Source organism: Amblyomma maculatum, chromosome 3 (genome assembly GCF_055883805.1).
Source record: "Amblyomma maculatum isolate TAMU_Amacu chromosome 3, ASM5588380v1, whole genome shotgun sequence".
In the NCBI taxonomy this organism is placed as follows: domain Eukaryota; kingdom Metazoa; phylum Arthropoda; class Arachnida; order Ixodida; family Ixodidae; genus Amblyomma; species Amblyomma maculatum.
In genome coordinates, this window is record NC_139346.1 from 203,229,766 (window position 1) to 203,518,123 (window position 288,358).

At 46.2% G+C, this 288,358-nt stretch overlaps 5 protein-coding genes across 9 annotated transcripts; 2 read left to right on the forward strand and 3 right to left on the reverse strand.

Annotated features, from left to right (window-relative positions):
- Positions 1–18,644: 18,644 nt before the first annotated feature.
- On the reverse strand, positions 18,645–30,116 carry LOC146197462 (protein deadpan-like). Its single transcript, XM_084596482.1, has 5 exons — positions 30,045–30,116; positions 23,250–23,345; positions 21,322–21,409; positions 19,984–20,280; positions 18,645–19,197 (listed from the first exon to the last, which is right to left on the reverse strand). Exons 1-5 carry the CDS (start codon positions 30,114–30,116, stop codon positions 18,740–18,742), a joined length of 1,011 nt encoding a protein of 336 aa, XP_084452608.1. The 3' UTR covers positions 18,645–18,739.
- A 2,320-nt stretch (positions 30,117–32,436) lies between these two features.
- Positions 32,437–45,189, forward strand: SrpRbeta (signal recognition particle receptor beta). Of its 3 annotated transcripts, none has more exons than XM_084599292.1 (9): positions 32,437–32,577; positions 32,863–32,951; positions 33,153–33,227; positions 33,385–33,464; positions 38,091–38,150; positions 38,406–38,482; positions 38,557–38,611; positions 38,852–39,056; positions 45,052–45,189. In XM_084599292.1, exons 1-8 carry the CDS (start codon positions 32,460–32,462, stop codon positions 39,054–39,056), a joined length of 759 nt encoding a protein of 252 aa, XP_084455418.1. In that variant the 5' UTR covers positions 32,437–32,459; the 3' UTR covers positions 45,052–45,189. The 3 variants fall into 3 exon arrangements, with proteins under 3 accessions (XP_084455418.1, XP_084455419.1, XP_084455417.1); XM_084599293.1 differs by lacking the exon at positions 45,052–45,189 and adding an exon at positions 39,361–39,504; XM_084599291.1 differs by lacking the exon at positions 45,052–45,189 and having other exon boundaries at positions 38,852–39,320.
- Positions 39,478–206,733, reverse strand: LOC146197464 (uncharacterized). The gene is made up of 11 exons (XM_084599290.1): positions 206,165–206,733; positions 183,970–184,050; positions 142,435–142,509; positions 128,705–128,851; positions 75,598–75,918; positions 53,613–53,966; positions 51,425–51,654; positions 46,852–46,923; positions 45,039–45,210; positions 43,603–43,849; positions 39,478–39,612 (listed from the first exon to the last, which is right to left on the reverse strand). Exons 1-10 carry the CDS (start codon positions 206,426–206,428, stop codon positions 43,643–43,645), a joined length of 1,923 nt encoding a protein of 640 aa, XP_084455416.1. The 5' UTR covers positions 206,429–206,733; the 3' UTR covers positions 39,478–39,612; positions 43,603–43,642.
- A 634-nt stretch (positions 206,734–207,367) lies between these two features.
- LOC146197465 (phosphatidylinositol 4,5-bisphosphate 3-kinase catalytic subunit alpha isoform-like) lies at positions 207,368–246,335 on the forward strand. Of its 3 annotated transcripts, XM_084599295.1 has the most exons (20): positions 207,368–207,578; positions 208,564–208,608; positions 212,168–212,359; positions 213,274–213,486; positions 218,011–218,220; positions 223,166–223,641; positions 225,545–225,733; positions 226,754–227,026; positions 228,131–228,322; positions 229,253–229,414; positions 233,472–233,575; positions 234,817–234,985; positions 235,699–235,805; positions 237,462–237,583; positions 238,619–238,697; positions 239,129–239,299; positions 239,833–239,950; positions 240,479–240,630; positions 243,555–243,699; positions 246,061–246,335. In XM_084599295.1, the coding sequence occupies exons 3-20, from the start codon at positions 212,227–212,229 to the stop codon at positions 246,175–246,177; spliced, it is 3,132 nt and encodes a 1,043-aa protein (XP_084455421.1). In that variant the 5' UTR covers positions 207,368–207,578; positions 208,564–208,608; positions 212,168–212,226; the 3' UTR covers positions 246,178–246,335. The 3 variants fall into 3 exon arrangements, with proteins under 3 accessions (XP_084455421.1, XP_084455422.1, XP_084455423.1); XM_084599296.1 differs by lacking the exon at positions 208,564–208,608; XM_084599297.1 differs by lacking the exons at positions 207,368–207,578; positions 208,564–208,608; positions 212,168–212,359 and adding an exon at positions 213,609–213,673 and having other exon boundaries at positions 213,470–213,486.
- A 3,728-nt stretch (positions 246,336–250,063) lies between these two features.
- LOC146197466 (uncharacterized) lies at positions 250,064–255,606 on the reverse strand. The gene has a single exon (XM_084599294.1). The coding sequence runs from the start codon at positions 255,488–255,490 to the stop codon at positions 251,504–251,506; it is 3,987 nt and encodes a 1,328-aa protein (XP_084455420.1). The 5' UTR covers positions 255,491–255,606; the 3' UTR covers positions 250,064–251,503.
- Between the last annotated feature and the right edge of the window lie 32,752 nt (positions 255,607–288,358).

Genomic DNA, 288,358 nt, shown 5'->3' on the forward strand with positions numbered 1-288,358 from the left:
CCCTACAATCTCGAGTTCCCTGAACCGCACCGGCTGGAAATCTATGTGCTTGTTATCGAAAGATTCGTAAATGAGGAGTGACTATCATCGAATGGATGATCAAAGGGAGTGGTCCCAACGATAAATTATGATTTCATGATGTTGATATCATTAAGATCACAGAATATCATCAGTTCATCACCACCCTACCCATCTGATTTACGAACATGCACCCTGCCCTGCCATCATACAATCAAGAATATTCGCACGCGAAGAAATACAAAATTGAATTGAATAAAATTGAAGTAAATTGGTCTATTGAGGTGAACGATAGTATTAACGATCGCCGTTTTGATCTTATCGCTGTGTATGATCCTCTGCCGCAATCAATTTTTGTTTCCCTCTCTTTGAAACAATTCAAGCTGCCCCTAAAATAGCTCGTCGGGATATTCCTTCCACACATTTCATACACTTGTGCACTCAAAAGTGGAAGGGAGGCCAACAGCCGTTGCTCAAGAAGCGAAGGTTTCCTAACAGTGGCGTGCATGTCTTCTACGAGGATATATCTACAAAACTGAAAACGCAAATAAATATTTTCCCCTAGCAGTTGAAGCCCCATATGATCTTCGCGTGCATTATGCCATTCCTTGGATGCAGAGGCTGCCCCAGTATCTGGTTTTTCCCCTGATAAGTCTCTTCTATAGCACTGATTCTCCTCGGCGTGAGCGTTGATAACTCACTCACGCACGGCAGCTCCGCTAGGAAAAAGATAACAAGGAGAAAGATCAGCAAGGAGTCGAGGCGGCGCGGCTCACGTCTTCGGGTGCTTTTATTTTAATTTTATTTTTGTTTTCTGAGACCTTGACTTCGAGCACGACTTGTGTGAATGCCTCTTCGGCAAAGAGGCGACGCGCTATTGGCGATGCCCGCGTTGGTCACGTGGTCGATCATGTTGCCCAAGAGGCCTCAGCGTTCGTGGCCTAGAGGAGGAAACAAAACACGAAATCCGAGACGGCTCCGCGATCCCCGTAAGTAGCTGTAAATACACGAATTAGCCGACTCAAGTGGCCAGAGGTCGAGAGATTATCGTCCTTTTTATTGTTAGCCTTCCCGTAAGCCTCTGTTCGGGCGGACATAGCGTGAGTCTGCTGCTTGAAAAGGGATAACACACCTCAAAGCAAAAAGAAATTAAGAAAGAAATACTGATAAGCGCTAGTTATTACCGTCGAAGCAGAGTGAAAGACCTTATAAGCGAATGTCTTATCCTTCCCGCGGCTACCGCCTTCTGTACGCTCATATTTCGTGGTTCTGGGAATTCACGAAATCCTATAGGTGATGCAAGCCTCCTTTCCTTTGCAATACGCACCAAATGCAGCTAATATGTGCAGTTATTTTCTTACTTCATGGTTTTATTGCCCTTAAGCACATCACACCATACGCTTTCGTGGGCAATCCACAGGCTTCGCGTGACAGTAGTCTTTTGAACTGCTGCTCGCAGGGGACCGGGGACTGGGCGTTAATTTGCTTTTCTTTTTCTTAGTTCCCTTTTCTTTTAGTTTTCTTGGTCGCTATGAGCCAAAATGATCCCGATAAGCGTGAAATATGCCATGCAATCCCCGTGCGTCGGATAGCGCAGCTGGTGAGAAACGGTAGCCAAGCTTTTGGGCGTTGCGTGACAAGGGAGCTGGTGCCGATGCAACCTCGGCACACGGTGTCTTCACCGCACTTTCCTTCTAGTTGATCAGCTTTTAAAGGTTCCTTTAGGGGATTGGAGAAATCATCCGCTGAAGAAATAAAAGTCGCAGAGCATAAATGGAACCAGTTGAGGCAACATATTCGAAGACATAAATGAAGTTAATCGATACACCAAGCGCTATCGTGGACAAGCTTATGAGACGTGGGTTAAGTGAAAAACTAAAAACTACTTATATTGGCGAGATTTCAGGCATTCCAGGTAACTGGAAACATGGGGAGAGGGTGATGCTTGTTCCATCGGTGGTCATATGGGTATCGATTCCACGGGTAGTGAGGCAACCGGAAGAATAAAAATTTTAACCAGTGAACCCGCCTTCCTTTTGCCTTTTTCCAGGGCTGTGTACACAAAGATGCCGCCTCATGACGGTGTCGTTTTGCCCATTCACCTCGCATTTGAAAGGTTTTTCATGTGTATCGGTTCATTTCAGAATGTCCCCTTCCGCATTTCACAGAGAAAAATTTTCCTCGGTATTTCTGCATGCCCTCCACACAGGCAGTCATACAACTCAACCCTGTTTTTTATTTAAATTTATTTATTATTTACTCTCAAGGCCTTGGCATTACAGAGGGGAGTGGATAAATAAACACTATAAGAACAAAAACAGGAATGAGAAATTTGATACATTATACAATATTAACAATGTAGTGCATGGAAAGGCATTGGCAAGGGTTGTTTTGGAGAGACTGGTGTCAATAATGGCAGCGAGGGAGGCGGGGAGGTGGTTCCAGTCAGAACAAGTCTTTAGAAGGAAGGAATTAAAATGTAGATCCGTCCGGCAGTTGGGTACGGCAACCTAAACACGTGATCGGTGCGGGATAAAGTGTGTGATGTTGGCTGAAACAGACAGGATGTAATTGTGGAATTGAAATGATAAATCGTGTGAAATATAAGCACAGGCATGATATTTTAGATTAGGTTGTGACAGATTAGGTTGTGACAGATTAATAAGAAAATCATGATAAGCAACGCAGCAAGAAAGAAAGATTGTTTCGAGTATTCGCGTGATGGCAGATGCATGGCAGATGCATGCTTGACGTCACGACGTCAAGCGCTGATTGGTTGTTACACCAACGCAGTATACTTCCCTTTCTCAAATGTTGATCACTGTTAGTTACCCGTGTTAGTTGCTCGATTACTGCACCAGACATTGATGGCTGCTGCATTGTCGCTCGGCTCTCTGAGACAATGAAAAAAAAAAAATAAATAAAGCATGGAAGTTGATGGAACAAGTCTACGACACCACCCGAAAAGGCGTACACGCATGCGCTGACCAAGCATGTAAGAGAGAGGGATTCTATCAAACTATTCGAATCTCCGGTTGGGTTTTCTACGGTACAAGCGCTCAGTCGCTTGTCTTTGTGATCGATCTCCCCTTATGGCGTTCAGAACGTTTCCTCAGCGAAGCCGCCCGACGCCCGGAGCGGGCGGGTACGAAACAGCTTATCCTATAACCAGGCGGTCAACTGACGTTTGTCATATGACGCAGGATCCTGTGCTGACTGCAGCCAACGGTGGCCTTGTTTTTTCACCACGTCTTCTCCTGAGGGCAGACTCGTTTCGAATTCGCTGGTTCTTTTTACTTCTGCTCATTCCCCGGAATTTTCTGCAGCTGTTTTAATTTGCTAGCACGAGCGGCGTCTCTGTAATCCTTGTTTTCTTTCCTCCTCCTTCTCTAGACAGAAGCGCAGTGGTTGGCCGGTGACGGAGCCGAACGCGTCAGACGCTTGGACCATTAGGCCGGATAATCCATCAAGAGCCTTATGACAGCGCAGCCGAGCCGCACGAAATTGACTTGTTGCCCTTTCCCTCGCCCTCTGTCTCCGCCCCGCAAACCCTCCTCAATGTCTTAGATTTGTGTGTTTGTTTTCAGAGCAGTACAAACACAGAAGCTCTCTGCCAAATTTGTGCTCGCCACGCATCGGAGCAGACGAAGAACAAGCTCGCGTCGTCTGCGTCCCGCGTCGACGCCCAAGGCGAGGACAGAAGTGGAAAGACGAATCCATCGCTTGGATGCCTCTGCTTAGCTTAAGCTTCATAGCGCTATGCACGTGATGTTTGTTCTCGGGCCTGTTGTCAACGTGTATTTCACTTGGTCGAAGCTGCGGTACCACGCCAGTTCATTTTCTAGCGTCCACCACATCTGCACTTTACGCCGTTTCGATGGCTGATGATCGACTCTTTCAAATCACTTTTCTGTGAATAAATAACTGCATCTTTTCAAGCTCCCGGTTACTACCGCAGTAATAATAATTGTGTCGAAGCAATTGGTGCTAACCCGAAAGCAAGCATTTTATCAGAGGCCACATCACCATTCAGTTATAGCTTATATATGCCTTCATGTATTCTTTTTTCTTTTTTTTCGCCTAGAGACCGTGGTTGACGGGCTTCTTTGCTCTATACTTCTATTGGTTCCAACGCTGTCCATCACAGGGTGCTGCCCCAACGGCCCCTAAGGGCGCCTTAAGGCGTCGGCGCTAGTATTAAGTGCACTCAGAGAGCACGCTGCGGCGATGTTATCGAAATCTCCAGGGCATGGAGGAACGCTCCGGGGAACGAGGAGCCCGCAATGGGCACTTCGCCTCCATAATGGTTACGCTCGCCAAACTCTTCAACTTGCATAGGCATACGAATTTGTGACACAGACAAGAAAAGAAGTTGTGGTGGTGTTTAGTTTACTAAACTATTTAACTTATTCGAGGGAGTTTTCTTACTTCATTTATATACTGATCTTTGTTTGAGGGAGAAATGATATCTGCACTATTTTTTTATTTGTTTCTCACCGTAGTTGTCACTGTTTGTTTTACGCACACGCACGCACGCACGCACACAATATATATATATATATATATATATATAAATGCTGGGTGTGAGGGATCAAATTCTGGCCCGTCTCTCGATACACTATAGAAGAGGCTAAGTATTATGACAAAAGAGACAAAAGAGAGCGATACTTGAAAGAGCAGTTCCATCTCCAATTCATCATCAGCCTGACTATGCCCACTGCAGGGCAAAGGCCTCTCCCATATTTCTCCAATTAACCTGGTTCTGTGCTAGCTGCATCCACTTGACCCCATGCGAACTTAACCTCATCCGCCCACCTAACTTTCTGCCGCGCCATCTCCAGTTGCGGGTACCTACTGGCGAAAGCGGCACCCAACCTCATGTTTTTATGGTTGCGCGGAATTCCAGGTGGCAGGACACTCAAAACGCTAACGCGAAGTCATGAGCTCATCGCCGGCATCTGTTTCCCGCTTTCTTTCCGCCCTTGGGAGATTTTTGCGAGCGTTCGTATTGAGCAGCAGAACGGGCATTCACCTGCGAGGACGTTCCAAGGTGCGCGACTGCTACCTTGATACGTATAAACACCGCCTTTACGCGAACGCCCGCCCCTTACCTGCTGCCCTCGCCAACAGGGCGGGCTGTGTGTGATAACTGATGTCTCTGTTTGGATTGCCACAGAGCACCCAAGAGCGTTTCGCTTTTCGATCACGCGACACAGTATGAAAGTGCATAGCCCTTTTCGAAACCCGATATAGTGGATAATATACACGCCCTCCTTGTGGGACGTCCCGTAAGCAGACGCTACGCTTTCCTTCTTTTCGAAATGCAACCGTGACCGGAGTAACATACATCTTAAGCGAGCTTCGCAGTTTTCCTTCATGTATACCGCGAGACGGTGCGGGTGTTCTGACGCGTCGTATTCTTCAGCGTAGAATTCGCCATTTTCTGTGTTTTTGTTGTTATTTTTGTTTATCTGATGGGACTTACACGAAAGTATACCGTGTTTCACTTTTTTTCTCAGGTAACATCATCTATACGATATGCATGCAGGTCATACGACAGACAGAGACAGAGAGAGAGATTGTCACTACACTCGCTTTCATAATTAAGTCACTTTGCGACACTACGAAAAGTAAGGGCAACTGGGGCCAATCAGGCCAAAAGGCACTACTTGACTGTGTTTGCACCGGCATCTTGACCACGGTGTAAGAATGCAGTAGAAAAACAATCTCATTGTATGCTCCATACTGACTGGCCCGGTCCAACCCTACCTTTCACAGTGTGGCTTAAAACTTGTGACACAGAGGATAGACCACGCATAATTCAGGATCGTAATAGCAGGCCAAACTTAGAATAGAGAATCACTTAGATCGCAGAAAACACAAACAGATTCGGGGTTTCTTGCGAAATCCCCTCATACCACGGTGAAAATTAGAACTAATGCAGGAACGAGACACGGGCGCACCTTAATCGTAAAAGTCCTAAAGGACTTTTACTTTTTTTCTTCGTGCTGCTGACGTGGCAATGTGACGTCAGGTGTGTGAAATGTGTGACATCATGGAAGAGCTCGAGCATGCGTGATATCAAATAAAATCACAAGGCCACTAGCTGCATTGTACTAAAAATATTGTATTGATGATCGCTGTCGCCCACGCGTCACATCGCTGCTGTGACAACAAAAAACGTTAGCCATGCAGAATCTGGGAAACTTCAGCGGAGGCGGTAATAAAGTATATATCCCTGAAACATGATGTCCCGGTTGCCATGAGGCTGGACCATGCTTCGGCTGTGGAAATCGAAACAAGTCGTGATAAACGTATTAGACAAAAACGCAGCCTGTTACGGTGCTTCAATTCCACCAAAATGTCAGCCTTTTGAGTGTATATATATGTGCTCGGAGCCTGGCGCTCTTACTACCACTCGATGGGCGCTCACAGCATGCCGCAGCAAGGTATTTACTGCTGTCACGTAGACAGGTGCGCTAACTGGACAGCGGCCAGCTAGACGCAGCGGTATTTCGGAATCCGCGCTTCGCAGCGTCACGTAGGGACAACAAAATTACCGAGAGCCTGACTTATTAAGCTCTGCAATCGTTTGCTATACCACGCACGCACTGTATAATTCGCCAATGCTAGTTCAATTGCCTCTTTTTTTTTTTTTTTTTCTTTGGTCAGTTGTGTTCTCTGCCTCAAGCACGTCCACGCATTTTGTGCTTGCTTCATTTGATCAGATCAGATTTAGACTCTTTTCTTTCCTTGCTTCTGTCCGAATTCTGGCAGTCAAAGTCGTCACGAAGGAAGAAGGCAAGAGGCAAGCTGTGTGTACGTGAGCCATCGTGATTCACGAACATAGACAAAGGATTCAACTACGAACACATTATTGGTGCTGTAGCGCCAGCATGTTTTCCCTTGCAGTTGGAATAGCATTTTTAAAAAATTGAAATATGATCAGCCGAGCTTTCTGCTGCAAAGCTCTCGAATACTTGCCAACGGCGTATGCAGCCGTATAATGTTGGAAAGGTGCTAGCAAATACTCACGATTCACCAATGCCATAATGTAAATTAGAAGAGAGAGAAGACAGGCACATTGGTTACATGATTCACAACTTACAGCACGGCAAGCATGTAATGTCAATTCATCGCATGTTTTATTTCTTTTCTCGTCCTCTACACGTTTTGACGCACAGTACGCAGCTCGGCATTTTTGTATACACAGATATGACAACAGAGACACGAATGTACAGGACATCTAACCAGCATGCGGTACAGAATATGAAGTAATAAAAATGTCATTACATTCGTATTGTGCTACCTTATGTACCACGATGTAAAAGCCAACTTGTATGCCAGTATTTTCTTCTCGTTGACAAAAATATGAGAAATCGGCATGCCACCAATTAGCAACAATTGGCACTTGGGTCATTTTGTGCACGTATGCTGAGCTTTGTGGAAAACTAGAACCCATTTGAAGTAAGAATTTTTTTTTTATATCGAACAAACGTCTCCGCCCCACCCCCCTCCCCCGTTTCATTCGCCTGACGACGAGGAGTTGTTGGATGCTGGTAGCAAGTATAGCAAATACATGCCCCCTTCGTACAGCTTGCTCACAATAGACATTGTGACTGGAATCATGGTTGGATGCTGAGAGCGGCATCAAAATTTGCTTCGAAGCGCCTCATACTAATGTGTGCATAGGTTTTAAGTGTATGTGTGTCTCGGTGAATTCGGTACAGGGGTTATAAAAGGTCAAAAACTAAAGTGTTTAAAAACTGCGTTAGCCACCAGAAGATTGGCACATCGTGGTACAAACAGTAAGAAACAGTGAACTGCAAGAAGTAGACGAATAAACTTCAGTATGCTTCAGCGCATATTGTTCGAAATTCGGTGAAAAGAGGAACAACGCGAATGGTAGTGCCTCGTTTAATCATTTAGCCCAAGAAGAAGACGTGAAGACCCCGTGAAAGCTGAAACCCTAGTCGCATTCAAGCGAGAGCTCGAAATGTCTTGTGCCTACCTAATCTAAACAGAAAATGCAGGAAACACACCAAAAGTCAATTTAGGAACACACTGCGGAGCAAAAAAACGTCTTCATGGGCCCACTATCCGCAAAAGGCGCGAATTCTCGACGATCTGTTTTGCACAGGTCCGTACCCGCGCATGTCGAGAAATGTATCGTAATCATAGTAGTTTCCCAAGAGAGCCAGAAAAAAAAAAAAAAAAAAGGAATAGAGCGTGGACATTTCGTTTTCAAGTGCATCGTCACGAGTCGTCGCCCCACTAATCACCGCAGTCATTACCCGAATACGATGCTTAGATCTGTAGAGTGGAAAAGAAAAGCGAAACAACAGTCGGTTCGTCTGAGAAAAAGCAGCTTTAAAGGGACTGTGAAAGTGGTCGGATCCCGCCCCGAGGTAACATTCGCGTGATTTAGTCTTCCGCTTATTTAGACGTCAAAATGCATCGCGTTGTTTCTTTCTTTTCGTCTGCAAACAATGCTTGTGCTCTAGAACGCGGGCGTGCACGCCACGGAGAACGTGTATAAGCACAAAAACGCCGATGGCGTGCTCTCGCGGCAAAGCAGTCGGAGGTGGAGTGTCTTGTTACGCAGACACGAGTCAGCGCGGTCGAGCTTGTGGCGAGCGTGGTGGCCAGCTGTCCGGCGCAGGGTCAGACGCTTCGCGATTTCTTCGGTCACGCCGCGTGAGTGATCGTCGAATTGTTAAAAAAAAAAAAAGGACAACCCTAATCGAACCTACAGGGGAGGAAACACACGTCCGGTCAGTTTCACGAATGGTTCATCGTCTCTTCTCTGTGCGCTGAAGGGCACGCGTGTAACCTCTATACGTTCGCTTGTGTGTTGAGAATGCTGCCTATTATATAATCGCCCTTGTTCAGCATTAATGGAAGAAAGTGCAGACGCTAAAGTATATATGTGCGTGTGGGGAAGTGTGCGTGTGTGGGGGTGGGGGGACTCTAAAGAAGATGCAACGGTTGGCTCTAGGAGAGCGAACGGCATTTGACCCGCACTGCTTCTCGAGCTCTGCACTTAACAGTTGCACGTTCGGCACCGCCATTAACCAGGCATTAAGCTATGCAATTTACGCCTGTAGTTTTTTCAGGGGCAGATCAGCATGGTGTAAGTCTCGAAATAAAATACAGCCGGCTCTTCGTTGACGTTAAAGTGCTTTGTCTTTAGCCTGTGGTGTTAGGTAATGATGACAGTGCCACTGAACAATATCGCAGTCGTAGTATGTATGTTTGATCGTTCAGCAAAGTGGCATGGGAATCTGTAAAAGACCCTCAAGCAATGTTTAAACTAACATGTACTCACGACAATTTTCACCCTTGACTGCAGGAAAGTGCAGGTGCGCATTTAAAGGCTCGGCAGCCTGTAAAAAAAAAAAAAAAGTCTATGATTTCTTTTTAACAAATGTACTTCGGGAAACTTTGTCGTTCTGCGAAGCACATACTTTGCTATCAGGCGCTTCATTACGTCAGACGTTTCTTCTTCTTCGTTTTTATTTAATTATTCATTTTTTTTTTTGCACAGAAAATAAAACAGCCTGAAGTTCCTTCTCTTGCTTCGAGAGAGGGTGTATTTCACACAGGGGCGTGTTAGTACATTCACAAGTGCAATAAACCTCTGCTGCAATGGGCCTAATATTATTTTAATGGGGCAATAAAGACATATGCTCGTACAAGCTGGCACCTGTATCGACAGGGTACCGAGTAATAATCACAGACAGATCGATCTCACCGAAAACGGTACTTTTACCATCCAGAAAACTGCCAAGGAACGAAATGAAGGTGTCGCAACTATTATCAGTCGGATTTGGTGAGTACCGTTGATGTAGAGTTCTGCATCTCGACCACGGGATGCACTAGCATTTCGGCATAGACGTCACAGCATTAGGCCGGTCATGCGTTAGCTGCATTCACTTTATCCGCAAACTTCTCAGTTTCATCCGCACCCCTAATTTTCCGCCGCCCCCTTCTAATCTTCCCTTGGAATCTAATTTGTTACCTCTAGCTGCTATCGGTTATCTTGCCTTCGCATTACATGTCCTGCACATTTCTTCTTCTTCATTTCGACTTCGATGTCATTAACTCGTGTTCGTTTCCTCGCCAAATTGTGACGCCTCTAATCTTTTAACGTTACTCCTACCATCCTCTGTTCCATATCTCTCTGTTGTCCTCAGCTGAAGTTGATACATTTTCGTTATCCTCCACGTTTCCTTTCAAAGCAGTTGGAAAGAGCCAGTGAAATGATTTCTTTTTTTCCAGAAAAAATACTTTGATTCGATCATGCTCAATGATTCGTTCAATATCATGTCCAACTCAATAACGTTGTCCTCGCTCGTACATAAATTCCGAACTTTTTCTGGCAAAGAGTTGCTGAACGTAATTTTTGCGTGTAGTATAAACTTTAACAAGCAATCTATCTCCAAGTCCTCCCTTGGTGGACTCATAGTTAGCTTTTTTATTTTTATTTAAGTTTCAAAACCTTGACCTCTTCATTTTCTATGGCAGTTTTAATTACTTGTTGTGACCGCGAGACAAACTACAGGAGCAAAATTCTGCTACCAATCGGAATCTTAAACTATTGCTATCAATATTTTTATAAAAAGTATCTCACAATATTCCGCAACTGCTATTTTTGTCAGTAAAACAGCCCATTGGTTTTGTATGGAAATTTTAAATACTCGGTATAAGCGCAAGGGAATTTTTAAAAGAAATGTTTTGTTACGCATGAAAAGCTTAGACCGATAACGTTAGCATGGCTATAACCGCATCTTACAAAAGTTTACAGTTGCCTCACAACTCTCCCACAATCCTATTCTAGTTTTGCTGACGTGCCGGCTGTGTTAACGTTAACTAAGTACATGTTTATGCCACGGCTGCTGTTTGTCATATCACGCACAAATCGCCGACAATGTTTGCATTCTGCCGAAGATTTGTGTAAGTGGAAAAAAAAAAAAAAAAAGAACTCTCTACTGCACGGCTTTCTCGCTGAAATCGGTACTTACCACTTTAGTGAATTCAGGGCATTCGCTGATGTGACATCGTTAAGGGTCCTCTTCGGTGGAAGGTGTAGTGTGGGTGCAACGTCACAAAAAACCTTATTGGTTTGGAGGGACATGATGTCATGCTGAAACAATCAGTTTCGTTAAAGGCTAAGGTAAGCTTAACTCCCCCTCCCCCCCCCCCCCTCCCCCTTCCCATTTCTGTTTTTCTTTTTCAATCATCGTTAGCCTTCGTTCGCTTTGGTGCGTTGGTTGTCTTGTTGTCGTTCGCGATTTGCAAATTATTGCTATTTATAGTAATCGTTGCTTTGCCCTAAAAGAAGCAAGTGGAACAACTTTTCGAGCACACTGAACCTTAAGAACAGTTCACCATTTTAAATGACATATGCCGCCATTCTCTCACCCTTCTCGCCTCTCATCTCGCCCCTCCCTGACTCTTCCTCCCAACTGCTGTGCAGCAGAAGTTCAGGGAGCCAACCCATCCCCACAATATTTCCCTTCCCCCTGATCTGCAGTGAGCGCGAAGCAGCCTTCAAAGCGCCAGTTTATCTGCATGGTAGCCTAAATGTGGTCATAGATTTTGGTTATAGACGGGCACCAGCGCAGCAGTATTCGAGAGGCAGTTGAGGCGGTTCCCGCGCTTTAGCCCACACCGACGCTTGCACGCGACAACAATCCCTACCCTTACCCGAGGCAACGAAATTGCCTCTCCACGGGTCATTTGCCTCAGCGGACTGGCGCTTATCGCTTCGTCGCCTGTTTTTCGTGTACGGACAGCGCACTTTCTAGCCCGACCATGTATGGAACAGTCATTTGTCAGGACAAGCCCGTAACGCGACATCAGCATGGCCTCGATCGATTCGCCCGCGTCCCGTTATCAGTTTTGGTATTTCGCCAAGAACGGGCACACAGTACGGCAAGAGCAGATGACTGAAAGGGTGGAGATTGCTCGCTTTGCTTTGTCTGGGAGGCCGCGAGCTCGAAGACCATTTCCTACACAGCGATGCGCTATATGTGGCGCTGCAAAGAGGAGAGTCCTGCTTGACAGCGAAGATCGGGCTTCTGAGGTGACGGTTTGTGGACAGTTATAGACTCTCGGGCGCTGACGTGTTGATTGAGCCTTACGAGTGTAGCCGGTACTAGGGTTTGTTCTTACTGTACTTATTTCGTACCGCGATCTCCTTTACTGTTAATGAAATTTCCTGTTAGGTGCACGCGGAACCCATGGCTCTTCGTGGCATTTTGGTTGAAAGCTCGTCCCATGAATCTTATGGTCGCATGCAGTTTCTTGGTGGTAGGTGCCTCTAGCAATTGTACTGATCGCAAATTAAGGAAGCAAAAGCAGATTTGGCTAACCCTTTTAGCCATGAATTGAATTTTCAGCAGCAGATTTTATTTCTGTGCGATTTTCTCATGCATAATCACGACCGCACGTATTACTGGAATTAAAAGTATGACATAAAATTAGGACATCATGGCTCAGTGCATGGATGAAAAATGCGAGAGATAGTGATTTGTTGACTGCGATTCATAGCGAAGACGTGAATGATAGAGGGCCTTGCTCTGCAATGAGGACTGTTTAAACGTTTTCTTTATAAATTAACTGATATATTGTTCTCGAACTTTCTAAAAAGTATGGGGGCCTCTCCTATTCACCTTTCATCATTCATTGTTTCCCCTCGCTCTTGTCTCTACAGGTGACTCTTCCTGCTAATAATACATCAAACCAACGAGAAACCTGTTCAGAAAACTGCAACCCTCCTGAAAGGCTACCGCGCTGAATGCGTACCCCATGTCTGTATCGTTCTGTTCTGTCGAGCTTCACGAAGAGGTTGCTATGCGCGAAGCCCAACCCATTGCAATACTCAAGAGGCACGAAGTGCAATGCATCTGGTTAGCCCGTGAACGAATTCATAAAGTGAAAAATAACCTGTAATTCATTATTTTGACCAAATGCTTATTTCACCGGCGACAAGAAAACGCAGCTACCCCGTTTATAAGAAGAAATTTTCTCTAATCTAACATCAAATGCAGCGGGTGTATCTGCTGCTCGAGAAATTATAACACTATTACGATTGCATCGCACATATTGTAGCCAGACGCGTGTGCGTTCCCCGGTAGTGAGGGCCTGCCATACATGCGCATGAGATGTAGTGTCCATGCCCCGGCCGATACCTGCCGCTCACCTCCGAAGCTCACAGGTGGAAGGGTTTTTCAAAATAAAAAAAAAAAACGATAGTTTAGGCGTCTATTCTCAACCTTCATTTTCTGTGCTTGCTGTTTGCCCCCATCCTCACTGTCACTGCATGGCTCTGTCTCAGAATCCGTCGTCGATAATAGAAAACTGCTCCAATTTCTTTTAGAAGCTAGCTCCCGATTCCGTAGAATTGCCACAAGGAGGTTTCATGTCAGGAGTCCCACAATCTCGTTAGCATCGGCGTATCGGCAAAAAGAGGCGAGAGTGCTAATCTAAAACGATTAGCTATATACAGCATCGCTCCATTGCCCTCGCTAACAAACGTTGAGCTCTGGTGGTCTAAAAATCTCGCATGACAACAACGTCATGTGCTTCTATACAAATCAGCTCATATTCATGGTTAGTTGGTTTGTAAGGTTTAACGCCCCAAAGCGACTCAGGCTCTAAGGGACAGCTACAAATTTCACCCACTTTTCGGAAAAAGCCCTTGGCCGTTCTAAGGAACCAATAGCAAGGGAGCTTCTTGAGGCGTCATTTATTCATAGGCTAGGAACCGATAAGTGCGTAAGCGAAACGTCGGTTGTTCTTTTGCAAGAGCAAGCCTTGTTTCTAAACTGCTGTGTAATTTCTTTCGTATGCTTCCGGAATCTTTCCATATTCTATCTGTCTTCGTGCAGCCCGAGATTAACTTGGTTCAGTTTGGCTGATCTATCCCCTTCATCCAAATTCAATGGATAGCTGAGCGTGCATATACAGTTAATCGAGCTCGTACATTTTTTTTTTTTTTCGCTTCCAATTTCAGTTGCAAGTTAGCTCTCGTCCTGTGCCCCTCTCTCGTCTCCGTCTGTCTCGCACTAAGCCCTCCTGTAAATCAGAGTACTTTTGATACGGCGTGCAGGTATTCGTTTTCTTTTCGTGGTTTTCAGCACTCCATGCCCAATCGTGTTACCTTCGAATATCTCCAGCATGCCCAGCAGAGATTTGTTCTTTAGGATGACGTAAAGACAAAAAGCCGTCCTTCCGGTTAAGAGGGAATGATAACACTGGTATGCAAGGGAGAGTGTAAATGCGTTCACTTTCGCTCTGCCCTGTCTGGAGTGCGCTCGGTTCTCCCTTGAAGGCACGTGGCTCGCTGCACACGTGTTAGCTCTGCTGTCGCGCACCCCGCAGATACACCTGCTACACACACTGCTCTAGTCCGCGAGGACAACATACCGCGACGACCGACGACGCAGCTGGCGGACACGTGCTCGCAGGGGCACTTCACGATGGGTGGTAGGTTGCCTTCACTTCAACAACACTGCAGAAAGCCGTCGGGAGGGGGCGTGGCAGTAGCCTGGACGCCGCCGTCTGAAAAGTACCCCGCGGCTGGTGGCGTCGTGGAGCGCTTATCTGCCCGGCATGACAAATAATCTCCGCGCCTTTCTTCCTTCTTTCGCTGCTGTAAGGAGGCTGTCTCAGAGATGTTTGCATACCGAGGAAAGGGGAATAGCATTTTTTGCATGTCCCCCCTTTTTCTCTTTTTCAAAATTATTCTCTCTTTGTGAGTAAGTTCTGTTTTGTGCAATACCAGCGGCGCTCGGCAAACATCCTATTTGTCCGGTTGGTCTGTAGAAACGCTGGGGTAATATTTTTGCGTAAGTAAAGAGTCTGCAGGGTGCAACCCCTTGTGAGGGAACACGGCCTGGCAAAGGACGGTATTCCATGGCTGCCATTGTGAAAAAAAAAATATAAATAAAACATTATAAAAAAAAAAAAAATCACGGGAAGGGACAAGGTCGTTGTTTGATAGCGCGTCTGCATTATTTTTTTTTTCTTTTTCACGACGGACGTATAAAACATTGTTGAATTACTTTCACTTGTTCCATAGCTGGTTGGAAATTTCACGCCAAAGCAAGAGTTAAATGAATTAAGTTCAACATGCTGGTAGAGCTAAAAGGGGGATACGAATTCATGCCGCCATTATGAGGCCGCCGTAATTCTTTCGTTTTTAATGTCCCTCGAAGTCCTCGCAGAAACTAATTGTTGCCGCCACAACCACCACAAAGAACCAGATTACGCCCACTATAGGAAAAAGCTTTATCGCTGTCGCCTACACCACGCCATCGGTCCGTCGATTTTATACTTCTGTCATCGATCATGTTGCCCGCAAACGTTTGGAGTGATAGAAGCAAAAGGAAGACGAGCTTACTTTTCAAAACACATTGCGAACCTTGGTTGAAGTCGGGGAGTTATTTGAAAGAAAGCTGCTTTCTGCTGCTAAAGGTCTTGCAGTGAGGAACTTCAAAACGCCTATTTGGACATCTTTGTGTACTTTGTAATATGACTATAGCGGGTACGAGACGACAGCGTAAGACGAGCAAAGTGCCTTCAACGCCTTACCAGACTTTTACTGTCGTCCTGCCCCCGCAGTTTGTGGTCGCGGACAACAGAAAGTTTGGTTATGTTGTGTTATCACTGCACGTATATACATGCAAGTGTAGTAAGTGCTACTTACCGTTTCTTTCCTCTTTAAGGATCCATATATTTGACTTAGGAATGGCCTTATCAGACCAAAGCAGCCCTTGTCAGTCCGTTAATTCACTTCATATCAGCAGTGAAGGTGGTCCAAGTGTTGGACTTTACGTAGGACAGCGTTAACTTCTTCATGCCCTCTCCTGACCTGCTACCATACATGCATGTAGGCGCATTCACGAGTGAAGCACAGAACACAAATCGCTGTATGAAAAACTGAATGTTATTGTTTACAAACGTGATATAGACGGCACGTTCACCATAGAAAATATCAAGAACTGTTTATAAATGCAATGTAGATCTCAGTGAGAGCTCACAACACTAGTATGCAAAACGTCCCAAAATCTTTGGGCGATCACTAAAACGTACGTTCCGATAAGCACCGATGGCCCTTAAAAATCGTCCACAAAGCGCAGCTTCTAGAAAGCCAGTGCACACTGAATGAGAAAGAGTGCAATACAGAAAGAACAATAGCAAAAAAGAGCAGTCATCAAGGCAGGACTTTACATGCCTGACATGTTTCAAAGAGCATATTAAGAAATACGGAACAGGAAGGAAATGAATGAGATTCGTCCAACCTGTTTATAGCTGAAATGTTTTAATTTATGGTGTGAAAAAATACTTTATACACCTCTTGTTGTTGCGGCTGTAGGAAGAAGGAAAAGAAAATGCACGGGCCTGCTACTGGCTCTGTAGCTGAGCCACCTCCGCTGCCTCGTGCAGACAGACGAGAAAATAGAGAAGAAAGAAAAGGAAGAGGGAAAGAAAGACGCGCGCCGCAACAATAGCTGTCGTCCACCACCGAAGCGGTGGCGGGTGCAACGACGGCCTACAACAGATAAAAATTCGGTGGTAGGCAAGTCCCCGCCGCAAGCGGCGGTGACCCATTTATACACTTCAGTAGACACAAGGCAGTACTGTTTAGGAAACGCACTGTCCTACTGGTCTGTGCGACAGCGCATACGTTGCGCACGCATACACGCAATGATGCACTGAATGCTCTTCATTACAGGGCCTGCTCAGACGTACTTCGGTGACGGGTAACCTTGTGTCTAGTGGACAAGGAGCGACTCTGACACTGTAAATAGGAAGTCGTACGAATAATGTGCGGAATAAAATTTGTCTGTGGAGAAAAACAAACAAAAACGTGCACCGATATGAGCACTCTTTTCTTTGCAAGGTATTCAAGGAAAGGTCTGGTGCACTGCATGTTTTGTCTGTATGGTCATCAAAGGAAGTAGAAAATTGGGATAGCTTTATCGGGCTCGTTCATCACGTGCGATATACACCGAAGAGCAGTCATTTAATACTGAAGAGATGGTGAGTGTCTGCTATTCGATTATTTACCTGTCGTAAAAGGCACTTGTAACTGCGTGTCTGAGAGTGACTCTACAATATAAGTACAGCGCAATGACACATTTAGAAAACACCCCTCTTTCTGTCCTATTTAGACATCATTTACTGTGCTTTTCAATATACACTCAAGGAAAACCACCTAAAACGCAGAAGCCACCTATGCATGACCTTGGAAAATTTTTAAAAATCCACACATTTACCTTGCCGACGTAAAGCCGTATTATGCTAAGATAGATGTCTCTTATTTTCTTTAGTTGTTCCTTTTTTTTTTTTTGTTTTCTCGTCAACTCCTCGCCATTACCTTGCGGACAATATTTCGAGGGAAGATTTGTGGGTCGCTCTTAGGGATGCCGGTCCCATTTAAACAATCTATTTCTTTGACATTTTTGGCAAAAAAAAAAAAAAAAATGAACGTGGTATTCACATGAAACCTTTTTCGCTTCCAGCAAGAGTGGGGGCAGGGAAAGGCTCTGCATAGCTGCCCCTAATCCTAGCGGCATAATTATTAACTTCCCATCCAGCTCTACGTTTTGGTCAGCGTTAGTGTTGCCTTCATCTTTCGTGCCCTCAGTGCACGCACTTTTCTTGCGTCGTAAAACGGCTGGCCCTGCTCTTTCTGAAGGTCGATCGGAGGCATGACCACATCACTCTCTCACACGAAAAAAGAAAATTATAATAATAGGCTATCGATTGTGTCACTGCTGAACCATTCGTATATGCCTTCATTATAGATGAGTATTCTTTATTCGATATTTCAGAAAAAGTCTCGTTCACCTCGTTTTCCTCGATAACGTTTTGTGTTACGTGTCGTAGACCCCGTGCATGCATTTTTGCTGTTCATTACCCTTTCTTCGCTGTTAGCAACAGGACCGTGCTAGATTTACTGCAAGGATCAAGGTCATGTCCCTCACGATTATTTCGTGGACTCTCAGGTTTGGTTGAACTTACAGCCCTTTACTATGCGTGACTAACATGGTACTCCCAATACACGCCGACAGACCAATTTGCTGCGCCTCTTGATGCTTACTGGCAGAGCATCTAGGAAACGGTTGTCCTCAATAGGGTCTCACAAAGCGATTCTTCGTCTTCAGTGTTCCGTTCAAATAACTGCGTAATAGAACGACTGCGGCAGTCCTGCTTCATGAGAAGGTGCGCTGCAGCTATTTGCGAGCGAGGTGCACGTATAAAAAACCAATCTTCGAAAACCATTTAACTTATTTCAGACAAGCTAATCCACAGAACCAGGATTAAAAGAATGCCTAATATTGTAAACCGCAACTTTTTATTGCCTTTACCTCTTGCAGAGAAATCGCTGATCGAGAAAGTCAACGCTTAGTGCATCCAGCTGCTCATGCCGCGGTGGCGGTATAAAGGTAGAGAAACCGTTTACGTGAAACCGATTGCAATTATAGGAGGACCACGCCGCTCATGACGCTGTGTTAACCGCGCAAGCTGAAATTGTTCAGCTTGCATATACGCAGTTGCACTCTTTTTCACCATGAAATTATGCAGTCAGGCCGCACAGCGGAGGGAGTCGATCCAAAAGCCAGTTGGAGCGGACACATCGTGTAACTGTCCTTTTCACTCAGTCTGAAGCACCGCCGTGTGAACAACAGCGGTGGCGTCGGTGCCGTCACCAGGGCCTCCAGACCTCATCGTGGGGCGCCGATTCCACTGCACAAGGCACATGTGGCGGCGACCTGGTCGAAGACGAGGGAGGAGCAGCGGGAGGTTTGACTGGTTCTTCTGCCGCCAGGGACGGAGACGTGGACGAGACCACGACGTCGGGTGACGTCGACGCCGCGGGGACCTCCACACCTAGCTTAGTTTGCGTGGGTTGATGTGCGCCAGAAACAGGCTTCGCGGCATCGGGGGCAGCGACGACGTGGTTCGTGGCCGCGGCGATTCTCGCGCTGGCGACAAGATCCCTCGGCAACACGAGCACCAGGTCTCCGTTTCGCAGCCGCTTGGGCCGCAGCCGTACGTCCGCCTGGGGCAGGAACACGTCTGAAGGGGACGGAGAGCGCGAAGACGTCTCCGAGGCCAGCTCGTCACTCGAGACAGTCGCGTCGAGGGAGCTGTGGCTCGACTCTGCGGGAGCGCGCAAGTGCGTTGCGTTAGTGCAAGCGGCATCGCATCCATGGGATATCCCAATAACATCCTGAAAAGCACGGCAGGGGGGGGGGGGGTGCAAGCGCTTTAAAGATTCCAATCCTGCCGCACTACATTGCTATGTAGGTTGAAAAGCTTCAGAGGTGGGCCAGTCAAGCTTGCAAAGGAGTACAGTATTTCAATGCTGCCATGTGATAAGTGAGACTGTCTTTTCCCGCAATTAGACATAGTCATTTACACCATGTTGTATATTGGTTTATGATTTATATTAGGTGACGTTCAGTGACGTTGAGACAAATTCGTATCGAAAGTCCGCTTTCATGACCCGACCGAAAGGAATAGTTTGACATTATACATAAGGCGGAAGTTTTTCATCGCTTTGATAACGAAGCAATGTCTGCTCTTTGGGCTGCTACAGCGATGTGCAGAACCCGCAAAGGTCGGTGCTTGCTTGAATGCGCCGACACAATAGCCCCAATTTCATTACAACGACGTGCAAAATTCATCTATACTGTTATTTTCTTCGGTGGCCTGCCTTCCGTATACTTCTGGATCTTGTACTTCGTATACCAGAGCCAAGCAGCCAGACGTAGCCCTCTCCAAACTGTGTTCTTGTAAAGGTCTGCAGGTAAGTTTTACTGATGCAGCAGTTCCCCTCACCGTTCCTTTTTGCGAACATGTGGTTCTCAAAGGCGCGGCGCGCTTTATAGCTGTGCCAATACTTTACAATGGCTTCATAGCTACAGACATCCGCAAACTGCCAACCTGGTGTGGCGGCCTCGATACGCCTCGGCCTGCGGCCAAGGGTGTCCATGGCGGATTCGGGACCAGCGGCAGAGGTGCTCTGCAGCAGCGCACCGTCGGGGTCCTCAATCTCCCTGGCCCTCAGCTGCAGGTGGCCCAGGATGCGCTCGCGGGCTGCGACCGGGTCGCAGCAGCCACTGAGAGGCGAGTGCGCCGACTGCTCGGCCAGCGAGCAGAGGAAGCGGCGGATCTCCACGATGCACTCTTCGAAACCGGCGCGGAACTTGTGCCGCAACTCGGGGTCGTCCAATAGTCGCGCTGCACGTGAGGAGTACACGACGTTGAAGAGTTGCCACGTGTGCTCAACCCGATGTTTTCTCAGCTTTCCACCCAAAAGAGTGGCCAAATATAGCAGTGGCATGCCAGCTGTACAGTTTTTGTCTAAGGTATATGTTGGCCTCGTTCTGTGGCTCATATGTATGTATGTATGTATGTATGTATGTATGTATGTATGTATGTATGTATGTATGTATGTATGTATGTATGTATGTATGTATGTATGTATGTATGTATGTATGTATGTATGTATGTATGTATGTATGTATGTATGTATGTATGTATGTATGTATGTATGTATGTATGTATGTATGTATGTATGTATGTATGTATGTATGTATGTATGTATGTATGTATGTATGTATGTATGTAACACTGCATTATGGACAACCTTGCAAATTAAACGGCGCCAACTTTTCAGAGTAATTAAAGATAAGTGATCAGTGTACGGACCTCATAAAAATATGCACAGCGTCGGTCAAAAACCTCCAGACCACATGGTTTGCCTCTGGGCCCTTTAATTACGGCACTCATAACAATAACACGTCTTAAAAGGTAGTGGCTATAGGGTCCTCCTCACAACGCAGAGGTACGAAATTTGATGCATGCTATCAGGATATCCCTACACACGGCTGAGAAACAAATTGTGTGCCCTTCGACAAAGGCTTATACGCGTTCTGTGTTGACGCTCTTCAAGGCAACATAGCTAGAAACAAGGCACTTTCGGACAAAGCAAGCTTGACACCGACAGCGAATCGGCACGTACAGCGCGTACATCGCGCCCACGAATGCGAAATCTGCAGTAGTGAGAAAATGTGACACGCTCTTTCAGTTTGGAGTGTAGTAATTACGAGTGGAAAGGAACGACATGGCTCATGCATTGTCGCCTTGCGCTGTGTGTCCCGTCATAAGCTACAACTATGTAACCTAAAGAACCGCGAGACTATTGCGATTTACCTTGTGTTGTTTATGTTTACTAAAGAAGGACTACGCTCTTGTAGGGGCACATAATAAAAAACTTACCGGTCCTCCTCTGACGATGCAAAGCCTGTAAATGGCAGACGGTCATCTCGAGAATGTCCGCCTTCTCCAGCTTGGACTGGCGAGGACTCTGGGAGACGGGGGTGCAAGGAAACAAAGTTATTGTTGGAAAAATATTCCTTTCACTAACGTGACGCGCAATTCAGACAATCATGCGCGCTAGCGTATAATACGTACTTACAAATAACTGCGAGTAGTCTCGTCAGTGGAAGACTCAGTTTCTTACATTGCTTACTAATACTCCCACTGCTCACATATCAGCAGTGAACTTATGCGCGCAATAAGGACGCGTATTTTAACGACGAATTGGATTCGTTTGTTGTGTATACAGTGCTCTCATACTGGCTTGCATTCTAAGAAAATAAAAAAAAAATGCTGAAAAAGCACGCCCTCTTGATGCTAAATATGGTTTTTTTTTTTTTTTTTTTTTTTTTTTTTTTGTAGCGAGAGCTAAGTACTGGCCACAGTCTCGCCATTTCGCCGTGCCTGTCCGTGCCTGTACGAAGAGCGAAGAAAGAAAAAGAAATCGTGGGAGGCGGCATCTGGCAGCTGACATATGTGGCCGAACAATAACTGGACGGAGGGCTCCCTGACATTACGTTTGACAGGAGCTGCCAACTCGGGCCATCTCCTTCCATATATGGGAGGGTGACATCACAATCAGCCTGCCAAAATCCTTGTATTCACGGTATCCCTAGGCTACGCAGGCACGTTGACACGGCTCGGTTGAAGCGGGGCTGTATATGTTGGCTGGTAGCTTACGCCATCGCGTCATCGCGAGAGTTGGAGTCAAAACAGAGAGAAACAAGATATAGTGGAGGGCTTCGGTTCCCCGCGCGATAGAGGCTTTAGCCTCATCGCACTTTAGTGGCCAAAGGTGCCTCCTATGGCATAAATAAAGATGAAACCAAACCACAATGTGCATAAGCCATGTCTTTACTTTCAAGCCTAGCCTAAGCGTAGCCATGCATATAGATCTCGCGTGATTCCAGGTTTAACCACAAGCTAAACCACAGCTAATTTTTTTTATTCGCTCAGGGTTTCCTTTTGAATGCTGCGAAAGATATGTCAGGGCAGTCTGTGCAGGTGGATTGTACAGAAGGCGGGAATGACGCCTGTGATATAATGCGCCAAAATATGGTTTATTAACTAATATTAATTAATTGTTTCTCGTTTCATTTTATGGCTCTCGATCATGTTGACGATTAAGAGGCCGTGAGCAGAAGAGGAGCTCCCTGTTTAAACTTCATGGCTGGGCGTCATGGTTCAAGATATCCATCGCCAAAATTGTGCTCGGGAAAAAGACTCGATGTTGAAATTGACATCACTTCTCGGCGCTATATAGAACCGGCCAACTGCATCAAGGCAGTAAGATAAACTAGCAGTTTGAGAACCGATATCAGCGTCTAATGCGTATGATGCACCCACCTGAAGGTCGAAATGTATGCAGATAAAACAAAGCGCGGAATAATACTATCAGATTCATAGATAGGCCCTCGCGCCTACCCGATTACAGATCCCTTCGGCTATTATCCGTTGCAAAACGGCGTTGCGTATACTCAAATCGTCGCGTACTTGGTTTCAGAATTACCAGCATAATTTCCCGGTGGGTATCCTAAATCATAAAGCCTATTAAAAATTATGAAAGACTGCTTCTCCTCCACATTCAGACCCCCCCCCCCCCCCCCCCCCCCCCGTCATTCCTTGAGCATTAGAGACCCCCTCCCCTAATTTTAGTTCCTGGGAGATCCCTGCCTACAGGTAGGCTTGATTTGAAACTTGAATTTGCTACCTCCAGTGGTTACGAGTCCTGACAAAGATGGCTGATCTCGAGAGCATGACGCAACCATTACACAACGCGCTTCTCACGTGGCATCGTGAGAGTTATGGAGGCATGCGTGCAAGCATACCTCTGGTTTCGAAGGATCCAGCAGAAAAGCCTTCAGCTGGTTGAGGCAGCGGTTGATGCGCGCACGACGTCGCTTCTCCATCAGCGGTTTGGAGACCTGTTGCGGAGGAAAGCGTCCTTTCAGAGAAAAAAATATCGCACAAGTCAACTGCACAGACCGTATTCAGAATTGAACTCGTAGATATCGGCATTGAACAAAACATTACTCGTGAAGAGAACGCGGCTCATATAGGCACATTGATCGCGTGGAATACACTGGGAGGGAAATTCGCTTACATATCGTTGTCCGATGCCTACACGAACATTATGCCCTGCGATGGGATGTTTCCAGATGATAGTATTTGATTTTCGGAGCAGCTTTGAAAGGTTGTAACAACGTCGCGATTAAAGCCTCGCGCGCACAGAGGCTGTTGCACGCCCAGATTTTTTTTTTTTTTTTTCGAGCACGCGTTCTAGCCCTCCACCTCACCGGTGGGTCCTGCGCACACTGGGAGATCTAAGGGGAGAAAAATTTAAAAATGTCTTTTCCTACTAAGCATCCAAATACATGTAGCTTCTAACGACGCTTACAAATCTACAGCTCGGATGAACAAATGTATACCTCAGTGCTTCGTTAATGCGTTTCTTTAGAGATCTTTCACACTTTTGTGTATACTGCGCTAACACATAACTGCATAAAAATTTATTAAAAATCGAAACAATCTAGCTTGACTTGTGCGATAGCTTCCCCCCAATTGCACTTCTTGTCGAGCGCTTTAAACAATAAATTACGCCCTCAAAAAAATTTTACCCCTTGTTGCTCATTAATGCCGTGCACGACTGCCTTTCTCGGTGAACGCGCGTTGTTTCCCAGTAAATGCGCAATGCCATGACTCCTCTTTGACGTTACCACTGCAGTGCCACGATGAGGAAGATTATTTTCTAAGGGTCTGTGCATTTTCTTCTCTTTGTGAAACATAACTGTCCTTTTCGTCTTATGCTAAAGCAAAAACCCAGGTCGCTACGCAGTCGAGCCGCGAATAAGCGTCAATGATGACAATCAGCGAGAGTCCCACATAAAGGGAAAACCCACAGATTCCCACTCACAGTTTCAAAAGAAATGCTTCGCGAATTTGGTCCTATGCCTTCCCGCTTTAGCAAATATTTCAGAGAACAGTAACCACCAATAATTTTAAAAATAAAACAAGTAAAAAATATAATCTGCAAGCGGGAAGTGAATTCGGCCAACTTTGTTTAAATACAAGCTTGTATTTTAAATTCTTACTCGGTCTGTGCAGATGTATTTTGCAATATAAGGACATCACGTAGATAATACAGGCGATTAATTATCTATAATTACTTAATCCAGTTTTGAATTATTGATTTTAAGGTGTAATATTACATAGCGAATTTGAGGGCCGTCAGCAGCGAGCTTCGTTTTTTTTTTTTTTTTAATTTTCTTTATCGGCAGCTGGTTTCGATATATCGAATCTCAAAATTCGCATTTGAGAGCTGGTTGGGTTGGCTATGTTGCATCAAATAATTACGTTACAAGTTACAACATCGTTGAACATTCTAATATCACCAATATGCTAACAACTACATCATCAAATACACGAAAGTTCATCTATTTGATGCATAAGTACAGTAATAGAGACCTACTTCTTCTTCTTTTTGTTTTAATCTGAGCGCCCGAAAGCCAACTCAACAAGCTTTCAAATACACTTTGATGTTGTCGGTCTTCAATATTGCAATATAATATTGTCCCTTAAAATCAATATGTAAAAGTTGATGAGTCAGCTCTGATTAATAAATCATGTAATAATGCTCAAATTCTATCACCCACATGATATTCTTGTTTGTAAAACCCACCTGCAAAGACCGCAGAGATGTATTTTACATAGTTTCTAAAATGTGAAAGGTTAGAAAAATCACCCTATAGAGTACAGAATCGCAATGAATTCGCTGGACACACAGGAAATATTCTAATTGTCCTGAAATCGGATAATTAAAAAGCAATCCCAAATCGAATACGAAAACGAATAAAATGCAAGCTTTTATGCTGTAAAAGACCCAATTTTCTCGAATCGCAATAGACCACAAGAAAAATTTCTCCCACGAATAATTAGGGCAAAAGTAGCGCTCTATATAGTCTCCATCTCATTATTAACGCATGTCACGGCTGCCGAATAAATTGTTTTACATCCAAATCTCCCGAAAGATAGAATATGGACAGATTTTCGCGTGCTTTAAAGTTAGGAATACAGAAAGCCGTTGAATTGTTTGACGAGGCTAAAATCATGTTTTTATTTACAGATTAGACCTGCTCGTGAAAACTGTCGTCCGAGCTAAAACCTCGGTATTTCGAACTTCCCGTTTATTCGAACTCGCGTTTCAATGCCCTCAAGCATTAAGGGAATGCAGGGGAGGAAGTCATTCTGCCGTTAATTCGAACTTCTAGGGTTAGACATGCGATATTTAAGGTACAGTCTTTGTAAAAAGTATGCGGCCCAAGTGGTTCGCTTCTAAGCCCTGTAACACGGCTCCTGGCAGCAATACTGGAATATGAATGCAAGCTAGAGGAGGATGAGGACAAGATTTGTCATCTATGAGCTTTCGAACGCTAGAGTTGCGTTACGAGCCTTGTTACGGGGCTGAAAAGAAAAGCCCTTCGGCTGTATACTTTTGACAAAGACTGTACATACCTTTTTCTACATCAGGAAGCGGATCTAAAGACATTAAAATGGTAGTAATTAGTTTATGCACGGATTCCACGAACAAGACGCTCGACCTAACTACATATTGGTTCGCACCATGTGCCAACGTTCATGAGCCTGTTCGATAAAGGCTGCATGCTACAATGTAAGCTGTAAATGCATATTTTCTTTAAAATGCGCACACCCACGGAAAACTTTGCATCTTTGCATCTTTCCTGTCTGCATCTTTTCTGTGTCCTGTCTCCTGCGCAGTTTTATGTCTTCAGAAAGCCTTACGAACTAGCCTCTCATCACACACTTCTAGAGGTCTTGATAAGTCTGAAAGTTGTTCAGCGCCTTTTTCAGCAGACTCGAACCCGATTAACGACATGGGTCAAGTATTAAGACAAAGAAGTCATGTCCTTGGAAAACGTATATCTCGTTAGGAAAATAATAATAATTGGTTTACAGGAAAGGAAATGCGCAGTATATATCACGCTTTTTCCGCGGAAACCTGAACCGCGCGCCATAAGGGAAGGGAGGAAGGTGGGAGGGCTACGGAGTAATTTCGATCACCTGGGGATCTTTAACATGCGCGGACATCGCACAGCACATGGACGCCTCTCCGTTTCGTCTCCATCGAAACGCAGCTGTCGGCGGTCGGGTTCGAACACGAGCACTCCGGACACTAGTCGGGCACACCACGGCGGGGCAAAGAAAATCTAAGATCGACAAAAATTTATCATGTGGCACTCTCACCTGCATTGAAAGAGCCACCTTAAAAGTGGGTACTTTTAAGCTGCATAGGCAGGCACGTGTAGATTTTTTTTTTTTTTTACTATGAAATAATTCAGTTTTTGGAGAACTTATTTATTCGTAGTTAATGAAGTTTTATCTGCCATAGTGTCCACCGAAATCTCTAGCGTTCTCGCACTGAGCCTCTATCGGAGTGGAGCGGCCGAGAGTAGAACCCGTCGGTTATATATAGACCCATGTATGTGAACGCCATATCTGTCCAACCATGCATGTGCCCCGTGTGGCTGAATACTACCTGAATGCTACCGATACGACGAAAAAAAAGGGGCTCATGATTTCTTTCTCTCGTTCGGCACTCGGCTTTACCTGGAGTATTAATTTTTTCATGCATGGTCTGTATAAACACGACGCTTTTGAGAATTAACGCTATAAGGACCTCACTACGCGAGCTTATTCCTTTCCTTGATCAGCAAATCAAATTTCAAATCGTCCATTGTGAGGTTATATGTCGATGGTGATGCAGCAGTGATATCCACGTCGAACCAACGGATTCTGCCTGGTAAACGCTATCGAAAGTGGATAAAAAAAAAGGGGGAGGGGGGAGGGGGTCAACAAAGGCGAATGTTTTGCCAATGTTTCTTCTCCGTTAGCCGCGTGTCGTATACAGTATACCCTGTATGTACAATGTTTCATACGTGTACAGTGCTGCGCAAAAGTGGAGACCATGCGACTTGACTAAACTGCATGCCAGTGTTTCCTGACGGTGCAGAGGCAGTTTTCACGATCTGCATATAGTATCCCCCATGATATTCTTGCCCGAGTACTTTTGTCAGGCGAGCATTTCTATATAGAAAATGAGCAATCACAGCAGATCGCGTGGTCTCTCCACTTTTGCGTAGCACTCTACATGTATACACTTGCATCTAAATCAATTCTGGGAGAACGCAACAGAACATGTCGTAACAGAACGGGAGGATGAAGATGCCTGAAAAATAAATGAACAAGGGTTGAGGGTAGCCACAGTTCGGAAAGCGGACCAACGTTTCGACAAGGGGATTTCTCTAAACTTTGGCTTGGCTTGAGAACTGAATCGCCCAACCGCTTTCCCCTCGAACCTTGTTCAGTTCTCTTTCATGTCGTAACAGAGTTGCCTATAAGCACTTGAGGACGAAAGTCTTGAGGAGACAAGGCACCTGAGAGCAATTTGAACTGAAATCGCTCCGTCACCTACATATAGCTCGTTCGTTTTCCTCCATTGAAAAGGTCTCGTGAGTGCTCATATAGCGCACACAGTGTAGCCGTTTCGCACCTCGACAGCTAAAGGTATAGGAGGGAGCTAGCAAATAATTCGAAGCGCACTGCCCCGATTACCAGTTTGTTACGACGCGCGTAAGCTTTCATCCCAGTTCCTGAGATGTCAAAATATCCTCGTACAGGGTATAGGCAATAAATGATCTGACCAAATAATCATCGCAACTTTAAACTGGAGTCCTACAATTACTGGGAGTGCTATCAGAATAGACAAACTGGTGAATAAATCAATTGTTTGTGCTATCGGAGTCGAGGAGGCACAATTGGACGGAGAAAGACTAATGAGCGAAGAAACTATATACAGACACTTGCAGGAGCTACATGCCCGCATTGGAATATCACGAAGGGGCAATATGGCAGCGGAAGACATTGAATGCGCTTGTGCCAAGAAATCGCAGCAGATCCAGACCAAGGGGCCTAAACGAACAACAACAGGGTAGAGTATACATTTGTCTCTCGCTCTCAGATTACAAAGAGCACCTTGCCGGTCTCTTCGAAAAAAAAAAAAAAAAAAGAAAGTACACAGCATACGTATTCTGCAAACGCTTCCCTATGGCCCGGAAGCTTGGACGCCGGCAAAAAAAAGAAATAAAAAACGATAGCAACCTTGCGACGAGCAGTCCAACGAGCGGTGGAAGAGAAACACGTGTAAAATTAATTAACGGGCGGAGAAAGTAGTGCGGATTAAAAATAAAAGTAATCGAGGGTTGGGGATATTAGATGAAATGATGAAGATGACATTAACCATGGAAAGGTGATGTAAGGCTAACAAATGAAAATCATCGGTTTATCATAGCACTATAGCACTCACCGAAAGAAATGTGGGCGGGCAATAATAGTCAGATGAAAAGTCGAGCTCAGAAAATAACGTGGTGCAGTACATGGTTAGTTGTAGCTCAATAGGAGTGGAATCGACGCGGATGATGATCTTTCATAATGTGTGCAACAATAATGCTAGCTGAAATCACAGCAATGTCGATCAGCGAATACGAAGCACGTTGTCGGCCATTTTTGTGCAGACATGTTTAGTTACCAGTAGAATTTTTTTTTTTCTTAGTTTAAAGCAATGTGCATCTTGGAAATGAAGATTATTTCCCCGTAAAATACTTGTTGTGTTTGCTTTGTAAGCCGTATTACGATATGCTATTTCCATCGTACAAAAATTCTCACATCCCCGCAAAAGAGCAGCTAGCATTTTGCGCTGGAACACTAGCAAAATCTCATTTTTAAGGCCTTGATATTTTAGTTAGGCAGAATGTATTTCTTTTCGATGGAAAAAAAAAAATGTCGTTTGAAGTTTGAAAAGTCTCATATTCAAACATAACCTACAAAATGCCTATAAATCAAGCTCGTGAACGACAAACGAAAATAGAGCACAAGAGTCAAGCTAGTCGCACCAATAATTTTTTTTTTTTCCATACTGCTTTCTGCCATGTAGGCGAGCTCACACTGTTCAGACATATCGTAGTTTAAATGCAGAACTATGTGAACACACGAACGTTTTGGTAACTCAGAAACATCTTCCCTTGTCAGGTCACCGATGCCTGTCGACGTTTATGCTTTTTGAAAGTCAGCTAGCTGTTCTGTTAATTGATCTCAAAGGATGGCGTGCTAAGTCATAGTGTCGTACTTTATCTATAGGCGATGGTGCGACACACCATGCGTTACCGCTAAGAAAATAAGTTGCTTTCACAGAGAACGCGTGGCCCTTGCTATAGCCTATTTCAGTCAGAATTAAAACATCGGTTGCAAGTAAGCGGTCGTGGCACCATTTCGGCCTCTTCTCTTCAGTTTCCAGGCCATGTGCATTGAAAGTTCAGTTCAGTTTTATTCCTTAAAGGCCCCCTTTTCAGGGGATGTTACATAAGGGGTGGGAATACACTTGAAAATGCAACAAATAGTAATGATTATTTAACATTGAAGATGTTAGATGTCGAAGAAAACTGTCTAACAGAGGCCAGAATAGAAAAAGGGGTTTTCAGTGAATATTTTTGTAACAATGGTGCTGGAATTGAACGGACCCCGTGCCATAGTCGAATGTCTCCGTCACTCACCCTTCGACCGCCAGTCTTTGGTTCCGCACCGCTGGCCATGGGCGACGGCGGCGCGGCAGCGGCGACGGGCATGTTTTCTGGCTCGTCGTCCAGCACTGCCGCACTGCTGGGCGGCGAGAGCGGGGTTACGTCCACCGCTGACACCACTCACGCACCAACGCAATCACGCTTCTTCGGAGAGCACTGCCGCCTTGGCCTGCGCGGGCATTCGTACGGCCTCACCGTCAATCGGTTCGTAGTTAAAGTCACTCGAGAACAGAACCGCTCACTCTCCATAAAGACCGCAACGACAGCACAACAGCATATCGACACACTCTGAAAAACTGCATATGTATCAAGACAGCGAGGAGTAACTCTTTTCTCCGGTTCGAGGTGAAACTCGTTGCGACGAGGCGAATGATACGCGCACGAACAGGTGTGAAGTCAAACAACTCCAAGCGACGGGAAGCTGACACGCAGATGCCGGCACCGCCGCGAACGTGGCGAGCGCGCGTACCGCCGGCCGTCGTGACAGAGGGAGGGGGGCGGCGGCGCTCAGATTCCCGCCTGCTCTTCGCGCCGCCGCGCCTCATTGGTTGCCGGTTACGTCCAATCGGCGCTGGCGTGCTTACGGCACGAGCGGCCCAGCTTCTTTTTTGCACTTTCTTTACCGTGAAAACAATATAGCTATGTCGCAGGTCACGAGACAAGTTTCCAGCGAAAGAATTTCTTCTGGAGAGGGAAATGCAGCATTGACTAAATGAAGTTCGACAAAGCAAGTTGGGCGAGTTGGCGACGGCCTCCCATAACAACTACAATATGCAGACGGGACGAGAAAGGATTGAACGCAGCGCTGACTCGCAACTTAGTGAATTACCAGTCGGTATAAGTACGGCGTAAACGGCGTAATTACTGGCGGCTAGGCACGCACAATGTTATGAGTAGAAACAAAATTGTAAAACACAATTGTAACACGCGCCAACGAGCCATTATACCAGGGACGCATATGAATAGGCAAGAACCGTAATTAAATTACAAAGTAATAATAAAAACATGCTGGATAAGACAGCTACGTGAATAAGGTAGCATTCTAGGGCAAAAACAAACAACAAGAAACAATAAAAGATCTTGTTCCCTTCGCCCGTATGTATGTGCGTTATTGTCTTTCCAATTCTGACCGGCACTTGTAAGCATTTATGCCGGTTGGTTAGCCAACAAAACATTTCGTTGCGAGTCGTCACTGTGTTCCGTCCTCTCTCTTGCCCGTCTGTCGAGCAGTTGAAATGACTAAAAACTCGCAGTACGGAAACCCTACAGCGCTTTACAGTGGCTGTACGATCCACGATGAAAGAAAAATTGGAAGGAGAGCAAGAGGAGGAGAGGAGAAAAGGTAACAAATGCCAGAACACTACTGAGGCAAGTTCGGAAAGATTGAATATATGGAAAGGAAATTGAAATCATCCAGCGGAAATACAATACGGTTGACTGCACTCTTTTGAAAGGTATTTGCGACGCTCATTTTGCGAAGCGTGTGTTAGGCAAGTGACGCAATGCACGTCTGCAGACAGGAATGAATGCGCTTGCGTAATTTTATCACCGCAACCTAATGGAGTATCATCCCCCCCCCCCCCATATTAATAAAAGAACAAAAAAAAAAGGAACACGGTGGTGATCAAGCAGTCCTGATTAATGTAGAAAGTTTGGTTAGTTGGGACTTGTCATTAGAATTCACAAACGCCTAGAGCACTTAGGAGGAGAGGCAAGACAGAACCACTCATTCACATGGAACCGACGCTAGTGTAGCGTCACAAGAAATGAGTGCATTGTGAATTTAAAAGAGCCGCCCTCTTCTATGCTTGCTTCCCCATCTTCGCAAACGTGCGCTAAGCTCCTCCTCTTGATTGCATCCTCCTACGAAGCGACGTGAATCTGGCGTGAACATGACATAGGATTATCTATGCCTTCTGCTTTAGTAGCTTCTTCCTTTATTCACAGAATACAGTTCGAGATTCTAGATCGGCTGCGTCAACGCGGAGCTAGTGGTGCGTGCTGCAAGCCTGGTTGCGCATGGCGCGCAAAATGGCAAGCTAAAGAAAATTGTCCTTACTGCCTACTATTAAGCTTAATGATGAGCGTAAGTAGCAGAAGAGCGTGCAGGTAGCGTAAACGGTAAAGTGGCTTTTGAAATCCCGCGCTCTGCGGTAAAATTTGTTGATAGGTAGCGACATCTGTAGCTAAATAAAACAACTAAATTTTTTTGTTGGGATGCGAACAAAATATTGAAAATAAAAGCAAACTAATATACGAACAACTTTTATTGACATTAAAAATATTAAGTAAATTTATGCTTGATTATTTAAAACTACCGTTTGGTGACTGAGGCAGCAGAGAGGTTTCACTGCGGTGGCAGCAGAGGACGTCAGAAGTTCTTTAAAAATGGCGGCGGACTCGTCGTCAAAGCCGGTGCACATGGACTTAAAAAGCAACTTATTAGCAATGAATCCGACAATTATTTATGTTCTGGTTGCTCTAGTTGTTGTGCTGATAACCACATGTAAGTATGTTTTTATGTGGATGTGTCTGACACGCATGTTTCATCGCATTGTCGTTTCCATATGCGCACCGCTTGCTGTCAACATCACCGAATGAGGTGATGTGGAATCCGTTTAAATGTTTGGTAATTTCTAAAGGCCATCAATACTTCGCATTTATCGTTTTGATGTCCAGCAATTTATGTCAAAGTCTAATATTTCTCGGTGCAGCTCTTTGAAAGTGTTAGTCTTCAATCGATGCTTGTTTTTATGCAGTTTCATGTAATCTATCCTCTCTTTTGTTTCAGTAATATTCTTCCAACGACGGAAAAATCTTCGCCGAGCAGTGCTTTTCGTGGGCCTTTCAGACGCTGGAAAGACCCTGCTGTTTTCTCAGGTGATTAGAGGAGTATTCTGCACAGTACTAAATGCTTCGATAGAACGAACATAATACGGGTGGTTTATATCGCAGCTTCGTGATGAGTATACACATGCATAAGATAGCTCATTCTAAGCTTTTTGTCTCTGTTTATTATTTTGTATTTACCATTCAGGACGCGTTGTATCTGCTTGAAATCTCAATCTCCCGTTTTTACAGCTAGTAGCCCGCAAGAAGGTTGGAACTTACACTTCAATCAAGGAGAACAAGGCGTCTTATGATGTTCCAAAGAAAGTAAGTGCGTGTTTGGAACATAACATTTCCTCACTAATGCCTGCCACCGTCAGGTTACTGAGTAAAAAAATATAGAGATAACTTTCTGTGATTTGGCAGTAGTGTTTTCATTATTGCATCACATTTCTCACATTGCTTGCGCTTTTGATTTTCCCAGAGTCCTCTTAATTTCATCGATCTACCGGGCAATGACAGAATGAGAGCTAGATTTCTGGATCAGTTCAAAGGAATGGCTAGGTAAGCACGCGTGTTAGCGTCACATCTCTTCTTCATAAGGCCTGTCTGGCTGTGTGAGATATGTTGCTTGGCAAATGTCTTGTGCGGTGTTGATGTTTTGTCTTGTGGCATGAGCTCGTGTCGGTTATGAAAAATGTCTTGTAGTCAGCGGTCTTTTTTTGTGCCGTTGTTTAATTTTTGCAATGCTGTTTACCTTTCTTCTTATAATTCAGCAGTGCATATTCCTGCCTAACTTACCTCATGATGCATTCAGTGTCAGAAATTGTTTTCATGGCAGCATAGTTCCTGAAAACTACACCTTTTGCAGAGTGGCAAACGCGTGCATATTTTGAATTTAGCAAAATACGCACATTTTATATAGGTTTCAAAATGGCAGAGACCAGGGGTCAAAAGAAATCAAACAAGGGTTGACTTGACAGGGGAGCCGCAATCAACTAGGTGGCTAGTGCACACAGGCTCCCCCTCAGTCCTTGTTCAGTTTCCTTCGACTTCATGTACCAATCTTCTACACTCCGTTCTGCTTTGGAGACCTTGGGTGGTATTCATCATATATCACCTTTTGCGACATGTCCACTTCAGTTGCATCGTTGATACTCAAGTTGGCATGAATGCCACATTTTGCAGGCTTGGCTAGCCTGGTGCACAGCCCAGTAGGCTCGAGCATGCAAAAACTGGGCTAGTGCAAGCCTGGGATATTATCAGCATCATTGAAGTGAACATGCCACAAAATGCGACATTTGGAAAAAGCCACCTCAGTAGCAGGTGCCAGTTATGACTGCTAGGCATCTAGTTAATGTAAATAATATCCCTGTCACACGGCCGACTCGGAACTACCTTGAACTTCCTTGGTCTAAAGGAGCGCAAGGGAGTCGCAGGGAGTTTCGCCTTAAAGGAGTTGTCCCCGTGTCACACGGCTTGCAACGAGCTTCTCAGAGCAGCCAACAGGGGGCCATTAGGCGCTGTTTATTTTGCACAAAGATATAAAAAATAATGTCCAAAACAAACTGAAATATTTTTTATACTACTATTTTCCTCGCAAAATGCAATTAGCTTTAGTCATATCAATATAAAAGAACACACATTTGCTGAAAACAACGACCATGCTCTAAACATAGCCATTTTTTCCGCTCTGCTGGACACCATGCGCGGCGTTGTGCAATACGTGGTGCAGTCGCGACAATTAAACGCAACTAACCGAGTTAGAATACAATTTTATGCAATAAAAACTAATATATTTAGGAGTAAAAATTACATTATTGAAGAAATATGTTATTTAATGACTCGAAAGCAAAGCACATTGGAAACGAGAGTACTCCCTTCGCCCATCAATGGAGATCGTCGATCTCCTTTGCTTCAAAACTCCATTTAACTTCCTTCCATAATGGACTGCCGTGTGACACGGCACGTACCTCCCTCGAGGTAATGGCTACCTTGGTTGAAGGGAGTTGAAAGGAGTTCAGCCGTGTCCGTGTGACAGAGGTATAAGTCTCGCCTGATTTCTGTTATGCATACACTGTGCCATTTTAAGGATATTTAGAATTTATTATGGTATTATGAGTCATCACATCTAGAAATTGCCCGCGGTGGTGCTCAATGTGTAATTCCGATTTCTGAGCGGTGCTTCCAGGTCTCTCTTTGTCTTGCCTGGTTGTTTGCTGATATTTTAAATATCAATTTTGGCTCAAATGCACCTTCGAATGCAACCTAAAGATACACAATCAGGAAATTTGTGCTGCTTGTGTGCTTTGTGTGCTGCGAAATGATTTGTGTGCTGCGAACTGCATTCTGTCAATTTTGTTGTACCTGAAAATTTGATGTTGCCCCCCGTGCTGCTCATATCTTTCTTTACAGATGTTTCAATTTAAAAGCATCTCGCAATGCAATGTAAAGGACAAAACACACACACGGGGAATGTAGTAAGCAATTTGATTGGTGTCAATTTAGAAGAAAAAAAGTGGAAGAAAAAAAATTGATTCGGATTCGAACCTCTGTTTTCGTTATTAAATAACGTAGCACCTGCTCACTGCATCGCGAAAACAATGAAGCTAAACACTTTTTATTGGGATAGTATTGATTTTCATATAGTTTTTTCCCAAGTGGTGCGGCTTAGCTGAAATTGGTGAGATGGTACCGTTGAGAGAACAGAACCATGCGCACTGAGCTGCTGATCTCAAGGATGCAGGTTCAGTCGGGGCCATGGTGGCCACTTTTCAATAGAGGCTGAAAGCAAAGCACTCATGTACTATGCAGTGTCAATGCACATTGAATCCCAGGTGGTTGAAATGGATTATAGCGCTTTACTGCAGTGTCTCTTATAGCCTAAAAGTTACTTTTGGATGTTGAACCCTATAAGCCAAGCTAGTAAACATTTGGAATCATAGTACAAAGAATTCTCAACTCTTCTATTTTGCAAGTTTGGTCTTGAATTTAATTGGTCAGCAATATGCATGAAGCTTAGAGTGAATTTTTGCAGTAGCAAACAGTTCAGTGGAGTGCATGGCAATCATGCCTCTGAATATTCAGTAGTTTCAGAGCTGCTTCAGGCACCTGTGCACTGACTTATAACAGGCCCCATTCTTCTGCAGGACGTATTATTTTCAAGCAGTCATAATAAGTGCTGTTCTTGGAGTGGAATGGAAAAAGGGAGAATTGTTACAAAAAGGCAGCGAAAATTTTTTTTTTTTTTTGGATGCCAGATTCCTGCCTTGGTGACAAGCCACACAACTTGTGATAGGCTCCAGATGAATTTTGACCATATTGCACAAGAATGTCAGTGTACAAGCAATTTTGTGCTTTGCACCATCAAAATATGGCTATCGAAGCTGGCATTTGACCTGTAGTCTCAGGTTTAGTAGCAGAACGTCGTAGTGGCTAAGCTATCACTGAGAACAAATATTAATAGTTCCAGTTCAATTGAGAGCTCGATCAGTTTTTAGAATGCCCAGAACAATGCCCATAACCAAGGGTCCGCTTGTAAGAAGTCTTCATCTGACAACGAATACAAGAGAATGCAGTTGATCTACTCGTATTTGATTTCAGCAGTTCCAAATTCCTCGTCATCTCCGTATGAATTACAGCTTTTGCACACCTTCAGCTTGGCCATATAAATCTTTGTTGAAAGGTCCACTGATTTCTTCCTCAGTGTTGATAATGAAAATCCTGGCTCGGGTCTGTCGTGCTTTGGTCTGAACACTACAGAACTGAAAACGTCATTATTAATAAATTGTGCCTTATGGTCAGTGTTATGAGAGAACACTTCAGAGGAAAAAGCAAGGCACCTACAAACAAGGAAAACAAGGCAAAACCTCGACGGCTGCCACATTGCTTAAGTCGGCTATGTGGCGGCAGCAGCAGCCATGCATTGAAGAGCTCATTTTGAAGCGTGCTCGTGGTTGAAGGAAACGGGTTGAATAGAGGAGGGTAAACGTGCTCAGGAACTTATGCTGTCCAGTGCAAGGGAGCACGCAATTGTGCACTTGCTACATGAGGCGATAATTTGCGTCAACATTCCGCATGATGCTAGGAACCTCTGAAAGAGCTGCTCGTCTCGTTGCTCAAGTTATGGGTTTTCAGAAAATGCTGCTCTTCGACGGGAAGCAGCCGGTGAGGCTAGCCAATCACAGAAGGCCTTGAAGGTGTGTAACTTCTGTTCAAGCTAGTTTGTTCTTCTACCATTGTTTTGGCAGACAAGTTGTTGCCATTGAAATAGTTTAGCAAAAGCTCGGTAGGAATAACGGAGCAAGGAAAGCTATTGTGGTGTATACATTTTTAATTATTATGGAGAGGTGTGGAGTAGAAAAATCTTGCCTCTCGCGAGTCTCAGCGGCACAAAATTTCGTTTGGTGCAGCATACCCTGTCCCTTAGAAAAATGCAATGTATTACCAGAGGTATATTTATTTCTCTTGAGATAAATACTTTATGCTGTCTGGTGTTAAAAACTACATGCAGGCATACTTATGCTTTCCTGATAACACAAGGCAACTTAACTTTAAAGCAGTAGCAGCCAAGGAATGCTCTGGTCACAAAGGCATCACATATGGTGAAGAAAATTGCTTTATATGGTTACCGCTTTAGCAGAGCTGTGAACTTCTACATGTTCATTACACCTGAGGTGCAGTGCAGTTTTCTACATGCTCACTATTATAGGCAGACTGTGTGCCTAATAAATGAGCATTTATTTTACATAGGTTTGGATGCATTTTGCTCCTTAGGTGCCATACTTTGGTGTCATTTCCTTATTTCTTAGGTAAGCTGCCATTTTCACACTATGCAGCACAGCCCTCCGTGGTGAATATTTGTGGTTAATACTCAGTTAAAAAAATAATAAAATGGTGCAGAGCCATGTAGGAGAATCATGTCTGAAAGTGGTTTGGAGCAGTTCCTCTGAATCATTCTGGTTCGGGTTCTGTTCCAAGATAGCAAAAAAATGTCTGGGTTCAGTTTGGTTCCAGGCAGGAATTCGAGTTCAGTTCAAGTTCTGGATCGAGACTCTGGCTCTTGGTCAAGCTGCATGTGGTTTCAGATTTTGGTATTTCATTCCCGGTGATCTTGTTTGAGTTTTCTTTTTTTTTGTTCATTGCTAATTATGCTCCTTTCTTAATGTATTTTTTTACTTACCTTTTCAGGGCTGTTGTTTTTGTTGTGGATAGCGTGAACTTTCCAAGGGAAGTCAGGGATGTGGCAGAGTGAGTTTCATTTTTGCCTCTTGGCATTATGAAGAGAGATATTATTGATCTCATTTGCTTTTGTACTGTTGTTGTTCTGCACTGGCATTTGAACAAGCATGTGAAAGTTCATCATTCAACCATTGTTTAAGGGCTAGCACGGTGTAGTCAATTACCTTTAAAAAAAGGAGGTGGACTGCAGTGGTGCGTAAGGCACGCCGACAGCCATAGTTACAACTTCAAAAATGAGTGATTTCATTGTGATTAATCTTGCAGGTTTCTTTACAACCTATTGTGTGACCCCGTCATCTCGCAGCACTGTCCACCAATAATGATTGTGTGCAATAAGCAGGGTGAGTACTGCATGCGGTCATGTAAGAGTTTCATGTTATGCCATATAGCCATTTACAGAGGCAGCTATTTGCAGATCAAACCATGGCAAAGTCATCCAAGGTCATCCAGTCACTACTGGAAAAGGAAATGTAAGCTTCAACGTTTGAAATATTCCTTTTTTGCACTAAAATCTGCAAGCATAAGGGAAAAAGAGGTTGATTTGCAGCTGTGATGTTAATTTATGTTTTCATTTTGCATGGCCATTGATGTGATCGGCTTCAAATGATTATTACTAATCACATAGCATTGTTGTGCATGATTACTTTGTAGCGAAATGTGTATTGTTTACAGTCTGCGTGTCTCAATACAATGGTTATATTCCTGTGCAGGAACGTTCTCAGGACGACGCAAGTTTCCGTGCTGGAGTCCACAGAGGGGCAAGCTAATAATAATACATTCCTCGGCAAAAGAGGGAAAGACTTCCAGTTTGCGGATGTGTTGCCCATTGCAGTAAATTTCCTGGAGTTCAGTGCCGAGGCACCAGAAGAAGCCCAGCTATCACTGTTCACAAGTTGGCTTGCCAAGGTGGCATAGGTGAATGACGTCTAACGTACTTCAAAAACAAATGTTAAATCTTACCTCTACTGTATAATAGGGCCGCCTCTGCATTGAATGACTCGATGACTGACAAATAGCTGTATTGTGTATTACCACTTTGCGAGCATTTCGCTTGCTATAAATGGTAATTCATTTATATGCTATTTGTTGGTAGCCCTTTTACATTAAACATGGCTTGCCTGCATTTTGAGGCCTGACGTGGATGTATACAAGACAGATAAAATGCTTTATTTCCCCACACTTTGGCTCTGATGTCAATTGTGCCTTTTGCTTGCAAAAGGTTTTCTTTCTGTAGATGGCAGGCGGTGACTTGAGTTCAGAAGTGGAGACATATCACAACGTAGCATGTACACATTGATCCCAGTGGCAGAACCTATGGTACCAGATCTTCCTTTGTCCTGCAGGCAAAAGCCTGGCTCACAAGTAGGATTTGGTGCACGGCCAGGATGATGTATAGCTTCAGGATGCAAGCGCTGACCAGCATTGCTTGCTTCACCAAAAGGTTGACGCTTTTCCTAACGGTAATCCCCACCTGAAATGAGAGTCTTGTGAGGTTTTCAACTGTGACACAGAACTATTGCATATTTCTGTGTTCATCATTTTGTAATCGAGTGTACAGCTAAGAGGGTACACATGGTATTGCAGTTTAACTTCAATAGCCATGGAATCAGTGTCTGAGCACCTGTCTTTTTTCTTTAAAGACTGTAAAGATTAGAACCCAAATCAAATAACGATCACATTGTCAAATCAATATGTTTTGTGGTTTGCTTCATATTGCAGAGTGTGCAGTTCGGCTCCATAACATTGATGGCTGTGGTTTTAGTTGCTTTGCTAGGCAGAAGCTTTAATGCACTGTGGAAAGGCCTCTGAGTAGTTCTGAACACTGAAAATAAACATAATGCGTGTAGTGGCCCATTTTAATTGTGCCATGAAAAGTGGTGAAGGTTCAAAACTCATTCACAATATCTCACAGGAGCACCTGTCTCCTTGCCTACTATACATGCAAGACGTAGGTATGAAAGCACAGACATTAAATGTTTTATTGTTCCGATACATAGATGACCGCAAAACATCTTGTCATTGGCTGATTGCTTCCACTTTTTCATTATATATTGCCATTCTTGTGTTCACACACAAATAAAGTTAACTTTAGTTGCTTGTCCCGGTCCATTATATATTTAGGTGGTGCAAGTGCTGCACCGTTCAGTTGTTTAGATGCATCATTTGTGTAGAAAGCTCCTCCCATGCCCCCACACTCCGTATTTCAAAATTCTAACCCCACTGCTAATGAATCTTTCTGAAATATTTTTGTGGTTGTGCGTTTGAAGTACAGTGACCGACAACTGCTAGAGTATAGTGAATGAAGTTTTGAACTCTGGGTTGTCAAGGGCCTTTCCATAAGTTATATCAGATGACTGAATGGTCTTGCTGCCTTGTTCAACTGTGTTGGATATGGTGAAAATTCCAAACTAAGTACTGCCGAGCTGCCACCGCAGCTCACTGCATCTGCTCTAACTACGTCCATGAGATAGCAGTTGTGAGCTATTTGTTAGCAAGATAGCTAGAATGTCGTGAAAATATTGTCAAGTAAATTTCAATACCGAAAAGTGCAAGGGCTCATGCAGTTGGTTACATGTCTTCTCGTGCACAACTGCAAAGCCATTTTGACCGTTTGATCGCTGTGATCGTAAGCAGCACTCATTTTTCAGTACAGTACAATCTTGTCAGTTCATCCCCCATTAACCTGAGTTATTCAGACCAGGAATGCAGTCCCTGCAGGCGGTCATGTAGGTCTATACTGTCAGACACTCGCTGATTCAGACATGGTGGGCACGCATCAAATAATTCAGAAAGGCAATCACGATGTATGACCGGTGAAGCCAACTTTCATCCTGATACACCAAACTTAAATTGTATTTAACTGTCGCGCCCGCGCACCTCAATCATGCACGCTGTGACAGGCACAACAACAATCTGTGGTTCCTTGTTGCCAAAATTAGGGTGCCTAGAAGGGGAGGTATGAAGAATGTGGCGCGCTGCCCGTAGAGAGGAGTGGCCCTCTGCATGCGAATTCCGTGTGGGGGAAAACAGAGTGCTGAAGTCAGGGACGCCGTCAGCATTTAGCAGGAGATGACTGAGAGAATTTAGTCAGTACATGGCTTTTGTGTAGACTGTTTTTCTGTAGTTCGCTGCATGTGCTGCTTGTTTATGCTTGCTGCATGCTGCAAAGATGCCATCAATGTGAAAGGAAAAAAATCTAAGATGGCGCTTTGTTCTCGTACGAGACTTTGTATATATGTTGTGTTTGGATAAAGTGTTCCTTTTCCGTGTGGTGACTTGCCAAGATTAGTTTGCGAAGTGGGCGCATACCATTCCAAGGGCTGTCAAACCACTGCAGGACAATTCAGCTGTTTGAGAAAGGCACTTTGACAGAAAGCACATAGTTTCTGCGCATGTAATTGCTTTCAAAGCAACTGGTGTGTCAAGGAACAGCACTATGAAAGTTAAAGTATCTTTTCTGGTGGCATGCTGCACATCTCTCAACCTTGTATTTGCATTTTGATGGAAACAGTCTAGCAAAGCGCCGATTTTCCTCTTGTCTGTCGGCAGGTATATCCAAAGTGAATTCAAGAAGATTGTGGAAGGGAACGAGGTTGTAATACCGTGCAACACTTTGGTATTAAAAGATGGTGCTGTTTCTGAGCCTGCCATTTCCAAAGGAAAGAGATGGACAAACAACTTGCAGTTGTGTCCCTTCAAAGAAGATGTCCACGGAACCAAAAGCATATTCGCAGGAAGGAGGAATGGCATGGCAATAGATGAGGAGGAAACAAAAAGTTGGAGCACTCAGTCTTATGACTGTACGGCCAACAAGCTTAATTTCAATCGTATAGTTTGCAGTCGGTCCTGTGGGGACAGTGAATTTCTGAGGAAAAAGTAGTCAGAATTACTCAGAAAGCTCTCATTACAGCGTATGTGATGGTTGAATTAGTGCTGCTTTAGCATGCAATGCATTCGACCACTCTCGAACCTGATCAAACCTACCGTTAAGAAACGAGATTACGAAAAATTTTTCGGGTGATACTGGCAGCAACTATCGCGTCCACTTATAAGGAAGGGAAAGTATTGGACATGGGATTGCACAATAAAAGCATTCTGGCCTAGAAAGGCACCGCAAAAATTCACTGGCTTTAAAAAAGCAGGAAACAGATTCGCACAGATACCCAAAACTGCTGTTATACTTCGTTACGTTTGCAAACTGCATGACAACAGCAGTGCAGTACAATTTTTAGCATACCTAAAGAACTGCGCTACCTGCTAAAACTTCTAACGTTCAGTAAAGCGCATTTCTACTATGACCGTTTCCTTGCGTGAGCAAGCAGGTGCACTAAAAGTGCTGATGGCGCTGTTGACAACAATGCCGCAGCGCAGAATACACAAAAACGCGCAGACAGGGCCAGTTTCTCCCAAATGGTTTTCACACCTCCCGTTCTAGGCACCCTACCGAAATGTAGCCTACTGGCATAGTTAGGAGGCACCACTGCTACTGTGTCCCAAAGCAAAATGAGCTGCGAAGGAACTTGCATGACTTTGGAGCAATCCTTTAACGCTCCTGACATTGTGTGTAAAACAAAGCACTTGAGAAAACCACGAAAATCTTCGGTGTCGCTTAGTTTTTGTTTCAAATGTAAAGACAATCATGTTTCAGGTGTTCGTTGAATTACTGTGACGTAAACGGTTTTCGACAGTTCTTCAGGAATATGTGATGTAATTTGAAGTTTTGGATTGGATAATTCCAATATTTTTATTGGTCCTTTGAAGGCTGCATCAACAAAAGCTCCTTCTGTCATGGTAGTATACTGTATAGCGACAGTTATTGTGTTTGTGTGTGTGTGTGCAGTGATGTAGGAGTTATCTTTTGTATCTTTCTTTTTTTTTTTTTTTTATGAACACCCACTGCACTAACCAGGCATAAGTTATCCTTCACATAGCTGTTCTTATTTCTTTATTTTTGCTGTTGATAACTCTGCTGCACTTATTTTCAAGTGTGCACAGTTGCTGTTTATGTTAGCACATAGGCAGGAATGGAGCCATCCATACAACATCCGGTCATTGCATATCTTAAGAAGGCAAGAGAATAAAAAGTAAGATGAACACAGATTCAGACCAGCTTCCAAATATCATAGTACCTTTGGATTAACTTCTCTGACTAATCTCAAAGAAATTAGATGAGAAAACATAATTTATTTTGATGTCAGTTACAAATTTACACAAGGCACGACACAGAAGAGAGAAAAAAAAAAAAAAAAAATTGACCAGTCCATAACTCCTTTGATGTGTTCTGTCCTGTTGGCTGTAGTGTTGTGATAGTAATTTAATAGATATTTTGCCAACTTGCTGCAACATTATGCTCATGTCAATGATTAGGCTAACTGTGTACCATATTCAGTGGCAAAAGTAGCAGTGGTGATGGTTTTCTAGGATTGGTTTGGCAGTGACAGTGCTGATGTAGCATACTCACCTGGTAGATATCAAGACTAGCGTGTAGCCAGCTTCACAGGTCAAACAGCATCGGCCATCATTTTGCGGAAGTCTGAGAGTAGCGTGTAGTCCGGGTCCTCATCAATGTCCACCATATCCTCGGCCGATCCATGCTTCCGGAATGTGGAATTGTACCGGTACAGGGAGAGGGGGCAAGGTAGCAGCTCTGGCATGACTGAGTGGTGTGTGATCAGCGATGTCAGGGTGCTGAATTCCTTTGTAAAACCCTGAAAACAAAGTAAAAATGAAGGTGAGATACAATCAACCACAACTCTTGAGCCCTGGTAAAGCGGGACAGTTGCCAGATAAAATTGTGAGGCTAAATGCTTACGACCGCATGCATAAATCTCGGGTGGGCATCTTTACAAGTTCAGCCTTTTCTCATTATTCAGCAAGGTTCCCTGTTGTACTCTATTGCCTTAAAGGGCCCCTGACCCTAGGTTTGGGAGCTTTAATTGAACAAGCGCTGTTCATAGATGAGGTGTTGATAATACCCACAAAATAACAGAGCTATCCAAACCCTGGAAAGTGGTGAAACTTCGAAGTCCCACAGCTCCTTCTAACAAGGCATCCTCCTCGGCATAGAATGACATATGTCTGATGATGCTGCGTTGTCTGCAAATTATTTTTGCAAAACGTCTAATGTACTATATCGCCTAACTTCTCCTCATCCTAGACATTTGTGCTCATGCAATCCACACACATTAATGCTGTTTGTATAGTTTCAGATCTACAGGGAGGAGACCTGTAGTGCCCCTTGTGCCACGCTAATATGGCACTCAACGATGACGAAGTTGGAATTAGTGCATGTGGTGCAAGTAGTGCTTGAAAGTTGAACTCAGAATGGTACCCAGCATACTGGTGATCTGATGTCCACAGCATAGTCACCACCACCTAACAATATGGCTATGTTGATGCCATTGCTTTTAACGTGAAATTTTGTAATGTGTGCATTTAACCTGATTTTGATGCTGGGTTGTGAAAAGACCCCCTTGTTTATCAGAATTTCAGTGTAGTGTAAAGAAAGCAGTAGTGATAGTGGGGAGTTTAAACTCTCTATTAAAATGTCTCGGGTGTTTTTTTTCACAATGCTCGATAGCCGCAATCCCAAGTCTGCACCTTTGAGTTGCCAAGGCAAATGAGTGGTTGTCCCTTTCTGCTATTGAGAAGGCCAGTCTCTCTTTTTTCCAAGCAGCTTGTATGTTTTGGCGTTGAGAGATCCAAAAAAATTTTTAAAATATGTCAGAGGAACAAAATTTGAATCTACCTTAAAAAGATGCATTCCCTTGATTCATGCATTCCATAGCACTCAGCTACTGTGACCTTCACTGCCCATGTGATATGTAAGCCTCAGATGCCCTCAGGGTTTGATAAAGGATCAGTACTTAGTGCACATTTGTGTTTTTCTTTTCTTACCTTGATCTTGTAGCCCCTGTTGGTGTGCATTATGAGATAATGGGCGATGCCACTGGGCTGAAGGCTCCTGGGAACACGCAGTGACAGTGCGAAGCACCCTGGTTTGGTGGTACTCTGGCGCACCAGGAAGGACCCAACCGGCTCCTGCGACAGCACCTCCAGAGCGATTTCCCTGCGAATATGCAAGAGTGTCCTCATCTGTAACTCTCGGCATATTAAAGAGTCAGGTTGCAATGCTAATAGTGTGTGCGTGCATCAGTTACTCATTCTAATGAAAGCCTGGTTGCTGGCTTTTACATGTGGGTGTCATTCCGGTACCCACTTCTTGCATTGCATTCCATGCCATGTGTGCACATCAAAGGCACTATAATATTTCAGTGCCACATTGTCATTAGCGCCATCATCATAAATGGAGGAAACATTCATATTAGAAGCATAACTTCAGCCTTTTTTCATTTTTTCATTTTGCTCTTCTTTATCATCCTACTTGCAGGAGATGCTTGGCCAATATTTTACAGATCTGAATGTGTTATTAGCGACTAGGTTGAGCTGCCACAAAATAGACAACAGTGGTAAAATGTTGGTGGTTGCATGACAGCCTTGTAGTGTATACAACCTAAACCTGGCCTGCTAATGCCTGCATCAATTTGGCATGCAATACAGATTTTCATCCATTTCTCTCAATGGTCTCTTGTGTGGCTGCTGGTCAGTTTGTTGAATAAAGAAACCTTAGCATGCTGATAGATAAGAGCAAGTTGGTGACTAACTTTGTGTGTAATATAGTTATCGTGGATACGTTTTTGGGCCAATTTACTTTAGTTTTTGGACATAACGGCAGTGTAAAAAAAAGGCGTTCACAGTGGAAGATCTACAGCTTATTTTAGAAGGGGGGGGAGTGTTGGCGGCAGTCCAATTTGAACCATTTCTCTGACTTTTTCATTCAAAAATTGGAGTTGGCATAGTTTTTCTAAGGAAGCATTTCTAATTTGGTGGGTGGGAGGGGGTGGGGGTGAGGATATTCACAGCAGACATAATACAGACTCATCCCTGCATAATCAGCATTTCCTCGTGAACATTGTTTAATGCTGTAGGTATGCCTGAAAATATCTGCTTGGCTTGCATGGCATACCAGTGAAATTGCAGACTTGCATAGATTTTCAAGTTCTATATTCAGTAAGTCTGGTGACAGTGGCGTGAATTTGTTTTGAGCTTTTGTTCTAAATTCTTGATTTCCTATTCAAGCATAGACAGATCATTGCAGTACAAAAACTTTTCGAGCAAGTTATTAGCCACTGAACGGAATTCAGCAGTGGCAAAAAAAGTATATTTGAATCCTAATGGCACCTAAGCTTATTTAAAGATGGTAGTTTTGTAGTCCTAAATGCTTATTCTGATCACTAAGTTGTCATCAAGGAATAAAATTCGATGATTCAGGCTTTAATCATTAACCAGTTCACTATCAGCAGGAAAATATCCAGAAGCTCACATCCCTTGTGCCACCATTATTACCTTCATCATTGCTGCCCTGAACTGCTGCATTTCTTGCATTTTTTTTAATTGCGGCCATTTCAGGTCAAATAACATGCAAGCAATGAGATCACCTTGAGATTACCTCCCCAGCAATCGGTAAAATTGTTCTCGATGCTTGCTATGGAATTAAAGAACATTGCTTTAAAGAACATTGCTTTGAAGAACAGTGCTTGTCGTATGTCCGCGTTCGTGGCAGCTTACGCTGTGTAACAGTGTCACCTATACGCCAAACTCTCCAGCGCCGTTATCCACAATGGCGTTGCACGCGCAAAGCGCCGCTTACCTGGGGATGCCGGCCTGGTACCAGGGGGCTTCACGGAGCTCCTCTTCTTCGTTCACATTCAGGGAATCGTGCCTGAAAAATAAAAATCGAGCTAGTTAATTTTTTGTTTTTTACGAAGGGGAAATTGCAAAGCCACGAAAATATCATGTTAGGTAGGTAACACCTTTGTTCCTGGGAGATTTTAGGGAGGGGCTGGAGATGGGATGGCTGGAAACTCTTGTGCAATATCGGGAATAAAAAAACAAACAAAAAAAAACGTAAAGCTGGCTTCACTGCGCAAAGGGTATCGAGTAGGTGAAGCTAAACCAACTACCCAAGTAAGGCTACAACGGTGAATGAAAATTCTGATTGCGCTTACATTTTGCATGAAGCAATTTGTGCCTGTTATCTCACATATCCTCATTAGCATACTTTCATAAGCTAGTGCATTATGGGAAGGCCTTCCAGCATAGATACAAAGGCCCGCTTTAACCAATACGCACTAACGTGGCTGAGTGACTTAGGGGTAGCGTTCCTTACTCGGTGCGCAAGGGTCCCAGTGGGTTCTATTCCCATCTCACCCTCCCTTTTCAAAGGAGGAGCCCTAGTTGGCAACCCTTGCCACGTCATGTGGTCTCGTGACGTCATACAACCGGCCGACCGATCAGTGCATGGCGATGTCGCCTGCAAGAGACCGTGATGTTTCGATCGCAACGCTGGCAATTAAAAAAAAAACGCTGGATTTTCTACAGAACCGGACATTTACCTGCACCGTGTTAAAATGGTGACAGAACGAAGATGCGAACCATCCATAAAACATACTAAATTTCATGGATGAAGTTCTACGCAGGCTGAAAGTAGTACATGTAACCCAATGAGATGCAATCTATACATTCTGACTGGCAGTCAGAGCAGTATATCGCGCGATCTTCATGGTATGTGTTCCCTCCCTGCCTCCTTCCTCCCCATGTTACCACTTTCCTTTTTTTTTTTTTTTTCAGAAAGAAGGGATGTCCACGTTGAAACTGCTTAGAGGGCAAACTATCAATTGGCAGAGTGAGGAAAGAATGTAGGAGTGCTGAAGCGTAATGTTCAGAAATCGAACATACTGAACATCATGCGAATTTCAGAAACCAAATTTCGGACACCGATTTTCAGTCTTTTAACACGAGAGATGAGGATCTTTCCGAGCCGTCTCATGAGCTACGCCAAACAAGCTTCGGCAAAAATAATAATTTTGCGGGGAAAAGAAATGTACCTCCGATTCAAGCGCGTACTTTTGATGAATGTATCGTTGCGCAATTTGGGCGAAATTTTGTGCAAATACTGCCGGAAAACAGCGCTATCATCATTAGAGTAATGCTGCGACGACGGTATGCTTGATAAGGACGACCGCGTAGCAGCCATATCCAACGGGCACCAGAAAAAAAAAAAAAAAAAAAAAAAAAAAAAAAAAAAAAAAAAGAAAAAAAAAAAAAAACGAGCCAGTTTTCGGACCCATCCGAATTTCTCGCGGGCGATGCCCGAATCGAGTGACTCCGACCGGGAAGCACCGAGACCCGGCGCTGTCGTCACTCATTTGGACTCTCATTCTGCTTTCTTCACAGGGCGCAAGAAAAGCGTCAGAGCGTGAGTGCAAGTATGGGCGAAGATGGTCTGGTGCACAAAGAAGGGAGATTAGGCCGAATCGAAAGCGTCACGCGTTGCCCAATGCTCGACTCTCAAAGAGATATCGCGAGGCACAGAGGCGGTGAAAAAGTAGCAATGCTTCTACAACAACGAGGAGGCCTGATGCAGTCAGCCGAAGAGCGCCGACCGTTGTCTTCTTGCTTTTGTTGCGTAGCATCGGCAGGCCCATGCGAGAGGGTGGAAGACAGAGGGAACGAGACGGAAAACGAGGGATCAGAGGAGAAGGGAGGGGATAAAGATTCCATGTATAAGCCGTGCAGCCGTCACGCGGCGGTGGTGTACTGCATCCGGTTCGTCGTCATCCCCATTGTGTTTCGGCTCGTTTCCGGCCGTATAAATCAAACGCTGGCGCAACTCTGCCTGCGCGGACCTTGACTCGCGATTTCTGAGCAGCTGAGGGAATGCCGACAGGGCTGCAGTACAAGCCCCAGCTCTTCCCTTCTCCCTCTTTTATTCGTCTTCCTCCTCCTGCTTCAACTTGGCTCCGCTCGGTGCAACCAGCGCGACGGCGCAGTCTGTAGCTAACTTTTCAGTCGCATCTTTTCCGTGCGAAACTCCGAGTATTTGAATCTTAGCACGGAATCGTGACCTTAACTGAGCGGGCTTTTCCCGAAGTTTGTTGTAAAGTGCGAGCGCAGCCACGGGCGAAGGTAGCCCCCTCTCTCACTTCTTCCATTTCTTTTTTTTTTTTTCATTTCTCGTTACATATAGACGCCCGTTGCTCTTTTCTTCATCGTGATACTCTGACTGCTTTCTCGTCTAGTGCACGCTGCAACTGAGTCGTGACTTCGGAGCATCGTTGTTCGCATGGAGCGAATGCTAAACCCGGACAAATGATTCCTCGTTTTCTTTTTTTTTTTCTGTGCGCACTTTTTTTTTTTTTCGCCCGCTTTCTTGCGTGCAAAATTCTCTTGTCATCCCTCGACGCCCCATTTAAAGGCGCGTCTCTCACTCTGCTCGGGCCTCGTTCAGAATGAAAGTTCGCGGAGGCGATCGCTGCAAACTTTTCGCACGCCAAAGGTTCTTCACAAAGAATGAGGGAACCAGGGAAACCAAAAACAATTAAAAAAAAAAAGAAAGAAACGAGTCGAGCTAGCGAAAATGAACAGCGCCAAGCCATCGCCAGCGCTCTGCTTTCTTCGACGTTTCTCGGTTGCATTTATGTACGCGTTTCCCCTTTTTTCTTCAAGCTCTCCGCTGCTCAAGATTCGCACGAACGCCTTCAATCGAGCCGCTGAAGCAGGCGTTCGCATGATTAACCTCGAGAAGGAGAAGTAAAAAGAAAGGCGATCGAAAAAACAAATAAAAATAAATAGAATTGCGTTACACGTAGGCGCATCGTTATTGCTCGTGATGCTGTTTAGAGCAAAAAATGGAAGTTGAGCTAAAACTGTTCGGGGACGTCTGTTCGAGGCGAATCGTGCATGCGTCAGCATGACACATATGCTCGACTTGGGCGCTTCAAATGTTTAGAGAAGCCACTCGCGCGACGTAGGTTTAACAAACAAACAAACAAAAATGTAGCGTATGAAAAGGTACATTCGATCTTCCTGATATGTGCGGTTGAGTAACAGCTCTCACTGAAGCGTACAAAGCTATGAAAAACGACACTGGACCATTGCAAGCCAAATCGGCGAGCAAGGGCTAACCGAAAGCAGCAGCAAGCGGTTGATGTACAGTCTTTGTCAAAAGTTTAGAGCCCAGGGGGTCAGCTTCTGAGCCATGCCATGTGGCTCATAATGCATTCCGAGGTTTCTAAACTTGCTGAAGGCAAGAAGATTTTTCGTCCTACCCTCTCCAGTGGCTAGGACTTCCAAGATTGTTAAAGACGGCTTAAAAGCAAAACTTCTGGGCTCTAAACTTTTAACAAAGGCTGTACATTTTCTTGTCCACGTTTAACCTCACTGCGATACAGCTCGGTCTGGGCAGAGATGCCCGCTGGATAGCCAGTTGCTTTTGAGCGTATGTTACTATAATTTGGCTGGAGAAGGCCTTTCCACACGTCGTCCGTTTGCGTTGTCGCACGAATGCGCCAGATACGTGGCACTATGAGTGAGTGTCCGTCTCCTAGACAATTCCCGCATGATTCACGACACGAAACGTGCTGCCTCGAGACGCGCGCTGGCAACCATCGCTTTTGAAGGTGACGCCGTCATGCGTCGACCGAACCTTTTTGAAAGCGGAACACAACAAATGTTCTTGTACGTTCCACCAGCACGAACAACCTTCCTGTCAGTGCGTGTTTGTGTACTTTGACTGAACAAACAGGTCGACAGATCAAAAAGGTCAACGCGTACACAGGCGCTCGGTTTTTGTCGCTTTTGCAGTCCTCGGAGCTGCCTGTCCAGCACTCTGCGAGCAAGACGCACAGCCCGACAAAGATAAAGGTTGGGGTGCACAAATCGAAAAGGCTCACAGTATGTGGCTAATACGGCTGGGGTAATGCACTGCCCCGGGACAGTTGAATCACTATAGCCATGAAGAAAGAGCGCGAAGGGTCGAAGACGACCAGAGAAAATGGACGACAGAAGCGCTCGTCATCGAACAGATCATTTCCTCTGCTGCTGAGAACTGTGTAATTATTACGATTAATAGGTGGAACTCGGGCCATACTGCTCTCCGAATAAAATTGCAATAGTCTATTGTATTTCTCCTCCATGTATATACCGACACTTTTTTTTTTTTTAAGCCCAAAATGAATGAGGGGGCTCAGCGATTCAATTTTCCCTGGCTTCTATTTTAATCATTGCACCCTCACGCTACAAGGCCATGAGAAAATCCGGTATCAATTTATTCTCGGTACCGAGATTCGGACCCCAGCACCTCCCGCACTAAAGGCGCATGCTTTACCACAGGTCGCGCTCTCGTTTGGAAAAGGCTGGATAAAGATGAAAGGAGTACTCACCGCCTGGGTGGGGCCGGGGCGAAGGCGACCCTCGCGGCGAGTCCCTTGGGTCGCGGAGATCCCGAGGCGCTCCTTTGGCGTCCATTGGGCGAGCCCGAAGAGCGCCGACTGCGTACTGAAGAGCGCACGCTGCACGCCTCAGATGACGAAGACAAGGGGCTGCTGCTGCGCAGAGCCGACGCTGCGCTCGGTGGCCGGTAGCCGATCGGCACTGGCGAGCCCCGGCTGCCCTGCGGCCGAAGGACAAGGGATCGTCTCTAGCTCTAGGAGTGCTGAGAAATTTGAGTCGTGTGAAACAGTTACGCGTATCCCAGCGTTTTATTGCAGTTGTTCAGCTTACATGTATTAAAAGGCCTGAGAATAATTGCATGTATGCTGTGTTGTGCACCGATGTTTTAAGGAGCATAAAAAATAAAGTGCACTAGGTTGAGCTAGTACAGTTTGCCTTTTATCCCACCCAGCCGCGGCAGCTGCTTTTCGTTGGCGGCGAAAAGCAAGGTCCGTGCACCATATGCGATGTCAGCACACGTTAAAGAACCCCAGGTGGTACAAAAATTTCGGGGCCCTTCATTACGGCATCTAGCATAGCCTGAGTCACATTGGGACGTTAAATACCACAAACCGAATATTTTGCCTTCGTTTCGCTTAGTTTATTTTTGTATGGTTTTTACTTATGCAATTAAACGTCGCGGACCTTATTCCTGGCAGTTGTGATTCTCCACTTAGAAGATATAGCAAGTGCGGACACCGACATACAATGTTTATTACGGCGGCCTAGGCGTGACGAAATAATAGCAGCTGCAGCTCTCACGGAAAGCCCTCTATCTCCACCGGCTGCAGGTGGCACGACGTCAACTAACTCTCGTTGGCTACAGCTGACGGGCCCATCTTCGTCCCCATTGGCTGCAGCTGGCTTGAAGCCGCAACTGTTCTTACAGTGTTCTACCCGTCCACCAAACATCTCCGCAAGAAACATCCAGGCAATACAAGCCTGGCTCCACCTGCCCCCTCCACACAGCAAAACCTTGGCCTCCACGACGATCCTGAGACGACCCCGAAGACTACAGTAACTAACAATTGTTAGCAGCAAGAAGCATGTAAAACGCGATATAATTCCACTGAAACATCTAATCCAGTAACTACAATTGTTATCAGCAAGAATCATGTAAAACGCATATAACTGCACTTAAACATTTAATCAAATAAATCCGCTATGACTTGCCCGTTCCCGTGGCGGCGGCTGGGCTGGATAGTAGATAAATTTTTTTTTTCTCTTTCTATTTTAAATCTTTATTGGAGCAATCCCCATTCATTTTTCTTACTATTGGTTTAAGCCCGTTATACCTAGTGGCACGGGCAGAGGCAAAATAGTTTATGTTTTTTTTTGGGGGGGGGAAGCCTCACCATATTATATGTCCCTATCCTTCCATACCGAGTTTACACGATCGGCATAGACGACGGAAGAAAACCAACAGCGCCGAGAAGCGGCCGCAACTTCTGCTTCTCGAACAGATACTAGCGTGGCGAACGAACCTCGCGACATTTGTTGCTCCGAGGCATCACCCGGACATTGCGACGTTTTCGCAAGTGACATATTGCCAGCGCGATAAAACTAGTGTACAATTAAACGTAAAAAGGAGGCGCGAAGGAGGAAGGCTGACAACCACCACTAGCCGCGCTTGGAGCTGGAGTGGAGCTTTCTGGAGCAGGCAGGACGGCCGCCTTTTTCTCTTTGATCGAAATGACGCACTGGAGTACCCAGCGGCCCAGTATACATCCGATGCTTTAATATAGGAGAAGATGGGAGCGCTATTGTTGCTCGAGACGATGGGCTATACGCTTGACCTCGGGTCTTTGCTTTCACGTCGGGCTTTTCGCAACAAGCATTTTTGGAAGAGATGAAGGGGGCAGCTGTGTTGATCAAGACGATGGAGTGCGCTTTACCCGGCTCGACCTCTGGTCTTTGCTTTAACCCCGAGCATTTCGCAACGCACATGGCGGTTAGGAGAGGCGCACTTGTAACGCGGCATGTGACTCGGGATACTCGGAAGACGACGACCTATTGAGCGAGGCCAGATCGTAGACTGCAGATCAACCAGAGAAACAAGTCCACACGTCAGTAACATTGCATAACAAAGCTCTTTCCTTTCCGCCATTGCTTTTCAATATGTTATGCTCAACTGCTTACATCTAACGCGCCTGGTGTGTTGGGGCAGCGCTGCTGCTGCTGCTGCTGCTGGCGTGGTTGCCAGCTGTCCTCGAGCTTTTTGACGGGCGGTGGCTTGTCGGTGAAGTGCCTGTTCAGCTCGGTGGGCGACGTGTTGTCCTCGTTACTCGACGGCGAAAGCAGGTCCGGGTCCACGCCGCGGTCGGGTTCGCCGGGCCTTTGGTAGTGCTGGTGACTGGGTGTCACCGGCACGCTAGAGGGCCTCGCGCCGCCCACGCCGGCGTAGTGCTGCTGCTGCAGGCTTCGCACGTTCAGCTCCAGGAAACTATCCGCCACGGGGTCTTTGTGCTTGGTGCGGCCAGCAACCTTCTTGGCCTGCCAACAGAGAGACACATTATGAACGCGTCCATGTGTGTGACAGTGAAATTTACCCCCCCCCCCCCTCCCCCCCCCCCCCCCCCCCGCCGTTATCTTTTTTTCGCATACTGTAAAAAAAAAAAAAGAAATAAACACCGCAATATATTACTTTTCGGAGCCACGCCCAGCTAATTCTTGCATTCATGTAGCTACTGCCGGCATTGCAATGAGTTGGTGCTTTAGAGAAATGCTCTTAATAGACAGTTAAGGCTGTAGGCTAGGAATTCAGTCGATTTCTTTCTCATGGGAGGTAGAAGAAAATGTCCCTAGTGCGCTAAAGAGATAGAGACCTGTGTAACCTAGATTGCGACCAATGCGCGTCCACAAAGAAACACATTCCATTTAATTCAGTACAAAGTCAGTTTGTACTCACCGCGGTCGCTTTGGCGTTCATCACGCGTTAAACATAACATTATTACATAACATAACATAACACGAAGCAAGGTGGATGGCTGGGTGAGTTGATAAGAGTTCATAGTAGGTTGTACAGCGAAAAATCCGGCAAAAAGAAAAGACAAAAGGACAAAATCGCACATATACCCTTGTTTTCTACATTTGTATTTCACTACATCTAAGGCGAAAGCCTTTATTGCCTCATCGTTGTCGTCAGCAAAAGTGTCACGCTTTTGCGGCGGCTCTGATTAATCGAGACGAGATGTCATGGAGGTCTCGAACAATCACAGAACACTACCACAGTTGCGCAAATGCGTGCCTTATATGGCCATATGCCAATCAATGATCAATTACTAATGAATACCTAATTAAACACTTATAAATTACTAATTACTAGTTACTAATTAATGATTACTTAATAAATACTACATAGTTCCAATTGCGTAATTAATTACTAATGCCACACACCCTGTAAAATCAACCACACAGCAGTAAACGTAGAAACACTGCGAAGATACAAGGAGCGCGATCTCGTCGCTGCCAAGCAGAATTCACTGATAAATGAACTCGCGGAATGTGAAAGAGTATTCGCTCGCTTTACTCGCAGCAGCATTCATCGCTACATGCGCAACAGTCGCGTAGCAGAATGCAGCACTCAGGCTTTCGCCTTTTATCCCTTTAGCCGCCAAAGTGTCCTCGAATTTTCCTTTCCTTTCTTGGCGTTTCCTGACTTTATTTGCTCTATTTCTCTCGCTCTGTCTCTTTCTCTCTCGGGAATATTCTTCTCCTCCAAGATCAAGAAACTGCCCTCTACGAACTGCTTCAAATCTTACGCACCTGAATGTTGTATATAGCGCAGTAAGTGAAGAAAAGACAGCAAACAAAAAACACAACAGTAGATGAGAAGGAAATAAGTAACGACAAAAACACCAAAGACCACAATACCTTTCTCCACAATACCATTCGAAGCTGCATAAGCATGCTTCTGAATCTTTCGGTTATGTCTGGCGGCACAGGACCGCCGCAAACATTCTGACAGTTGTGGATTAAGGCTTACCAGCCTTTGTGTTTCCTTCTCCGATACCGGATGGACCTCTCCAACTTCCGTCCAAATTAATTCACCGCCGCCTTCCTCCCGGCTTATATCTCCTCAGCCAGCTAAATTGGCAAGCTGCCAGTGTTTATGCCTGATTCAGCTCCACGCGATCTTCCTCATGCTCGCAAATTCCCCTTTCCTAGAGAGACCGGCGCGAGTTTTCATCTAGCGTGAGTGCAGGCAGCCCGGCTCAAAACAAACGCTAATCCAATCAGGGCAGCACATAAGTCAGGTCGTCGCGATCGGCAGAAAGCCGGCTCAAATGAGATTGCCCTTGTCTTGACCCGGAGTTTTGTATGTCGGTGTAGCATACGCGACGCGGCTCTGCAGCAAAATCTCACCCGCGCTGCGGGGATTAAAGTGGAATGCTCATTGGAATTCGCTTATTCCATTGCCATCGAACAAAAGGGAATATTATTAACGTCTGTCACGATGCTGCAGTGGGCTTTCCATGCGTTTTTGCGAAGAAAATAGAATTTTGACGAGGCGCTTTGAGCTGCGCCGCTCTTCGCAGTAGGCGGTGCATTTGTGAAGCATAACATGATTCGCATTCGTCCTCGCATTAGTGTCAAGTAGACGCGACAGCGACGTCTTTGACACCAAAAAGGGAAACCGGTTTTTCGCGCCGTACTGAAGACGAGGTCGACGTCAACTATTTCTGCCGAGTCGGAGAGACGATTCCGTCTCTGCGACTATACCGCTTTTTCGATTGAAATGGCGCGGTTGTTTGCTGGTCAGAAAGAGAAAGAGAGACTTACCTCTTCCGACAACAAACAGCCCTTGAGGCAACCTTCCCGCCACCATTGTGTACTTACACGCGTCAGCCTTATAGGATTCCATTACAATACTGACGCTTCTTTTCGGCTTCAAGTAAAATGCAGGCGAAGAGGAGAAGCAGTAATGCCGGGCTCCGGCGAGCGGACAGCTACCTCCCTCTCCCCTTCCATCCCCAAAGATTGAAAAGGGGATTCCCCGCGGCAGCGGTCGGAACCGCGTCTTTGGGCAGCTGGCGCGGACAAGAGGTGTCATGAGGAGCAGCCCGGGAGGCAAAGTCGTCTTGTCTTGCACTGCACATATTTTTGTCCTTGCTGACGCAGGCACAAAAGAGGTGGAAGCCGTCCCGAAAAGGACAGCCCATTTCTTTCGTCCACGTTCTTAAAGGGACACTAAAGACAGCCAAAGATGGTATGAAAATCTAATAAACTACACTTGGTGACACTGTCGCCGCATATCCGGCAGCAAAAAATCGAATAATTGCTGAGATATTGCGATAAGAAGTTGAGGTTTTTTCTTGTTCCCGCCGGTCGAATTCAAACTGTGGCCTCCAACTACGTAGTTGGAGTTGAGTGACGCACACTATGACGTAAGCGGAGACTCCGTGATAGCTGGCGAGCCGGCGCGGCCCGCGGCGTCGCATCCCTCAAGGGCCAACTTGGCAACAGCGTACTCGCAATGATGGCGTCAGCCGAAATAAATAAAACGATTAAGAGAGTAATTTACCGAGCGATGGGCCCATAAAGGAAGAAAAAAAAAACATAGAGGGCTTGTAATGCACAATACTTTACATGTTTCTCAAGCTTTTGCGCTCCTTGCACTGTGTATAAACAAACCGAGCCCTCGGTCATCGCAACGCTTCCTGACATGTTTACATACAAATAAGATTTAGTTACCAGCAAAATAGTGTCCTCGCTGCTGCGCTTGACAGTTCTGAAGCTTCGTCGCAATTTTTTCCTTCAAGGTTTGTGCTACAGCTCCGTGTTCAGCGAAAATTACGTCCACGGTAGCAGAACATGACCGAAGTGCCGGCGCCACTACATTTGCCAGCGCTGTGAAATTCCACATGTTAAAATGGATCCAGTGCACAATATAGTGCGCATAGGCATCCAGAACATTAGTTGCAAGACGTGAGAGCAGGCAGCATGCGCCGATGATCAAGAAGTTGTAATTTTTAGACCGGCAGCAGAAACACTTTATTGTAAATGGGGCCATGACATAAAAACCAAAACTATTTCCAAGGTTCTCGTGGCGCGGCGTAGCCGAGCGGTTAGCGCCGAACGTTACGGAACAAGCAGAAGAGAGTTCGAGTCTCACCGCTTCTGGTCGTCTTTTTTTTTTTTTTACTAATATATATTTTTTTTAACCTTTTGTAATGTATTTCTGGTGCTTCGTTATTTTTAGTTTTTACTTTTTACCCGAGGCCCTTTTTTTCGCCAGGCGACGAGCGCAATATATCGACGCTCTCCTTGGTATGAGCGGCAAGAATGCCCCTTTTGTTTACGACGCCTGCAAATAGCACGTTGAAGGTCTTGTTGACGCAGTATATGTTGGTCAGATGTGCCATGATTTAGTGAACAATTAAATGATAAGGCGTTTTTCCTTCGGTACTTAGCATATGTATGCTTTTCGTGGCGTACGTAGCTGCAGTCAAGCGGTCAGGTCGCAGTCGAAGCGGCAACGGCGGCGATATGTTGGCGCAGAAGTGTGAACGAAGGAGCGTGTCGGCGGTAGCGGCTTTCGCTCGCTCGTGCCTCCGAATGCTCAAATGGGAACCATCAAGGCGCATCTGCTGCTCCAAGCTCGTAATTCAGGCGCTGCAGGTTCAAACAAACTATCCGAGTGCGCACGAAATGCCTGAGCCGAAACATAACCAAAACTGAAGTGGGCGCTTGTGGCGCCTCCAAGTATAGTTTTGTATTTGCCTTGCAACGTTTACGTTGTCTTTTCGCCGTCGTTTACGTATGATAAAAGCGTGTTATCATGTTTGAGAAAAAACGTACTACCGCATTCAAACATTCAACGTAATTCGCATTTGTCAGCCTCCGGGATCCCTAGCGCGTCACGTGATTTGTAGTTGCGAGCCTCGGCCGTTTGGCTGTGGTGGCGATACCTGTATTTCTGTTATTCTTCTTTACTACCTTATAAGAGCTCTGATTTCAGTAAGAGTGGTCTTTTTGTAATCAGGAACTGGCATTCTATCGATGCAAACCCACTTCCTTTCTCTCTTTAGTGTCCCTTTAAGTACAGGATTCATTTTTCTCCTCTGCATCGAACTTGACAAGTTGAAAAGAAAAAAAAAAATGCTTCGGACACACGGTAGAGCTTATTGCAAGCCACCAGTGATGCCACTGTACAACAGCGGACGTAATCTGGGCGATGACGATGAAGAAGATTCTCACTCATATTATCTGTTAAATTTTACTAGTAATCGTTCGCTGCATGGTGACAACACGTCCCTTCCACACTCCGCCCACACGCACGATTGCTGTGCAGTTAAGGACATACGAAAGTTAAAGCGATAGTTTTCTAGAGCTTCAATATTAATCCCTCGGCGGACATAATTGCTTGAAGGCAGCCGCAGCAGCAACAACAACAAAAAAAAAAAAGCGTGTTTTTCTTCCTGTTGCATAAATTCACTACGGCAGCCCTAGCTTTAGATCTTCATCGGTGAAATGCATATCATGAACATTACAAAATAGACACAAACGGCAACAAAATACGTTTCCTCAATGTTTTGATTCAATCAATACTTCACCATTGGCCTGTCGACAAGATGGCTTCAGCGAATGACACCAACAACTGAATGGGCGCTAGTATGACGACGGCAAGAGCATGTCCCGTGCATTAAATGGCCAAAAATTCGTGTGTTACTGTATTTAAAAATGAGCTTATCTATGCCGAACTCTAGCTGAACTGTGTGGCAATCTTCTGTGAGCGGTGAACAAGCGATCAATGAAAAAACAAAAACAAACATTAGATATCAAAACAATATCGATTATTTTCATTAAGTATTTCCAGATTACGTAAAGGTCTCAGATGTGAGGTTAAAAAATTACAGGACAGCGTTTAAGTGTGCTTAAGAGCAGAAATGTCGAAAGTCACATTACAGGACGGTTTTCACTAACTGCATCGTCATCGTCATCCCTAATATCACCATCGTCACTATCGCCATCATTACCAACTAAATGCACCGTCACTGTGATTGATATTGTTATCCTCACGATAGGCAAGGAGAACTACGATCGGTTTCTCACAAGCACGGCATGGCCTAGTGGTTTGCGCGCTCGGCTGGGGATCGAAGGGATAGTGGTTCGATTCCTGGGGAGATCTTCTGCCAGTTCGTGCGAGCATTTGCTGTAAAGTTGGGGCATCAAAAAGACAACGCTGAACTGTTCAATGACACGTGCAGCTAGTGGTTAAGTGGCGTTGTCGTGAGAAAAATAATTTAATGTGGAACTGTTTTAGCAGAATAAGCGAGGAACAGCTAAGTAACGTTAGCTGAATTATACTGTTCACTAGAGCTCTGTGTAACCTCCTTCCCTCCCTCTTTCCCTCCCTCACTCAATCACTCGCTATATAACGCCTTTTCAATAAGTTGCAGTTGTACACTTAGAAATAATGAAAGAAACGAAGAAAAAAAAAAACAGAAAGCAAGCATGCAAGCGTGTAAGCAAGTAGAGTGGAGTGTGCGGTGCTGACCAGCGATGCCCGTAGCGGCTGAAATCATCATGATGCCAGCCGACGGGATAAACACCGTCCCTAACTAGCTCACTTGTGGCATGCCTCCATTTCTCACCTGGTACACTTAAGAAAGAAAGGAAAAAAGGACAGAAAACTAGAAAGCAAGCAACAACACAGTCCCCGATGTCGACGACCGATGCCCGCGGCGGCGGGGATCATCGTGATGCCAGCCTAGTGGGGCTGAATACCGGGCCTGCCGCTGACAAGTTAGTCCCGCAGGCTCCTTCAGGCAGCCCAACAATCGTCACGGGCGGGCTGCAGCTTCTCGTTCACTCGGAGCGATTCGCAGTTTCTCCTCCGGTGCTCGTTTGCACACCATCATGACCGCAGTTCAGACTTGGGTCTACCTGCCGCTCAGCAATCATTCTGGCTTCCACCCGTCCAGGAATGAGCCGGAACTTGTAACTCTTCCTGGCAACAATTTGCTTTGATGATCGCTTTTGGAAGCTTCTCACGTCTTTAATCATTATCCCTCTTCTTGCCTATCCCTTTACCTTGCGTATGTCATCGCTAACACTGGGTAACCTCGAGCAGGAAAAACTAGCCAGCCTTCGAGGCGGGAAACAAAGAAAAGTAAAAAAACCCCAAAACAGGTCCCACGTGGAAGGCGTTCACAGGCCACTTGAGAGCAGCAACACTAAAAGAAATACATATCACAAGCCCGCACAAACACACCATTCGCAAGGCTGCGGACAAACTGGCCTTGCGGCCGTGGTGCCGTGCCGTGGGAACTGGTCTACGCTCGTTATCGCCGCCAGGAAACGACAGGTAGATAGAACGCGTCCTCGCGTGTCCGCGCCAACCACCACAACTGCTCCAGGTGGCGGCCGAAACGAGCATCACACCGGAACCCTTTCCCACGGCGGTTCTCCCTTCTCTGAATGCTAATGGTGCCCGCAGAGAGGGAACGAACCTTTGTCAGGAGGGACGCCGTGGGTGAAGGAAGACAAACGAGCGGATTACACGTATAATATAAACGCTCTTTGTTCTACAGAATGCTACACACTGTGGAAACGTACGCCATGTATATGCCTTGCGACATACACAGAGGGTGCAACTTGTCTCTTGCAATCTTGTAATGTAAGCTAGAGTGGGAAAGTGATTGAATTCAAGATCGAATTCGCAAAGGTTGTTGGCACGTGAAAAAGCCTTCCCCGACTGAAAGGAGCATCATACCAGCGGCGTTCCATTGCTCATAGCCGTGAAATATGTTAGCCCCCAAATGAGATCCAATATTTCATTGGGGAATGAAACATTATAAAGGGTATACAAAACGGCTTAAAATGAGCCATATTCGTGACGAGACTGGAGTGAAGTGTGGTGTCCGACAGACATGTGAAAATTGACAGCAATGTACCATTAAAACCGAATAAAGGCCCCTCAAAGACCACTCTTAACCTATATTCTGCATGCGCAGCTGGTTGGTTGGTTGGTTCACAGGAAGGGAAAGGCGCAGTAACTGTCACACTTGCTCTGTGGACACCTGAACCGCGCCGTAAAGGAAGGGAGGAAGGTGGGAGTGAAAGTGGAAAGAGAGAAACCTTTGCAGGAATTTTAATAGCGTGGTGGTAGGGCAGCACATGCCATCTTTGAGAGCATTCTGCACGCTGATTTATGTTTTTTTTTTTTTTTTTTTTGCTATGTAGCTGTTTGTAGCCCCTCTCCCCCTCAACTGCCGGGTGCATCCCCGACAAGCCTTTTTGGCCTGGGCCGACCTGTTATAATATGTACTCATTGGGCGAATAAATGAGTTTATTATTATTATTATTATTATTATTATTATTATTATTATTATTATTATTATTATTATTATTATTATTATTATTATTATTATTCTCCGCAGCCATTACAATACTCCGACCTTCGGCGTCTTGCAGTGAAATGTCTGCGAAGCGCGGCAAATAACTCGCGTGTATCCAGATACTCCGCTGCAGGAAGTTGTATGATGGAGTGTGTTCCGCGTTCTAAGAGAAAATTATTCATGAGGAAAAAAAAAACGAAAAAAAAAGAAAAAAAAAAAACGGCCGCCTCACTCGATTCTCAAGTTGCACCCTTTTTCTCCGGTGCTCTGCGGCTTGAAATGAGGGCGTGCGGAAGCTGTGTTTTCAAGTTTTGTCCACATTTCTCATATGCAGTTGTTGTTGTTCTTGTTCTTCCTCTTTTTCATTTCTTCGTCTTCTTTATAACGATCCATAACATCTCTTCACAATTCCTGCTGTGTCTCTATGCGCGGTGAATCTTGAATTAAGCGATAATTAACCGAGACGTTGCAGATGTTAAAGCCGCCACTCTCCAGGTGGGCGCAGGTATAAAATTAGGATGTGCCGTGCCACCTTGACTTTTCTGTCAAGGTGTTCGCTATGCGCGGAAGGTGGCTCTGGGAATTTCGAAATTTCCAAAAGGATTTACGCTGCACTGGGGGATCATCGATCGATAGCGCCAGCCGTGTGCACGGAGCTGGAGATCGGCGGCGCGCGCTTGTCCACAACTGTAGCGACAGGAAGCGTTGAACGAGGACTTCGAATTTTGAAATTTTAGGAGACTAGAGAGGGTCTATACCTCTAAAAATGACATGCGGGAAAAATCTAACGAAAAACCGTTTTTTTTGACGCCTAATAGGTTGAAAAGAACTTAGGCGTCGCGTTAGTGACAAGCAAAATCTGGTAGCGAATTACTTGAAATAGAGCGATACGAACTGCGAAGCGCTGCCAGGAGTCAGCACCATCAGACCGCACCCGCGTTCCTGACGGATATATGCGTGCCATCGCGAATGGCTTGCATGTAGCCCCACAGTTACATGCTCGATTTAGGTGCAGTTTTAGTATTCGAGGAAAACTGTTCCGAGTATGCCATTGTCACTTTATAAGCCGTAAATATATATAAAAAAATAAAACTGAAGGTAAAGAAAACCTGCACGAGGTGTACCACATGCTTTCGCCTCCTTCTCTATCACTCGCGTTTTGCAGGAGAGCGCGCATTAAAGATTTCCCTGCGCCACTGGAAAATAATCAGCTTAGTCCCGGGATGCGTTTCCGACGTCGCACGATGAAAACGAAGCAACCGCGAGTGAAAAGGCAATGAAAGGTTTAAAAAGAACAAGAAAGCATATCAAAATACAGGAGGTGCACAAAGCGCTGAAACGCCAGGGAGAAAAGGCGAATTAAGACAAACGAATACTTCACCTGTCGTCCCACCCAAACGAGGCACAAAGAAAGGACCATGCAATGATGTCCGACAAAAATGCGGCGGTGGCCGCAGACGTACACGGAGAGGTACGACAAGCCACCCTCGTAACATTAATGCGGCTCATGGAGCCACGTTTGAGATGAAGCGTACGCGAGAGCATGCATAAAAGCAAGAGGCGCACTTTCATCAACGTTCAGTCATACGCCTCCATCCTCTCCGGCGCTTCCTCGAAAGGGGCATGCATTTTTAAGGCGCATAAGCAGCAGCAAGGAGGCGTCGTTATAGCTGGGCGGAGGCAAGCGAAGCTGCAACCGTATTGCACAGGAAGTCTGAAGCCAGAGCGGCTGCATGTGTCTGGAGGCTGTTCGGCAGCGCGGCGCTGGATTTTAAGCTCGCGGCAAAAGCTGCACCCGCGACCCGCTCTGTGTCACTTAAAACGGTGCAGTGTTTCACAAGCTTACACGTTAAAGGCGTCCGCGACCCGGTCAGGAGGTGACTACAAAAAGTTGTTCGCCATCCACGACTCCACCACTTGACTGCCACGCGCTGTGCAATCATAGGTGGACACACAAATTGCGTACCTGCCAGAAATTCTGGGTGCTGGTTGGCCTACGCCGCGGGTAAAGCTTTGACGAATGGTGCACGGTACTAGAAGGTACCCAGTTCGCAGGCTACGCGCCAGAGACGGTTGGTGTGCTGGCGTATGCGAATGCCAGGTACAGCGCGGCGTTCCGGCACTCGTGGTAAAGAAGACGCCGCAGGTGGCTTGTCATTAATTACAGCCCACCTCCTTGGTAGCTCGAATAAGTTGGCTCTACCTTGTAGCTACCCTTTTGTTTCGTTTCGTTAAAGTCCTGAAAGAGCGAACATGCCTAGAAGAATGACGACGTTGGAGGTTTGGAGAGGTTTTTTTGACGACGATGTTCTAAGACAAGTTGCGACACTGGATTTAGAGTAACGGCAGGATGCGAATTGAAGCTTCTCTGCGAGACCTTTGATTTCAACCGCAAGAAAGTTGATGCAGCGCCCAACCTGAGCTTCAAGTTTCAGGTTCTTGTCGGCATCGCTTGCACGCGTGACTTTTCGCGCCGAATTACGTCGTGCATCCTCGAAAGCGCTTACATACAAAAGCTTGATAATCGAATTCATATTGGTGTATGAACACGCGATTAAAGTTCCAATTAAGGATATACAACTGATTAGTAATGTCACGGCAGTGTCGAACGGACGGTCGTCCGGCTTTCTATGCAGGACCGCAGAGCAGAAACGGATGCGAGTACGCGCATGCGCACAGAACGTTTGCCAGTTGTAGCGTCGTCTGCTCGACAGTCAATTCTGGTGTACACCTAAACTTGCCTAACCTTCTCTTAGGCGGAGAGTTCTGGTGTTCAGGTTCGGCTACATGGTAGTCAGGGCTTCACCACGTTTTCGCCGAGACTGCATGCTTTCGTGTGAATGCGCTGCGCAATAATTAATTTAAAGGGACACTAAAGAGAGAAAGGAAGTGGGTTTGCATCGATAGAATGCCAGTTCCTGATTACAAAAAGACCACTCTTACTGAAATCAGAGCTCTTATAAGGTAGTAAAGAAGAATAACAGAAATACAGGTATCGCCACCACAGCCAAACGGCCGAGGCTCGCAACTACAAATCACGTGACGCGCTAGGGATCCCGGAGGCTGACAAATGCGAATTACGTTGAATGTTTGAATGCGGTAGTACGTTTTTTCTCAAACATGATAACACGCTTTTATCATACGTAAACGACGGCGAAAAGACAACGTAAACGTTGCAAGGCAAATACAAAACTATACTTGGAGGCGCCACAAGCGCCCACTTCAGTTTTGGTTATGTTTCGGCTCAGGCATTTCGTGCGCACTCGGATAGTTTGTTTGAACCTGCAGCGCCTGAATTACGAGCTTGGAGCAGCAGATGCGCCTTGATGGTTCCCATTTGAGCATTCGGAGGCACGAGCGAGCGAAAGCCGCTACCGCCGACACGCTCCTTCGTTCACACTTCTGCGCCAACATATCGCCGCCGTTGCCGCTTCGACTGCGACCTGACCGCTTGACTGCAGCTACGTACGCCACGAAAAGCATACATATGCTAAGTACCGAAGGAAAAACGCCTTATCATTTAATTGTTCACTAAATCATGGCACATCTGACCAACATATACTGCGTCAACAAGACCTTCAACGTGCTATTTGCAGGCGTCGTAAACAAAAGGGGCATTCTTGCCGCTCATACCAAGGAGAGCGTCGATATATTGCGCTCGTCGCCTGGCGAAAAAAAGGGCCTCGGGTAAAAAGTAAAAACTAAAAATAACGAAGCACCAGAAATACATTACAAAAGGTTAAAAAAAATATATATTAGTAAAAAAAAAAAAAAAGACGACCAGAAGCGGTGAGACTCGAACTCTCTTCTGCTTGTTCCGTAACGTTCGGCGCTAACCGCTCGGCTACGCCGCGCCACGAGAACCTTGGAAATAGTTTTGGTTTTTATGTCATGGCCCCATTTACAATAAAGTGTTTCTGCTGCCGGTCTAAAAATTACAACTTCTTGATCATCGGCGCATGCTGCCTGCTCTCACGTCTTGCAACTAATGTTCTGGATGCCTATGCGCACTATATTGTGCACTGGATCCATTTTAACATGTGGAATTTCACAGCGCTGGCAAATGTAGTGGCGCCGGCACTTCGGTCATGTTCTGCTACCGTGGACGTAATTTTCGCTGAACACGGAGCTGTAGCACAAACCTTGAAGGAAAAAATTGCGACGAAGCTTCAGAACTGTCAAGCGCAGCAGCGAGGACACTATTTTGCTGGTAACTAAATCTTATTTGTATGTAAACATGTCAGGAAGCGTTGCGATGACCGAGGGCTCGGTTTGTTTATACACAGTGCAAGGAGCGCAAAAGCTTGAGAAACATGTAAAGTATTGTGCATTACAAGCCCTCTATGTTTTTTTTTTCTTCCTTTATGGGCCCATCGCTCGGTAAATTACTCTCTTAATCGTTTTATTTATTTCGGCTGACGCCATCATTGCGAGTACGCTGTTGCCAAGTTGGCCCTTGAGGGATGCGACGCCGCGGGCCGCGCCGGCTCGCCAGCTATCACGGAGTCTCCGCTTACGTCATAGTGTGCGTCACTCAACTCCAACTACGTAGTTGGAGGCCACAGTTTGAATTCGACCGGCGGGAACAAGAAAAAACCTCAACTTCTTATCGCAATATCTCAGCAATTATTCGATTTTTTGCTGCCGGATATGCGGCGACAGTGTCACCAAGTGTAGTTTATTAGATTTTCATACCATCTTTGGCTGTCTTTAGTGTCCCTTTAAGCCTCGCGCCTAGCTGCTGACAGCAGAGTCACGGTGCGCGTTTCTTACGGCAGTGACACGAAGGAGAGGAGAGAATAAACGCTGTGTTGTGTTTACAAGCAGGAATCTCTGTGCTGAGGTGCGTTACGAGAAACAAAGGAAAACTTTTCAGTTCAGACGTGCGTATTTTTATACTCACTGCTTCGGTTCACGCGTCATGATTTATATTTGTAACCAAGAAAGTCTCCGCCAGAATTTCTGTTACTGTGGATAAATCGGATACTAATTCGTCGCGTCACTTTCTCCCACGTTGAACCCGCCAGACAATGAGTGCTTTTTCCCATTTCGTTTCAGAGCTGTCACTTTTTAATTGTGGGCCTTCAATAACCGATTTTAAGTTTCGATAGAGTTGCCAATTTTCTTGCAACAAAAACTTCGGGGCACCCGCTAGCATACTAGCGTCAGATGGAAAAAAAAAAAAAAAATGAATCGCACTTCAGGGGCGCGAAATTTCTCGTTCAATAGGTTTTTCGCCGCCTCGTATATTCGCGTCTCCACTTAAATGCTTTCACAAAGATGCTTTTGCAAATTTTGCTACCTGCATGCTAACCATCCAGCAGTGAACATGAAAATAGTCGAGAATCGAAACTTACTTAGCTCCAGAAACCCACAAATTTCTGACAAAAGCCGCACTCGACTGTGTGCTGCATAAAGGGTACCCAAAATGGAGGCTCACCCGGCTGAATTTCTCTCATAACTGAAAAACGCGGCACTACGAGCACGCAAAACGTCACGACAAAGAAACGAAACAGAACAGCGCACTGTATAGCAGACGACGGCGCGCAGATGAAACCCATGGCCACCTTTGGCGTTCTCGAGTGGAACCTATGTGCGTAATCACAATGTTTTTTTTCTTCTGCTACTATGCGTTTATCGTGCTGTCTGAGAGCTGCCTTAAATGTCAATGTCGTGTCGCATGAATGGCGGTATTTGTGATGGAATGCTGCAGCGTGCGCGACAGCAAAGCCGGACTTCACAAGTAGCTATAGATAGCGAGGTTCATAGAAGCACACAGCGCCTTTTGAGGGTATACGTACGGATTCAAAGCACGCAAAGTGATTGACTTTGGGATGTCGTTGCGCACTTTGTCACACTGTTTTTCAAAGTATACTCATCAACTGCTACCGAACGGCCGCTTTCAAGGGTGCTCTGTGAAACGAGATTTAGGTTTAGGAAAGTTTTGCTTATACGGCACGTGTTGCATGGGTCGTGCTCCCGCCTCATACCCATAGCAGCAGCCGATTCCCACGCGCACGTCTCACAGTGTTTTTAAAATGCTCAACCGTTAAAATGACGTTTCATAATTCTGAATTTTGGTCTAGGATGTTCGTGGTTACTCTTCACAAAAGGACGACGTTGTAGACGCAGAGTAAGGTTTGAAAAAAACTCCTTTAGAACATTCGTTTACATCTATTCTTGTAGACGCTGAGCTTTTTCTTTACCAGTCGGCTGATATTTTCAATCGTTCTATAGCTAACTCAACCCGTCGTATATGGAAACCGTCGCGAAAACTGCATATCGTCTCTCGCCCGCGAAAGGCAAGGCGGCTGTGAAGTCTATCCGGATTAAGTCAGTTCCGCCGCCTTGCACCCCCACGTTAAGCTGCTGGACTCTCATGAAATGAAAGTCAAGCACGACTACCGGAATGAGTCTGTGCCCGCACATTCGGTCCTTTATAGCTACCAAGTTCCTCGTTACAGCTGAATCGGTGCAATACAGAGCGCCCGTTTCCTACAAGGCCCATGCGGGTGAGAGAGAAACCAACAGCGAGTGCACAAACGTATTCCACCTTTTTTTTTATTTTTGTACTGTATAGCGCTTAATCTCCGGAGCCGCGTAGAATTTGCCTCCTCGCGAGCAGAATTAATACTTAATGTTTTGTTTTTCTTTTTTCTTTTTGCTAACAACACCGCTCTGCTGACGGACAGGTTACTGACCGCTGACCTACGCATGTACTGTAGCCCTGTAGTCTCTGCTACAATCCCAACCAATTCACGAACACGGCTCGCTTTAATCCCTGCCAGGTCTGAAGCTGATTCTCACCGGGCCGAATTCGGCTTCACTCGGAAGCCAGTCAAAGCAGAGGGCGGGGCGCGCATCCCTGCTTCGATTTGTTACTGGGTCGGACCGAGTGAGTTTGTGTCGCAGATTGGAGCCATGTTTTTTTTTCTTTTTTTTTTTTTGTGTGTACTTGCGACGGCGAGAGCCCGCTTTTCTGCAAAGCCGGATCAGGCAGGTCGTGCGGAAATACATTTGCGAGCAACCAGGACGTCTGTTTGCGAGCGAGCGCTGCTCATGCGATGGGGCGAAGCTACGCGTAGAAGCTGGAAAATCGAAGAGTCCTAAGGCTGAATACTAGAATCAACACTGACAAAGTGGAATCTGCTCGGAAGAACGCTATGCAGTTTACCTTCCGCCCCAACTGTGTTCTGTCGACGTAAATGCTTCTCGTCCTTTGTCATTGTTTGGACAGCGCGATTTCAGTTCTCGTGTATAGTTATTTACCGAGATTTATTCCTTTCCAGCGACCTTCTTTATTTTACCTTTACGGCCGTTCAGAAACTGGCAAACAATGTTTTCTGTTGAATTATTGAACTTTGAACCAGTTACAATGCGTAATGAATTTCGGCCTCGGTAGTACGTGGACTTCTGATATAGAATATATATATATAATATATAGTAATAAACACTATGAAACGCCTGTGACGAGTCTTGTGCCACGTATCTTGGAACACAAGGAAGAAGAAAAGGTGTGAGTTCAGATCACAAAAAGCACAGCAAGGAGATTTATGTGGCATCGCAGCCACAGAAATCTCCAGAGCAATTGGGAAACTCGGCTACGAACAACGACTGGTTTTAATTCGCATTTTTTGTGTGCCTATGGATTGTCGCGCCAGCTAGATGCAGTCAACAGCAGCTTTCTGCCATCGTCACATTGACTTATGGAAACCACTTTTTTCTTTCTTCTTTTTCGCCTTAATTACCTCACGGGTGTTATGTCCAAGAATTTTCGTTACTGCAAAGCTTGAACTTACTTTATTTTCTCGGTGATTGTGCATTTATAAAAAATCTGAAAGTTTGCAATTCAGACAATGCTTCTTTTAATGGCCGCGGGCGCCACCACTATTCGTAAACACCCGAATTTCGACCTACCAAAACTACCGTTTTTCGATACATGGGCCCTACGGTTTCGCAACTGGTGATATCAAAGAGCTCTGAGAAATCGCTCGCTCTACGCCAAAGCGCTTACGAGACCGACACACGCGTAGTCGGTCGTGGCTGTGTTGGTGGCAAAAGCGGCTTCGCAGTCGAGTGCTGCATGGACTTCTATATAGGCTACCTTTCGGAAGCGGCAATAGCGCTTGGATAGCTTTTTCCCCGTTCGTCAAACATGACTGAATTAACGCGGTGTAGTCATATGTGATTGTCGATGCTCGCACGCCACTGCGCCAAAGCTTGTGCGGCAGCGTGCTGTCGACGGTCCCAACTTTAATCATGCCGCCTTTTCTAAAATCCCCCCTGCCCTCCCTCCTCCTGCGCGCGTCGTCAAAAGTACTTAAGCAGCATTAGCGGAGTTATAAGTTTCATTTCGTTAGTACGACGCGGTCTCCGGTATGCAGTGAGAAGAAAACCAATTGCAGGCAACGTTTTGCGGTGAAAACTAGAAAAGACAACATCATTATGTAATTAAAACATAGAAAAACAAACATATTTTACACAATAAGCTGCAGACATATCCTCCTTAAAACACGCTTTCTGTTCTGAAACACGGTAGCTGCTGCACTGTTGGGTAGCTCGGCCCTGTGGCGAAGCCGAACGTGCCTTCACGCTACGAAACAGGACTGAGGGAGGTCCGAAGCCTCTTAGATTGTAATGCGTGTGTAGGAGTAGGTGCAAACAAGAACTAATTTTGCTTGTAATCTTCCGCATATTTTTGATAAATAACGTTATCATCCACGTGCGCATTAACGTTAGGCCCAGGACTTGCGCTGACGTGCGCTTTTCTGTAGGAAAGACTCCGCAGCACCGCCTTTCGCAGAGAGACACTTACTAGCTCGCTAGAAAGAGCGCAGTAAGTGAAGGGAAAAACTCAGCGACCCGGCGGACTCTGGCGGCAGCAGACTTCAAAGTTCACGTTCCGAGAAGAGAACCCCAGATGGTATGGAGCTCGGGACATGACGTCTGGTGCGCCAATGCTGACTGCTCAGAGACAGAGGGCGGTTCCTGGCTGCGAGAGGACGCTGCGACGGCCGATCGGGCAGCAACGCTGTGTTAGCGGAATCTATAACGAGACTTCCGCGCTACCTACCTACTCCTACAGAGAAAGGGGTCAGTTTCGATCTCTGACCACCTCGAGCCAATTATAGTGTAACAATGCAATTAACTCGGTGCATAAAATGCTTTTGTTTTAATTTCCTCATCTCTTTTTCCGGCCTCCTTGTGCTCACCCTGGCCCTGACCACGCTACCTGTATACATCCCAACAGTGCACAAAAAGTAGAGCCTTTTTAACCTAACCGACTGGCGCCACCAGTGAATGGGAAATAAGCGGTCCGAAAGTAAGCTGTACTTCTAAAACGAGAGTTCAAATATCACCGCACCATACGAGGCACACAATACGCAAACTGTGCATGACTGTTGAGTGAAGCATGGCTCGTCGTGCCTTTTCGATATCATTGCTAAGAGCGCTGTCTACAGAGCACATCGTCAGCCAATAACGGTCGCCACCATAGTAGCAGTCATTATCAACCAGCTTGCTATAGCCTCTTAAAAAGATATATATTTTTTTCCCTTTCTTACTTATCTCCAATAAGACGCCCTGTGCATGCCGTAAGCCATCCACAATGGTTATAAACATCATGAGACTTCACTGCAGCCAGGAGGGAAAAAAGAAAGAAACTTTACTATGATACCTTGTTTGTACAATGCCGTGATTGTGCAACTGCTAATTTGCGTAAATGAGACTCCGACTGGGGCGTACCAGTATTATGTGTTTATGAAAGGCGTCTTTATGTAAGTGCGTATACGTCCAGTGTGCACGGCGATTTCCGACACATTTAGGAATGGAAGAGAACAATAATAAAGCCGGAGAGCATTTTAGTTGGCATTTCACATTTAAAACAAATATAAAAATGGACCTTGCAGCTACAGCACATTCTCAAAACACCTCTATGAAAAGCAACGTTAAAACGCTTCACTCTTGCTTTGGACTTTGCCGGTATGTAGACAGTTTTTCTGTATTCGTAAGCCGATTAGAGAAGCAAACATCCTAGAGAATAAGCGTTCGGAAAGAGAGCACGAAGTACGCACAAGCCAGTCAATCGAAGGCTACAAGGGGCAGTACAGACCATAAGGAAGACCTACAATGCTTCCAATTTTTTTTTTCTTTCTTTTTTTTTTTTTTTTTTTGCCTGCGCTGGACGTTCTCAGTAGGAACAAGAAAGCGAGCTTTACTCCGCTCCGGCGCCCACAAGCGTTCGAGCGCTCGGAAGCTGAATAAGAGAAAACAGAAAAGCATACGGCGAAAGCAGCCGGGTTTCACACAGCGCCGTACGGGACACAAATCCTCTCTCCACATCTCATCCGACGGGGAAAATCTGGCAGCGGAGTGCACAACGAGAGCGGCGACAGGTGCGCCCCCGTGTGTATTCTACACCAATCGCCCCTCTCCTCCTTCTACACCGTTTCTCTGCCTGCCCGTGTCTTATTGGATTTGCGCGGCCTGCGAGGGCGCGCCGACTGGCTCAGTTCGACGCTATCGCTTGCCCGCTCGGTTGCTGCCTGGCTTCCTTGGAGCGGCGATGTCATGGGAGCGTTGCTTTATTCCGCGCTGTTTACTGTCGCTAACGCGCGTCAAGGTAAAACACTCATTGCGTTAGCTCTTCAGATGACGTACAATAGATCACGCGGAATGTTTGCCGCCCGACAGGTGGCATCGTATTATAGTGTTAGGTGGGTGCGTTTGTGTCGCGCACGACACCTCGGAAAGGTGTATGATTTACCGACGCGGCCCCTTTTCCACATTTTTTTTTTCTTTTTGCCTTTCACTGCTCGCCAAAGCTTCGCGAGAAGTTGTGCAGGTGCGTTTTCGAGCAAACTTAACCGGAGGCTATCCGTCATGTCTACGGAACAGAACCTCTGTGTTTGCTTAGCCTCCCTGTTTCCTCTGCTCTTATGTGTTCTCATAAAACTACTACAAGTAAGCTTCGGCGCTTGCAGAGGGCTTCATTCCTGACTCCAGCACTTTGGTCGTTACTGAAGCATTCGAATCAGCTTCCGAATAAGTTTCTTCTTCATTCCACGCTGGTAAAAGTTTGGTTCCAAATTAAATTAAGTGCGATTAGACGAAACCTTCTTGGTGCGCATTGTTAATGCCCTTCCTCTGTCGAGCACTAGTTCTCTTCTTTCTTTATCAGGCGCTCCTGTAGGTGACCGCCACAAGACTATACCAAAGGATAATTTCTGCAGCTAAGCTGAGAAATGCATCGCTTTGGTAACCAGATGCATAAAAGTTTGCAATCAATACACGCGGCGCATAACGTTCTCACATCCTTCCGCGTCGGCGCCTCGGTGCATTGCAAAGGTTCGCGTTAAAGTTTGATCGAGGCCGCCGCCTTCGTTAGCAGGAGCAGAAATTGCAGTGCACACACGCTTCGGAACTCCCCCGCTTAGAACACGGGAGGCAGAGATAACGGAACGCCCTGGTGTAGAACTCAGCACTGCATTGCAGCGCAGTTGAGGGCTGTATATACGACACTGCAGGTATAACGAGGGAGGAACGAGCAACCTGTCAAACCAGGAGCCCGTGTAGTGGATCGTACTCCAAATACGGCTGCAATATAAATAATTATGTGCGAATTAACTCTCACGCTCCTACAACTAGCCTTGATTAGAAACATGAAATGAGAGGAACGTATATACTAACTTTTTTGTGCATTGTTAAAGTGAGGCCTCTGCCAAAACACTTCTGTTATGCAATTGTGACGAAGTGTCCTCCTAAATTAATCTCTTAACGCGGCAACCAGAAAATCCGGCATCGGCGTTGTCAGCACGTGACTTGCCTGCGCACTGACGTCACCAGACCACACGACATGGCTGAGTTGGGAACCGAATCTCCCGGGTATTTAGATTAGATTTTAGTGAGACGTCCGTTGCTCGAAGGAATACACATTTTCTCGTTATATAATAGGTTCACAGTAAGAAAAAAAAAGCTAATTAATAAAAAGACGTTCCTGTTTCGAAAATAATTAAACGGCTGCCTAATGAATCCAGCTCGCTTTTTTTTTTCTTGGTCTGTAATAACGACACATATGCGTTTACATTACAGTTGCGGAACGACCTTTTCCTACTCTGGATTCTCAGATATATTCGCTGCACGAAATTTAATTTCTCTCCATGCTACATGAACTTTACACTCTAAACATGAATTACTCTGCATTGGAGTGAGAACGTACTAATAACTCCTCTAGCACACTCCGTAAAACAGCAGTGTATTGTTTTTCCAAGTCGTGGGGTAGGTTTTCGACACTAAGTATACGGATTGCTATACTATTGGCAACAGAGGTATATTCTAACCTAAAAAATTCATTTGATGTAATTAGCAATAGCGGAACATTTAACCGCGGCACTAAATGTCTTGCGATTAGTAATTGGAGGGTATAGAAACTTTGGTTAAAATCATAGTAACTGCGAGAGTTTCGCATGTTTTCAAGTTGATAAATATTATTGTTCCGTATTTTTAGTTGTGAAAATTTGCTTCAAGGCTTGGGCAGCATACCCTTCTCCTGATAGGAAGTGCACTAGAGGACATGGTACTCCCTTTAATTCTTTGTAGGCTTGTTTGTGTTTAGAGTGTGCACCATCGATCATTCTAGGCGTGATTTCAGCTTAAGTTGCAGCTATTGATATAGCTTTCCTGCGGCTCTTGATTTGAACAAAAACACTGGGACGAGATTTTCAAAAAGTCCGATGACAAATTGATGCCTCGCTGCCATCTCGTTGAAAGAGCACAGCTATTTGCTATCACATAATCGATGTACGCGCGGTACAGCTGCATGCGCATAGCGACTGGGTTTAAACCGCTTGACACTTTTCTGCTCCTCTCTGTTTCTTTTTTTTTTCTTTTTTTTTAAGCTGCTAGAGTATATATGCAAATAGCATCCGGAATAAACATTAGTTGTCAGTTAAGCGCTGTGTTCGTCCCTTTGTTCCCTCTTGGCCTCGTGCCGTTGCGCTGCTTCACTAGGTAAACATAGTCGGCCGCGTTGCGCAACAGCCATTATGTAAAGACATGTGGCATCGCGAATACATGTCACAGTCGAGAAGGTTCTCTCCACGTGCACTCGACGCTCTTGTGTAATGATCGTGGCGCCTCGGGTGAGCCAATCACGTGGCGTGCGAAAAGAAACTGAGGGGGGGAATTTAAGCTCCACCCTTAATGGTGTGACGCAATGGCGTTAATATCACTTCTGCGGCTCCCCTTGAAGATCGTCGTTCGCGCACAAGCACTGTGCTACTCGCGTAATCACTTAACAGCTTAATTTGCGCCCCTATTATCTGACAAATATTCATTAACATACAGTCGTAAGATGCCCAATTATGTAAAAGGCCGCCTGGCATAGACATCTACAAAGCTGTACGGACGTGCCTACGTGACACAAGAGTAGCGCATCATGCTTCTCGCCCAAAAAGTTCTCCATCTCCCAATCCCATCTCGAATTTGGCACCGCCTGCCCCGTCACGTGGTCTCCTGACGTCATACAGTCAACTGACGAATCAGTGCCCGGCCATGCCATCTGACAATTACCACCTGTCAGAGGCGTGATTCCTCGCTCACAAGGCCGATGAAGTCGATAATAAAATAAACATGCAAGCGTTCCTCTCCCGGCCCATGGCGGCCACGTGACGCCAAAGGTGACTGCGATGGCGGTAAATCCGAAGTTCGTTCCCTGTACCGCTATTGTTATAGATATAAATAAATGATAAAATAGTGGAAAGTGTTTCAGCGGAGGTACTCACCCAGACCTTAGCAAAAGCGTCGGGTGGCGACGCTTCTGGCCGTCCGCAGCCGTTTGCTGCAGCAGCAGCGGTAGCGGGTGTCTTGGGTGACAGCATCGCTGGGCTTTCGGGTTTCCCTCCGTCTGCCGGGGCGGCTGGGCTTGAGCTCCTTTGGTTACGCAACGCCAACCCCTGCTGCTGTTGTTGCTGCTGCTGTTGTTGCTGCTGCTGTTGTTGCTGCTGCTGTTGTTGTTGCTGCTGTAGTTGATGTTGTTGTTGCTGGAGTTGCCGCGCGTACGCCATGCGGAAGGCGGAGCCCACCAGGGAACTCAGGTCCTCGGCCTGCGATGGACAGGGAACAGAAACAGAATCCGGTAGTTGAGCACATGTACAGGCTGCCTGTCATACGTGCAGGTGCTGGATCAGGAGTAAAACATAAAACCAGCCATACTGTGCATCATAATTTTGCCGGCACCGAAATCAGAAGCCTAGCTAAATATCAAACCGTAACGAATGTAACACGTGAGATTGATTGGTCTAAGCGTTTGTTATGGCGCTCCGGATTATCTCCATTGGAGAAGCTATGAGTGCAATCCAGTCACGAAAATTGCTGGCATTCCAGCAGTTCTTACTAATTTCGGTTTAGGAGTTTCTGGCGTCACCTGAAGTGCATTACGCGTCCACTAAACATGAGATAGGTGAACAAAGCTGTATGCACAAGAGCACCCCGAGATTAACCTCGGCCTAAAAGAATTACGATTACTTGCAAGTCACTGGCCAATGGTTAAGTAAATTGCAAAGCGTTTGTGCGAAAAAGACGGCTCGTAGGTTCGGTACATCGTCGTAACTGGCGATCCTTGCAAAACGCTAAAAATAATTAGCATCATCGTCGTCACTATCACCACTACAGTAATTATCACCAAGTCGCGGTAACGTTCAATATATAGGATTGCCCCACAGGTATACGATTCTCCCCAATCAACGTCATACTGCCACCTCTCTGTACCCTCGAAAATGCCCGCCTGTCATTTCAGGATCTGAATTTTCTGTCTCCTAAACACAGTTTCCATCAGCAGTCACTTCGACAGCATACAAGAAAAAGAAAAATGTCCGTTATCTCGTTCTTCTCACTACATTTCCCACTCCCGTGCACTTCGCCTCGATATCAGATATTATGTAAATGACTAAAATTCGTCCTCTAAATCACGCGCTCTCCTATCGTTTTAAGGCGTGGGGCGTTCTACGAGGCCCATCCTGAGCCATCGCGTGCACGAAGTCCGTCCAAGGTCACCGATTCAAGCGGCCAGGAAAGAAAGATAACAGAACGGAGATGGGCGGCGATAAGAAAACGAAGGGACGCTGTCGCAGACAGAAGAGCGACTGAAGGGAGATGGAACAACCTCACTACCGGCGCTGCATCGGGCTCATGGGTAATGTTATTACTGACACGAGCCCCGCCAAATATTTATTTCCCTTGATCCTAGCTATCTGCCTACTATGTTTGTGTCATAATCTCCTCATCACTTAAGCGTGCGGCTGCAGCTCAGAAGTGGAAGTGTTCGGCAAGAGGGAGCTCAGCCAAGATTCCCTCCGTTACCAGATTTATTACCGGAATTAACCGGGCGAACAAAACAACCAGCAAAACCAGCAAGCGCAGATGGTGCGCAGCAGCCGTTCCGCAGTGCTACAGGTGACGGGGAGGACACTCGTCGCACTTGCAAGGCTCAACGTTGGTGTGGACATGCAATACTAAGTTGTGCTCACCGCGGAAACAAAATCCGATCCGCGGCGTTGCAAGGCCGCGGTGCTGCGGATGACGAAGGCATCACAGAAGCGAGAGCGAAGCGGGCGACTACGCAGAGACGGCGTACCTTCAACTTTAGGACGTGGCTTCTCGGACGAACTTTATGCTAGAGGAGCCATGCGGGAGCGAAACTTTTCACTGCGAAAGCGTAAGAAGCGTCAGCGCGAAGCAGTAGCAACCACCACCCAGCCACCGATTCATGCCGACTGCTTAACTAACTATGGGTGTTGCCTAGTTTAGCCGCCGTGTCTTTCACCTGTGCTCACTGAGCTGCCACCAGTTTACTTTAGCCTTCAAATTTCAATACCACTCGTAAGCGCTGGCAAGGTACAAACATTAAATAACTTCGTGCACAGTAGTTTTTGAACACGAAACCTACACAATTAGTATATCGCACTGCATATACAATCAGCCAACTATAGATATACGTGAGCACAGGGTTCTAGCACTTCCCGGCTGCGGTTCTTGACTAGCCCTTCTTTATATAAAATTATACAGATGCTGGTGGTTATTTTCCTCCGTGCAGATTCGTCGCCTACTAAGCACTACTTCCGCACACAGGTCACGTGACGAGGTCGTAGCGACAACGCGTCACTGCCAAGCGTCTAGACAATTAGCGCCCTTCTGAGGCTAATCGACAGGCCGAGATCGTTAACGACAGCACGCGGACGGGCGGAGGCGTGGGATGCAACCGCTGCGGCAAGCAGCCGCGTTAGTTGGGGAGCTGCGCCATGACATCAGCCCCGCAATCTCGGAAGAGGCGCGACCCATCAGCAGTGCTGTTAAGAGCACCGTAGCCACATCAACGGCCAAGACATGTCTGCGCGGGCCGGCAATTACGTAACTGTCTGGGCACTCGGGCCAGACGTGAATGAACGCCAAGCTTGTTACGAGCTGTTACAGGTTTATCCGATACACGTCGCTCGCGGTCTCAACTTCTGCGCCATACGTTTTCATTGTTTTCTTTTTTTTTGCTTAATAATTAACTTGCGTTTTTTCGTTGTTGCTCAGTGCCGCCAGACCCCTGTTCTGCAAGTGCACTGCGACTAGACTTCACTCGCCTCTCACTGCTGTCGACGCTGTTGGCAGGGCATTCACTATTCATGCCCCTTTAAAACACGTAATTACGTAGCATTAGTGGTAACCTTTTCTTTCTTTCACTTTTTCTTCTATCGCGAACCATCTCCTGCATCTCTTGCAGGCTTTTCGTTTCTTTTGTGCTCCCTATGCAGCTCTGGCCACATTGCAAGCGAAGTTGAAAAATGCTTCGAATAAAACGCCAGCCATTTGTGACATTCATATTTGGCCTGCTTGCTTAGCTCCGAGTACGTATAGGGTGTAAAAGAGTTTCGTTAGGGAAGACGGTTATCAAGCAAGAAAGAAATCATATCAATATCTGTCGGAAAACACTGGAAACATCAGGAGAGTACGTTTGATGCGTAAAAACGCTATTTCGGCAGAAATTGGAATAAATTAAGCGGTATTCTTCTATTCAGAATGGCGTCGCGGTGCACCTAGGGTGTCCTCATCGTCAAAGTGTCCTCCACAGTGATCTCCGAAGTGATTATGCGCCGAAATATACAAGAAATTGACCCGCCACCGTGATTGAGTAGTTAGGGTCACGCGGGTTCGACCCCAGCCGCTGCTTTTCGTTAGAGGCAAAAAAGCACGGCGCCCGTGCATTGTGCCATAGCAGTGGAGGTTAAAGAGCTCCTGATGGTCAAAAATTCCGGAACACTCCACTACGGCGTCTCTCACAGCCTGAGCCGTTTTAGGACGTTAAACCCTATAAACAATGAAAACCCAAAATTTTGGCGTCGTAAACATTTAGCGATTGCATTACTGTGTCCGCGGTGAGCAAACCGCAAAATTCCATGCGCGGAAACAAATATCAGCCTACACCAGTGTAAACGAAAGTATCAGTGCCAGTATACTAAGCCTCGTTGTAATATAAGAGTTAAAGAATTCAAGCTGTCAAGCACGCAGCTCTTTAAGCATCACACTGCCCCCACCAGATGTTGGACTGAAAGCAAGCAAACTGAATAAAAGACCACCCATGAATTTACACTGTACGTCACGACTTTGTTCAGTTTTGTAAAGAAAAAAAAAAAAAGATGTAACCTATAGGACAATGTACATACCTACGCAAAATATCAATGTGTTGTGATCGCGAATATACAGTTTAATTTTGCGACGTCACATACATATCACAAAGGGTCTTCCCAGTACGGCAATACCATCCTTACCATAAGCATTATATACGCTTGCTTGTCAGAGATGCCCAGTGGGAGGGAATGACCTCCGTTACATTTACCTTGTCTTCAGTCCTACAGCAAATCATATCTCAAGCGGTTTAGTCGGCCCCGGGCTCACGTACGCGCTTCATCTCGAAGCATTCATGGAACTTCGCAAAGCGGTTAAACTCAGGTCACGTTTTCGAGTATTAAATAGGCACGTACAGTGTACACGTAAGAGGCTTCGTCAGAGAAAAATGTCAGGATGATTCATTCCCACATGAGGCAGATGGGCTCTCCAGACGTTTCGAGAAGCGATTACAGAAGAGATGGAGACTGAAAGCCCTTCTTCCGTGAAGCAAATGCTGAAGCCTTCTCCTAACAGCACCCAAATATAAATGGCGGAAGGGGCAACTAAGCTTACGTGGAAGAGGGATGACGAGCTCAAAGGTGCTCGTCACCGTAGGTTCTGTGTCGTACTTAAAGTGGGGGAAGAAGAAATACAGAAGATAAACTGCAAACACTTTTCGTTCCTGACGAGTTCCTCGTGTCTGCAAATGAAGAGAAGACCCGCCCCAGACACGCTAAAGCGAAGGTAAAGAGAAGTGTAACCGAGAAGATCGGGGTGTTCCCAAACCAGCCCCTCTCCCGCAAGCGAGCTTCTCTGCACAAAGAGTCTTCGTGAGGAAAAGCCAACCTGCCGAGAAAAAGAAGTGAGCGTGCGGCGAAGCGAGCAGGAAGCGTTGTGCGCCTTGTAGTCGTCACTGTGAGCCGCATTTGCAAAAGAATCGCATTTGCTAGTGGGCGGGCGAGCATGGAGTGAAGTTCCCACTCTCCTTTCAGGGAGGTAACGCGTGCAAGCCTCGATCATCGACCGCCGGTGAAAAAAGAAGCGCGCGCGCTAGCGGCCGCATGCCATAGAAACCGCACGAAACGCACGAAACGCACGTGAGCCGGCTGGGCACGATGCTTACGAGGAATTACCCGCTACTTTAGAAAGATAAGAAAAGCAACAAAGGAGGCTCGTACTCCCCGTACTTGCATATAAGAGGCAGATGATTCAACGCATAATATGTGGACGCTCCCGGAAATCCACCTACCAGTCTAGCGGAGACCGTTAAGGACGGGAATGGAAGAGCGCACGCCGCAGTTCAACGGCTCACTCGCTCTGGTCGCGTGTCGTGATCCTGACGCTTGCTTACATGGCTAAGATTGGTGTCGTATTTTTCCACGCACCGTTTTTGCGTTCGCTCTTACACCGGCGCTCATCTGTGGTATCGAAATGAGTCATCGTGCAAACTGGGTGGTATGTACAAAGTAAAAAAAAAAAAAAAAATTGTAGAAAAAAAAAAAAGGCTGCATAATTACAAAAGGGCGAGATGAAAAGCAGCCTAGTTGTAGACGCTGCCAGAGGTGTGGTTGAGAAAATGCCTTACTTTTGAAAACTGCTAGCTGTAGCTAGCTACAAACGCGCCAGTGTCACCTTGTTCTTTGTGGCTCATGTCTTGAGCACAGCTTTATACGCCAGCATCGCGACTCGACATCTGTTGCACTGCTCGTGAACGCAACCACTATGCCCTAACATTATCGCAGTAACGCAGAACGACTGTTTCGCGCAGCGTAAGAAGGAAGCATATTTTACATTCGTGATATAGCACAAATATTCCCACGGAATCAGCAAGCAATCCAGCTAGGTGGTGCCAAAATTTCAAACATACCTACTGGTTCACAGTACCAGATAGAACCTAAACCGAGCCCTGCGGTGTTTCCGTGATCAACCAGTATGCATCTATGCGATGACATCTCATATGGCGACTAAGATATAAATCACGTTGTGCAGCCAGTTACCAAAAGAGGTTACACTCTTTTATAACGTTGACATCGCGGACAGCTGCTGTACACTGCCACTCCATTCCCGCATTGGGCAACCAGCGTTCTGAGAGTAAATTCTCTCAATGTACGGAGGGAAATGAAATTATATCATTTGCAGGAGACAACGTTCGAGAGTGTTGAAGGGAGTCGTGCACTCAAGAGAAAAGAGATGCAACGAATAAATGACGATGAAAAAACACTCGAGTCTCCACACTTCGCCTCCCCAGTTTTATTCTTGCGTTCTGATGCGGCGCTTTCACGTCGCCAGACAGTCGACGAGAAGCTCCTTTTCTTTTCCGTATTTACGTACTCACCCTACACCCTACTTAATTCTTTTTTTTTCTCACGTTCCGCGAAGTGGAAACGAAAGAAGAGTAAAGAAAAGTAAACGCTCAAAGCCAGCGTCGGCAACTGTGCGACCCCTACCCAAGTTTTAGCGTCGGCCCGCACCGAGGCGTGGGAGGATCGCTTAGCGAGCAAAAAAATATATTTCACTCTCTTCACACACGCATATTGTAACAGACTCCGGTGCAGCGGCGGCGTTTGGCCATTTTCCCGTCGTTAGCGCTCCCTCCCGAAGTGCCGAAGAAACGCGCTTAGCGTCATGCCGGGAGAAGCTAAAAGAATAGAAGAATACATATTGCTTGTTAAGCCTCGCTCCAGCCAGCCGCTTCAGCCCCCCTCCCCCCCCCCCCTTTTTTTGTTCATGAGGATTTTAAGCAAAAGCAAACGCGGTTCTCAGCCTTGAAGTAATAGCGCGGTTTGCATACGATGGAACGAGTGCGTCTCAGTTGTTGAGAATAGTGATACGGAAAGAGAGTAGCTCTAAAATTCCAAGCAGGTATAAATAGACGCAGACAATGCAAGCGAAAGGAGTTGATAAATTAGGACGAGTGGGATGGTGCAGGGTAGGACGTAGTAATGCGCTGATGGCATCTGATGACCTGGCATCCCTTTGTGCTGCTACGCCAGATAACTATCAATGCGGGAAATGTACAGGTGCGCAAGTGGCGTACTAAAGGAAACATACTGTGCGCACTCAAAAACCAATTTTATTCTCGAATTCTGCATAGACTCTAGAAACGATCATCAGACTCATTCGGCAGGAAAGCCCTTTGAGGTAAAACACGAAAAAAAAAAAAGGAGAAATTGCACAAGGATCTTATTGATGTGATGTTCCGCGTGCCGCTGTATCACTTCCCACATCGTGGAGGTCTGGGACAATACGATTAAAAACCATACTGCCCTGAACGAAGACCCTTTTTTTTTTTTTTTTTTTTGTCTTCACAACTAAACACACTTCCCGTTAAGATCTGCTTAAATAACAAAGGCATTCATTCTTTGGGATGCTCATTGTTATTTGTGTAAAAAAAAAAGAGAAAAAAGAAACGGAAACAACTGAACATGAATTCCTAGATTGCTAGGAACCGATCTTCCACTGGGATGTAGTACAACGAATACTAAAGAAACAGCTGCCTCTGAATCCTTATGTGATACGTTTTGAGCCGGTAGGCACCTCGGAACACACACCGTATCACCTTGTGATGGTCCCGAGCCTCCAGGCGATGTGGAAAACTAGAATGTAATTTGAACACCCAGACGTTATCCGCCCCGTACGGGGTCAGTTCACTGACAGTGCTGTGTGTGTAAGAAACACATACCGAGCACTGCCTGATCCATCACAATGGGCATCTGTACAATGGGCATCTGTGAGACAATTTTAGTACCGCGCTAGCTAAAGTGTAGCTCACACGCATTATCTGTTGAATAGTTTGATTTGTCGAGCGTCGACAACCAAGAAAAACAACAGACGCACGCACGCACGAACACAACTTATTTCTGCTATGTGCTAAGGAAAATCCTGCCTCGTCCTTATCGTCGGCGCTGTGAGCGAAAAATAAGCATGCCTTATAGGCAGGTGGTAGTTGGCAGGTGACCTGACCGGGCACTGATTGGTCAACGGGTTGTGTGACGTCACGAGATCAGAGGGCATGGCTGAGTTGGCAACCCAGACAGCTTGTTTGAAATGGGAGCATGGCATAGGAATCGAATCTGGGACCTTTGGATCCCAAGTCAAACACGCTACTTATAAGCCACGCAGGCACATTTGTACGCCTTGGTTAAAACAGAGCTCTAGGTGTATGTCGCGTGGTCATCCAAGCAGCTGACGACTGTATGCAAATGAGTATGATCCTTATCACAGATGCGCAAATTAAGGGATTAGTGATCAAGCGAGTAACAAGCGGCACATACAAGAAAGGGATGCGCAAGGACAGGCGCAGAACGGAGCAAGTAACGATATGTCGCGTCATAGTCTACTTCAAAGGGGAAACTTAAGTGTCCCTCAAGTTTTATTTATTGCGCTGCCAGGCAGCTCGCCTAACTGATGTTATTTATGAGGAAAGTACGTGTGTGTTGGATGCATTTATTATGATACGCAAATAAACTTCAAACCCCAATTCACCGGTCTAAAAGTCACAAGAACAATGGGAATTCAAGTTGTTTGCTTGGTTCAGGTCTGCATAGCTTAGTACGCGGAGCTTCCCTGGCAGCTTGCCAATGTCGACGGTTCCAAACTTAACCCCTCGGCCCTTTTTAAAATTATTCCCCTTCCCCGCGCGTCGACAGTCGAGAGGAGTTAAATGTTACTCTCGTTAGAACAACGTCGCTTCGTGTATGCAATGTGGGGTAAAACAACTGCAGGCAACGTTTTACGGAGGAACCTATACAAGACAATGAACATTAGCAGGCTATAAAACGCAGCAAAACAAACCTATTTTACACTATAAGCCACACACACACAAAGAAAAAAGACTACCTTTATGATGAGCTCTGGTTACGAAGAGTTGAATCAAATGCAGCGGCCTGTATGCCCTATAGAACATTTCCCGTCGTTCCTCGAAAAACTAGTTACTCGCTTTTTTTCTTAGATGTCTCTTGGCTTTCTTCGCATATATATATATATATATATATATATATATATATATATATATATATATATATATATATATATATATATATATATACACATATATATATATATATATATGCTCCACAAAGTACAGTGAGGAGTTGGACGGCTTATAACGTAAAATAATTCCCCACCCTCCCCCATCTTACAATAGTAATAATATAATAATTGTTTCGCAGGATAGGAAAGGCGCAGTATCTGTTACATTTCGCGGTGGACACCTGAACCGCGTCAACAATGTCATTAAAACTAGCGCAAACCGTTATAGCACAGTAAGGGTAGCAGTGAAATGCGGATAAAACAGCATCACTGCTGAGATGCTGTCCCAAGGCAAACAAACAGAGTGGAGCTACTAGGTGTCCAAGTTAGTGCCGTTTACTTCGCACGCTTGTTTAGTGCATTTTCGACAATCTTCCAGTCCATTGTAAAATATTCATGACCACGCACTTGCTTTGTTAATAGCCGACCTCGCATGTTAGGATCCGAAGTTATGGCAAGAACTTTTATCAATTGAATTTGTAGTGGAAAACTGCGCTATTTCTCAGGCGAAATAAATTTCAAGAAATCAACCGGGCATGCAGTAATAACCCGTTTCAAAAGGAGCCTTAAATTCACCTTTAAGTCCCAAGGTCTCAGCGGCTGACGGTAGGGTGATCCGGCTAAATGCACTCTTCAAGGTCTGGCGTCTGATGCGATGATTTCTACAGACCAAGAAACGACGCATACCTTTTGTGCAGGTCCATCCCTTTGTGTGTGCGCTACGTCTCTTCCTCACTCTCTTCCATGTCGTCTCTCTGTTCCTCTCCCCTTTGTTTATGACGGCAAACCGGATCTGCATCTGGTAACCATCTTTCCCTCTCCGACCACCACGGCGTAAACGCTCCTTGGTTATGCAGCCGTGTATTAATAGCTGGTAATGCACGCACATCAGTGTTGTCAAGATCCACGAGAAGCTCCAAGCTAAGGTCACTCACTGGCGGCGCACCAAGGTACAAAGAAGAAAATGGCTGCATTACGTTGCGAAGAAGACAATGACGTTAAGCACGCGACGCATGATCAGAACGCTCGTAGATTCCTGCTGTAACCCGTTACCGTTTGGTATTTCGGTTCTAGTTCCGGCTGCGGAATAGTCTGAAGGTAATTCAAGAATGAAAGGATTAGTGAGCCATGGATGATGATGCTACAGAAGACAACATCCTAAGTCTCGTAGACTAGCAGTTGCACAACAGATGCTTAAAGTCCTTGAGCAGATTTTTATGCTACTGGCATAGACTGAACCTATCTAATAGCTGTAAACGTCCTGGCTTGTATGCGTTTTCATTTATTCTTCCGCCACGTTTGCACGTAGATATACACGATCAACTAATATTCCTCGTGAAGGCATCAAAGACGAAATAGAAATATAATGCTCTGGGGGAAAGTTGGCGCAACTGGCTCGTGAACTGACAGTTGCGCTAGTGTGTGATTCGTGTGCGTGCATGTGCTTGTGTCCACATCCAGATTGCGTAATCACGTTGTGCGAGGACTTAAAAAGTTAAATTTCGTGATCCGTATGCACCTCTTGGTAGTCCCCCAGCTCGGCTAATTATCAACGTCCTTCAACTGTTCCGGCGAGGAGCATCACGCAAAATAATTACTATCCACGTCATTCATCGCCCGGCACGGCGCGTAACAATATTGACGCGCGCCTGCAGCCCTACGCCCCACACACCACTCACAAAACGAGGAGATAAAATGAACAAGAAAAAAAACTGACTAAACTAGGCAACGGCATGGACAGTGAGAGGGCGAGGAAACCTATAATAAACGTTTCCATATAATCATCAAAACATCTTATGATAGCTATTGAAATAAAGAAATATAATAGCTGCGGCAGCTGGTTCATCGTACAGTTAGCTTGGTATAAAAACGGGTCTTCTGGAAGCCTAACTCAATTCACCTCAGCAACTTATAAAACGTTAGAAGTTGCATGAAAATTTGGTAAACACGACAAGTAGCGTATGGTGCACTTCACAACATCGCCGCCATCTATACAGTACTTGAGATCTGTATTCGTGGCGGTGGTGTTTGCAATAAGGGTAGTGGTATTCAATAAACACTGACTTCGTGCGCCCACTACAAAACAAAACCTCTGCGAATTAGCGGTAGTAAAATCGGCGATACGAGTAATATATATATATTAGCGCGAGATAGCGACGTCACATGACTTACAGCAAAACAACGACCTATTCCAGGGCGCCCACCGCATCCTCTTTTCCCGCGCTTGATCTGAAGCCTCTTCAAAGCGAGAGCGGCGTTTAGCGGAGCCGCTGCTCGTGACCCGAAGCAGCGCACCTGACATATCTATTGCGGCTCTCATCTCGACAGGCGGGAGGGCCCCGCCGTCGCTGCCCCTCGCAGGGCGAATTTCCGCATGGCTGTCTGCATGGCGTGCGTGCATGCAGTCAGTGTGTGACGCGGTGCCATACAGCATCAGCCGCTGAATGTGCGGCTATTGACCTGACATCCACACACGAACGCACTATGGCGCGTTCCCTTCTCCGCTCTGCCACCTCGCCACATCCGGTGCCAGCCGCACGTTCCGGTACAGCGGCACTTCCTCTTCACACGGCCAGAGATAAGGGTGTGTGCGTATGTCTGTACCTGCATGCGTGTATATGTGCGTGAGTGCATCACGAATAAAAAAGATAGGACCGGTCCGTGTGGGAGCCCATTACGGACACCGCGGTATGGGGATGCCACTCAAATAAAGGGTTGTGTTCATGGCGACCGGAGATTTATATGCCGCTCCTAACTGCTGTAAAGACAGCACTGAACTCCACAGTGCACAGAACCTCGTGCAGCAAATGTTCGCAGATTTTCAATGCAACAGAATTTTAATGGTTCAAAAGCGAAGGCGTCAGAATGCAAGCCTGCCAGTTCAGCGCACAATGAGTGCCTAATAACCCATAACGCTACGCTTGGCACACGATAAATTCATTTATCGAATTTGTTTGATTGGTTTGGTTTGTTGGGTTTAACGTCCCAAAGCAACTCAGGCTATGAGAGACGCCGTAGTGGAGGACTCCGGAAATTTCAACCACCTGGGATTCTTTAACGTGCACTGACATTGTAAAAAACCGAACAGTTAAACCTGAAAGCATGGGAGGCATAAAATATGCCTTATACTAGTGTACTGCACTCTCGTTTCATTGTGGCGATGGTTTCTGGCCACGTTGCTTTCTTTAGGCTCCAAAAAGCGCGGCTTAATGAAGATAAAATATTTTTGAAAAACTTTCTCGCCACCCGATTCAAACCCGCGACTCCAAAGTCGAAATGAACTCCGTGATGACAGCGTCAGTTGGGGACGTGGCTTCAGACATCGATCCACGCGCAAAGAAACTGTCCCGGCGTGACTGTAGTTTGCTTGAGAAAAACATCAAATCAATACTGACACCAGTGCTCCATTTCTTTTCTCTAGGCTGTAAAAAATTCGTTTAAGGTGTCTCTTTCTCGTTGGATTTCTGCAATCTGTTCACATAGCTAACTTTATTATATGTAGTATGATCTAAACCGACGCATTTTAGAGCCGCTGTGCGCTATCAGAACAGGGAGTGAAATGCACGGTGGTATGCTGGGTCTCTAAAAATGTAATTTCCCGCAAGGAGCTGAGAAATAAAAGAATGCGTTATAAGCGCAGTAGAGAACGCATGGCAAAAGTCGCGTAGATCACTTTCGATACGGAGCTTGCAGGCCTCCAGCGGACATCGCGCTCCGACTAATTTCACCGAGTGCAAGATTTTTCCGCGTCGTTCCTTTGCAGCTTTAAAGCCAAGACGACAGAACATCTCTACTGGGGGTGCATCCCTGTACCTTGTGGAGCATATATATAGGCGAAGAAAGCCAAGAGACATCTAAGAAACAAGCGAGGAACTAGTTTTTCGACGGACGACGGGCAATGTCCTATAGGGCATACAGACCGCTGCATTTGATTCAACTCTTCGTAACCAGAGCTCATCATAAAGGTAGTTCACTAGAAAATTTGAATATTGCCAATTTCGCTGTACCTTTGTATCCACCTGGTAAAACAACTCTACCTTTTAGAAGTGGTCTGTGTAGTTACTAAGTAATATTTTTCTTTTTTATTTTAACAAACCTGCTGATGAAAGTGAAGCAGCGTGAGTGAGACAAACGCACCACATTTAACTCATGCTTCGACTATTCCCTTGTGCACTACACAGATATTGAACAGGAGCTGCGGCCTCTGACGATTGCGTCAACTTTGAAACACCTGCCGTGTATTTTTTTTTTTTTTTAAACAGCCTCGCCTCGTTCTGCACCCGCGAAGCACGCAAAACGCATTGCAAATCCCGTCAGCAGCGACGAACTTTTGTCCGTTCTCTCTCCCATCCTTTCTTGCTGAATGCCCTTTCGGCCGGGCACACTGCCACTGACCAAACCGTCCAGTGACGCGATGCACGGCGGGTGCGCTGCGCCTCAACGTCTGACACACATAAGCGTCTTGAAAAGAACTGACGTCACAGGGGCAGCAGCGTGCGACAAGTAGTCTCCCATACATGCGCCGGTCATTCGCTGTGTTTCTGGTGTTTCGAGCGCCTTTTCGTTCTGACAGACGTCGCAAAGGTCAAGACACGCATGTTCTAGTTTAGTGTATGCTCAAATACGTGACCACTGACCGGCAGAATGGCCGTCGAAACCTCGACTACACAATGCGCGCGCGGCGCCACTGCGCACGATGCTAGGCTAATATGCGGATGAGCATATATAGGCGCTCAAGGTATGCAGCAGAGATAGGTTTGCACCTATAATTATGTTTGTGCAAAGCGGAACCTGCCCCGTTTGAAATCTGTAGCTTCAGTATAGCAAGCGGACCTCACGATATTGCACTCGGTTGTGTTAAACGACGCAGCACTTAATGTGACCCATCGAATGCCACTCAGCGCCCGTTGAAATCGCGCGCAAAGCCGTTTCCACGGAAGCTTCCTTCCGCACACTTTATTACGTGCACGGCTACGAGCGCCGAGAAGGGCGCCGAACAACTTGCTCATCTTGACCCATCGAAAACAGACGCGCGTAAGTACAATAACATCAGTCGATTTTTTTTTCTTCTCTGCTTTTCGTTCTTCCTCTTCGTTTTTATTCTGCGGTTGGCAGAAAAAAAGGGTACCAAGAAACATTGATCAATTTCGATAAGTTCCCGTATGAGACGGGACTAAAATATGGACGAGAGAACTGTTCTCCTCTCCCCGCCTTTCTTACCATATCTCAGCCTTGATGAGGAAGCAAGAGATAAATAGTGCCCACGTGCTTTTGGGACAAACTGAGAGGCCAGGATTTAAAACCACGCCGTCAATTCAATAAGAAAGAAAGTGTTTTTTTTTTTTCTACAAGACAATAGAAGTTAAAAATCCACTACATGCAGCTAGTCCCCACCTCCTATCCGCCTCATTTTCTGTTGGCTACTTCTCTGCGTGTACCGTACTACCCGATTCTACAATTCCAACATGTAGATTAATCAGGCGAGAATGCGTGCTTTAATTCGTGTGCAACGGATCTCTGTGTCAGTTTCCCTCGTGGCCCTTGCATGGAGATGACACACCCCTACTATGCACCTAATCAGCGATATGCAAGTTCCATCGTATGAAGTACGGTGTGAGCCCTGTACCAAAAATGCCACCTGAAACGATACAAAAGTGTGCAGCGCTGTCAAAGCGCAGCGCTGCGCTATCAAAGACGGATGTGGTTCAAACCGCTACAAACGGCGAAGCGATTCGCAGCAGACAGAATTGTCGCCAGCTGTGCGGCTTCACACTGCTGCAGGCAGAACCAGAGTGTACGGAAGAGAGCGCAACAGAAACGGAAAAGCGCTTCAACGGGCTCTTTATGCGGCTCGCGAAGGGGCAGAGCGAGTGTTTCTCTCGGCGCTTAGAGACAAATCTCTCGGAGAGGAGCTTTTAAAAGCACTTCAGGCGCCCGGAGGAAAAGCTGTCGGCAGAGCTCGGCTTCCCGTGAGCCGTTGTAACTGCGATGGGAAAGCTCATGAATGAAGCCAGACCGTTTCGGGCGCGAACGCACAGACGGGTCTTTTCGCCAATGAACCTGCTGCTCGCCAGGCTGTGAGCACTGCGATAATAACAATAAGAGAACCTCGGGAATCCTAAAGTTATGGAATCGGGTCGTTCCGAGAAGAGACGCCACGTAAGGGCGACACTAACAACGCCCAGCAGCTGGGAGAAAGCTCTTTAAACGAGGCGCTTTTCTTTCGGGTCCTTTCGGCGCAGCTCAGTAAAAATTGCCCGTAATCTCGTCTCCTGTGAGTGCATTCCTTTCTATTCCTTTCTTGTTATCAACAAACAGGTACTGATTAAAGGCTTATCAACATTTCTGCTCATTTGTCGCTCACGCCTTCACTGCCTAGATATAGCAATTCGGTACATACGATGCGACAGTTGCACTAGACTACGAGTTCCACTAGCGCACTAGTTTTAAGTGAAAGCGCACTACGCGTAACGCGAGTCATGTTCAGATAGGGCAGTTCAGTTCAGTCGTTCAGTCGTGTCCGACTCTTCGTGACCCTATGGACCAAGTCACGCCACGCTTTCCGGTCTCTCACTATCTTCCTAATATCACATAACTTCATCTGCAGTGCCTCGAGGATGCCATCTAACCATCGCGTTCGCTGCCTACCCCTTCTCCGGCGACCCTCAACTTTTCCAACATCAAATCTTTCTCCAGCGACTCCTCTCTTCTCATCAGATGACCAAAGTAGCTGAGCTTTAACTTTAGAATTCGACCCTCCAATGAGTAGTCAGGGTTTATTGTTGACAATATTGACTGATTTGATCTTCTGGCAGTCCAAGGAACTCTCAAGAGTCTTCGCCAGCACCACAATTCAAACGCGGCAATTCTTCGGCGGTCAGCCTTTTTCTTCATGGATCACTGCCTTGTCGTGGCGGAGGGGCTTGCGAAACTCGATGAAGTCGTGAGCTCTGCTGTGTAGGGCCACCCAAGATAGACAGGTCACGGCAGAGAGTTCTGACAAAATGTGATTCACTGGAGAAGGTAATGGCAACCCACTCCAGTATTTCCTGCCAAGAAAACCCTATGGCCAGTCAGATAGGGCACATACTATAAATACATGAAGCAGCCTGACCAATAGCGCGACTCGATCAAGAGGTATGAAGTCATCCGCGTGGCTATAATACTAAAAGTAAAAAATATTGGCTAAACTAGGAAATGGTCGAGAGATTAACACGAATCTGGGAGCGAAATAGCGAGGCGCGAGAGCAACACTCGTCTGGCGGCACTCGCGTCAGCGACATCACTCGAAAGAGGCAACGTCGGTAGTGAAAGGCAAAGGCGATAAGGTAGACTCCGTGCCGTTAGTTGTATTAAAGCAATTATCAAATTAATAGCGATTACACCCGAAACGCGAGATATACCGCCGTGATCGGGTATCCATTATTTCTGTACATAGTTCTTTTGCAAGCTCCAATTTGTTAGCAAAATAGCGGTTTTGCATCTATAGCGTTCCTGTAGAGGATGTCGAGTAAAAAGCAACTACTAGACAGGGGGTTCTCTCTTTACATATGTATGTAAGAGACGAGAAGTATGCAGAGCCATACTCACTCCTCAATGCCTACCTCCCAATCTGCTGGTGTTGTCCAGAAAGTAAGAAAGGGTGTCACACATTTTAGCCAGAGCTCCGCATATTCAGTGAGAAACGGATAGAAGGCTGGTTTTAGAAATACTCGCCCCTCGCCTAGCTCCAAACCATTGAAGATATATGTCTAGGTCTAATGCCCTGAATAATATAAAACGAACCCATGACGTCACGTCCTTCCCCGTTCCGTAAGACATATAAACGCACAAAGAAAAGAAAAGTAATGCAACTCCACTTCTTGCTCCTGGGCCAGCAATTACAGGACCTTCTCTCGGAAAAAAAACCCTCTCTGCCCTCCTCCTTTGATATCTCGGGCGATTAAATGCAATAGATGGAACGTCGCGGTGAAGGGGAAGAAGCGTCGATGGAAGAGGGGTAGCCTTCAACTTTCCGGACAGGCTGTACTTAGAGTCAGGAGCCCGCTCGACAAGATGCGCCAGTTAGGCCACTAGGAAGAGGATGCCGGCAAGGCGGCCGTCGGCAAAATGCCCCTGAGAACTCGGTCAGCGGGCCGCGAGGGACGTCCACCGAACGGGACAACTCGGCCCGATAACTCCGCGCCATACGCGAAGGAGCGCATGCTTCCGCTGTAATGCAGAGGTGACACGAATCGATGAGCACATAAAGGTTCGAAATGGCTAAGCAGACGCTGTAAGCATACGGCTGATCATCGTTTTCCATATACCTTTAGACTTCGGCTGAGAGGTGGTCAGTTGCCAGAGGTCAGTACTAATCTGCTCTGGAAATGTCCCCGTGCCGTCTGAGTCTGAAATATTGTTGTTTACACGCACGGGTTGCCCTTTTCGATGAAAAACCCGAAAAGCACAAATATAAAAGTACGGCGAGTTCATTTTTCGATATTCAGTTCTAACTGAAAAAGTCGGTATTCTTGACATGCATGCCAAGCTGCGTGTATTGAGTGGAAGTTATGATCAAATGAGAGAAATTAACCAAGTAAGTGAGGCCGCACAGCCATTGTAAGAGGTTGGTGCAGTTATATATATTAGCGAAGTTGCGCGTTCTGAAGTAATGTCAGCTGCTTGACAGGTATCTTCAAGCCCGACCACGGGCTTCTGTTGCTCTGCATGGTTTTTCTTTGACGTGCCCCGCTAAAGGTAGATATATGGCCAGATAGATGCTGAACCGCTTCGAAAAAAAGTCATGTTCTGGCTGTGGTGGCTCAGAGACAGTCCTATCACCGAAGCACAACGCAGGCCACGAGATGTACACAACTCAGTAGCACTGCAACGCAGTTTTTGAACGTTGTCGAGAAAAAAAAAAAAAAAGAAGAAAGAAAAGTAACTCGAAAAGTAAACTATATGTACATGTCAATGTAAAAAAAAAAAAAAAGAAAGAAAGAAAAAACGAGACATTTCATCGACATGCAGCCAGCAATTGCGCGCGAAGTGAAAGTTAGAAGTACACTGTTATTTTCTATTTATTTATTTATTTTTTTGCTTTCTTATTTTTCTAACGTGCTTGCTAAATAAGAACGACCCACTATGACTTCAAATTTTGATGTTCGCTGCCGAAGTGAAAATAAATTTCCTCCCAAAGTTGGAGCTGCGAATTACCTTCGATATTGCTCGCATCTTGACACCTTCAGAAAAAGAAGCCCGCTTGTTGCGGCGTTACAAAACAACGTCCGCGCTGGCATTTTGTAAAGCGGAACGCACATAACTGCCATTATTTGCCGTCGAAGTATTTTGATACAGCCCTGCCTTTTCCTTTCATTGTGTATTCTGTTTGCAGTAACAAGAAGTAAATAAAAAACACAAGCACTGAAAAAACAGACACAGTACTCTTTCGTAGCTTTTATTTTTGTCCATACTGGTTCCGTGCTTACGTCACAGCAACGCGAACACGTTCGCCCGTTCATTCGAGGTCAAAAGTGCGGAAATAGAACGCCGAGAAGCACGCGATACTCTCGACCCTCGGGTCGCGAAAAATACGAGCCTGCATAAGCCACGAAGATGTTAAACTGCAGGGACGATCTCAGCGACCCGCGATAAGACGAACGGAAGTCCGTGCGCGCGGAGCAGGTGTCCGGAAGGTCGTTATCACGACGCCAGCCAAGACCATCATCGAGGCATCGGGCGAGCTCCACATCACCGAACAGTTCGTTCGTGCCGCCTTACGACTTTCACCGGCTTGTTTCGCGCGTTTTTTCCTCGGGGTACGTCATTTGTGTTTTTCTCCTGCGTATAGCATCTCCGTCGATTGAAGAGGGCCCACGCCGAGAAAGAAGCCCTGCTCTCGGAGGATTACGGGAATGAACTCCGCGCGACTTATAAATAAGAGACGCACTACCGCGGCCCCGGATACTCCTTGATGACGGCCGGCTGGATGGCCGTACCTAAGGTGGCGTGTTGGAAGGGGCGCTGAAGGGCGCCATATACCCCCCCCCCCCCCCCCCCCCCCTTCCACTTAAGTTTTTGGGGACGATAGGGAAAGACAACGTACGTAGGCGAACTATAAGTCAGAGGCGGCACAGAGCAAGAGCATACGAACTACAGAAGTGTCAAAACGGCTGCGGTTGTTTGCATCGAAGAGATGCAAAAAAATCGTTTATATTCAGGCGACCGAACTATAGAAGAAACGTGGAAATCATCGCAGGCACTCCGGGTCGTTCTGATTATTTTCTACTACGTTAGCTTTTATTAGTTCGTTCCTCAGTTTCGCGCAGCCGTCGTCGCCCGCAACGACACCTGGCGCGTTTTGCAGCTTGAAAGGTTGATAGAGGTTGATTTCCTCTCTTACATTTAGGGTAGAGGAGAAAAATGAAAGAGGGATGGCGGAGGCGATGAGTAGCTTGACATTGAACGTTATTCTTCGGCTGCGGGAGGTGGTTCATTCAAAACCCACCGTCGGAAAAGGATGAGCACTAAAATTCCCTTATTCGTTGCCTGGCTTCTTTAAGGTTGAGCGCGCTTGCAAGAGGCTCTGCAAACCCCGCCGAGAACTTTAGAACGCGCAAAGGCAGTTTCGAACAGTTCAGCCTGCAAAGGCGGTTGTGTGTTACTGCACTGACACGGGACCTCAAGTTTGTACGCTCTAACAGTGATTGCCCTAGGCACTCCCTTGTTTTAAAGCAACATCGTTGAAATCCTCGTTCTGCAGCAGAAAATCCGACGGCGGCTTTGCGAGACGACGAGCATGCCTCTGCGTGCTGCTCTGGAATGTTGTAGTTACCAGGTGACATGGGCAGCCGGGTTGATTGGCTATCGGGTGACTGGCAGTCGGATGATCGACAGTCGGGTCACGAGACCACGTGACATATGACATGACCGAGTTGCAAGGGCTGTCAAATCGGGTAGCATTTTGAGATAGAAGGGGGGGGGGGGGGGGGATAGTGAAACGGTATTTGAAATTGGCTCCCGAGTTAGACAGGCTACCCCTATTCCACGCAGCCACACTCGTACGGCTCAGTAAAAGCGGGGGTTTATATCTATGTTTGGTGGTCTTTCAAATCATGCGGTATCTTAGGACTGTACGTTAATGACGAAGTGCGGGACATTGAAGGCACAAATTCAAATTAGTAGCAAAATACATGTATGAGAACGAGGATCTGCAAGAGGAGCCGAAGACGGGAACTGTTACTGCTGTCGCTTCATATACCACGCTTCTCATTTGCCCTCAACCACCTCCTAATATTCCCTCCGTCCTTCGAAATTCAATTCCTGAGGAAATAAGTATGCTAATGTGTCTAAGCAGACGTACAGGACAAATGTCACTGCTGTAAGCGATCTTTCGAAAGAACTTCACCTCAGAGTATCCGGGATAAGGATAAGAAAGAAAGAAAGAAAGAAGAACACATCAGCAATGTTAAATCACGCCTTCTCTTTATTTCTTACTCATTTCTGTTTCTATTCCCTCTTTGCGCCAGCCAGTCCCTCGCTTACGTTCAAACTTCTTACATGTGTGTTAGTTTCCTCTACGGCATCTTCGTCATCTTCCCCAAAGCTCCTAAGCAGGTAGCTTTTTTCTATATTGTCCAGTCCCGCGATACAGGCGGCTTCAAAGTCCAGTGCACGAACCACAAAAAGAAAGTACAAAAGAGTGAAATCAGCACCAAAGCCGAACAGATGTTCTCAACACCGGATAACGACGAACAAAATCGGTCCTCCGAGAAGCCTTCTTCGCTGGCGAGGCAGGCCCCCATCTGCCGCCACAGCGTATACCGTGCGGCTACGGGCTGACAGGCTATTGCAGAGACCCATTCTGCCATCGCACTGTCATTCAGCTGTGTTTTGTGTTATTTCTCGATCATGACGGCTTTACGCGGTTGTCATCGGCGTCGATGCGCACGTGGGGACCCGATTACCGAGGCCATCACAGCGGGGCCTTTTACGCCCTGTGCGCGGACGTCACTGGTGCCCCGGAAACGAAAGCGTAAAAGAAAGGGACATAGAGGGAAGCTAGAGAAAAAGGGTTGGAAGACGATCATCGGCTTCCGGACAGGGTGGAGCCTATTCGCGGGAACACAGTTCGTGGTCGTCGGGGTGCAAGGTATAGGGGTAATAAGGGGCCTGAACAGGTGTTCAGTATATCGTCGTTCTTCAGTGCACAATACGGGAATGTGTTTTCTATTCTATCAATTTTTTATCAAGTAGCAGGAACATTGAGATATGAGGGGGAAGTAAGTAAATTTCTAATATCTGAGATATATCCGAATCAGTGAGACAAGCTTTTAGCGCGAAAGCCCGTGCAGCCTATAGCCTAGCACGATGGACATCGTCGATTTTCAGTTTCCGTCCTTAAGCCACGCTTTGATATATGATTGTACGACTTTTTATTTTATACGAATTACCATAACTCCAATGACTATGACCAAGTAAAAACTAATTATTTAACACTAATTAAACTTCTCAAGCACAGGTTAAGAAAAGTAGCCTGAACGTGCCCGAACACCTTTTGGTGCAATTAGGCCTTCCTAAACCTAGCGGAACGCGTTAGGCTATAGTTGAGCTAAAACCTAAAGCCATTTACTTTGGCTTAGCTATGGCTAAAGCACTGTCATGTTTCTATATCGAAATTTAAAACTGCCCGGATTAAAAGGCACAAGTCGTACAGCCAATATTTTTCGCGTAATGCAAAGGATCCTGCAGAATGCATTGCCTTTTCTTTTCGCAGCCAAGTTTTGCCCGGGCTCTAGTACCATATACCTGTAAACGCGCGTCCATCCTCGAACAGCGATTTTTCTAATCGGCGTGCAACTCCGTAAGGAGTCTAAAAAAAAGCCTGTTTGCACAATGTCTAAGGTACAGTACATGGGTGAAAACTTCCGGGTATGCATCGCACTCTCACTGGGAAGAAAGCAGGGCTCCGTCCTCACTGTTCGCTTGCCCTGATTTATTTCCTTTTCAGTACCTTCGTTGCACTGAGACCATCTTTCAGGTACATAAGAATTCGGCGGCTGAGCAAGGTACCAAGCCTCCCAATAAAGAGCTTACTTTCTCCAGAATCAAATGGTGTTTCTTTCCTGCGCGCGTGCCATGCAGGAGCACGGCAGGAGGCGAGCTTCAGCAGCTTTCCAACTTGGTTCCCGCCACCAACCCTATACTTTCATACCAAGCCGACCGCATTCCACGCTGCCATATCTGCGTGTTGCAAAGACGTACGGCATTGTTACTGCCGAGAGGAGGCACCTTTGGAGCAGTCGCGAGTATACACGTACGATAGTGGGCGACCCTTCATCAAGCGAGCGCGACCGCTTCCACCACCGCAGCGACGCCGAGTGGTGCGGCACGTCTGTACGCAATGTCGCACTCACGAGCTGAGTGGAACCGACTCTCTCAGTCTGGGAAAGAAAAGGCGCAACCACATCCTCGCACTCACTTCGCCAGTCCGGTCACGCTTCGCCTAAAGTCCACGCGGCCGTGTCCGGCGCCGCCGCGGTGCTTTCTCCCCGCGCTTTGTGGCTCAAGCAAGCGCGCTGCTGCTGATGCTGCTACATGATGCCAACGCGCTCGTCCCTATGTGGTCACGAACGGACCGCACACAGCTCTGGGCGCCGTCTCGCTGCGACTGACTCATCTTGGGGCCGTCGCTGCCGCGTATGTGTACTCGTAAAGCACCGGTCGTGCGAGAGTCGCACGGCTGGGAGAGGAGCACATTATCACGCGAATTCTAGTCCGAATTTCCCACGCGGTTATTGACCAACGAGAATCTTCGCCCTCTATAGTCATTAATAACAGGCGCGGACGGGTTCCGGCCTTTTACGCGGAGACACAACAATGTGGATGGACGGGGAATGGCGAGAGGATGTTAACCAGATAATTATCCAGCACTGGCAATACGCAGCAAAGCTGTTCGAGGGACAGGCGGTACATAAATGGGGGAGAGAGACGAGGCTGTAGAATTGCTTGGGAAACAGCTCTGCCAAGCGGAAGCCCGAGCAATTAAGTTTCAAGACAAACGGTGGCGTCACGGAGGAAAGGCCGCCCGATAACCAATACGAAATGATGCCGCATGCCGCTTCCGTTATTTCGGCTAATGAACGAGGCATACCTGGGGAGCTCATCTCACGTACTGCACCACATCACTTCATATATACATTTTTAAACAATACTTTTCCAAACGCAGAAAACGCTGCGCCGCATAGCACTCAACTTTACATAAAATACAACGCTTATAGTGAAGTACTCTCGGGAGTCTAGGACTACACTGCGTACACGAGAACATGTGACGGACACTGAATTAAGTTCCTCGCACAGGCGACGAGGTCGTATGAGGCCCATGTGGTCCTGTTCTAGTCCCGACTGTATCTGATCTACACGGACACTTGCTCCACAATCGATTTGCCGCTTTGCACGCCCATGCGTGTATTAGCGAGAACAAACATCTCCAGGACGTGTCATATGGAACTGAAGCCGGCAGCTGTGTTGTTAACGAGGGCTCGAAACAATCCAGACCTGTTGAAGTGAAAGTCTGACTCCTGAGCCGTGACACAAGTCAGTGAAATAACGCGATCGCCAACTAACGTGACACTTGCAGGCCAGAACTGATTTTATTTCCTCCTGGGACTTCTTTTCTTGGATAGCAAATTATATAAGTATACTTTAGAGCATTTTAAATGTCCTTTGCGTGTCCAACTTGTATATCAGCTTCCTCGCTCTCACTCAGTTCAACCGGGCTACTGCAAGTGAAATCATATTTCCATACCAGTATTATGATGAATATATTTCGCGCCCACTGCTGAGAGAGGAATGTAGCTGGAGAAACTGAAGTTCAGCTTCCACACTTCATATAGTTTTAATCTGACTTGTTCAACTCACAGCTTGCCTTCCTTGATTCCATTCTGCTAAAGCGTCCACAAGAGAAGCTCCGACTCCTGCGAATTCTAGTGCAATTTTTATACACAAACTCCAAGCCACACATGACCAGACTACGCATGGGTCACGGGGCCGGAACTGCTCACTCTCCGACCTACATGCCCCGCATGTTATCGAAGACAATATTTTTTGCTTTTATTGGCCAGAACACGAACGCGGGATTTCGGCTAAGATACATCACGACAGCAAAGGCGTTGCAATCTACCGGAGAAGATGACCCCTGTGCAGACACCACTGTGAGAACAGGGAGACGTACCGTAACTTAGTATGTACTAACCCTTCCAGCTTCTATAGCACTCCACAGGAAAACGAAGGTCTGAGCTCCCAACGACGTCGACGAAATACTTGCTTCTGCAGCTGCAGCCGCCACGACATCTACACAATGCTGGCTTGCAATTAGACGCGCATTAAGCCGCACGCAAAAGCGCGCCCTCTGCTGGCTACCGCCGTAGCCGGAGCTGCGACGACGACGGACACGCACGCGCGGACGGCAAATCACGTTACGACCGTGCCGAGAAGCACCGGGAATCCAAGCGGGCAAGGGACGGAAATCGCGACGAAGCGCGAGCAGAGACAGCAGCGACGGTAAACAAACAAATAGGTGCTAGAGGAACGCCGACCATTAGGAGAGAAGAAGATAGCTTTGTCGTCTACAGCGTCTGCGGACAGTTCATGAGCAGCGAAAGAAGGAAGCGCACAATTAAGGCCACGGAACAGTGGCCAACAGCAGCGACGACGACGTCAACGAAGCGTCAAGTCGTTCTTTGCGGTCGCTAGTCTTGCTCTGTATATACATTCTGCGCTTGCGCAGTGTGCGAATGAAGAAAAAAAGAAAGAGAAGAAATCGAAACAAAGGCAAGAATGTCTCCCCCGGAGGGTAAATCAACTTTCCAGTGTTCCTATAGGCGTGACATGCGTGGCCTGCTGTTGCAGATCGTCGGTCCTTTATCCAAGCCCTATACAAGGGCAGTTGTGCCACCACGGAAGGAAGTACAAGCTTCGTAGATGTCTGATGAGGCTCTGGCTTATTCTGCAGCGGTCTTGTACTGTGCCCATTAAAATAATGCTGGCAGACTCACAACAAGAGGCTATTTGAGGCAAAGGAGCACGCGAGGTACAGACTGGTCATAAGAAAGAAAAGTTGAAATAACGCAAGACCTGTTCCTATTCGGGGAGTCTACATAGCGAAATGCCCCGCATGCAGAGGTGATACTACGAGGCCAGCAGGTGGTTTCGCTTTACTGCGCGTGTGACTACGAGAGTGTCAGGAGAGGAACACATTGATTGCCAAAGTTAGATCAACCGCACCGACAACAACGTGTCAGCGCCATCCGAATAAACCAGATACTAATGAATTGAACTGCCACTGACGAATCGGATCTACGCAAAATTAATGAACAAAAAGATAAGAACTCCAAGTCTTTTCGTCATCCGTGGTATATATCCGCGACGGCAAGCAAACGAACAGAGACGACATATATCTTTATAGCCTGAAAATGATCAAGTGATCCTGGAATGATGATGTCATTGAGCTTTACGTTACAAAATGGCTAAAAACTATTATTACTACTACCACTAGTATTATTGCTATATAGGCTCCGAAAAGTTTCCTAGATAGAGCTGCCTATGTAATAAATGAAGAACTAAACAAACAAATAGTGTGAGCAGCACCGGTTTCCAACATCGCGCCTTCGAAAGACACGAAGGCTATTTCTGGGACACCCCGACATCCGGGATCCCTCGCTGGTTGAGCGCGCACGTCGGCGCTTTTCACCCAATTCCGCCGCCGGCCCACGCCATTCGAATGAGGTCGCGCGTCGCCGAGTTCAATTTGCATGGCCCACAAAGGAATTCCCGAGCACAACAAAAGGAGGGGAACTCCACCACCCCGCCCACACTTTTCTGCTTTCGCCATGGCCGTGTCGATGGCGCATACCGTGGGCGGCAACGGCCGAATACGACGACCATGCGGTCGGTCCGTGTACACGCATATTAAAGCCATACATTACGGGTAGGGCGGACAGGCGCCCCCAAGGCGGGGGATGCATAGCCTCCCTGCTGAGGTCTCGGCCTCGGGGAAAGAAAGAAGTCTGCGAGATGCTCAGACAGTGGCCGAGTAGCGAGAGCAGGAAAGAAAGACGTCTTCCACAAATGCCTGCGATGGACTATCCTTCCCAACCACCTACTATAGTTTTATTTTCTTTTGGGCTCTCCTAATTAGCATTATTTGCATTGAGGCGTCCTTAGTCATGCGACCTAAGACGGTCGGTAATTCCCGATTTTAATTAATCGGCTTTGCTTTCGTATGTATGGCCCTTATTTATTTAATACCTTTATTTGCGTCGTTCGGGCCTTTAATAGCATCCCTTTAGTTCGCTGCAATCAAAATGCCGAAAAAAAAAAGCAAGAAAACATCTTGTGACGCAGAAGATGATTTGTTTGCCTCACTGTTCACATTTCCGCGAAAAAAAAAATACATGGGCCATATGGGGTAGTATCTGCGTTTTCCCTTTGTCCATTGTCAGGACAGAGAGTTTCCATATTAATGACGGTTAAATACATTGGAAATATTTGCTCCCCCGAAAAAGTGTCCATAATTAGAGTGGTCCATATTAACGTGGGTCGAATCACGAGGCTCTAATGTATACGTACAAATTGTTTGAAAGAGTGTCTATAATAGCATTTTTTCAGACGTCCGTGGATGTGCTGGTAGCAGAAAGCTTTTTTTTTTTTTTTTTTTTTTTTTACCTAACTCAGAAATAACTACTGGTGTTTGTTTTTGCTTGATTTCTTGTAATCAAAACACTCTGTTGTGGAACACTGTTAAAACGGTCACGCCTGTAACTGCTGAGCAAGTGTTCAGCTGCTCGCGCGGGCAGAGAGATAGAAAAAAAAAAAGTGATTGAGAGCCTCTAGAGCAACATGGTACGACACGCGTGCACATTTTGATAGCGGCGATCTCGGGGATAAATCAACCCCCATACAATGCAATTAAGTGTAATAACGTACCGCGCTTGTTGCATAAGGGTCCCTTGTTCGCGCAGAACAGCGGCTCAGCTCCCGTCGGCGGAGGCCAGCCTATATAGAGGCCGGAGGGTAGGAGGCCCGTAATTAAACTGCTAAGTGGGCGCGGAAAACACAGCTGGTCGCGTTCCCGGAGGGAGCTGTCCAAATTACGGAGAGGATCGCGAACGCAGCCGCCATGTCTACATTCGTCGTGGGCAGCTGAAGCTTCGCTGCATTCTAGAAGGAAATAGAAAAGGGGAGAGTTGGCGGTGACGTAAAACTAACGTCTCTTGTTGCCCTCACGTTATACTGGTAGCACGCATGGTCGATGTGTGTATGCGCAAAATTTTGTATTCTGTACTAGAGCGGATATGCACTGATTGAACGTTCTGTGAAATATTTGCCCCTGCAATTCGCATGCATCACCATGGTAGAACGACCTAATGTGATGTATGCCAGTAAGCGCGCGGGAGTTCGCCGGCGTATGGCAGTAAGCGGCAAGAACAGAAACACATAACGCATTACCACCAGTATACGCCCCCTGCGAGGTTAACAAGTTCGCAGAGGTCAAGTGGATGCAGCTAGCACAAAACCGGGTTAAGTGGAGAAATATGGGAGAGGCCTTTGCCCTGCATGAGTATAGTCAGGCTGATGATGATGATGGTGATACGCCCCCATCTCCGCTTAGACCATTACAAGGCATGGCTAGCGGAAGTATGTTAAGTACGCGTGCAGGTTGATACCGTTATTGCTGCAATGGCTGATGGCAGGTCGTTGCAACTGCTGTGCCGTGTATTTCGTCGACGTTTCACCACGAAGTTGTTTAGAATTGGTCACTTATCAGTGGCGTCAGGTGACGTTACTAGTACTGTAAAAAAATGTGTGTGAAATTACAAGTATAATTAAAAAAAATTCTGCCCCCTTACAGAGAATATCTGTTCTACTGCATTGACCTAAATATGTTCTCTCTCTCTCTCTCTCTCTCTCTCTCTCTCTCTCTCTCTCTCTCTCTCTCTCTCTCTCTCTCTCTCACACACACACACACACACACACACACACACACACACACACACACACACACACACACACACACACACACACACACACACACACACACAAAACAAAAAAAAAACGTAATTTTCTGTTTTCCAGCCGAAACCTTGATTGGAAGGAACAATACGATATATTTTTGCCGTCTGTTCTATTTTCTACCGCAAACTGATTTTCACTTGAATAATAGGCAAATGCTGAATAGAAAGCGAAATGGTATAACAACCCCGAAGGCGCTGTCCGACGATAGGCTGCGTAACAATTTCGATTCGAAAGAAGATAACTATAGCGGCGCCATATTGAGGTTCGTTGTTAGTTGGGCTGCTACAGTGGTGTCTGTTATGCATTTTTCCACTTGCCTCTTTTCGGTAACTGGAAAAATGCTGCGCGGACAAGTTTATGGGTGCCATCGAGCATTGCTAGCGCCGAGAGACATTCGTGAGATGGAGTTAGCAAGGTTTTCGCCTTAAATATGGTGTTCATTGAAGAAACTGGCGCTTAACCCAATTTTATTGTCGTTACAAACAGAAAAACATGTGAAATGAAAGACGAGTAAAAAAAGATGTGTTTGCATCATTCTTTTAACTGCGACAGAAAAAAAGATAGAAAACGCCGTATCACAGAAAATGTTTGTCAATTTACAAAAATATTCCATAAGTTATAAACAGAAAAAAACTGTACAGTCACGGAAAATTTCAAAAGCAGAAAACATAGCAGAACAGAAAATGTCTGGCAATGCAGGTGCCGAAAATTTATGTATTTTTTAACAAAACCTTTTTTACAGTGTGGCATCAGCTGGGCTGTCCGTGCGAGCTTCCCATAGCTGGTGGTGTCGTCTGCATTTCATCGCAAATTAAAAAAAAAAACAGCAACAGCTGTGCTCATCAAACGCATAATTGAGAAAGCGTGATTGCAAGCGTTTTACTATGTGCGAACTACGCCCGTCTTCTTTCGTACAACGCACGCGATTTTTTGTCTCGTACGAAGGCCAGCAGCACAGCCGATAAATCCCACTTATGCGCCTCTATAAAGAGCTCGTTGTGACTTGACTGAAACAGCGCGAAAGAAGCCCGAAGGTGAAGCGAAGAAGGGACAGGAAAGAGCGAAGGGACAGGAAAGAGAACCAACTAGCCCAGCAAAATGTTCAGCTCGTTGCGTAGCCGGTGTTTCAAATTTGAAGCATACTGAGGTGTGTTGTTCGTTCAGTCTTTCGTGCATGGCAAATGTTGGTGATCCCGTACACTATCACACAGGCCGCCACCATATATAAACGCTCCTGGTAGTCATGTCCATATATCGCGCCAACTCGCGAAGCGTTCTCGACTGGCTACATTTGAAGATAATGTAGATGATTCCAACTTCAAATTCAGAAACAACAGTTCAAGAATAACTCGTCATAACCGCAAAAGTAAAGAGCAGGACAGCATTCAGAGTTCCTGGCGGCACACTGATGAGCAGTAATGCGGATCCGGAACAGTAATGTGCCTACGAAATTAAGTTCCAAGCCAACCGTACGCCGGCAGAAAACGAAAACATTCCACTTCTTTTGACCGCAGGGGCGCATGCATACGACCTACTGGGCACAAAAACAGCATCGTAGGTCACGCTGCGTGCATAACCCCAACACCCTGTTGCATTACCTCGCACCATGTCACCTCTTCAGCGTCACTTATTGCCCTAATTAACCTAGAACATTATCACTGTGCTGCATTACCCTAATTTTCCGTTTAACATGGAAAATAACAGCACGAACAGAAGACGAAGCAACGCCCGGACGCCACAGTCTCTTGTGTACATTGTTCGATATGTACTCAGTGCAGTACCAACCAGCTCGACTGTCCATACTACTAACTCTCTCTGTGCTCGCAGGCCCCTCCTTGAAGAAAATTTTAAAAAAGAAACCTCGATATTCTACCTGCGTGAACATCAGACGAGATATTAGTGCCATTCTTTAGATTCGTCTTGTTTGTTCCCGCATTACTAAACCTAAAATAATATGGTCGAAGCACGTCTTTTTTTGTTTGTTTGTTGTTTTTTTCGCTGTGAAAGACACTCGGATGTTGCTCCCCTGTAAGTAGTTTCTTTGTCCCACTTTCTGATGATACCTGTAAAGCTAGCTATAACAGACAGACTAACGGTAAAATAGATTGGGAAACTTCAATCAGGGCTTATGTATTGTTTCACGGTTTTTTGCAGTGCAAGAGGAATGCAGAGACAGCTCTGCATACCATGCCTTCTCTCGGCCGTCCAAATGAGCTGCAAATTATTGTGTAAAAAGACAAATAGGTGCCCCGAAATTAGCCTGCGGAATGCTGAATCGTTTGAGTAAAGAATAGGTCCCGCTTCAGACCTCTGAAGGGACCTCACTATAACCATGAGATCTCTGTCCGCGGACTCGGGAGGCTGTACGCTCACCTTCGGCCTGTCCATGAACCCAGGGGGAGGCTCATCGTCGCTTCGCGAAGAGATGCTGGAACGCGTCGAAGCCGACCGCCACAGTCCAGGCAGCAGACACACGACACACCCGCCCGCGCTAGGCATGACTGGTAGCTCACGAACAACTACGGAACGAGACGTGTGCAGGAACCTCTCAAGGGCGGTACCATGTAGAACAGCTGTCGATATAGCTGAGTCCGGCGTCGATCGGTGCACAGAGGAAACGGAAGCGTTTCACGATTCGACGGTGGCCCGAGATGGAGGCCGCGAGCTAAATCACACTCAGGTCAGAGCAAGAAGCGGTCAGTGTTCGTGGCCTTTTTGCGCTCCAGGAACCACATCCAGATGACGTAATTGATCACCAAGGACGATGCTGCAGACGTAATGGTAGCAAGTATTCGCGAACGTGTATATCCTCTGCGCTTCGATCAAGTGAGAGTACCGCACGATCTCAGAGAGACACCAAGATGAATGACTGTAAAGGAAACCCTCTCAGTGAGAGTCAAAGATATCGAAGCGCGTTTTTACTTTAATGTGGGGAGAGCAACAAAACGGGCATATCGGCCCATGCAGTCGTCGATGTCCACGAGAGCAATTTCATTGCTTCAAATGCACGCACACCAAACACTTCGTTGCGCCCGCACATAGGCACGTGAACACCTCATTTCAGTGCAAGGCGATCGTAAGCTCCAAGGAACGACGGCGCACATAGTTGACGAACGCGTTCTTGCATTTTCACGACTACCAAGCGACGTCACCGTTGCGGTCGCGGGCTTGGCAGTTCGGGGTCGCTGGCAGAGAGCCGCTGCGTCAAGGGCAATCACCGACACTGTGGTACATTGCAGCGGAGATCTCGCAACCTCTTTTATAGCCTTGAGTAACCCGCTACACTATGCAGACGGAGTAGCAGGGGCCATTCTCTTCGTGAGCACTTGTGCACGTGACCCCTTTACGAGGAGCAGGTCGCGAGTAGTCGACTCTTTCCTCCTGCGCCGAGCACGTTTCGAATGAGCGGGCATTCCTCTCCGCGTTCGGGCTGCAGAAGATGCGCTCCCTTCGCCGTGGCCGGCACAGCTGAGGTCCTGGTAGGTCCCGGTCACATTAAAGCAGTTTCACAGTTGAGGTGACAACCCGACGCACTGGCTCGTTAGTCAGAAAAACATCCACCAATCGACGTAGCTTTCTTCACTGCATTTGGAAGATGACAAGAGCGACGGTAGCCTGGGTTCTCTCAGCTACTGAAGACACATCGACGACAACGCGTATGAACATGCGCGCGCAGCGAAACCAACGCGTCAGTCGTCTGAATTGGTCTCCTGACAACGTGGTCTTGATAAAACACCGGCAGGCGATTCGAGCACGGGTCACTTATCGGCGGCACAATGGCGGAGCAGCGAAGACAGCGCAGGACCGAAACGAACACGTTTCACCGCGGTCGTAGTCGGGCCACACGGGACGTGCACGGGACGTCCAGCGTGGATCGCGCAGCTGTGGCAGGAGCGACGAGCCGGGTATCAAGCGGCGACGGCAGCGGAGGTGGCTGTTGCATTCCGTCGGAACGCAACCAGGGCCAGCCGTCTCTGGAACTCCAGCTATGCGGATCAGAGGGCGAGGAATGGATGGCGCAGAGTAAGGAGGGGGGAGAGAGAGCCAAATAGCCCGCTTCTTCTTGTCTGGTGCGTGAGCGGGAGCAACCACCCTCTCTCTTTCCGGAGGGAGAGCACGAGGTACAACGAGGAGGAGGGACGATCCAGACGCGTCGGGAGCACGAAGAGAAGCAAGCTGCAAGAGGGAGAACCAGCAAGTCTGTTGCGCTCGGTGGCGGTGGTAGCGGCAGGGGATGGCTGCGTCTTTCTGCGGGGCGCTCCGACAGCAACAGCAGGAACAGCAGAAGCCAGCAGCACAGAGCCCCAGGCTACGGCACCGCTGGGAGTGAGGGCAAAAGCCTTCTTCCCCTACCCCTTGAGGCACCTCACCCCTGCCCGCTCGTATTTACCGCCGTTGCGAATTGTTGAAGCAGAACTCGAGGAAGTGGCGAGGGAACTTTGCGCAGATAAATATATAAACGTAAACGCGTATATACTACGGCGGCACGTTCGCCAAGGCAGCAACGGCAACAGCACCCCCACGGTGAAACGGTTGGGGTTGAGCGTGCGCTCCCTTTGTCCGCGGCTAATACCCTGCTGACGATGAGGGCCAACGACGCGCCATTATGGCAGCGCACTCTGTGTGAGCTTAGAGTCATGACCAGGCATGGCGCGTTCGTGCGGCGAGAGCAAGGGACCGCAACAATGGGAACCCCGCGACTGGACAACTGCAAAGAAATGAGCGGGCGAACCGCTCCTATGAAGATGCGGCACCGCATCATGATATCATTCTCCACCTTCCCTCTCCGTTCTTTTTTAAGAGAGAGAATGCAACCCAGCACGCACCACTGTCGTGTCTCTCCGTGCGCGCAGTGCACCGAAGACTGCATCCACACGAAGAGTTTTTTGTCGGTGCATGGCCACTTGCTCTGACAGGCGTTATGGTTATTTGGCGCATCCAGTAAAATGTATTATATAAAATTTTTCAGGTGCCGGTCACAACATCAACGAGCAGATGATTGCACGTCAGACTCGAGGAACACCGGGATAGCAGCGACGTGGAGAAAGAAATACTGGACGACGCAAGCCCAATGCGCCGTGCAGGGGGGGGGGGGGGTTACGGTTCTCAATTGCATGCCTGGCCCTCTGCCACTACGTAATGTTTTATGACAAGAAAACAATCTGCATGAAAACAGTGACAAGGCAAAATAAACACAGTGCCACCTTTCTGCGCGGGTGGCGGCCTCCTATGATTTACGGTCTCGCTGTGACACTGCGAAACAACTGCAGCCCACACGGCGACGGTCTCTTCAGCGGACGATCGCTCAGCCGAGGATGCGCCGGAATCGTAAAAGGAAGAGAGAGAGAGAGAGAGAAGGTAACAAAGCGAATAATGTAGAACTTCCCCAAGAAGACGTCGTTGTTTTATTTCTTTTTTAAACGCCGCCACACACGCATACAACACGAGATGGTGTACCTCTGCAGGTGCCCCGGACAGAGGTAATTGTTTCTCGGAAGCCGGTAGTAGCGTACGTATGTACCGAGCAACAAAGAACAGCATGCACATACGCACAAAAAAAGACGATAAAGAAGCAAGAAATAAGCCGCGCAGGAGGAGCAAGGAAACGCGCAGGGATTGAGTAAATTGAGATCCGTCGCAGAACCGCATTCCACACGGTGGGGCCGACCGGGCGGTGCGCACACTTTCCGAAAACCGCGTACGCGATGGAGCGGCGCAGATAGCATCTCCTCTACACCGCCGAAGAAGTGTTGTTGAGCGCTGGCTGGTCGAGACCTCTAGCCAGGAGAGAAAGAATGCGGGAGTAAATAAAAAATATGCGCATAACGGCTCAACAGGATTGAGCATCGTGTTCAAAATAAGAAAAGGTCAAGGTTTTGTTGGTTGGTTTTGGGGGTTTAACGTCCCAAAGCGACTATGAGGGATGCCATAGTGGAGGACTCCGGAAATTTCGACCCCCTGGGGTTCTTTAACGTGCACTGACATCGCACAGCACATTGGCGCCTTGCTGTTCGCCTCCATCGAAAAGCGGCCCCGCCGGGGCGGAGTGGTTAAGGCCCCACTGTCCCCAAGAAGAGGACAAGGGGATAAATATGTGTACGTGTAGCTTTAATGTTTTTTTTTTTTCTTACTACTGATATTACCGGACAATAGTGAATTTCATTATGCGTGCATTCGGACGTCCCTGCGTGATCCGAGGAAAAAAATCAATGTACCATTTTCTATTGACCCAAGATATATACACAAGGTGTATATGCATATATATACAGTAATATGAAAGGGAAGTCCAATTTGCAGAAAAAGACGAATTGTTAGTTTAATTCTCTACGAAAGTTTAAAATGGAGCTTTGGAAGTTTCCTATAGTTCGTAGCATCATCTTGGAATAAAGTTGACACCCGTTTTTTATCGACTTTTTTTGCAGACAGCGATATCTCGCTGTCTGGAGAAAGCCAACATCAACATTACAGAAAATGACGTAGGATAGCATTCTCTGACACCCCCAATCGAAAACTGATGTTATTTTCAACAGAAAGAAAGAATAAAACACCTGTTACGACCAAGCATCCGCATTTGCGCGCTCTATTGTTCGCCTGTGGGCATGGATAAGTGCTGTGAATATGTGGTGATGGTCCAATGGCTCTAAGTGAGCCTGTTTCCAGGAATCCTGTTTTGTAAGCCTGTTTTGCTTTGTGGACACTCTGCAAATGCCAAATTGACCCTGCCAAGAGAACATCTGGAAAAACACAAAGAAACGTCCCCCTGCGGGGAAATGCAGGAAGTGCTTTCTTTCTTTTGTTCACCCTTCCAGTCGATAAGCCCTATCGTCCAGTGAGGAATGCCTACTTTCCAAAGGAGACGACAGAGTGACATGTCCGCTGACGTGCAGGGCAAGAAAGGAGCATGACGCATACAGCCATTAAGTGATTTCCCAGGAATGCAGGAAAGATTTGCAATTGTCGAAAACGGACAATGCTGGGAGCGGATGCGGCGCCACGTGCACTCGGGTTTCTGAGAAGTAAAACCACTTGTCAGAACCAGCCTGTGGTTTCTTTGCTGAAGAATAGAAATGTACCTCCTCTCCTCGCCGTTCCCAAGCTTTTCCCGCCAACAAGTGATCACGCCCAACGAATGAATACCGGACCAGTCAGTGCTTCAGACCATCAGTGCAGTGATGTGTTCGATTGGATGCCGATACCTGAGGGGCGTGCCCTGGATTTGGTTGGTCAGCATCTTCAGAGAGGGGCTGGACATAGGGGGTTTTAAGGACGCTGCAGAGCACGAAATGTCGCTCTGGGCCCTGGGTAAACGGCTCATCCAGTCGCTTCTCGCTATGAACTCTTAACGCTTGCCATTTTGCTGATGTACCCTTCTTTTTCGTGTAAATAATCTTGTAAATAAGTTTCTCAAAGTGCCATTAAACCTGCTTGTACATATTTCACCAACTTCGAAGATTCAATCCTACTTCAACCCCGAGTCTCTGCACGCTACCAAGTGAAGGCCGGGTCGACATAGCCCCAGCGTCACGACAACTGGTGACCAGCGTTGGGATCTGAATCTACAAGCCACAACATCTGATGACTGGAGGTGGGATCTGAATCTACAAGCCAAAACATCTGATGACTGGAGGTGGGATCTGGATCTACAAGCTACAACATCTGGTGATTCGAGGTGGATCAGAATCTACAAGCCACATCTTGTGATCAGAGGTGGCATCTCAAGCAGCAAGCAGGCGCAACAATCGGCCAACAAGAGAGCAGCTCGGAACATCGATCGCATGTGTGGGTGAGTGCTTGGCTTTTCTTCTGATGTGGACCAGGTTCTAGAACAGGGTTAGATTTTAGAACTGGTAAAAAGTGTTGAAACGCCTTTAGGTTTGGTAGTTTGCACTGGACACTCGGAGCGATCATGGACCTACAAAAGCTGCAGAAACCGGAACTGTTGCAATTGTGTGAGGAATTGGGAATTGATACAAGAGGTTTGGCACGAAAACCTTTGATTATAAAGGCAATCACAGATTTGGGAGCCGATGATGAGGAGCTCAGTGAAGCATGGAACCTCATCGGTCAAAAAAAGGAACAGCTCAGACAGCAGAAAGAGCGGGAAAAAGAGGAAAAGAAGCGTGAAATTGAAAGAGAAGCAAAAAAGCTGGACCAAGAAATTGAGCTCCGGAAATTAGACTTAGAGTTGAGCAAGAGGTCGGGCAATTGTCCCCAGCTAGCGGTACCTCTTCTCAACAAGGAGGCAGATTTCAAGATGTCAAAGTACATGCAGCCATATGTGATAACAGGGGATATCGGTCTGTATCTGGCTAACTTTGAGCGAACCTGCGAAAAACTGTCCTTCCAGCGAGACACTTGGTCTCAGAGATTATTGACGGTTCTGCCCTGCGAGGCAGCGGAGGTTGTCGCGCGGCTAAGCAAGGAGGACGCGGACAACTACGAGAAGGTCAAAGCTTGCCTTCTGAGAAAGTATAGGCTTAGCGCCGAGGCGTTCAGACAACGTTTTCGGAACGCTACTAAGTCCAGGGACGAGAGTTACCCTGAATTCCTGTACAATTTAAGAGTAAATTTGGGCGAGTGGCTAAAGAGCACAGATTCCTACAGTGATAGGGACGCTGTAGTCGAGCGAATTCTTTTGGAGCAGTTTTATAACTGCCTCCCAGAAAAAGAAAGAAATTGGTTACAGGACCGAGGCGAAATTAAGTCGGCAACTGAAGCTGCCGAACTTATTGAGGAGTATGCTTCGCGCCGACAATTCAGCAACCCAGCAGTGGATAGGCCCCGCAATCCCAAGTTCAGTGTGAAAAACCGTCAGGAAAGGCACTTTGCTAGAGTTGGAAACGAAGAAATGAAGGTTTCTTCAGGCAAATTCCCTAGAAAGGACGGCAGTGAGAAAAGTGGGGAAGTGACCAACGTGCAGAACACAAAGAATAAGCTTGAGGCTAGGAAGCCGCTCACATGCTTTAGGTGTAATGAGCAGGGTCACATTGCCGTCAACTGCCGGAAAGAAAAGATTGCTTTCTCGTATGTCAGGGACTGCGATGAAAATATGCAGCTTTTAGAACCCTACCTGCATGACCTAGTAGTCAACGGGAAGCCTTGCAAGGTACTGCGCGATTCGGCCGCAACGATGGATGTTGTCCATCCGGCGTATGTATCGCCTTCCGACTATACAGGACAGTGTGCATGGATCCGACAGGTAGTTGAGGAACAGAGTGTGTGCTTGCCGATCGCGAACGTGGTCATCGAGGGCCCTTTCGGCGAATTAACAACCGAGGCTGCCGTTTCAGGAAAGCTTCCTAAGTGCTATCCGTATTTGTTCTCCAACAAATCGGACATGCTGCTGCGAAAGAGGGGCATCCTTTTCGGAGACAGAGTTGTGCAAGCCTTAACACGTTCAAAGGCGCGAGAACTAGCTACACTGCTCATTCCAGAAAAATCCACAGCGGAGGAAACGGCAGTTAAAACAGTGGTAAATGCGGAAGATAGCAGGTCAGAAAACTTTGAGAGCGAGGCATCTCAGATATGCCAACTTGAAAGGGAGCTTGATGAGACGCGGAATGAGGACGTTCTTGAGAGTAACCTCTTGCCGCCAGTGTCTAGTAATCTCACGAGACTTTTAAGTGGAACCCGAGAGGACTTAGCTATAGAGCAAGCCAATGATCCCAAGATACAGGAGATAAGGGAGCGCCACCGCGCCACTAAGACAGCAAACAATATTTCTTTCGAGATGAGAAAGGGAGTGCTGTATCGCTTATTCAAGGATAAGCGCGGAGTAGAGCGGGACCAATTAGTCGTTCCCCAAAAGTACCGCGGAGACTTACTGCGACTTTCCCATGGCAGCTCGTGGTCATGTCACCTTGGAATAAAGAAAACAAAGCAGAGGCTGTTGCAAGAATACTATTGGCCTGGATGTTTTAAGGACACGGAAAATTTTGTACGGTCATGCGACACGTGCCAGCGGGTTGGAAAGGCGCAAGATAAGTGGAAAGCTCCGATGGTGTTAGTACCAATCATTACCGAGCCGTTTCACCGGTTAGTAATAGATGTAGTTGGGCCACTTCCCGTGACAGAGTCAGGGTACCGTTATATCCTCACTATGTTGTGCCCAGCCACAAAGTTTCCAGAGGCTGTTCCGCTGCGCGAGGTGACGTCCGAGAGTGTAGTGGATTCGCTGCTGTCAGTGTTTGCGCGAGTTGGATTCCCTTCCGAGGTCCAAAGTGATCAGGGTAGCGTTTTCACGAGTGTCCTCACCACCTCATTTCTCGAGCGATGCGGCATTAAGGTAGTGCATAGCTCGATCCATCATCCGCAGAGCAACAGCGTAGAAAGATGGCACTCTGTTCTCAAACGAGTCCTGAGGGGACTGTGCTATGAAAACAAGCGCGAATGGGATACCTGCCTGCCTGCAGCGCTTTTCGCTTTGCGGTCAGTGCCGCACGAATCCACTGGATTTAGCCCAGCCGAGTTGGTGTACGGAAGGTCACTGCGCTCACCTTTGCGAATGGTGCGCGAAGCCTGGGAGGGGCGCGGAGAAGACCCAACAGTAGTAGAATTCATTCTGAACCTCTTGAATCGCTTACATAACACTAAGGAACTCGTTGAGGCCAGCATGAAGTCAGCCCAGGCTCGTTCCAAGGTGTACTATGATAAGACAGCCCGTCAAAGGACGTTTTGTATCGGGGACCAGGTGATGTTGCTGAGAAGTTCAAGGCAGAATAAGCTCGAAGTACAGTGGGAAGGACCGGCTGAAGTCGTTGCAAAGCTTTCTAACACTAACTACGCAGTGAAAATTCCCGGTAGGCGTAAAGAAGTGCGCATTTATCATTGCAATCTTATGAAGCCTTATGTGCAGAGGGAAGCCGTGGTAAATCTAACGTTAAACCTTCCCGAGGAGATGGGGGACAACTTGATTTGCCTCAGCGGAAAAGGAAGCAACGCTCAGGAGCTTCTCAAAAAGACGGAGCAGAGAGGAGAACTAAAGAAATCCCAGCTGTCCGATCTGGGCGAGATAATAACAGAGTTTGAGGCCTGCTTCGTGGACAGGCCAGGCAGAACTGATTTGACTGAGCACGATATTGAGCTGACTTCAGACGTGCCAGTGCGATCAAGGTGCTACCGATTTTCTCCAAGGCAAAGAGAAATTCTGGATAGGGAAGTAACTCGCATGCTGGAATTGGGAGTAATAAAGCCCTCGGAAAGCGATTATGCTTCGCCTATGATCTTAGTAGAAGCTCCAGGTAAAGACCCTAGGCCTGTGGTAGACTACCGAAAGCTAAATTCTCTCACCAGGGATCAAGTGTATCCTATTCCGAATATTGAGGAGAGAGTAGAACAGGTCAGTAGAGCGGCATATGTGACTACGCTGGACCTTACTCGAGGATACTGGCAAGTACCGCTCACTGAACGCGCCAGCAGATACGCGGCTTTCGTCACTCCGACGGGCAGCTACCAGCAAACAATGATGAGTTTCGGGCTCAAAAATGCTCCATTTTGTTTTTCCCGACTCATGGATAGGGTTTTAAATGGGTGTGAAACATTCGCGGTGCCTTATTTAGATGACATTGCGGTTTTTTCCGACTCATGGGCGGACCATATGGTACATCTAAGAGCTGTACTGAGCCTTTTGCGTCAAGCTGGACTAACCGTAAAGGCCGAGAAATGTTGCCTGGCAAGGGCGACCGTGGACTACTTGGGTCACAATGTAGGTCAAGGTTTCAGGAAACCCAGCGAGATTAAGATTTCTGCGGTAGCAGACTACCCGCGGCCGAGCACGAAGACGGAAATTCGAGCATTCCTGGGTCTGACTGGGTACTACAATCACTACATCCCTAACTATTCAGCTTTGGCTAGCCCTCTGACCGACGCTCTGCGCAAGACAGAACCGACAAATGTAGTCTGGGACGAACAAAAGGAAGCCTCCTTCGTAAACCTGAAGGCTGTGCTGATTAGCCGTCCGGTATTGCGAGCTCCAGACTATGGCCGAGAATTCACGGTCCAGTGTGATGCCAGTGATCGAGGGTTAGGTGCTGTTCTCTGCCAGAGAGATGACGACGGTAATGAGCACCCCGTGCTCTACTTGAGCAGAAAACTGAGTTCTAGAGAGAGGGCTTATTGCGCGTCAGAGAAAGAATGCGCTTGCATTGTATGGGCCATTCAAAAATTGCAGTGCTATCTTGGAGGGGCCAAATTCACCGTAGAGACGTACCATTGTCCCCTGGCTTGGCTGCAAACTGCGACATCGAAGAACAGTCGCCTTCTTAGGTGGAGCTTGATTTTACAGCAGTATAATTTTGAAATAAGATACAAAAAGGGGAAGTTAAATGGGAATGCGGACGCGCTTAGCCGCTCTTTCTAAGCGGTCCGAGATGTTCCTCACCATGTATCCAAATTGATAATCAGGTTTTTTTTTTTTTTTTCGTGCGCTTGTATATGTGTGGCTATGTAAAGCAGCACGTTTGGTTTTCTAGGAATACGTGGGTCCTGAACGTCTTGAGAGTGGGCTTTTCTCGAACAACAATGGCAGTTTTCTTTTAACCTGGTCTCTTCAGACGGGAGCCGAGTGCTTGCTTCGACATGTGGTTGAGTTTCAGACAGCTCGAGCAATTTGGCCTACAACAATCAAGACAACGCGACAAGCAACAGCGAGCTTCAAGCGTTCACGTGCAGGCCATTAAGTCGTCTCTTCATGCAGCAGCTGGGACTGCTGCCCTCCGAGACTCTTCTGGCGGGGGAGGAGGCTGTTACGACCAAGCATCCGCATTTGCGCGCTCTATTGTTCGCCTGTGGGCATGGATAAGTGCTGTGAATATGTGGTGATGGTCCAATGGCTCTAAGTGAGCCTGTTTCCAGGAATCCTGTTTTGTAAGCCTGTTTTGCTTTGTGGACACTCTGCAAATGCCAAATTGACCCTGCCAAGAGAACATCTGGAAAAACACAAAGAAACGTCCCCCTGCGGGGAAATGCAGGAAGTGCTTTCTTTCTTTTGTTCACCCTTCCAGTCGATAAGCCCTATCGTCCAGTGAGGAATGCCTACTTTCCAAAGGAGACGACAGAGTGACATGTCCGCTGACGTGCAGGGCAAGAAAGGAGCATGACGCATACAGCCATTAAGTGATTTCCCAGGAATGCAGGAAAGATTTGCAATTGTCGAAAACGGACAATGCTGGGAGCGGATGCGGCGCCACGTGCACTCGGGTTTCTGAGAAGTAAAACCACTTGTCAGAACCAGCCTGTGGTTTCTTTGCTGAAGAATAGAAATGTACCTCCTCTCCTCGCCGTTCCCAAGCTTTTCCCGCCAACAAGTGATCACGCCCAACGAATGAATACCGGACCAGTCAGTGCTTCAGACCATCAGTGCAGTGATGTGTTCGATTGGATGCCGATACCTGAGGGGCGTGCCCTGGATTTGGTTGGTCAGCATCTTCAGAGAGGGGCTGGACATAGGGGGTTTTAAGGACGCTGCAGAGCACGAAATGTCGCTCTGGGCCCTGGGTAAACGGCTCATCCAGTCGCTTCTCGCTATGAACTCTTAACGCTTGCCATTTTGCTGATGTACCCTTCTTTTTCGTGTAAATAATCTTGTAAATAAGTTTCTCAAAGTGCCATTAAACCTGCTTGTACATATTTCACCAACTTCGAAGATTCAATCCTACTTCAACCCCGAGTCTCTGCACGCTACCAAGTGAAGGCCGGGTCGACATAGCCCCAGCGTCACGACACACCTTAACAATTCGGGCCGGGCAAGTGCAGCCGGTTTAATGTGAATTTACTATAAGGAACTGTCTTGTTTTCTTCTCTGTATTCAGGCGTAAAAGAGAATGCGCTAACGAGAGAGAGAAGTGGTTCTTATGGTGAAGATGGAAAGGGGGATCGGCGCGTTCAACTGTCTCCTCAGGTATGAGGGATCACCGCCGTTGCGCCGATTTAAGGGGGAGGAGGGTAAAGGGAAGGGAGGATGACTGGAATGGTGGAATTCGTCATCTAGATAGCACGAATAACGGTCCTTTCTCTCTCTCTCTCTCTTTCTATTCTTTTTTTTTTTTTTTTTTTGCAAGTCTTGCGGTGCTAATACATCCGTGTTTAGAGAGAATTTTAATAAAGAAAGCTATATACTAGTACTTGTAAAGATCGAGTTCTACATCTCTGTGCACAACATCATTTCTCGTAAAGTCAGACAGGCCGGAAATCCGGACTTGCCGTTTCTTAGATTTCTTAGATTAGAACCCAGAAAGAAGAATCGAATAAAAATGACTCGGAGTTTGTGCCTTCTGCATTTATTTATTCTGGGTCATGGAACCCCATCGGACACCTCCCGATCACAGGACACCTACGAAGCGGCCCTCTGACATGCACGTAAAAGCGAAGGCGTTTATGAACGCCCGGTTCTTCGCTAAGCGTGAGTCGCGAGGAAACATGGCACGCTCGCGAGTCACAAAGAGCACCGTCGTCGTCGTAGACGCTGCCGTTGCATTCCCGAGGGTCTAGAAATCGCAGTCGGCACCGCGGCTGAACAAAAGGGAGCCAAGTGCCGAAAGGGCAGCACCGGTGATGCGATTCTGCGCCGGTCGGTGCGGTGGCGATACGTAACATAAATACAAGGCCACGGAGGAGGCGTCATTGTGCACGCCCCAGGGGCACTCTCGGCGCGAACAGGAAGCCCCTGGACAGGAACTCCATTGTTGGCCGACGCCAAACGAAGGCGGCTGCTAGCCGACGTTGTGCACCTTCTTTCCCCCTCCCCAGCATCTAATCCATGCTCCGTCGGCGCTTACCGTGTTCACCGGCATACAGATCGACATCAATACAGCTTCCTCCCCTCCGCTCCTGATCCTGCTGATTTAGAGGTAGAAAGGAAATGTAATGGTGCTACGATAACGAGTCGACTTCGCGAACGTGATTAAAAAGCTGCAGGTTTATTACCTAAAGCTTCAACTGCTGACTGAAGCCGGTACGCCTCCTCATAATTCGAGACAGGGTGCTGTTAGAAAAGCCGGAAAAGGGGAATTTTTCCTATTCTCTTATACTCTCTCTTCGTCCTCTCCGCTTCTATAGAGACTGACTGGTTAACCACCCTCCCTTTATTCCTTCTTGACCTCTCTACGCTGTACAGCAGCCTGTTGCCAGCTTGCGTGCATTCTTGGCTAGGAAAGTGCCCACTGTTGCAAGTCCACCAATGTTTCGGGCAGCTCCCTCTTCCTCACACTTTAGTGCCTTTCAATTTTTCATTTCGAAAAACAAAAAGACAAAGGAGCGGTCGGGTTATGTACAAGTAAATACGGCACACTATACGCAACTGTCCAGCGCGCTGGGTGTCGAAGGCCGTCAATGCTCGGCGAATCAGATCAAGGTATAGCGTTTCCTCTCTCCCGCCGGTTCACACCATTGTCCGAAACACGTAGTACACAGGCATGGATGTCAGCCAGAACACGAAAGAGAAGCCGCGCGAATGTGGATAGCTATTGTACCGGACTGCGTCTGTACGCCGCTTTTTTAATGTTGCCGAAAGGAAGGGAGGAAATGAGGTGGCAACGGCTATTAACAAATACAAGTATGCATATACCATTGGCCATACATGCGCGTCAACCTGCAGAGGGGAACGAAATCATAAAGCGTATCTCACAGGTGCGCCCCTGAGGTACCGTTCTCCTCCATTTGACAAACAACCAGCCGGATTATAAATGCCTTCGTAAAGGAAAGGAACGCGGAAAAGCAATTTTTACTTATATCGAGGAAAGCGTCAGCAAAAATTAGGACCTTTTAGTGCTCCTGGCATAACCCCTGAAACGATTCTTGAGAAAGCCACATACTTTTGGAACGATCGCACTGGGCTTTTCTTTTAGATTTCCCGTTTTAATGCGGCATCCCGCGCAAGGTGTGAGAAGGGGCAGCGAAGTTCAGATCGCACTAGGACATACATGAATAGCAATGTGCCCATCAGCAAAAATATTTGGGACAATCAACACGAGACAAGCGATAAGACCGTTTACAGTTGAAACAACAACAAAATAAAGCGGATGGCACGCGCAACTGTAAATATTTTGTGTACTGAGAGGGGCCACGAAAATCTGTGCACTATAAATAAGCTCATAAGCGCTCTTTTATTATCTTCCGCGCTACTCGTACACTGTACTCATTATTTTATATTATTTAAATTTGCCCGCTATGCAGCATTAAAAATAAAAAAAAAAAAAAACTGACCTGCGCCAACAGTTGCCGCGGCAAGAACAACAGAAAAACTGGGAATGCCCGCCATCGCGAGAAGCTACCAGAAGAAGGTAACAAAATGCAGATATGCCGGCGAACCTCTGTGGTCTCTTCAATATGGAACCGAACGTACGTACTCCCATAAGCACGAACTTCGCGCTAGCAAACAGGATATAGGATACCTCATTGGACCGTTTCATATCCACTTTGTTGAAGCAGCGTTGTCACGTTAGTGGTTTTCCCGATAAATTTAGCGGGTTTTAATCTGTTTAGCGAGAAAAACCTTGTATTGCAGGAGGCAGGATTTTTAGCGGTTTTTACTTTTTAGGTCCTGACGTTTTGTAGCGAGAGCTACATTGGCCACAGTCTGGCCATTTCGCCGTGCCTGTCCATGCCTGTCCGTTAGAAGAAGAAAAAGAAGAAAGAGAAGAAGAAGAAGAAGAAGAAGAAGAAGAAGAAGAAGAAGAAGAAGAAGAAGAAGAAGAAGAGAAAGAAGAAGAGAAAGAAGAAAAAGAAGAAGAGAAAGAAGAAAAAGAAGAAGAAGAAGAAGAAGAAGAAGAAGAAGAAGAAGAAGAAGAAGAAGAAGAAGAAGAAGAAGAAGAAGAAGAAGAAGAAGAAGAAGAAGAAGAAGAAGAAGAAGAAGAAGAAGAAGAAGAAGAAAAAGAAGAGAAAGAAGAAGAAGAAGAAGAAGAAGAAGAAGAAGAAAAAGAAGAAAAAGAAGAAAAAGAAAAAGAAGGAAAAGAAGAAGAAGAAGAAGAAGAAGAAGAAGAAGAAGAAGAAGAAGAAGAAGAAGAAGAAGAAGAAGAAGAAGAAGAAGAAGAAGAAGAAGAAGAAGAAGAAGAAGAAGAAAAAGAAAAAGAAAAAGAAAAAGAAAAAGAGAAAGAAAAAGAAGAAGAAGAAGAAGAAGAAGAAGAAGAAGAAGAAGAAGAAGAAGAAGAAGAAGAAGAAGAAGAAGAAGAAGAAGAAGAAGAAGAAGAAGAAGAAGAAGAAGAAGAAGAAGAAGACAGATAACACGGTAGTTGGTAGACGCGAACGACAATTAACAGCGAGTTGCTAGGACAGAAGGTTCATTCGAGCTTTGTGACGGCTGTGTGCCCCAGAGTTGGACGTAGAGACGATGTCATACCACTAGAAGTCTTCTACACCCGAATGAGGATGGTCAACGACGAGAGGCAAGGGGTGCTCTACGTGAAGTGATTCCCCTATGGCATAAATAAAGCTGAAACCATAGAGTAAACTACTATGTGCAAAAGATATGTCTTTACTTTCAAACCAAACCTAAGCGTAGCCATGCTGATTGCTCTCGCGTAACTCCAAGTTTAACCACAAGCTAAAACACAGCTAAGTTTTTTACTGCCGGTTTCCGGTTGTCCTGCAATTTTTGTTTAAGAAAGTGAAAGTTCATGACGTCACTGAGATGTCAATGTGTCGAATATTTGAACACGCCCAGCATACCTTATATGGATTTACGCGCCATATTTTAATTCAATCGTCCAGTCTTGCATGCCATGTGGTCCGGCGGACTTGGACCTGTCAAGAATACGTGCAGAAGTTTAGAAAACGAGGGCTACAGGGCCCTAATCGACTGTAATGGAAGAAACCCATCCTCGTCAGCTGGAGCAGCCATAGGAGCACAGCTGATTTCTGAGATGGAGTGAATGTGCTTCCGACAAAAATCCATCCTTCGAGCTAGCCGAATTGGCTCTCTCCATATATGCTTTTTTTGGAGTACGTATAGGTGGACGTATATTAAATCTCTTAAGCGTTATTAAATGTATGCATGGAACCTGATGTGAACAGATGACGATTCCCATATTAATTATCGAGCTGACTCTGAATGCAGAGTAAATTATGCTCAAACTACGAACTGACCTCAAATGTAAACCAAAAATTGACACGATACGAATGTGTATATGTTGGCAGCAATGCTGCAATCCCGCCTAGGCCCGGAGCTACGAGCGGACTATAATAGTCCGCAGAGTGCTCAGCTAAGCAAGATGAAGCAGACGACGTCTTTTTGCAAGTTATTGTGCCTACAGACAGCCATTCGAAGACAGGAAGGTAAGAATTACTTCTGCAATTTCCTACAGAAATAAGGCGGGGTATTCCTGAATTAAATCATTTGTAGCCCTAAGTTTACAATCAAAAGAGAAAAAATCGCTTTCTAATATATTTACAATAGCCCCTATTTTTTTACAGCTCAAATAACGAAATAAAATGCTTAAAAATGAGCTTTTCTTGGTGAAAATACGGAATTTACGATTTTTGGTGGATTCCGGTGAACAGATTTTCTATTTTTGATTTGGCAACAGTGCTTACTTTGTCTTAAGCCGCTCATTAAGCCTGACGTTCATTAATCTGCACACGCCTGCAGCGAGGGCTTGTTCTTGACGGCACACAGCGTCGATTACGCAGTCTTCACTGCCTCTCACCTCCCCGCGGTCCTTAGCATCTGCCAAGTGGTAGCGACGCAGTTCCCAAACGAGGCTCGCTCGTTAGGGACGCCGCGCACGCGCAGACCGCGGCCGCACTCTTTCACCGCGCGCTTTGCCGACGAGCGGCCGCCTATCCGGAGCTCTGGATTATTCTGTGGGTACGCTGAAAAGAATTTTGTTTCATTTGATTTGCTTCACATGGTTTAGCTTCCCAAAGCGGCTCGGGTAACGAGGAACCCCGCAGTGAAGGGCTCCGGAGCTATAAGCTTGGCTTCAATTCACAAAAAGCAGGCTCTCATTTGGATGGCCTCAGACACCGAAACGGGCTCGTGAGAGCTCCTGCGCTCTGGGCCGAAGCCTATGAGGCGGCCAACGAGGCAGCTAGCTGCCTTTTAGTGCAAGAAGGCTCACAACTAAAGAAGCAGCCCACGGTTTTCAAATATGGGCAGCATACTCGACGGTAAAGACACTATTATATTCATGGATTCGGTGGATCACACGAATTGGAGTTAAACCAACTGTATTCCAAATTCATCATTAGATTCATCTGAACTGGCTTCCTCAACTGCCGTACTGCAGAACTAAAAGAACAACTGCCTTTCACTGCTACAGCTGGCACCAACGAATTGTAGGCAAAGCTATCCCCACCTGTTTTTTTTTTCATTTTCTTTTTTCTTTTTTTTACGGAACAACTTTACAATGGAGACGACCGTTCCTAACGGCGCAAATGGCAATGGCCCTAAGCGCGACAGCAAGAGTAAACAACCACGCCCCTTTCGATAACTCGCGAGCTTTCTCCGTAAACAGGGAAGGAAAATGAAGGTAATGAGCTTCACTTACAGAAAGTTTATTGTCTTCTCGCACAAAGTTGGCAGCAGTTAGAGATAGCAAGGGCGGTATAGGGGAACCCCACTTTCACTACTAATACGTTAGCATTAGTAGTTTGAATTGTGGTGCTGGCGAAAACTCTTGAGAGTTCCTTGGACTGCCAGGAGATCAAATCAGTCGATATTGTCGACCATAAACCCTGACTGCTCATTGTAGGGTCAAATTCTAAAGTTAAAGCTCAGCTACTTTGGTCATTTGATGAGAAGAGAGGAGTCGCTGGAGAAAGATTTGATGTTGGGAAAGGTTGAGGGTCGCCAGAGAAGGGGTAGGCAGCGAACGCGATGGTTAGATAGCATCCTCGAGGCACTGCAGATGAAGTTATGTGATGTTAGGAAGATAGTGAGAGACCGGAAAGCGTGGCGTGACATGGTCCATAGGGTCACGAAGAGTCGGACACGACTGAACGACTGAACTGAACTGACTGACGTTAACATGCATTAGAACCCCGCGGCCAAGAAAAGCCGGACGGTCCGGCATAGTGTTGAGCGCACAGCACCTGCATGCCACAGTTGGCATCATGCCGCAAAGTGAAGGGAGGGAGAAAAGAAATGCATGGCAAACTATATAATAAATATAGGATGTATAAATGAAGTAATCAAAAGCAAGGGAGAGATACTAATAATGCGCTGTCATCGCGTAATGACAAAGAGGTGCCTCACAAGTTTTTCTTTTTTGGGCAGAAATAACTAGACAAAAGGTGGAGGAAAGGGTAGCCCATAATTTCCGCACGTTGGACGCAGTGCTCCATGCGGCACTGCGAGTTTTTCGCTCGTATGTGGCAGGCGTCTTCCGTACCATACCAGTTTTTCAGGGCTCCTCGCACTCCCGCCTATCCGAAAATTGATGCCGCATGTGTATAAGTCCTGCCGCCATAGGGGAACCGTATACCTGCTAGGGCCGCGTCACACGCTACAAGATATATACCTGTACACTGCGCATGTTTGCACTAGCTATATGTCCCCAAACGTACGACGAGCTTGTTTGGACGCCGCTCACGGTGGACAGAAGAAATCGTAATAAAGCCGTAGTCCCCGCACGCACGCAACGCCGGAGTTCGATCGAACCCGGCCTCTGCTTTAGGGGCGCTAGCTACAAAGTGTTTCTCTAAAGCTCCGCGCCTGCCTCCCGGGCGGGGGCGTATATACATGGGATTGGCGCGGCCCCGTCCTTTCGGCAAACACTCTCGACCGCTTCTGCATACACGAACGATTGCCAAGTTCGACATCATCAAAGAGAGAGAAAATCGGAAACTTCGGGGAAGAAGGTGGACCCCTAGTCCCGAGGTCGAGCTTGGCAATCCAACACGCAGGGAGCGCGCTGTGGCTGGACTGCCCTTACTCAACGCGTCTGTGCGCTCGTGCAGTCCCTAAGATCCCGGAAGCACGGAGTGTAAGGAGAGGGAATTATGGGAACGGGCACTCAGCGGCGTCAATTAGCGGCGTGTGTCAAAGGAAACCGTCCAAGCGCTGTTGACCCTTGTTCTTCGCCGATCTCAAAGCACCGAAAGAAGTATAGGGCCTCGCTCAGCGCCTGTTCTCTTCCACTCATCGAAAGCAGTGCTGCTAACGGCATGGAGATGCGTCTTCGCGCGCAGTAGCAGTGTGTATACGCAATCCGCAGCGGGGCTGCAACAGCAGTGATGTTTCATATTGTAACACAAAATGTCCTTAGTTGGAAAAAGAACTTGCTTATTTTGGCACGTTTACCCTACAGAATATTGAAATATATTTGGAAGCTATCTTAATTTTCACCAGTATTACTTTAGAGACTTCTTTATTTTCCATTCCTCTAGCAAAATAGAAATAAACGCCAGAGCGCGGGAGTTTATCGATGCAATTCGTGACAACATTAGCAAAAAAGAAAAAAAGAATACTTACGTAATAAGAACTCGCAGAAATTCCATTTAGGAACCGAAAATTCTCTAAAAGAGGAAGCTACACAGAATGGAACAGCGCTGTGCTGCAGCGACCTAATTGAAATCTGGACTAATATTTCATCACGCTACTGCTATATGACAAAAAAAAAAAGTTTAGACGGGAGTGCATGTAGCGAAAAAGTTCGTAGCCCACGCGAAAGCGACAACACTTTGGTCGCAGGCTTTCCTCTTGTGCATGCGGAGAAACGCTCAATTCTATCAGTCGCTTGTGAAATAGGGTCCACCGCTATCTTCCGCGACAATGGACAAATAGCAGAAGAGGTTTCCCTCCTTAGTCACAATAAAATGAAAAGAAACGCGTGCATTTCTTTTTTTTTTTCTTTTTTTTCACCAATGGTCCCTCAGTATAGATGAAGCAAGTTTCCGAGCCTTTGAAGTAACCTGCCCGCACCTGTAGAATGAGGACTGTGTCTTTTCTTCTAGACAGTCAAGAAAACGGTCGTTGTGCTGGAATTATACGAGTTCCGTCATAAAAAACCACCGATGGTGTAAATAATCTGCAGCTACCTTCACATTGTTTTCTTTACAGCAGGACTCTCGCAGCGTCCGTATAGGAGCCGGAATAGGCATTCTCCAACTCTCAGACGGCTCTTGGACACAGCCTGGCGACATTGTTATGACAGAGAGAGAGGGAGGGGGGGGGGGGGGGCGAGTAAGAGAGATAGAGAAAGCAAGAGAGAAGCACGAACGGAGATCGAGGAATACGGACGTACAGAGTTCTACTTGCACGCGCGCTGTCGAGTACGATGAAAACAGGATGAAAAAAGACACGCCGAGTGAAATGGGTCCCGGGGCGTTTTGGACTCAAGCCCGACCCATGACGAGCATGTTGCGCATGATCAACAAATGCGCACGCACGCACGCACGCACGCACGCACGCACGCACGCACACACACACACACACACACACACACACACACACACACACACACACACACACACACACACACACACACACACACACACACACACACACACACACACACACACACACACACACACACACACACACACACACACACACACACACACACACGCACGCACACACACACACCACACACACACACACACACACACACACACACACACACACACACACACACACACACACGCACACACACACACGCACACACACGCGCGCGCGCGCCTATTTCTCAGCGCTCAAGTATTGACGGAGCCCAATAGGGCGAAGTTGGAGGCGCTCAAAGTCTTCCGCCAGAAGCACGCCGAGGCAGCAGCGGAGTAAAGTTTGGGGGTAAGCGCAGCTCTTCCAGGCGCACAGACGTATATCTCCCTTGTTTTCGCCCGCACGGTCAGTGCGCGCAATCGAATCTCTTTGATCCTGAGTTCCATTTGCATTTCGACGTTTGATCTGAGAGAAGACCGAGAAGCGCAGTTCCGTCGCTCTGTACCGTGTGTACGCTGAGCTTCATTCCTCGAATCAAATGGAATTTGAAACGCGACCAGGGACATCCGAGCGTGCTTAGTTCAACATGGGTCTCGCTGTCGACGCACCGCCGCGTCAGCCAAACAAAAAAGTGTAAGGAGTAATGTAAAAAATCGATTACTCTGGCAGAAGACATTCGGTATTCACCTGCACCTAAAGGCCTTCTGTTTGTTTGCTTCTTTGTTCTCTTTCAGATAGAATAAATCTATATCGCTGCCTACTACTGATCTCAGGAGTTGTCAGCTTTTTTTAGGCGCTACGAGCGTCCATACTGTTCGATCCCTAAACGGTTCTGCTGAAAACGTCGAGAAACATTTTAAAGATGTTTAGCCAAGTGACACGCATTCGTTTCTTCGCTTCTCGATAGTGCTCTGAGTTGTCGGTGCGTAAGCGAGTTGGCAATACAGAAATTAGGATATTTCGGGCTATTATTGCATTTATTTATTTATTTATACCAAAACTGAAGACCATATAGTGTATGGACCTTATAGGAGACTTATAGTAAGAAGTTAACCAGAAATTCCAAGCACACACAGTTATTAATAGCAGAGAAAACAAAAGAAAACAAACAAAAGCAGAAAACAAAAACCTACCACACATCGCTATACAAAATTAAAAACTGTAGTAATCCCGATCGCCATCAGCTCGCGCGCCAACTCGAAGAGGTAGATGAAGTGGAGCCGGAGCCTTGTTGGCACTGCACTGTTGGCAAGCTGTTGGTTCGAACGCTACCCCCGTCGCTTTGGTTTGCGGACGTTGCATACGGTCTTGGTGCTCAAATAAACACCTTACACTTGGTGGAGGTGCTGGGTACGAGAAACTGTACATGTTGACCGCCTCAAGCCGTACTATGATCCCCCTACCCTTTCCTCACCATGAGTCGCCAGGATGGCTCCTTTTCCGCCGGGGGGTATTGTAGTAATCCCGATCGCCATCAGTGCCTTGTTGGCACTGCACTGTTGGCGCGCGAGCTGATGGCGATCGGGATTACTACAAAACACATGAAGCAGGAAGTTGACGTTTGTAATGAAGTTGCAATATTCCCTGATTGAAAAATACAAGGTTTGTGGTTTTGTGGGGTTTAACGTCCCAAAGCGACTCAGGCTATGAGAGACGCCGTAGTGGAGGACTCCGGAAATTTCGACCACCTGAGGTTCTTTAACGTGCACTGAGAAGATAAGGCATTTCATTCTGATGCAGTTAGAAGGAAGAAGCCGTTTTCGAATGTGTTGTATGTATACGACCATATGATTGATTGCGTCACGTCCTTTATTGAAAGCACTGGCGGAACACTTGGCTACATGAATCTGTGCAGGCATCTGACAGCACTGCAGTCACACAAATAAAATTTAATATAAGGAGTAGAAATTCTCAGGGAAACCAAGCTTTTGTTACAGCATTTCTGCTTTATATATACAGTTATCCGTGAGACATTAGTAAACATGATCATCGAGCTAAATTCGCATACGTTCAGTAAGTTATTTATAAGGAACTGCATATATTCTACCACTAATCTCAGTTTCGGCTTCAGGTTGCCGAACGAAAGTTCCGACGTCACAGACTAGTCTGAGATCACGCGAGACCCACAAAAAAACCGCTATATAATAGCTATTTGTAAAGCCGCTATCATTCCGGCTTTTGAAGAAGCTTAGCGTTAGAGCGCATGCGAATTAAAACTACAAAGCAGCGAATATATTGCAGCTTTTGTATGCGTCACCGAACCTCATGTTTTGTAGTGGTTTTGGTTGCAGTCAAGGGCTCCAAATAAATTTTTACTACCTCAAGTCACTTCATGGGACCATGAATTTCAATTCTCAATTATCTCCATCGGACTGCGGTCGCCTCGCTCGAATCGTGGACGGACCAATCCAGTGAGTCACCGTGACGTTTCGCAGATAACCTTGGAAAACACTTGTAAGAAGCCGCTGCCACCATATGCATATGTATACCTACATGCCCTACTGTACAAATCGTACTGTGCTCTACGTCTGGCGCCATACCCCCGTGTAAGCGTTGATGGTAAATTATTATTATTATTATTATTATTATTATTATTATTATTATTATTATTATTATTATTATTATTATTATTATTATTATTATTATTATTATTATTATTATTATTATTATTATTATTATTATTATTATTATTATTATTATTATTATTATTATTAGCAGCAGCAGCAGCTAACTTTGCAAGTCATGTCGAGTACATGAAGGAGGGCGGAGGGCACACATACCTGTCTGGGGCTCCTGGTGCGGAAGACGTGGCAGTGCCTCTGGTCGGCTCTCTGCCTCGGCTCGCGGGCCAAGAAGGCGAACTGGAACTGGCCCGGGTTACACGTGGCCCAGCAGATGCGCTGCACCGCGTGGGCCATCAGCACCGCCTGCGAGCGTCAACGAGCGTGAGGCGCCAACGTAGGACGACAGTCCTCCACTGCGAACGCTTTTCCCGGTTTCAAATTCCGGTAAGGACACCGTGCCACTGCTCATCAACACAAAGGGTTGCATACGTAAAATGAACAAAGTGCAGAGACGATGAAGGTTAAAAATTACCGGGCTGACGCATTTGTATCATATATGAGACACTCTTTCATGGGTGCATCATCATCATCATCATCAGCCTGACTATACCCACTGCAGGGCGAAGGCCTCTCCCATATTTCTCCACTTAACCCGGATCTGTGCTATCTGCATCCACTTGACCCCTGCGAACTTCTTAATCTCATCCGCCACCTAACTTTCTGCTGCCCCCTGCTACGCTTTCCTTCCCTTGGAATCCAGTTTGTTACCCTAAGCGACCATCGGTTATCCTCTCTTCGCACTACATGTCCTGCCCATGTCCATTTCTTCTTCTTAATTTCCACTAGAATGTCGGGTCATGGGTGCATACAGTGAAGCAAACTCTCGCCTATATGCGTAGGTATAAACTTCGCGTACCCTTAAGAAAAAATTAGAGGGGTTCGACGCTGCTGAACTGAATGTGGAGCGAAAGCTTTGGCTGCGGGCGACCGAGCGTTGCATCGAACACAGCCAGAGTGCCGACGAAGAAATCAAAGTTCATCGGCGTTATATGCAGAACTCACTTCTATGCCTGTTATGAACGTATGGGTGTCTGCGTGGTATAGGGTAACGTGAATTCAAGTGTCATGGCGGGCTGATTCTAATGTCACCCTCCCACATGAAAGGAGAGGCCCGAGGTGGAGCTCTTTCAGGCACCGGTGAAATGCCGGCGAAATGTTCAAAGGCAGCGTAGTGTAGTTTTCGCTACAAAAGTGAATAAAATCCGGAAAGCGCCGCCTGCAAGAAAAAAAAAAAAAAAAGAAGCCTCATCCACGGACCTCTATACGCTAAGACGCTGCTTCGGCGTCTCAACAACGTTAAAAAAAACTGGAAAAATTGATGCCACCTCGAAACAGGGCGACTTGGGAGGTCGTCTTCGGCCGCGTACATGGCGGAAGCCACAGGTGGACGCGGCCGCGCTCAGGCTTACCGCCACCAACGCACCACCATGGGGTGTGGTGGGCGTGCGCTGTGTACACACAGCATATGCACTGCGCGTTACCCGATAAGCTGCCACAAGGTGTAAGCTTCGGGGAAGAGGAAGGTAAAAGGGCGGGGCTAAAAACGCCCTTTAATCCCAATCCAAATCGGTCAGTGGCTGTGTAGCCGTCGAGAAAGCGCAGCTTAAGCAAATATGAATAGCTGATACACAGTCAAAGGGTATCATTGCCTCGTCACCGTCCCAAGACAGGCATATCAGCGCTTTCCTTCTTTTATGCATTCCTATTCTTTGGGTCCTTTCTTTTACGCGCCTAACTCAGACAACCCTCTTCGCATGCGTCATTTAGGGGACTAAATGGCTTCCCTGGAGATCTTGAAGACGCGGCTTAGTGCCCTGTTTAGCCGATCGAGTATCGCAAAAGCGCATTATCGTTAAACGGGTGACTTATGATGTCGTAGTTAACCCGCGCTCGCCGGCCAAGGAGCACCGCCCTCCTCGAACTCCCTCTCCAACAACGCCGCAGCGGTGGTGGGAAAGCCATCGGTGGCGACTTGAACCACGGCCGGTCTCGAGGGAGAGAGAAACGCGCTCTCCCTCGAGACCGGCCGTGCTTGAACGAACCGACTGCGAGCGAAGGTCCGGAGACCAGATCGACAGTCTTGCGAGAGCTGAGCATTCCTTTGACGCGCGATGCCACCCGTGAGAGCGAGCGAGCCCGCCGAAAGCAGCGCCCTTCGAGATCGCTATCGCGCGTCTAAACGCCGGGGCAGCCCGATCACTCACTTTGCAGGCAAGGAAAACACCTTCACCACCTGCTTCGCGCAGGGGGCGAAAGAGAGGGGCGATTTTGCATGTCCCCTCGCCAACTGAGACGGCGGCAGCATCTTCGCTGGCCGGCCCCCCTTTTCAAGGGAACGAATCATTATCTTCTCCGGTTAATCCCCTTGTTCCCACAACTAGGCTTTCCGCTTTTCGTCGCCGGACACCCATCTCCCCTTAGCGAGGGCGAACAACCCTTTCCCTTCTATCTTTCTTTGCGAGAGCGCAACGCATTGCGCGATTCTTTATACCTCAATTCTTGGAAGCTCTCGCCTCATTATTATTATTTTATTTTTTTTTTTTTTTTAAATGCCGGCGGCCTGTTTTGCAGATGCTGGAGGAGAGCGCACTCAACTCGTCGACCACTGCACAGGGGGAACCCGTCTGTGTCAAAGAATGCGCACGGCCGTTTTTGCCTCGGCCCAGGGAGAAGGGCATCTCTAAGTTTAAAAAAGGTGATGCGAATCGCGATTTTTCCATCTTGGCAGGCATGCGCCGGAGAAATGATTTCCGCCTTCGTAATATTGCGGCTTGAACTTGTCCGAGGAGCAGTGGAAAAGAAGATCAGCTCTCCATCGCTCCGATTTAAAGAGCATCCTTAGAGTATCTTTTTTATTATTGTTGTTGTTGTTGTTGGGATGACATTTTCTTTCCTCAAAACCAGTTATCCATGAGGGGAGAAATGAAAACTGGCTTCTGGAGAGGAAAAGCTCAGTAAAAACATGATTTTGTTTTCATTTCTTGAAACGCCCCTTATAGCGAATTTCGTAAATGACACGCTAATAATGTAGTATTTCAGGTTATGTCGTTGCGGAACCACGCGGGCTATTTTGGGAAAGATGAGACAGCCGCGGAGGTACTCCAATTCCTCCAGCTGTAACTCGGGATAAAATATTTTTGTTTGCAGAATGTCAGCTATTAAAGTTCACTTTAACACCGTTAGCACCGACATGCCTTTCGAGGGGCGCCCGGATCAATGAGGAAACTTGCAGATGCACAGCACTTTTAGCTTTTGTCAGATGGGGCACGATGTTTCTCGGACGAGCAGAAAAAGATGAGAACAATGGCCGACAGCTTTTCATCAATCATGCGCGAAAGACAGCGCGAGCTCCGCCACATCCTCCCTTTCATATAAACATGGTCAAGCCTGTTTCTGAGCCGCGCTTTGACTGCAAAACCAGGCTTTGTGTGTACGACGCTAAATTTCACTGCTAGATCTTAATTAGGCGGCGCTATCTGAAGCAGCATGAAAAGACACTGAGGTTGACATAAAACGCAGAATAACTCCGGCAAAACATTGTACCTTTTCCGCGCTGCACACAAAGACGACCATGTTAAGCCCCCGTGCTTTCTTCTACTAAAACCATGCAGTGCTGTGGATGCTACCAAGACTACGTTGGCAAATCAACCTTCGAACGTGCAATGCGGCTTTGTGAATTCGGCCTGTGATCACAAAACGAATGCTTCAGCATGACTGCACGGTTCTCTCGTGGGGCGGATGATAAAAACTAAGTATACAACACGGAATGCGCTATGGGGGAAAAGGGAACAAGTGGGAAACGCAGAAGTTTACGCTCGGCAGGAAGGAAAGGAACAGCGGGAAACAATGACCCGCGTAAGCGAATAAAGCGGCTGTCGTCGCTCTGTCCGCTGGGAAAACCGCGGCACAAAACGCTCCCCTGGCGCAGTCACGGATGATTCGTTTTTTTCTTTTTATTCGTTCTCCACCTGCTTTGCACGCTTTCTTCTCACCCACTCTTCGCGGAAAATTTGCTGCGCTAGCATTTTATTTTTCTGCTTACTTGTTTTCAACTGTTCAAAGGAAGCTCATGAGGAAAGGGGGCGAAGATTGCTCATGAGGCGTGTCGCGTTCTCTCCCTCTCCCTCTCTCCACACACACACACACACACACACACACACACACACACACACACACACACACACACACACACACACACACACACACACACACACACACACACACACACACACACACACACACACACACACACACACACACACACACACACACACACACACACACACACACACACACACACACACACACACACACACACACACACACACACACACACACACACACACACACACACACACACACACACACACACACACACACACACACACACACACACACACACACACACACACACACACACACACACACACACACACACACACACACACACACACACACACACACACACACACACACACACACACACACACACACACACACACACACACACACACACACACACACACACACACACACACACACACACACACACACACACACACACACACACACACACACACACACACACACACACACACACACACACACACACACACACACACACACACACACACACACACACACACACACACACACACACACACACACACACACACACACACACACACACACACACACACACACACACACACACACACACACACACACACACACACACACACACACACACACACACACACACACACACACACACACACACACACACACACACACACACACACACACACACACACACACACACACACACACACACACACACACACAGACGCGCACGCACGCACGCACGCACACACACACACACACACACCTTCTTTTGTTACATCTCTCGCAACTATATATGTAAATTGTCATGAAATTTCACGGCACCTAAAAAAATACAAGGCCCTTCTGTAATTTATTCCCAAAAATATAAGAAAGAAAAACAAAGACGATTGTTAAGGATTAAAACCAGCGGAAAGACGCAGACAAAGAGAGAAGCACACAACACAACGCTGGACGCGGTGGACCTTATGGTGCAGTCATCGTTATATGACTGCATCATAAGGCCTCAGTGGAAGTTCTATACTTGAGAGCCTACGCACTATTTCGCGTAAAGGCGTTCTGACCGACGCATTGTATCAACCTGTGTCCGACTCATTCCAGTAGACGGGTACACGCTTCATTGTGCAGCGGATGAATCCTTTCTGGCAGTCAGGTTAGAAAGCACGTATTCACTTGCACGTATTTTTGCACTCGCTCCCCTTTGAACCTGTTGCTTGATTTAATGTGAACATTTCCAAACTCGGACCACTTCCGTTCACAGGCCGCGGAAGATGAGGGAATCCGCAGTACTCGAGAGGCGAGGAGGATCAAGGGCTGGGGATCGTGCCACCATGTGGATGGCTCCAAGTATTTCGCAGAATCTAAAACTCCTCCCCTTGAGCGAACTCCCTTGAATTTTTTGTATTCTGCAACGTTAGACTAAGTTTTCCGGCAACCAGCGATACGCACTATGCTTGGCCAGAAATCCAAACGGGGCCAAAATCTGCTCGTCATTAACGTTTCTGCCAGGATATCATGCATGGGTATAGGAGGTTGACAGCGATATGAACGGTTCGCACACAGAATTCCTCTCACCCACTGATCTCATGCATTATGCGAGCCTGTTCTTGCACTAGTGTGCAGTTTTCACCTTGGCCAATACTTTACCAAATTTTATACGCAGGCATTCAAGAGATCGTCAGAGCAGAGCAAAAATGTTGCTTATGCCTCGCTGGTTGCCATATAGCAACTGTGACACCAACCGTTGTCAAGGCACCACAGCGGCGAGTGGGACGACGGCCTGCACAACATATACCCCTATGGCATGCCTCTCCCTTTATCGCCTCTGGCGCGTCATTTTCTCAAGTGGCCTTACTAATGTACCTCCATGAGCGCATGCGATGTAAGCGTACGTTAGAAATCCCCGTGAGGTCTAAATTATTCCTTAGCCTTTCACATACGGCGCCCACTGTCACTTTCTCTCTTCTTTCACTCCCACTTTACCATTGCCAGATGTGAAAGCGTTCGAAGCGCCTTGCTGCCCCGGAGTAACACATAACTCATCGACTAATCATCATCAGTACTTTACCTCCGGTAATCCCCACCCCCTCCCCCGATTACCAATATCGCCTGGGCTGGGGTGTGCTGGGATAGCTTTTTGTGTACGAGGTGACAGCCCTACAGCCGGGATCAATGGCTGTCGTGCGATGACACGCTCGAGGCGGTTGCAGCTGACAAACTCAGCCTTGTTCACCACTGTGGCGGCAAGCCAACAGGGTGACCGGACGACCTTCATCGCACCTGAAGTACCTTGAAGGGAAACCAATCCCTGAGTAGCCATTGTAACAACACCGACAATTTTCCACCATAAACAGGCCAAACCACAGTCCACACACCACGGCCAATAACGGCTGACACCAAGCGTCCGTGAACCTTTGCTCACTGTGGAACCGCCTTAACCGCTGCAGAGAGAGCCGGACCTCTTTTCACACTTTCTCAAGTATTTTATGAAGGCCCGGGACTCTACTGCCGTATGCAGCCGTGAAGTGCGCCAGTCATACTTGGCATAAGCACTCCTCGAGCAAGGGGATGAACTGTTTGACTGCGTGTGATAGGCAGCGGATTCAGGTATCGAATTGTTTTCTGTTGTGTGGTACACATGGAAGCTGTGACAGGTTAGCTAGATGACGCAGAAAAGCTGTAGGAAGGAGACACTGGGCAAAGGCACGCACAGAGTCTCGCATCTGGGCGTCTGGAGCGCGACAATGTCATGAGCAGGTAACAGTTAGTTCGACCAATCACCTAACTCTCAGCGAGCGTGACTGATAAGCTTATTTCATCGGGAATCCGAAGTTGACTCCGATATCCGCTACAACAAGGTTACTAGAATAAACTAGTAACGTGGCGCTACAAGAGTTCCCGCTCGCAGTTATTAAAATGTCCTTAGTTCTCATTGCCCTCGTTTAGGCCAGGATGACCGCGTATGCGAATTGATGTGCGTCGGGCACGTGCTCAGTATCGGTCAGCAACAGCAACTTATTCAGTCCACGCTTAAAGTGAAACGTCGCTTTTCTCACACTGGCGCGAATTTCGATGAGCTGCCGCTTCTAGCTCTCCTCAAGTGAGATGGAAGATTATAGTTGAGCCGCGCAGTACACGGTGTGGCCACTGTAATCTAAGCGCGGCGTCGATCGCGATAATGGGCAATTAAAGCGCAGTGATTGAGGATAAATGCGTCTAACACAGTGTGTTGTGGAAGAGTGCCTCTCGAAAAGTGCGATTTAGTGTGGGCTTATCGACCATACCAAGGATTTTTATTTATTTTTTTTTTGAAGGAAAGCGAGAGGTCATGCATATGCCTATAACGACCGCGTTGGTTTATTCGTCGCGAAGTATACCTAAATTGATGCTCCCTGGTAAAGAGAAGTCGATGGTTATATTCACTTTTCCGTCGCTACGACAAAGCTTTTTGCACTATGCCCAATACGGTCATTTCATCGCCAGCGCTGAGGACGCCTGCATTCTTTTTATACGGGAACTTTCTTCCACACTTAAAATGGAACATTGAAAGTTCGAAAAACGCGCACCAGAAACAATACCCTATAGACTAAACTTCACTGCGGAAGAATTGCTTGCCCTGTTCTTTTTTTCTTTTCTTTTTTGTAGACCTGAGCACATATCCATCATTTTTCTCAACTGTGCTAATGGAAAGAGCGACAACATTGAAGGGCGGTATAACGCAAATACCCCCATGACGTTGAACACAAAATGTTTTGTGCGAGCCGGTGGGATAAATCCCGCAGCACTTTATGCTGAATACTCGCTCGTCCTTTCTGCGAAAAACCCCGCAGCGAGACCGCAACGCATACACTCCTGCGTCGTAAAGCGCATTTTTGTTTTCGTGTACATCTGTATATATGCGCTCTGTATCTAACTTTTATCGCTGTAATTTTCGTCGAAACTGCCGCGAAATATTGCAGAAAGCTGAAAGAGGAGAGCCCTTCCACTGATGTGTGTGCGACACGGCTTTGCGGGCTCGGCGATTGCTTCCGTAATGCGAGATCGCTCGAAATCGGAGGCCCCTGCACACAAATAGTTTCATTCCCCTCAGGTAACGCAAAGCCAATAGCAGTGGAGAGAAACTGGGGCCCGCGCTGGTAAAAGGGGTCGTTCTTCAGGCTGAGCGCGCTCTTTGTTTCAAAAACTCGTGCCGCATAACGTAGAATTAAAAAAGAAACAAGAAATCGGCAGCCATTTGTTGGCAATGCCTCGGGAAACATACGAGTAGCGAAGCAAGAGAACCGCGAGGACGCTCAAGAGGAGCGTTACAGCTCGAGGGCGTGCTTGAGCAAAGCGGGATCGAGTAGCCATATTCATGTTCTGCAACCCGAGAACGTCTAACGGTGAGACAACTAAAAAAAAAAAAGAAAAAAAAAAAGGAAAAAAAACGAGGAAGCGAGCAGAGTTTGCGCGTCCCCGAATACATTAGAATTTCTGAAAAATTCCGAGGCTTGAGAGTACGTCAAATGTAGGTACATCTTCTACGAAGCCAGCGCTCGGTACAAATCTTGAGTACCATGTATGCCTCAGGTAATATTGCCTGAAGTTACATCGACTTGTTTGAAAAGTTTAAAACAAGACAAAAATCATTGAAACAAAAGTTAAAACGGTTAAAAAAATCAGAGTTCATTCAAAGCTTGATATTTTTTATTGATTGATTGATCAATTTTCCAATTTATCGATCGCATCATTTGATTTTATTGCTTACACTCCTTCAAGTTCCCTTAATATGGCCATCATTCTCTCTGCTGGCCGTTAACTTATCGAGAACGAACCAATATATATCAATCAAGTAGTGAGTTCAAGAGAGAGATTTGAAATATTAGTTTAGCACAGGTGTACGGATGCAGTGATGCGGATATGTATACGCATGGACGCGCTTACAAAAGCTGAAGAGCAGTTCGCATTTTGCGCCGGCTCTTCACAGCACGTATAAAGATCGCGCTTCAATTTGGCTAAAGAGTGCGGGCCTTCCGCGACACTCTCATCTAAGTGCTCCGCCGCCAGCTATTTTAGTGGCAGCAGGTCGGATCGCGACGGAGGCGGCGAGCATACCTGCGAAGCCCAAGCGAGACCGCTTGCATTTTAGGACACTAGGGCGCTTTCTTCGAACGAGGATCCAGACTACCGAGGCGGAAAACGATGGCTGGAGGCTTATTTCCTCAGAATGAGAAACCCGACTAAAAGGGCCTGCTCACTGTATCTTTCCCTGTAGTTAAGTTTCCTTGCAGAGAAAATGTGTTCAATGTTTACTTTCTTGTTTCTTTCTTTTATCTTCTTCTTCTTCTTATTTTTTTTTTTTCAGCATGAGCAGTATCTCTTCAGGTTTCAAGGGATGATCCCGGAATACCAATCGAGGCAAGAGAAAATCACGGCGTTAATCCACGGCCCACGGGGCCCTGAAGCCGCTCCAGGCCAGGAGTGAGGTGCACCAGCAAGCGCGGCACATGCAGATGCATCCCTTTTCGACGCCTGGTGCTGGAATAGTTTTAAACAAACCTCTCGCCTATATCGAAGCTCCAAGAAGCATCTCAGGGCTGTGGTCCTGCGGAGCAAATTTATTGCTTCCGCTCTGAGCCCGGCAAGAGCTCTGACCAGGCTGGGAAATGACCTGTTTCAGAGGGCGTGAACCGGGCCCGGGCCGGAAACGGGCTAATAAAATAAGAATTGGGCCGTACATTCAGGGTCGACGTACGGCTTCGATTTACTATTGTACAGTGAAGTGCACTTGAGGCGTTACAGAAGTAACACGGATGAAATCATGCCACGATGCGTGATGAGGAAAATAAAAAGTTAAGGTTTATGATTTATTTATTTTGCGCTCAACTACTGAGGAATTAAACTACTGAACCCAGTTTAATCCTTGGCATGGCGGCCGCGTTTTGATTGAGGTGGACGGCATGACACCCACGTAATATGCGGCGTCAGTGCAGGTCAATTAAAGAAAGGTGTTCGAAATGATCTACAGTCCACAAATGACGCTTCCCCCATAGACTGAGTTGCATTTGGAAGGCGCGCAGGCCATTTTGCTCTTTGTCCGTATTGTAAAGCGACCAGCCCTTTCACTGAGTTCAACCAGTAAAATTGCGTTAATTGAAAAAAAAAAAGAAAAGAAAAATGTCGGTCCCCTGACTCTGACGAAGCTTTATTATTTAGGCATTGCCGGTCATAAGATATGACTCATTACGTATCTTGATGGAACGAAACAGTGGTTCATTACGCGTGTATCCAACGCTTTTCATTTTGCTCTTGGAGATTCCTAGTTCATCCTTGTTATCCCTGCCATCTACGAGAACACAGTTAAGAAAGCACACCGGGCGAACAAGCCTTGTGTGTAAAAAAAAAAATAATAATAAAGATTATTTCCAGCTTTACAGCGATTAAAGCTTTTCTGTCGGCCTGCTCTTTATTTGTGCAGTAGAAGTCTACCTTCTCACAGTGAACAATCTATCAAATGCATTACTGTGAGAACGGGACCGGGGCGGGCCCGGGCTGGGCTTTACTCCGAACTTTGCGGGCCGGATTGGGCTCAGTCCGGCGCTAATTTAGCGGGAGTGAGTGAAAAACGTTTATTTCTGATATGGCGATTACATATTGAGGGACGAGGAGTGGTACCCTCAGTCCAGGATCCCAATAGCCCTCGCAGCTGCTTCAGCCCGGCGAACGAGCAGACGCTGGTCCTCCAGGTCGGGTGCGCGAAGGGCATTCTCCCAGTCCGCCTCACTTGGCGTGAGTATACGAGGGGCCGCTTGAATAGCTTGGCAGGCCCAGACAGTGTGGTAGAGGATTGCTAGAGACCCACAGAGTGGGCACTCAGGACGATAGAGAGTTGGATGGATACGGTGTAGACGAGTGAGGCAGGGGAAAGTCTGAGTTTGGAGCATTCGGAGAGAGACCGCCTCGGTCCGCGAGAGGCGGCGGTGAGGTCGCGGGAAGGCGCGACGTGTCGCGCGGTAGTATTCAAGGATCTCCCGGTACACAGGGAGTACAGGGTTAAACGCTGCCGGAGAAGGGCCCGGCGAACTCGGCGGCGAATCAGCTCGGTAGGCAAGAGCGCGAGCCCAGGCATGTGCCTGTTGATTACCGTCGAGAACGTCGTGTCCAGGGGTCCAGACTAGCGTAGTTGGTGGGGCGGGAGTCGGTGCATGTTGAAGAACGGTAGCGGCGGTGTGGTCTACGACTAAGTCGCGGTACCCACGACAGGCGGAGGCCGAGTCGGTAAAGACTGTCCGGGATGTGGATGGGTCTGGGGTAGTGAGAGCCAGAGCGATGGCCAACTCTTCTGCTGATTGAGCGCTGTTAGTACGTAGCGAGGCCGCAGTGAGGAGGCGACCCGTGTGGTCCCCCACGACCGCTGTGAAGGCAGCTAGCGAGGCATATTTGGCTGCATCCACGTAGATGGCGGATTTGGACGACCCGTAGCGGCGGCGGAGATACTCTGCCCGGGCGGTGCGACGAGCAGTGTGGAGAGTGGGCTGCATATGGCGTGGGATAGGGGCCACCTTGCAGAAAGTCTGGAGTGACCGAGGAAGCGAGTTTGGTTGTCGGGAAAGAAAGCCTGGAGGGCGAATGTCGAGGTGGATCAGGAGGGCCCGGCCAGCAGGGGACAGGGTTAGGCGTTGTAGTTGTGCGAGGGAGTGGGCTTCGACCAATTCGCGCGAGGTGTTATGAAGACCGAGTGCGAGAAGTGCCGAGGTAGGCGTGGACGGCGGGAGGCCTAAGTGAGTCTTGTAGATTCTGCGGATGACGATATCGAGTCTATCGTGGTCTGAAGGGGGGTAAGAACAAGGTAAGGAACAACATGCTGAAAGCGGCTTAGGAAGAGCGCTTGGACCAAGCGGAGAGCGTCCGCTTCAGCGAGACCCGCTCGACGGTGTAAGATGCGGCGGAAAAGGCCCAGAAGCTGCGCAGTCTGTGTAGAGAGGCGGCTTAGTGAGGAACTGGCACGCCCGTCGGCTTGGAGGTGGAGGCCTAAGACTCGTAGCGATGTGACCGCTAGGATTGTGTTGCCATGGACGAAAAGAGCTATAGCTGTGGCAGGGTCGAGGGGAGTGCGAGACCGATCGTGCACGACGAGGAGCTCGGACTTGGAAGGAGAAAGAGTCAAGCCGCAGGAGGTAGCGTATGAGGTGACAGTGTCGAGGAATTTAGCGGGACCGCACCGGGCCATGGATTGAAGCCGCGGCCCTGATGTTGAGGCTTTTGAAGTGCTCCATACTTCCACTCCGCCAATGATCCACCCCCTATAGAGTGTTCACGCTGTCTCCCCCCTTTCCCTTGACGACTTGACGGCCGCGTGCCAGAGGCTGTGCGGCCTGCTTTGTAGGCGGGAAAGGGGCGGCAGTTCGTTGCACCAAGTGCTTTGAAAACGTATGTCCGGCTCGTAAGCTGAGCTGCGGACGTTAACTGGTTCTCACCGCTTTTCAAGGGGAGGACATTAGCAACACGCGCAGAGATGACTGATCTGCGAACAAGGCTAGCGGCGAGACCCTGCACAAGACAGCGGAGAAACGCGCGGTGCTCTCTATCAGCTCACGCTGATTGACGCTTTAAGCCATTAAGCTTAGCTTTGTTTGCTGATTAGCTCAATGAGGGCTTCGCATTTGACGCCGTTCACGTTAACGGTAGCCTAAGAGGCTTATCAAATAGTTCCAACCCCTTTCGCTAGATCGCGTTCTACGTGACACTCGCGGTAACACAGGACGTTCCACATGCTCCTCTGCGGAGGAGGGTGACGCTAGCGAGCACTCTCAAGGAAAGATTATACGCAAACACTTAGTAAAGTGGAAAAACAAACAGCCGTCGTTGTAGCTCAATTCGAAGGTCGTGGGTTTGCATCTCCCCGGCGGCATGCGGATGTTTTTTCTACTTTCTAATCAATTATCTTCACGTTTAATTAATACTTCACATTGATTAAAAAGAAACATCATCTATGCTTTCTTTTGTGTCATTGGCTTGTTGAAATCCCATATTATATAAGCTCAGCTGCGCCATTCTTTTTTTTTTTTTTTCTGTGTTGCTATATGACGTCAACCGCCCCGATGAATTCGTTGTTCCGAAGCAAATTTGCGCCCGCTAAAAGAAGAAAAGTAGCCGGCGCCTTTCTGGGACAAGTATTCGCCCTTAATCCGCGCTAAGTAAAACGAGAGAGGGATTTCTCAGTCGACGGCGTGAAACGTGCGCCGTTTTTCCAGTCACGGCTCTGCAGAAGCAGCGAAACTTTTCGTTCGGACAACGCCGAATATCTTCGCCTGCAGAGTTCCCCGTTCCCACTGGTACCATTGCATTGGTTTTCTTTTTCTTCGCGGAAACGAACGAATAATTTACTTTTCTTCGCTGGACAGTTTTGGCCAGAGGGCGCTGAGCCACCTGTTTGCAAGAACTCTCCGCGGAAAGACCTGTCAAAAACCCCCACGCGCGCAGCCGTCTCGTCTGCTCGATCTCTGTAGCACGCGCGCAGAGTTTGTTCGACTTCTTTTCCTATCGAGCATTTTGGCGTCATCGCAGTCTGAAAGCCTAGCCATGCTGAATCGTCCGTCATTGTTTTTATTTTCTTTACCGACGCTTATTGCCTGAGGGGAGTGCTGGCTTTTTTTTACAGGAAGTCGGTGCCTGACAAGGTTGCACGCCTACTTGTAGACATCTACTATGCACATAAACTGCGTGGCTTTATAAAATGCTCATTTTTAGTCATGCGCTCATATTTAATGCAAACAATCTCGCACCTTTCCGTCGGTGGTGCATACTTTCACGCCGGTCAACGTCACCAGGATCAGCACTGTCCTCTTTGAAGGCGAAGCCTGCGGAGAGAAGAAAAATAAGGCATGAGACTTCCCGTTGGCCAATAGCTTTAGCGAAAGATCATTATGGTACTGAGCATTTCATTTAATTACCTTTCACAATATAATAACCGACGTGCACTTTTCGGTTTCTTAAATCGCGAAAGAAGATTTCTGCTTTCAGAAAATTTACCCTCATGTGTTTCGACTCCTAAAGAAGCTCTCAAAACAGTATAAAATAACTGCTAAAGATTTGGAAAAGCGCTTTTTGTCAACACTTCCCTTATCCCCTATGTTTGTAGGCCCAGTAGATACGGTTAAGGATGTCCCCAAAATTACAATTTCTCAGCTTTCTCCGATAATGATGACATTGCCAGCTGCTGCTCCTGGCTCTGATAAAGTAACATCAAAAATGTTAAAGATTCTCTTTGAGGTGTCTCCAAATTCCTTGTTAGAGTTGGTAAATTACTCAATCATTCTTGGATAGCTGGTGATTGGACACTAGCCAAAGTGGTTCCTTTATTCAAACATAATGGTGGTGGCTATACTTTGGACAATATCAGACCAATATCATTAACATAAAACTTGGTAAAATTAATTAAGGGTCGTATTCCAACGTGCTGCAGAGTTTATGGAGTTTGCGGAGAGTAGTCCCTGTCAAATAGGTTTTCGCTCAAAATGTTGAATATAGAATGCTCATACCGACCTTGAGAGCCGAATTCTCATTGCGCGGCGCCATAAAATGCATGCTTATGCTGCATTGGTGACACACGATATAGCAAATGCTTAAGATAGTGCAGAGCCCAGAATTTTATTGTAAAGATTACAAACTCTGCGGTGTCCACGATATTTAATTTCGTGGATATCAGCACTACTACAAAACAGGCAATTTTATTGTTCATTGAATGGTGTGCATTCTGGCAGATATCAACAAACCAGAGGTATTCCTCAAGGGGCAGTTCTCTCGCCCGTGCTCTTTAGCGTTTTATTGAGCTCTATTCCCACTAATCAAGAAGTTTGCACGTATATCTATGCGGATGCCATCGCGTTCTTTACGGCTGCACCTGACGCTGAAACCCTCAATGGGCCTGCAATCGTACCTGAGCTCCCTTCAGAATTGGTTACGTGACTTGCGATTTACATGAACTGTAAAAAAGTGCGCTGTCCTTGTTTTCCAAATTAAAAATCCGGCGACTTTTTCTCTAACATCTCAGCAAGAAACGATTCCTCAAGTCTTTAAAGTATCCGGGTGTCATTTATGATGATAATCTGACATGGAGGGATCCCAAGGATGCGGGATCGAATCCCGGCCTCGGCGGCCGCTTTTCGATGGAGGCGAAAAGCAAGGCGCCCGTGTGCTGTGCGATGTCAGTGCACGTTAAAGAACCCCAGGTGGTCGAAATTTCCGGAGTCCTTCACTACGGCGCCTCTCAAAGCATGAGTCGCTTTGGGATGTTAAACCCTCAAACCAAACCAAACATTAACAATGTTACAGCAAGAGGGGCTCGTGCTATGGGTACGTTGCGCAGCTTAAGTAATCCCAGGTCTGGAATGCGGCGAGATGCACTTTTATTGATTGATGTTATGCATGCCCGGCCAATTATAGAATTTGGATTTGTGTTCTTTTCTGGTTCTCCTGCTAACCAAATTCGTCCGCTCGTTCTTTTGGAGCGGGAAGCGCTTAGGTTATGTCTTGGCCTCCCCAAATTTGTGGCTAACAATGTACTTTACCTTGAAGCCCGAATACCGCCGTTGTTAGCTAGATTACAATTTTTGACTGTCCAGACTTATCTAAAGATATATCGCTCCCTGTCAGTTTTTTGTTGTGAGCCGTCCTCCTTTTTTTTGGAGTCAAATGACCTCACTTTCATGCCCTGCAAGTAATACTAGTGCAACATTTGCTACAACCTTTAAACGTAGTCCTCTCTAACATCCTTCCAACAAAAGTCAGTGAATCTTCGATTAAAATTGTCTATGATGACATTTTTCCTGATAACGCAAAACACTTTTCACCTAGCATTTTAAATGGATTATTAGATCATTTACAAAGTTTTCACATTAGCGTAATTATAGCAACTGATGCCTCTCAATGTCATGAGTGCCATGATGCCTCTAAATGTAGAGGCCCGCCAGTAATTCATTAAACGTCATCTCACGGTCATCGAACATTATCTCTATGTTTTCTATTGTTAATTTAAACAGCGCGAACAGGAAGACACAGGACAAGATACAAGGAAGCCACAGTACAAGCGCTGTGGCTTCCTTGTATCTTGTCCTGTGTCTTCCAGTTCGCGCTGTTTAAATTAACAATGGATGTTTACCAACTCGCCCAACAAAGTATCTTAGTAGGTATCTGTTTTCTGTTCTCTTGTTTTCTTCCGCTTGCCACTCCGTAACATTCGGTTGGAGGTGCCGGGTATGTCGTCATCACCCCTCATCCTGGCCCGGAGCATCGGCACCCTGTGACTTCTTGCGCCGTCGGCAGAAGGTTATAGGAGGCATCGCATGGCTGGTCCCCAGCCTGCCGGACCCAGCAAGACCTTGCCGTTCCTCCGCCCCGTCCTCCCCGACGCGATCACCACAAGACACGACGAAGGAGAGACTGACCCGAGACGCCAAACATGACCGCGAGGCACGAGAGAACCGAACGACCATATATGACCAAACTGTCCAGATGTGCCGACCAAAAACCTCCCGACCCAAGACGCCGCTATATATATATATATATATATATTAAAAACTGTCGAACAAGCAGCAACCGGTATCCTTCTGTCTTGCCTGCGACCGTGAAGACGATGCTACCTCACGTTGACCACGACGCCTCTGACGTGGCCTCATTCCCGCGCAGAGCACGCCCGACAACTTGCTCGCGTCTGCATAATAAACAAGCAGCGTTCTGACGCACAGCGCTTTAACCTTCGTAGTCGCCACGTCGAATATGTCGAATATGTCGCCGGCGACCTCGATCGTCTGATTCTGCACTGCCTGCCGCCAACGAGGACTGAGCGAAAAGCTAGTGCGAAGATATTTCGGGCACATACCTGTTCGTGTCACCTCGAGCACTTAAACAAGGAGGTGGTTCCCGACGGAACAGGACTATCGCGCGCAAGGTCATCCATGAGGTCATCCTGAGGTCGTCAATGTAGTACGTCTGAAACCTTATTACAGGTGACCGGCCGGACCCCACTGAGACCTGTTAAATTTTCCTTGGCGTGCTACTTCTATGCTAGACTGCTGCTAACTGCATTCAGTCGACACCTTTTTTTTTTTTTTTTCGCGGAGAGGGTAATGTCCCATGTTAGCATCGAAGCTCGCGAGCAGCCTGGCATCGCGACGACAAAGAAGGCGCTTGCTCTCTGTGCAAGTGCTGCCGCCACCACGTCAGTGCTGCTCTTCCCTCGACTTCAAGAGACCGGTGCTATCGTCTTGTCCCCGCAATCCGTTCCTGAGCCCTCGAAAATGTTGAAACGCTACGTTACAAAGTTTGAAAATTTCGAATCGCTTGAATCAAATAAGTTCAGTTTAATATGATAAGAGATCGAATGGCATGCAAAGAAGCTGATGCGAATTCCCAAGTCATAAAATCCGTTGATAAAACCGTTAGGAGCAGACCCAGGACACCGTCTAGGGAAAGGAAAGGTTTAAGGCAAGCGCGGCAGGAATAATATTACAAAGAACTTCCAAATGAGCGCTATGAGAGAAAGAAAAACATCCAGTAAAAATAAATAAATAAAGAACCAGACGCAGGCATTAACATATGACGGGGTTAAAAGAACCCTAAAGAACGAATGCATAATTTCTTTCATACAGCTGAGAACAAGTATTAGAGATTATGAGAATCTTTTGGGTGCGCATCAGTATAAATCCAATATCGCGATGTCGCTGCGGGCACCGAATTTCTTGCTATAGCATTTAGAACAATATTTAGAAACTCTATGACTGCGGACGACTGTTCCTTGGTCAACCTGAGTTTAATCGCGCATCTTCGAAACTCGCACTTTTTTGTCAGCGGTGATAAAATTCTTGAGGGCCAGGCAGTCTTTTTCCTTGAGGGTGTAAATGAATAAGCGTGACTGACGTGGAGCGACAGACTCAACCAACGCGTGCTTCGGAAAAAATTCGAAACCAGTGGCGACTTTTACACAACGGTTGAATGAAGAAAAAAGTAGGGATGAGGCAGCAGTTCAGTCTTCGCAGAAAGCAAGTCAGTTGACTTTTCACAAATATTCAGTTGCTGCTAATTTTACTAACCGTGTTCACTTTAGAATTGAGCATGGATTTCTAATCGTCGGTACAGATGGATAGCTATAGGTCACTGAGCTCGCACTTTTCGCACACTGTCTTCTTGAACCATTAAATTTGTTCAAATACGAGATCGACCGGAGGTATTTAATGAATCTGAAATCGAAAAACGCTATGATACGCTTTTGTTTTCCCCCGGTGCTTGCCACAGCGAGCGCCTGATGTAACTCAAGTGCGAGGACAATCACAACTAAATGGAACACCAATGCTGTAAATTTATCACTCTACCTCAGCACCCCTCTTCATCGATAGCTATGCAGCATGCCTAAAAATATAAGCTGGGGGCCTGATAACAACTACACTGCCATGGTCCTGCCTAGTGTTTGTTGCACTCAGGAAGCAAAATCAGCGGGAAGTCTGGCCCCGGAGTGTTTCCGACGGATCCACAGTAAACAGCCTCCTGTACCGCAGATCCCAGTCCATGTTCCGTGGTTTTATGGCTGTCCGCATGCATGGCCTTATACCAAAGAGAGAGACAGAGAAGTGGGCACTGACCAGACAAGAACTGTGTTTATTCAGTGTATTCAGACTGATCTGAAAAGTCGCGGCTTAGCTGTCACGGCCAAGCCGCGACTGCGGGGATATCTTCTCACGGAACAAAAACGATCGGCGCTCAGCCTGTTTCCAGGAGTTCAGATGGCACCATCAAAGAGCTGCCTTTTATGCGGCTACTGTAAACAAACTCGCGCCAACCTTTCCTTTTAGCCCGCAGTGTGGTCTTCATGACCCTTTCCTGTCGGCTAAGTCATGCGATGTTAGAACGCAGGAACAATGCGCTGGCACTTAGTTGCGAAACATTTGCTACTTATACACAAAGAAGCACAATCGAGTGTAAGCTCTTTCTTTTCCAAAACCCGAAATAAGCCCCTTAAGTGCATAAAGCTCTTCCTCTCTCACACAGCTTCGCATCTCTCTAACTTGGGCATGGCTTCAAGCCGGAGATGGCAATGTCGTCGAGACATCAGTTCCAACCCGTTGCACCACAGCGCGGAAACCTCCAGTACACACGTGCTCTCTCTCTCTCTCTCTCTCTCTCTCTCTCTCTCTCTCTCTCTCTCTCTCTCTCTCTCTCTCTCTCTCTCTCTCTCTCTCTCTCTCTCTTTTTCTCTGCACTGCTGGTACGAGGAGACTAAGGTGATGACACTTCCCTACTCTTCTGTTTCCTCAGCTTGAAAACATACATGTGAAAGAGCTTCAAACAAACATTTTTACAGCAGAAGTCTGACAACAACGTCTGAATGCGCCGGCAAACCACTGGGCCAACGGTGCAAACAACGCAGTTCCGCACGCCGATATCCCTCTTGAACTAGTTCAAGGAGTTGCCGCAACGTGGCGCCGATTTCGCGAAAATTTCGCGACTTCCACCCGGAAGTCTATGCAGGCGCAGTCACTGTTCCTGAAGCTCTGGGGTTTAGAGATACCAGTGGCCGGGTGAATAAACCGGCGGTGGAAGCTAGCAAAAAACGACTGGAAGATTAGTGGCTTAAAAGCAGAGAAGTGACATAATGTTAGTAATGTAGAAACAAAATTTTAATAAATAGAATGATGGTATAGTTAACCAATCTATAATTAAGATATAGGGAGAAAAATTAGTATAATAGCTACTGCTACCACCCCGTTTCAAAGGGGACGCTCCTATATTCCATCCATCCATCCATTGCTAGCACTAGCAAAGCCGGGATGACGAACGCAGGACGAAAGTAAGCCACGTTTTAACTTGATCAGTGATCGCACTAATTATCCAAACGTTTTCGCGCTCATGAAAAAACGAAAAGAAAACACCGGCATGTTCTGCGTCCAGCCTGTCTGGCTCTGCCCAGTTTACGGAGTAGCCGGACGCTATGAATTAATTGACTTGTTGATCTTTTTCTTATCCTTACAATAATATCGCTCTCTGTCACTCTAGATGCAGCCCATTACGCAACGACCTTTTTAATCCCACGCATTATTTATAGGATCTAGGCTTTATGAAACCCTCAACAAATCCGACACACTGAGTATATCTTTGCGATGTCAATAGAATACTTTTACTTGCAAGTGAAAGACTGCAAGCGTAAAATAACGACAGTCATAGGTCGAGTATTTTTGCCTATGAGAGAAGTTCATAATTGTTCAGCTTTCACCGTATCTAACTTAGCGACGACAGCTCCCTGATCGTCGCCACATATTGCTATCTGGATTGGCTCTTAGCGCGGCCGGTGAAAGGGTAGGTGAAACCGCTTTTCAATAGCCGAGGGAGCATACATTGCAACATCGTTTTGTCCCGATGCAAAAGCCTATATAGCACGATGTGTGCCTCTGCGCTTATACTTTCGTACGCGCTTCCCAAACCAGGTACAGCAATCGAGGCCCGCGTACATGGCGCTCTTCAATCAACTGTCACGGTTGATTGAAATTAATTGAGTGACAACATTTTGCCACGGCCAAGATCTTTAGTGCAGAATAGAGTTGCCAAATTGCACCTTCAATCTCGTAAAGCAGTGTTGTATCCCACCGATCACCTGCACATCAATCGATATCCTGCTTTTTTTTTTCTATATCACATGCAGCGAGTCCCGCGACCTGTCAGACGTACGTCACAGGTCACACGAGAACTGCATTTATACGGAGTCAGTCGGTATGCGTATCTTGTATAGCGCACGTGCACTCATGACTTGAGTAGCCTCGATACCGCACCGTCAAGGCCCATCTGCACCTCGACAGCTTCACCGGCGCAGCCGCCATTTATCGGTGACAGAAGACGTCAACGCACGCCGTGACACGAGAGATTCGTGACGAGAGAGAAGCCGCCTCTTCGAGCCCGTCACATCACTGCGATCCCTCCAAAGTCGCCTGACCTCCACTGTGTGCGGGCGTTTGCTTTTTCATGTGTTCTTCTTTCTTTGGGAGTCCAAGAATAGCCACGCGCGGACGTCGGCATCTGGAGTCATTTTCGAGGCGCGGTCCTTTCGAGGTGTTTTCTGTGACGACACACGTCGCATATCGCACATATGCGACGGATGGAAGACGAATAAAGAAACCTCGGTCCGGCGCTCGCGCGTCGGCATAAATAACGAATTCAAGAAACGTCTCAAGCCCTGACGCGGACAAATCCGCCTTCAGGAAATGGGAAATAAGTGCAACGAGAGGACAGCTCCCTCTATGGGATAGCGCTTCTCTCAGTTACGGGTGTCATCGCCCCCAATGGGTCGTACCTTAGCGAGAAATCGCGACTGGCGTTTAGTGTCGGAACGCAAGAGTCGCGGTCGGCGTTTTCTGCAGCTTCATTCGCAACCGGCGAGAAAATTTGTGCCCCCGGGTGTCTTTACTACCTCGCGACGGGAGCCTTTCGGTGCTGCCCTGCACTCAGAGAGCGAATCTACTTTGCGCGAAATCCGATGGAAACGAATTCCAACGCGTCCGTGTACTGCGCGATGTCAGTGCACGTTAAAGAAACCCAGGTGGTCGAAATTTCCGCAGTCCTCCACTATGGCGTCTCTCATAGCCTGCGTTGCTTTGGGACGTTAAACCCTTAAAAAAAAAAAAAAAAAAAACAAACCCAGAAACTCAAGCCCATAAACAAGCCTTGAGGCCACAGTAAAGGCCTTAGGTCGTAATAAAAATAAATATGCAGTATCTTCACCGAAAAGGGATCTCAGTCACTTCCTGGCGGTCCACTGTCTGCGTCTACCACATCGAAACAATTAGATAAAAAAAGAGCATGCAACCGGGGCAGGGAGGGAGGGGGGGGGGGGGGGGGGGATGATATACATTCTAGATTCCATATAATTAAACCACTTTACTTTGCCTCTTGCGAAGTCGCAACACAAGGAAAGTAGACTGCTATTTCAGCGCTTGTGACAAAGCCTTTGTTTTTAACGTTTACTCACTTGTAATGGTGAAGTATCGCAATGAGCCTTATTTCGAGCATTAAATACTTTAATAGCTTTTCTACTTCCTTTACTTACTTGAAATACAGTCAAAACTCGATTTAACGAAACTACCGATTTAACGAAGATATCTCGACTCCCCCTCAGACGCCCATAGGCTCCAATGCTTTGACTATAACTTAATTATTTTGACCACTGTAATGCCGGTTGGTGCTGTGAATAAATATATAAATAAATAAATAAATAAATAAATAAATAAATAAATAAATAAATAAATAAATAAATAAATAAATAAATAAATAAATAAATAAATAAATAAATAAATAAATAAATAAATAAATAAATAAATAAATAAATTTTGCGATCTGCCCTGATTTAACGAGCCTTTCTTTCAACAATGAAGGTGAAAAATTATTAATTTTTGGTCTATTTCGTGGAGAACGCCCAAAAATTATTCGGTGCGAGCCAATGGTAACATCGCGGAGCGCCATCGTCCCACTTTTAGCAAACTGCGCCATGCAAAACGAGATTACTCGTTTTGAATTGAATTCACCAAATTTCGGGCGAAGCTGTGAATTTCCCTTATCTGCTGCGGCAGATTGCCAGAGAGAGCACACGTGGGGACGAAAGACGTGCTGGACGCACTTCGAGCTTAAGAGGAATCCGTGCGGTCGTAGTTTCCCAAGAGCCTGAAAGGAATTATCACTGCTGGTCTTTGCTGGGAGATAAATTTGTAGCCCTCCGGGGCTGTTCTTATTAAGCTAGCAATTTTTGTTGTTTATCTTCATAAACGCTATTGCTGCCGATTGTTTCCGCGGGCTGCAATTTCATTTTCGGCGCAATTATCCTGTGCCAATACGATGTCACGGTAGGTTTCTGGATGCGCACGCGGCTATGCCATATATTTGAATGTATCGAATAAGATGACCAAGAAGTCTTACTCAATTTAATGAAGTTCTCGATTTAACGAAATTGTCTGTGGCTGCCCTCAATTTTGTTAAATCAAGCTTTTACCAATAATTATTCTCAAGAGTTATTTTCATAAATAACCTAGGCTTGAAATGAAATTGTAAAAATTAAGTTTAGAAACGAATCTAGGACAAATCTACAGCTTCACGTCAAAAGAGAACAAATCCAAAGTTTACATTTTCATGTTGACCAAATTATTCGCATGATTTCTGAGCACATGGTGGTGCGGAGTTGTTCAAACTTACATGTAAAGCATATCAAAAAACGGCTTAAAACTCAGCGGTTCACGCGAATAACAAACTTTCGCGCTTTTCGCAATTATCGTTTAGGTAAGGTTTGGCTCATTTCGATATAGTTGGATATAACTGGATGCAGAGGAATTTGTGCCTCTTCAGAGATTAGCTCCTGCGTTATCTTTTGGTCAGAAGGCGTTCACGGGACCTCGAGGCAGTGACGTAATTGAGACAGAGTGGAAACGAGTTTTCCCACTATAAGGCATAATGCTACTAGATACTAGGACATTGACAACGAACGAATCACACGGAATAACATCCCGGATGCCTTCATCGGCGAGGAAAATTGGACGAGCGATAATCCCGAACTAAAAGGTGCATGTGGGCGTCAATCGAGGAATGGCCGGGTGACGAATGCGCCACGAAGAAAGACAGAGAACGAACAAGCCTGTCATCATCCAAACGCTTACAGCCACTGCAGTGACAGCACGTGGCTCCACTATTGGTCAGAACGCGCGTTCAGACGCATAGACGGGAGCAAATTGGGGAGAACACGAGACAAATCGGCTGTTATGACTCAGGGCACCGGCGGATTCCTGAAAAGATGGTGCTGCTGATGACCACTTTTGGCCGATGAAATTAGAACGCGCCCGTGCTCAGTGGCTTCCCTGCACGCGGCTACGTTTCGGAGAGGGCAGCACTGGTGGAAGCAGCAGCCGAGGGTAGCCCATGACGACCACCCCAAAGAGAGCTGACAGGCGACTAGCAACATCGGACGTGTCCGCGCGCGGCGCGACCGAGGTAAAAAAAAGCCTTTTCCGGCGCCGGTAGTGTACGCACCAGGGCTGCTTTACCAGGACCGTATTAAGAAAAAAATTATGGAGCGCACTTTGTCTGTAAGGGCGTGAGGCGATATAATATATTACTACCCGACAAGTAAAGCCTCACTTTAACCAAGCCGCATGAATGTGCGTAGCCTATATGCTAACAAAGAACTTGTAGGTGGATGACTCCGCATTCGAGGGTACTGGAAGGTTTGTTCTTATTCCACACCTCAAATAAATAACCCACGTTAGCTGCCTCTCCCAAATTTCTGATATGGCGTGATACTTTTAAATCGCGCAAACCATGGAATAGTCAGTGTCCATCAATGCCAGCTGCCACCTCTCAGCGCAATGGTCGTGATTTTTTGCTCACAATACCAACGATAACGGCGATGTCGACGCCGGATTTTCTTAGTGACGAGATCTTTCACGCTACCGTGTTAAAAAGGGGAACCTTGGGCTAATGTTCATGTAGGCGCCTCTCACCCCTTTCTCTTGCCGGTTCCTACCCACCCTCGTACTAAGTTCTGTAATATACCCCAAGTTTAATTATAACTGCACCGAATTAAAAAACCAGATGCTATCGATGGGATTTGTGCAACAGTAATGCGTTACAGTTAGTTTTACAGCACACAGAGCCCAAATGCCGCTACTAATGCTCAGACTAGGAGATAACAAGGGACTATTATAGACCGGAGCGCATTGTGACACCGCCTATTTTCCTCTCTCTAAGTGGGTGAAAGGGAGTGACGGAACTATGCATTTTAGAAACTTAGGACGATGGTAACGATTGAAAATGAAGAATATTCTCTATATATAATTTGTTACATTTTTCACATACTGCCCAGTAACGTGCAGTCTTCTTCTCCCACCCCCGGTTCGGAAAGCCCACCAGAACTCTTCCCCAATATGTAATAAATCACAGATCTCACAACTAAGAAACTTTGCAGGATGGCAAGGAATTATTGCTCTTGCAGCTCGACGAGGTCTCCCCAAAAGCTAAAGGAGTCCGGGGTCCCGTCTCCTTATTCTGGCTTTCTTGCTTCATACGTATGTGCCACTCAGAGTTCGATTATTTGTGGTTTCGTATTAAAGCGCTTTAGAAGAAATGGGCCCCTTTCCCATACTCCCAGTTTCCTTAGCCCCCATCCAGCGCTGTCCTCAAGCATGTGTCTGTGCCCGTAAGAGAGTACGTGTATGCGAAAGCGCCCACGTGAGTGATACTGGACTGTCCCGCCTCGAAAACCCCGGCTGATGCAAGGGATTTCAGAGAACATGAACCCTTTAAAAGACAGCTGCAGGCGTCCAGCAGAGAAAGCCTTGAGAGCACCCACAAGACACGAGATGACTTTCGAGCAGACTCCTCGTTATTATGTACCTTTGTAACAAAATGTGAATACATTCAGTTTGATCGTCTCATCTGAAGCCCCGTCCAAATTGACCCTCATCATTCCCGTCATAGATCCCGTGGTCGACAAGTGGCTGGGCAGAACACATATCAGCGCGTCGTAATCGCTCTGCGTGCCAGCCTCGCCATTCGAACTGTGTGCGAAGAACATTTGCCCGAAATGACTTCACTCGGAGGACCACCCTCGTTAGCCCACTCAGCCGTACCGTGCTCCGTGCGCACTGGGTGACCCAAATGATGAACAGAGAGGCGAAGGGAAAATCTGCCCGCTATACACCGCATCCGCCGTTTGGCGGCGGCGACTGTGCAACAAATCGATGCTGCCGTGAACACGAGGCGGGGCGCGAGGCTACGCTGGGGGTAGGAGGGAGAGAGGGCAGCCTATACGACGACGAATACAACCCGAGTAGTCTGCTCCCTCAGTGCGGTGAGTCAGCGAAGCGAAGAAAGGGGAAATTTGTTCACTGAGCACTCCCCTTCTTCCCCAACGGAGTGTTCAGTCATCGCTTCAGCCACGTCATCGTTCACGCTTCGTGGAGGCAGTAGAGGATGTTCGTGCGCCAATCAGGCGATTGGGGAAAATAGCTCATCTTGCTTTCCATTCACGAAACTGCTGCCACGTGTCTTCTGTTTGAGAGAACGGACGATGCGGTGCTTTGCGGGACAGTTAAAAAGTTCTGTTATGCTGCAACTACACTAAACTTCGAGACAGGGCTTTTAAACCAAGGCGACTGAAATGTGTTTGCTACTGCAAGCGAAAACATTTTTCGTCCACATGCTTGTTTCTAGGGCTCCCATCCGAATTACTATCGGCCTATAGGAGCGGCGGACAGCCCTTTCTTTGGAGAGTCTGGCGGCGTGTCCTTTAGGTTCTGTAGCCGGCCGTCCCATCTTCAAACACGGCCCAAAGACTAACCACATGCCCCCGGAAAAAGCTTACTTTACCCCGGACATTTCTCGGAAATTAAGCCCACGTGCATATGCGCGTGCTTGTGTCGTTCTCTGTGTTTTATGTGTTTTCAAGCGCGCTGTCGGAGGAACCAGGAGGGAGGAAATGTGGACGAGCGAGCAAAGAGTGACAGAAAAATGCGTGCAGTGTACGAATGTTGAAATGAAAGAATTTTATGCGCGAATTTACAAACTGTGTATGTCAAGCTTTGTAAATAAGTTTTTCTATGTAAATACGACATTTCGTTCTGACCGTAGCGTTCTGACTCGCCGGGGTGGCGCAGTGGTTACGGCGCTCGACTACTGTTCCCAAGGACGCGGGATCGAATCCCGGCCTCGGCGGCCGCTTTTCGATGGCGGCGAAAAGAGAGGCGCCCGTGTGCTGTGCGGTGTCAGTGCACGTTAAGGAACCCCAGGTAGTCGAAATTTCCGGAGTCCTCCACTACGGCGTCTCTCATAGCCTAAGTCGCTTTGGGACGTTAAACTACACAAACCAAACCAAAACGTGCGCGCTCTATTGTCCTTTTATTTGTAACCAAGTTAATTTTTTCTAACACTTCGTACAATAATGCAATTTTCTGAACTGAATTACCCCAAGAAAACATTTTTTTCCTCGCTGCCAGAATTGATTTCTTTCCTGGGAGACTTCACATAAACGAAAAGTCCATAGCATAAGTGTCCGATTAGTTGTTACCTCATCCAGACGCAGCTTTTCGACGTTATGAAAGAAGAACTGTGAGCACTTGAAGAACATGTCAAGAAAATAATTTAAAGCTTGTCTAAACTAACTTCAAACATATCTCGATGATGTTCCCTAGTCCGAAGGCTCAGTCCGGGCCTGATCAACGGTACAGTATGCAGGCAACGATGCAGAACGAGGTTATTATCCTTCGGGAGCTTCTTCCCCACGAAGAAACTACGCCCCGCTTTTCCAGCAATAGACCATCGCGTGTGTCCCCACTCAGCATCCCCACGCTCCTTCCGCTTCGGGTCCCCTTCCTCAATTTCCTTTTACAGGGCGAACGAGCGGCTCTTCGACTCTCCCCAGATCATTCAGAGAGTATCTGTCCACGAAAGCTCCCCTCGCGAAGAACTTTCCATACTCATAACGAGTCGCATAAGTCTCCATCACTCTCCCCTTCCCATCCTATTTCCCATCCCTCCCCTCCTACTTGTTCTTTTTTCTTTGCCACAGCCGAGCATTATGTTCAAACCTCCTTTTCTCTAAATTAGACAGAGTCTCAAAATAAGTAAGTTCTCCGAGAATTCTCCCCTTTCCCGTGCCATTTTTAATCCATCCTACGCGCTCCCTACACACGGTCTCGCCTGAGTTCCGTTTACGCATTTCGTAAAGAACAAACAAAAACAAGACGACGTCGTGGCACATTGCACGTAGAGGACAAATTCGATCCGCTCCAATACACACCATCAGCTGGAAAACCACGCGTGGCACGAACTTATTAGCGTCTTCGGCTTTCAAACCATTCTCTCCAAAGTGCACACTTGCTCCTCTCCAAACATCAGGGATACAGAGCCCATTACGCTTAGCAAGCAAAAACCTTATTAGCCCATTAGTATTTTCTTTTTGTTACTATACGTGTGCTGGTCAGAGACTATAATAATAAACGTAGGAATCTTCTTTTTTTTTTCTTTTCCTTTAGAACAGAAGGGGAATATTTGATTCACCTAAAAAGGATTCTGCCTTGAAAGCACTAACCAACTAGCCCTAAAACAAGCATTGCTCAAATAACAAACATGACCGAATATCGAGAGCAGTTTGTCGTCTTCCATGAGAGATAAGTGGTTCTAATAGGCTAAAACTGGAGCTAGTTGGTTACGCAATTTCAAAATATACTTGCTTCTTAGAATCGCGAAACACGATGACAAGAACGAGACAAAGACATTAAAGGCGCCTTGTGTTGTGCTTCATTGCTTACCCCCCCCCCCCCCCCCCCTTCCCGTTTTGTAACACGTAACACCACTGCGCGCACATATTCAGTATCGAATGGCATGCGAAAAATTATTGCAGTCAAAACAGGTGCGACAGTGGGATAGTGAGACTGTCGAGATAGAATATCGTGCCACTTAGAGTTTCGGGGGCAAGTACCGATGGAACAGAAATTCTCGCCTACGCGAGCTCGAAAGAGGAAATCTTAACGACGGTATTAAGGCAGCACTTGCGCAGGAACCGTTGCGCTTTTATATCTCGTGGAGATCGAACAGAGCTGCTGAGCAACGTTACAAGCTTATAGCAAGACAGTGAAAATTGAATTCCGATCGAAGCCGGCGGCGTGGGACGAAACCGCGGCGCCACTGATACGCATACGATGGAGACAAACGATTCCGGAGAATGACTCCTTTTTTTTTTTTCTTTTTTTTTTCTGAAGAGGGAGCGCTTAAAAAAAAAGCCCTACTGATGTTGTAACGACAGCCATATCGAAGGGACGCACTTCCTTGCATACAGACAATGCTTTTTCTCTGTTGATGAGAAAAGTGCTTCCGCGAACGAGCCTTCTGACGTGGCTCGTGACAGTGCCGAGGGCGCGTGCATGCGTGTAAGCGACAAAGGATGGCTCAAGCATTTCGTAGGAGCCCGACCAAGGCTAGGTAAGTGCGGCAGTAATGACTAAAGCCCGTAATGACAGGTAACGATATCATGCTATCTCAAAGGTTACCATTAGAAATTGACGTGGTGAAAAAAACTGTACTTTACACTGGTCGAACGCTATAATCTATAGGCTAACCAGTGTGATGAGCAGATAAACATAGAAACACACATAGCAGCTGGTACCAGCATGACATACGCATGCACAAACATCTTATGCCATGCATGATGGATTATCACCATGGTTCTTTCTATGAAGCGCCGTTCGATAAACCTTAGCTCAGGGTTTAGGACATCGATTCGAGTTCCGCACTCGCGCCCGAGCTGGAACACACGGTGCAGCACTTTGCCACAAATGCTCGTCCGACATTTCGCGAACTGAACACGTATGCTGCTGTAACTGTTGTTATTTGTTTTCCTTTGCTCTAAGCGAACGGTATATGATGCTGGAAACTCCGAAGACGAAAACGGAGGTTTCCGTGGTGAGTGCGTAGTGGAGATTTCCTCTTGACTTCAGGATAATCCTCACAGTGTGAACTCAAAGAGCAAAGTTTTCCGCTGCCTGTCGTTTTACCAAAGGTAGCAAATGGGTTTAATACTCATTTGTTGTCTTCGCGTGAGGTAAAGCGTATCGACTGTTAATAGAAAATGCACGCGCATGTGTGGACATCTGCCGTACTCAGTTCGTGACCTTTGACCTTTTTTCTGTGAGATCTGTTTTTTTCTCAACACAAGAGGTGCGTATCAAGGCACACTACCATAGTCACATTCTCTGTTCTCTACTATTGGTGTTTTAGTTTGAGTGGCACGCGCTTCTGTCACACTTTCTTCCTGTCCGCCTGATTCATTTCCATCGATTTTGGTCAATTGTCTGCACTTATCTTTTTAACGCTGTAAGCCTCGAGCTTTTTTCCATACGAGGGCCTCTACAGCATGCTTCCAACCAGGCTTTGAAGTGAGACAGTGAAGCCTACCGCCTTGTTATTAAGTCGAAAGCCTTATAAGGCTCACAAGACACGAGATCTGAGGCCACAAGTTGTGCGCAAAATGTGTCGTTGAAAAGCGGTTCCATTCACGCTATCGCAAGAGTCTGAAAGGAGGGGGGGGGGGGGGGGGGGGGGGGGGGGGGGAGTGATTGTGGAAAAGCATGAAGTTGATGAGGTATTTAGTATGTCGTCATTAGTAATTAATGTCGTCACCAATTCATATGAGACAACAATGACTTTCAAAAAGTGATGACGTCATTAGTGTCATGACAAAGTCATATGACATGGGTCAGTACTGAAAATAGTGAAGTGCTATGTCGTAAATAAAAGGCGATGGCATCTAGTCATGTGACAGTCGCATGACCAGAATGACATGCAAAAAGTGATGAAGTCTTCAAGTCGCATTCCAGGGTGTTCTGCAAAAATAATGACGTCATCATTCCACGTGATAATGCCACATGATCAGGATGACTTACAAAAAGGGCGATCGCGTCGTCAAGTCCTGTGGCAGTCATGTGATTAGGATGACTTGCAAAAAGACGATAACGTCTCACGTCACCCGGCAAACTAGCATGACAACTGTGACTTGCAAATGGTGACGACTCCATCAAGCCACACGACAAAGTGATTCGACCGGAATGCCATGCAAAAAAGTGATATGACGACGCTCAGGTTTTCTCATTTTTACAGCGCACTCTCAAAGTTTTTTTTCGCGTCACTCTATAGCGAGGCGAAAAAGCTTTCTCCGACCGTTGGTTCCTTCGAAATGCCTAGGGGGCAGGAACTTGTCCTGGGCATATATATTGGACGCCGCTGTTCACAGGAACAAGCATTCATGTTTGCTCCAGTTTCTTGAACCTGTTGCTCTGATTCCGATAGCTGCGAGCACACCTTGTTGACCCTGTGTACACAATGCCATGTTTACTGTAGCCCGCTCGCTTGCTCTGGCGTTCTAAGCATTTTTCTGTTATTCACCAACGCCCCCCCCCCCCCCCCCCCCCCCCCCCCCCTCGCTGCTTCATTTCTGGGGCTCGTTTTTATTCAGCCTTCCATCCCCAAAACATCTGCTAGTCAAAGAAATGAGCATCGCTCTACTTCCTTCAGGAGGGGAGGCCTAGTCGCATCAAAAACGCATTGTATCTTATGTTAGGCTACGTGAAAACCAAAACTATAACGTGTGATAAGCATTATTTTTCTTTGCTGAGCCTTCGGAGCGCTCAGCTAATGAGTGCGAGGTCACAAGTTTGATGCCAAGCAGTGGCGCTCCTGTATACACGAGAAAAAGCAGAAAAAAAAAAACTTTACTGGCGTTTTCAGATTAAAGGACTCTTTACAACAGTCGGAAATAATCGGTAGGCCTCCTCCAAGGCTGTTTTTCAAAGCCCACTTTGTACCTTGCATTGCTAAGTATACCCCTTTTCCATGCATAAGATATAAGTATAGACACAAGCAGCCCCCACGAGCTCCACTCCAAGGGAAGGAAATTTTCAGTAACAACTTCTTTTTGCATGGCCGTTTCAAGTTATATATTTTTTTCTCGCATCTATACGTCCGTGCGCGAGAAATGAAACCATCATTCAGTAACTTATCTCTCCTGTCCTAAAGTGGCACGAAAAAGAAAAATAATTATTTTAAATCCCGTAAGAAATCAATCACTCTGTCAGTACGAGCGATAGAAGGCACGGTTGGAATAGGCGTGAAGCACCGGGGGGATTAAAATTTCTAATGCCGAACCAACGTAAAACCTTTGAGCACTGATATTACTATAGCGGAAGAAAAAAACATACCCGAACATTTTTGCACGTAGCTGTGTAAAAGCAACGCAAGTAAAAAGCAAAACGGATAAATAAATGCAATGTACAGGGAGGCAGCAGAGATTCAAAAACAAGGCGGTAGCTTTACGAGGATTCGAGCTCAGAAAAGAAAATAAAGAACTGTGAAATTTCAGAAAGCGCGGAGAAAACGCGTGCCAATAACGCATTTCGCGATGAGTTGGTTAAGGAAGGGAGAGCGCTCAACACGGATAAAAGTAAGAATGACTGGCCGCTCCTCGGATGCGGAGAAACGCCTCTTGAGCCGCCTATCAGCGCAAAAACATGCTCGCTCTTCTTGCGAATGGAACTCGTCTTCGCGTCGCCTGACGACTTTGGACGGGAGGAGGAGAACGGCGAAGTTGGAGAGGCGGCGAAGGACCATTGCCACAGCACCGAACTTTCGAAGGGTACAGCGTGTGTGGACGGCAAAGCTCAGTGGGCGCCAGCAGTTAGTCATTCTTAGCGAACTGCTCTCGACAGCTGTCCGCTAAGTGGACCGTCCTCCTTAGCTAACCCTTTTTCGTGCCAGTATGTTCTGTTCTTATTTTTCTCTCAAAAGGGCGCATCGACAGAGAACAAAGAAATTCTTGCCCGAAAGAAAAGAAATTCATGGAAAGAAGTCATCCAAGAAGTAGCAGAGGTTGAAAGAGGTCATAGCTTGCGACATATTGCCGCTAAAAACTTGCAAAATGATTAAAAGTCAAGTGAAAAATTCGGGGCGGAGAGCGTGGTTCTGGCGGAAACTCCTCGAGACAGTGTCATAACTCACTTCCGTCAAGGACGTCGAAGGAAAACAAAGGCCAGGGACTATCAAAAAATACAAAATAAATATTGGCAATTACAAAACAAGTTTCCTCTTTTTCTCGTTTGTCGCATGCTGTCCAGGCGGTCTTTTTTTTCCTTGCGGCGCTGACGTGAACCTCCGCCGACAAGCGGCCCCGCGTTTGACAAGGACGAGGGGGTCTTTAGCGCAGTCTGGTACCGCCTCGTGCCTTCCTTGCTATTCACAGCGGACACTCAGTTCTCTCGCTCCTCGCCGAATCTTATTTTCTTTTTCTCTTAGCGCACCAAGCTGAGCCGGCTACTCGGCTACTCAATAATGTCCTTCATTTTGATAAATACTTGCAGCTGGCCGAGTTGATGCATATTCAGGTGGACACAGGAGCGCAAAAATGAAAAAAAAAAAAAAAAGTACAAGACGTAGAATGGAACAGAACGAGTGATAACTTCCAACAGCTTTTCTTTTTTTTGCGAACAGCGCTTGTATTATATATACCACCGCTTACCCACGCGCAAAAGCGCGAAAACAAGCATTCACAGATATAAAGCTGTGAAATTAAAAACAAAAAGAAAATTGCATTACACGCGTTGCAGTGTTCTGCGCCAATCCTGTTCTTGTTATGTTTCCTTATACGTCAGTGTACCTTTTTTGCGCCCCTATATGTCTTCCTTCATTTTGTTCGCCAGCTTTTTGGGGCTGCACCGGCCAACCTTTTTTCCCCCTTTTTTTTTTTTCCTTCGAACGTCAGCCAGCGTGGCTTAATAGATATGACAGTCCTAAGAAAGCTTGACCGAATTCCGACCGCGTTTAGAGGGGGCAGAATGGAAAACATGCGTGTGTGCCGTGTAAGGTTAGCGCACGTTCAAGAACCGCAGGCGGCCCAAATTAATCCGGAGCAGCCGTCTACCACAGCGGCTCTGTTCCTCATCCTTATTTCACTCCATCACTTCCCGCACTGTAAATATACTGCCGAAAAAGAGACAGTACCTAGGCAGCACAAACCATTAGCCTAATATTGGAGTTTGTTGGCAATCTACTGGCCTTCACATTTTTGCTCGGAATAATCGCTTAGTCCAGATATTAATCTGCGCGGCAGGCGTGAACGCAGTCGCATATAGTGTGTCGTCGCCAAAAGTTCCTTCATTCCAGCGTGTGCTACACAATGCACCATTTGCGGAAATCTGTGTGTCAGCTTCTCTGAAAGCTTTGTTTTCCAACCAAAACGTATTGTACCCAGACGACACTCTCGCATTATTTGAAGAAGCATGTTCCCCCTGAGAAACTACGGAATGTCTGCAATTGACTTCAATTTGACTCAGAGAGAGGTGTTGGATGAGTACGAAGGTTGAATGCCTCCCCTTTATACGTAAAATATAGGACCTGAAGAACGTGTGGGCGACACTCGAAGCCAGTAGCACTCTCATGATCCAAAAGCTCATACTTCCAGAATCAGAATCGCACCCTAATTACTTTTTGATCAGTTGCTGCCGTGAGGTGAAATGATTTCCAGTAATATGCGTTTGCGTGCCTAGTTGGTTCACGCTCGTATATTTATATAGGTATACGAGCCTTCTTGTCAGTTGTGTCGTCTTTCTTGTGCTTATATAAGCATACGGGGTCAAAGGATGGTTCGCGCACTGTAATGTGAGATGAGGCGAGCGTAGGTGTATACATATATGCACTTAGACTGCTTTCTGTGGACCCTGGAGGTTTTAGTCCATGACAGCAAGCAGGGGCTAGCCCGATTTCGCTGGCTGCTTTAATATATATATATATATATATATATATATATATATATATATATATATATATATATATATATATATATATATTATATACACGCGTAGTGAGCACACCAAGCCGCTGACAAAAGAAATGGGCTGCAGTGTGGATGCTGGGAACATAAGAAGGTTACAGTCGGAGAGGTTAATTCCTAAGGAAGAGCCTAAAGCGAACGCGCGAAAATATCTGATATTGAAAACACAGCAGGAAATGAGAATGAGCAATGTTGAGCATTGCTGCAACGCTGTACGCATGATACATATGTTGCAGACAGCGTGAAAAAAAAAAATGATACAGTGGAATTCAATTTCAGGTTATGCAAAAGAGAGTCGAAACAAAGGCAAGTCGGTTGTAGTGCTGCGCTTGGAAGCCACTTAGAGGGATTGCTGACTAGTCGACCTAATCACATTTTCGGCAATGAGTAAGGCCCCGGCAAGTGCATTGATTTCGGTGTCAGCGAGCGATTCGTTGTGCCAGCACAATATGTACAAGCAAGGAACAGGCCACGGCAACTCTCTTTGTAGTTTCCGTATGATATCAACTGCAGTGCATTATACAGCTACTGTTCTAAAGCGTAAGTAACTACTTCCAAGAGTAGAAGGCACAACTTTCTCAGTGCGATCGCACTGCTCCACCGAGGGGGCGTTACCGCATAACACGTCATAGTTAACCACTCTAGCAAAACTCCGATTCCCCACCCAGACGTGAATAATACACTAGCCGGACTTCCAGACAGGGGCAAAAAGATGCGAACAACCAAAGAATCGCTCACCGTTCACCTCGTATCAGAGCAAGTCAGTCACAATCGAAGAGAGTCCAACCTCGTTCGTTAATACAGCCGGATGTCGTTCCTCTTTCCCGTAACGCTATAAAGCCGCTTCGCCGCACACCGTACCTCACGAACGAGGGCAAAACAAACAAAGGCTCCGCGTGCTCGGCGAGAGCGCCGCGTGGTGCTGCCGCTGCCAGCTGGAACGAGGATGGGTCGGCACCACGCGGCTTCGCGCGACGGCCGCGACTGACTCCGCGGTTCAGGTCCCCGGCCGAGCGCGCGCTCACCTCGCGGAGAGGAAACGATGGTGGGGGCGCTGCCGCAGCACGCAATTCTAGGAAAGAGGAGCAGCACGCGGGCGGCGTTTATAAAGGAGAGCTCGTATTCTGATGCCAGGAGACGCCGCTTAGCGCCTGGGCAAGCGAGATGAAGCGCTCCCAAGCTTTTTTTATGTTCTTCCACCGCAAACCACAGAAAACGAAAATTTATGCCACCCTGCCTCTCTTCGGATCACGCGACCATCGCAAACTGAACATTATCATCGACTGCATAGCAGGCAAACACGGCAGTGCTTCATATTCATTAGTCACAATTTGACCACGTCATCCCAAAGTGGGGACATCACTAATGTCTAGCAATTAATAGAGGCCCCATGTTAGATAAACCAGTCTGCCAGATCGATTTATCGATTGATTTATAGGAAGGGAAAGGCGCGGTAACTGTCTAACTTGTTTTCTGTGGGCACCTCAACCGCGCCGCAAGGAAAGGGAGGAAGGTGGGAGTGAAAGTGGAAAGAAAGAAAGAGGAGCCGTAGTGGAGGGCTACGGAGTAATTTTGACAACCTGGGGATCTTTACGTGCGCTGACATCGCATAGCACAAGACGCCTTTCCAGAAGCCTCGGTGGGCAGGTGGTAAAACGGAGAGATCACCCTCTGACTTATATGAGGATACAGAAGACGATGAGAAAGTTGTATGGGATGGGTGGGGCAAAGAGGAGGGGGCGTGTCACAGTGTGATTGTTGGAAAGAAAGAAAGAGGAGCCGTAGTGGAGGGCTACGGAGTAATTTTGACAACCTGGGGATCTTTAACGTGCGCTGACATCGCATAGCACAAGACGCCTTTCCAGAAGCCTCGGTGGGCAGGTGGTAAAACGGAGAGATCACCCTCTGACTTATATGAGGATACAGAAGACGACGAGAAAGTTGTATGGGATGGGTGGGGCAAAGAGGAGGGGGCGTGTCACAGTGTGATTGTTGGAAAGAAAGAAAGAGGAGCCGTAGTGGAAGGCTACGGAGTAATTTTGACAACCTGGGGATCTTTAACGTGCGCTGACATCGCATAGCACAAGACGCCTTTCCAGAAGCCTCGGTGGGCAGGTGGTAAAACGGAGAGATCACCCTCTGACTTATATGAGGATACAGAAGACGATGAGAAAGTTGTATGGGATGGGTGGGGCAAAGAGGAGGGGGCGTGTCACAGTGTGATTGTTGGAAAGAAAGAAAGAGGAGCCGTAGTGGAGGGCTACGGAGTAATTTTGACAACCTGGGGATCTTTAACGTGCGCTGACATCGCATAGCACAAGACGTCTTTCCAGAAGCCTCGGTGGGCAGGTGGTAAAACGGAGAGATCACCCTCTGACTTTTATGGGGATACAGAAGACGATTAGAAAGTTGTATGGGATGGGTGGGGCAAAGAGGAGGGGGCGTATCACAGTGTGATTGTTGGATTGCATCAGGAAAGTGGAGCCGAGGATGATGCGTCCGTTACAACCTTTTTGTTGTCAGTGGTGACGGTGTGTAACAGGGTGGAATGGGGAAAACATTAATGCTAACGCGTTGAGTGGCATACTCCATCGCATCAATTCGTCGTATATTAGAGAGAGAAACTCTTTAATGAAAAACAGATAAATAAGCCAGCGTTAAGAATTCGCTGTCATGCTACTCTGCGTAGTAAAGGTAATTAAGGAGAGAGAAACAGAAAGAGAGCTGTGCGGAAAATTAAATTAGCATTAGAATTAGGGAGAGCAACAATGCGGCCATTAATTGCGCACGAGAGTGCATCGTCGAGAAAAGTTATGGCATGAAATGATGAAATGCGTAGTCCGGGAAATGGGCTGACAAAGTTTACAGCGTGAAATACGCCTGAGGTTAACACGAAAAGTGCAATTACAGAGCTTATTGAGATGTCAATGTCATTTATATACATAAATAAAATGTTATTTGAATGTCTTTGTTGCATAGGGAAGGCTAAGGGACCTAAAACGCTGTCCATTGCTTAGAGGCACTGGGGAGAGCTTCTCCAAGCAACGTCCATAGTGCGCATGCTCGTCAGCAGACGCAGTTTTTACAATGCGGACTGAATTTATTTAACCGAAGCGGTATATCAATCAGTTTGTAAACGCACAGTTTAGGTGAAGTCGGTGATAAAGCGTTTCCTCGGGTATTAAGCGATAACTTATAGAGCTCGTTCGACCGAAAAGCCGTCAGCGTTGTAGTAGTATAGTAGTCGGCACAGCATGTCGGAAATCATCGCGGGCTGCGTAAAAAAAAAAGAAAAATTGTACCACGCTAATCGTATCATGATAATGACACACCGATTCGGACTGCCTATCGCGAGTCCCTGCCAACAAACCATCGGGAGGCGATGAAGGCGCCTTTGCGGGACCCATAAGCACCAGCGACTTCGCGCACCATCGCTGCTCAGGCCTCAAGTTACAGCGCCACATCGATTATCTGGAGGGTGAGTTATTATTTTTCTTTTAACCCTCCCGGAGCATTCAAGCACAAGTTCGCCTCACTTTGTCTATAACGGTCTTCATAAACAAAAACCTCGCGCATAACAAGACCTCCTACCTTTTTGTCGTCCTTGTGCACATTCGAGAGGAAATTCTACGGAATTTGTACGATGAGCCAACAGCTGGCCATTTAGTCTTCAATCGTATACGTCACTCGTATATGGAGTCAGTATTAATTGTCTTGAATGCAGAAATTTAATATTTCTCCGCATTTGGACCAATATTACAGGTTCTGCCTCTCCGCTGATGTCGCAGACTGCATGACGAGTTGTATTGACCGCCAACGCAGCAAAACACCGCAACGAGACCAGCAGAATCTCTACCAATTCAACAACCAACTAGACCTCTCCAACAAACCGGCACGGACTGGATAATAGCGCAACCGATCACCTGACCAGCTACGCCGAAGCAAGAGTCCTGCTTAATGGCACAGCAGCAGAAGTTGCGAATTTTCTTGTCAAGTGCATCGTCCTGCGACATGGCGCGCTTGAAGTGCTCATTACGGTCAAGGAAGCAGCGTTTACACCTTACGTCAGAGCTGACGTAAGCCATCATAGCTAGAGTCGCAGAAGCCACCAGAGGACAACGTAGACCAACGGACTTATAAAGCGCCTCAACAAAACCATCGCAGACATGGGGCCATGTGCGTATAACTTATAACTTCACTTATAACACCGCGGTTTAGGAGACAATCTGGTCAGCCTCGTCCAGCTCATTTATGGAAATGAGCGATGATGCTGCATGGCACGGACGAGGACAACATCGACGTCATCCCAAACTTTCAACGCAGAGGAAGCCCCACGACACGTCCGGCCGCGCGATATAGGGACCAGCAGAGCAATGACGCCCGACGCAATACACCGAGAATACAAGCCAGGAGGTATGCAAGTCGTTCCTGACGTAATGAAGGCACGGCAACGACGACGTGTGAGACCGGAAATTTTGCGTGTACGTTGTGCACTTCGTAGGGCCCCTGTCCTCTGGTCATGGTCCGTGAATGGCCAGGAAGAGACGACTGGCAGGAAAGGCAGAACAATCATCCAACGCTTTAATCAGCGGCAAAGAATTACACGTACTAGTGCCCCAAAAGACAACATAGCGTAACCCACTTTCAGCGACATAAGAAACGCAAGTCCGGTACAGTAATGTTCGGCAACAACAAGCGCTACCAGCGCACGATACTACGCCACTGCACGCGACAAACTCCTGCGCCGGGCGCAAATGTCACGTATACCCCCCTTTCTTAATCTCGGTCGATCGTCCTGATATATCCGCGCCCCCGCCAAAGAATCTACGTCTTTTGCAAGATCATGGAAGATCGATGTTTGCCCCGGCAACAGTTTGACTCGTCCTTGAAAACTACCTCTCAAACCGGGTATGGCGACGGCTTTTCGGCGAAGCAACAACAGTATACGCTAAACGTAATAGGCCTATATGTGGCGTTCCTTCCACGCGTTTGCTTACACCGCCATCTCCCAGTTAGCTTACTGCTAAACTGTTCGTGGTAGCCGATGTAATTTTTCTCCTACTTTCCTCTCCATAACAACAGTCTCAATTGTTATAGCACGCATTTTATTATCAAACTTTTGTGCGGAAAAATATAAATGCTAATGTCCAGGATGTTAATGTCTCTGCTCACAACGGTACGCAGAGATAAATATATGTACACAGGCAACAAGGCAAACAAAAAACACACGTGGAGCACAACAAGCGTTCAGTCATACGCTACAAAATGAACGTGGGATGTGCTTGAGGTCGGGCATGGAGTGTGCATAGAATGGGCTTTCGACTTCTTGTATTCCTTTCCCACACTACATTAATTTCATGCAGTGAAGTCAACCTAACTAGCCAAAGCTTTGCGGCGGTCAGCATGACATCGCATGTTTCCTTTGCTTCGCAGCTGTAGGAACTGCGGAAGCCATGCCGAAATATTAATAGAGTGCGGGTAATACGGTTGTTCCTCAGCGCAGGGTAGCCTAGAGGAAACATTTCTGGTTAACATATCTGCCTTTCATTCTCCTCTCCATCTAACGGGGATTGAACATACTATAATAGACAGCATCTAGGTAGTTCCCCAACCGTACACTTCGACTTAATTTTGAAGCTTGTTAGGCATAGGAGCGCACAGCGGAAAATATGCTGTAAACACGCCAATGACCTGCAAGTTTTTACAAGAACCCCTTCGCTAGCGTGGGTGCGTCTAAATTAACCTCGTCTGCTACTGTTTTTTTACAAAAGATTATCTCTATGTTGAAATATTTCGCCACTCTTCCAGTTCGATACATCCATATTTGACAGTATACCTTTTGTGTTTGCGTTCTTCTACCGCTTCTTCAAGTGATTCCTCCGTCAAAGTTTGTAATATTAGCAGTTGAATTTATAATGCTACATTTTGATATATTATGTCGTACTTTGAAATTTTTTCGCCCGCAGTGAAAGCTCAAGGGCACACTGAAAAGAATATTTTCTCGCGTAGAGTCAGAAAAAGAAAATTTCCAGCTGGAAAGATTTCTCGTTTCAAACTTTAAGTGGCAATTTTGAGAATAGGTTTAACACATTTTTACACGTCTCAAAATTTTGTTTACTAACTGTTCGGTAAGAGGCGCTACTTTCTCAATACAACGTTTTCTTCATTTTGTTTCTTTTTGTATATTTTACAACTTTTTCAGTTTTTTCACTGCAAAATTCACGCCCAGTGTTTGGGCTGAAATAACTCGTCAAAAATCAAATTATATTGTCATAATTCCCATGCAGTTCGTGTTTTTTACATTAATACATTTTTGCAGGAAACAAGGTGTCCTTGTGTCTTCTCAAGAAAGAGTAACCTTTTCCAGCAATATATATATATATATATATATATATATATATATATATATATATATATATATATATAAAGAGTAACCTTTTCCAGCAATATATATATATATATATATATATATATATATATATATATATATATATATATATATAAACAGTTCAGTTGGGCCGAGACCGAAAGTGTCGTTCGAAATTTGGCTACGGAATTGTCGAAATAAAAACTATGGCTATCAAATTTGCTAGCAAACTTCTATATGAATGTAGTTTGCATTAGGGGTCAAAGTGTGACTAAAAATTTCTACTTCTATTCTTTCTTTTTGTTTTTCATGTTTTGCCACTCAGGTACCTTTTTTTCAAAGTGTACAGTGCACAGTCCTGAAATTTTGCAGGGAAACAGGAATGGTTATGTTGCACCATTAGTAATAAAGGTACTCACTTCTAGCGAAAATGGGATATTTTAATTATATTTTTCCTGCTGGGTGCAATAAAATTGCCACCCGCGGCTGGTCTTTTAGTTATAAAACTGCAGACTCGGACTATTTATTTATTCGCGCTTAAGTTCATTCGCTTATACCATATGTTTCCCTAAATAAAGGTACTAGATAAACTTGCCAATATGATACTGTAAGAAATATGCAGATAAAGCCTCTGCAAACTCCCACCTTCTTGCTCGACGTGCCCACGGGAAATGGTAGAAAACGCACTTTGAATGTTGATAAAACCCAAGTGTACTGTGTTTGCAGCTAAAAAGGTTTTCTATCAGCTGACTGCCAAACGTGAAAGAAGGGTATTTTTACAAAACAACAAAAATGCAAACTTATCCCCTGTACTCTCTGACCTTTACGCTCGGCATCAGCACGCAAAACGATCAAGCAAGCGTCTTTAAAATGGCGAATACCTACAAGCGATATGATTTCTTAAAGCTAAGGAAATTCTTATAAGAACGTTGCAAAACAAAACAAAGCAGGAAAAAGATTTATGCCGAGATATATAATCGAGAGAGAGGAAACTTTTATTAGAGATAATAATTAGCAGGAGCTAGACGGTCGGCGCCCCTAGTAGGGTATGACTAGTATGACAAGCGCATGCCCTCGCCTGCATGTTACCATGACACATAGATACGCACGCATTGAAATGCTGTAGACGGTGATTCAGTTCCCTCATCCTCGGACTGGACAAGCAATGTGACTCCTGCCTCACAGCAGCTGTACGGAATTCACAATGCATGAAAGGGCGGGAAGCCTGTTGCAGCGCGACGAGAAAGACGATCGGGTTGGAAAAACTTTATTATCGGCGTTTAGTTGTTAGTGGGCTTGCAGACCTTGCTAGATGGCCGTCAGTGGACGCTGGTGGCGACACCTAATAAATACAGCCATCAAAGGGTCATAGCGCTAATCAAAAACTGTCTCACAATGAGAGGACTTCGTATCTGGTCCATTTCTGTTGTACTTGCCTTTTTGCAGCAACTATATCAGTGACAACTAGCCTGCAAGGATGTCGAGCCCCGACTCCGCGAAGTGTGTACAGTTTTTACAACGAAAAGTGAGTCCGCATGATGGCGCGTGGAGAAGCGATTACGTCAGTCTCTAGCTGAGCATGCGCTTTGGCACCACAACGCGTTCTTTCTTTTCTTTTTTTTTTCTTTCTTTTTTTTTTTTTTTTTTGAGCTCAAAACATACTTGCACTCGAGCGTGTTTCGTCTGGAGGACACAATGCAGTGCCGTTTTCTCTTCCGACTATTTTCTTCGTTCAGAAGTTTTAAATTTTGCCATTGGCGAGCAAGGCCGTCGATGTGAGGGCCAGTGAAACGCTGCGAACAAGCCCTCAATAAGAAACGGCATCAGTGAGAAACGGGAAAAGAGGGAAGCGTAATCTGCGCAAAGAACGGCGGCAGAATTTTGAAGCGCGATTCAAACAGCGTTGAGAAAACAACTAGGGCGAAAGCGAATGCTGCTACTAAATCAGCTGCTTTGTAATCACTTTCGTCTCTGTCAGTGACGTGAAAATGGCGAGTGTCTATTGTTCTAGGACGGGGACAAAGGGAACGTGTGTTAGTGTGGGCGGGTGCGCGAACGAAGCAGACGCGCAACGCTCTCGCCTGGGGCACTGACAAAAAGTGCGTTCAACAGACCCGGGGGTCAACTTGTTTCGGCTCGAATCAGCAGGCACCAGAATGAATGCAAGTGAACCAGACCACCCCTCCCCCGCCTGCAGTGATGTGTTGCCGTCATTTCCGGATGCGTAAAACTTGGTAGACTCCCCTACTCCTCCGCTGCTTGCTTCGGGGATGGGGTGCAGACGTCTCAGCATGGCTCCACGAGAAGAACTGTACTCTGTTTCATTGTAGTGCCGTGCACCAGACAGCAGTTCGAAAATCTCGTCGATTCCCTACTCAAAGAAGAGAGAGAGTCGCGGCGAGGGGTCACAACAATTTGACTCCTTTCTATTACATCATGTCCTTCATTTTCCAGGCAGAATCAGAAAAAGAGGAAATTCGTACCACCTGCACCGCGGACCACAGTATCCAACTTGACTTAAATGGAATCCACTATGAGCCAGACACGGCGTGCGTCGACGTTTTTGCGGCGGCATTAGAGCCACTGACATCGCACGGGCCACGAGTCATTGTCTGTCAGTGCACGGGCGCCTTAATTTCTTTTCACCTCCATTGAAAACCAATCGTCGTGGTCGGGATCGGACCCGCGTCCTCGGAATCACTTGGCCGCAGCGGCAGGTCTTTAAGAACAGCTGAAGAGGTTTTAGAATTCGACAAGCTGAAAGAGACCAAATGTGTAAAATTGTAGAAAAAAAATTTCGAAGTAATTTTAAGTCAGCGTTTGAATTGACGATGTAATCATTCAATTAAAGTATGTGCGCTTTCGAATTTCTAAGCCGTGCACCGCGCCATGCTGGGGCCGCAACGATGACGTCACGCATAGCGGCGCTACTCTTCAAGTGAAGATATGGTTGCTTCAATGGAGAAAACCAACGCCACCAAATATACAGCTCATGAACGATATTTCGGCAGCATCGCACAACTCACGACAGCATGTGGGCGAAGAGAGCGGCGGAAATCTAAAAATTCGGCAGCAATGGCCTCATTACGAGTTTTTTCGCATTGCTCTGGCGCATTGAGGAGAAGACTTCACTTTTAATTTGCGATTACTTACTCATTGAAAATGATAGCGCGAAACCAGTTGGCACGCCTTATATTTTTTGTACATTCGGATCACTGCACAGCGTTCAAATGTCAAAAACCCACTTCAGCTTTCTTCAAAGAGATGTAGAGCAGTCCGTCTGTTTAAAACATCTTTCCTTCGTTGTAGTGCTTGAAACACCTGCGAATGACATATTCAAAAGCGCTTCTAGGGATGCTAGATTTTGTCAACTCACTGTATGTTTCCTGACGCATGTGCGTTTTGTTTTCTATAGACTAGCAGGGTGATGGATGCCCGTGATTTTTTTGCTCACAACGACGACAGTGGCCGGATTTTATGCAGAAGTGATCTTTTAACATTGGCGCGCTGAAAAAAAAAAAAAAAAAAAAAAAAAAAAAACGTATCACCTTATCTTTGTTGAACTTCTGTTGCGAAGAAATACACATAAAAATTGGGGAGTCAAGCTCCGCGACGACGTTAAAATGGCTGCCGTTTGCGGCTCGCATTGCGGATTATGTTTCTTGAAGATCAATTTGCTATTTGCTTAATGATCATGTTCATTAATTTCTTACTCTGTTATCTCGCAAAGTTTCACAAGCACGCAATAGTAATCTACCCTGTTACGTGAAAGACCACCAGCCAAAGATGCCAGCAAAACCTTGCTCGCTTTAATCAAGCCGTATACGGACGCACGTGCGTGGCCTATCAGGGCGTCTATATATATATCCGTCGCCTAAGGACCTTGAAAGGTTTGATTTCCATGTCACCTACTCACATGAATGCGTTGGCAGCTCCTGCCATGTCATGTGGCCTCGTGACGTCACACAGCCCGCCGACCAATCAGTTTCGGCCATGTCCCCGGCCGCTATTACCTGGCACAGAAATGACCGTGATTTTTCGCTCACAACGCCGGCAGCGCCAGATTTTCTGCAGATGGAGCCTTTAACGCTCTCGTGCTAAAAATTCACAGGATATCGATGGGCCGATCTTAGAGTAATGCGTGAACATCCCTTTCCACGTTGCGATCGACTAAAGGCCCGTTCACACTTGCGACTAGCAGCGGTCGCGCGACTGTTTTGGTCGAAAAGCGACAGTCGCAAATGGTCGCATCGGTCGAAAAGCGACTGCCGCGGGCCGATCGGGCACTGCTCGAATTTTCAGTCGCGCGACTACTAGTCGCAAACCATTTCACCAATCAGTGAGGTCCCGGAGTACTCGATCGAGCACCTTCTCAATGCAATTAAAGAATACCCCTACCTTTTCAACAAACGGCACCCGGAATTCAAAGGCAGGGAGATAGGATATGGCCTGGGAGGAGATTGGAAAGTCCGGTAAATACCATGAACTTTTGAGAAATGGGTTTTTCACGCAGGTACATTTTATATTGACACCACGGTGATTGACATCGTCTATTCGTCGTCGGTGTTCTCCTGGAAACACGAGAGCGCGGCATGCGTACCGGCTCTCCTGAAAAAGCTGAAGTGTCTGGCAGGCGGCAGCTACCGACGTTCACTGTCATCGCCCAGCAGCTCTCCTACTTCCAACTCGTTCGGAACGAGAACAGAACGAGAAGGCGACTGTCGCAAGTGTGAACATCGGTAGTGGCGAGCTCCTCTCCTCTGGTCGCGCGACTGGTAGTCGCGCGTCCTCATCTAGTCGCAAGTGTGAATAGACCTTAACAGGTTTGCGCTGTATATATCTCACGCAGGTTCGAGCGCAACCGGCTTCGCGCATATGTGCGAGATTTTGGGCGCTCACAGTTTTTGACCGTCGTGGACTCGTCGTGCAGGACGGCGAGTCTTCTTTTCGGAGTGGCGTCCCAGCTAAATGAAACCAAACTCGTAAAAGGAGTGAATGCCCTAGGTTATCGCATTTCTGAGGGCTGCTGACAGTAATTCCTTAGTCGGCAACATTTTAGAGCCATAGCTCTACTATTCCAGATACTTACAAACCCGGGGATCGCTTTGGTGGCTGACAATGACCTTCAGGCTCGACCAAGGTCAAACTACGCAAAATGTTTTCGCCGGCCTTAAGGTAAGAGGTCACTTATGAGAGAAAAAAAAAGTCAATATCTGATAGAAAGAGGAATTCGATACTAAATACTAAATACTGTATTTTTGTGTTCTAATCAGTGCATTCAAATTTACGTAAAAATGTTTTACCTTTATTGCCAAAAAAAAAAAAAGGGGGGGGGGGGGGCTAAATATGCATCCCACGCCAGAAGTCATAACTCTGCTTTTGCAGTTGTACACACAAAGATTTCAGCTGTGCATTAAGCAAAAATAGTTATGATATCGCCAATTTTCGTCTTTTTTTTTTTATGACAGCATGACCAAAAACAGTGTGTTTTCAATAAGGAGCCTTTTTCAAGGAAATGGAGCAATAATAAAACTTATCGTACGATTATATTTTGCGTGGTTCATTGCGCAGCCTGATATACGAAGGATAAGTGGGCAGTTTCATTAAAAATCTTTATGGAAAAAAACAAACAATAAAAGCTCGCGTAAGACGCAATGGAAGAAAGGTAATTTTCGAGAAAAACAACAAACAAGATTTCTACAAATGCCATGCAGTAATGTCCAAGGGGTTAAAATCCGCCACCTTTGTAGCTCACGTGCTCCTCAGTCTTGTTTTTACTTTTTTTCGTTCGCGTATCTGTTGAATTTTATCCCTCTCTCCTATCACTCTCTCACATTATCTATCCTCTCCACTCGGCCACGTAGGACATGGCAAATTTGATGAATCATCAAAGTATCTGGGAAACTCCCCTTCTAATCAATTTCTATAATTTTTCCTTATTCGAATTACCTCCCCCTCCTTCCTTTTTTAACTACACTCTCCACATAGCTACGTCCGCCTTGCAGACCGCAATCGTCGCATTCCTTCGTATGTATCCTCCTAGTGCTCGCGTATGAGTAAAAAAAAAAAAAAAAAAAACCTATTCGTGAGTGCGGCGGAGTATCTCCACAGCTGGCTAACGTTCACGCCGTCTTCTTTGGGCCGCACTGCGCCGAATTGTATTGCGAGCGCAGCACATCGCGCACAGTGCAGCCAACACCCGACTTAGGCGTCATGGGTTGAGTTGGGAGGCGGAGAAGATTTAAGCGCCCCTTCTTTCACTCGCTATTTCCATTTCCTGGTTCGGCACGAACCGAGGCCACCCGCCTCTCCATTATTTTGTCGCTTTGGCTCCGCTCTTCCAATTCCCTCTTCCAATGCTCCTCGAATCCTCTCGCACTTGCTTCTCCGCAGTGCCTGTATCATTGTTCGACGAGAAGGCGTCGCGCGCGGGCGCCTGACTCTATTGAAAAAAAAAAAGAGAGAGAGGGAGGGGAAAAAAACGTATTTACACAGGGTTATATCGAAGAAGTGCTGAAACTCGAATACAGCTTCGGGAGGAAGGAGTTGGCGGAAAGCGGCTCGATGCCTAATAAGAATGGAGAGGCAGAAGGATGAGCCACTCGCTCAGGCTTCGCTGCACTCGTGCGTGCAATATCATGCGTAGCGCACTCTGCTCAACAACTCAACAGCACGGCATTCAAGGAAGTTTTCCCAGAACGAAAAGAAGGCGCTTACATATTCGGACCACTTTCCGGTCGCTCGAAGCGTAAAAAAACAACGATAAAGAACAAAAAAGGGGATCAATCGCCGCAGGCAAGAATCTTGAAATGGGCGCCATGAACAAAATTTATTTCACTTGTTCTTTATGCTTTGCCATCACTGATTGCCAGTAAGCTTTGCGATAGAGAGAACTTTTTATTATTTTTCTTAGCGTTTTGATTCGTACTGAATCGTAACGTATAGTTATGCTATTCAACGGCCGAAACCTACATTTTTGGCCAAAGACTGGCCAAGCCAAATCTGAAGCTCCCAGCCGATAACTGCTGGCGCTGTATAGTCTATAGCATAGGAAGGAGATGCAGATGCTACGTCAGGACAATATTAGATAAAGACAGCATTTTACCCATGCTTTAATTTTTGTTTTTGTTTTTTCCCTCGAGGATTTTGTTATTCTCCAAGTTTTCTTGTTCTCCAGGTTCTTTTTCACAAATCCAAGAATTTTTACGCTTGCCTCTTGGTCCTGGAATGTTTTCTTCTTCAAGCCAGAAATAAATTGCCAGTTGCCAGCGTGCGCATCACAGCTGTGGACGTTTTTCGATGTTCTTTCATGTGCGCATAGACTATGCAGCGCCAGCAGTCGTCGGCTTTGAGTAACCAACTAGCCCGCAAGCAAGTTTTACTGAAGCTCCCATTTTTCGCCATTGCCACTGTGGACGAAGAACTTCTCGAGAAAACTGCATACACGGAAACGGCATCTGCGGTCGTTTTGGCGGTCGACCTGTACTTGGATTGTAGTATAAATAGTTCCTGATAGCGCGCCTTCTGTTATGAATGTTAGCGAGGTTCCGTACTGCACGCACGCTTGTGATCATTCAAAATATTCATTAACAGTTAATTCATCTTTCCGTTAATTTGCGCTCCCTGTCGAAATTCGCCTATGTGGACGACCTTAACAGTAGTACATCAACCAGGTAGAACCACTCGCCGACTGCGTCTACAAAGGAGTGCGCAGTGTCGTGACGCTGGGGCTATGGCGACCCGGCCTTCACTTGGTAGCGTGCAGAGACTCCGGGTTGAAGAAGGACTGAATCTTCGAAGTTGGTAAAATATGTACAAGCAGGTTTACTGGCACTTTGAGAAAACGTATTTACAAGAATATTTACATGAAGAAGAAGGGTACATCAGCAAAATGACAAGCGTTAAGAGTTCATAGCGAGAAGCGACTGGATGAGCCGTTTACCCAGGGCCCAGAGCGACATTTCGTGCTCTGCAGCGTCCTTAAAAACCCCCTATGTCCAGCCCCTCTCTGAAGATGCTGACCAACCAAATCCAGGGCACGCCCCTCAGGTATCGGCATCCAATCGAACACATCACTGCACTGATGGTCTGAAGCACTGACTGGTCCGGCATTCATTCGTTGGGCGTGATCACTTGTTGGCGGGAAAAGCTTGGGAACGGCGAGGAGAGGAGGTACATTTCTATTCTTCAGCAAAGAAACCACAGGCTGGTTCTGACAAGGGGTTTTACTTCTCAGAAACCCGAGTGCACGTGGCGCCGCATAGGGCTCCCAACATGGTCCCTTTTCGACAATTGCAAATCTTTCCTGCATTCCCGGGAAATCATTTAATGGCCGTATGAGTCATGCTCCTTTCTTGTCCTGCACGTCAGCGGACATGTCACTCTGTCGTCTCCTTTGGATAGGAGGCATTCATCACTGGAGGATAGCACTTCTCGACTGGAAGGGTGAACAAAAGAAAGAAAGCACTTCCTGCTATTTCCCTCAGGGGGACGTTTCTTTGTGTTTTTCCAGACGTTCTCTTGACAAGGTCAATTTGGCATTTGCAGGTTGTCCACAAAGCAAAACATGCTTACAAAACAGGATTCCTGGAAACAGGCTCACTTAGAGCCATTGGACCATCACCACATATTCACAAAACTTATCCATGCCCACAGGCGAACAATAGAGCGCGCAATTGCGGATGCTTGGTCGTAACAGCCTCCTCCCCCGCCAGAAGAGTCTCGGAGGGCAGCAGTCCCAGCTGCTACATGAAGAGACGACTTAATGGCCTGCACGTGAACGCTTGAAGCTCGCTGTTGCTTGTCGCGTTGTCTTGATTGTTGTAGGCCAAATTGCTCGAGCTGTCTGAAACTCAACCACATGTCGAAGCAAGCACTTGGCTCCCGTCTGAAGAGACCAGGTTAAAAGAAAACTGCCATTGTTGTTCGAGAAAAGCCCACTCTCAAGACGTTCAGGACCCACGTATTCCTAGAAAACCAAACGTGCTGCTTTACATAGCCACACATATACAAGCGCACGAAAAAAAAAAAACCTGATTATCAATTTGGATACATGGTGAGGAACATCTCGGACCGCTTAGAAAGAGCGGCTAAGCGCGTCCGCATTCCCATTTAACTTCCCCTTTTTGTATCTTATTTCAAAATTGTACTGCTGTAAAATCAAGCTCCACCTAAGAAGGCGACTGTTCTTTGATGTCGCAGTTTGCAGCCAAGCCAGGGGACAATGGTCCGTCTCTACGGAGAATTTGGCCCCTCCAAGATAGCACTGCAATTTTTGAATGGCCCATACAATGCAAGCGCATTCTTTCTCTGACGCGCAATAAGCCCTCTCTCTAGAACTCAGTTTTCTGCTCAAGTAGAGCACGGGGTGCTCATTACCGTCGTCATCTCTCTGGCAGAGAACAGCACCTAGCCCTCGATCACTGGCATCACACTGGACCGTGAATTCTCGGCCATAGTCTGGAGCTCGCAATACCGGACGGCTAATCAGCACAGCCTTCAGGTTTACGAAGGAGGCTTCCTTTTGTTCGTCCCAGACTACATTTGTCGGTTCTGTCTTGCGGAGAGCGTCGGTCAGAGGGCTAGCCAAAACTGAATAGTTAGGGATGTAGTGATTGTAGTACCCAGTCAGACCTAGGAATGCTCGAATTTCCGTCTTCGTGCTCGGCCGCGGATAGTCTGCTACCGCAGAAATCTTAATCTCGCTGGGTTTCCTGAAACCCTGACCTACATTGTGACCCAAGTAGTCCACGGTCGCCCTTGCCAGGCAACATTTCTCGGCCTTTACGGTTAGTCCAGCTTGACGCAAAAGGCTCAGTACAGCTCTTAGATGTACCATATGGTTCGCCCATGAGTCGGAAAAAACCGCAATGTCGTCTAAATAAGGCACCGCGAATGTTTCACACCCCTTTAAAACCCTATCCATGAGTCGTGAAAAACAAAATGGAGCATTTTTGAGCCCGAAACTCATCATTGTTGGCTGGTAGCTGCCCGTCGGAGTGACGAAAGCCGCGTATCTGCTGGCGCGTTCAGTGAGCGGTACTTGCCAGTATCCTCGAGTACGGTCCAGCGTAGTCACATATGCCGCTCTACTGACCTGTTCTACTCTCTTCTCAATATTCGGAATAGGATACACTTGATCCCTGGTGAGAGAATTTAGCTTTCGGTAGTCTACCACAGGCCTAGGGTCTTTTCCTGGAGCTTCTACTAAGATCATAGGTGAAGCATAATCGCTTTCCGAGGGTTTTATTACTCCCAATTCCAGCATGCGAGTTACTTCCCTATCCAGAATTTCTCTTTGCCTTGGAGAAAATCGGTAGCACCTTGATCGTACTGGCACGTCTGAAGTCAACTCAATATCGTGCTCAGTCAAATCAGTTCTGCCTGGCTTGTCCACGAAGCAGGCCTCAAACTCTGTTATTATCTCGCCCAGATCGGACAGCTGAGATTTCTTTAGTTCTCCTATCTGCTCCGTCCTTTTGAGAAGCTCCTGTATCTTAGGATCATTGTCTTGCTCCATAGCTAAGTCCTCTCGGGTTCCACTTAAAAGTCTCGTGAGATTACTAGACACTGGCGGCAAGAGGTTACTCTCAAGAACGTCCTCATTTCGCGTCTCATCAAGCTCACTTTCAAGTTGACTTATCTGAGATGCCTCGCTCTCTAAGTTTTCTGACCCGCTATCTTCCGCATCTACCACTGTTTTAACTGCCGTTTCCTCCGCTGTGGATTTTTCTGGAATGAGCAGTGTAGCTAGTTCTCGCGCCTTTGAACGTGTTAAGGCCTGCACATCTCTGTCTCCGAAAATCAGAAGGCAAGCTTTGACCTTCTCGTAGTTGTCCGCGTCCTCCTTGTTTAGCCGCGCGACAACCTCCGCTGCCTCGCAGGGCAGAACCGTCAATAATCTCTGAGACCACGTGTCTCGCTGGAAGGACAGTTCTTCGCAAGTTCGCTCAAAGTTACCCAGATACAGACCGATATCCCCTGATATCACATATGGCTGCATGTACTTTGACATCTTGAAATCTGCCTCCTTGTTGAGAAGACGTACCGCTAGCTGGGGACAATTGCCCGACCTCTTGCTCAACTCTACTTCTAATTTCCGGAGCTCAATTTCTAGCTCCCGCTTTTTTGCTTCTCTCTCAATTTCACGCTCCCGCCTCTTTTCCTCTTTTTCTCGCTCTTTCTGCTGTATGAGCTGCTCCTCCTTTTTTTGTTCGATGAGGTTCCATGCTTCACTGAGCTCCTCATCATCGGCTCCCAAATCATTGATTGCCTTTATAATCAAGGGTTTTCGTGCCAAACCACTTGTATCAATTCCCAATTCCTCACACAATAGCAACAGGTCCGGTTTCTGCAGCTTTTGTAGGTCCATGATCGCTCCGAGTGCCGGCTATTTCGAAAACAACAGTGCAAACTACCAAACCTAAAGGCGTTTCAACACTTTTTACCAGTTCTAAAATCTAACCCTGTTCTAGAACCTGGTCCCCATCAGAAGAAAAGCCAAGCACTCACCCACACATGCGATCGATGTTCCGAGCTGCCCTCTTGGCCGATTGTTGCTCCTGCTTGTTGCTTGAGATGCCACCTCCGATCACAAGGTGTTGTGGCTTGTAGCTTCAGATCCACCTCCAATCACCAGATGTTGTGGCTTGTAGATTCAGATCCCACCGCTGCCACCAGTTGTTGTGCTTGTAGATTCAGATCCCACCGCTGATCACCAGTGTTGGGGCTTTATCCCACCGCTGCCACCAGTTGTCGTGACGCTGGGGCTATGGCGACCCGGCCTTCACTTGGTAGCGTGCAGAGACTCCGGGTTGAAGAAGGACTGAATCTTCGAAGTTGGTAAAATATGTACAAGCAGGTTTACTGGCACTTTGAGAAAACGTATTTACAAGAATATTTACATGAAGAAGAAGGGTACATCAGCAAAATGACAAGCGTTAAGAGTTCATAGCGAGAAGCGACTGGATGAGCCGTTTACCCAGGGCCCAGAGCGACATTTCGTGCTCTGCAGCGTCCTTAAAAACCCCCTATGTCCAGCCCCTCTCTGAAGATGCTGACCAACCAAATCCAGGGCACGCCCCTCAGGTATCGGCATCCAATCGAACACATCACTGCACTGATGGTCTGAAGCACTGACTGGTCCGGCATTCATTCGTTGGGCGTGATCACTTGTTGGCGGGAAAAGCTTGGGAACGGCGAGGAGAGGAGGTACATTTCTATTCTTCAGCAAAGAAACCACAGGCTGGTTCTGACAAGGGGTTTTACTTCTCAGAAACCCGAGTGCACGTGGCGCCGCATAGGGCTCCCAACATGGTCCCTTTTCGACAATTGCAAATCTTTCCTGCATTCCCGGGAAATCATTTAATGGCCGTATGAGTCATGCTCCTTTCTTGTCCTGCACGTCAGCGGACATGTCACTCTGTCGTCTCCTTTGGATAGGAGGCATTCATCACTGGAGGATAGCACTTCTCGACTGGAAGGGTGAACAAAAGAAAGAAAGCACTTCCTGCTATTTCCCTCAGGGGGACGTTTCTTTGTGTTTTTCCAGACGTTCTCTTGACAAGGTCAATTTGGCATTTGCAGGTTGTCCACAAAGCAAAACATGCTTACAAAACAGGATTCCTGGAAACAGGCTCACTTAGAGCCATTGGACCATCACCACATATTCACAAAACTTATCCATGCCCACAGGCGAACAATAGAGCGCGCAATTGCGGATGCTTGGTCGTAACAGCAGGCAGGAGTGGGCAAGTATGAGTGAGGGTATTTAACACCCCGGACAATTCCGATGTAGTAAACACCTGCTGAAGAGGTGACATGTGTAGCCTCCAGTTTTAAGAATGTATACTATTCATGTTGCATCGTTGCTTATAGCGAAGAAAGCCTCTTGTTGATTTGTGGAGGTAGAAAAAGAAAATTAAAGCTGCGTACCGCAACGTGGTCGAACAGAGCACGAGACTGCGTACTTGCATTGCAGCCTTAAGGCTGTTTCACGTGATGCGACGCGCACGAAAAATTTCGGTCCAGTCGCAGTGTCGTTGCGGCGCAAATCGCAACAGCCCTTTCACATGCTTGCGGCACCAGCGATTTCTGTCGGTGCGGCACGAGCGGCGGCACCATCATATTTTACCAACAATAAAGGTAGAACAAGTTTTTTTTTTTTTTTTTTTTTTTACAAAAGCTGTATAGCTTTCCTTTGTAGCCGTATGGCTGCGCTTTGGTGGATGCAATGAGTAATTACTCCCTTATTACAAAGGTAGAACACGCGTAAGATTAAATGTAGTATTTAATTTATGTTTTTTATTAAAATATAAAACACTTTATGCAAAATAGACATTTTTAATTTTTTTGCTTTGTACGCAACAACGTACAACAGTCACATCATGCTGAATTCCATAAGCTGGCGCCCGTCTCGTTCGCAACGATCGCTGCGACGGGAGCGGCGTGCGACCAACATGTTGGAAGTCTGTTACAGCCGCTCCGCGACGGGAGCGGCATGCCCTTCTTCCGCTGTGCGGCTGAAATCGCACACTGCTGCGGCAAGAATCGCATCATGTGAAACGGCCTTTAGGCGACGGCAGGAGAGGCGTGACGACCAACAAGTTAAGAATGCGATTCGGGAGCCAAGTGATGGTTCCACCAGCTCGACAGCGCCCTTTGCTGTGTTATAGCTGCGTATGAGGTACAAAGGCGACGATAGAAACATCGATGCGCCCGCATGAGAAAAACTTTTGCGTCACTCCATTACCAATTATACAATAGATATCGCGATGTCACAACCACGGAGTGCAGCGAAGGCATAGCACAGAAGTGCAGCAATAATATTAACAAGAACACAACCAAAGTCGTCCCTCATAGTATGCTCCGTCAGATCTGTGCGGCGGTATGCAAGCTATCAGTGGTGGGGACTGTAAATCTGACATGAATTTGCATTAAACCTCTTCACCGATGAAGATAGCTTTTCTGTGAACGCAGTTTGTCAAGTGGCCTGAACGCACGCGGTGTGCTGGCCATGCCTCAAAACCAATGTAGTGATTTCCACCAAAGCACGCTTAGCTGGGCGCTGTTATAGGCTCCATCACACGCAACAACGATATTATGAACAGAAGAGGCGTCAGAGAATTGAAGCATACTTCTACAACCATGCGTCGAATGACGACTTGCATTTAAAGCAGTACGTAAACGTGACCACTATATTTGAGTGCAAACATTGTGTACACTTCTTTCAAGTCTTCACCTGCTCAGTCTTCACTGGGACAGTGCAGTGATAACAACAAGGAAAATCATAACAGCCACTGAATCTCGCAAGCAACACGCGGCTTTCGTAGTTCCATAATAATCGCGCGCGCCACGAGGCCTGCTCAAAGGTTATCTCTTGATAACTAGCGGATCGCCGGAGAACAACTATTGCATTCATGAGCTATGGCGTGCTGCGCTGTACCTGCAAGCGGCCTCATGGGCTTATGATCGAAGAGACGAATGTTGCAAAAGTAAAATTATTGAGCGCCCGTGAAACATCGAAAAGCAACGCGGTTAGAGCCATTGCCACTCACTCACCCTCATGCGGAAGAGTTGTGCCTCCATAAGCTCCGGCTTGATCCACACGTCATTGTCAGTCACGTCGAAGCTGCCCACGTACTGGAAAGAGAGTGAAAGAGGACGTCATGTGGAGTGTGAGAAACGAGAGCCTTCATCTCTATCCCACGAAAAACTCTCAAGCGCGCGTACAGTTTTTATGCTCGCGTGGCAACATCGAGCAGAGAAGATGGCCTTGCCTTTACAGCATAGCAGTACTGCGGTAAAGCGTCCATTGCGAAAGGCAAAAGTCAGTCTGAAAGCTCTGTTGTTCTAAGTTTTAGTTCCCGCTCTCAGCGACCTGGAGGCGATGTCGAGCCGAAACCGTGAGCCATATCCGGGCACATATTTCATGTCATCCGGGAGCCGAAACGAGATCGTCCGGGCCCCGCACGGGATTTAACGAGACGAGTTCTCCGGCACTCCTGGGTAAGAGCTGGTGAGAGCGCACTGCACAGACCGGCGGTTTCCACGTCGTCCCTAAGGATGGCACCACAGTCCCTGTGACAGCGCTGCGGCGCCAGCTCAGCCCTTTTGGCAAGCGAATATGTACACGCTCGGAGAGCACTAGAACGCACTGCTTCTCCAACATTCTTGTCAGGCCTGCGTCGTCTTCTGGCCGCGTACGCTTCTGCATCATTTTTCAAATCAATGATTAATTGACGATGATGGCATTTCAATGCCGTCACCGTCATAGCTGCTTCAGTCGAGCAACGGAGTCTGATTAAAGGAGAGGTAGGAAGCGCCTTGCGGAAAGTGATCGCTTCGCGAGTTATACACTACAGCAAAAGACTGCGCGCCCCTGCAGACAATGTGCTATGCCTATAACAGTTTCATTACATCTACTCTCGCTTACGGGAAAGGCAACAATTTCGTTTTAGAGCGAGACCGAATCTCAGTGCCCTATTCGTGCACCGGCGGACTGCGTCCGTTTCATTTCCAGCTCAGCCTGTGTCAAACCTTGAAGTTGGCAGTGAAAACACGTTTTACATAATTGTGCAGCTTATGTCAAGTATAATAGCAACACAAGCGTTACATCGTTAGGTAGCTCATGTCGGGTATAGTGAAGCTTAATATTTACGCGTTATAATTAATTAATTACAGTTAATTAGATAACTGTGATTCAAGATTAAACTTTACACAACATCAAGGCATATATCGTTGGATAGCTGATGTCGAATATAATTGCACTAAACTAACTGCATGTCCTAATTAATTACTGTTAATTATTTATTATGAAGTATTGAACATTAAGGTATATAGCAAGTTCGTCATATATCGATGAATGGTCTCGACCAAATGCTAAACCACGCAAAACCATGCAAAACCGAGCTGTCGTTCGTCTAACTCGGTTCAGCCATATCCACTGCCATTTTTTTTAATACTTTTATTTTTTACCGTCTCCAGCGCAAGGGCTTATACGTTCCTGTTTTCCAACCGGGTCGAGTTAACTCTTAGTAGTTCGCGTGGCGCAACTAAATTGCTCAGGACGATCGTGCCAGCGCAAACGCGACTCTACGTGACTGTTCTTGGCCATGTGGATATTTGTCTAGAATGTCATCCCTCCTATTTAGAGTGCAGACGAGGAACTCATCTAAGACGATGGTATGCTTTATTGACGCGAGAGCAACTTAGGCCAAAGAGTGCTAGGTTACTGCAGGTGTTTTTCGTCTACTAAATGTCAGGTACCCATTTCCTAGGAATTTCACGCCGGTCAAGCCAAGCACCAGTTCATGGGGAAAGCTTATACGAGCCCGTTGCATCGCCGGTCTAGAAACCAGGCAGCACTGGGGATTGAAAGTCGCACATCCCGCGTGCGGGGCGGAGCTCGTACCTCTAGTCTAGCATTGCGGTAATTCATCTAACAAAGGCGTATTCATACAAACATATTCTCTATTTTATCGTCTGACAACAGAGGATGAAAACATTCACACGTGTAACAAAGCTGAAAATTTCCAACACAAAAACGACAGAAGCATGACAGCGAGTTTGCGTTTGCACATCGACATAACTGGTGAAGCACGACTCAGCCAGCCAGTGGTAGCCGCTGTTGGCTACAGAGCGTTGACAGACCTCCAAGAGAACTCCATCAGCCCATCAAACGGTCAGTCGGTCAAGTAGCCCGTGTACTTGTGCAGATGAGTGCAGTATCCTACTCCGACGCAGCACGAACAGTGAGCTGTCCGTGCGCGAGAATGCAAATTTCTACAGCGCCATACTGCCAACATTTACTTGCTGGCGTGGGCCTCTTAGGAGCAGTCGGAGTACACCGAACGCAGCGAGAAGCGGGAAATGCTGAGGGGGGAGGGAAGCGCGGCGAGACTGTTCTCCCAACCGTGCATCTATAGTGCTCCGTATCCTCCTCGCTCGCCTTCTTACAACGGCGGCAGAGCACAAATCACGGCCGCCCCGGGCCGCAGAATAACTCTCGGAATTAATTAAAAGGCCACCTTACTTCGTGCATTTCGCCAGAGAGGGCTTCTTTTGCCTCGTGGGGACCTTTTGATCTCCTTTGAGAGAGCTATGCCCCCGCCCAGCCGGCGCGCACCGGAGAGGTTCTCCAGGTCCCGCCTTATTGATACGCGCTTTCTTCACTCCGGCTTTTAATTCGCGTAAGATCATTGTTCACTGCTGAGTTACTTGCCGTCATTTCTCCATACTGTACAACAAACAGAGAACGCATAAATGCTTTTTTTTTTCTTCTTTAGAAACGGCAAGCAATCTACATGTCGGTGGCATAAGAATCGTGGCTGCATTGAATTACGATATATAAGATACTCTGGTGTACATATAATGATAACAACCGCTACGGTGAACAGCCAGATGTTCCGAATAAAGTACGTTGGGGACCACATTGATGATATTTTCTACACATATGCTCACATATAACAAAACACTATGTTTTGCTACTTTTACGCGGTGCTTGTTTTAGGCGGACGAGTCTCGGACACTACGTCCGTTCGCCAAAAACTCCAAGTTCTTGAGCAAATGAATTGCCCTTACACGCCATTCTTACTCACTACGGCGTGCGCGGCGGACAAGACGCGTTTGATGAAAGCGTCTGATAACAGATAGTAACAGGATGCCAGCTGTGAAAGCTGGCTTATCAGCTGTCTAGTGTGAAACATCAGACTGGCGCTCATGTCCACATGGGCCAACATCGTAGTGGATATGATGTGATGCAGAAAGAGATCGCGGATTCTATCTCAGCAACCACATTTCGGTGAACGCATGCAACTGACATTTAGTGGTGACTGAAACTACGATGCGGTGCCCTCTACTGCATGTGGTTCGACTGAAAGCCCGAAACGTTTCTTTAGCAAGTTATCCACTCAGCCAAGTAATCAATTGATTCATTGCGTGAGACAATTTAATGCAGAAACAGTCCCGTTATCTACATCTTAGTGTACCCATACATTGCTAAAGTTATGATTTTGCTCGAGGAAAGAAAAAGTGCAGTCGGCAATGCAAAAAGGCGACAAGTTAACGAATATTACATTGGTATACAGGGCGATTTTTTTTCTTACTGTTTACATTTTTATAAAAACTGCGAGGTATACGTCTGTGCGGAAAAGATGTGCAGGGTTTTACAGCAAGTCGGACATCACGTACTAGTACCCCGAAAACAAAACGTAGCTCACAAAAGAACAAAATTTCGTTTCGCGGCGCGCCCTGCAAGGGGATGCGCGTGTGTATAGATTGGGTATGTGTGGGACACCCGTATGTTCAGCTTGACACTCTTAGCCTTCGCCTTATCAGCAGCTCGGATGAAGGAGAGTACTTTTACCACAGGCCCCTACTCCGTTTTAATTTGGGGGACTAGTACGTTATACAGCTTGGTGATTGGACAGTTTGTCTACCTAGCTGAAATCAAGTAATCAACACTGTCATTATTGGACTGACTTCTGTAGCTGACAGCCTTCAATTGTGTGATATAGTAGTGCCCTTCAAAACTAAAAATAAGAAAAGTCATCAACTAATTTAGGTAATTTAGTCGTCTAATTATCAAATTCTATCGCGTACATTGCCGCTGTGATCACACAGATATATCTCTTGTAGTCTTTCATAAAAAGTTTGCATCCGGCTAAAGAAATCATCATGTAGTAAAGATTTATTGGTGCAGCAAATGGTCGCGGCCGGAATAAATTCGGATGAAAGCAATTAAACCGCGTCAAACAGTAAATTAAGCACCGTATTTATGTTTCTATCTCACTAATAAAAAAAAAAAAAGGTGTTCTCTTGTGTGATCGCTGTCACTCTTCACATTTCGAGAGCGTTCGGATGCGTGAAGGGAAAGGAAGCTGCGTATCAAAGTGAAGGCGCGATATCCATGCATATCCTTGAAGTGCGCTTAGACATCAACGCGGATGTGAGGTTTTTCACGGCGTCCAGCTAATGAAATAGCGGGCTCCTAAGGCGCTGGCACACTACACCACCACGAGTGAGTATACTGTAGTACAAACCGATGGAAAAAGCACTTGAAAAAAACAAACCTTTTAAGAGATGCGTGGCTATACGAAACTTACTGGCTGCTCGTTCGGCGTCTTCATCCGCCCCTATATATAATAGGCTGACATGCCACTTCTCTTACCTCTGCCGTACAAATAGCCATCACCAGCCGAGATCCTCTTCTGATCCGCCTTTCTTTCTCTCTCTCTCTCTCTTGCAACTACTCCGCGCACGCCTAACCAGGCCATCGCTCACCAGCCTGAAAGGTCACTGCGATATTAGTTTCGTCCTGTACTTTCCCGATCCCGATGCCGCTGTAGCTGTGGTCTGACTACCTCGCTCTGTACATTTCCTGGATGTCTACACGGTAAGTCCACGTTAAATAAGATGTGTCACGGCGATCTATGGGACGTAACAAGGGCCATGCAGCGTCCAATACCGTCCAATAAGTGCTTCGGCTGAACCACTCTCGTTTCCTGAGGCTTTCAGTGAAGTAGTGGTAGTGTGCAGCCGGCGCAGGAATGAGACACGTGAGTCCAGTACTTCCCCCCCCCCCCCCTCTTACCTCTTTGCACCGTTTTATTCCTCTCCATGGTGATCAGGTTATCTTGACAGCCTATCTCAAGCGAAGAAATTTTCTGGCGCTCGCACTGAAGCATGTTTTCGTCACTGTATCTTCGTCCAGTTCTGAATCTATTCGTTGCAGATTACGCGTACTGCTGCGACACTCGATCCTCACACATTATGTGGAAGACACCCCGACATCGATATGAACCCCCACGTAACTATCGATGCTGTGCGAATGTGCCTGCGCGGCTTAGGAGTCTCATCCTCCTGTTCTCAAAGTATCTGCCCGAGATGGCAGCTATTGCCGCGTCACGTGTTCTCGTGACGTCACACAACACGCCAGTCTATTAGTGTCCTGGCATATCACTTGCCAACCACCATCTTCCAGTGGCATTCCAGTGGTTTCGTGTATACATATATGCCCTCTCATTCTCAGCCTGCTTGACCTAGAGTAGCGTTGCTTTGCTATATGGCATAGGTATCGTTGCTAAGGCTTCATCTCACGCGCATATTCATCGTATTACGTTCTTCGCAGCGTATCCCTTCTGTTGCCGACGCAATAATAATAATAAAAAAATGCTCGTTGATAGGGGAAGAGAAATAGAAGCTATTTATAATGAAAGTATGGCCTTTAGCCAGCATTTGGACAGCATTGAAAAAGCGCTGACAAGCTCAGCAAAGAGGCTTGAAGCTTCTTTCCATGGCTTTTTGTTCACATGAACGCAGCTGACGCTCATAATTACCCTCATGAAAAACTATGTCATCATGATTATTTTGCATTTGCCCTTATTTTCAACAGAACATATGATTCCCCGTGATTTGAAGATATGTCACGAATATTGACATCTATAACGGGTAGCAAATTACGAGCGCTGCAACGGAGAACAACAACGAGAGAATAATGACAAGGACAGGCGCTTATTCTTAGGACAGGCGCTTATTATTCTCTCGTTGTTGTTCTCCGTCGCAGCGCTCGTAATTTGCAATCATGTACCAACTAGCTCAACTTTCCGTATTACTATAACGGGTATAACCGTGAATACAGAATACGCAGGCCCTGGAATCGCAGTACAACTTTTACTTTCGCCTGAGCAGCCCAAATGGTGGTGGTGGTGGAAATCAAACTGTGCCAAGGCACGGCTGCCCGTTTCATCGGCTATTGTATGCAAGACAGAGAGAGGGGAGGCTTATAACCATGTAAAAACGGCACGTCGTCGTCGGGTGAGATTCCCACGTGCAGTAGTGCACCCTGCACGCATGCCTGCGAAACCCCCCGACGAATTACGTCCCCGATAGGCCAGCAGCAGTGAGGAGGCATGCCCCTTTCGCGCGGGTTGTCGACCAGCCTTCGGCCCCCGAAGTATACATACAGAGACGGACACGCGTGCGGACGCGACCGGCGAGAGTGAGACGGAGCTTCCTGCGCTGCACCTGGCGCGGCGTTGTTGTACATTACGTAGGCCGACGTCTGGCTTTTCGGCGATAAGGCGCCGCCGGACTGGACGGACCGCTCCAGCAACGAATACATATACGTACACACTGGGCTCCGGGACGCACGGGTAGAGTGCGGCGCTTTGGGGTTTCGTTTCCCACGTGCCCTCTTGGCATTGAGAAGCGAGATGAGGACGTAAGGATAAGCTATATGTACTTCGCATTCGGCTTGGTTTTGCTATTTTTCTTTTCTTTTTTTTCTTCTTTTCTTTTTTTTTTCTTTTTTTTTTTCTTGTTGGCATGGTGCGCGACTCAGTTACAGAGCCAAGTTTTGAGGCGAAGGCTTTCTTTGCTGCCGTTGAACACAATAACACATTCCCGGCAGCTGACTCGCATGGGTGCGGCGGGGGTAAGCTGAATGATTGCCTTCTGACTTAGATTATATCTCCACACGCGGGCTAGTTAGCAAGTGCTCATCGCCACAGCACGGATAAATAACCTATAGAACCAGTAAAGATTCTTCCAAAATAGGTCACAGAAATCATCAAAACGTCGAGAAAACGTATGCTTGAATTGTGGGATCAAAATTAGCGTGCGAATGCTCACGTCGTCGGGCAGCCCGGGCTGGTTGTCCTGATGATGACACGAATATGAGAATGATGATGGTGGCACGCCATCAATTGCACGGCCATAGCATACAACCTTCTAAATCATAAAAGTCAACCCTTCAACAAGTCGTGAGTGAGCTAGTTTACAGGAAAGGACATTGTCACATTTTCTCTGCGGACACCTCAACCGTGCCTTAAGGGACGGATGAAGGCGATAGTGAAAGCAGAGAGAAAGAAGTGCAGTAGTGGACTACGGATTAATTTCGACTACCTGGGGACCTTTTGACGTGCACTGACATCGCACAGCACACGGACGCCTTTCCGTTCGCCTCCGTCGAAACGCAGCCGCCGGCGGTTGGAATCGAATCCGTGCATTCTGGCCCTGTAGTTGGCCATCTAAACAGTGCGCCACCGCGGCGGGCAACGAAGAAATAATGAAGCGACAGGCTTCCTGCAGTCCATCGTCCGTTCTTAGATTGCGGTGCTCATTTTATTGATTGTTACCGTTGTCGCGTTGTATAAGACATAAATTTAGATTGGAAAAACACTCGTTTTCTTTTTCTTCAACTCTTGGTTCATCTTTGCTGGGACACCCTGTATATTCTTCGTGCAACGCAAAAGCACGTCCATACACGCACTCGATGCTCGGCCTTGTCCGTGCTCGCCCCCAAGTCAAGCGGGAAAGCTATAAGCAGCACAAGGTCACTCGCTTGCTTGCATAGTATGTATACGGGTCCGCCCGGCTTTTCTTTCCGCGTATCGCCATCGAAGAGGGCAGAAGCATGCGCCCCGACCGGCTGCCGGCGTGGGCCGCATTATAATTAAGCCGCCCTTTGTGTCCGTCGTCGTCACAGTTGTGTGCGGCGCTCACGGAGGAAGTCGGCGACGGCGACGGGCGGCTAGCTTGCTCCGCTGAACTGCCTTGCACCAAAACTGACGTGGTGGTCTGTCCTTCGACACCGTGCTTTGCCGACCAGAATGCGAAGACTCACGCCGAAGGAAACTCGAAAAATATTAATGCCGCCGCCGTTGATGACGGACCCGTTGGATCGATTAGGGAGCGCTGATGCAGCATCTCTTCTAGGAAGCCTATGCATGTTGCGCGGCTATTTTCTTTATTCCATTTACTGAAACAACGGCACACCTTCAACATTTCACACGTTTTAACGGTGAACCAAGGAAGTCACGCATTTAAAAAATAAAAATAAACAGGACAAAATGATTTCCCTTCTCTTGCCGTAGCGATCAAACCCCAGGCCTGCCACGATGTTAGTCCTTACTTGTATAATTTTTACTTTATTTCCGAGTGTCACATTTTATTTAATCCATTTTTCTATAATATCCCTTTTGACTGCAGTTCAGTTCAGTTCAGTCGTTCAGTCGTGTCCGACTCTTCGTGACCCTATTGACCATGTCACGCCACGCTTTCCGGTCTCTCACTATCTTCCTAACATCACATAACTTCATCTGCAGTGCCTCGAGGATGCCATCTAACCATCGCGTTCGCTGTCTACCCCTTCTCCGGCAACCCTCAACCTTTCCCAACATCAAATCTTTCTCCAGCGACTCCTCTCTTCTCATCAGATGACCAAAGTAGCTGAGCTTTAACTTTAGAATTTGACCCTCCAATGAGCAGTCAGGGTTTATGGTCGACAATATTGACTGATTTGATCTTCTGGCAGTCCAAGGAACTCTCAAGAGTCTTCGCCAGCACCACAATTCAAACGCGTCAATTCTTCGGCGGTCAGCCTTTTTCACAGTCCAACTCTCGCATCCATACATCACAACTGGAAAGACCATAGCACGAGTTATACGGATCTTGGTTGGCAGACTAATGTCTCTGCTCTTTACTAGGCGGTCAAGGCTAACCATTGCTCTCTTTCCCAGAAGCAGGCGTCTCCTAATTTCATGGCTGCAGTCTCCTTCCGAGGTAATCTTGGAGCCCAAGAAGAGAAAATCTGTCACTGCTTCCACTTCTTGTCCCTTGATGCTCCAGGACTTGATAGGGCAAGACGCCATGATCTTTGTCTTTTTAATGTTCAGTTTAAGCCCAAATTTCTCACTCTCTTCTTGTACGCGCATCAGAAGTCTCTTGAGTTCCGCTTCACTTTCTGCAATTAAAGTGGTATCATCCGCATATCTAAGGTTGTTGATACGTTTTCCAGCAATCTTCACTCCAGCTGAAGACTCCTTTGCCGCAAATATGTTGTAAGCACTGAGTGCAACTTGTCGCCTCTATCTAGGACGCTTTGTTGCATGGCCAGCAAGAGGCTACGTACCCTCACACTCTCTTCAGTCTCATATCTTCATTCTATCACCCAAGCATAGATTTTTATCGGACAGCTTGATTTCATATAGCTACTACTGCGTAAGAAAGCCTATAGCTTTCAGTCGTGGAGAAAACGCGTACAACTCCAACGTCCGGCCATGGCCCGCGCAGGCCCCATTTCAGGCCCACGGTTCTATATCGCGAGGTCCGGGAAGACGTGCTGCGATGGCTGGCTGTTGGGTGGAATCATCGAACGTGCAGCTCACTTTAAAATGGACCTCGTCTCTAACTGCGCTGTGGTACGGAGCACCACCCTGCCGACGTTGGAAACAACCTTTAGGCGCGGACTAAAGGCGGAAGCGCTGCTGACAAAAGCAGCGCATCGAAGTGGCTCGTGGAAGTTCGAGACCGCATATCTCTGCTTAGCGAAGACAGCGCGCATGCATCTTGTGGTCTTTTGAATGCCTGTAGCAGCTGTACCGCGCATTGCGGATGGACACCGCGCGTCCACCCAAAAACCATCGGCCACCTACCCAGGCTCCGAGCTGATCCACCCACATTCGACAGCTATACGTAAGTACGTCGGAGTATCGCGTAGAAAGGTCTCCAGGCCACGCAAGCTACAACCGAGGGGCGCAGCTTTGTTACGCACTGAAGACTAGACGCCATGTGCTAGTGGAGCTGAAGGTGGAACTTGATTTCTCTAGCATGTTCTATTTAAACCCCTTGGTGCGCATGACGCCTAAATGCCTGGAGAACTAGTCGCGCCTCCTGGAGGCATTGCGTCGAGCAGAATGTCGCCACTACCAGAACTTACGGCACTGACTCCTCGTTTGCTTCAGCCACAGGGCCGGCGGGCGATGTTCGCTTCCATGGCGCGTTTTCACAGCGGGACATTGCCGGAGGACCTCGGGGCTTTGGCTAGAGGTCTCAAATGAGATTTCTCCACGCGTTCCGGGCGCTGCTTCACTTTTCAGGCAGCGCGGATCTCGACTCATGGCAATGACCAGACAGATGGGTGATATATCCCTGCCGTGCCCATAGTATAATAATACCCTACCTCTCTTCCTGTGCATGTCAAATAACCGCAACAATACAATATTGGGATAGTTGGTTTTGGTCTTCCAGCATCAGCGCCATTGTGTCATCTCTTCGTGTGTGCCTCAAGTGCGCTGTCAGTATGGATGCCTTCCTCCACTTGTACAAATAAACCTCCGAGAACTTCCATGCACTCAATAAAGTTTTCAATCAATCAATCAATCTCTTCTCGTCGAACCGGTGCCGCATATTTCGTACTTTGAGTGTAGCAGCACATATGCAGAAGGTCTCGCTCGCTGCCGTTGATGCGAAGGCGCGACAGCCTGCACTGAAACGTCTGTAAACGCGCCTGATGCACTGGCCTAATGTGCCGAAACCGCTTCACCCAATCTCCTAAAGCACACGTGCACGTTGGCTACGCTGTATTAATAATAAGCGCCAGGTTGATGTCAGCGCGCACTGCGAACAATAAATAAGAAAATGGGCCACAGACGAAGTCGTAATGAAAGCTGCGCGTCTCTTGTGTTCGTTCGCCCTGCGGCATATGTTGCTGCTTTCGATAGACCGCGGCGTTCGCTGCACTGCATCGCATGCCAGGACCTGAGGGGGGTCTCCATCTTTGGCTTATGTTAGAAAGAAAGAGAGGGAGAGAGTTGAAGGGGCAAGCGTCGTGTGGCGAAAAAAGGAACGCGAGCACGCACTACGCGCTGCTCGCACAACAAATGATCGTGTCCCGCGCAGACAGCGGCGGGCGTGCTTTTCAACAACGGAGGATGAGGAGGAGGGAGTCAGCCCGCGGTGCCCTGGACGACGTAGACGCCGCCGCCGAAGCATCCGCATGCCCCCGTCGACGCACAGACTCCGCAGAGGCGCACGTTCGGGCGCGCTATGCAGGAAGAAGACTGCCTCCGGGCGGCCGTCTCCTCTGGGCCGAGATTTATGGGAGCGCGCAATTTGGGCGCCCGCGAAATGGGTTCCCTCCTCCCCCGAAGACCGCAGGCTGTGGTCGCGTGTCTGCCTTGGTGCCCGTCGCCTTGTTTGCCTGAGGATGAGCACGCGAGCTTGTTATGTGTGCGTCCGCCTCGTGCTCTCCGAGCAGCATGTTTCTGTTTATTTGCTGCGGAAAACGCCTGCACATGCATCTTCGCCCTTTTCCTGTACGGAATCGGTTTCGCCTCTGACCAGTGTGTGTAGCCTTCGTCAGGTTTAGTCACGCGGCGGCGTTGCGCGACCTCGCTGGGAAAGGGTTGCCATCGTAATGTTCAGGGCCAGCAAGTGGCCAGCTGGACACCCGTCGGTGAACCGACAGTCGGTCGACACTGGCTGGCTAGATGCGCAATGGTCAGATTTAGGTACTATTTCTAGGGTGATGAACAATCCCTAGAGGAACAATCAACTCCCTTGCACGCTATGCTAGGTTTGTGAGTAGGAGTAGAACAATGCATCAGCACAGGCGACTAAAGTACGCACACAGAATTCCGACAATGATGTTTTACATCTCCAGCGAATTGAACAAAACTCTGAGGAAAACTCGTTCTTCACCAGTCTTATTTCCCGGCGTAAAGGCAGAGTTTATCTCGGACCCTTCCTCAATGGACCGCGCTTCCCCAGTCTAGCAGGAAAACGAAACGTCCACAGCAAGGCGTTCTCGGAGCTTTGCGCTATTTTTCACTACCCCCGCAAGCTGCAAAAAAACCGCACTGTGCTGAGCGCTCAACTGAATGTCGGCTCTGAGATATATGATCGAAAGTACAAAGCGTGCGCGCCACCTTGCTGAATTTCTAGTTTTCACCGAGCTTTCTTTCTATATGTGCTTCCGCTAGGCACTGCACCCAGCTTTGTAGCATTCCATCTGCACATTTTTTAGGCATCCAGTGCGGCATTTGAAACACCGCGACCTGTTCGCACTTGTGTGAAACGAGCTTGATGTGAAGGCTTGGCACGGGCTCTCTCTCTCTCTCTCTCTCTCTCTCTCTCTCTCTCTCTCTCTCTCTCTCTCTCTTTCTCTCTCGTGAGCCGAGCACGCAGGTCTTGAACCTGTAGTGCACGTTCACTTGACCGCTAACGAGCAGCGGAGCAAACTCAGTAGGGACATCAGAGCACGGATTTACAGGATTACTGCAGGAACATCTGGCACATCATCGATTCGTTCATTATCCCAAAACACTAGCTTAACTTACTTAAGTACCGGTGGGTTCCCGACCAACGTACATATTCCCGGACCGTATGTGTACAGGGTGCTCCAAAAATAGTGTTTTTGAGTAATACACTAGGGCATTTGGACACCTAAAACCTGAACATCTGCGTAGGAGTCTGTGTGGACTCTGGAGTCTCTTGTATAGGAGAGGTGTCGCTCCCACCTCTGGAGAACCAGGGAATAGGAGTCAAATTAGCTGTTGAAAACGAGGCCAGATCTGTGGCGTGGGAATTTTTGAAGCGCTTTTCGGCACTCATTTTTTTTGCACATATTTCACATCTTGGAGGACGATGCCTGCCACGCTTTGGGAGGGCTGTAGTGTGCAGTGATGTACGCGTAAAGACATCTTAGTGACGGTGTAATGCGCTAGGCCACGGGCTAAGCGGTCTTATTTTGGCGCAAGAAAACCAAAATTTGTTGACCCGCAGCGCCGAGGTCTATAGCACTTTCGAAATTCTAAAGAAATCGTACGGCTATTGCTAATGGCTGGCTAAAAACCTCTGACTGCAACTAGACGCTGAACTGATATAGTTACAGAAAGTCAATTAATATAAATTAGCCAACCAACCTACTAGCTATCATTATTCGTTTGTTTTTGATGACCGCCAACACTAGTACAACTACGCCACAGAAACAGGCTTAATATGGCCTTTTGTTAAACCTACACCAGCTACACACACCAGTGTCGAAAATCTCCTATACCTACAATGGATTTTTGCTGCACTGGAGTAGCTGGTGTAGGTTAAACAAATGGCCCTAATATTTTAAAAAGCCTATTTTAAAAATTAGTGGCAGTCGTCCTTGAACCACCAGGTATGGAGGGAATCCAAGCTAAAGTTTGGCCGTGCAACGGCAGCGCATGCTACTCCTTTAGCGTCGGACTCCTTTCGGCTGCGGCAGGTGTGAGCAGATTACCGAGAGCATTATCGCGAGCCGATTATGCTGATCGGCGAGCAGCTTTAGCGGTTTCTCAAACGGTGTCGCAGCTGCCTACAGGAGGGTAGGCTCCTTGCTTGTGACGTGGACTTCCTTCAGATGATGCATTCGCCTACTGGCTTGGGTTTTATCAGTAGAAATTAACTCTAAACGGGCGCAAGGAATCGTACAATATAAAAGAAGTGCCAGTTCAGCAAAGAAGAGAGCTACCCGCCGCAGTGGCTCAGTGGTTAAGACGCTAGGCTACTTAACTTTAGTACCTGGATTAGAATACATGCGGACTCGGGCGGCCCATGTAAACCAGCAGCGCGTAGAACTGCAAAGGCGAAGAAAGTGATAGACATCATCCCACATACCAAGTATCCTTCTATCGTAAACAGGCGGCAGCAGTGCGGCTCTGCAGCTTACAGCCATTGCACTTTGCAGATCCTGGCGCATGCATAGAGCGCAAAAGCGGCGTCCTATCGTAAACGTATCGAAACAGTGGCATGGTAAGCTTGTGAGGGTAACGTCACGAGGCTCGTTGTATAGAGTGCGGGCAAAGTTGCATTATGGAGGGCTGCGGATTAATAGGCATTTGTTATAGTACTCCGTATGTTAATAGAATATTTAGGGAATCCCCATAGGTGGAGCAGATTTTAATATGGAAGTGATTACTCATTAACATCCACCCAAGCGCAGTCAACCAGCTACAAAGGAAAGTTATACAGCTTTCTCAGAAACTTCGCCGTTAAATAAAAATTCGCCCTAGTCCGGGAATCAGACCGAGGGCCACCACTTTTCCAGGGCAGTCGCTCTACCAACTGAGCAAACCAGGACAATCAGCAGACCAGATGGTAGGGCGAGGGCGAATTCATCAACAACTCGAAATGGGAACGACCTTGGTCGAATATTTAGGGGAATCCCTCAAGGTGGAGTAGGTTTCTAATAAGGGAGTAATTACTCTGATGTCTCATACGGCTTCAAGGGAAACCTATACAGCTTTCTTCGAAACTTCGTAGTTTCTTCGTTTGGCTGCGCTTGGGTGGATATCAGTGAGTAATTACTCCATTATTACACATACTGTCGTAGGATAACACATTAATGCAAGACTGCCCCACCTTCCCAAACCGTACGAACGTGCCGGCGTATAGGGCAGCATGTCTAACTCGGAATCCAAGGGTCCTGGAGAACTGTATTGCGGTCTCATCCTCCCATATCTCAAGCGCTAAGCACTAATTTTCAACGCCTGCCTAATCAGTCATGGCGTGTAATCTCGTGCCGTCACCGATTCTGACGATCACTCACTGAACAGACGTGTCACCTGCCAAGTACCACATAACACGAACCATGCTCGCGATATTTCATTCACAACGCCATGACGCCGGATGTACACTGGAGAACATGACTTTGACGTTGCCGCGTTAAAGGCGAGAGGATGTCGCTACCGTCGACATGCGACACCATGCCGCCAAGTGGGTGGTCAATGCGGTGCGAGCTCATCGGTGGCGGCGTGGAATTCTCTCTGACTGGCTCGATGTCCAGAAAAAGTCGAAACTAACACTCTCCCTTCTCAACCACGTTCAAACGCGCGGTGCAACATCACAAAATACGTTCTCATATTTAGCCCAAATCAAAACACGGCGTTATTCTATAGGCGACCTTTGGATCAACAACATAGCTCGAAAGCGACACCGCAGAAATTCAAAAAGGCAAAAACATGTGGAAATATACAAGCGCGCGCAGACAAAACCTTCGCACCGCGGTGCCCTAGCGCGAGCGATAAAGCGCATGCGTACGCGCGAAACTGGTTTCACGTGCAGACGGAGCAAACGCACACAAGTCGAAAGTATCGAAAGGGTTAGACGGCCTGCCCGATCAATTATGTTGGAGCTGCTCGGAGAGGGCGCTGTTCATTGCGGCTTCCGCAGCGCCTCGCTGCGGTGCCGCTGTTCCCTATAGTTCTTTTTTTTTTTTTCCCTACAGCCTCTGCGGGGCTGAGGAATTTCCAGTTGCGCCTACACGGTGGCAAAGAAACGTTCACCCGGTGCTGTTTATTGCATTTTTCATTAGCAGCACATGCTCGTCGCCAACAAACAGACGCGAGCGCCAGACACTTCCGGTGGGAGCCGTTTGCGGAGAGAATAACACGCTCTTCACATGGTCGGCAGCTCGCACGGTAGCAAACTCGGAGACTAAAAGGGAAACAGCCCGGCGCTGGGCAACAGAAAGAAGCTCGGTGGGCCTTCTCTCTGGAAGTCGACGTCCGGACGTAAGGTTTCTATGGTGCCACCCCGGGCCTGCAGCGCCAAATGCTTTTCCCGCAGTCCAAAATTTTTAGCGCCCGCGTGTTGGGCTAAAGTTATGTAAACATGTAAAGCCTTTCTGAACCAGAAAAACAAAAAAAAAAAAAAACATGACAAGTGCGTTCTTCGCTTGGCATATTGTCTGGAAAAGGATTGCCTGTTGCAAATAAATGACCGAGTGACTGAATTTGCGAGATAACAGCGCGAAGAGACGAAAGGCGTACCGAAAAACGGACGGCGCTGTCATCTATACAAGCACAAAAAGGAGAACGTCGATAAGCACAAGCTTTCCAATTTCTCGGTAGAGGGAACTCTCAAGCTATGCAAGACAGATTGTTCCCTATAGGAACACTATACCAACGGTTTTTCAGTGCGGGAACGCGGCTGCGTTGCTGGGAAATTGCAAATAATTGTCCCCAACCTCTTGGACGTTCAAAGCTTTAGCCAAAAATGAATTGCAATGGTCACTATATTCATTCATTCATTCATTCATTCATTCATGCAACAGTGAAGGTGCTTCATGCTGAAACCAGCAAGGCATTCAGGTAAAGATACACAAATGAGGTTAGCGACTAAGGATTTTGAGCAGTGAATGTATCACATAGTGAAAAGCAGGTATGTAATCTTTCTTACTGCCGTTCCAACATGTCTGCGGAAAACTCTTGCTGGGGTAAGCATTGCCGATAGAAAAGCAAGAACAAAACCTCCATCCGAGAGCTGCAGCTCACTGACTTCCGTGAAAAGAAAAAGTGGGGAAAAATTCAGGATAGGGGGGAGGAGGGTGCTAGTAGTCATGTACGGAACTCTACTGTGGATGGTGCGCCCAATTAAGATAATTAATTAGGGGCATTCTGACTGTGCCTCATATGCGATGACGCTGTTAAACGCTGACCAGTACGGGGTTAAGAATCGCTAATGGTGCCAGCGCGTCGCTTTATGTAACCATAATAACCATAACAACAAGCGTCAGGATTTCGGCCTTTGCTATATAGGATCCCAGATTATGCTGACGGATTAATTGCACTGCTAATCTCCGTTTATTATTATTATTATTATTATTATTATTATTATTATTATTATTATTATTATTATTATTATTATTATTATTATTATTATTATTATTATCATTATTATTATTATTATTATTATTATTATTATTATTATTATTATTATTATTATTATTATTATTATTATTATTATTATTATTATTATTATTTTGCTTTAGACTACCCGGCGATCGACACTTCAAGCTGGCCTATTTTGAGCGTATACTTATCAGGAACACGGCCACAGACACTGCTCTAACTGCTGCATAGGTAGACGAGGCCAGCACGGGGGGCGGCCGACCAATACGCGTAATTTGCTCCAAAAGCATATTAGTCGTCGGCTAACCAACCGCGCCTGCTGGCGGTCCGCTACGTGCGGCTGTTATTTAAAACCCCACTTCAAACCGAATCGCACTGCTTATGGTCACATACAAGAAATCAGAACACAATGTGCGTTGCAAAAATTTCGTGTCGGCGTGCCTGTGACGACCTCGGGCGTCTCCATCGTGCTCTTCACCTCGGCATAATGCTTTCGGGTGAAAACATCTATTCTGATCGTTCTCCCATTACTCCGTCTGTTGCGGAGCGGTGCTCGCAATGCTGCGGAGTGCCTCCGCCTCGTAATAAGTGGGTGGTGTTAGATTCGTTCACCACTGCGCCGGGTACACGTCGTACAACAGCCTTTCGTCGTGAGTACAAAATTTCTCCCGGAATAGTGCTCGGTTTTCTCCGGGATGAGCTGTTGGATTTGGCCTACTCTTCTTTCGACGGGCCGCTAATGCGCCCAAGATTTAAATCGCGCATATTCAGCAAAGTCCATTTACTTGTATAGTTTTCGGGCAGCGCGTCTTGGCAGCATGCGTCAGAAAACTCCTAAAGGGGCGTCAACATGGTACTACATATTCACCCATGCAGCCATACCCATTCACACCCGTTATACACCATTATACCCAGTCTGACACGTCTCCTGTCAATCATTCGAACTGGGGCTTCGGTAAGTATAGGCGGTTTTTTCCGCTAAAAGAACCCCCTTGCAGTCAATGGCGCCAACCGATTTTCTTGACGCATTGGTGAAGTTTGACAACGCAGGATGCGCGGTGGATGGGTTCACCGTTGGTTTACCGGATCAAACGTAGTATCATGAAAATCAGCCGCCAGTGGCCTCATGAGAGACGTCTGAGGCTTTTCTCTTGATTTTTACGTCCGAATAATCGAACTCAAGGTTACCGCCTGTTCAGACTCGGGCAGCATTGATATACACTGAGTGTATACAGCCATTCTCGCGCGTCCTGGCAGTTTACATTGACGGCCCACGGGAACGCGGAAAACTATTAATACTCGTGCGCGATAGCTCCTGCTTGCATATGCGTGAACACGGTCGACCGAGCCGGCGCTACGGAGAGCTCGCCTACGTCTAGCGGCTGCTGGACGCACACGTTCCGCTGCAGTGTCAAAGGAAGGGAGGGTCGCAGAGTTAGCCTCGGCCGTCCATCAAACGCGCAGCACGCCGTCGCCCAGTCGGCCGCAGTCGCCGACGCCGCGCCGCCTTTTGCCATTCTTTTGCGAAAACGAAGGATGGAAGATGAAAGAGAACGGGGTTGCGGCCGGCTCAGGCACTCGCGCCGACGGCACTGACGTTAGAGGACAGAAATGCAGCTGCTTTATAGTGGCGCGGATAAGTGGCCATATATCCGCTCGGGCCGTCCATGTTTTGGGAGGACGACACGCTGCGGCGTCGCACGTAGATTGCGTCCACCTGCAAGCGGCATATTTTTCTGTTTGCATTCACTGCATGTATTTCTTCTGCGGTGGCTGATGAGTTTGTTCCAAGCATATTCTGGGAAATGAGTAGCAATTATTCAACCATCTCATTTGGTTGCCAACATACCCACACGTCAAGCTGAAAAACATCTGGTTTTAGGAGTGCGTGTTGTCGGGCTAGTTGGTTCTGCATATCTAAGAATAAATTAGCGCTAATTGTCAATTGTCGTGTGTGTCTTCTTTCCTTTTGTCCCCATACAAGTATTAGCGCTAATTTGTTCCGAGGTTAGACAGCTGGTTTAGAGCGCTGGTTTCTGTCTGATGATGCCAATTTAATTTAGGAGCTGCGCATGGTTCCTCCGCAGTGTGATATCACGGTCCTCAAGAGTACTGAGTCAAGGGCTGCAACACAAAATATAAACTATTTGTGTAGAAGCGAAAATAGCGATGATGCTGCAGCCACATGGAAGAAATTATTACATCAAGGCACACTAGAAACTATACCAACTATACTGCATAAACGCGCCAGGGGTATTCACATGACGCCAAGGCTGACGTCAGTACGCAGCCGACGTCATCTTTGCGTGCTGTTCTGACTAGTACGATCGGCGGCGTAGCTGCTCGTGTACGTCCGTTTTCTGTCACTATACCTCATGCCAGCACTAATGAAACGAAAATTGCATCTTTATCACGAAGTGACAGTTCGAATTATCTGCAAAGTCTGCGCTATGTGAACAGAGACCTGTACATAAAAAAAAAAAAAAAAAAAAAAAAAAACTGTTACATCGACCCGTTTGCTGTCGATACGCAACTGCACGGTAAGCGTTGACGTGTGAGCGCGCTTACATATGTGCGAAATTCATGAGTTCCTTGTGTTATGGATGAGCTTTGTCACATGAAACCAACTGAAAGGCTACAGACCCCTCGAAGGACACAACTACGTTACAAGCGGCTGGCGAAAGAGCCGCGGTTGAAGCAGACGAACTCGCGCTTTTCGAAATTACATGCGTGCCGAACAATGTGTATCGCAGTTAAGCCGCTGAGTCCTTGCAACTCAAATTTAGCACAAAAATGGCATTTTTTTGTCAGTATTTTTTATACCGAACTTGTTTGATGCACTCGATCAGAAGAAGTCGGATGTTTGCATCGTCTGCGACGGCAACGAAGCAAAAGAAGCCGCTGCCACAGCGACGACCAGCGATGGCATTGAGTTTTGGCCAAACTAAGTTTCGCTTGTTATTATTTATTATTATTTATATTTATTTATATAAGTTTATAAAGCTCTTCAAACCTTCCGCAAAATAACTCTGCCCGCATACGTTCCTTCGCCGAATTATTGCTTCACAGCCGACGCAGACGATGCGAACATACGATCCGACTTCTGATCGAATGAGGCAGGTACGCCAAACACAGAGCTTCTCGAGCCCTCTTTTGAAGACTTGGATTGCCGCAAAACATGACGAGGAGGTTGTTGGCGGTGCAATGTATGGCTGGACACGGTGATGCACGTTGCTGCGCTGCTTCTTTACCTGGATGGAATATGGCTTGCGAGTGCGGGAAGAGCAGTCGTGCACGGATCTTGGCAACAGCTGGCTGCCAGGGAACATCGGGAAGATTCCAGCCCAGCCCATATTTGACACAGATTTCGCATCTCCCGTGATGCTTGCGCTGTTGAGCCGTGCCACCCATACGTGACGTCGTATCCTGGTGAGTTGTTTCAGTCGTTTGTGTGCACTTTCGGAACTTTAAAACGCGAGGTCGTTCACGCAGCTCTTCAGCTTCCGTTGCTTGCACTGTGCAAGGATGTTATAGCCTACGACCGCTCAATAAATCATAACTGCGGATGCCTGCTTGTAGAACCGCGCGCGCGCACGACAGCGCTTGATACGTACGTTCGCCCTGATCTTTCGGTGGACACAAAAATGGCCGACTGTGCTACAATTACCCACAATGCACTGAGTACGGCGCATTAGTGCATACCCCCTATAAAGCAGCCAGTTGCAGCTAGTGATGCGCCCAGCTTCAATGTGGGCATGCTTCACCGGTTGATTAATTACTTGAAGGGAGGAATTAGTCGCTTTCTTCCATTTTTTTTTTTTTTTTCAATCAATCATGATTCTGCGCTCACAGTAAACTACCTCGCGCGCATATTGAGGCCCGTCGTCCCGATGCGACCTTTTGCGCCGCCATGATGCCAGCACCGGCCCCTACACGTCTCATATATCGCTTCATAAATCTGCCTGTGCACGAAATGATCCCGATGGAACAATAAGATGGCATTCTTTCAAGCTAATTGGAATGATTCCTGTTTTGGCTCCCAGCTTGAACTTTGGCACGAGGGAGACGATGTGGTCTGTGTCTCCCTCGTCGCAAAGTTCAAGCTGGCACTACGACAGGTATACAATAAAATTCAGGAACAAGTCGAATTGTTCGGATTGACACAAAAATTTTCAAGGAGGTTCCTGTAAAAAAAAAAAAAAAAAAAAAAAAAAGGAAGTGATTGAGTGAAAAAGGAAACCAAGTTTATCGAACTCAAGATATATTTCCCTTTGCTGCGAGACAGGCACGCTGCTATATGCGCCACAAAAGCTCGTTATTGGTTCAAGCTGCATAATGGTGGGCCTGATGAATGCGCAGTACGAACGGGACTTGACAACGCAATCGCGTTTTAATCTTAAATGCGAAGCCTATCTATCTATATATTTTAAGCACCTCCCAGGTGATCAGTTATTGAGGCTGCTTAAAAAGAAAGGTAAGCTATTCCCCCCCCCCCCCCCCCCCCCTCTTTTTATAAATTAAATCTAATGTTCGAGAAAAGCTGTGCAAGAAGACGTCGCCTTCAGATGGAATTCTCTTTCGTCTCGACCCTCTATTGTAGTTGAGACAATGATAGCTGTTATTTGAATTTGAGCTCGTATGTAATATATATATATATGATACCACCGTGACTTAGAGCAACACAGTTAGAGTGGCGGCAACTCTGAATGCAAAGCGCAATAAGGAATCAATCACTTTTGTTCTGAAAGTAAAGTTACTGCAGAAGGCATACGTACAATTTGAGTGCGCTTTTTTTTTCTCCAAATACACACGTTATATTTAGTGCTGTCTATGCAGTTTAGCGTGCCCGCTGTATACAACTACAAAAAGTAGACGCGTCAATTTCCATCGCATCGATCTCCCCACTTTTCCGCGCTGTTATCTACTGAACTACCTGCAGAGAACACTCTATGACATGTAAAAAAGAAAAAAAAAAAAAGAAAAGGAATGAAATAGAGGAGTGGCAAATGAACGGCTAAAGAAAATAAGCAAAGGATCGAGGAGGGGAACACAGCGAGTTAGGTATACGAGCGCGCGTAACTATACCTGCCCTCAACTCATAACCACGGCAAACGAGACGAACCGGATTGAGCGGGCGGCGACGCGTCGCCTGTGATGCCAGTTCCCGAGGCGCTCAAAGCGAGTGCAACAAGTAGTAAAAGTCTGCGAGAAAAATTAAAATGCGCACGAGGGAACGTGAAAAAAACGGTAACTATAAGAAATAAGCAGAGCTTAGAGAAGATGCAGCGCTGGCACTGGATGCGTATTCGTACCTCGCACATGTAACCAGTTTTCGCCGCGGGCGACACAGGGCCGTCGAGGCGGCTGAGATCGGAGATGGTCCAGCACGAGTTTCCAGACTTGCGGTGACAGTAGCCGTCGGGCAAGTCCTCGCTGGCGTCACTGTCGTCGCTGCACGTTGTCCGATACGGCGGCGGCTGTTTGCGCTGGTGAAACGCAGGTAGCCTTCGGCGTAGTCGGACTAGTTGCTGCGCAGGGTCCAAATCCACATCGCTTTCATCGTCCGACATAGACATGTGTGCCTCCCGTCGAAGTGCCGCTCCTCGTCACCGGTGTGCACGCTCACGCACACGGCAACGGACGGTGTCCCGATCACAAACTCGCAACACGATGCACGAGACACGCGCGCTGTACACGCGCGAGCTGTTGGTTTGAACAAACCGCTCCTTTCGCTGATAAAAACGGGAACTCCCAAGTTTGAGCGCGATTCACGTCTCCAAGCAAACAGCGCGCCCAAACGCGCGCCACGCGCGCCCGCCGCGCTGTTGAACAGAGCAGACCGACAACAGACAACACCGACAGGTCTCAGCTGACCGGACAGGACGAGACCCGAAGAGCCAATCCCCGCGAGAGAGTTGCGAGGCTGGCGGGCGGGTAAAGTTGAGCAAGTTAAAAACAAAACCGAAACGCAGCTGTGACGCAGCGCAAATACAAAAAACAAATAAGTTATTTTTTTATTATAGATGCAATTTCGCACGCTTTTGTTAAGTAATTATGTTTTTAAAGACTGCAATCAGCTATTTAAAATTATCTGTAGGTCAAAATGACACGTGACACGGGTGCATAGAGGTATATACGCAGTTGCCACCTCGAAGTACTATAAAGCCATAGACGCAGTACGTAGAGGCAAGAATGTTGGAAAGAAGGTTTTGTACTTGGCTTGGTAGGTTTAGCCGTAACAGTATGACTCTTGTAAACGCAAATTTCAAGGAAATGTTGGGAAGGTTTTTATACCACCCTAAGAGTTTCTTAACATTCATAAAAAAAATAATGTACAGACCGACAGTAGCGCCAGCTTTGGGGTTGTATGTTGAGACACTTTGTAATATCTAATCAACCATTAATAATTAATAATAACACAGAGTAAGAAGTGATGATTGCTTTTGTCAAGTAAATTTAGATATAGTAAGGTTTAAAAAAACTAAAGATGGCGCACAAGTGCGACGCATCAGAGGGTTTTTTTTGTTGTTTACCTTGCTAACGGCGGCGCCTTGCAGACAGTTGTTTTTCTTCGTTTAAATATTTATCATTGGTGATGAACGTATTGCCAATATGATGGCGAGTGGAGTAAACAACGATGCACCTTTTCCTCTTCCTGTGCCAGAAGAGGATACTGAAGTGGACTGCTTTGTCCCTTTATGATCGGGCGCGCCGTCCGTCTGTAGGGTATGTATCGTTGGTTGCTACAAACGGCACGTACCGAGCTGTAAGGAATTTGGTAATGCCGGCTAATTAGTCATTATACGCGCTGGTTTTTTTCTTTTCGCCCTGCGCGTAAAGCTTACATACGTTTTGCAATATCTAGAAGTAGTATCTTGCGACGAAGCACCCCTGAGATAAGCGAGATGCGATCAAAACAACTCGTGGGTCGAAGTTCAAGAAACCTTTCCAGCGCATCGTGTCCGTTTTCAAACCGGCAGACGCTGATAATTTCCTAGCTGTAACGCTGTATTTTACTCCAAACTAGCGTGTATGTACTGTACAATGACCGATTCTAAGCTAGTTCGACTAGCTTTGCTGTTCAGCCGAAACTGTGGCCATTACGAGGTAGTTGCTGCAGTAATTGTAGTGCCTGTTGTCTTTCTATTTGGGTTTATTCAGCCTTTTCCGAAAGCCTTCATCAAAATAACGGTAAAATCATGGGTATGCGCATGGAAGGTATGCGGTACTGATGCGAATGTCTACCGTGGTTCCTGTAATTATGCTTGCACCTGTCTGAGCTTTGGTGCTTTGGTAATGTTTTAAGTTTTTTATTTCCCTTCAGTGTATGTACTGTACGTGTTTGGTAGTGCTGATAACGTTTGGCAATGTTCGTAGGCAAAGCCATATAAACGAAGTTCACCGTTACCCTTTATGTGCTTATTTTCGGTTTCGGTTTCAGAAAAAAAAAATAATAAAACGCCCGGCAACAGTTGCTGCGTTGTGTTATATAAGCGTAACTAAGGTATAACATTTGCATTACTTGCATGCAGTCATCACCGAACTAGCGTAAACAGCTGTAGCGATGTACAGAATTCACTCAGTAACACGGACAAATTATTAGTCGATGCAGTACAGTTATCACTATCACTGATATATGGTTGTTTTACAACGTTAGGATAGAAATTATCGCGGAGTTTTTGCATTGACAGTGATAAAATTTGTATTCCAGAAAATTTACTCGGAAGAAGGGTCATGCTGGCCTGTTGGTGTACATGTGAGTTGTGCTCTCAAAATTTAACGTGAGGGGATAGTGTATAATTCTGTTATACATGTACGAGGGCCATTTGATAAGTGTGGTAAAATGTAATTAAAAATATCATGTTCGTAAAAAACAATGTTTTATTATTCAACATAGTTCTCGTCTACCTCCCCCCATTTCTTTAGCAGTGCTTCAATTTTTTATCCTCTCAGAAAAAAAGAATGGTTTGAAGCCCTTGAAGGCTTGATTAGGGCAACATGATTTTTTTCTGGGTATGTTCCACATCATAACAGTTAGGAATGTAAGTACTTATACTTTTGCTTAAAGTTTTTGGCAAAGGCTGTACGGCCAACTTTCTGCTTAGAGCGGTGCACAGTCTCTTCCAGAGCATGGTTGTCTGCAAGCATGAGGCAGCACAGTTGTATGTTGCTGCTGGTGGGGATCCTGAAGGGGAACAACTTTCTGCAGGTAGCGTCCACAAACAGAACACTATAAGCCAGGGCCTGTAGTCTCAACAGCACTACAGTTTTCACTCTTTGAAATTAAGTTATCTCTTTCCAAAGCCGAGGACTCATTTTGTTATTATCATAATGGAGCCTACTGCAGTTGCATAGGCAATGTGCATATTTAAACATAAGTGTGACGTCTTCTGTCGTGGCCTACGTTATTGGATTGCTGTGACCGCTGGCAGATTTTAATCCCTCAAAACAAAGAAGATGGAGCAACCAATGCAAAATAGAGAGCCATTACTATGGAACTGTAAGGGATGCTGTGGCACTGCTCCTACAGTTTTCTGTGACAGTGCATTGCAAAAAATAGATCTTAGTTTCAGAAATGTATAAGTATGGTGTGTTTGTCGACTACCTTCACACAACCCCTTGTCATTCAATGGCCCAGTGTATTTTGGCCCGCATTTTTTTGCCGGGAGCTCATACAGTTTTGTCTTGCATGCATGCACAAGGGAGTGACTCTGTGTCGTTACTATTTATCAATCAACTGATGCCAGCCATAATGTCTACTGCAGTGCTTGGTATTATAGGGACAGACTGCAGACTACTACAGGTTTCCACTAGCGCTTGCTATTCTGTTAGCTTCCTTCCTTTTTGCATTCAGGAAGCAGTGAGAAACACTTAATCATTAAATAACCGGTCTCCTTTCTTGTTCATCTTCAAAACTGCCCAAATAGAACAAGCACAGAGCCAAGCCATATCACACGCAAACGCAGTGTCTCTGTTCTGTCCTTGTTTCATTCACGCAGTTTTTAAGATGAACGACTTTCACCACTAGCCCACCAGAAGACACTTCTTTCTTGTGTCATCTCTGTCTTGCAACACATTGATTTCTGAAAGTGATCACTCCTGTACTTGGACACTACTGCTTAACACAGTAGTTGACTGCCTCTTTTGCTGCACAGTATAAGCACAGGAGTGAACATAAATTTCACTCATTGTGCATGAAGCTTGTATGCACGTTTGCTTCCAGCATGTGATATAATGTGTGTAGTGTTATCGCTGACTGTTTTTCAGGGTATACCTCCAGTTTGTTGTGTTTCCACAACGGTTACTTCTGGCATTCCTGATCAACAATGTTGGCACACATTGCATTAGCCAGGCCTGCTTGCTTGCATCGGCTAAGATCAGCTTCTTACGGGTCAATAAACTGTGGGGCACATTGAGGCCCCGAATTTCACAGCTGGTGCAGCCCCATACCGTCTTTTCGTTAGCGGCATGAAAGCTGCAGTCACTGGCCAGAAGAAATTGTGGCAAGTTATATATCTGTGTTGCTTCCGCATGAAGGCTGTGTAACCTGTCTTGATCTCATTCACTTGCAGGCAGAAATTGTTCTTTAGATTACCAGCGATGGCATCACTGATATGACAGTTAAAGGATTATAGACACCTTGCTTAGTTGCTTGCTTTCATCTGTCTATTAATTCGTTAGACATTAGAATGCATGAATAATTGTGTGGTATTTGCCTATGAGTGCTAAGTAATTGTCATTGAAATTTGAAATTGTAATGAATTGTGCAAGATGTAAGAACACATTATTGCAAAACGTATTAATGCTTTTCTTGATGAACGCTGTGTATTAAACAATTGTCAGCATGGATTTAAAAGAGGATATTCGACAGTGGCACTATTAGTTATAATACTAGTACACACTTTTGCTAAAACAGTATGATATCAATGGTCGAATAGATGCAATATTTGTGGATTTCTGCAAAACAGTAAATAATGTACATCACGAAAAACTTATTCAAAAATTAGAAGACATTAATCTTTCAGACATTTTAATATCATGAATCGGACTGTTTTACCAAAGGAATGTAGTTTGTTTCAGTGGATGAGTGGAGCTACAGTTGTCTCGCAGTCACCTCTGGTGTGCCCCAAGGAATTGTCTTGGTGCTTTTGCTTTTTCAGAACTGTATAAATGATCTTGATGATGTGGTTACCCCAGGAACACATATATGCTAGTTTGCTGATGATTGTGTGGCATTTCGTCAGATTATATATACTGGGGATCAAAGTGAACTTGATTTGAGTCTGAAATATGTGCATGACTGGTGTGGGGAGTTTTCCGTGGTTGTTAACACCGAATAAAATATTTTTCTCCAAATAGCAGATAAAAAAATCCACTAACCCACATGTATGCTGTTGGGTCACCACTGAAACACTATTAATAGCTGCAAATATCTATGTGTATGAATAACTAACAGTCCTTCCTGGAGTTCACATATAGCTAAAATATATTCATCGGCATTTAGAAAAACCATCTTCTCTGAGGCATAAACGTAGCAATTCTCTTCCTAGCATAAAACTATTGATATATAACGCATACATCAGTCCAAAGGTCGAATATGCATCTATAATCTGGGATTCATTTACTTACCTTAACATAACAAATATAAAAAGATCAGAGAAAATCTCTTCTGTTTATTTATTGAAAGTTAAAATCACAGATTATCCCACTAAACTCATGGCTATTAATAATATTGAATCGCATGAAACATGAAGAAAAAGTGGCATTGACCTTCTTTATTATTTGCTGGTGCCCCTGCACAAGCTAGCACATGGCCAGCCTTTATTATTATTCAGGCTCCCAGCTACAGCAAGCTCCTTTACTAGCATGGATGCCTCCTGTAACAGCAGCATCAGCCTCAGTGCTCTGGATGGCAATGAAATGCAGCCAAGCTTGGCTTGCTTGTCTCTTGTTGATGCCGCAGGGCTACCATGATTGCATAAACACGGACACAGAGAATTGACATGTTAGCTATGTATTCCTGCCAAATCGCCTAAATATGTGCATTGGTGCCACACCTTAAGCTTTTCTTGCTTACCCAAATCAGCAGAATGCTCAGTGACACAGTCGACTAAGCTTCCTTCTTATGTCATGATCTTGTTTACCGACGCCACAAGATTATGGTGCCTAAGGATGAGCATGTGACCTGCAAGTTGGATGTACTAACTTTCAAAACATAATGCAACCATTTCTTTTGCTGCAGTTTTTGGTGATGTGGTAATGGTTTTAATAATTTTCTTTTCCTCTTGTGTTTTTTTTTTTTTTTTTAAATGCAGCGAAACGTGCCTACACGCTGGCCTTTGTGGACTAAACCTGGCTACAGGCGGCGTCCAAGATGCCGCCATCATCGGGAGAGCTATGGGGCTACCCTATTATGCCCAACACCATAGTGGTGGACTGCCTTCTCCCCACAGGCATCATCATCCCCCTTACGTGTTCTAGAGATGCCACATTGGAAAGCATCAAGGGTGAGCTCCAGTGCCTTGCTGGGCTTTTTTGTTCAAATTTGGGGAGCAAGATTATACTGGAGGCAAAACTACCTTGTGGTGCAAATGTATGTTCACAAAGCATTGCATATGAAAGAGGCATTAGTGGAGCCATGTGCACTGATCGATTTGTTTTCTTTATTTCTTTATTTATTTTTTTTTTTGCAAAATCCACTATGAAAACTTTGGCATAATGGTTTGCCTGACACATATTCCAATGGCATATGTACTGGCTTAAAGAAGTTGATTTAACCACTGGTAGCTAATCACTTAATTTTTTTATAATTTTTGGCTATAAGAGATGGGATGGCACTTGAGTTCTTTTTGGCTACCAAGTGCTGGCAGCATGTTGCCAGATCCTTGCAGTGCAGTGGTACCATGCCATGGAGGAAGTCTGTTTTATATGCTTGCCTGTTTTTTTGTGGTGTAATTGATAGTGTAGAATCGGGAAGTGGAGGAAGGTCTGTTGTCAAAAAGCCAAATTTTTGGTAGCTTGCTGGAAGGGGTGGCTGCCTTTGTTATTTAGCAAATAGAAAAAAAAAAGAAACTCAACAATCCACCAAGTTGAAAAATAAAGGAAAGATGACAAATACCAACAGCAGGAAGTTATGTCATTCGTGAAAAGGAGTCAAGTACCAGACTGTCATGTTGAGCAGTCTTTCTGGCTGTTATGTTTGAGTGCATGCCTCGTTGCCGATGCCAGTGCACATTCTCAGGGAAGCTTAAAAGAAAGGCACAACATGTAATGTGATTTATGTCTGGCACCGTATGTCTTATCTGAACACCTTGGCTGACTGGTGCCACTCCAGACATCAGGTACTACCTACTGCAGTTGTACAGGTCCCAAACACTGCGAAGGAAATTGAGCTAACATTGCTCAACTGTCCTTTTCACAGAGGAGCTCTGGGAAAATGCTCAGAAGTACCCACTGTACAGGCATCTGGGTGAACCGTCTTCATACATATTTGTGTCCATCACCCGTGATGGTGACAAGGAGGAATTCTACGATGAGTATCGCCGACTCTGCGACTTGCACCTCTTCCAGCCCATCCTCAAAGTTGTGGAGCCTAAGGGCAACACTGAGGAGAAGAAACTCAACTCAGAAATTCGTAAGGCAGTTTTTGGAGGTCACAAGTTGGGAGAGCTCTTCTCTCTCTCATTGCGCTATACTTGGTGTTCTAGATCATGGTGTGTGCATATGTAAATAGCTGCTCTGTGTTTTGTAACACAGGTAGCTGGTAGCCAAGAGCCAGCAAGGCAGTGAGAAGGTGAAGAATCCCTGTTTTCCAATGAAAGGTCAGCCTAGCCATACTGATGAAAAAAGTAGTACTAAAATGACATTGATATCCACTTCTGCATCAAATTTTTTTTTGTCCTCTGTTTTGGGTGGGAAGCCTAACTAAGAGGAAAATTAAAATGTAAGGACAGACATATAGTCTAGCGGCATTTTCTTACCTGTCTATGTATTGCTTGAAGTAGGGCAGAAACAAGCAGAAATTTGTATTAAAATTCTAATGTAATAGTGTTAAAGCTCTCGTTCTCCATAAAATCAAATGTTGGCATTGTCTGCATTGGTGTTGTGAGCAAAAAAATCATACCTTTAGAAGGTGGTACCTGGTAAGCGACATGGCTGTGCAATGACTGGTAATTGGGTTGTGAGATTAAAAGAATATAGTAATCAAGCGAGTGGCAAAGTGCATGTGCGCAAACAAGGACCTGCAAGTGGAGCTGGCAAACAGGAAGTATTAACGCTGTCATGTCAGACTCTTAAAGGCTTAGCTTAAGTGTCTCCCCAATTTTATTTTGAGCTGTGGTCATTGGAGTTCAGTTCAGTTCAGGCGTTCAGTCGTGTCCGACTCTTCGTGACCCTATGGACCATGTCACGCCACGCTTTCCGGTCTCTCACTATCTTCTTAACATCACATAGCTTCATCTGCAATGCCTCGAGAATGCCATCTAACCATCGCGTTCGCTGCCTACCCCTTCTCCGGCGACCCTCAACCTTTCCCAACATCAAATCTTTCTCCAGCGACTCCTCTCTTCTCATCAGATGACCAAAGTAGCTGAGCTTTAACTTTAGAATTTGACCCTCCAATGAGCAGTCAGGGTTTATGGTCGACAATATCGACTGATTTGATCTTCTGGCAGTCCAAGGAACTCTTAAGAGTCTTCGCCAGCACCACAATTCAAACGCGTCAATTCTTCGGCGGTCAGCCTTTTTCACAGTCCAACTCTCGCATCCATACATCACAACTGGAAAGACCATAGCACGGGTTATACGGATCTTGGTTGGCAGACTAATGTCTCTGCTCTTTACTAGGCGGTCAAGGCTAACCATTGCTCTCTTTCCCAGAAGCAGGCGTCTCCTAATTTCATGGCTGCAGTCTCCTTCCGAGGTAATCTTGGCTCCCAAGAACAGAAAATCTGTCACAGCTTCCACTTCTTGTCCATTGATGCTCCAGGACTTGATAGGGCAAGACGCCATGATCTTCGTCTTTTTAATGTTCAGTTTAAGCCCAAACTTCTCACTCTCTTCTTGTACGCGCATCAGAAGTCTCTTGAGTTCCACTTCACTTTCTGCCATTAAAGTGGTATCATCCGCATATCTAAGGTTGTTGATACGTTTTCCAGCAATCTTCACTCCAGCTGATGACTCGTCCAGACCAGCCTTCCTCATGATGCACTCTGCATATAGGTTAAATAGGCAGGGCGACAGTATGCAGCCTTGCCTCACCCCTTTCTCAATCGGAAACCAATCAGTAAGACCATGCCCAGTTCTGACTGTGGCCTCTTGCCCTTCATAAAGGTTCCTGAGGAGACAGATGAGGTGAATTGGAACTCCCATCTCTTGGAGAGCTTGCCACAATCTGCTGTGATCTACGCAGTCAAACGCTTTTGCATAATCAATAAAGCAGAAGTAAATGGGTTTCTGGAACTCTCTTGCTTTTTCCATGATCCAGCGAAGGTTGGCAATTTGGTCTCTAGTTCCTCTGCCCTTGCGAAACCCAGCTTGCACGTCCGGAAGCTCCCGATCCACATACTGCTGCAGCCTACCTTGCAGGATTTTTAACATCACCTTGCTAGCATGCGAAATAAGCGCGATCGTGCGGTAGTTGGAACAATCTTTGGCACTGCCTTTCTTTGGAATGGGGATGTAAACTGACCTCCTCCAATCCTGTGGCCACTGCAGGGTTGTCCAAATCTTTTGACATAATGTATGCAGTGTGTTAACAGCGTCATGGTTGAGGTTTTGAAGCAACTCAGCTGGAATACCATCAATTCCGCTAGCTTTGTTCTTAGCAAGGCTGGCTAAGGCCCATTCAACTTCACTCTTCAGGATGCCCGGCTCGAGATCAGTAATCACAACCGTCCTATGTTGGGTTTGCACATCCGGGTCCTTCTTGTACAGTTCTTCTGTGTATTCCTGCCACCTCTTCTTTATCTCTGAGGTTTCAGTGAGGTCCTTGCCTTGTTTGTCCTTTATCACGCCCAGCTTAGCACAGAAGCTTCCTTTGATATCTTTGATTGTCTTATACAGAGCTCTTGTGTTCCTTAATTGGCTGTTGTCCTCAACTGCTTGACACTGTATGTTCAGGAAGGCATTCTTATCCCTCCTTGCTATTTTCTGAAAATCCGCATTGAGAACCTTGTATCTTTCTCTTTCCCCCATACCTTTTGCCATCCTCCTTTCCTCAGCTATTTGCAAAGCCTCTTCAGATAACCAGTTTGCTTTTTTGCATTTCTTTTGCTTTGGAACTACCTTAGTAGCAACTTCTTGTATTATATCACGAACATCAGTCCACGTCTCTTCGGGCTCTTTGTCTTCTAGATCTAATTCTTGAAATCGATTCCTCACTTCCACAGCATATTCTAATGGAATCTGATCCAGATCATACCTGAAAGGCCTTCTAGTTTTCTGCGTTTTCCTCAATCGAAGCTTAATTTTGGCAACAAGAAGCTGATGATCGGTGCCACAATCGGCCCCAGGCCTTGTTTTTACTGCTTGTATAGCGCTTCTCCATCTCTGTCGGCAAATAATATAATCGATCTGATTCCTGTACAGACCGTCCGGTGAAATCCATGTGTACAGGCGCCTCTTGTGCTGTTGAAAATGAGTATTCGCTATGGTCAGGTTGTTTTCTTGACAGAACTCTACTAGCCTCTGCCCAGCTTCATTTGGCTCACCAAGACCGAACTTGCCTGTAATTCCGGATATTTCTTCACTCCCGACCTTAGCATTCCAGTCTCCTATGAGAAAAACGACGTCTGATGATGGGGTGCGGTCTAAAAGGCATTGTAGGTCCGCATAAAATCTCTCAACGTCAGCTTCTTCAGCAGCAGTGGTCGGTGCATAGACTTGGATAACTGTTATGTTGAAAGGGTGACCTTGGATCCGAAGTGAAATAATTCGGTCGTTTTTGGGGTTGTACCCTAGCACTGCTTTGCCCATTCTTCTGTTTACTATGAGAGCGACCCCATTCTTTCTCTTGGATTCGTGCCCACAATAAAAGACATAATGGTCGCCGGAGTTAAATTCTCCCATTCCGGTCCACTTGAGCTCGCTGATACCCAAGATATCAATGTTCAATCTGTCCATTTCTCGCTTGACGATATCCAGTTTACCTTGAGTCATAGATCTTACATTCCATGTTGCTATGTGATATATCTCCTTGCAACATCGGACTTTCCGGTCGCTTCCCGACACATCCACAACTGAGCGTCCTTCTGGCTTTAGCCCAGCCGCTTCATTCGTCCTGGAGCTACTAGGAATCGCCCTTTGTTCATCCCCAGTAACATGTGGGACGCCTTCCAACCTGGGGGGCTCATCTTCCGGCGCCATATCGATAATGGTATTGTGACTGGCCATTGGGTTTTCTTGGCAGGAATTACTGGAGTGGGTTGCCATTACCTTCTCCAGTGAATCACATTTTGTCAGAACTCTCTGCCGTGACCTGTCTATCTTGGGTGGCCCTACACAGCAGAGCTCACGACTTCATCGAGTTTCGCAAGCCCCTCCGCCACGACAAGGCAGTGATCCATGAAGGGGGTTGTCATTGGAAGGTTCTGTTAAAGCTTACTGGTATTGGCTGGTCATGTATAACTTTTTTTTAATAACAGCAAAGGAAGATTGTTAGATTTAAAAACAAAATTGATAGTAAGTTCACAGGCAGCTGAGTACTCTTAACCAACAGCGTTCAGTGCCAGTCCTGACATGGATTGAGACATGGAGAGCTCATTTGTGACCCTGTTAGCAATGGTCACATGTCAATGAAACAGACCATTTTATTTTTTGCTGTGCGGTGTGTAAGCATATTTCGAGCACTGCAAATAATCTTTTATATTTGTTTTGCGAATGCGTAATCATGACACTGCACAAAAAATGCATTAGTGTATTGTTACATATCTGTTCTGTAGCACACATTTGGGTATTTCGCAGTCAAGGTCGCTACATTTACAAGTTTTCACAAGTTGGTTATTTTGGAGTATGGCTGTATGAAAGAAATAATGCTCCTTTTTGTTAACCTTGTTCTTCTTCGCAGGCACTTTGTTTTGTTGCATTTCTGAAGGGTAATGTGGGCGTTGATTGCTCACATTCTTTTTTTTTTTTCTTTTTGTATTTTCCGTATAAAAAGGGCTGGCTGTTGGAGGCTGTGCGCACGAGTTCGACAACATGAAAGACTCTGAAGTCCTTGACTTTCGACGTAATATCCTGAGTGTGTGTAAAGATGCTGTTGACACCAGGAACACTGGGAGTGAAGAGTGTCGCGCTTCGTATGTTTATCCACCCGAGATTGAAAGTTCAGAAGAGCTACCTGCAAACTTAGAACGGAAACTTGACAAAGGTACTCCTTTCTTTATCTTTCTGTGACAGGATATATGTTCTTTGCAGACATTGTGATTCTTCAGGCACTGGGGCTTTGTTTTTTTTTTTTAGCAGTTCATCTAGTTCTCGCAAAAAATTGGTTCTCTGACTCTTTTCTCACCGCATCCTTATCAAAAAGAAAGAGTTGTCCGTGTTGAGGAGTGAATGGCATTGTTACGTGGCTTCTGAAACATGTACCGAAATCAGATGTCCACACACTGTGTTTTGCTTGCGGAAATTGGCTGGCAATGCTTGTATTTAATTTTTTTTTTTTTTTGGGGGGGGGGGGGGGGGGGGGGGGGGGGGGGGGAGCTTGTAAAGCGCTCTCTTCATGACCAAAACAAGGTCTGTTTAAAGGAGCTGAGCACTGACCTAACTGTGTCCTTAGATTATGATAGTAGTAGTGGAAAGGTCTTACCTAGTGTTCTTTAGTCTGGGTGCTCCAGTATTCAAGAAATTTATTTATTTGTACGGGCTGCAGCCCCAGGGGCTATTGCAGGATTGGCGATATACTAGATTACATAGAAGGCAGTCATGTATATATGTTCATTCATCCAATCATACATACATAAAAAACATAAACAAGATAAAATGTTAAACAAACAAAGCATAGGTGTCAATGGCATTCAGTGGCAGCCAAAAATTGCAGAAATGCAAGTGAATGGACTTTGCCGGGCAGGGTGTTCCAGCATTCGATGGTACATGTGACAAGCTGTATTTATATGTGCCAGTGCGTGTGTAAAGTGGAGAAATGTTTAAACTGTGATGGTGCCTGGTTGATAATGGCATAGAAAAATCAACATGAGTGTTCATTCCTATGAGATGAGGTGAATTAATGAGCGTGTACATATACCTGAGGCACTCGGTGTACCGACACATTGGAAGTGAGGTTAGAGGTAATGCGTTGAGATCAGGCACCAAAAATAAAAAATAAAAATAATATATAATAAATAAATAAACCTCATGTGTCATAGCAACAGCACATGAAACAAATTGCCTTCTTCTGGACCAGTTCAGTTTTTACGCAGTACAATTGCTGATATGGGTTCCAAACAACTAAACCTTATTCAAAAAGAGATCGGATAAGCGTTTTGTAAACTAAAAGCTTTGTATGACATGGTGCTGCACCTAATGTGCACCAGGGTCTCTGAAGTGGTCTACTGCATGTTAGATTTATGTGCTTCGACCAAGACATGTTGGAAGTGAAAAACCAGTCCGTGGTACTTATGTTCAGTTACTTTAGTTAACAACCCACCATCAAATGAATATGAGAAAAGAGAAAGAGACAAGGATTTGCTAAAATGCTGCATGAAGACTGCTTTACTGAAGTTAATTTTCATCTCCCACATGCCGCAGCACTGATAGAAGCTAGGAAATGGATCACTTAAAACTTTTTCGTCCTGAATAGAGGTTATGGTGTATGGTACAGCATGCAATATTCAGTATATGAGTGAATTCTAATAGATATGTAAAAAGGCAAGTCATTGATGCACAGCACACAAAAAAAAAGGGGTCCCAAATTTGACTCCTGTGGAACGTTTGTCAAGACATTGGCCAAGTTGAAGCACAAGTACTGCAAGCAAAAAGAAAGAAATCTGGCAATCCATTTGATGACGATCAGATTGTTTAGTGTGACATTGAGTTTTTGTAGGAGTTTAGGCTGAGGAATTTGTCAAATGGTTTTGATAGGTCAATAAATATAGCATCAATCTGGTTATTGAGATGAAGCTTCTATGGGTGATATCATGAGTGAATTCTATTAATTGTTGAATGGTGCCAAAGCCACAGCAAAAACTGTGCTGAAAACCACTCAGGATATTGCTAGCCTTAAGAACTCCATGATATGTCTGCAAATAATGTTCTCAAGGAGCTTACTAGGATAGGATGTTAACAAGATTGGTATATAATTTGTTAATAATTACGCTTTGCTGATTTATGCAAAGGAGTATATTCCGTGAGTGTCTGTGACATCAGAACAGTGGCACATTTCTCAAATGTAATGATGTATCTGCTAGTCCATTCCGCATAGTGTACAAGAAATAAGTTTTTTGATTTTATCAGGACCAGAAGAATTTTTGGTTTCTTAACTCGAAACGAGGCTTAGAATTCTCTGCCTGCCTACACAGATGTCGCTGATTGAGGTGCGAGGAGTAGCAGCGATTTATAATTTATAATAATTAATTTATAAGAATTTTTAATCTTGATTGGGAATTGAAAATTGCATAAAACGAAAATCAAAGGCCACCTTGTAATGACACGTTGCCGGTGAATGCTGGAGCCCACCTCATGACCACACCTGAGGAAAGTATTACAAATTTTTTAAGTATGCAGTGTTTTTTGTCTTTCAGAAGTTGTCATCATGTTTTCTTTTTCTTTATTTTGCTCTCTTTTCATTGCCCCCTTCAATGAATAGCAGCACTCCCTTCGTATTGCTGATGGTGTGATTTTCTGCTTTTGTCACTAGATAGCGCTACAATGTTTTGAATTTCTTGAATGATGCAGCTCCACTAAAACATTTGTCTACTACACAACACCCTTTACCATAACAGCTCTCTTTGTGACAACTGATATGTACACTATACTAAAAATATCTAGGGGTTTGTGAATATAAAAATTTCTGGATATGAATCAAATATGAATATGGGGAAAAAAACACCTTTGAATATTGAACATTTGGCAAATGAAAAAAAAAAAAGGAAAATAAAAAATAGCAAGCATTATTTGTCTTGTTTGTTTCAGAATTCACATGTTATTTGCAAATAAAATTAAACTAGAATTGCACAGAAGTGTGTACCTTACTAAAAAATTCAGTACAAATTTTATACAGGATTTTGTATACTGTTAAAAAAAAAACAGAAGAAATGTCTGAGTTAACAGAATGTTCGAACTATCGATTGGTTGGGTCTGAAAGGACTGCCGAAAACTGTTTGCATCACACTAATTTTTCGAATACTTTTTTTCATGTTTCATCAAATGCTTTGCTTTGTGCACCTGTCAGGAAGGCCCTCGTGACAAAAAGGAAAGTCCTTCTTTACCAAACAGCCCTGTCATGCTGTGAGGATGCTTTACTGCATACCTAGTCAATGTGGTCGAGCATTCTGGTGAAACTGTGGTGAATTCGAAAATTCTTGGTGTATTTGATAATCTTCTAACCTTCGGAAAATTCCAAATGTCAGTTTTTCAAATACGAATTTAATACTAAAACATAGTCAATTTGTATTCGAAATTTCAAATATTCACATACTCCTAAAATTGTCCGATTTCTGTCTGGTGGTCGAGGTTTATATTAGGTTGCGGTGGAGCACTCATTCCGGTGTGTAGTTGCCATTGCGCTCGCCGATAGTGGTTTCTTTCATTGGAATACATAAAAACAGGCACATATCACATGCACTAACAGAAAAATTCTTGGCAAAAATCTACAAAATTTGTAACAAAACTGTTGCGCAACTGACCACTTTAGATATAGCAGGCCTTCATATATCATTGTGCACAGTGTTTCAAGCTCATTGATTCTGTGTGCCGAGTCTGCAGTCAGCCTGGAAAACATCTGGGAAAGCATCTGGGTACTTTGTCAATGTGGTAATGATGTGAGCATAATTCTTACTTATAGATTAACTGTAGCTGTATTTGGGGTGCCTTTTAGGAGGCTTCAAGGGGTGCATTCAGTGAGTTGCCTGTCTCATATTTTATTCTATGTTGTCAAGTTATGCACCTAACTACAGTGCAGTCCACTTATAATGATATTTAGAAAACAGGAAAATTTGATCATTATAACGGATTATCGTTGGATCTGGACCGGCAAAAAAAAAGAAAAAAAAAACACATCCGCTTATTTTCCCATGCATGTAGCGCTTGCCTACTTTCTAGCGATGTGTGAATCTGGTTGAACAATGCTAATAATTGTAAAAAGCACTAAGCACTTTATTTCAGGACACATCTTTAGCCATAAAATTGCTTAAAATAGCAGACTTAAAAAAGTCTGACAATCGCTGAAAATTGCTTGACAATCGCTGTGAGCATCGCTTCCAGTTGCACACAAGCTGGTGACAGTCCTTTTTACATGTGCTAAACTGATTAGTGATTGGATGAACTGCAGGACATCCCCAGCCTTGATGATCGTTAAAATTATAGAGATGATCGTTAAAATCATAGAGTGCTGTTGCCCATACTTTTTCGCGAGGCTTCCAACCTAGAAACCCAACCAGAAATCCCGATGAATCTGACGTTTCATCGCAAGAGCTAATGCGCCATCGTCGTGGTCGATGCCATCCTCCACGGATCCACAATCGGTGATGGTGATAACTATACGGCTGCACCCTTTGCATGGCGACAGGAAGCGATTGTGATGATGATAGCCCTAATTTCCTAACTGCACGCAATGGCCCTCGCATATTTCTCCACACCGGTCCGTTTTCGCCGCTTATGTCGAGTTTTCACGTCATTCTCTTCTTAGTTTTTTATTTTTATCGAACATTCAGGCAAATCTTTTAGGTAAACATGCACCGGGCGGCGATAAAGCTATTGTTGTATCTGATATGCCGCCGATAATCAGTCATTATATGTGGTTTATTTCTACACAGAGGCAATGGGAAAACTTAAATCTGACGAATTTGATCGTTATGAGCGATATAATGTTATATATCTGCTATCATTATAAGTGGACTTAATACTAAAGTTGGTGTCAACAAGAAATGCGCCCACTGACAAAATTTTTTTGCCCTCTCAGGGTCTGCTGCCGCAGACCTTTTTATATTGCACTGGCATCTCTGAAAACAACAGGGTACTAAGTAGTCCTAAGCTTATTAAAACATGGGGATCCTGTTACTGCCCAGTCGGCTTCTGCTTAACAGCAAGGCCAGCTGTTTAGAGCGCCATCTGGAAGCAGCCTTGCAGGATAGCTTTTGAAATAACCTCGTCTCTCTCAGGGCTGGTGATGGTGTGCGTGTGGGGCCTGTCGGACAGTGGGGAAAAGCAGAAGCACACACTGGAGGTGCACAAGGACACAGTGCCGGAGGCGGTCATCCGCGAGGCCATCCTCAAGAAGCTCAAGTGCTCGCGGCTGGCTCGTGAAGAGCAGGTGGCCCTGGCGCAGGAGCACCAGCACCACTACCTACTCAAGGTGTGTGGCGTCAACCAGTACCTGCTCAAGACGTACCCGCTATGCCGCTACAAGTACATACGCACCTGCATAGCCAAGGGGGATATACCGCAGCTGATGCTGATGCTGAAGGATGCTGTCTACAAAGCCATCCCGCCTTCGAATTACATCACCCCGTCGTATGTTCGGCGGAACCCATCCATGTCAGCAACACAGCCCACAGTCTCCTTGTACAAAGTGGATGAGTCATTCCGAGTCAAGATCCTTGGAGCCTCCTACGTCAATGTCAAAGATGTGGACAAGGTATGTCGTGCTTCTGGTTGCATTTCTTGTTTGCATATTGTGTTTGCTGCGTATGCTTGCATAAGAACCGTGCCCTTGTATAGGTCACTCTTAACTTGGCAGCTGATAATGTGGAAAAAGAAAAGTTGTCATTCTGTGTGCGTACATTTTCCTCAAACGAAACATGTTCCGTAGTAAGCTATGATACTGCCACAGTGCCTTTATTCTTGCCCTTGGGAATAATTTGGCGTCATGTAAGGGTCTGCCAGCCCCTGCAAGCCTGTTTGATTGAGGGCTGTTGCCATCAATTACATATCACATTGCTCAGGCTTTCAGTGCATAATTTTTCAAAAAGCTTTAACAAGCCCTACCAAATTCATTATAAAGTGGAAGTGTTTGCACAAACGGAAGATGGATAATCTGCCTCCTACAGTAGGTGTATATGGTATTGTCCCTGTCATCTAGCAGTCTTTTAGTGTGACAGCAGGGGAGTGACTCACGCTGGCGTGTGCTGTGTAGTAGAATGTGGGGTTTAGTATCTCAATGCGACATTCAGCTATGAGTGGCATTGTTGTAGAGGGTACCGGAATAACTTGGACCACTTGCGTTCTTTGACTGGAGCTGACATTTCTCAGCATATGGGCATTTTTTAGTTTTCCCTCCATCAAAATGCTGCTGCCATAGTCAGGATTCAATTTCGGGACTTTGAGTGCTACCTTGTACCTGATAAATTTACGACGGAAGGTAGTTGAGCCCTGATAACATGAACTTGAAGAAGTATTAAAATTTTTTCAGGATATGCGGAGTTAAATCTAAATTGTGCTTTTGGCTGAATACTAGATGCTGATGGCACGAAAGCATCTGTTACACCCTACCAGAGATTACATTTAGAATTTGAGTGAACAGGGTTCTAATGGAGGTTGTGTCCAGGCAAGCCACCCGGTTTCCAGCTGAGCCGAATGCCAAACTTCTCTGACTAATGCCTCATGTTGAGACATGTCAGTGAAATCGCAGACAGCCTGGCACTGGTCCTTTAGCAGCGGAACCCCCTCGCACCGCGGCAGATACGAAGCAGGGGATCAGTGCGCTCGCTGACTGGACCTCTCGGGCCGCCATCAAGTGCCGCCTCCAAATTAGACAGTTTGAGTGGCAACGGTTTCCCAGGCTATATAAGTATGAGTATTTCCGCTTGTAGAGTGGGACTGTCACGAGCATCCATCAACTACAGTGCCGCTCGCAAAGAAGGGTACATTGTTGTCTTCCCAGCCGTTGCTGCGTGAGAACAGTCGCGTGTGCGACCAGCACTTTGGCACAACAGTATCTATCCACGTTCCACATGGCAAAATTTATGGCACTTCGCATTTTTATCTAGCGTCATGCTTTTCATTTTTCTGCCCCTTTCACCATTCCTTGTCTTGAACCTTGGCATTTTTTTTTTCTTGTTTTGCTTGTTCTTTTATTTGCAGTGGTGGCCTCTGCTGGCTTGCCTCTAGTGTCACTATGTGGAATCCTGATAACGGAAATCAGTTAAACGGCATTGCTGCTTAAACGGAATGAAAGCCTCAGAATTGGTTGGTTTTGTATCCTAGCAGTTTGAAAAAAAATCTCATTAATAGAACCTCAGATTTTACAAACACTGCTAAGTGCAACTGAAACCAGACCCAAAACTGAACTAGCTGGGTATGCGCTGCACCATATCTGTACACATATTTGCCCTTGAGGTTCCATTTAAAAAGAGTGTACTGTGTGTCTTAATAATCATGGGGCCCAGACGGCCAAGCGGTTTTCATGGGCATTTATTGAGTTAAGCTTTGATTCAATGGGTGCTTAACTTTTGTTAATGTGGTTTATACACCCAAGAAACAGAGAGAGCATGTTTGAAAAGCTTCGCTAATTTTTCATTCCTTTTTTCTTGCCTTTGTAGATATATGTTCGTGTTGGCATCTACCATGGCACAGAGTCTCTCTGCCCTTTTCGAGACACTGAGCATGTAGTGCATTCAAACCCCAAGTGGGATGAGACACTAGAGTTTCAAATGTACATTCCGGACATTCCTCGATCGGCGAGGTTATGCGTCTCCATCTGTGCTGTCTCTCAGCGAAAGAAGCGGGAGGTGAGTTTGCGTGGTGCGTGCTGCTTTCATGTGCAGGAAACGCTGAGAGTTTGTATTCTGTGCAGTGGCAATAGTTTAATGCAGAGCAGTGCAGATATAATATCAGAAAATGTCGGGGGGGAGAGAGGGGGGAGGGGGGGAGGGAGGGGGGGGGACTAGCATTAGCATTCGTGATGCAAATGAACCCCCCCCCCCTAAACCCCTATTACTCTTTTTACTCAGTGTGCTTGAAGGTAGAGAAAGTAGTTGCGATTTTTCAAGCTTTATACCAGCATTGAAGCCAGCCCAGGGACACGAGCAGATATGATATTTCATGCTTGAAGTGAGTTGCTCAGGTAAAGCTTACGGGGTACTACATGTCATCCTACAAAACTTTAGTATTTTGCATCACCACATTGTTATTACTTTGTAATGAAGAGTTCTCTTGGCACACACGTTGAAGCTGTTCTCAGACCTATTGTTTGGTTAAGGTTACGTGAAACATTACGCCAAAGGTTTTCATTGCTGCTGCTACGTTCCAAACACCCAGCATGCTTCTGCTTACTTTTCTGGTAGTAGTAGTAGTACAGTCTTCTTGCATTTTTCTTGTTTCGTTTAGCAAGGTATTGTTGCCTGCTTTCTAAATTGGAGCTTCTTCGCTTGTGCATTTTCTTTCAGAAAAAGCATTTCGTGCTTACATCTACTGCTAGGGATGTGATGGGCCCAGGCTGTTTACCTTTTCCTTGATCCAAGGGTTCTCAATAATTTTAACCTTGGAATACGCCCCTTGACGAGCCCTACATGTATTGGCATCCATCCTTTCCCAGCTGCAAAATGGCCATATTCGAATGTCCATATAGTCAGACAGTATGCTAAAGGCAACTGCACTGCAGTCAATCCCAAGATAAAGTAAGCAAAGGAAAGGTAGGGTTGAGGCATGGTTCAAGCCCAAGCTATTAACCAAATCCTGTTTTGGTCTGACTGCTACTCTGTGGCACCTGGAAAGCCTTTTTTTGATGGCCTTGTTTACCTCGCTCACAGGAGAGGTGCGCCATAGCGTGGGGCAACGTAAGCCTTTTTGACTACAAGAGTGTGCTGCTTAGTGGCCGTGTGAACCTTCACCTGTGGCCCGTGCCCAAGGGCATGGATGAACTACTCAACCCGCTGGGCAGCACGGGATCCAACCCCAACCGGGAAGCCCCCTGCCTGGTCATTGAGCTGGACCGCTTCTCGGGCCAGGTGGTCTTCCCCTCCATGGAACAGATAGAGGAGTATGCCTCCTTTGTTTCACCTCTGCAGTCCTTGGGCGAAGAGGTAAGGGGAAATGTATCAAACTTTCTCTTAAATTGTCGAACAGTGAGGCAGGGCAGGCAGCTGAAGTGCTGAGCTGTGACTGATTGTATTGCAATGTGCTCTTGATATGGGAATGCATTTGACTTCTAATTCACTGACCTTGCAAAAACCTGGTTTTCTAGGAAGCCATAGAAGAAGAAAATGGAATATTATTCTGGTGCACTTAAAAGAATAGGACGGATAGCCTTGGTGGAACTTAACAGGCTTCTCTGAGAACTTGCATTCTTATGAACACATACAGTTATAACCACCTCCCCTAATTTCGCAGAAAGTTTTGGAAAAAAAAAAAAAAAAGCTTGCATGTGAATTTAAGCACCTTGTTCTTTGCAAGGAAGAGCACGTAGACAAGACTGCTAGCGCGTTAGCTCACTCAGTCGAGCTGGAGCCGTCAGAGTTCCAAGGTGGCGTGCCATCCATGGCGTGATCTCCGGCTTTTTTTGTTGCTGCATTCCGACACTACACGACAGTTGGGGGCACAGAACGTGACACCAATAACTTATTAGCGTGTTGTCATTGGGCCTGGAGTCGGCGGCCATTCGGCAGAGCTCGGCAGGTTTTGCAGGCATCACGGGTGCGCATTGCTTTTTCTGGTGTCGGCTGTTTGACAGCTGTAATGGTAGTTAGAATGAGTTTGAAGAGGGCTGCCACAGCTGGAAGTTTAAGCAAACTGTAATTACTTTTGTCAAAGATGTTTGCCAAATAAAATGTCATGTTTCGCGCTTGTCTCGTCATGTTATTGACAAACAAACATGGGGAGGTAGATTTTTCTATCCTAAACACCATCCTCACTTTTGACATTGCAGTCATGAAAAAAAAGGGGGTTGCTTAGAATCAAGTAAGGATGGCACTATTTTAATAAATTCAGGAATGCAGATGACGTTGGCTGAGGTTGCGAATGAGGAGAGAAAAGATGCGTTAGCATTGAGGCATTCAAAGTGAGTTAGCCTAGAAGAGGAATATAGGAGGAGCAGAGCATATGCATTCCTGCGCTACCTAGTCTCATCCAGCATATGTGGACATGTTTGCAATTTTTCAACCCCCCTCCTTCCTTAATTGTGATCACAGAATCCAGAAACTTGGACAGAATTGGAGAAGGAGCAGGTGCAGGAGATCATCAAGCGCGACCCATTGTCTGAGATCTCTGAGCAGGAAAAGATGCTGCTTTGGAAGATGCGGTACTATTGCTACACTGTGCCGAACTCCCTTCCCAAGCTGCTGGATGCCAGCAAATGGAACAGTCGAGACCATGTGGCTCAGGTATGGAGCAGCTTTCCGGTCGTCTCTTACTCCCTTGCTCCGAAATCTCTTTCTCTCTCCTTGGAGGCAGCTTTTGTTGCACTTTTCTGGCAACTAATGGAGCACAGGTTTACTGAAATTGGTTTGTTGAGAATTGTTAGGTTGTTTGCGTTTATGCATTCAAATGTGACAAGGGTGCGTAGTTATTACAGTGCAGGCAAACTGGCATGGCGAGATTAGTGTGTCTGCGTGGGTGCAAGCCACGTCGAGGATACCAGATGAGATATGAATTAGCCCTTTAATGCTTCGTATCGTAAATTCACTGCATACAATTTGATATCAACATGCTCTCAGCAACCAAAGCATTCAGATGAAAATGTTTGTTGATGTTGCTATGTAGAAGCTGCCTGAAGAAAAAGCGGCCACACATATCCTACCTCCAATCAGTGCTCAACGCCTTGCCCCTCATTTTCTAACAACTTTTGCTGACAAAAATTTTCTCCTTGCCTTTCGAGTTTGTTTGGGGCCTTTAGGTTGGTCTTTTACGCAACTTTAACCGCAGCAAAAGCTCGTTGTATAAAATTCATGGTGTGCCCATTTATTAAATTTTGATGTCACTCAAAAATACTTGTTTATTACACCGATTTTTCAATGCGACTGCATTAGCACAGTGATGTGAAGTTAACAACTTTTTCTTTTTTTTAGATTTCTTCATAATTTGGCCATAAAAAAATTAAGCTGTGCAGCTCTTTCATGTTGCTCTATGTAAGATCCGCTCATTTCATTCAGACACCTCTTGCCATTCTAGAGCATTATCTCTGTTATGCAATGTCAGGGTTTAAAGCTATGCAATGCATGGGCTCTGGACGGTACCACCACTTTTTTCGTGAATTGGTCCAGTGGCCACTGCTTGGCTATTGCAATTTGATGTGCTTGTTCATTTGTCCAAAGCTGTATCGACTGCTGAGGAAGTGGAAGCGAGTGTCCCCAGAGACTGCGCTGGAGCTCTTGGACTGCAAATACGCAGATATGTTTGTCCGCAAGTATGCCGTGGAGTGGCTGGATGGTCTGTCCGATGAACTGCTCTCCCAGTACCTCCTGCAGCTGGTCCAGGTATGGCCTTTCACCCACTGGAACACTTATGTCATCTGTTGGATGAAAATGCACTGTTTTCAGGAGCTGTTCGGAAGTGTGATCTTCCTTTGGGGTACTCTAGATTTTAAGCTTGTCTACTGCATAAACTAATAATGCATTACTGGCTGGGACATTAAGCCTTCCTAAGTGTATGTACCAGTATGTGTTAACCCTGTAGCGCTCATGTACCGATAGTGTCGTATGAAAGTTACTAATGTCCATGTGATTTCTTCTCCAGTCATTCTTTTTTTGTAGAGATTCAGAAAGGTGGGAGATTTATTAACGGAAGGATGATTAGAGCATAGTTGAACTTAGCCAGTTGTTTTTCTGAATGTCCAAAGGTTATAACACTCATAGCAGATATGCCGGTGCACTGAATAATACAAAATTAAAACCAAAAGTTGCTCTACGGTCCAGCAATACAGCGTGAAGACCTGAAAATTATGGGCCGTTTTTATTTTCTGGTTAGCTTGTGTCAAACTATGCCAAAAGGCAAATGTTGCTACATGCGGATACAATACGGAGCATTTTCTCACCTACATCTGCACCACAAGGGCATTGAAAGACCTTGACAAGGGGAAATCGAAACTGAAGCAGTTGCTTCTGAATGTTGGGTGTGCTGTTCGATTTAAGTTGAACAGTCAAATCTCGATATAGCGAATTTTCAGGACCGCCAGAAATTGTTCGTTGTATTGAAATATTGTTGTAATGGAAAACTTGCAATAACAAGCCAGTGGTCAAACCTAGGTATTAAAATGGCATACCTTTGCAGTATATATGCGAGCAGACAGGCAAACTTTCAAATGAAAATGTTGCATTCACTTCAAAGCTACTTTTTTGAAGAAATTGGCTGTTTTCTCCTGCGCACCCGACCAGTGAGCCAGAGTGATTGCGCAGAATGATGAAAATGCAGACTTTAGGTCATGCCCATAAAATATTAGAGCTCGATATGAACTCATCTTCATTGTTTAGTGCAATGAGATTTGAGGATCGTGTCTTCGTCTTTCAATATGGTTGCGATGGTCGATAGGGCAATGCCAAGCTGTCTGCAGAGGTCAGTTTGCTTTTTCCTGCATCAATCTTGCAGTATATCCACTTTTAACAGCAGCAAAAACTGGTTTTCCCTTGAGGCTGTGACTGGCTACATTCATCGTCGTATCCCGCACAAACTTCGCGGTAAGACCATCCACAATAAAAAATACCCGCTCACACACATGAATGGCGCAAACAATCGATGGCCAAACTACGCAGCACGAAAAATAGAAAAAGGTAAGATGGCTAGGCTCGCTGGCTACAGTTTTGCGGTAGCTGTAGAAGTTGGCACTAGATGTCATGATGATGATAGCTACTGCCTACGAGGCATGCACAGAGAAACTGGTTTCTGTTTCACACGAGAGTTGCGGCACCGTTAATTTTAGGTGAATTCATAGTACTGATGTTCCTTGATTGTAAAGGAAAAAAATATTTTAAGTATGTTTTTTTGAAATATCCTTAAATATTTTTACGGGTTAAATGCTGTAAAAGCTCATTAATTCAAGCTCCATGAGACCGGAAAAAAGGCTTGACTTGTTGAAATTTTTAATTATCGAATGGCCTATAACAAACTGGCAAGAACTATGTGCAGGGTAAGTTTGTTTTACAAAAAATATGGCCAAGGTCGCCTGCCTTTTATACAGGAACAGCATGGCAGCAACAATTTTTGCATCCCCATCAATGCTTTATAGCATTCACGCTGTCGGGAGCATCAAAGCAGAGCCTCCTCGGCATCCTTCTTGTTGGGATTCAATGCGGTAAATCCCCTCACGAGCAGCCTGTGTCTCGTGAGAGGCTTTTCCGCATGATGTGACAGTAAAACATCCATTTTCCCGAATTAACGGGACTCGAGTTAACAAGCATTTAGTTAGCAGCCTGTGTCACATGAGAGGCTTTTCCACATGATATGACATATATTATGGTGAGGCAACCAAAAATAATATAAAATAATATGCCTCTGCCCGTGCCACTAGGTATAACGGGCTCGCATGATATGACATATATTATGTTGAGGCATGAAAAGGAAAGAAAAATAAAGAGCCTCTGCCCGTGCCACTTAGTATGACAGTAAGACATCCATATTTCTGAATGAATGGGACTCGAGTTAACGGGCATTTAGTTGCAATTCTCGGAGCCATGCGGAACAGATCGCAGGCAACTGCAGCCACGGCCCCAGTCCCAACCCTTTGATGCTTTCGGCCGCTGCGCCAGTCATAGCACTGGTTTGGATTTACCCATTCTTAATGATTTTAGCTGCTTTTATCTTCTCTTTCCATTTTGGAGTTGTGCAGCCTCATAAGCGTGCCCCCAGTAAGGGGGCATGCTTTTTTTTTTTTATATGGTGCAAGAGACAAAATTTTCTCATAAAATGCTGTATTTCCTGCTACTAAACCTGAAATAGCAGCTGCAGATTGCAATTTCTTTTGCTACAAAAACTGCTACAAGAAACTTGTCATCAATTTCATGCATTGCTTTTGCATAAATTTATCTTTCAGCAGACCTTGTGCACCTCTGGCAGCAGTCACTTTGACCTCATTTTGATAGATATCAAAGGAGGATTCTGCAAGCAGAAATGGAAATTATGCACATTTTTGCACTCAGTATTAAAGGTGATAGCTGATCATTACAGGGCTTGATATGCTTGACACTGCAATCATCACTTCCCTGTTGCTACCAGATGTTGCTGCATGCTACTGGGTTTCAATTACCTGTCAGTAGGGTGCCGAACCGGAACCGAACCCGAATTTTCGCTCGGAACTAGAACCAGACTGAATTCAAATTTTTTTCGCCATCATGGAACTGAACCCAAACACTAAAAAAAAAAATCGGAGGAACCGTTCCAGACCGGTTCACGGTATGGTTCCGACACAGTTTTTCAGGCAGCTTACCTTCATTTATCGCTGCTTGTAAAGTGCTCTTCCACCTCCGCAAAAACGCGAAATGCAATGGCATCCTCGTAATGTGCTATGGTTTATACACCGTTAGTCTTGGGTGCGTGCTTGGTTTGACATTGATCTGATTTTGAAGTACTTTAATGGGAGCCAGATGAAACGTTGTACATGTAGCGGCAGAGGTTTCGCTCTAAAGTAACATTCATATGAAATTTTGTGTACTTGAAAAGCGCAGCAGGAAACATTATTTTCTTTTAACTTTCTTTCGGCGCCTGACAGCCTTAGTTGGTTATTCGCTGCTGAATATAATCATTATTTTCCCCCACCCTACTCTGATCCTTGGTCACTCATGATAAACATTTTGCTTGGGTCTGTACAACCAAGTGGAGCCCGTCACATCCTACAACAAAAACGATGGATTACTATATGAATTTTCAGCTTTTATTGGATATTGGAATAGAAAAGAAAACTCGGTATTAAAAGGTGGAGTAAAAAAAATACAACCGAAGTATTTTTCTTTTGAACTCGTTTGAACCGGTTTGGGCAGGGTCGAACTGGTTCAAACCGGACTGGAATGTGTCTCTACAGCCAAACCCGAAAGGCTTGAATCCGAACCAGAACCGAACCCGAAAAAAAATTTTGTTCAACACCCTGCCTGTCAGCCTTTCTAGTGTCCAGAGAGCTTGTCACCAGACTGAGGAGCATTGCTTGAGGCATAATTTAGCTTGAATCGCATTGCTTTGTTTTCTGAGTTGTAGACTCGCGAACTAGCAAATGCATGCTTAAATCCACAAAGGGTTTACATTTGCAATGCATTGCAAAAATACTTGCTAGCCTCATGATGCTTGGGCGATCAGCCTCTGCATAATGGGCAAGTAACCGTTGCCATACACTCGGCAAAGGTGTTTACAGCGAGCTCTTGGATATCTTTTCTTTTTTTGAACTGTCATTTCCACTGCAACATGACTGGGCCATCTTTATTAACTTTGTGAAATAAGTTTAGCAGCATGAGTTTGCTTTGCAAACTTATGCAGCAAAAGCAAGTTATAAACCTGAAACAAGCGCTGGGAATAGTTAAGACAGGAGTATCTTTCTGTTTCCTTACCTTACAGGTGCTCAAGTATGAGCCATATCTGGAAAATGATCTGGGGAAGTTTCTGATCAGGCGCTCTTTGCTTAACTACAACATTGGGCACTTCTTCTTTTGGCACCTGAAGTGAGTCTGATTTTGTTACATCGTTGGCACTTTTCTGCAAAGCAGCATCCTTCAATTGGAAGTAGTTGAATGAACGATGGAGTGGTTAGCGGCACATGAGCATTTGTTCACTGTTGTCGCTTTTTGTTGTGCATTCTTCCTCAGTGAACTTATTGCCTTGCTATGCCAGCAGTATCATTCCTCCCCAGCACTTGTTGGTACTAATTGGCTCATTGTCAGGTCAATATCACGCTGGCTTTGAATCGATCGGTTCGTCATTTAATTCCTTTCCCAACTAGCACTGTGTGATTTTCTTGAAAGGATGTGGTGGTAGGCCAGTTGATGGGGCATGGCAAGGAACAGCATTGTGGAAACGGCCGTCCTCTGTCCTGTCGTTCCTGCTGTGTTGTTCCTTACTGTGATTTTCTTTGCCGGATGATGACCAGCGATGAATCACGTTTGACTGAGACTGATACCCCAGTCAAGCGTGCAAGTTAAAGTGCAATTCCGCGGAGTGCACTTCGCAGCTTGAAAGAGACTTTACGCTACGCAGTGCTGAACGGGAAAGCGAAGTGCACTCGCATAAGCACTCATTGGTACGAAACTAGCAACTGAAAAATATGTTTTAAAAAAGAAATTGGAACCTCCAAGTGCGAAGTTCAGAGAACTGCTTTTTAAAGTAGTAAAACATTTTAAAAATGCTTAAAATTTGACACCGGGCCATGATTCATAGACCCCTTATCAACGAACACCACGAACAATAACAACCGCCCCCTAACTGAAAATGGCGTATCCGCAGTGGCGCACCACTCATAATGTGGAAGTTGCGTACGCGGTTACATCACGTTTTTGTTATTTGATATTTTGCCCGTCACTATTATAAAACATTTCATTAAATGAAAATATGTACAAAACACGTAAAATCAACTTGTATACATATCTTATTACATAATGCATTTGTGACGAAGGAATTTCTGCCGGCGAGGCTACGCGCTCAGCCCTCGAAGTCTGTTTTGTGAACGCACTCCGACCTGAGTGCACACTTTGGCAAGTGCACTTAGGTTACGCTGTTTAGCAGCGGTAGAGTGCACTTTTCGTAAGTGACACTCGCCGTAAGTGCACTTTATTTTGCGCGCTTGACAGGGGTATTAGAGTTCGGTTGAGACACATTTGCCCGTTCCTCTGTGTACAGATTTTGTGGTTGTCAAGTTCAGGGACAGATTAACTGGGAAAGTACTGAGCACTTCTCGGTGATGGCACAGATCTGAAATGCATGACCCGTCTGTGGCCGTCCGGTTTGGCCTGCTGCTGGAAGGATTCTGCCGTGGCATTGGCACGCACCTGAAGTCGGTGGTGCGACAAGTTGGCGCTTTGGAAAAGCTCACCCAGCTCACTGATTCACTCAAGGAGCGAAAGGATGACACGCCAAAGGTACTAATCTGTGTTTGCTGCTGGCATTCACCATCTCAACATCTCAAAGCAAAAATGGAGAGAACACTTCCTATTACAAAGCGTGTAAATCTGCCATTTTTTTATCATTTCCCTGTGAATAACAAGCAATCTATTCCGTACAGAATATGCATTTCTATGTTCTGTACTTCTACTTTTTTTTTGTATTGTTGTTAATCTGATTTTCCTGACTCGTGCATAATTATGTGGTGTTATGTTTGAATGCACAAGTTCCTGTTTGTCTGTTACTCATGTGGAGGGCAGGAACCCCGTCAAGCTGCTACTAATGTAACTTTTTCTTTCTGTCCTAGCATTTTTTGTGGGGAAAAAAAAAATGCTCAATGAAGGATTTGGATGTGGTTAACGCCTGTATTTTCACGTGCATGCGAGGACACATTTTTGGCTGTGTGCAGACAATGACATAGATCTGCTACCAGGGAATGTGTGTGATGTTTTGCTGCAGATGCACCTAAACATCATTTTAGTGAACTGCAGTCTGGACTGAATTCCCCTTGCAACATAATACAGTTTAATCCTTTATAGACATAGTCAGTTGCAGTTCTGATGTCGCTTAGTGGGTGTAGCCGAGATGCTTACTACCTCAGTCTTCATCACTGAGGTATCACGAGGCATCCTGCATTTAGCACCTTCACTTATTTAACAATGGTTTTGCTTTGCTTCCTTTATTTTTGCAGGAGAGGCTCAAGTATCTCACAGAACAATTTTCGAAGCCTGACTTCCTGGAGGCACTGCAACATTTTCCGTCCCCCCTGAACAACAGTTGCATCCTAGGAGACTTGATGTGAGGCTGCGTGCGGAAACCTGCAGTCCATGCTTCTCTTGTTCTACATTGAGAGTGTGCGCATTTTGCCCCATCCACATGGATGGGGCAAACTGAATACTGTTACCAAAAACTAAGCTGTTATAAACTAAAAAAATGTTATACTCTTTATTTCGAGCTTAAGGTGCCACAGGTTTTTGTTTCAAATATAATAAGTTTGAATATAAGGGCACATTTGTGGATTATATATGCATGCAAATAGTGATTTGAAACCTTTTCTCTGGATAAATGTAGCTTTAAGAATTAGTGCAACATAAATATGGGTGAAAAGCACTTATTTGCTTATTAAACCAGCAATCTGCAACTGGTTGCATTGGCGAGAGGTAGGGGAAACCCTTATTTTTGTTAGTTTGTTAGCATGGGGGGAAAAAAAGGATCAGTAATTTAACACACTTGCATTCAAATTATCAAAGGGGGTCTGAAAACTACTAAAGGTAATTTCACATCATAGTAACGTTAACTGGGGAAAAAGCGAGCAGAGGTTATTTGCTTTTCAAAACTTTTGTAGTGACAACGATAACTTCTTGCGTTTCCATCAATACTTTAATTAAGGGGCTTTTGTGCACAATAACTTTCCATGACATAAATGCTTGCTTACTGGTCACCATTCGGCTAAGGCGCCTTTGAAATAAACCAGGTGCCTCAGAGACGGTACTAGTAACTGAATTTGTGTGCTAACATTTCAGGACCGGTGAACATTAGCTCTGTAAATGAAAACAGCCTAAGCTGTCTAGATTGAAAAATTGAAAAAAAAAAAATTTGATTAAATTATATAAGTTCTTAGTTATAATTACTGTAAGATCAGTACACATCCGAAATATGTTAGTTAAGGCACCACAACACATTCAGTAGGTGCTCCTCTGACATGCTTGGTACGAATGACTTCTCATGGCTTGCATGCCCATCTGGTGTGCAGAGGGCGTTGGTTCGAACCTCAGTGGCGACAAATTTATTTTGTTGATTCACTTCTATTTTCTTAAACACACCTATTATAGGAACCTTTTTGCCACTGTTGGCTACATTTGGACCCTCCCCGAATCGTTAGCTTTATTTTACTGAAATTCCTGCACGAGATTATGTGCTTATTATGTAATGACCCTACTAACCAATCAAGACATTTTGGTGGCGGCAGCTTTATGGCGGAACGAGCTGTATGCACTATCGTGTAAAATTCTGAGCTCGCACCATCTCCTATGGTACAGTGAGTTCCTAGGCATAGACTATAACTAGTGTTGGCAGTTAAAAAATAAGTAAAAATAATAGGCAGCAGGGAAACAAAATATGTGCCAGCCATTGTAAAAACCTAACTGTAGTGATGATGGCGCACGCACATTTTATATAAGAAAAAAAAAAAAGGACACTTTATCATGACCACGTTATGCTCAGCCTGCTTCTGCAAACTTTAGGGCACCATTTTATAATGCAGTCACCAGCAAATGTCTATCCAGGTAGACTAAAGGCACCTACAAGCCACGACAGCTGCTGAGCCCAATGCTGTCAGATTGAATTACGTTTCAAATAAGCATCAATTAAGTACAGTTGTTGATTCTGTCAAAACAGGCTGGCTTGTGTCCGAAATGGTAACCATCATTTCACACTCTTTTTGTGTTCCGCCAGTGTGAATGAGTGCAGAATACTTGACTCTGCCAAGAAGCCGCTCTGGTTGCTGTGGAAGAATCCCGATCATCTGGCCGAGCAGATTCTGGACCACCATGAGATTATCTTCAAGAATGGTGATGGTAAGCTATGTTCCTTCAGCTTTTTTGGTTAACGAGAGCCACCTGAAAGAGGTGTTACAACCGCCTTTAGAAAACTTGTTTTCTGACCTGTGATTCTCACAGGAAGAAAGCTCTTTCTGCGGTCGTAAACAAATCTTATGTGTCTCTCTGTCTAGCGTCTTTATAACACTGTAGTCAGAAAACTCGTCCTTGAACAGACCTGCTTTCATTGTGGACCTAGTGAATCTAAATTGTAAACTACTACTTTTTAATCCACGGTGTCCTGGTTGTTGCGCCACTTGCTTATGGTACTCTGAGGATGGCTGAACTTTTTTTAATAAGAGCAAGGTCCAAATTTTGCTGTTAAAGCTCATGTTCTTACATGCCGCAACCAGGTGCTCTTTTTGCGGTTAAAAAAAAAGGGGGAGAGATTAAGAAGTGCCACAACGGAGCCAGAGAATAGAGAATTTGGCACAAGCAGCAACTGTGCTTTGTTTTTCATTTATGTACATTTGCTGTGTATTTCTCCTTACCATGTGTGCTGTAGAGACCTAAGGCAATTTTATATGTACTATTGCTAAAACAGAACTTACGATATCTGCTACTAAGGAGTCATAAAGTTTCTTCCAGCAAAAGTAGCAAGACAAATGCTATGTATTGCATCCACTCCTATTCAAAAAGTGTAGTACTATATCAAATGCAGGCAACATAGCCGGTTTATGTAGGGAGCAGAAAAGTTTTATTTCAATACGAACTGTCGACTCTGGCCTGACTTTTTTTTTGCCAATTTGTAGTAACCTCAGTGGTTACTTCCAGAACCAAAACTTCCTATTGTCATCATAAGGAATGGTCTGCAAGAGTACACCAGTATTTTTGCACTCATCTTCGGAGGGCAGTACTGGACAGTTCCTCCGACATGTCCTAAAGTAATAACTTTAGAGTTGTCACCGACAATTGTGGGTTGAACAAACAGCAGTTGACAGTTTTGTCTGCAAGTGTTGTGTAGAAAAGCTTATCAGGAAATCCTGCTCATGTGTGGCCTCCATGTTCTTCCAGACTTGCGTCAGGACATGCTGACACTGCAGGTCATTCGCATCATGGACAGCATTTGGCAGAAAGAAGGACTTGACCTGAGGTAAAACACCCGACTCGAGAAGTGGTACATGGAGCACTAAGGCCCTTATTAGCATTGGGACTTCATTGGTTTTGATGAGAGCATTGAATATGCGGGACATGTACAGGAAGGAAGACTACATTTCCACTGGAATATAAGCATTCAATAACGTTGTGTTGTAAAAACTGTGTTGATAAAGGCAGAAGCACCAACATTGTCTGGACCGAATTGAATACTGCAGGGATTTTCTCACCGTGCTTTGCTGTAGGAACAGTGGCATGAATAGCCCACTGTGTCCACCTCGAATTGTGCATTCATGTGCTTCGAAATGTGAGCTAAAAGCCTTGTGACAAACATTTTTATGTTTTAGTTTGCATAAGGATGTTGTAAGGATGCCCTTGATGTTTTCCCATTCATAGGTTCATACGCAATTTGCTTTGTTTGGTATGCAGGATGATGCCGTACGCATGCCTCTCGACAGGCAAGCACGTGGGCATGATCGAGGTGGTGCGCAATGCCAAAACGGTCATGAACATACAGAAGAAGGGGGGCCGCATGGCTGCATTTCAGGTGGACTCGACGCAGCTCCACAAGTGGATCAAGGAAAAGAACAAAGGGGAACGGTGAGTGCATGCACACCTGGCATGCCTACTGGTTTAGCTTCATCCATTTCCCAGGGTTCTACCTTCTGAGTGAAGGCATTCATTCAGGCTGCAGGTGCTGGCCTAGAGCAAGATTGAATACAAACTGAAGTCGGCCTGTTTCAACTGACCGCTGCATTATAATGGCTGCCATTGAAAATGGGACTTGTATAGGCTAGGAAAACAATAGGAAGTGCATGTGCTGTCATAGCAAGCTGACAACTTTTTTGATGTCAGATATCTTAACCTAGGTTACATCAGTACCTGCTCCTGCCTAGTGATCACCAAGTCTACCATTTTCTTGAGGTCAACATTGGCATCGTGTGGTTGAATTGATCGGTGGGGGAAAAAAATATGTTGCACTTGCAACCCCAAGTTTACCAGCAACTTTGCTGCTGAATGAACATCTGTGTACTAGTCACAGCTTTTCTCTCTACTTTATCTGCACTAGGGTGGTTTCTCTAGTAATTGCGTAGTACTTTATCCCAGCCGTAACAATGACCTTGTTCCTTCAGGTACAAGCAGGCAATTGAGACCTTCACACTGTCCTGTGCTGGGTACTGTGTTGCCACCTTCATCCTCGGTATTGGGGACAGAAACCCAGACAACATCATGGTCAACGAAGAAGGCCAGGTAAGTTTTGGCTGCCTTTAAATCGGCTGGATAACACTTTGGTGTGCCTGTACCACATGTCTGCAATATAGATATCTGCTCCAATTCTAAATGGAGAGGCAGTTAACTGTGTCGTGCAAGTTCCGAACGCAAATGCTTTAGACACCCTTCGTTGTCTTGCTGTGGTAGCTTTCGTAGCACATGTCGACAGAGGCATCACTCATGTCTGTTTGTTGTTTCTAGCGTTAGTGACAGAGTCAGGCGAAAGGGATGCTTCCTGTGCAAACATGTTTTGCCGTGGTCAATCTGTAAAGATGGGCGTGTGCACCAGCAATGTGAGACAGACCTAAACTTCGGTTATGATAGCCACACTTAGATTTCCAAAGTCAAAAGTAGGAAGAAAATAAATCACTCTCACGGGTAGCAATGTAGATTTTCATGATGGTGTAAACACCGCATTGAAAAGACGTTTCATTATTCAGACTTCCTTCTTTGGGAGGTAGCATGTGCTGACAGCATTTTTGCCGGTGTTTTGCCGGTGATGCACAGATCTTTCACATTGACTTTGGACATTTCCTGGGTCACTTCAAAAAGAAGTTTGGCATCAACCGTGAGCGTGTGCCATTTGTTCTGACGGAAGACTTCTTGCACGTCATTGCCAAGGGCCAGGAGAACCCAAGGAAGAGCAAAGAGTTTCAGAGGCAAGCTGCTGCTGTTTTTCTTCGCAGATTTTGCATGCCTTAGGCAGCATTCTTAGCGCATTGAAAATGCAGCACAAGTGCAGTCAACTCTTGATAATTATAAATTGAAGTGAGCTTCAATATATACTGCACTGTATATATAGCTATTGTATTCTACCACTCCCCTCTTAAATGCCCTTGTGCCTTGAGGGTAAAATAAATGAAATGAAATTATGCTCAGCTCAAATTGAGCTGATTTTCATTGAGTGTGTTCACAGGATTGAAGCAACAGTGTGAATAAGTCAGGTTAAGCGAGTTCCTGTTAACATGGGTCTACTCTGCAACACTGGTTTCCACAATCCATCTGACTGTTGATGTCCCCCTCTTAGGGTTGAGGTTTGCAGTATGACCACATGGGCAACCTAAAGTTCTTGGTGATGTCATCTGTAGCATAAGGAGCTGGATTATTGCGGTGCCATTGTGTCATTTCACACATGGTCATTAGTCATGGTCGGAAAGTATAAAAAATAAGTAAAAGATAGCAGAATTGCTAATCATATCTTTAGTCAGCCATTAGGCGGTAGCCGAACCATTCACCACCAAGTGCATGGACATCACTGGAAGCAAGTCTGTTCCATATCGCAAGCTCATTGGCTGATGCAAAACATGTCACACACCATGTGACATGGCAAGAGGGTTGTAGCTGGCGGTAGAGCTCACAGTGCACTCTATGCTATCACATTGTGAAAAGCACCGTATTTTCCGGTGTATAAGTCACATTTTTTTTTTTTTTCTGAAAGAAGTTTTGTTAATGTGTTTGTTTTATCCACTGGTGTGACCTATATATGGAAGAAATCCAGGCTGGGTGGAGGCCACACCTGATCTGTGCCCAAAAAGGTGTCTGTGCGCTGTGCAATGTCAGCTCATGCTAGAGAGACTCTGGTCGTCGAAATAAATCTGGAGCCCACAACTACAACGTCGCTCGTAGTCAATATGTCATTCGGGACGTTAAACCCAACAATTTACAATTTTTACGTGACAAAATATCAGGTGGCCAGCTCCGGCATGCGTCCGAGCCGGAAAATTATGCGCCACAACTGCGTGCTATCTCCTGGCACGCACTGTATAACTGTATTTCGAAATAAGTCAAAAGTAGCATCATAATTGTCTCATAAAAACAAAATGCAGTTCATACGTTTTTACAGACAGTTTAATTTTGATGGAGAAAAATGTGTTGTTCATTTAAAAATGGTAGCTTGCCAGTGACGAGTTTTAATTTCCCAGCCGCTCCCTTTCGCGTGATTTCCGTCCGCTACAGCATATTTATTGCATTTATCGCTGTAGTGGCTTCACAGCCTGGGCGCCAGAACATGCAGCCCGAAGGTCACTTGCTACACCGCTATGCAATTTTCTTTACTTTTGGCCTCCATATCAATTAAAAGGTTTTCACCGACATCACCATGCGTGCTTCACATCTGTCACATCTGTCTTCTCGCGTTTTTTTGCCTGTGAGCGAAAAAGTTAGGACGCGAAATTCAAGCTGCGTGCAGTTGAGTTTGCCGAGCAGCATGGGTACTGGGCTACAGGAAGGTAGTTTGCAGTTAGCGAAAAAATTATTGGGGACTGGCATAAAAAGCCACCTCTGTGCTCTGAATAATGAAGTCGGCCATGAAGGCCAGGCAATTGCCTAGTTGGCGTTGCATATTTCCACAACTGCTCTGGCCCCTTCTCCTTCTGCCCTCTTTTTTTCTTCGGTGGTTTTGCCTAAACATCGTCTGTGAGTGCATATACTATCTGTATGTATCAAATAAAACATTTTTGAAAAAGTGCTGTTCATACTTTGGATACTACATGCACCTGTGTGAGCACTGCAATCAGGGGATATGGCCATACGCTGCGGCCGACGCAAGCATGTATTTTCGACGCGCTTTCTCACAACATGATCCTCAACGAGTTTTCTACCAAGTGAACGGGTGTGTCTTGTCTGTGTTTTTTGTTGCAAAATTACCATTGGGAGGGGGGTACGACTTATACGTCGAAAAATACGGTAATCGGTGATTAAGCGTCCTTCTCAATTTTCTTGCTACACTCTCTTGCTGCGAGAACAGCAGGCTGATGAATTGCAGTGAGCATATTTGCCACTTGGTTCTCTTATTCACCCGGTATTTTCCCTTAATGTGATAATTATTTATTTTCAGTTAGCGTGTTTTTAGTGTCATTTAGAAATATAATCCCAGTTTGATTTCATGTGAACACCAAGCTTTCTATGGACATGGTGTCATCATTTCATGGGAAGTATGTTGTCACAAGACCCTGTTTACGGTAGCCATTTTTTATTAAAGGTGTCTTTAATACTTTGCCGGCAAAAATGATGTAGAGTCATCTATGGGGGGTGAAATGGGACCACTTTATCTCCTTACTATGTATGAGTTTACTCTGGTGAGGTTCTAAAACAAATTGATGCAGCATTCATGCTCAATGAAGCCTACCGGCTACGCTTACATCCTTGCCCACTTCATTTATGAGATGCAGTAGACTTCCTTAAGGCAGTCTTGAAGAGGTCATAAAATTGGTTCATCAGCACTTTATGATGTAACATAATATAATGTGTAGAGTTTGTACAAACATTACCGATAGTCATGACTCATAGTCATTATGCAATGTAGCATGACCCAAAACTTAGTAACATACCTAATATGCAGCAACGTAATGTTTTCACATTCTTGCCCATAAGCAGGTATCTGCTGAATGCTTTATTTCCATGACGGTGCAGTGCGGATGCCCCGTGTGTTTGTTGTTCGGTGCCTCCATTATTGGCGGTTGTTGTAAAAGTTTTTACAAGAAAAGTATAGATGAAACAATTCATCTTGAGCGGATTTTTTTTCTTCTTATATTGAGTTCTGTTTAAGTTTAAACGCTAATTCTTTTGTGCCTTATGTTTGCAGTTTCCAGGAGCTCTGTGGCAAGGCTTACCTTCTGCTCCACCGACATGCCAATCTGCTGATCACCCTATTCACCATGATGTTGTCAACAGGGATTCCCGAGCTGCAGTCTATTGATGACATTGGTTATTTGCGCAAGACTCTGCAGGTAGGGCACCCTTGATGATGCTTTGTGGTAATTGCCTTAGAAAGCTGTGCTGGATTGAATGGAGAGCAGCCCATAAGGGAGTGCTACCATTATGCGCAAGAAACGAGTGCAGTCCACTACTTCCTTCACCTTCCACATGCACAAGTGCATGCGCATGTGGTCAGACACGTGTCGCATTGCGCACCGCATCCCTTCTATGCCGCCAGCATTTAAACACACTTGGAGACAAACGCCCAGGGTGCACTACCACTGGCTGAAATGATGCTCACCTGGAAGCAACTGCTGTGTTTGCCTTGGACAGCCCACCCGATGAGTCAACAAGCTGACATGCTTCCTGCTGTATGCCACCCACTTGGATAAGGCACTCTGCATTTCTTTTTCAGCTTTGCTAGCAACTCGCTGCTGTGGGACGCTGGAACAATGCTTCGCCGACCAACATTTCGGGAACATCTCCGAGAACCTGCCCTTCTAAAAGAATGGACATGGCAGTACACTTTTTCTGGGTGCTCACGTGTCCTGGGCACTTTTACACTGTTACAGGGCACGATAGTATCTTTTGTTGCCAAGTTCATCAGGCGAGCCACTGTCGCGAGCATTCATGTCAAAATGTGAGCGCGCCATGCTGTTATCGATGCACAGCATCTTGGCACATTGCGAAGAGGTGCGCTGCAGAGAATGTCGACACTAAGTAGGAAATAGGAGAAGCTGAAGAAAAAGCCAAGAACTCTGAAATTAGTTTCAACAATTCAGGCGCTTTGTCTGGCCCCAACGTGTTAGCAACAAGTGTGCTAGAAAGTTGACATCAGACATGCCTTATGCTCGCTTTTAAATTATAGTTTGTTTTCATTGTTTTCTTGCACCGTGACATTCGTCCATGTCAAGAATGCCTGTTGGGGCAAGACAAAAAGGGCCTCTGAAATGCTACTTGAGCCAATATTATAATGTAAGAAATCGCTTTAAAAAGTTTTGCATTGCGAAGACTGCTGATGGCATACCTATTGCCTGTGCTCATTTTCTAGTTTTAATAAATAGCTTTCCATGGGCCCTTTATGCGACTCCGCCCTGCCGGGGTGGTGCAGTGGTTACGGCGCTCGACTACTGTTCCCAAGGATGCGGGATCGAATCCCAGCCTCAGCGGCCGCTTTTCTGTGGATGCGAAAGGCAAGGCGCCCATGTGCTGTGCGATGTCAGTGCACGTTAAAGAACCCCAGGTGGTCGAAATTTCCGGAGTCCTCCACTACGGCGTCTCTCGTAGCCTGACTCGCTTTGGGACGTTAAACCCCAAACCTTTATGCGACTCCATGTCAAACACATGAACACTGATGCCAGCGCAGCGTTTGAGCTGGTTCCATCATAAAGAATCCGCAGTTTGTGGACAAGTAATATATGTCCTCACTGCAGCCACTCACTGTAGCAGTTGATATGCGCTTAAGCAAAAGAAGGGTCTCGTTACAGTAAGCAGTATCATGTCTTGCGACTGTGATAGCTTTTTGCCGGCATGCGAAATTGTGGCATGCAATTCAAGGTCCAGGGTAGATTTTCCAGGTCCTTTCTGCTACTGTTTTTCATGAAATCAAGCTCAAATTTCTTATATTACTTTAAATCGAACATCAGCGCAGAGTTTTGCTGCTTTTGCAGTAAAACGGCAGCATGTTTACATACTAGTGGCACTAAGACCTATAAAGCTGCAGCACTCAACTTGGTGTTCTTTTTAAAGGGGCTCTTTAACAATAATTGCGATATTCTACTGCAAGAGATTCACAGAGGTGACCTTCGTGAGTATTCGAGTCAAATTTAAAGTCTCTGCGTGGAGCCTGTAATCTGCAAATTATTTTTATAAAGTGCTCCTGGCGACCTCTCACCACCGATTAGTACAATGCCTCCCCATGCACTCCCCTTCCAACTGGTGTCATTGGGGCTTTCTGGGCGCGCCCACTCATTGGACGCTCCCAAGTGATGCAAACAGGGTAAGGCACGGTAATGTGCAGTCACAATTTGTTTTCTTTATTTTTTTTGCTTGCCGGCATGCGCTGAGTTGAAGGGGGGAGGGGAGGAGTGTCATTTTCAGGCACTGATATCTTCGGTGTTATTGATACTAGCTTGCATTGTAGAGAGGACTGATGCTCGTGCACATTTTAAATAGCCTCTCATGGGCCCTTTAAGCATTGCACAGAACTTTCCACATAACCTTTGAGCATCATTGTAATATTTTATGAGCACCCTGGATTTCCACATGCATGGTCAATGTTTTGGAAACAGCACTTATGAAACACTGCTCTGTTGTTTATTTCAAAGGCCCTGTTTGGCAACATTTGACTTATCATCCCCGCTTGCTTGCTCTTTTCTTTTTTTTACCGCCAGGTTGAGAAGTCGGAAGAGCAAGCTCTGGAGTACTTCCAGAATCAATTTTTCGAAGCCTACGGTGGTGCATGGACGACAAAAGTAGACTGGTTCTTTCACAGTGTCAAGCACTTTTAGTGACTGTTGTGCTATTGTGACTCTGCAAGAAGAACAGATGTGGAAGTGATTCCCAGTGCTGTTATTGCATCTTGCTATTCACAGCTAGCGAATTAGCGTGCATGGAGCCTTGGTTTTTGCCGATGAAAAGTGATAAAAGTCCTCTTTCCAGCCCCACTTTGTACTGTGTTTGGTATTGATTCTTTCAATGAAAAATGAGCACATGGAGTTCTCACCATTGGACGTGCTGTATGTACCATATTTTCATGATTCTAAGCGACTCCTCTCAATTTCGAAAAAAAAAAAAAAAGAGAGATAAAAGGGAAAAACTTTTGTATGAGAATCTAAGCAATTCTTTTTCTGTGGAGAAGAGAGCGTCAACAAACTTTTCAGTTCCCTTGCTCACTCAGTCTCCAGCTTGTATTGCTGCGTTCTGATACTCAGAGGTGGAAGTGCTGCTCTAACTGCTCCATTCTGCTCCAAACTACTTTCCCTGCTCCATCCTGCTTCCAGGCACGATATTGCTCCAAAACTGCTCCAAACTGACTGCTGTAACTTTTTACTATCAAATTTAGCTCAACGTAGGAACGATAGCAGTGTACTGGTGGCTGAGGTATAACATCTTTCGCACTGGGCTCAATACAACAAAGTTTTTGCAAGCTAAGAAAGTGTGAAGTGTAATTTAAAATTTTTTTGCAAGTAAATTTAATATGACCCACAAGGGATTGGAAGCAATTGTGAAAAAAAATGCACTGTGCATGTGACATAGCACATCCTCCCAGGCTTTTAAATCACCGGTGGAGAAGGAAGTGAGAACAGAAATTGAAAGAGGTAGGAACTGTTAGCCCGTTAGCCCGGTAGGAACTGTTAGGAAACTTGTTAGATGGCAAAAAGTACACGTTCTAATGCTCTTTAAAAACAAGCACGTACTTCACCATCGAGCATCTTTATTAATGACAAGCGTGTAAGGCCTATGTCAGGCAAAAGCATATTTGAAGCATTGTAGGGTGCTAAAGGTGCCAACTGCTGAAAACTTCTCAAGGGTGTTCGAAGGCCACACAGAGCCTATTGCCAACTTGTTAAAACTGAAACTCCAGCACTGCTTAAACAAAACAAAAATGAGGAGCTACTGGCAGGGGACAGTTAAGAAGCTGAAAGAGGAAAAGGCTACCCTTTAGTATCATCTATCCTCCCTGAAGGCAAGACTGGTCAGTGCTCGGACATTTATCAGCACAGGCGTAGGATCAAAGAACATGCACAAGATAGTGGAAATGTGCTCACTGATGCAAATGCCCATACTAGTAGCGCTGCTTGAGTCATCGAAATGGTAGACTCCACTTGAATCTATCAAGTCAAAATAGGCAAAAGCTTTAGATAAAACTTGGTATTCGGTTATGAAGTACCTAAGCAAGCATTCTGTTTGCTGTAAGTCTGTTCTGAATTGTTGCTTAGGTCAGCCTGTGTTGTTTCAAAAATCATAACATGTTTTGGCCATTTGTCGTGTCAGGTATGCGTGCATAATCTTCAAAAGCACTCAACGTTGCTTAAAAGAGAATAAAATAGGGATTTTATATGTTAGGAGTTGAACACTGAAATTATCAAGGGCATTTCACAGTGGAAACATGCTCCAAAACTTAATTCGAATGCTCCAAAATGCTCAAGCCTGCTTCCACCTCTGACTACCCGACAGCTGGCGACACAGAATGCCAAGAGCCAGCTGAAAACGACCCTTATAACTTTATCAACATGTCACATGAGCCTGAATTAGCAGCCATTCAGCAAAGGTCTACCGGTTTCGAAGTTGCTGCGTGCTCGCTTTGCATTATTTGGTGTTATCTGCTTAACAGCCACAACAGAAGTTGGAATGAGTTTGAAGAGGGCTGCCACAGCTTGAAGTTGAAGTCTGCGATCACATTCTCCTAAGATGTTTGCCAAATAAAATGTTATTTTTTCACGCCCATTTTGTCACGATATCGTCGTAAGAACTGTTTGGGGGGGGAGTTATGCTAGATTTTTTAAATCCAAGCACCCTCGACCACACTTTCGGCATTGTGATTGTGAAAAAGGGTGAGATTAGAATAGAGGAAATATGGTGTGTGTATACTGGTGGATCGGCGTCATTAAAGGTAACACGTGTTGGCCAGCGGCATCACAGTATAGATTGTACACTGAGATGCTCCCTATAATATCATTTGTCAAAGTTGCCATTTATTCTTGCCCAAGGCATGCCTTAGCATCAGTGTAGTGCATGCGACTAACACCGATGATAATCGACCATTGTGCTGTTTTTTGATACAGTGACAGCAAATGCAAATTTTTCATTTTTCAAGAAAAACTGGTGACACAGCCTAGCGACAATGAAAATCATTCAGTGGCCTGCAAAGATTGTTATACAGCTTGTTTAAAGTGTGTGTACTTTGCACAGATTCCTTGTCTACGAACAGATTAGCTATTGATAACAGCTCAGGCTTGTTTTCATTTGGCAACTGCAAGTCATACCAATAGTAACTGCAGACCTTGTTTCAGCCGATGCTATGTGCAGAACAAAGCTAGAAATGTGGGCAGCTCCTAGCTGTGGCCTTGTTGCCGACGAGCATTTCACCCACCGTAATGCAATGAACAGAGAGAAGGCGCAAAATGCCATCATTGTAAGCTAGTAGGTAAGTAATGCATTGAAAGACTAGCATTGTTACAAGTGAGAAACAGAAGGGTACAGAAACAGCATTGACATCCAGCAAGAAATTTTAAACTGCTAACTTTTGCAGTGTGGTTTCCTAACTTTGTCCCTTGAGTCCCATTTTTTTTTTCTTATTTATTGCCCGGCAGAAATCAAGGTTTTCAATAGGGAGTCTGCAATGTCTCTGTGCTCTTTTTCTCTTGATCTGTCATACTCGTTTCTGATGCACAGAAAAATAAAAGGTAAACCTCGGGGAAAATGCACTGGTCGGCAAAACACTCTGAAATGGCACTGGAACATCTCTTCAAAGCTTCTCTTTTGCCTCCATTACTTTCCCTCTACATCTGTTGATGCTAGCAGGTCAGGCTGTACCTCTCATGCTGGGCATAAAAAGCTCTCTGCTTAGCCAACTATGTCTTCATGCTTTGTTGCTTCTGCTCTTTCATTCCCATGCAGTGCACTCTCCCCTAAATCTTGTGCTGGGTCATGGAAGTGGCCAGTAATATATAAAAAAAAAAAAATTCTCTAACCCAACAAAAGCATCAGTGGGTGGCAGACCAAAACCAGTACTTTTTTTAGATGGTTTGCGACAACTCGGATCCTTCTTTGACATGAAGTACCCAGACTGCTTCAGTATATTTTTTTCTTTTGCTCATGGCTGGGCTGTCAAGCAAAACCATCTGTGCTGTATGTGCTCAAACAGCATGGAGACAATGAATCTGCAGTCTGTCATCACACTACAGATAATCAAGACAGACTAAACCAGTTGGCCAGCGGGTATTGTTGTGCTCGGGCTAAAAGGAAGTTTGGCTTCTTTCCGTTCCTAATTTTTTAGCTGTTTTGCTAACTTTCATGCAATGGCATTGCCTTCGAAGCAAATATAGCTCTAATGTCACTTTGGGTAAGTTCAGCACACTGGATACTGGAAGCTGGTTTGCAGCATTTAGAATGGGGGTTGGGGAAAATAGGTTAGCTTTGGAAGATATTCTACGAGGCGTGAATGTAGATGCTGTCTTACTCAAACATATTAGTCGGGAGGAAAGCAAAAGCAACAAAGAACCCTATCACAATAACGGGAGAATTCATTTCTAGCCCCAAAATCCTACAGTGTAACTCAGCAAAATGATCACATTACTGCTGTCACACTTATACCAGCACCTTTTTCACGGGGTGAATGAGAATGTAGCACGCCTTAGTGAGTACCCTCCAAAATGACATACCAGACTGGGCTTGAAAACCAATATGGTTTATTTCGAGCAGGAATTTGTTTTCGTTTTCATTGTACAATGATGCAGTCACACATTTCTTTTGTATATTACAAAAATTACACAGCAGCAGTGTACACACAACAGGTTTTAAGGCACTCGCTGATACAGTATGTACAGAGCGGTGTATTGCATTCAATGGTGGCATGACACTTTCCTGTTCTTTTCACTTTCCACGGGACATGCACGCAGAGTCAGACAGTCACGAGACAAACATGCCAGACAAGTGGTAGGTAGAGGAGACACTGCCTACAGGGGATGTTCATCGAGAGTAGGGTGCGGTTTCGTACAAAGGAGCAGCGAGTACTAACGGCTTTCTCAGTGGCGAATGCAAGTGTGCTTCAAACCAATAACGAACCTACAAAACAGCTGCTGTTCTTTCGACCAAAATTCAATCTGCAAAAGTGCACAGATGTGTGTAACCCTTGTCAGACTAAAATGAGTGCAGATGATACAGCTGTCATCATGGAGCAGCCAACTTCTCCATCAAAATAAAAACGTACAGAGAAAGGCAGCTTGTCCTTTCTTCTTCCCATGGGCGTATAAAAAGTTACAGCCTCCAAAATGAGTTAGAAAAAATTAAGCAACAAACAAACAAACAAAATGACGGTATGGTGCTGGAATTAATTTTCTGCACTCTTGTCCATCTACCAGCTGACAAAGAAGCCATGCAATTGACCGTGAATTTTGCTCGCACCCACTATCAGCACATAAGAGTATGGCTAATGCTTATTCCGAATAGAGATGCCACTGACTTTTCAGGCTCTAACGTTTCCATTTTCTTTGACATACAATATGCCAACTTTCCTCAAGGAGCATTGTAGAACTACACAGCAACTTCAGAGCAAAGAAACAACATGCAAAGCACTGCCAAGCTCTCTGAGAAGAGCACATGGCAACAAATTTTAAGTAAGAGGAGTAGCGTAGAAAAACGAGACCATATGAAATCCAACCATAGCACTGCAACCTGCAAGTTCAAGCACGCATCAGAAATCAGTGGTACTGACAAGCATTTGTGACATAAAAACCAGCTTTGACAGCCTTGAGAAAGTGACTACAGCAGTTGTACAAATAAAACAATTCGTACTTAATCTTTGAACTTGAGTGCTGATTACGAGCAACAGCAGCAGCATGAGCAATGGTTGGAAAAGGAAGCCAGACTTTAAGCAATGCTCACATACAAGTTGCACAGCCTAAAAAAGAAAAAAAAAAAAAAAAAAGCAGAGGAAACCAGGAGCAAAGGCCAAGTGGAAGTGCTACCGCTCTCGCACTACTCTCTCTCTCTCTCTCGTTTTTTTTTTTTTTTTTTTCAATAAATAATTGAAGAAAATGCCTCTTTGTATTTACACATATCTCTCTCTTATATGGCAAACTGTGAGCGCCAGCTGTGTCATAGTACGAAGCCTTACAGTCCTCCTTCGATTCGGTCGATTTCACCCGCGTTGAGCCTTGTGGGGTCTGCCTGTACTGTGAAGCCCAGCAGAGAGTTGTCCACCTTCTGCATTTTCTTCTTCTTCTTCTTGGAGCGGGCAGCGGTGAAGCCGTCACTCTGGCTGGCGGTGGCGGCTGCCCCCATTGCACCAGGAGACGAGTCCTTGATTGGCACCGTGAACGCTTCGTCCACCTTGGAAGAAGAGCCTGCCTTCTGGAACTGCTCCCGCTTCTGCAGAAACTGGTGCACAAAGTCTGTTGTGTCCTGGCTAATGCCAAAGAAATTATGCGCATACTCTTGCACCTCTGTCGGAGACTCGACGTCCTTGAGTATGGCCACCACTGTGGGAATGTCCAAGTACGACTGCATGCCGCCGAGCTGTTGCACGCACCACGCGGTCAGCTCATCGGTGGGAGCGGCCTTGGCATGCTCTTCAAACAATTTCATCACTTGCTCTTCGGCTTTCTTGCTCTGCTGGCTCTTTGAGCTGCTGCGCCCACCAGTTGAAGATGAAGCACCTCCTTCAAGTGATGGGAAGCTGGACCCAGGCTTTGCAGCTTGCTTGGGCGTTGTCTTTGTTGCCGCAGCAGGTGCACTGGTTGCTGCCTCATCCCAGAACCCTCTGGAGGAGTCTTCATCAGGAACCAAGTCCAGGTACTGGAAGCTGTTGTTGAATGACTTCAAAAGGCTGTTCGTGCTGCTTCCCCAGGCACCCGAGAGTTGCAGAATGCTGCTCTCCTGCTGCCTCAGTATTTGCTGCTGCTGTCGCTGCTGTTGCTGGGCTTTCTTCATCTTATCGGCTCGTTCAGCCTCCTCTTGCTGGATCTCTGACAAGGACTTGACAGCCCCCGTGGCAGAAGCCTGGGCTCGTGACGCCCATGTGAGGGTTGCCTTTTGCTGTTGCTGCTGCTGTTGCAGCAACAAGGCCTGCTGCATAGCTTGCTGCTGCTTCCGCTGCTGTTGGAGCCGCTCGGCCGCCATGTTTCTCTCTTTCTCCTCCTGCACCCGCTGAATTTCAGCGAGAGAAAGAGCAGATGATGATGCTGGCTGGCTGGCTTTCCCGCCCCAGACAGGGCCTTGTGGCTTCTCCGGCTTTGGCAGCTCCACTTTCTGGGGCTTCGGAGGCTGCTTGAGTGCCATGAACTCATCAGCGTCAATCACGGACACCTTGCTGGGGCTCTTCTTCACATGTGGAACTGTTGGTGCTGCGGCCACAATTGTTGCCTGAGTAATAGTAGCAGTAGCAGCAGCAGCAGAAGCAGCAGCTGCAAATGCTGCCTGCTTGGCTGCCTTCTCTTGCCGTTTTTTCTCCTCTGCTGCTTTCCAAGCTTCCTCTGCTTTCCTCTCTTCTTCCTTCCGTTTTTCCAACTCCATTGCCCTTTTCCTCTCCTCTTCTATCCTCTGCTGCCTCATCAACTCCTCTTCTAGCTGTCGCTGTTCTTCCTCCTTCCGCTTCTGCTCTTCAAGCTTTCTCCTCTGTTCTTCATACCTTCTCTTCTGCTCTTCAAGCTTCCGCTTTTGTTCTTCAAGCTTTCTCTGTTGTTCTTCCTCTTCCTGCCTTTTACGCCTTTCCTCCTCTTCTTTCTTGCGCCTCTCTTCCTCCTCCTTCCGCAGTGCCTCCGCTTCCTGCTGCCGCCTCTTCTGCTCTTCTTCTTCTTTGCGACGTGCTTCAAGGATCCGTCGCTCCTCCTCCAGCAAAAGCCGCTCCTCCTCCAGTCGTGCCTGCTTCTGCAACTCTTGGGCTCGTCGCTCCTCTTCCTCCTTGGCCCTCATCTGCTCAGCCAAGAGTGACTGTGAGGCCAGCTGCTGCTGTTGCCACAGGGCCTCTATAACGTTTCTACTGGGAGGTGCTGGCATAGCCAGACCTGCAGACACTATGCTGGAGTCCGCATCCCAGACGCTGGTTCCCCTCGTCTCGGCTGATGGAGTTGCAGAAGCTGTGGTTGCTGGCTGGGGTGGCCAGCCTGCTTCTGTCTGAGGCTCCTTCACGAGTGATGGTGGCAGTCCAAACAAAGGAGGTGGTCCCATAGAGCTCAACAGGTTCATAATGGGTGTCTGGTCGCCAAAGCCTGCAGGTCGAGACATGGAATGGCTGGCCATGTAGTATTGCAAGCAGATGCGATTCTGGTCCATGGGAGAGAGGTTGGCAAATGATTCATTCGTCTTCAGGCTGTTTTGTATTTGCTGCATGGCGGCAACTCTGTACACTTCCTGCATGTAGTGTTGTTGAAGAGCATAATTCATCTGCCCGGGAGGCAAGCTGGGCAGCCCTGGGTGGGAGATGCCCCCAAGGGTCATACCAGAGGGCACACCCAGTTCTGCACCATGTGGAACTTTAAGTGGCGGTGGTTGCTGGGTGGCAGCAAAGGGTACAACACTCCAGCATTTGATCAATGTCCCTAGCTTAGAAAATGCTGCATCACAAACCCTCTTTACCATCAAATCCATGGTGAAATAGCCAGCCTGAAACCATTCCATCATTTCAGCAGATGAGAAAGGGCCTTGAATGTCACCTTGAGGATCTTTATACAACCACTTGTACAAGTGCTCTGGCAGGCTTTGTTCCCCAGCTACCGACTGTGAGACGAATTTTTTTTCTTCTTCTGCCGTCCATTCTGCCATCATGTTTTCAGCTGCCTTTGCAAGGTGTGCAAAGCTGTCATCCTTGGGTGAAGTGGAGACAACCTTGGATGCGTCTTCTTCAGTACTCTTCATTTCCACTGGTGCAACTGCATGCAATGCTGGAGCTGGAGCTGGAGCTGGAGGGATAGGTTTGGGTGGACTTCTAGGCGGCGAGCTCTCGTTTTTCTTGGGCGGAGATGGCACAGGGGCTGGCGGCGACTTAGGTTTTTCAGGCGGCGGCGGCGGAGGCGGCTCGCTGGTTTGATTGACGCTGGGAGGTTCTTGCGGCTGCTTTTGTTCTCTACGGGGAAGCGGTCGCGTTTCTGTCTGCTCCGGAGAACCGGGCAGCATGTCGCTGTCCCACGTTTCTTCCTCGCTGTCTTTAGTGTCAAGGAAAGCGCCTTTGGCATCGAAATATCCCACCTTTTCCGTGTCGCCGTGGTCCTGGATCCACTCAGGCAGCTGTTCGGCGTGGCCGCCGCCGCCGCCGCCGCCGCCGCCGTGCTCCTCTAGCCAGTGGCGTCCGAGGTCCTTCTTGATGGGTCCGTTGGAGACCGCCGTGGGCGACGGCTCGTCGTCACCGTCGCCCTTACTGTGATTCCGCCACGACTTCCACTTCTCGGCCTGGTGCGCCCGTCCGCTGCGCCAGTTGTCGTCCTCCTCGGCGTGGCTCCCCGAGGACGCGGCGCGCCAGTTGTCGCTGGATCTGGCGCTTGCCGCCGTGCCCGCAACAGAGCCGCCGCCTCCGCTGCCGGCTGGCGCGTTTTCCTTTCTAAAGGAGTCCCCGTCGTAGCTGGTCCTGCCCGCGAATGGTCGGTCAGGCTTCTTGTCTCGCTCGTCCCAGCGCTGGTCTCGCTCGCTGAGGCTGTGGGTGCGCTCGAAGGGCCTCGGGCGAATGAAGGCGCCAAACTGGCCTTCTTCCTCGCCGATACCTCTCTGGTAGCCGCTGCCACGACCTCGGCCGCGACCCCGGTCGACGGAGCCTCCCCGAGCGCCCCGACCGGGACCCGCACCAGGCACTGCGCCTTTGCCCACCGTTAGCCGAAGCACTGCGTCACTGTTCACAGATCGCGCCCAAACGCGTTGCTCTTCCTCCGTCATAGTCACCAGGGCCAGAGGCGGCTGCGTGTTCTCCACGGCCAGCTGCTGGAATTCCCGAAGCGAATCCGGCATGGGCACGTTTTGATCAAACATCGCCAGCATCTCTTCCCTGCCGTATCGATAGTTTGCAAGCTTGTACTTTGTTACTCCGGTAGTTGGGGCCGGAGCCGCCACCCCGTTAGTTTGCGTTAGTGCGCGGATCCACTCGGGACCAAACTTCAGTGCCGTCTCTTCCATCTCGAAGTGCGGAGAGCGGGTTTCGCGCTGGGAACGTAAATTTAAACCCTGACACGACAGCAATGACCAAAATGGCCGACAACTTTTAATACGGGACCAGACAGAGAAATGCAAGGTCTCGAAAAACATACCGCCGCGCAGATGGCGCTAGTAACAAGTAAAATTTTCGCGTGGTCGTGTAGTAGTTTACGATGCTCACTTTCAAAACGCAGTTATTGTTGTTGTTATTTTTTTTACGCAAAAAAATTACATAGTAAATTTAGTTATCTTTCTTTATTTAGTGAGTTCTAAAATATTGCGTGCGGTTCGTGCGGCATACTTGCGGCATATGGTAAATAGGTTCATGTTTCTCCGTAACGTTAAAGCAGTTAAAGTTATTTTATTTTTGCGTACTGTGTGCCAAATCAGGCTTGTACATGCCTTACCCAATTTATTATCGCAAAGGTGTATATGACAGGAGGCATTTACGGTTTCTTTAAAGAAGTGGTTTCAAGTGTCAGATTTATGACTGCCTGGATTCCAGTGGCTTGCCTGAGCAATGTTAAGCGACAAACATTGTACAGAGACTTATGTAACACTATAGATCACGTATTTTTGCACTGGTGGTAAAGTTGTGGCGGTAGGAAGAAGGAAAAGAAAATGCACGGGCCTGCTACTGGCTCTGTAGCTGAGCCACCTCCGCTGCCTTCTCTTTTCCCTTCTTTTCCCTTCTCTTTTCCTTCTCTATTCCCTAGCATTTATTTCTATTCATTTTTGAGGTGTAGTTATACATCAAAATCTAATATCTCTGCACCCCAATTCTTGGCCGATCCCCCTGTGTGGGTATGTGCCATCAAATTAGAGGAGAACAACAAAAACCTCCGCTGCCTCGTGCGGACAAATAGAGAAGAAAAAGAAGAGGGAGAGAAAGACGCGCGCCGCACGAACAGCCGTCGTCCACCACCAAAGCGGTGGCGGGTGCAATGACGGCCTACAACAGGTAAAAATTCGGTGGCTGGCTAGCCCCCGCCGCAAGCGGCGTTGACCTACCGTCCCAGCCCCGTAGGGCCAGGAACAGCCACCCTTCCTGGTGGTAAAGGGTTTATTTCTGGGACGTGCTACAAAGGACTTAAAGAAGAAAATTAGATTTTTGCCTACAGATACTGAAGATGGTTGTCCTTTTGATTTAGTTATGATCGTGGGCCTCCATTGTATGTGGCGCGGGTTACTGTGATATTGATGCACTTCCGGTACGCATGCACTTTCGTAAAAATATTCCCAGGTTTATTGAGGTTTTGAAATCTTAAACATGTAACCCTTTGGCGTTAGAGCGCTAACCTCCACCTTACGAGGCGCTATGTTTTTCTTTGTGATTTTATGTACCGAACTTTTTGAGCTTCGTTCCACTCCGAAGCTCAACTGCCCGCCTCGCCCCGCCGAATTTTTGTTATTCTCCCTGAGCCCATCTTTAGGCGTCATATCCTCTAGATAACAAACGCTCTCGTCTTTTCGTCACTCCACTTGGCATATGCTCCCGTGCCGTGGCGGGGCCGCTGTCCCCAAGCCACACAGCCATCTCGGAGAGAAAGCCTGCACGACAGATATGGAGCCGTTTGCAATCTGCGGAAATTAAATCCACATCGTATGCGTGATAACAACTTCAGTCTGGACTGCAAGGGATCCTATTTATTTTATTTTATTTGCAGCGCCTTACAGGCCTGATGGAGGCATTGTGTAAGGAGGTGAAATACAAGCATGCATAACAGTGCCAGAAAAAAAAATCAAAAATTCATACTAACGAACATTGTTAAAGCACAGGAAATGATTGTGTTCATTGTTAACACAGGAACCAAACAGAAGACACAAACACCTGGAAGATATATATCTAAGACACGAAAACATATACCGGGTGTCCCAGCTAACTTGAACCAAGGGATACAAAATAATACATTTGAGGTAGGTCAGTGAAACCAATTGCATTCAACTGCCAGCCTCCTTGCGCACTACAGGCAATTTTTGTTTTGCAATTACTTAATTAGCTAATTATGTTAATTTTTCTAATTTATTGAATATCGACTTTAGACCAAACATGTGAATTGAAACTTGTAGAGCACCTTCAGAAACCCCCATTCCATTAATTGCGATAAAGAAAGTCTCACGTGTATCTTTTTTTCTGGGTTCAAAAGAAAGCCCGCGAAATACAAATAATACCACGTGACTAGTGCATTTGTGCGCCGCGATTGTGGTGCTCTCAGTCGTGGTTTGAGTGGACGAAATTAGCGGCGGCCCTGTCTCGGCCTCGTTAAAACGGCAGGCCGATATGCCTGCAATGGCTTCTTCGCCCGCGTCAGACAGCCGGCCCACGTGACGGTGCAAGTAGCGGCGAGAGCGGCGAGCCGCCACCACGGAGATTCTAACAAGGCATGCTTCTCTCCCATCAGCGAACGTCACGACAAACGGATGAGCGATAAGGTATCAGCCACTGAATCTGCGCATACAGGCTTAGGTAAAGGGGCAAGATGACATCATGTGACTCGACTAAAATTAGCGCTGCACCATCATTTGCCGGTTCTTTATCGTCATCCGCCTGCTTGCTGCGGTGAGTAGGCCTGGCCAAGATCGCGGTGACGACGGGCGAGCTCGAGCTCGCTCCAACCATCGCCAAGATTTCTGCCTGCCGCTGCAACGGGACAATCGGGTCACGGCCGCAGCTGATTTCATTCGCTCAAAAAACGACTGAGAGCACCACAATCGCGGCGCTCAAATGCGCTAGTCACGTGGTATTATTTGTATTTCGCGGGCTTTCTTTTGAGCCCGGAAAAAAGATACACGTGAGACTTTCTTTATCGCAATTAATGGAATGGGGGTTTCTGAAGGTGCTCTACAACTTTCCAATTCACATTTTTGGTCTAAGCTGAATATTTATTGAATAAATTAACATAATTAGCCAATTAAGTAATTGCAAAACAAAAATTGCCTGTAGTGCGCAAGCAGGCTTGTAGTTGTATGCAACTGATTTCACTGACCTACCTCAAATATATTATTTTGTAACCCTTGATTCAAGTTAGCTGGGACACCCGGTATAGAAGTAACCAGGGGGATAAAACACGTGCGCATATCTATAGAAATAAAAACAGTGCCAAGCAAGCAACCGCATCAGATACGGAAAAAAAAAAAAAAAAAAAAAATTCATGATGCCAGGATACAGAAGGTGATTCTACAGGTGTATAGCACTTGGGAGAGCGGAAAAGTTAAAAGGCAGCAGTGCTGCAATAAATACGCGTATAACAGAAGTTAGTGCGTGATCTGGATGACGAAAAAAAAGGGCCGACGTTGCAGGTGCGATAATGATGAGCGAGCAGCATGGATGAACTAATTTGTGAAATCGAGGCAGAAGGGCAATATCTTGACGCTGTCGTTTTAACGGGGGAAGTGAGAGTTCCAGCCTTATTTGTGCTACTCTTGAACGAAAACAGCGTTTGCATCGATCCGACAGGAGCAGATTGTTTCAGGAGCGAGTTTCAACTTTCGTTTTAAGTACCAGAGCTTTTTTTCAGCTGCACAGCATATGTTATTTATGTGTGCTGTCCAGCCGGTTACACCTAAGTACTTGATGTGAATAACACGGCTTATGGGCTTACCACCTATCTCATATTCGAGAGAGTAGGTGGTTTTATTCTGAGCACACTACCAATACTCTAGTTCACTTCACTTATACCCGCGCATCTCTAGCATTTTCTCTGCTATTCTCCTCTCCCACTGCACCCCGACTCAATTCAACCGCGTTAACATGCTTTCTGCAGCAGGGCGAAGTCCTGTCAACCCACCCCATGCACAGGAGTTTACCCGACCCCTCGACTTCTCGACCCGACCCGACAGTTATCGGGTCGAGACCCGGTTACAAGGTTCTTGTAAACACTGTCAGGTCGAGTCGAGAAGTCGAGGGGTCGGGTAAACTCCTGTGCAGGGGGTGGGTTGACAGGACTTGGCCCTGCTGCAGAAAGCATGTAAACGCGGTTGAGTTGAGTCGGAGTGCAGTGGGAAAGGAGAATAGCAGAGAAAACGCTAGAGATGCGCGGGTACAGTGAAGTGAACTAGAATATTGGTAGTGTGCTCAGAATAAAAACATCTACTCTCTCGAATATGAGATAGATGGTAAGCCCATAAGCCGTGTTAATCACATCAAGTACTTAGGTGTAACCATATCCACTGACCTCAGCTGGAAAGCACACATAAATAACATATGCTGTGCAGCTGGAAAAAAGCTCTAGTACTTAAGACGAAAGTTGAAACTCGCTCTTGAAAAAAACAAAATTAGCCGCATATATGACATGCTTGAGAAACTTAACCTATCGCCACTCTCTTAACGCAGAAAAATAGCTAGGTTAAAATTTTTTTTATCTCATTCGCCACAACACATTCAACTTGGACACACAACAGTACATAAAGCAGCGCATGTCTCGAGCAGTCAGAAGCAGCCACCAAGACCAAATCCAACCCATGCCAGCACGAATAGGTACACATAAGTACTCGTTTTTTTCTGAGAACAATAGAGGAGTGGAACTCATTGCCCCATGAAATACTAACAGCACATACTATAAATAAATTTGAATCCAGTCTGAATGATCTTTTTTCAGTGGCTCGAAATACGAGCTAACAATTCATTGATGGTGTGTTTATTTTCAATATGTACGTTTATTTGTAACTGTAATGTATGTTTTAATTTGCAGCTGTAGAAAGGTGACATCCTGATTAATTTCTCTTTTTTCTTGCTTTGTAGTTGTGCCATTTCTTGAATATTCATGTTGTATTACCTGCTTTAAGCATAGCAATACTGCTATTTTGTAATTTTTTTTTGTAACCACCCTGTATACGGCCTCTGGCCAACAGTATGAATAAATAAAATAAATAAATAAACGACACCGCTCGAGGTGTCCCAGCCGGTGTCGACAACGCAGCGGCGTGTGGTGGCGTTGCGCACGTCTTCACTGGTAAAAACCAGTGCCGCGTTCGGCCAGCATCGCAGTAGCCGCGCCTACAAATTAAATATCGTCGGTGCCGCTGAAATGGCTAAGCGGACCTTGAATGGAACTTTATTTCTGCCCTGTGAATATGTTCAAACAACGTTAATCAATACGCTTGGCACGTCGGGATGATCCCGTAGGGTCACTCGTGCTATAATGCACTGCGCACCCAGGATTTATACAGCTCTCTCTATTAATACTTAGCGGCAATAGTAGTAGTGGTATGTGATTCATGCGTGGGATAAACGCGGAATAAAAGGAGTGTCGGCTGCAACAACTATTTTTGTTCTCCAGCGGCCAAGCTGCTGCACATATAAACCAATAGGGGAAGGGAGATGATATGTAGAATGAATGCATGTAAGTGAGACAAAGTACCGGAGGGGTGGGGGGATAGATTATTTACAACTCGCGTTTTGCGCTGAGCAAGAGGCACACCGCAAGCCTTTCAGACAACATTAACAGCGACTGCATACTTGTTTGGATAGCAATGCCGCCACTGCTCTATGAAACATATGGACAGATTTGTCACCGCTGCATATAATTATGCTCGCACATTTTGCCTCTTACTTCCTTCAACTTGCTTTAGCACTTCAGAGCAGTGTTAGCAATGGCTCAGTTTAAGGTGTTTCCCCCGCTCTCGTTTTTTCTGCCTTTCTTGAATTAACTCATTTCACATGGAAGTGTAGTCAGGGGATTAAGTAAAACCTGATTGATTTTTCAGAGAGGCCTTCTGCGTGAACGGGCAACCAACTTCTTTGTGCAGTCTATTTCTAGCCCCTTCCAAAATATCAAGAATGTTTTCAGAATATAATGCATTGCAGCTAAAGAATTCTGTGAACAGGTTTTCAAATTTCAACACAAAGCTTCGCCAACGCGTAAAGCAGTCCTCCATAGTCGGGGTATTTTGCAGCCTCGCAAGGAAGAAGTTTTCATCGGGAGACTGTATTGTAAGCAAGGTCATATAAATTTGTCTTCGAATACACACTCCTGTGCAACCTGTAGCCTGCTAGATAGACAACTCTAGAGCCACTTTTATCTACATGCTCATAGTGGTCATGTCCAGGTATTGCAAGCTAAATTCTGTTCTTTAGTTGAAGGCCTTGACACTGCAGTTGAAGACTGCTTACCTGGACATGCTCCGTCACACCCGTCTTAGGAATCCAGGAAAGAATCTAGCACTGCCTAAGGATGATCACCTTGTGACACACATTTTATGAGGACATAAAATGAAAGACAAATTACTATACCTAAATAAAAACTTGCTGGTTGCATCCTCATAATCCCAAACATATTGCTACGAAAATGACGAAGCGGGCAGTGGCGCGGGGCGGAGGCGGAGTGCTCGCGCTAGGCCCGCTGGCCATTAAAGCATATTTCATCGTCATGTCACCACGTCGTTTTGTTGTGTCGCCGTGTTACATCGCTTGTCATGCCACCTCGTAACAATATTTTCTAAAGGATCTTGGCTAAGCTGTGACGTCATCAAATATCTGTACTTCAGGTTTTCTGTCAGGTATGCCAACAGTTGAAGTATGCTGGAAATAGTCACACGAAGTCCAGTGGCTGTTAATGCAGTCAAAAAACCGCGGCCACTTTTCGCATGCATCTTCCAGTAGTCAAGGAAAGTTAAAAATGCCTTCAAAACATTGTGATGCTTTGATTCCATGTTTTGATTCCGGCCGCAGAGCCTACAGTTGAAACTGGGAAGTCACGGCTTCTATGAGCTTGTGGATCCGTTTAAACCACACAAATAAAGAGACCCTCACCACTTGACACGATGACAAACATTCATTGTAGCATCAGCCTGGAGAGTTTCTGAAGCCAGTTTTACTGTGTATATAGGTTTGTAGCTAAATTAAAAAAAAAAAAAACAGCGCAACAACGGAGACAAGGGAGAAGAAAGAAGACGGGACAAGCGCTGACTAGCAACTGAAGATTTTATTGAAAATAACACAAATATATATTCCATTTACAACCAAGAGCACGCATGAGCAGTACTAACAGCACTGATACCTGATAACTTGAATCTTAACGACCAAAATACCGCAGTTCACTGTCATGAACGAGAACAGATGGGGGACTAACGCATGTATCGCGGTTTTTGTGAATATTTGTTTAATCATGTACCAACTCGCTCAACTCGCGTTTTACTGAAGTTTGTAGCTGGTTGCTAGTATTGCATTATTCTGTAGTAGTACCGTAGTACTGAACGTAATCGATATCTACCGAAATCAGGTAGAAAGGTGGGTTTCATGAAAATGACAAATAGTCCTGCTCGCATGAAAAAGGTTTGTGTTGCAACAATACATCCAATGTTTTTCTTCAATTCCGGCTCGTAAAGGCGAAGACCTGGATTTTCATTTCAAAAAGCTGAAACGCATACGAAACTCGCATCTTTTCGAAACTGTTCGGCTCAAGGTGGCTGCGCGTGATTCCAGTTATAGCCAATATTTTAGTTCACTGTACGCGGGGAAAAAAACGGAATCGGGTGCCGTCTGCTAGTTCTTCGCCTCGACGCGAGGCGCCGCCGTAATCGCCGGTTGCTTAAAAAGGGCTTAAAGTCCCTCTCGGTCGCTGGGTCAGGCTTATGTAAACCCAATCGGGTCGAGTCCACTCAACTCGACACTTGGCTCTGAAATAGCTCTCATAACGTGGACGCCAGAAGCTTCCTTTTCCTCCCGGCGGAAGAGGGTTCGGAACCTTACCGGAGGAAGAGTGTTGCTGTACGTTTTGTTCGTTGTAAGTTGTATTGCTAGAGGCTGAGCTCAACCCTCGGGGCAGTGCCCATCTAGCATACCATTTCTTCATTGGACAATTGATGTGTGGAGCGCCCACTGAAAATGATCGCCCCTATTTATTTGTCACTTGAGTGTGTAATAAGTGATGTGATCGAAGAGAGGCCAGTCCAGTCTGAGCTGTGGCTCCATGTGTAGCCATGTAACATGCTCCTACTCGGGCTCTAACCAGATAGGTCAATGAGCGAAGTAGCGCAAAGTTGTTATTTTTATAAATTCAATTCTGCTTACAGTCTTAATATCTGTATATATGTCATTCTGTAAATATATACTCTGCTGTCATCATCCTCAAGCACGCCTCCTGGTCTTCCTCCAAGCCAAACTAAAGGGGAGGAGTGATTTAAAAACCTTCCGCCAAGAGGAACGAACATTATAAATTCTGCTACCGGGAAGCCTTAGCGGAAATAGTAGTTATGTGATCAACCCACGAGAGATTTGCGGTTTGGTGTACGCCCAAGTATTTATATTCTTTTTTCTCTGTCCAATATATCGTTACTAATTGTGCAAGTAAAGTGAGAAGTAGTAGGCCTTGGAGTAAAATATAATTTTAGACTTCGAGACATTTAGGGTCGTTAGCAATGTTTTTTACACTAATCGTTGATGATATACAAGTCACATCGGAGTGCAGTGTGGCGGTCAGTACTATTTACATTCCTCGATAGATAATGCAGTCATCTACAAATATTCGCGTTTTGAATGAAATGTTATCCACCAAGTCGTCAATGTAAATTAAGAAGAGAATGGACCGAAGAGGCTTCCTTGCGGTACACCCGATGTAGCACCAGAAAGAGCAGATGAGTAGTTACTAACAACTGTGAACTGTTGGTGTTTAGATGTTGATGAATGACAGAGTTAGAGAGTCTAAACTGAGAGCAGAAAGTTTCGATATTAAGCGACAGTGTGCTACGCGATAAAATGATTTGCGAAGTCAAGAAAGGAGCAATCAGTTTGTAAGTTGCAGTTCGTGTTGAAATGAAGGTTAGAAGTGAATTCTAAAAGTTGTGACTCGCAGGACAAACCTTTTCTAAATCCAGGTTGATTAGTAAAAATGAAATTTTTAGATTTCAGATGACCATACATATGAGTTTAAAGGCCGCTGCGAAACAAGACATAATTTTAAGGCACGACAGTATCCGGTTTTGAGGTTCCATCCATGAGCCATATATGTACAAATGTACCTAACGCCGGCCGCCATCTACATATACAGGGTTTTGAATATTTGGGGGCTGGGATTTAAAACATTCCTATGCAAAATCTACTACACCATTCGAGCTGAAATAACGTTCACAAAGTAGCAAAATATCGTCTACGTTATCTGATAAGTGATTCAACATCGGTACTTGCCTAGATTTTCCGGAATCGAGAAAAAACTGCTCTCGGTGGCGTGCACAATTTTCGCAGAAGAGAGTCGAAAAGCTATTTTAACATGGTGCGTCATCTGTCGGGCAGCGAGGCAAGCGCGCCAACGGCCGGGATGGAGCTTGTCTCACTGCTCGACAAATGACGCATCATGTTAAAATAGCATTTCGACTCTCTTCTGCGAAAATTGTGCACGCCACCGAGAGCAGTTTTTTCTCGATTTCAAGAAATCTAGGCAAGTACCGATGTTGAATCACTTTTCAGATAACGTAGACTATGTTTTGCTACTTTGTGAACGTTATTTCAGCTCGAATGGGTTAGTAGATTTTGCATAGGAATTTTTTAAATCCCAGCCCCCAAATATTCAAAACCCTGTATATAGGAAACTCCCTCGGAATTTGGTTTTGAAGTAACTCTGTCGGGTTTCATAGTGATCGGAAAACAAAAGAAGACCTTATTATGAAAAGGTTGTTTTCTGCCTTCCTGCTGGTACAGCCTGTGCTCATCCCTCTCTTTATATCCTAATAACTTGTAGAGCTTTCGACAGCGACTGCACTAGCTCCGTGAGAAACAGAAGGAAAAACAGCGAGGTTAACTAGGCGACACCCAGTATGCTACTCAATTTGTGGGAAGTGGAGCAAAGGGAGAGAAAGGACAGGAAGAGGGGAATAGCAATTTTTTTTTTGTGTGTGGGAAAAATTGCGAGTGGCTCATCGTCATGTGACACTGGTTCGATCGCTGCGGCAAGCTCCAGTGCAGGAAAATTGCCAAGCGAGTGTTACAACCTCGAGAGCCCTTGGCATACATGGGCTCATATAATTATCCTCAGAAGGCCTTCAACAGAGCCGCATCGATGGTTTTCTACTTGAAAGCAATCATCTCAGCGACCGGTGCTAACAAAGCCGCCACCATTTCATAACACTTACCCCGTCGCCCTCTTCTCAGCGCGCTGTTCCGTCGTTGCAGGCGGAATCACTTCACGGAAATTGCGCACTTTGCCGTAACATGGCTTTGTTCAGAACTTTGTACCGATTCTGCTTTTTCGTTCTGTCCTGGGTTCGCGACGTTTCAGCCAATGAGCGCGAAGCTTTGATGTAATGGGGAGGGCGGACAACAAAAGGGGGCCGAAACAAGAGGCGGTACAGCTAGTCCCCGGCCCGAATGACCTGAAAAAATGAGATGGAAGGAGGGAGCGGATCGCCACTGACACTAAAAGGTGTTTCAGAATGATAGAATAAAATGAAGGCAGGTGGCTGTGCCCATTTCCTCAGAGGTAACAGCAGGAAAGAAGCGTCTGCGTAACGTTATTGGTTAGCTTTGTAGGCTGCTTAGAATGACCGCAGTGTGGCGCCACATCAGCTGCAGGCGCACGCATAGCTTTGTGTTATAGAGAGTTTGGCATTATTCACATGCTCATGACACGCGGCGCTGGAGATAGCGGTGGTGGTGCAAAACTTTACGCAATGGTGGGAGCCTTAAGTGATTACATCCTAATGACGGGTCGGCTCTTGGCTGCGTGTTGTGGCCGGAAGCTGGTGCTTCCCAGCGACACCCAAAGCCCAGTCCGTCAGCCGCTTTTGAACGGCCGGGTCAGAGCTGGGCACCGCAGCCTCCCATCGCTCGAGATCGGAGAGTTGCCAAGTGGCTGGAGGGTGGAATTCCGAGCATTTGGTCATAACGTGTTCAAATTCAGCTTTAGGTGCCCCACACAGGGTGCACTGCGGCGAGAACAGTCCTGGATGGATCAAAGCTAAGAAAGCAGGGGATGGGAATGTACGGGACTGAAACTGGCGCCACGTCGCCTGTGGTAGCTTAGTCAGAGATTTATGAGGAGGAGGGTAGATGGCTCGTTGATCACGTTAATGGAGAGAGATTTTGTGATAGGATACCATGCGATCGCAAGCATTTCCCCAGGCGGTGGCAGTCCCTGCTCGGCTGACGTATCCTCGAGCAAAAGAGTGAGCTGCGTCGTTGCCTGGGTGACCAGTATGAGCGGGCACCCATATTAATTGAATAGGGTGTTCGGGTGGGGGGAGGGAGGCGAGGAACCGGAAGGCTGGGCAGGAGATCCGACCGCGAGCGAAGTTCCAAACGGCGGATTTAGAGTCGCTGAAGATGGTGGTGGCTCGGGTAGTAGCTATGGCGAGGGCAACCGCCGCCTCCTCCGCCTCCAGGGAAGTGGAGGCAAAAGTTGTACCGCCCTGCGGCTCAGCGAACTTGAATGTTATTTGTTGTCATGTAGAACACGCGCATACAGCGTGCGAAGGAGCATAAAACTCGAACCTGCCAGATCGCCCATACTACGTGGTCTCGAGACGTCATACAAACTGCCGGCTAACCAGCGCGCGGTCATGTAATCTTTCAACTACCACCTGCCAGCGGAGGTGAGGACGGCGGTTGTGAGTAGGGTTCAAACATGCTACAGACGAGCGGGTGAACAGGCAAGGCAGGCAACACAAGACAAGGCAAGGCAGGACAGGCCAAGGGCAAGGCAGGGCAGGGCAAATCAAGGCAGACAGGGCAACGCAACACAAGGCAAGGAAAAGAAAGGAAAGGAAAGGGAGGGTAAGATAGGGCAAGACAGGGCAAGGTAGGACAATGCAGGGCAAGGCAGGGCAAAGCAGGGCGAGGCAGAGCAAGCCAGGCAGGGCAAAGTCGGGCAATGCAAGGCAAGGCAAGGTAGGTAGGGAAGTCAAGGCAGGGCAGGCAAGGCACGCTTGCAACGTTTTTTTCTTTTTTTGAAGTGAAAAGCTTCACTAGTCTCGCATGTGCTCCGTCGTTAGAAAAAGCCACAGCTGCGCATGCGCAAACCACGTGACGTCACAGGAGAAGAGAAGGTGGTTGGAGCTGCCGCTGCCGCCGCAACCGCTGCCGCGACTCCGCCGGTTGACCTTTAGCCGGTGCCGCGCGTTTCTTCGCATGCAGTGTAAAGTCTGAATACTGTGCCAAAACTGTGGAAACAGCTGCATGTTACTATACGGATCATAGGGCTGTGTTTATGTCTATACAGAAGTGTAACGGTGATGATGATGTGGAATCGGAATAAAGTTTAATCTTATGTGATGTACGGCTGTAATCAATGTTTCACCGTGATGATAAGCCATGGAATATCTATAAGGTGCAACCGTGAACAAGGCAAGCCACAATTACGCCAAGGAACCACAAGCAAAGCCATGGCACGGCCGCTCGATGGAAGCGCGGCCGTGGCCATGGCATCGCCGAAGCTTTTCGCTTCTGATATCCAGGCTTAACCAAGCTAAGCTACCCCCAATTTTTTTTTTTTTTTTTCAATTCTGTAACTTGCGATCTTGAGTGGGAATGCTATCTCCACAAGCAAATCGAGTGCGCGGTTTGAAATATCGAATTTGCGTTTCTAAATCCTGGTCTAGTTGGCTTTCCAGCTTTGCACATTCGTATATAGTGGTGTGGACCCTTAAGCTCCGCCTTAGGATGACTCGGCAGCGTTAACTGCTCCCGTTCGCGGTTTCCCTTACGGATCCTCGTCTGCATACGTGCCCATTAGAACTTGCATATTCACTCATCTCTTAATTTGTGCTTCTATTATCTCAGAAATCTCTTTAGCATAGTCATAAGGTGCCATATGAGGTATCACCTGACAAAGCCCCGTTTAACCAAGCCGTATACGAACGTGCCTGCGTGATCTAGGTGTAGGTAGCCTTTGTGGCTCTGAATGCAAGGGCCCTGGAGGGTTTGATTCCTCTCACCGTGCTATCTGAATTGAGAAGCCTGAGTTGGTAGCTCCTGCCAAATTGTCCATGTGACGTAGCTGCATGATGTCATGTCACACAGCCCTACAAGAAGCAGCGCTCGGTCACCTCATCTACAAGCTGCCACCTGCCAAAGCCATGTTTGTGATTTTTCTCTCACAACGCCGATGCCGGATATTCTAGATAGCGAAGCCTTTATTGCTATCGCTAAAATGGTACGTCTCTCATTTCTTACGCAACAGATACAGACACCGTTTGTGCATTTGATGGTATTTAAGAAATTAATTAAAATGATTTTGGCAAGATTACGACGCGTAACGACGTCACTCTATAACTGTGCACAGCAGCAATGCTAACTCAGTGACGTCCAAAACGCGCATTTTCGACATCCGATATTGTTGACGGTCTTCAAGTTCGCAATATATTACTGCTTTTTTTTTTTAAGTAAAAATATTATCATTTTGTTTCAGTTATTTAATCGTCTAATCAAACCGACCATGCTGTAAAATCCCACCTTCACAGACTGTACATACATATCTCTCGCAGTTTTTTAAACAATAGTTTTTTAACGACGAAAAAATCCACCGGTATAAAACCTTGCTTTAACCACGCTGTACGTACATGGTCAATTACACTTAGCGGGAACACCGCTCCGTGTGGCTGCACACATGCGGAGTGCTGCTGCGCCCAAACCGATAGCAAACTGATGCACAGTGGCAGGCGACACGAAGCAACAGATCGAAGTACATCTTCCCGTTCGCCCTTGGGCTTTAATTCGTGGCCGAATTGCGCTCCCCGGGTGCGTGGCCACGCGGAGCAATGTTCCAGCTAAGTGTGACTGACAATGTATGTACCGGCGTGGTCCAGGGGTATAGCGCGTCTGACTCTGTTTACAATGGTCCAGGTGGGTTCGATTCCCATCTCAAATGTGCTGCCCACGTTGGCAGTTCCTGCCACTTCTGGCTTCGGACACAGACAGACACATAGCAGCAGACAGATGTCAACGAAATAAGTAAATGGGGGCTCTTCTGCTAGCACACTAAAACGTAACAGTTCTCTGCTACACGGGGATATTCCTCAGTGTGTGAAATTTCATTCAAATTAGTTTTTATGTCAGACTTTCCTAACAGAGCCATTTTTTTTTTTCTATATATGCCCAAGCTCTGTCATGGCGGCGATTGACCGGTTGGCGACTTGCTTCTTCATTCGAAAGACGCCGGTCCAATTCGTAGTGGCAGCTTTTGAATCTTGATGGTGAGTTCCGTAAACGATAGAAAAGCTATCGAATGACTCTGGTCCTGACAACGACATTAAAAACTGCGCTGCTGAAATCGAAGGCCTGCGAAGCAAATCCTTTCTTCGCATCCGCGAGACGGGATCTTGTGTGTCGCGCTGATGGGGGAACGTGAGTGGTTTGGTTCATTTTTACGAGGTCTAGCTGGCAACTCTAGAAATAAGGGTCAGACCCGAAACGCTGTCTATCCTCGCTGTAGTTCTGCAGTCGCCAGTTTCAGCTTGCGAGACTCGAGCGGTAATTGGCTCGTTTTCTCTTGCTAACGTGCAGTCTCGCATTCCGGTCATATGAACGCCGGCCGTCGGCATCACGAGATGTCTTGCGTGTACAATCAGCGTGCGATGACAGGAAGGGAGAAGACATACAACTCACTTGGGTAGTGGGAATATGGATCCGTGGTGCGACCTCCTAAAGTTGCAGACGCAGGATGGATGAGTATCGAGATAGCCGATTTGTTTCGGGCGGCTTTTATAGGTGGTAGAGATACAGACCAAGTGGACAAGAAGTGCCATAAACACAAATATGCAGTGCATAGGATATTTTGATGGGAGCAAACGACCAGCGTGATTCTTTTAACCGTTTATAAACCTGGGCGATCTTTTAACTTTAGCTGCATTTAGTACAGAAGAAATGCGATAGATGCCACTTTCTGTATGTTCAATGCCGGGAAGCCAACTCAAGGAGCTTCAAAACGCGTATTTTCGATGTTCGATTTTTGTAAACAAACAGCAAATTAACAAAATTTAGAACGGAGGTCACCTTTGATGTTGTCGACCTTGAATTCTGCAGTGATAGGGCGCATTACCACAAAAAAAAAAAAAAAAAAAAAAACTAAAGTAGACAATTTCAGTGAATCACATAAACATCAAGCTACAGACTTCTTTGATCGTTTACAAACTTACAGTTAAATAACTACGAGAGATACGTCTGTGCAGTCAGCACGAGTGGGATTTACAGCAAAGCAGACATTATGTACAGTCTCTATCAAAAGTTTAGAGACCAGGCGGCCTGCTTCTAAGCCTTATCGTGGTACATTCATGGTCCTTCCTATTTGAGAGCATAGGACAAAAAATCTTGCCTTCAGGAATTGTGGGACACTGTGAATGAATTGCAAGCCACGGTGTGGCTCGGAAGCAAACACCCTGCCCTAAATGTTTGACAAACACTGTACATAGTATATATCTCTTAGTTTTTAAAACACAGGTTTGTGAACGATAAAAAAAAAAAAAAAAACACCCTATGTATTGATTTAAAATAATAAGAGCAGGAGTGTAAGCTTAATGACATTTAATAAACTTCAACAAAAATAGAAAGAAACGAAGTTAAGAACAGCCCCTCTTCCTAACAAATAAATAAAAGGTCAACATATCAGTCCCGTTTAGTGCGGGAACAGAGAAAAATACTCCTTAATATTTCTGGCAATTCTCATTACCGCACGCTTGGCGTAAATTGACAGTGATGAAGACCAACAAAGACAAGTGAGTAGGGAATAGGGAATGCGCCAGAGAAAACTAGAACAGAGAAAGCACATGGGACATACAGGGAACGAAGATAAAAAGGGAGAGTAACAGCCGTCTTCGTCCGGATTGTCCCTCTTTTTCCTGCCCTTGTGCAGACGTGGAATCCACTTGTCGAATCAAATTTAAGCATTGGACGAACCCAGCTAGGCCGAAGTCGACGCGGGAGGGGAGGTGCTAGGTGAAAAAAAAAATAATAATAGTAAAGGATAGCGTATATTTTGCAAGGAGGACAAAGTTAGGCAGCACGCATGTGCGAGCCTGGAAGGATGGCAGGCGAGAGGGGCAGAGGAATCGATTGCGACTGGCTGCTGCCTGCTGCCGATACGCGTGATGGAGTGGGGAGGGAAGGCAGAGGGGGCAGTCAAGTCACGCAGCAGTACACGTGACGCCCAGGCTCCCCCGGTCGGAGAGGCACGTTGTCGGGCTCCCGGGCACACGGGAGCGCGCCGCCGGCGACCGGCCGTCGAGCATGGCTGCCCACCTGTTGATTTGGTAGCCAGCATCGAGGCGCGCGTATACTGCTGCTTATTGGAATGGGAAAAATATCCTAGTTTGTAGTCGCAACAAGAGGTTTTGCGGCACAACGAGACACGCGCGCTCTCGAGCACTCTCTGAGGTTGCACGCCATGATGACCGCACTAATCCGTGTCGAGTCGACTTCATTTTGTCCTTACTGGTCTCCGCAAAGTGTAGCAGTGTATATGCAAGTCTGCACCTCACGGTCAACACACACATCAGATACAACAAAACATAAGAGTTTCTGCTGGAGTCTTCCTTTTCGCTGGAAGACTCTGACACTGATAAGGCCAACCTTAGAATATGCTTCCGTCATATGGCATCCTCACAAGGACTCCCTTTCTAATCTTCTTGAATCCGTCCAGAATAAAGCAGCAAGATTCATTACATCATCCTACTCAATATTTCAGAGCGTATCATCAATTAAAGAAGTTTTATACCTACCATCGCTCGCTTTCAGAAGGAAGTTTTCGCGATTATCATTTCTTCACACATTATACTATAGCAATTCGAAATCTGCTAGCTCCCATCTTCTTCCTGCTCCTCACGTCTCATCCCGGCTTGACCATGCGAACAAAATCCTCCCACTTTTCGCACGAACAAAAAAATACCAATATTCACCACTCTCTTTAGCAATAAATGAATGGAATCAGTTGGCGTCAAATATCGCTCTTTTGACTGATTTATCAGAGTTTCAAGCAGCACTGCTAGCTTCTTCAGACGCATCGTAGTCAATTTGCGCGGTTTTGTCGTTCCCTGTATAGAGCTTCCTTTTCTTGATTCTTTCGGTGTAATCTGTGTTTCTGAGTCGGTGAGATCTCAAATGTTTCATTTATTATCTTTTTTTTCTGGTCTTAGTTTCTGTATTCATGGTCAGCTTTGTAGTGTCTGTCATGCGGGATGTGCATGTTTTTCCCTTTTGCTGAAATCGCTGCACATTTTTATCTTTTTACAGTTCTCTTATTATGTTGAAATATTGCTTGCCCGACAATTTTTTCTTAGTTTTGTATAAAGATTACTATGACTAGTTATATACTTCCCTCACCATAACATCATCTGTTATCCTGTTTTTGTTCTACCCTGATTTGCTTCCACATCCCCCCCTATGTAATGCCCTATTGGGCCTTTAGGGTATTTCAAATAAATAAATAAGAAAATATCATAGCCTGCCCTATAGGGCAGGCTTTAGTAGTATATATGGTAGTATACTACTCTGGCCGACAAGCGCCGAGGTGGTTTTCGTGCGGCAACTGCCGCTGCGCAGTACCATGTCATATGCAATGTCACAATGCAATAAATGTTTTTATGCTTTTCTTTTTTTACTCGATCGGGATTCTTTGATGAAGCTTACAAGAGAGAAAGCGTGTGACCAACGCATTGCAAGAGCGCTGCTTACATTGCGAGAGTGGCAATGAAAGCTTATCTCTAGTGTGAACATGCAGGTTCGTCAGCCAGTAACGCGTGTATTCTTTTTGAGCAAATACTGCCCTGAAGAACGCGCGAAGGTTAAGCTCCGAAAAAGGCAGTGCTATTTGAAAAGCAAGATATTTCAAAATAAGCCAAATGAATCTAGCTTAAGTCGAACTGAACACAACCTAACCATTGCTAATCTGAACAACAGCTGCCATGACCATGCATGTAGGCCGCCTTCCCTAGACCAGGTTTGGTGGATGATTTTTATTGAAAAAGCAATACTACTCAAGGTTCCAAGCCTTTAGCGTGGCACCCATGTGACGCTGTGACGTCACACCCCACGTGACACTAGGGTGAGAGCTGGGCTACCAACTCAAGCGGTCGGCGTAGCGCGGCCGCACACACGTGACGCTGTGACGTCAAGCCCCACGTGACACTAGTGTGAGAGCTGGGCTACCAACTCAAGTGGTCGGCGTAGCGCGGCCGCACCCACGTGACGCTGTGACTTCACACCCCACGTGACACAAAAGCGAGAGATGGGCTGGCAGGAGCTGCCAACTTGGGTCTCTCGTTTCACGTGGGACGGTTATGTCAGAATCAGCCTGCTATGACCCTGGCATTCACGTTACCCCTATAGGCCACTAAGGCACGTTCATACGGCTTGTTTATTATAGCGGGGCTTTATATGGGCTGAGGAAGAAGAAAAAGAGAACGCTCGGTCACCCGGCAGCTAATGCTTCCGCTCAATATTTGGTTCAGCAGCTTTGAACCCTTGTAACTTTTAGTGGATCATGTCGAATCATAAGTATACCAGCTTGTGCTTTTCTAAAGCCGATATGTTTGAATTGTGGAGGGATAAAAGCGTCTAAATATGGTGAATATGACATGCAATATTTATGGACATGTGAAATAGCATAGACTACAGGTGCAGGACAGAGGCTCGTAATCCCTAAGCATGGGTGAATTATTTAGTGCACTAAGCTATTAGGCCCAGAAACACTAGGTTAGAGTATGTTGCGCAGTGCGAATGCATGAAAAACTGTGCTGGAGTATGTGCGTTCTCTTGGTGCTTCGTGCTACTCAATCAGCGTCACTCTGCAGGCTGTATCTTAGCACTTCTTGGGAGGAATACTCACTCATACAGAATCGCTAGCTGTCATAGGAACAATTCATCGTGCCAGTTCCATGTCTTCTGTTTCTAAATGGCGCAGACGCCTCGATAGAAAGCCTCTCATAAAGCTACCGTGACTACGATAAAATAGAGCGGTACTCCTGAACATGCTCGACATTTCTTTTTTCCCAGACGAACTCACTACGAGAAAAAAAAAAGGGGGGGGGGGGGGGGGTAAACTTTCTTGCCCACGTGATGAAAAAACGTAGGTGGAAGCAAAAACGTGAGATATGTTTTTCTCATCGGCGCAAACCGCCGGCAAAAAGAGCAGGAGTGTAAAAAATGACACTCCGGTGAAGTCACTTTTAACGACAGTTTCGTAACAGGCTGCGCTGGTTGAGGGCAGCACAGTTTTTTTTTTTTTTTACTGGATTCTAGATAAACGAGCAGTGCGGAGCATAAGCATCGCAACCTAACTACTCCATTGAAAAAAAAAAAAAAAAGAAAATGGATTAATGAAGCAAGAATCTCCGCTGATGATCTCTCATCCCAATCGCTCAACCTCCCTACGGGAGGTAAATGTGAGCGAGTCGACGTAGTACTATTCATGAATTTTCTTTTCTCGAAACGCTGTTGCTCACATTTTAGAAAATTTCACCTGAAAATCTTATTTACTGTGCTTGCAGTACTTGTTTTTTTCTCTGATATATTTCATTGTACTCCAGTAAAAGCCGACTGTTGCGACAACAGATCGCCACTCGAGCTCGGCGAGCCCACCTCGCGTAGGTGCAGATAATCTTCCGCGCACGTTTCCCTGCTCGTGCTCAGCATTCTTCCTTTTTTTTTTTTCTTCCTTCTTGTTCTCTTCGGGCTGATACACTGTAGCGCGCAGCCACCACAGTCGAGGAGTGAGGGAACAAGAAACGAAGACTGGAAAATTCTGGAGGGAACCGATTATGAACAGCGTGAATAAAGAATATCAGTGCAGAACAGAAAAAGAGCAACTACACGACGGCGGATCCCGGTAGAATAGACTCGGTCACCGCTTTTCTGCCGTTATGAAACGCGACAATGCTTCCCTCTCTCTCTCTCTCTCTCTCTCTCCGGTCATGTCTGTCTCGCTTTCGTTCTCTCCAATCAGGAAGGAATGCAGGCAGGAAACCCGAGGAGGGGAGAGGGAAGAGCTTTCGCAATGATCTCGTTGGCGAAAAGGCTCGCGGCCCATATGGATCGGGCCGGCACGCAGCATCGGGTCGTCACGTTACATATGCGCGTGGCGGCCACTGTTATGCACTCAACCATACCTGCGCAGCAATCATCACTCTCCTCTTTTGTCCGGCTCGTTCTTTTCTCTTCTCACCGCGAGGCTACTTCTCACCGCGCAACGTGCCGATACGTAACATGGAGACAGGTGTAGAGGAACAACAATTTGGATAACCCCCCCCCCCCCCCCCACCTCCCCCCCCCCCCTCCTCCACTCCTTTGCATTTCGAATGCAGAGAGATTAAAATGGCCGTTCGTCAATGGTGCTTCGCTTTCGTTCTTTTGTAAACCTGCAAAGTCATGCATGTCCCCCTTTGGGCTGAGAACGTGACGGATAAGATTGGTCCTTCTACCGAACACGTGAGGGTCAGCGTGTAGTAAACAGAGCAGGCTGGCAGAGATATGAAGGACTGACGCGTCGAAGCATTCCATTCACTTATTTTCGGAGTTATCATTTTCTTAAATGGAAAGGTAGTTTCCTATTTTTAATTGGTAGTTAGTTCAATCTCCTGAATAGAACTATTTGATAATAAGCTGACTTGAGGGTATTTATTCAGTTACCGTTAAGAACTGGCCACCGCATCCAAACTGGAACTGAACACAGGGCGGCAATTGAAACTATGGTGAATCCACGCAATGGGTTCTATCTACTGCAAACTGAACGTAAATTGAGCATAAACTAAATGAGTATTGAGCCTCTTTACTCGTTTTGTTGTGACAGCCTACATTTCGTGAGCCTGCGATTTAGTAAGCCGCCTGTGCTAAAGTTCTTGTGCTGTAACATAGAAAGCAAGGTAAGGAACTGCACGTGGTTCATTACCCAGGACGTCAGCCGGGAAGTTTTGCCTCTTTAAATAATTTTGCGTCATTTTCCTCCCTGTTGTGAAAAGTTATTCAATCTGCGTTCTCCCGCCCTTCCCTTCATCTCTTCCCTCAAGGCGTGATTCAGGTGTCTGTCCTGAGTGAGGCAGGTGCATACCCATTTCCGTGGGTATACAGCTTCCGGCTACTTCGATCAATCATTGCAATTTATTGAACAAGGGTGGGGGGAAGCCTCAGTTCGCAGGTCGAGCCAACGTTTCGACAAGTCATCCGACTTAGCCATGCGTGGCCCAGACGAAGGCAAGTCCACTTGTCGAAACTTTGGCTCGATCTGCGAACTGAGGCTTCCCCCCCCCCCCCCCCCCCTACCCTTGTTCAATAAATTGCAATGATTGATCGAAGGCGTATACATTTCGAGTAGTAATTAGAAATATTAAAAAGTTGGACCATACCTTGACGAAAGGCATGGAAAACGTCCAGTGTGTTACGATACTGTGAATATAATAGTGAGGAGACGTACCGCGCATTTCTTTTTCTATGGCATTCTATTTTGTCATATTCGTGTAGCTGGATATTTCATGGATATGTGCTGCACGGTTCAAATGAACGGCAGTTATATTAGTGCGGACTGATAGTTCCACGTGTGGCGTTAATGAAATAATGAAATCAAATCAATTAAAGTAGCAAGCTAGCGATTTGAAATGCCAGCTAAATTATCTATTTTATAGCACTTCGTTACAACGGCAGCTACATAAAGTCTGGTATTTTTTTATGCCTATACTAACGTCTGTTCAAACTGAATAATCAATGACATCAACCCTAGGTTATCAAGTGATCACTTTTCGACGGATAAAAACGAAGGAATGCCATGGTAGCAATACTGTGGGTGCCTGCTGACTGCACAGAGAACACGCCAGCTGTGGCCACGGGATATAGCCTCGTTTTTTTTTTTTTTTTGGTCCGGGAGTACGTTTACATAAGAAAGGAGGAAATGAAGAAGTGCAACTATAGCACTCACTCCTTCGCCTAAAGCTAGTTTAAAGAGGCCTCTTTCTTTAATTCCCCTTGGTCGGCTATCGCTTGACAGTAAGCGGTGTCAGTATAGAAGAAGCTCGCAAAAAAAAAAAAAAAAAGACTGATCAGTGAAGTCGGTTTATCCTTCGTGCATGTTGATGTATGAGACAACTATGACCGGTTCTATCAAGATTTGTGAAAGCTGTGATGGCTCTTCTGGGATTGAAAAAAATGTCGCTCGTCGTCCGATGATGCTGCCATCTCCGACTTCATTGTGTACCAACTGCTTGAGAAACTGCAATAATCTTTTGTCTATATAGGGCATGCGTTTAATAACCCTTGACTTTTTTCCTCGATTTAGAATGGCCATATTCGTCTTAAAAGTGTTTATGTCATGATATCCCGCATTCGGACACAGCCTTAGCCATGCGCGTTATCTGCACACCACGTGCAGTTTGTTTACAACCACATTAAGGTCAGCAGCTGCTAAAGCCACCTCGACAAGCGCGCAAAATTTGCTTCCTAAGCCTTGGACGTTACCATGCCGCGTGGACAGTAATGATCATAACCCTACATTGTTGTTTTTATCTCTGACACTCCGTTACACTGTTTACACAGCGAGGCTACGAGGCAGCGATGACTATGTTATTTACTGTATAGGAAAAGTACCCTCGAGGTGCTTAATTTTATTCTTTATTGCTGTAGCTGCTGCTCTTTTTATTGAACTCTACCGCCTACGTGTCACCCTTTTACAGCGCCCGGATGTCCGACGCAAGCGTGTGTTTGTGTGGACGCGTCAGATTTGTGTCGTAATCCTGACGTGGGTGGGGCGATGAAAATGCGGTCCTTCGCTAATCCTCCTAATGACCCGCGCACCATGCAGTGAACGTGTATATAAGATGCTGATGCAAAAAAATCGGCTTATCTCCCGAGCACCACACTCTTTTTTTTTTTTATTTGTTACCTCTATTATTGTTATTTGTGTTGTCCCCGCGGCTGATACGAGCATGAATGAACGTAGTCGCAACATGCCCCTCACAAAGTAATGCGAAATGACACGGCCTTTCAGGTGCGGTTTCTGAACTCGCCAGATGGGCTGCCGTCCAGATTTTCGTTTTTGATGCCATTGGCCGCGGATTATGGCTAGTACTTATAGTCAGCCACATTTAGAAAGTCCGGGCTTTTAGCTCTTGTTTTTGGCTGAAGGCTGACAGTACTTCAAGTCAGTGATGCGTTTTCACTTGGTTTTTAAAGCGATAGCGTTAAAGACACCATTCTCAACAAAATACAGCGTTGGAATTGAGTTACAAAAATGAAAGAGCTCAATGCTGCTGAATTGAATATGGAGCGAAAACATTAGCTGCGGGTGAGCGAGCATTCTTCTTCTTCTTCTTCTTCTTCTTCTTCTTCTTCTTCTTCTTCTTCTTCTTCTTCTTCTTCTTCTTTCTTCTTCTTCTTCTTCTTCTTCTTCTTCTTCTTCTTCTTCTTCTTCTTCTTCTTCTTCTTCTTCTTCTTCTTCTTCTTCTTCTTCTTCTTCTTCTTCTTCTTCTTCTTCTTCTTCTTCTTCTTCTTCTTCTTCTTCTTCTTCTTCTTCTTCTTCTTCTTCTTCTTCTTCTTCTTCTTCTTCTTCTTCTTCTTCTTCTTCTTCTTCTTCTTCTTCTTCTTCTTCTTCGCAATTAGACGCGGCTCTCGCGCATGCGCATAACGGATGGTGCACACTCACGCCAAATTCGGCTCTGACCCGCGTAGTGTAGCTTTACGCTACAAAATATGGGCTTGGCTTTCGCAGATGGTAGTTGGTATAGGTCACACGGCCATGCACTTACCAGTCTTCGGGTTGTATGCTGTCACGAGGCCACATGGCACGGCTGACATGGTAGGCGCTGCCAACTCAGGCTTCGCCTTTGAGATGGGATGGTGACTTGAAATGCAGTGTTCCAGAACCCTTGGTTTCCGAGTTAGATACGCTGCTCCTACAGGTCTTGAAGATACGTTCATAGGATTCATGTAAAGAGGGGTTTCTTATTGTTTCGGACGAATAAGAAGAAGAATCTGGTGGTGGCATGAACATGGGCGCTCGCGCTAGGACCGCCATTAAAGAAAAAAAAAAGAAATGCCCTCTCTCATCGCCATCAGTCATGTTCTGTTTTCCTTTCTTCACTGGTTCACCGCTTTGCATCTACGTCGAGTAGATTTTTTGATAATCGGGTAGCTTACAACTGTATGCTTACAAGTATGTGTTGGGTAATAGAAAAACAAATAAAATATGGGGCATAGTTAAGCTCCGCCCTTAAAGGTAGGACTCGACAGCGTTGATGGCTTACGTTTGCCAGCAGCTCTCCTTGCTGATCGTAATCCCAGTTCACGTGAGCACCCAGTTTTCGAGAGATCTCCACTGCCGAGCAGGTCAGAATGAATAAGCCGAGGAAAGCTACAACAGAGAATGTTGTCTGCTGCCGTATTATGATGCGACGTAATATTATAGAAGGCAGCGTCTGAAACTACCCCTTCCAGACAAGATTCTAGATGGAAAACAAATGACGGCATGGAGGCTTCTGCTAGCAGATACTTATCCAAATCCGGCCCTAAACAAATATATATATATATATATTCCAAGATTTTGAAGATGAGAGCTGCAGGGTTTACGGGGTGCGGAGTACCCTGAAGCACATAATATGGGAATGTTTGTATTCCCCAGGCAGGGCAAACAAGATTGTAGAGAAGTCTGGAAGGCTTTTCTGGAAAGTCCAACCTCGCAGCACCAGCTGCAAGCGGTTCGACCGGCTGATGAGGCCACTGAGATCCAAGGGATTTCGGCCAGGTCTTAAAAGGATTTCCACCTGCCCTAAGAGGGGAGGGCCTAAAAAGAAGCCTTTTCTGTTTAATAATAAAGTTGATGCCCCTAGAAGATTATGCTCTACAAACGTGGCCCAGGTTGTCGGAATAAAATAAGCTAATGGCTACCAACTATATGCAGGAACATTTTTATAATTAAGTCATACGTGCACTGCATTGCCTGACTACAACCAGGTACGATTGAGTTGACGCTTCAGATTTATAATTGCAATTTGAGTTGCAGCAGAAGAAGCAGTGATGAAAAGCATTGTACCGGATTTAAAAACGCATTCATCGGAATTTCATGTAATGTGCATATCAGTGAGTATTTGCTTTTCGAGCTGTCGAAAGTACAGGAAAAAAAAAAAAAAAAGCTATACACGTTGCACTCATGAAATTTTGTAGGTGCAGTAAACTGTATTATAAACGTTCTATAAAATACATACAAGTGAAGATAATTGATTTTGAGGGATTTTGTCACGTGTGATAACAGTGTGTATATCTCGCTCTACGGATTGCGTCAGTAAGCGTTGTTAAATACCACATGAGTGGAGAGACAAAGGCAATAGTAATTCGCTTTTACGCGACATTGGTAGTGCGTGTAATTAAGGAGGTTGCCCGTGCGGTAGGACTGAGATATAAGATAGAATTACTTGCTGTGAGAGCTCATAAAACGAGATTTTTATCTTCTGTGAGTGCCCCGCCGGGGTGGTGCAGTGGTAAGACGCCCGACTACTGTGCCGGAGTTCCCGGGTTCGAACCCGACCTCGGCGGCTGCGTTTCGATGGAGGCGAAACGAAGAGGCGTCGTGTGCTGTGCGATGTCAGCGCACGTTAAAGATCCCCAGGTGGTCGAAATTACTCCGTAGCCCTCCACTACGGCTCCTCTTTCTCTCTTTCCACTTTCATTCCCACCTTCCTCCCTTCCCTTACGGCGCGGTTCGGGTGTCCACAGAGCAAGTGTGACAGTTACTGCGCCTTTCCCTTCCTGTGAACCAATTTATTATTATTATCTTCTGTGAGCGAAAATAGAGATACGTTAGTCTTGTTTTCCGTTGCCACAAACAAAGTCTTTTCAATCATCATTATCAGCCTTGACATGATGGCCCCAACACAGTGATAAGCAGAGCGGTCGTATGAAAAATAAATTCCCCAATCGACTACGCAATGCTCTCAAAATACATGTATTTCTTTAGATTATTGTCAGTACTGGAATAAAGTTTCAGACAAAAATTGCCAGTTATTTAAGCTTCGAACCCCATAGTCCGGACAGAAACTGCCGAATTTTAGAACCTAACCAATAATCATAACATAAGCGACACAATGAAGCATAATAAGCGGATAAAGCATACTGGAAAGACTGGGGGTATATTGAAAACGGTACACAGGAAATAAGGCATGGACAAAAATCAGATACATGCATCAAGAATCAAGAAGAGCAAGTAGCCAAGTATTTTTACACAGGTCTTTACGATAGCTGGAGTAGTAAAAACGATAACGACGAATGCAGCGACGTGGATGAATCGGACCTCTTGAGGAAGAAGAAGAAAAAAAAATCCGCAGAGGTTTAACATGGCTAAACATTGTATAACTTGTAAACGCACTACTTAGTTTATTTTGGTAGATATGGACGCAAATGACGTTGCCGCTGCCTTCTCGCCTGATTTTGTCAGGTCGCTTGGCGCGGCGCATCTCAGCTTCTGATAACTGCCTCGAAAGACAGGCTCGACTATCCGTTTTCCCGGCTCACAACGCGAGTTTATACAGCGAAAACATGTGACAAATATGTCACTGGTGACGTTACAGGCACATTTAATGCACGAAGCACAAAGAGCCATAAAGACAAGCAACTTTAAATTAAGTTACCTCACGAAAAACACCGACAAGTTAGTGTCAAACCATGTCACCTGCTATCTAGTCCCTTTAACAGGCAAGCTCGTAAAAATGGCCGTGATGTGTGCTGTCCAAGTTGTCAGGAGACGCGTAGATATAAACCCCCTTTTAAACAAGCCGTAAGAGCGTGCCCGAGTATGCTGCGTGGTCACAGATGATATTAAAAAAAAAAAAAAATAAAGAAGACTAGAACGGGATAAAACAGGGACAAAATTTAATAGAGAATACCGGAGTAACTGCTCAAAATAATGATTTAAGAGCATGACTGAGGATCCAAATAGGTAGAGGGAGACTATTAGTAAAAAAAAAATAATATAAAGAAAGAGTAATATGGAAAGGTATAAGCAAGAGTACGACAATTTTATTGCAAGCAGCGAGGTAAGGGATTACACCCATTTAGGGCAGGTATGGGTATCTTAGATTTGAGTCATGATCGTCGAATAGCTAACGGCAAACAAGAATGACGTGACGTGCATTTCGCTGTCACTTCCAAGCTGTCATAAAATAAAAAGTAATGGTTGGAGTTTCTTGAAGTTTCACCTAACTTGAGTTACTTACCAACATCACTCATGATGAAAATATATATAGTTATTGTGACGTGCCATTATTCGTCTAAGGGCTACTTTGTAGGCTGACTGAAATGATTAAAATTAATCTGTCGACAGGAATGCTGGTCTATGTAAAGGAAAAATAGAGAGGAAGAGAACTGAATGCGCGAGGGACTAAATGCAAGCATAAGATGTCCAGGTTGAAATCAAGAAGGAACTTGCATGACGTGAGTGGATTCAAAGCCAAAGCTAGCGTAGGCGGGAGAGTCACAAAGTCAACTGCACGTATAAGATCGGGAAGTTTGCGGGGATTGCATTGCCACAGCTGGCACAGGAAAGGGCCGTTTTGGATAGATTGGCAGTTGCTCTGCGGCAGACGTATACCTAAAGCCTGATTGTGATGATGTGCGCCTAAGCGCAGTGTTTCTCGGTTTAATTAATCTTCGAAGATATTAAAATGAAAGTTATACTGTGCGAGGAGCAGTTAGACGCAAGTGCCATCCATGGGCTAGTTATGTATGAAAGGAACCCGAGGTATCGCCGCCGCAATTAACTGCAACTTAACACTAAGCGCACATGATCACTATTTACTCACACCTAGGAATCCGAAAGCTAGGTGTAGTTTCTAAAGTTTGAAGGAACGATGTCTTCAGTTTACACTCTATTTTAGACGACGACAAAAAATTGATTAAAAAAAAAAACTGGCAGATTTTATCTCTGCTAAACTTATTATAGCACGAAAGCACGGGAAGCTGCAGTTTCAGTTGTACATGTGGCGCCATCTTGATACGCCACGTCAAACGGTGGAGGTTTAACCGTGGCCTTCGATATTTCCGGAGCCCTCGAGAGGTCGAAATTTCCGGGGCCCTCTACTACGGTGTCTCTCGACTCAAGGTCAAATTTGCGGCGCCGCATGACCTTGGGATTTGCAGTTCAAAGAGTTTGCTCACAGTCTAAACGTATTTCTTGCAAAGTATCTCATGTTCCCGACTCCCCCCTCTCCGATAGCCAATCTTTCTTGCTAATCTCAAAGATCGGCCCCGCCTTGGTGGTGCTGTGGTTAAGGCGCTCGACTACTGTGCCCAGTGATGCGGGATTGAATCCCGGCCGCGGCGGCCACTTATCGATGGAGGACAAAAGCAAGGCCCCCGTGCGGTGTGCGATGTCAGCGCATGTTAAAGAACCCCAGGGGGTCGAAATTTTCGGAGCCCTCCCCTAATGCGTTTCTCAAAGCCTGAGTCACTTTGCGCCGTAAAACCCCACAAAAACCGACCCGAACCCAACCCGAAGATCGCTCGCATAGAAGGCTAGCTTCGCTGCACAGCGACTCTTTGTGAGGTGAAGCCATATAACCCTTGTGACCCCGGGATCACACACGCAAATTATTTCTGTGAATGTGTCTTCAGAAAACTCTGAAACGCATAAACTGAGTGCAGTATATATCTTGATGACTTAATATTTTGATAAACTGAGTGCAGTCTATATACTGATGTCTGCTCGCTGACCATGAATTGTTTCTGATGTGCGTATCACTCTTGAACTCATGAAGAAGTTACGAGACCTACATGCCATTACCCGTGCTTCGTTCGATTGATATATGCGGTAAGCGAATTTCGAGCAAAAATTTGTATGATAGAAAGCACTCGGTGATGCTCGTTTTATTTCTTTCAGGTGCAGCGTGATGTTTCCATTCTTAAATTAAATATTTTGCCAAACATTCGTTATGCTATGAGGAGTAGCAGTCAACTTCAAATATTATTAACACTTGGGATCGCATCCAGCTATTAGAAGGTTGAAACATATCCTCAGAGTTAACAAGAACCCACACCAAAGGATGACACCGGGAAAGAAAATATGAAAAGATGCCTGGCTGCAGGCTCACAAGCATTGCTGCTAACCTAAAATAAATTACAGAAAAAAATAAGGTGGCTAAAGATAACGAGAGCGCCGAGGACGCAGACAGTGCAAGGATCGCCGTCGAAGGGATGGCCTCATCCGAGAGGTTTGAAATTACATCGTCCTCTTACGCAACAGCTAGATAGACGCCATGTGACCGTTTTCCTCACGGGTGACGCAGAATCAAAGTCTTGTTTTTTTGACATCTTTAGAGCATTCCTTCCGGTACCACTGCGCCTGTCATTTGATGGCGATCATGGAGCTCCCAGGTTGTTATTTCGTGCTCCTGTCTCCAGAACATATACTAAGTACGAAGGTCAGGAGAAACTTTTTACCTCCTTCCCCGTTATTTAATCGGCAACAGAACACGGAGGCACAAGTGGGAAGCCACACCGCATGAACCTTGGCATCAGCCGGAGTGGAGGACGTTAGGAAACTGTATGTATTTCATTTATACATATGCAAAATAAACGAAATGTTTCTGGTTTACAACAAACTAATACTAATGCGTTCTCCTGCTTGTATACCCGCAGGAAAATAAGCACTCATGAGTGTACACACAGTAACAAGCAATAGCGGAATATATGAGCGTAAGTTGGGACGATTCTATAGCTCGTGGTGCATTTCTTCGTAGCTTTATGAGTTACGAAGTTTCAGAAGTCTTCGCCCAACCCCCCATCTTATTCAGAGGATTGAGCCGAAGATTCAACAATAGCGGGACGAGATGTCTGTGCTTATCTGGGGGTCTGATAAAAAAGCGAACATGAAAACTCCCAGCTCAGTGTTGCACATAACTACCTTCAAGCGCTGCGTTTTGCGGTCTGGTCCTGACCGCACCTAATCAGCTAGCGCGCTACCAAGGTGAAAAGAAATGGAACACTGAAAAAGGTGGCTACGCATTACGTGTTATTCGTATGTTTGTTTTGTGGGATTTAACGTTCCAAAGCGGCTCAAGCTATGAGAGACGCTGTAGTGGAGAGCTTCAGAAATTTTGACCACTTTAACGTCCACTGAAATCGCACATTGTTATTCGCGCAAAATAACTACGACCAGCAGAAGAATCACCACTGCTTATTCCTACAAGTTCCACCTACTATGATATCTGAACAGCGCACAGCACACTGAATTTATTTTCGCTATTCAAGGACGACTACTTTCTGTTAATCAGCCATTTCCTCGAACACCACTGCTGCCACGTGGGCGAGATAAATTCACTGATCTGGAAAATAAGATAGATAGCTTTCTTTTTCTTTTCTGCCACCGTCGTTCCTCTGAAGACATCCGTAAATAGTATCGCGCAAGTCGATTTCAAGTTGCGTGGGTGCCTGGCGTCTCTAGCAGAGATTTTTCCGCTTGCAAAACTCTCATCCATCGCTCGCAGCCTCTCCAGCAATTTCTCGGATTCGGCCTGTCTCAGGTCGCAGCCTGGCATCTTTTGATCAGGTCTTTATATTTGCCATATAGAATGGACAACGCAAGACAATCGTTCTCTTCACTTTCGATCAATTCTTCTCGATGTCTCCCCTTGTTTCGACCTTGTCAATCTTGCTTGTGCGAGCTTTCTTCTGGCAGCAGCGACAGTACCTGTTATGGAACATCTTTGGCTGCTTCAGCCGACGGGGAGCCCGTTCCTAGCCTCCTTCTCGTCCACACTCCTTTGCTTTTCCACTTCCCCCTTTGTTCGCCGGGTCGCCGCGAACAATGACTCGTTTTGTGGGTTCTTTTTATTTTGCTTCTTGCCCCCAGCAAGGGACGGCTGCTGACATGTCTCCGTGCTGTGGGCGGGTTAAAGGGGAGTACACGTTTTCCCAGCGCACGTTCGACACAATATTCTTACGTAAAAAGTAATTGTGCGGACGGTGAAGAAAGGAGAGTGCAAAGGAAATGGAAGGCGTGCGAAAAAAACAAACAAAAATGCTAAGACGTCTTAGCGTTTGCTAAGAATCATAGATTGCATGGCTCCGATGCATACGTAACTTAAGGCCGCAGTGCAAGCGGTCCTGTTTGCTTTGAAGTGAGCGACACCTGCGTGATTACCGCATCAATGACAAAAATTTGGTTAACGATTTTATTATGCACGCAGCTCTACGCTCATCTGCAATCTTTTTTTTTTTTTGCTTTTTTTTTTTTGTTTTTAGCGCCCGCAGTGCATTACAGAGCGCCTCAGATAGATTGTTGGTGTCCTGGCATGTGTGAGATCGTAAATATTCGTTCAATCGCAATTGGAGTAATTGTTCTGAATCCTTGTCTTTTCTCGTGTAATTCGAACATGTCTGGACAACCAAGAACAAAACAAAAGAATTGATGCAAAGCCACAATACACGTTGCGCGTGCATCAGTGCTTACGCCTAACGTCGATGAAGAGCGGAGCGTGTGGTCTGTCGGCAGCGTTTGTGCACGGGTAGTTCTGGCCCAACTCCGCGAACCGTGCGTTGTGCGCATGCTTTTATTTCTGTGCCCTTTCCCCCTTCCCTCGCCTATAATCTCGTGGTGAGGTTCAAGCGGCGACACAGACTGAGACCATGGCTCACCTTGCTCTATAACCTTCTCAGCCGCCGATGTGGCGTACGTGCTGCTTTACGCACGTGAGCTCGAGCGGCCGAGACAAGACGCATGCAGCAGGCTCAGCCACGCGAGCTGAACCACGTGTGTAGCATAGAAAGATCCGCAATGTCAGTCCCCATCTGATTTACTTTCCTTGTTTTCTTTCTTTGAAGAGAAGTGGAGGAAGGGGTTCTAAAGAGGCTGAACAAGTTTCAAAAAACCCCTTCAACTTGAGCACAGACGCAAGTATTTTTGCTGTATACATCCTAATTTAAAATCACAACGGTTCCTATGCTGAGTTGTATTTATTTGTCTGGTTTGCTTATCGTATTTTAGGCATTCCTCAATGTTGCTAATACGACTACTGCGCCACACTCATTGATGTGTATTTTCTTCTAACGCCTTTTGTTGCCAATGTGCTGCTTGGTGATCAACTTACATTTTCAAGCCTGACCTGGGGTCGACCTTTCAGTCTCACTGAACGTTTGAGGAACAGCATCAACTAATTTTAACTGCTTACCCCAACAATGCCAGAAGGGAAAGGATGGAACGTATGGGTCCAGTTAGTATAGGATCAGGCTCGTGGTGTCGCCTCAAATCAAAGCTAAGAGTTTTGCATATGCGACTGTAGGGAGGGGGGGAGGCTGGGAATGCGGCTGGGGGAAGGTGTCAGAGGTGGAAAATCGACACATCTAGCTCTTGTATGAGTCCGTTCTAGAATTACACTGTGAGACAAGCCTGATCACGCCGCGCACTCAGAAACTAGGCAACTTTTCATGCGACACCGATAAGGATCGGGTACGCGTATTTCCGAACCATATCCTGTAGGAGCACTCGAGCAGACGACGCTCTGGCGCGTGATGGGGGAGGGGGGGGGGGGGGGGGGGGCGCTTCGAGGCACCCTACGTGAATGGGTGGATGGATGGAATATAGGAGCGTCCCCTTTGAAACGGAGTGGTAGCAGTTGCTATCATGCTCATTTTCCCTCCTATATATTATTATTTTAGATTGGTTCACTATACCATCATTCTCTGTTGAATTTTTCTTTCTACATTACTAACATTATGTCACTTTTCTGCTTTTAATCCACCAATCATCCAATTGTTTTTCGCTAGCTTCCACCGCAGGTTCATTCACCTGGCCACTGGTATCTCTAAGCCCCAGAGCTTCAGGAAGAGTGACTGAGCCTGCATCGACTTCCGGATGGATACCATTACATTCGAGTACATTATGGTTAAATGTTTCTGTGGATTTACCACATACTGGACATGTGTCACCTTCCGTGTTAAATCTCCTTTTGTAGCTGCGTGTTCTA

Excerpts from the sequence above, each read along its gene's own strand:
- SrpRbeta (XM_084599292.1), top strand. The coding sequence starts at position 32,460 with ATGGCGGCGGACTCGTCGTCAAAGCCGGTGCACATGGACTTAAAAAGC. Across the intron at positions 32,578-32,862 it reads TGTTGTGCTGATAACCACAT|TAATATTCTTCCAACGACGG; the intron begins GTAAGTATGTTT and ends CTTTTGTTTCAG. Across the intron at positions 38,151-38,405 it reads GAAGTCAGGGATGTGGCAGA|GTTTCTTTACAACCTATTGT; the intron begins GTGAGTTTCATT and ends TTAATCTTGCAG.
- LOC146197464 (XM_084599290.1), bottom strand. The coding sequence starts at position 206,428 with ATGTCTATGTCGGACGATGAAAGCGATGTGGATTTGGACCCTGCGCAG. Across the intron at positions 51,655-53,612 it reads ACACACCAGGCGCGTTAGAT|GGCAGCCGGGGCTCGCCAGT; the intron begins GTAAGCAGTTGA and ends CTTCGGCCGCAG. Across the intron at positions 46,924-51,424 it reads GCCCCGGCCCCACCCAGGCG|GCACGATTCCCTGAATGTGA; the intron begins GTGAGTACTCCT and ends TTTATTTTTCAG.
- LOC146197462 (XM_084596482.1), bottom strand. The coding sequence starts at position 30,116 with ATGCCCGTCGCCGCTGCCGCGCCGCCGTCGCCCATGGCCAGCGGTGCG. Across the intron at positions 21,410-23,249 it reads TGGATCCTTCGAAACCAGAG|AGTCCTCGCCAGTCCAAGCT; the intron begins GTATGCTTGCAC and ends CCCGTCTCCCAG. Across the intron at positions 19,198-19,983 it reads TATCGAGGCCGCCACACCAG|AGTCGAGCCACAGCTCCCTC; the intron begins GTTGGCAGTTTG and ends GCGCTCCCGCAG.
- LOC146197466 (XM_084599294.1), bottom strand. The coding sequence starts at position 255,490 with ATGGAAGAGACGGCACTGAAGTTTGGTCCCGAGTGGATCCGCGCACTA.
- LOC146197465 (XM_084599295.1), top strand. The coding sequence starts at position 212,227 with ATGCCGCCATCATCGGGAGAGCTATGGGGCTACCCTATTATGCCCAAC. Across the intron at positions 234,986-235,698 it reads GAAAGGATGACACGCCAAAG|GAGAGGCTCAAGTATCTCAC; the intron begins GTACTAATCTGT and ends TTATTTTTGCAG. Across the intron at positions 239,300-239,832 it reads GAAAAGAACAAAGGGGAACG|GTACAAGCAGGCAATTGAGA; the intron begins GTGAGTGCATGC and ends TTGTTCCTTCAG.